This window comes from Esox lucius, chromosome 5 (genome assembly GCF_011004845.1).
Source record: "Esox lucius isolate fEsoLuc1 chromosome 5, fEsoLuc1.pri, whole genome shotgun sequence".
In the NCBI taxonomy this organism is placed as follows: domain Eukaryota; kingdom Metazoa; phylum Chordata; class Actinopteri; order Esociformes; family Esocidae; genus Esox; species Esox lucius.
The window spans coordinates 11185429-11424222 of record NC_047573.1 but is presented as its reverse complement, the minus strand read 5'-3'; the positions used below and the strand labels follow the sequence as shown (position 1 = coordinate 11424222).

The following is a 238794-nucleotide window of genomic DNA, read 5'->3' as shown; positions in this document are numbered from 1 at the left end:
AACCAAAATCATCAAACGATTGAGGGCTGGTGAAGAGTCCATCCTCTCTCAAGGAGTGTGGTTCCAGAGCCCAAGCCGTGCGTAGAGGTGATCCCGACTACCTCTAATCGGAACCTCTCAACCTCACGCACTAACTCAGGCTCCTTCCCCGCCAGCGAGGTGACATTCCACGTCCCTAGAGCTAGTTTCCGTGTCCAGAGATCGGGTTGTCTAGGCCCCTGCCTTCGACTGCCGCCCGATCCTCTTCGCACCGGCCCCTTATGGTCCCTCCTGTGGGTGGTGAGCCCACGGGAGGGCGGCCCCACGTCGCCCGTTCGGGCTGAGCCCGGCCGGGCCCCATGGGGGAAGGCCCGGCCACCAGGCGCTCGCATACCAGCCCCAACCCCGGGCCTGGCTCCAGGGTGGGGCCCCGGCTGCGCCATACCGGGCGACGTCAAGGTACTCATAATTTTTTTCATCATTAAGGGGGGTTTGAACCGGAAAAGGGTGGCTTGCCCACTTCAGGTTGGTGGAGAGTGCCTGCCTCAAGTGGAGGAGTTTAAGTATCTAGGAGTCTTGTTCACGAGTGAGGGAAGGATGGAACGGGAGATTGACAGACGGATCGGTGCAGCTTCTGCAGTAATGCAGTCGATGTATTGGTCTGTCGTGGTGAAGAAAGAGCTGAGCCGCAAGGCGAAGCTCTCGATTTACCAGTCAATCTACGTTCCTACTCTCACATATGGTCATGAGCTTTGGGTCATGACCGAAAGGACAAGATCCCGGATACAGGCGGCCGAAATGAGCTTTCTCCGCAGGGTGGCCGGGCGATCCCTTAGAGATAGGGTGAGAAGCTCGGTCACCCGGGAGGAGCTCAGAGTAGAGCCGCTGCTCCTCCACATCGAGAGGGGTCAGCTGAGGTGGCTTGGGCATCTTTTTCGGATGCCTCCGGAACGCCTTCCTGGGAAGGTGTTCCAGTCCCGTCCCACCGGGAGGAGACCCCGGGGAAGACCTAGGACACGCTGGAGGGACTATGTCTCCCGGCTGGCCTGGGAACGCCTCGGTGTCCCCCCGGAAGAGCTGGAGGAAGTGTCTGGGGAGAGGGAAGTCTGGGCATCCCTGCTTAGACTGCTGCCCCCGTGACCCGGCCCCGGATAAGCGGAAGAAGATGATGATGATGATGATGATTGAGGGCTGGATTCAAACTCACACCAAAAATCAAAAACAATTGAAAACACAGTTTCTTCCTACTTGCGTGAATTTCATCAAGGCAACTCATCATGTGACTCAGTAGTGTGTATGGCCCCCATGTGCCTGTATGCACTCCCGACAACATCTGGGCGTGCTCCTGATGAGACGGAGTGATAGGTTGGATCAGGGCACCAGTTAGTTTAATCCCGGTACGTAACAGTAGTCAGGGTACTGTTGGCTAGCACATGGAGGTCTGTGCGACCCTCCAGGGATATGCCTCCCCAGACCATCACTGACCCACTGCCAAACCGGTCATGCTGGATGATGTTGTAAGCAGCATAACGTTCACCACGGCATCTCCTCTCTTTCACATCTGTCATATGTGCTTAGTGTGAACCTGCTCTCATCTGTCAAAAGCACAGGGCACCAATGGTGGACCTGCCAATTCTGGTGTTCTCTGGCGAATGTCAATCGAGATGCACGGTGCTGGGCTGTGAGCACAGGTCCCTCTAGAGGACATCGGTCCCTCATGCCACAATCATGAAGTTTGTTTCTGACAGTTTGGTCAGAAACTTGCACACCAGTTGCCTGCTGGATGTTATTTTGAGGGGCTCTGGCAGTGCTCCTCCTGTTCGTCCTCACACAAAGGAGCAGATACAGGTCCTGTTGCTGGGTTGATGCCCTTCTACAGCCTTGCCCAGCTCTCCTCATGTTAACGGTCTCCTGGTATCACCTCCATACTCTTGAGACTGTACTGGGAGACAGCAAATATTCTTGCAATGGCACGTATGGATGTGACATCCTGGAAGAGCTGGACTATCTGTGCAACCTGAATGGGCTGCAGGTATCGCCTCATGCTACCAGAAATGACAAGGGCACTAGCAAAACACAAAACTAGAGAAAAATCAGTTAAGGAGAGAGCAATTGTCTGAGGCCATCCCCTTTATGGGGGTTGTCTTGCTGTTGCCTCTCCAGTAGACCTAGCTCACTTTAATTTGAACCAAAACAGGTGACATTGATTCACAATCGCATATGCTTCCAAAAAGTTATACTGTGATAAAAAATTTGAGCAGTGTAATTTTCACATTTTGGTACACCTTCAAATTTGTGCTATTTTATGTGATGGTAAAGTTAGAGGTTTATTACATTTTTCAACGTAAGGACATATACAAAACTCAAAAGAATACCCATGGTTGGCCTTTCACTCTATTTTTCTCTCTTTCTCACACATATGTGCATTTGTGCAAGCACACTCACTCACTGGGCCCTAACACACACACACAAACACACACATAGGTGCATGTGCGCACGCACAAACACCACACACACCACTCGGAGGACTGCTTTGGGCCCTTATAATGAGTTAGGATATTCCATAATTTATCAGACAACCTTATCTGGGCTGAATTGCCATGCCATCAATGTCTACATCACAGTTGGTGTTCAGAGGAGTAGAGACGGAGCCTAGGGGCGAGGCTAGCGTATCCCAGCCCCCTGAGGGTACTCCTCATCCCAAACCTCCAGCATTCATTAGGAGCCAGGCTGCATAGATACATCTGGATATATATATATACACAAGACTTTTTAATGCATCCACCACAACCATTATAATGGAATTTCACACAGAACCTAAGCTTCTGTGTACACGGCCTGCCTTAATGTATAGAAGACACCCTGTCAAATAAGGTATACGGTCAATAATTACCGCACACACCCACACTCTCTCCTGAATACACAGACACAGAAACACACACATCCATGCGGGTGGGTGGGCGGGCGCGCGCGCGCACGCGCACGCACACACAAGCCCTTCTGAATGTAAATACGGTGCTGTACATGCACAGCAGACATGGAAGTTCAACATTTCATCACGTGATGATTGAACCCCCATTGTAAAGGTCAGCCAATTGGCCGTTATAGCTATCATAGCTGGACACAGATCACACAGCTGAGTTCTCCCTCTCTCATTTCCTCTCATCTCTTTCGTCACCCCCCCCCCCACCCCCACACACACACACTCTCCCACCGACCCTGACCACCCCACCTCCCCCATCCCCCGCCACGCTCCACTGACTCATACTCCCATGCCTGCCACCTGCGCCACTCTGCCTACACATGCTCCCTCCGCTCTGCCCGCCTCTCGCCACCCGCCACAGAACCGGCTCTAGAAAGCCCATCTCTGGTCCATATGGAGCCAGGTCTAATGAGTCAATTAGCCCCGGAATTACCATGATTAATTACCAGTGCGGCTAACCAAACTGGAAGCTTATAGGCCGGCCTGAGGGTAATACTATTAATTTAATTACATGTATTTATCTGAAAGTAGTTAGTTTAATTAGTTAACCGCACATTCCTGCACAGGCTTCTTCCATGTTGCAAAGGTAGATATTACCCAGGAACCGACCACATACTCGAGACTGGCTTGTCACCGTGCATCACGCGTAGCTAGCAAAATAAAAGTTAAGCTGCAAATTCTAATTCAAAAAGGTGTGATCTGAAAAAGGCCATTTTAAGTGCTATCTTTCTGGAGCACATGTTATGTTGTCTTTGGTGTCATACAGATGTTTGAGCGCATGTGAGGTTTTACATCAAATCACTAAATGTTATCATACATATTTAAATGTGACTATTTTAAATACACTACAACATCTGATAAATATTTGTTTAACTTTACAAGCACAGAAATGGGGCTTACTTGTAATCATCTCGTAACGTGTCCACAAAAATATTTATATTTACACCTTCTAAAATACAACAAAAAAAACATAGAACTGTGATTTTTATTTAGCGCAGATTAAGAATTACTGGATGCATGGCTTGTCTTGAAAAAAGTTGTCCATAGCAGAGACAATCCATAATATTGTGTATAGCAAAATTCCTGTTACAATTTTTCCAGAAATACTGATTGGAATGTTCCTGAATCCTCCATGTAGGATTTTAACTGAAATATATGGAGACCTGTGCATTTAAGGAAAATTGCCTAGATGTTTCCATTATATTCAGGATACAAAAAACACAAAGCATGGGTGAGGTAATTATCAATTATTTAACTCACCACATCTGGCTTATAAACCTGGTAATTGCATTCCCCTGCTCAGATGTGGCATGCATTAATCAAACGCTCTGTGCTACGTCACCAACTGTGCAGATGGACACCAGACACATATGACGTGGTTAGCTGATAAATAACATGACATATTGAGGCGTGGTAAAATCTGTCACTAAGGAGGGGATCAGGGCTCCCCAACAGTTAACTTTTGTATCAAACAATTAAGGTCAGTCTCATCAAACACAGTCACTGGCAATGAACATGTTGATTTTTTTCTTTTACTACATAGACAAGGTACCTGTAAGCAAAATCAGAAAGTAGAGTTATGTGTTTTAAATGGTAATGGGGCTGAATCCGCACACTTAGTCATGCATTGAAATTGATTTGAGGAAATGAAACTGGCAGGGTTGTGGCACAGCGTGATGGGGAGGGAGTGGGGAAACGGGAGGAGGGTCAAGAGAAAATGGGTCTGGACGAAAGTGGAATCACAGTGGTACAATCTAATATCGGAGCTGTTGAATACTGAGCGGGACACCGTCATCACGGTGCCTGTATGTAGCGGTGTCATCAAATGCTTGCATGTCGAATATTCTGAGTGCAGGGCCTTTCAAATAGGACGCCTGCCCCAAGTGTAATGACAATAATGATAGAATCCCAGTATATATGGAGAGAGAGAGATGTGAATTGCTCCCTTCTGTGAGGACAGCTCATCTCCTTTCCCTGCGTGTTGTATCTTTCATTTAACATACACAGCATCCATCAAACCTGGGTGTTGGAATTGAAGTGAAAGAGAGTATGGGTCTGATGGGTGACAGAGTCTTACAGACTCGCACACAAAATGAAAACAGCAATTGGGGTACGCTCCTTAAATCACATACAAAACACAGTTTCTTTAGGATAAATAATTGAGCATGTTTATGCTTTACTCGATAGTGACAGCGGGAACTTGGAGGTGACAAATGGACAGGAAACAAATCCATGCTTCAGCTGTATATGTGTCCCAGAGGTAGTCTGCAAGCTTGGCAAATGTGAAATCCTTGAATTCAATCTCTGAGTGTATACAAGTATGATCCGACAGAGATAAGAAAGGCCATTAGGAGCCCAAAATAAAACTCCAACTTTTTTGTGGGTAGGACTTCCTGCCAACAGTGCCAAAGCTTTGGAAACATGGTGTACTAATGCTTGTGTGCATATGTCAAGCAGATATAGTGCCTCCTACTGGCCCAAAAGAGAAATTCCAAAACAATTGGTCCATACCCAGAGGGTCCATACCCAGAGGCTATTAGAATTTGAGGGTGGCAAGAGCAAGAGGGTAAAGCCCTTGTATACTTCCCATCTTGCATTTAATCGTGGTGATGTATAAGCGTTTACTGGAGAGAGTTTTGACAATTGGACATTCACACTGTTCCCCCCTCATTGTAATCCGCTCCACCGCTGCTAAATTGTGATGCACCACCACAGAAATCTTTTTTTTTTTTTTACCAAGCTGAGCGCAGTTTACCATCACACGCAGTTTACTAGCGCACAAACATCAGAGCAGAGCAAAAGCCTCCTGCACCCGACGTTCAGACTATCTAGCTAGCAAGTGAAGTCAGAGAAACGTAACACACATTTGTGTTGAATGGTCAGTAAGTGACTGACACACAGAAGGTAGCCATTGTCTGAGCGACAACCAAAGGTAAGAAGCTAGCTAGCTGTCAGAACTCGGATAGTTACAATCAGCTACAATAGATTAGCGTCATGCAGGCACCATTAGAGATTCGGCAACAACAATAAGAACTCCAGTTTTCGTATTTTGCTCTGCTTTGTTATTAGCTAGTTTTATTAGTAGTCCAGGGGGCAATTCCTTAACAGTTTTAGAGATTGGTTAAGTGAGGGGGAGTAATTAGTTTAATAGTAGAGAATAATGTTAAGAAAGTATTATTAAATAATGCTAAGAAAATGATGTTGACAAGTAAGAGAGACAGGTGTACAGGGATGCAGTTTTTCTAATACATTAAAAACACGTTTGAAGCATTTCACGCATCAAGCCTTTTGCGATGTTGATGTCGGCATGCACCCCCCCACCCCCCACCGGTGTAAAAAAATTGGGGGGTGGGGGAATGTTTAAGTAGTGCATTTACAATGTCATATTTCACTTTTAAGATTTAGAAAGTGTTTCTTAACTAGCCATGGTGAAGGATGAGATTAAAATTCACATAAAAAACAAAAACTAAAATAAACATGACATGCAGGAAAATTATTCACTGATGCTCTTTCACGCGCTGCTATCCCCCTATCTGTGGTGGGCCTTACTTCTCCCACCCTCTCTGTGATTTTAAGCAGTTTCCCAGGGACACAGCACCATCCGATGGCTAATTGATGAAATCATCCCAGAGATCCCCAAAATGGAGTCTGCCTGGCCTGGGTGCGCACCACTTCGCACAACATGTGCCAAAATAGAGTGCGGTCCAGTGACACGCTGGGGCTAAAATTAGACTGCGGTATCCAGGGGGTGCCGGTCATGCCTGCCGCCCGCCCACTAGGGAGTCCAGAGATGATGGAGAGGGTGATTAAAATACAAAGGAGCCCTGTTAATACGGGATGAGGATGAGCAAGAGAGGGAGAGAAAGGTGGAATCTGGCTCTAAATGGGACGGTATATCTCCAGTGCTGCCCTGTCCTCCATTACGCTGCTGGTGACAGATGGGGAAGCACTGGAACTTCTTCAAACAGCAGGTTGTGCCCACTGAAGAAGACATAGTTCTATTTTATAGTGTCTCCATAGATTTTCTGTTGCAGGTTCACCAAATGCCTATGCTAGGAGAGAGACTAAAAGTGCCATAGAGCAAATATTACATTTGATAAAGAGAGAATATTTTCGGCTCTATTTTCACAGATAAGCTGAACTGCAAATTGAGTGAAGCAAATCTGTAAAACATGAGATATAAACGATGGAGATGAACTTCAAATGAACCACTGTCTCCTAAGTTGATTGGAAAATGTCAGCAAGTTTGACACGATAACTGGGGAATTAGTCTGAAGTAGGCCAGAGAGACAGCGAGGCGCATGGACGGAAGAATGGACCAAAATTGGCATAAGGATGTGTTGCAGAGCATGTCTCCTGCTGTTTGACCGTCAGCGTTCCTCCCTGCTCAACAGGAGTGGTTGAGGCCTCCTCTTCAACCAGAGAGGGGGGATAATTGGACCTGACATATATGAGGCACCAGCTCTGAATCTTTTCCCATCTGTCTGTGCTTTATTAATAATTGACTGTCTGGCATCCAAATGAAAATATATTTTTTAAATAACTGCTTCCAAATTGGAATAAAATCGAATTCTCTTGGATTAGTACATATTTTCTATAGACAAAACTAAAATATGTTTAGTTCTGTGACAAGCTACACAACCTTTTGACTAGGCAACTATGTAGATTTTGGAAGGATTGTATGATTCACAGTCAAGTCTATAACTCTGGACCACTGTTATCTCCTACGGACCTTAACGACTGATTCTGTCAGATGTATGAAATTTTATGTCATCTAAAGATTATTCTAATAATTTAAATATGCAGAACATTTTAGATGGGAATCATCTCCTTGTTTTAACCAAGGGAACTGACTCTAAAAATTCACTAAACAATAAAAACATTGAAGATGGTAAGACCCCTGGCTCAAACACATTTGCCTGTCAGTTATAGTGGTTCAGGTATTTCACAGTTTTATTTTTAGCCATTTGAGAGACTGGCACAAAGTTCTTAAATAGCCTAGGTTCTTTACCATATAACAAAGGGCCTTTAATAATGATAATAATTATTTATTGAGTCTTGCAAAATTCTTTGTTGTACAAAATATTCTCTTAGGGGTTACCTTTATGTTCTAATATAAACACTATTTACTGACTCAAATGGAATATTGGATGTCATTATTTAATTAATTATTAATTAATTATTTAACATTTTGGATACAGATGTATAACACGTAATGTCCACAGAGTAAGACAGATGCATAACATCTAATGTTCTGAGTAAGAAGCTTTATTGAAACAATAAAAACAATACATTTGATTAATTACCATTTTTCTCGATATAGTAGGCTACATTTCAAACGCATAACTTTCCATTACACAATTACAGCTATAATAACACATAATGCTTTCAGTATTTTTATTCTATATCACAGCAGAGTTGCTCTTCGTATATTAATGTACGTGCATGTGTGACGTGAGGTAGTCGATCTGGTAGAGGTGCAGAGTGGCTTTGCATTGACCAGCTTTGAAATGTCAAGTCTAATGAATAACTGGGATGGAAGAGAACCAACATCATAATAATAACAATACATTAAATCACTTCATCCACAACCTGTTACATCAGATTTAAGGCTAGCTGGAATCAGGTTAGGGGTGTCGCAATATACCGGTATTGACGAAAACCATGATATTTAAAAAATATTTTTTTTAAAGTATTGATATCATGTTAATAATACACATATGATAATATCGTATTCACTACACGAAAGTTGTATTTTTCCAAAAAACCCTCTCAGTCCTGCTGTAACCACTGGAGGGTCAACTTGGCCTTGTGCTTAAGGTCACTGTTGTGCTGGAAAGTCTAAGAGCACCCAATGCACAGCATTCATGCAGAAGAATGCAAATTGTCTGCCAGTATTTTCTGATAACATGCTGCATTCATCTTGCCATACATTTCACAAGATTCCCTGTGCCTTTAGAGCTTACACACAACCAAAACATCAGTGAACCACCACCATGCTTCACGGTGGGGATGGTATTCTGTTCACTATAAGCCTTGTTGACCCCTCTCCAAACATAGCGCTTATGGTTGTGACCTGCACTGTATGTGCCATCCATTCACACTGAAGTGTTAATAACTGTAGTACACTACATCTGGTTGATCTCTGTCATAAAAATATAGTCTTCAATGGTGAGAAAGTGCACATTTATCTGGTTAAATATATTTTTCAGGAATTTCATGCTTTATTGGACAGGAAAGTGGTAACATTTAGAGGAGATCATTTATTTTAGCTGGAGGAGCATCAAGCCGGATTCAAACTCTAACTCCTCAGACGGCTGGACACCCTAAGCCCACTTAAAACATTCCTAGAATGAATTATACGAGTAAATGCAAATAGGGTTAGGGGAATTCTTTGGGATGTGTGGTGGGAGGGCATTCCGGAGTATTGGTTTGCTCTAAAATGAATCCTCCTGCGTGGATATGCCAGCGGTGTGATGCTGATGAAATGTGGGTGGAACACTGTGTTCTGCATACTTTTCAACCCAAGATGAGGATTTCACAGCTTTCCCCATTAATGTTCATGACTTTGCTGGAGGAATGCTCCCCACACTGAGCCCTTCGCATATGAGGTGATAATGAAGGCAGAAGTTGGTTACCAGGTAGGGACTGATTGTACCCTAAGGCAGAAGACCATATAGGATTCAAACAGCCAGAAGTTTGAAATTAATAACTTACATTCCACTCCTACAATAGGTCGTTTGACGCTGAATAGCGCATGAGAAACATGAAAATGAATAATGCAAGGATGAGTCTGTGGGAGGAATCATTTTCGGTGCAGTTACAACTCTCCAAGTTGAATTAGCAGGCATGGAAACCATTGTTTCAAGGGTCCATGTTAATTACTGGTTGTTGAATATGTATTAAGGTGTTCTGTCCATGACCCGCTTTTCCCGCTGACTCAATAGCTAGTCCGTTCTGGCCCGCCTGCGCCGGAGGCATCGCGTCCCCATCCAGGAAAGTGCAAGCTCCCAGTGGAGGTTCGGCACTTTTGGAGAGCACGTGCCAGGCTAGCAGAGAGGGAGAAGAGCCCCCTGGAGGTGAGTTCTGGAGATAAGAGGAATGACGTTCTGTCTGTGTGTATGTCTGTGTGTGTCTGTGTGTCTATGTGTGTGTGTGTTTGTGTGTGTGTGTGTCTGTGTGTGTGTGTCTGTGTGTGTGTGTGTGTGTGTGTGTGTGTGTGTGTGTGTGTGTGTCTGTGTGTGTGTGTCTGTGTGTCTATGTGTCTGTGTGTGTGTGTGTCTGTGTCTGTGTGTGTCTGTGTGTCTATGTGTCTGTGTGTGTGTGTGTCTGTGTGTGTGTTTCTGTGTGTGTGTGTCTGTGTGTGTGTGTCTGTGTGTCTATGTGTCTGTGTGTGTGTGTGTGTGTGTCTGTGTGTGTGTCTGTGCGTGTCTGTGTGTGTGTATGTGTGTCTGTGTGTGTTTGTGTGTGTATTTGTGTGTCTGTGTGTGTGTGTGTGTCTGTGTGTGTTTGTGTATGTGTGTCTGTGTGTGTGTGTGTGTGTTTGTGTGTCTGTGTGTCTGTGAGTGTCAGACTGACAGACACGGACAACACTTCAGCGTAGGACGGGCCTGAAGGGACTGAGGGAGAAGCCGCCGAGGAGGTGACCTTTCTCAGGTTCATTATCTAAGCTACAATATTTTTCCTATTTGGTGTGTTGATAAATCGCCCCCAGGCCTTGGAAAAACCGTCGGCCTCCATGTCCGTTCTCTGCACTCACTACGCTACATCCAGATAGAGTCTTCCTGCCTGACTGAATGGATACGTTACGTTCTGATGTCAGTAGTTTTCCTGCCTGACTGAATGGATACGTTACATTCTGATGTCAGTAGTTCTCCGCCTGACTGAATGGATACATTAGGTTCTGATGTCAGTAGTTCTCCTGCCTGACTGAATGGCTGGCCTACCGTCAGTAGTTTTCCTGCCTGACTGAATGGATACATTATGTTCTGATGTCAGTAGTTCTCCTGCCTGACTGAATGGATACATTACGTTCTGATGTCAGTAGTTCTCCTGCCAGACTGGATGGATACATTACGTTCTGATGTCAGTAGTTCTCCTGCCAGACTGGATGGATACATTACGTTCTGATGTCAGTAGTTCTCCTGCCAGACTGAATGGATACATTACGTTCTGATGTCAGTAGTTCTCCTGCCAGACTGGATGGATACATTACGTTCTGATGTCAGTAGTTCTCCTGCCTGACTGAATGGATACGTTACGTTCTGATGTCAGTAGTTTTCCTGCCTGACTGAATGGATACGTTAAGTTCTGATGTCAGTAGTTTTCCTGCCTGACTGAATGGATACATTACGTTCTGATGTCAGTAGTTCTCCGCCTGACTGAATGGATACATTAGGTTCTGATGTCAGTAGTTCTCCTGCCTGACTGAATGGCTGGCCTACCGTCAGTAGTTTTCCTGCCTGACTGAATGGATACATTACGTTCTGATGTCAGTAGTTCTCCTGCCTGACTGAATGGATACATTACGTTCTGATGTCAGTAGTTCTCCTGCCAGACTGGATGGATACATTACGTTCTGATGTCAGTAGTTCTCCTGCCAGACTGGATGGATACATTACATTCTGATGTCAGTAGTTCTCCTGCCAGACTGAATGGATACATTACGTTCTGATGTCAGTAGTTCTCCTGCCAGACTGGATGGATACATTACGTTCTGATGTCAGTAGTTCTCCTGCCTGACTGGGTGGCTACCCTTTTCTTGTTGTGTCTGAGATCACTTATGGGCCTCAGAGAGAAGAAATGAAGGTAAGAACAGAGAGGGGCGAGAAGGCGAAGGAGAGGGGCATAGCTACTATCTGGAGAACTAAGAGAGAGGAGCAGGGGAAACAGGAGAGAAAGTGAGAGGGAGGGAGCAAGGAGGTGGTTAAACAGAAGCAACAGTAAATTCAGAAAAACAACAGAAATGCCTGTTTCAGGCTGTTGGCATTTTACCCTACAATGGCCTAAATGAAACACACACACACAAATTAAAACACAACTCCTATTTCTAAACATCACACTACAAAAAAGGGAGAAAAAAAAAGTTGTGACACATCTGCAGTTGTACAGACCACATGCTATGAAGAAAGAGCAGAGAGGGTAGCAGTTAATGCAATCTCTCGGATTAGTCATCCTCTATGTGCTCTTTGACAGGGTTAGCCATCCTGGTGTGTTAACTTGGTTGGCCAGCACCGCAGGACGCAGACCCCCCCCACTGTGCAGAACAGCTGGTGGGCACTGAGGAGCAGCGTGGACCCCCCCCCCCCCGCACCACACACTCAGTTCTGTCCCTGTCAGGGTTGTTGGTGAGCAGACAGCATTCCAGTTTAGTATCCGTTTCATATAGCACTGCCTCGTGCATGTTTTATGCCTCCCCCGTGTGGAGCTCGGCTTCAGCGCTGGGAAAATGTGATCCCAGCAAGTCTAATCTCTCTCATCTAGACAGATCCAGCATCTTACCGGGAAGCCAAGGCCCTGTTACTCAGAGATACCTGCCTGGGTGCACTCCATAGATTGTGTGTCTGAGCATGTGTGTATATGTGTGTGTGTGTGTGGCCAGATGAGAGAAATGTGTGTGTCTGTATATGATTCTGTGATTAAAGATTCCCATTGGATAAGATGAGAGAGGGAGAGAGACAGACAGAGAGAGAGATGAAGCAGCCTCGTGGACAAAATGACTCTTCATTAATTTTTCAGCAACTCCAGAGACCTCGTTGTGAAGCACTTTCATTTATCCGCACAAGACAAATTCGCAAACCTTACTGGGGAACAGAGGCCAGCACATTACTTATACATTCCCAGGAATAGCGTTTACCAATTCTGGGAGATTCGGCTCAGCTCACTACTCAGACACCCTCGTTGGAGAAAGTAATGTGATTTTTAGACTCAAGTGTCAGGCTTCAACTGAAAACGTGAATACCAAAGTGTGAAGATAAGAATACCGTAGCGTGCAATATATTGTTATTCTAGCCGTTCTGTGTTTGCTCACCGTCGACTGAGCAACCTAATATGATTCCCAATACAGCTCAAACTTCTTCAGTGAGGAACCAAATGCACACAGTGATCACTGTCTGGACACAAACAGTATGTCTGTGCATCTGAACATGATGAATACCCACTCACAAGACTCCTCCACATGCATTGCCTTAAGGTAGCCATTGTTTGATAATGCCATCGACCCACTTTGTTACTAAAACATGGTCAGTGCCATAATAATCCACTGAAAGCGAGCAGAAATTTGATCCCAGAGGATAACATTGAAATTTGAAAAATGCTTTGCAAATTACTAATTCCTTGATGCATCCTTAAAGCAGATATGATATTGTGATCCTGTATGTCTCTCAGGATTTGAGAGAGTGAGCCAGAGAGGGAGAGGCAGAGAGTGACCAAGGCAGAGAGCAAGTTAAAGAAAAGACAGATAGGTGAAGAGATGTGAGGAAAGACTAGGAGAGAAGTAGAGTGAAAGCGAAAAGAATATGGATAAAAGGGAAAATATAGGAAGAGAAAATATAGATAGAAAATGAAGAGAGAGTTGGGTAGGATAGATCTGGAAGAGAAGAGATAGAGAGTGAGAGACAGAGATAGAAGCAGTAGAGCTCTTGTAGAAAGACAAAATATTGATTCCCAGTTTAATTGGCTCCCACAACCAGCGAGCGGTAGCCTCATGCCCACAGGCTGGTTAATAAACCCTCCAATCTGGCAACCACTGACTCTCAATATGCAGTGTTCCCCATTTATAATATATAATGTTATTTTCGTTTTAAACACAGGTCTCTTCTAGTAACTAACAACTGGGATTTGTTTTCAAGTAACATTGACTTTTTGGTGCATAGCAGTGTTAAAGCCTGATTTTCAAATATAAAAATGTGTCTTGATCTTCCTTACTTCTGTTTTCAAAGAAAATCTATTTTTGGGCCAATAAAAGCTATTTTGATAAATGCATTCAAGCAATATATCTAACATTTGTAAGGTCTTACTACATGCAATAACTCTTTCAACTGTTCATTTATATGGAACTATCTCCTCACACTAAGACACACATTTGGATCATAATGTTCTGAGAGTTCAGAGATGTTCTTCTACATTTAGAGTATTCTCCTCCTCACCTCTACTGGTAAAATAAAAATGCCCTTTGAAATGTGCAGAAATGACCTTTCTACAATCTAACACCTAGCAGCTCTTGAAACTGAAACAACAATACTAAGAAAAATCCCCAGTGTTCTGACTGAAATCTTGTATCAAAGCCTGTAGCCAGTTCATTGGCTGCAATTCATCCCAAATAGCACTTATTTAGTGCTCTCAAAAGTGTGCCCATAAGGAATAGGGTGTTATTTGAGACAATACCGTTCTTTATAAAAGACTTGGAAGTCAACCCAATAAAATCCCTATTTTGTTGGCAAACATTTAGTTGTTCATTGTTAGAGATGTGTCTCCCATTCACAGCACCAACAACCTGTTGGTCACAGATAGCAACAGGAAAGAATGCTGTGCATGTTTGTCATCTGCTTGGTCTAGGGCATTCCAGTCATCAAAACGTATTTCAGCTGTACCGAACACTGACAGAAAGAGAGACGGTGCCAAATGATGTGGAGGAAAATGTTAATTGTAATAAAGGCCTCCATAAATAAGACATTTGCTTGGAACCCCGCCCATTTGTAGCGATTCGGATTGGTCGTCATTCATTGTGATGACGATGGATAAAAACACATTTCATTTCCCAACGCGGATGAGTTGGCTGGCCAGCCAAACGGTTTCTTAGAAGTTGTTTCAAAGTCTACAGTCATTTTCTGCCCTCTTCACAGCATTTAGATTGTTTTGACTTTGCCATGGGAAAGTGGGCCCACCCTGTAGCAACTGATAGTGTACAATAAACTGACAATAATAGCTGCTAATGAGGTAATAACATTTTCAAGTATAATGTGATACATTCTGATTACATTTAAGTAAGCTTGACTCGCATTAGTGAGCATATACATGTTGGTACTATAAAGTAAATGCAATACATATTCTGAACACATGACATAGCAATCATGTTCTGCGAAATGTAATACGAATTACATTATATGTCCATTACAAAGTGTGTCAATCAAAAAATGTCACTACTGCAATAAGGTCAGCCCATAATGTAACAACAATCGTAAATCCTTCTCGCTCTGCATATTCAGTGTAACCCAAAATAATTCAAAAGCAGGTTCACTGCCTTACAGAGAAGAGGTTGAACCCCCTCCTCCCCCGTCCCCCTCCTCCCCCGTCCCCCTCCTCCCACGTCCCACTCCTCCCGTTAAGAGAAGTGGTCATTGGGTGTCTCTTGCTGCAGGCTGTTGTGACACAGTGCTTACCATTGCCCAAATCACCTTACTTGTCCCCATCAACACCAGGATTGAGAAGGTTCTGTCTACAGCTGGGTTAAATCCATATGTTTCATAAACACAACATAGCAGTCGTGGGTTTCTTGCACAGAAACAAATAAAGATTTGAATGTAATCCCGATGAGCCTTTGAATGTCAACCCAAGGAAGGTCTTATGATACACACTGAACCTTTTTAAGGAGGTTGTGAATGTGTAGGGTTTCAGCAAAACAACTATTTCCACAGACTGTGTTCAATCCAATGAAATGGTCTCATAGATAATGACAACCTGTGGAGTAAATTGTTTGTGGAATTTTCCTTAATGTTTATAGCACTTCAAATAGAAGAAAACAAAAAAAGGAGTAAAGGTAGGACAGGTGGAACTAGGAAATAAACCCCACAACTTCTGAGGTTCTTTAGAGACTAAGCACCAGCCATGCTGTAAAAATGATTGTTTTCTCTTTTCCCTTTTGTATTTATCTTTTAGATATCAACATTTTTCTTTTAACTTTGCATAGCAGCACTTCCCAGGCGGCTCAGGACAGTCAAAAACCTGGACGTGTCATTTAATACGTACCCTGCCAAGCCTTGCTGCTTCTTATCGCAGTGCTTGCTGAAACAGGGAATCAGCTGGACAAATGAACGCTACCCCAATATTCAACCTTAGTCAGACTGCAGGTGCCTGACCTGTCTGAACAAGTCTGGAACTAGAGCCGCTAAATGACAAGGAAACTCCCACAGGAACTTTCTTCGCTCAACCTAGCATGCACATCAAATTATGGACTCCCATTAATGGCTAGCGTGGACATGAACATTCAGACCCTCTTCCATGAATTATGTATTATAATGTACATCAGTATTCAGACCCTTTGCCGTGCACTCCAAATTGAGTTCAGATGCGTTATGTGTACTTTGATATGACTTGAGATGTCTCTGGAACCTGATTGGAGACCACCCATTGCAAATTCAGTTGAGTTGACATGATTGAGAAGGGCACAACCCAGTGGAAATAAGGTCCCAGACTTCACAGAGTGTATCAGAGCAAAAACAAAGCTATTAAGTTCAAGGAACTGTCTGTAGACTTCTGAGATACACAAGGTGGACAAAATAAAAGAAACATCTTACAATATATTAATACCAAGAACCTAATAAGGAGTAGGGCCACTCGTTGTCTTCAGAACAGCTACAGTCCTTCTTGGAATGCTGTTTCACAAATCTCAAACCATTCATCAAGAAGATAAGCCAACAGTTCTTTGTGGAATGAAGAAGGTGGAAATCTACTTTCTCTTACTCTGTGCTCCAGGACTTCCTATAAAGATCCAGTGATGTTCAAATCTGGTGATTGGGGCTGACATGAAAGTGGTTCATAAAACCACTCTAGAATTAATTCAGCAGCTTATATGTGGTTATTATCGTCTTGGAATATGAGGGAAAAGTGTTTGGACCATAGGGTGCACCTGGTCCTGTAAAATGGCCTCATATCCTTTGGCCGTTACACAACCATGCTAAGCAATCATCGGATCCAACAACTCCCAGAGATAGCGGCCCATACCATTACGGATCCCCCACCATGTTTAACAGTGAGCAGCAGATATTGTGGGCTAAAGGCATCCTTTGGCTTTCTTTAAAAGTAAACCCATCTGAATCTAGGAAATAGGGGGACTGGTGACTCATCACACCATATTACTTTCTTTCATTGTTCAAGGGTCTAGTCTTGTGTCCCTTCCACCAAGTAATTAGTATTTTACGAATGGCAACCGTGCCATGAATTCCAGCGTTCTGAAGCTCACAACTTACGTTTTTGTTGGTCAGCTTCAACCTTCGACTACTGTTTGCTGATGCGATTTTGGCGAACCATGTTTGGCATACACTGTCTTGATTTTTGAGACACATTGAATCATTTCTCAATTTTCATAACCAATTCTTCTGCAGTTCAGCTACTGACTACTTGGCATCTTTGAAACTCTGTTAGTTGCCTCATGCCTCAAGAAGGGCCTTGGTCCAGGAAGGAATCAAGAACCCAATGGCCAGTCTAACAGAGCTTCAAAGTATCTCTGCAGAGATGGGAGAACCTGCACGAAGGACAACCATCTCTGCAGCGCTCCATCAATCATGCCTTAATGGTAGATTCGCAAGACAGAAACAACTCCAGAGTAAAAGGTTTCCATTGTTTCTGTTTTCTTCATTTTCATTAAGTTTCACAAGTGGCTGAATCTTTTCCAGAGAGGACATTATCTAATCACGCAAAGCAGCGTCCCTCTGTCTCACTATTGTTGGCCATGTATTTCATGCCGTCCTGCTAAGAAGAATATGACCACCACACAAGAACATCCATGTTCATTATATGTTCTATGAAGTCAAAATGTTTTAGCATGTCTGTGAGTTCTAAGTGTTTCTAATTGTGCAACACACACACACACAAATAGTAGCTTACCTCACATAATGTTGTATAAAGGTAATATTGGTAAATTGACTGGACCAACTTGCCATGGTTGCTATCTTAAGTTGTCACTGCTTTATATTATATGAAAAGTTGATTTGTTAAAATGGTGCTAGAACAGTGGAGGCAGATGTTTTCTAAAATTGTATTTGTATTGGAAAAAACTCAAAAGGCCAAAACAAATGTTATTTTATAAATAAAAAAATTGAATAAATTAGCTTAATACAAATTAACAGGTTGATCACAAAGTGTAATTATTATGGAATATTTATTAAATACCTTCATCTGTCAGTTATACAGCACTGCATTTGCCTGGAAGGGTTTTATATAAAAAAAAAAAACACGTGGTTAAATGTACTGGATGAAGGGATGGAGTGTTATGAACAGATAAAATAGGAAAAGTGCACATTAGATTAACCTTCTGACTGCAGTGCAGTTACAAACCACATGACCTCTGTAACCAGTAAATAAACACTATTATAGCAGGCCGTAGAGTCCGCACAGACTTCCTGACATTACACAACCACTTGTTGAGAGGGTGACCTGTTACAAATATCGTATTACCTGAGGCCAAACAGAGCAGGCCGCTTTCAAATAATAGCCGACAACTGGCATGCATCGATGCTTCCACCTTAAGGGACGTGTTTCACCATGAATGGAAAATGAATCTCCTGATGATAGGGGGCCGGGTGGGCCAGCATAGGGACCAGGGATAGGAGTGTGGGTCCCAGAGATCAATCGGGAATTCAGCACTGCTAGACAATACAACAGCACTGCCTGGCAAGGTTCCCTTAACAACGCAGGCTGATTGTACAGGCTAGACCTTCGACCAGGGCGTCAGCGCTGGGTGGCTGTCCTTGTGCATAGGCACACCGTCACATTATTCTGACACCCACACACACACACCTTCCTGCGTTCCGTGTGAGTGCCTGAGTAGGCACGGAGAAGGCAATAGGGGAGGGAGCTCTTTCATTAGTGGACTGGCATGGCTGATTAGGTGCCCCCTGGCCCGCACGTCTGGTTGGAGTAATCGATCACTGGTAATTGACCCTAGGGAGGCAACCACAGAGGCAACCAATGACTGGCGAAGGAGGACCCTCTGGCGTGAAATGAAACAAACAAGTGACCGAGGGGGGCCCTTTGGGGGTTACTCTACCAGACAGTAGATTGTGGGGCTTGGTTTTTTGGTTGGTGGGTTGGTTGGTTGGTGGGTGGGTGGGTGGGTGGGTGGGTTGGTTGGTTGGTTTGTTGGTTGGATGAGGATGACCACTCACAACGTCAAAAGCTCATATCACTAAACTCCTCATCCTCTCTGTCTATAGGCTGAGTACTAGGGCCACTATTTCAACACATCAAAGTCTTTGGGCAGCTTTGATTCACAATGACCCCAGATGCTAAAAGGGCCTTTGAGGTTTGTTTTGAGACAAGGTACAAGCAATGGTCCATTTAAAGTACTATAGAAAGGGAACCATATACAATTGCAATGTGGTACAATGCACTGAATTCCTCAAATTCAACTGAAAAGTGAAATCAGTATTTGACATAATTAGGCACAGAAATTCCAAAAGCATCACAACCATATGTAGAATGGATGAAGTAGTAGTCCACTAAGTAGAGAAATCATGTTAATTAATAAATCCTTTACATTGGTGGGAATTGGCCTATGTTGACAGAGATATATTTAAATGTGATAGCCATCTCCCAAATTCTTAAGAAGATTAGTAAAAAGCCTGTATAAAATAAAAAACACATTTCAACATAGAAGACAAGAAAATGTGTTCTAGGTTTCTATAGACCTATCTAAACAGACTTATTGCTGTTACAAGCCCATCTATAAAGTACTATTAGAGTTTGCACACCCAGACCCTGAGATGTTTTTTTTATTATTAAATATACTCATTCTAATTATGTGTGAAAAAAAAGTATGTTACGATTTGTTGTCACGCCCTGGCATGGTGGGCTTACCGTGCCAGCTGGACTTAACACCCTCTCTCCCTCAGTTTGAACGCAGACACCTGTTTCTTGTTTTAAAAAAAAATATATATATATGTATTTAATAAAATATATAAACAGAAACCTACCAATTTGTAACTAATTAATGACACAGGATGGGTCAGTATTCATACGATAGGTTTCAAAGGCTACCATATTAATCTTGACAGTTTTGTGATTTTGTGAAATATGTATTTATTAATAAAAATGTGTTTTCTTTTAACAATTTTGACTCGAAAGTTAGATTTCGAATAATTTGAGTCGATTAAAAACAAAAATACTTCGGTTATTGAAATTTTTTGCAATTATTTTCCAACGCGGGAATTTATTCTAAAGGGCAGTGCATAGCGATGAGCTCTCTGTGGTTAGTGCCAAGGTAAGTGATCCCCCGGCCGCTGGGCTAAAATGTGTATTATGATGGCTAAAGCTCAGGCACAGTTATATATACCAAACCAGCACCCATGTCCATGTATTAATATTGATCAAACTGATTATATCTGGCACAACCAGACGTGAACATGCCGTACCTTAACAATATATGGCAATTCATTTCCGCCACGTTCCACCTGCCAGCATGGGGCGCGCGTTTGTATCCCATATGATCTTAATAGTAACATCCTCTCAGCAATTACGAACCATGTGTGCCTTTGAAGCTGAATAACACTCAGAAAAACATGTTTTATCTGTTTTTCCAGACGTTAATTAGAACGTGTTCTAATTAAATGCTATCATTGACGTAGGCACAAAAACATTTCTCATTTCGATCCTTCTCCATTAATATGTGTAAATGATTTACTCTAAACACAGGAATATTACTGTAATGTGCCTAATATAGTACAAAAATAGTAGGTTCAGATCTTACAATTAATAAGTAGCTACCATGACAGAAAGGGGAAAAAAAACCTATACCCCTGAAACTCAACTCTGGACCTAGAAGCCAGTTCCGCTACTTTTTTAAAATTGAAACCCTCTTATCAGGGGTTTATTTACACCTGGGACACTATTTTCCTAATCTGTGATGAATATACCAATAACCAGTTATTTATCTGAGTTGATCCGTTGTTAGGCCTTCTTATTCCCACAAATGAATTGTGTGTCTATCGGCCTAAGCTTTTTCATTATGCTACCTTTCTTCGTAGAATGTAATGACTTCTGACAAGTGTGCGGCCTTGGCTCGTGCGTCCGGTTTGCGCCCTTTGTTGGTGATGGCAAACATTGAAAAGAAAAAGTTTTGCCCGCTTCACCCTCCACCTCTAATCCTGTCAATTAAATTTCGTCTCATTTCTTCTTGTCTTGCTCTGACAGGCATGCATGCACCCCAATTTACCCTCGCTATGGGGGGGCTCTAATCTAACCATCCGGCTTGGTTTGATCGCAGGCCCGCGTCCTCAGTTCAATGAGATGCTTCATTAGGTTTAATATGTGGAGTGTGCCAACTACTGTCAGGACCTCCTAGGTCCATACCGAACTTCACGTGTTGTTCGAGATCTATAACTATCCAACTCCGAGATCACTTGACAACTCGCAAGCGTCTAGGGATAGTATTAATTTATTTAAAGAATTAAAAAGATACAGAGTGTAAAAAGATAGAGGCGAGCCATTCAACTTCGCAACTGGAGGGACGAAATATTGAGGCCTATTCACCTTCTTTTGTCTCAGGTTTGAATTAGTTGCTGATTGGTAAAAGAGAAGGTAAGCCAGTGGTCTCCTTGGCCATATTTCAGTAGCTCTGGTGAAAAGAAAGGGTGGGTTACATAATTTCAAAATACTCAGAAGAAAACTGCCCATTGCTTTAGTGGACATTGCTAAATCAGATTAAATGTGGATGTGCCATTGAATTAGGCATACCGTTAATAACTTTTTAGATACATTATTAAAGAATTACAGTGCCAACGTTTTTCCTTCTATTTAATTTGTAAGTGTCAGGCCGTTGACTTCAATGTTTACTACTAAAGATAATGCAAATATTGACTTTGGCCTATTTCTAATATTTCTCATGAGGCATATTATTAAAGTCCCTATAATTAACCCTTAAATGCATGTCCAACATCTTTTTTTTTTACATTAGGATAAGAAAAGCTTTACAAATCTTAATAAAATAATTAATAGGCAAAGAGATCGAAATGTCCCCTGATCATTCCTAGAGCCATGCCAAGCCTCATACACCCAGCGATCACTCACGTGGACCTAATCCACTTTTGATGAACTTGGTTAATAGACTTCCTGCTGACATTATCAAAGAGATCCAGCTCTATTCATTACGCGCACACGACCCTCGCCACGCCCATAGAATCCGCAGATCTGGCGTTTTTCAATAAATTCTCTCCTCACAACCGAAAGTTTTTGAAGGCAGAGGTCTAGAAGTTTATTTTACACGTCTTCCCTGCAGAATCTACATCATACTTTGAAAATGCCACGCCGCAAAAGTCTATTTACGCCATACATATCCAGAGACACAGACACTAGTGCTGAACAAACTGATTTAAAAGTGCCAGCGCATCGTTTAGACCTTTCGCATGGAGCGCTTGTGCATACCAGCTGGATAGAGGAGAGGACAGAAAGCAGAGGAGAGTCTGACCCGCCATGCGCTATTGTGGAGTTCAGATTGCCAGGGCTCAGATACATCGAGCAGGACCGGAGCACCATCGACAGGGCGCAAAGGCGGCGGCGTCTGGCGGCAAATGCCCGAGAGAGGAGGAGGATGCTGGGGCTGAATGTTGCCTTCGACCGCCTCAGGAGCGTCATTCCCAACCTAGAAAGCGACAAGAAGTTGTCCAAGTCCGAGACGCTTCAGATGGCACAGATATACATATCCACGCTCAGCGAATTGTTGCAGGACAGGCCCTGCAGCTCGGGATTCAGCAACGATGGATGTGAGAGCACGGAGGAAGGGCACATGGCCTCAATGTGCCCGCCAACAAACTCTAGAGCAGATGAATCAACGGCTGAGCTACCTGGGCCAGGTAAATACGACACGATACGTAGAGACAATGGAAACGTGATGCGCGCGCCTTGCGAAGACCAGAAGACTGAGCTGAGAGGCTTGATGAACTTGTGGGGGAGAGCTAATGGTACAAAATAAGACTTTTTTTAAAAAATTTAAACAAAGCATGTTGATTTGGGCTGAAACCTTATGTCGATAACCATGGCTCAAGTAAAACATATTTAAGAATATGGATGTCTAAAAGCATTGGGTTATTTTGCTCGTCTTACAGTAGTTCTCGCTGTGGAAAAGGGAAATAGATAATTCAGAAACATTACAACGCATTTCATTTCACAAACGTCCGACACAGAAGTACTGAAAGTAGCAACTTTTATTCGAGTTAAAATTATATACAGGTAACCAAACATTATTCTGAAAATTGGTACAAAGATCATGTTCCTGCATTTGGCTTTGTATACCTTTTGAATCTGACTTTCAAATAACACAACGGAGAAATGCTGTATAAAATAAAAATAGGATTGGATTCAGAAAAGTAGTCTACCATTTCTAATTTTCAATAAGCAATATTTACAGAAGTATTTACATTGTTCCGTTCATTTCCAGATGTGAATAAAGCTCTTGTAAACTTCAGAACATTATTTTGAAATTAAGATCAACAAAATAGTAGCAAGCCACAGCTATTGTGTGGTTGATGACTATAGAAACATCAGATGAAACACAGGAGGCTTAACAGCTTAAAATGTATTGATGAGGGTGTGTATGTTGGTGGATTACGTTTAAATATCTGCATTGTTTTAGGTGTGTCTTAGCACAGCAGAGAAACAACAAATGGCACAAGCTAGAAATATACACCTAACAAGAAATTAAGCATTTATGAAATGGGAAAATGTCATATGTCCACAATCCTATAGACCCCCCTCCACACCACCCACCAACATCTTAGTATCAGAAGAATTTGAAAATTAAACGAGAAATATCAGAAACTGCACAGGACCACTTCATCAGCTGACATTCATACAGCGTTCACAAGTGTCCCCAAATCAGGCCTGAATTTCACCAAACCAAGAACACTGGCTATGAAACCGGTTATTTTATGGCCAATGACATCACATTATGAAATTCAGAACGTGGACATAGCAACAGCCACACAACAGTTCAGTTAATGAACAAATTTCCCAAGTGCTTCATTTAAAAAGTATGAAATGCTACAAATAAAGTAGTCTTTCAGTCCAGTTTATTTCTTTTCTGTTGAAATTCACACCTCAGGGTGTTGGTATTGAGGCCTTTTATCCAATCCCCAGTAAGATTAATTATTGGAAGTTTATGTTCCTGTGTCCAGGATGAAGGAAGTTAAGAGGTAGTTTTGTAGCCAATGCGAACTAGCATTAATACGATAACTGGAAGTCTATGGTATCGCCTAGCATGCTAGAAGATACCATATACGTCCATTCATTTCTCCAAGGCTAATTAGCAATTGCACTAAATAGCAACTTCCTTCAAACTGCACAATAAAAGGGTATTCACAAGTTCATCTGACTCTGGGAAAGTAAATTACAATCCACATTGGCAAAATCTCAAATGATCACTTGAATAAAGCAATTGATGTATTGCAAAGGGAGGGATAACTTATTGTTAGACTGGTTTGTATTTATTCAGAGACAGAAAACCAACAGTGTGTGAGGTGTTCCATAGCTTTCAACAACTGGGGAAAAGTATGGGGGTCATTTAAACCAGTGGTTCTCAACTCCAGGCCTTGGGACCCAAAGTACTGCTGGTTTTCATTCTAGCCCTCTTATTGAAATATTGACTAATTTAGACTTGTAACACCAGGTGAATGCAATGAACCATCAGGCAGAATAGAAAACAAGCAGTAGTCTGGGTCCCCAGGCTTGGAGTTGAGAACCCCTGATTTACACCACCTGAATCTCCCCCGTACAAATGAATGTCACAAATACCAATTTCTTATTGACCATAACCAATTATTATAGAGGTAAGTATGGCCTCTAAATTGTGCAGTTCTCCCACGTGAGTAAAACGACATACATTTTTGAGCTATAAACTCTGAAAGTATTGACCTGGCCTAAGACCAAGGCGAGGGACTCACCAAACTTACAATTCCGTCTCATCCTCACATCTTTTGCGCTTTGAAACAAAAACAAAAATCAATTTCTTCATTTCTAAACCTTCGACACCCTCCGCTCAATTATAGAGGTAAGAAACACAAACAGAGCTGTGAAAGCAATAAAATGGCGTCCGTGCAGCGGAGCTATGAGGGGCTTTCAGCATTTCAAAGCGGGCCGAGAGCTCAAGTTTTTGCCTTGCATTCTTATTCCAGTTGTGTGGGTCACAGCCCAGTGCCGTCTATGTATTCACAGGGGAACGAGGGGAGTTCAGGCACTTTGATGACAATCAGAAGTTAACAGAGGAGGGAGGCAGCCAATCTTTTACAGCAGGCAGAAAACCAAACCCAATAAAATGGAGGATGTCATGTCAAAGTCTGCCCCTTCAACTTAAAGAGACATGTCAAGGGAGACGGATGGAGCAAAGAGGGGGAAATATTGATTTGTGATTTTTCAGCAAAATAAGAAAACTGGTCTGCACAAACAAAAAAAAATCCATATTGAATAAATATCAATCCAAGTAAATCATAAATTACATTTTTGTGAGGGTACAGAAAAACAGTTTGGAACAATATAGAACCCAGAAAGTGGAAAATATAAGATGGATCATTTTCTTCCATAAGCACTGAGTTCAGTGGTAATTCCAAGCAGGCGTCATATTGGGAGATGTGGAATGCTGAAACAGTGCTTCAGGTCTCATGTCTAGCGGGGACCGTCACAGTTTGTATGGTGAACGAGGTGATGACGATGAAGATGAGTGGTCGTTATTAGCTGGGTGTGGATTCTGGGCCAGGGTCCAGAAAACTGTCCTGGTCACTATGTGAGCCAGGCGGTCAGTGACCAGTGTGGTCCCTCACTACTGAGCCAGGCGTCTCTAACAGTGCTCCAGATAGTCAATGACCCGCGAGATGGACTTCTGCCCCGCGGTGCCCACATCACACTGAGGAGGGAAACAGAGAATGTTCATAGGTCAGTTACCACACACACAGACACACACAGACAGACAGACACACACAGACACACACAGACAGACACACACAGACAGACAGACACACACAGACAGACACACACAGACAGACACACACAGACAGACACACACAGACAGACACACACAGACAGACACACACAGACAGACACACACAGACACACACACACAGACACACACACACAGACACACAGACACACACACACAGACACACACTGGGATATTACTCATTAGCCTGCAAAAGCTCAAGGACACAAACAAGAGGCCACAATAAAGACATTAAACACACCATCGTAGTAGCCATTTATAATATCTAAGAACTTACCGTAAGATTCATGAAATTAAGGAACTTCTTGAGCATTTCTGTCATTATAGAGAAATCTCCTTTGGGCAGGTTCTCTCTCACAGTAGTCACATTCATCTGAAAAAGAAGGCCACGAATCAGCACCTCATACTATTATTTCCCCCTGCATGTTAAATCACAAAGAAAATCACCCACAAATGTAGAAGTCAGGTAATAATTCTAATGAAATAAACACATTCTTCTCATATCACATGTTAACAGGAACCGTGACAGTGACTTTTGGGTGCGGACTAACAGTCCAACACAACCAATTCTAGGAAAATGCTGGTGGTTGTACTGTGGTCAGAGGTGTCAAGAGTGGTTGGGTCGCGGCTTTATACGTACAGAAACCAGTGACTCTGCCAATGCCTCAAGCTGAAGCTAAACTCTGTTCTAGAGGCAGCGGTACACAGCATGTTCAAGAGGCAGCGGTACACAGCATGTTCAAGAGGCAGCGGTACACAGCATGTTCAAGAGGCAGCGGTACACAGCATGTTCAAGAGGCAGCGGTACACAGCATGTTCAAGAGGCAGCGGTACACAGCATGTTCAAGAGGCAGCCACTTAAACTACTAGACCAGACGGGACACAGCAATTTAGTTCAAAGACAAAAGTCTCAAGTGTAAGGTGTGACCTTCCAAGGTAAAACAAGCCAGCCCAGATTCCAGCTTCAGTCTGGCACGGCCCAGGTTTAGCAGAGGGAGATAATGACCAAGGCACATCAATCACAGCCTAACGGCCCATTTGGAGATGGGAGTCCATTTACTAGAGACGCACTAGGCTCTCAAGGCATCAGTGGATCGCTTATAACATCATCAAAAGAGGGGGAAAAGAGAAGAAAAAAAAAAACAGGGGCCATTAGAGCAAGAATAACATCAACGCTTTTATTTTCCTCTCGACAGTTGGCCATGAAACTTTTAAGACGGCAATTTTGAAGAAAAACATTTGACAGTCCCTGGGAGAGGATTTAAAATGACACACAGATGTCAGGTGTTTCCTACCAATGTTGGCACGAGGCATCACAGACAAGTCAATTTGTCTTGATGGTGATGGCAGAAGGGCGAGCCGGAACATTGAAAAAGACTTGAATATTTTGAGACAGTGTAAAGGGCCACCTCAGCACCAGATGAGTACACTCGCATACAATGGGATTCATTACTCTTACCTAGATCTTCGGCTTAATGCCCAAAATGTACCATGTAGCCCGAACCACGCATGTCTAGTTAACACAGATCTACGCGGCTCCATCGGTTGACCGCTGGACGGCTTCACGCGGACAAAGGAGCCACCAGGTTTGACTGGATTATCCAGAGCAGCAGTGGTGGTCACGTGAGGGTCAGAAGTGTTGTCTTACCGGACTTCCCTGGCAGAGGCAGCCCAGTAGCAGTGCAGTGTAGGAGGCCACGATGCTGTCCTCCATGTGTTTCCCAGCATGCTGAAGGGCTGAGGGGGAGGGGACAGGAAGTGTGACTCGCCGTTATTAAAGGAAATAAAACATTCAGGGACACCGTACCTAGGCTCTTCTGACAGTTGTCTACCTTTAGTAAGGTCCAACTCCTCGCCCTCCTCCTCCTTCTTGGCCTTCTCCTTCTCGCTGAGCGTGTTGGCGGGGGTGGTGTTGTTGTTCTCAGAGGCCACCCACTGGATCTCTCCGCCCGACTCCTGCCACTCGCCACTCTGGTCGAGCTTGGGCTTGGGCACGTCGTTGATGAAGTCATCCGTCTCCGCCTCCGCCGCTATGGCCGCCTGCTCCCTCTGGAGGAAGAGCTGCAGGGACACGCCGCGGGTCAGAAAGGCTCGGCCAGTTCATCACCGGGCCCACGATTCCAGCGTCCACGCATGGTGAGACTGCTGTATCATTAAAACCCTCTGACCCACCTGCACCAGTGCAGCGATGGCACTGAGAGACCCGTCCGTCTTCAGCTCCTCTTCGTCAGCCACCAGGACGGTGGTGAAGGGGGCGCCTCCGTCCATCTCCATCTCCACCAGGCAGTGGCGGTTCCGGGCGCTGTACTCCACCAGGTTGATGAGCAGACCCAGACCCTGTGGGAAGGAGTTATTGAACCATATTCCCCTGTACACATACCACTCAGCAGTGCCCCGGGCCTTTCAGACCACAGTAAATACAACCAAGGTGGACAGCCAAGCCCTGATCCTAGATCATCTACTCCAAGAATGTCCTTTCTAAACATCCAAGCATGGGTGAAAACCAGGATGCTCACAAGAACCCGGATGTCGAAGCGCCTCTCCTGAGGCAGGAACTGTGGGACCCGGAGAACGCAGTTCAGCGCCGTCATGATCATGTCCTCCTGCTCGCCGGTCTTGGTGCTTCCCCACTCTGCAGACACACGGATAGGACAGTGACCAAAGGACATCTTTAAGGACTCATCACAGAGCATCAAAGTACTTCATGAACGAGCAGTGATTGCTGCCCGGTGCCTAATATAGTGCCAAGTATGTGAACACATCATTTACCACAAGTAGAGTGGCATCGGCCCCTCGGCCTTGAGAGAGCCGTGTGAGAGAGCCTTTGCCCGTGGAGGAAACGTGTCCACGTGACTCACCGTTGTCGTGGGTGAGGTTGAGCAGCACACCGATCACAGCCCTCATGCAGTCCTCCACGGCCTTGCCCACGTTGCTGTGGCTGGCGTAGGGCAGAGCCGGGCCACCCGAGCACAGGGAGCTGCTCATGCCCGTCTCCTGGCTGTAGCGCTGGATCATCTCCTCACAGTGCCACAGGGCCCTGACAACGACAGCACAGACGGCTTAGCAACAGGTTACCGGTCAGGTCATCCGGGACCAAGCTAACATCAGTACAGAGACGGAGGGAGAGTTCAGTACACAGCACATTTCCACTAGTGGTCCCTCATATCTAATCAAGCTCAAGGATTCTCATGTTTCTGCATTGGTTTTCTGTTTTGACTGTCGTGCCGGGTGAGGAGTCTTAATACGTCATTAGAAGGATTGTTTGATTGACAAATACTGTACTAAAAGCCAATAGAAGCTAGTTCTGGAGGGACTTAGTGATTTAAACATGACCACAACAGAGTGCACCTAGCCAAAATGCCTTACAAAGGCCAAAGGGCAGATATTCTTCCTATTAAATTGTGTGAGTGTTCTTTATTATTCCGACAATGTTAAAAAAACTTGGGAAAAGCTGCTGAAAGATAAGAAAGTAATAACAAGCGTCTCCAGTGATTCTCTTGACGGGCATTTACCCAATAACATCTGACGGTCAGCATCCACCGCAAAATATTTTAAAAAGCTGCTCACAGCAGGGGAACCGAACAGAGGGTTAATTTAAGCATAACAAACAGCAGTGCATGTCTCACCAGTAGCAACACAGCTTCATGCTAAATATTGAAATAATGAGATTAGAGATAATGGCGGGTCATCCATTATTAAGGCAGAGAGCAGAGGCTCGGCTCATTCATTAGGGGGGGGGGGGCTGTTAATGAGGGCCTCGGAGATGCAGTGTGCTGCTGTGTGGCTCCATCACTCCGATTCCCTTCGCCCTAATTGAATTAGCGGGCCCTGGTCGAATGCGGACAGTGAGCCGCTGTGTGACATGTAAGAGCGGGTCTTTGTCGACCCAATCGGAGAGACCCGTTGGCTGGGGGGGTGGGGGGCGTGCGAGGGCAGTTCACCAAGGGTGAGCCCGGGGTTAGGAACCGGAGCAGGGCGTCCAGGCCCAAGGCCACAGTCAACACACCCCTGCCTGGTACGGCGCTAATTAGGTTAAAGACGGAAGAGTTTCAACAGATAAGCGGCTGTGGCGGGACGTGGGGGGGGGCACAGGGACAGGAGGGGACTGGAAGTTGCCGGGAGGGGGCTGACCCATATGAAAGCAGAAGGGGAAAGAGCAGGGAAACTGGAAGGAAGACGGGAGGGCAGACGGACACACAGACATAATGGAGTGGGTGTTACAGAGGGCCAGGCTAGCAGGACAGGAGGTGACGCCGACACCGTGTCACCACGTGGAGAAGGAAACACAAACACACAGCACGGAGACGCCAGTGCCGGGACCGTCCTCGCAGCACAACCTGGCATCTTCGCCTGTAGCCAAACAAGACCGGCGCGTGTCCGTTTGAACAAAGTCCGCGTGGTATTCCCTTCACAGCGCGCGGCTCCGCTGGTCCCCAACAGTGCACTCTGTAGTGAACAAGGGGCCATTCGGAACGCAGGCATAGGAGTCAGTGGCCGCTGAAGCAGGCAGGTGTTGAGAAAGGAGGTGAGGTTAAATCAACTGATGCGTTAGGCCAGAACTGCTAGTAATCCAGCTTAAGATGTTGTCTGGCAATACAGGCTGAAAATACATTACACAGTCTGGAGATATCACGTGCAACACAATGTGGGTATATTACTCAGGGATGTAACTACTTGCCAATACTCATCTGCCCTCACTTCAAATTTTTGAGACCCAAGTGCATCAATCCCTGGGCCCCCAAAATCGATCTGGATGTAGCCTACCTCTAATGGCACCATTACACTAAGTACGGCCATTAGAGCTGCCCAGACAACCCAAAAACAATAGAAATTATTGCAATTAATAAAACAACAGCGATTGGTACATTTACAGCAGCAGACAGAATGCGCCACTTCACAATCTCGAGTTGCAAAACGTTTGTTTTAAACCAGCAAAAGAGAACGCGGCAAGAACGGACCTACCTATAAAATTTATCTTTGGATGTGTTCAGACAGCTGAAGGAAGCAAGACACCCTATATCCTACTGTACGTTTCAGGTTTAATATGGGCTTTTTTTAACAATAAACCAGGGAAGACTAGTTCAGCCGGCCCGCAAAAGAAAACGTTTCCACTTCGAGATGACCCGAAGCCGGGTCGCCCACGTGAAAGGCTGTGTCGTTAACCACTAAGACAAAGAGCTGTACATTTGCCAGGTGTCAGTATAGCCTCATTTCTATCATAATCCTCTTTTGCAACTGGCCATTTTAATAGTTAATTGGTCATTCGTGAATGACATTGATACAGTTAAACTGACAAATGTTTCTTACTAAGTTTACCTCCACCACAAATCACAGCTATGTATTGCGTTTGCCACTGGCCATTTTAACAACGTATTAGCCAGTAATAAGCTTTACCGTATCTACTAACTTTCTGGAATAGTCATAAGAATTGAGCAATTGCTAGCAAGTCTGTCAAAGCTATTGCATTTCATGGCAAAATAATAAATAAATACATCTTTCACGGCAAAACATACTTTTTTTCTTAAATTCGTTAATGACATTTATACAATAACTATCAATAAAGGAGATAACTAACTTTTTCATCAAGTGAAAAGATGAGAGAATCGTGGAATCTATCAGAAATAATTAATAAATGTTGTTGCTCTCAATAGATTCGAACTTAGGTCTTTAACCACTACGCCAAAAACTCTTCTCCTGCCTTGCTTTGGGGAATCCTGTGAAACTGCAGCAACATTGTACTTGTGCATATGAATTATATCTGTAGAACAAACTACCAGGGGGATTTCTTACACACAGACAGAGTATGCAACATAACTGATCAATAAACCTCACTGACTTATTGATAAATTGCATCTTGGATTAAAGTAGCATAGGCTGCCTACATATTTTTTTTAGATAGGCCAAATTTAATGCCATTACAATATTCCCAGAAATACAGGGCCTATTAGTAGGCTATATTTCTTTAATTACTGTGGCCGGCAAACACTGCCAAATCACAAATTTGTCTTGTGATTAATGGTATATTTTCTACCGGCCAATTCTCATATCAGTAGAACATTATTTAAACACAGATATATCAAGGGGATCAAGAACCAATTAATTCAGGGGCTTGTGACTCCTAGCTATGAAGAGCTCAAACCATTCGCCACACAAATACAGTATCTCACAAGTGAGTACACCCCTCACATTTTTGCAAATATTTCATCTTTTCATGTGACAACACAGTAGTAGCGAGTGTACCGCTTGTATAACAGCGTAAATCTGCCCTCAAAATACCTGAACACAGCCATTAATGTCTAAACCGCAGGCAACAGAAGTGAGTACACCCCTAAGTGAAAATCTCCAAATTGGGCCCAATTAGCCATTTTCCATCCTCCGTGGCATGTGACTCGTTAGTGTTACAAGGTCTCAGGTGTGAATGTGGAGCAGGTGTGTTAAATTTGGTGTCATCGCTCTCACACTCCCTCATACTGGTCACTGGAAGTTCACCATGTCACCTCATGGCAAAGAACTCTGAGGATCTGAAAAAAATTATTGTTGCTCTACATACAGATGGCCTAGGCTATCAGAAGATTGCCAAGTCCATGAAACTGAGCTGCAGCACGGTGGCCAAGACCATACAACGGTTTAACAGGACAGGTTCCACTCAGAACAGGCCTCGCCATGGTCGACCAAATAAGTTGAGTGCACGTGCTCAGCGTCATATCCAGAGGTTGTCTTTGGGAAATAGACGTATGAGTGCTGCCAGCATTGCTGCAGGTGTTGAAGGGGTGGGGGGGGAGCCTGTCAGTGCTCTGACCATACGCTGCACACTACATCAAATTGGTCTGCTTGGCTGTCGTCCCAGAAGGAAGCCTCTTATAAAGATGATGCACAAGAGAGCAGGCTAAGGACATGGATTACTGGAACCATGTCCTGTGATCTGATGAGACCAAGATAAACGTATTTGGTTCAGATGGTGTCAAGCATGTGTGGCGGCAACCAGGTGATGAGTAAAAAGACAAGTGTGTCTTGCCTACAGTCAAGCATGGTGGTGGAAGCGTCATGGTCTGGGGCTGCCGGCACTGGGGAGATACAGTTCATTGAGGGAACCATGAATGCCAACAGGTACTGTGACATTCTGAAGCAGAGCATGATCCCCTCCCTACAGAGACTGGGCCACAGGGCAGTATTCCAACATGATAACGATCCCAAACACACCTCCAAGATGACCACTGCCTTGCTAAATAAGCTGAGGGTAAAGGTGATGGACTGGCCAAGCAAGTCTCCAGACCTAAACCCTATTGAGCATCTGTGGGGCATCTCAAACGGAAGGTGGAAGAGTGCAAGGTCTCTAACATCCACCAACTCTGTGATGTCGTCATGGAGGAGTGGAAGAGGACTCCAGTGGCAACCGGTGAAGCTCTGGTCAACTCCATGCCAAAGAGGGTTAAGGCAGTGCTGGAAAAATAATGAGGGACACACAAAATATTGACACTTTGGGCCCAATTTGGACATCGGTTTAGACATTAATGGCTGTGTGTTGAGTTATTGAGGGGACAGCAAATTTACACTGTTATACAAGCTGTACACTCACTACTTTACATTGTAGCAAAGTGTCATTTCTTCAGTGTTGTCACAAGAAAATATATAAAATATTAGCAAAAATGTGAGGGGTGTACTCACTTTTGTGAGATACTGTATGTTAAGTTTAAACTATAATAACTGGTCATATTGCCGCTTTGTTTAAACACTCGTAGATGTCTAGTATGACATATGGCTCAGCTCACCTGCCCCAACACCACAAACATATCATTCACACAGGAGACTTTACTCAGCAAATCATACTATTAATTTTATTGTCGTTGAGTCAATAGCAATTTGTGACTATGACATTCTAGATCTTGTGTACATTCATGCAGTACAAGTGAAAAAAGGCATTGCCAGTTATTAAGAAGTTTTAAATTAATTCATATTGTACTAATAAATCCATTTAGACAAGACAGAAACTAAGACGGCAGCAAAGAGTGTGGGAGAGGCAGAATACAGAATGAAAGTGTGTATGAAAGAAATGTGTGAATCATATTGCATCAAACAAGGGGTGAGAACAAATAGTCGAATTGTCCAAGTTATTTAAAAAAATCTGTACTACCGTGGCACCAGTAATGATGGGTTATTTCTTGTAGACTAAACAAATCTAGCTAACGACCAAGTATAGGAAATTATCACAGCTAGCGAAAGCATACCTGTGCATCCCGGCAACATCTGTACTGGCTGAAAGGGTTTTCTCGGCTGTGGGTCTGATAGTCAACGGACTACGTAAACCTACTTGTCACCCAGTGCACATGGACATGCACATTTTTCAAAACTAGTATAAATTATCATAATAATATTGACTAATGATTCTTTACATTTTTGTTAAGATCTTGCATCTATGGATGCGCTAGCCAGATATTGTTTGGTTTTTGCTCATTCATTTTATATAATTGATTCCTATTAGCTTCCTTCCACGGATATTTTAAATTTACTGGAACTTGAATGCATCGGTAGGTTTGTTTGATTTAATACAAACTGTAACTTAATATATAGACTAACATAGTTAAGTGTTGTTTCGTTCGGAAAGTATGGTTTAAAGGGACGGTATATAAAAAAAATAGCTGGCTAAATGGTCTAATACATTTAGTATTTTGTAGTTATGGCCAGAAAACATTGACACAAAGACATTAGCTAACATAAAGCAATTCATACATATCTGTGCGCTAATTCATGGCAGACAGCATGCGTTTTTGACAACGTTTATAGTTTATTTGCAATGAATGGAAAGGCTTGAAACAAAAATGTGTAATAAATCACTAATACTAACGATTAGATCAGTGCTTCCCAACCCTTTTCAGTTCCTGTACCACTGACAGGATTTTGCTCTGCTTGGAGTACCCCTCATGTTAATGTCACTAGTAAGCCTATAGTGTCGTGTGTGTTTTTACGTACCCCCTGTGGAGAGGCCAAGTACCACCAGGGGTCCTAGTACCCCTGGTTGGGAACCTCTGGACCAAGCGTGCCGCACAAGCCCTGAAAAGTGAAGCCAAAACGTCTCGATCGCCCCCTGGTGAGTGGTCCCAGTATAGGTCATAAACCCCGCCCTCCCCATGTTATTCAATGGGACGCGAGACCAACTAAACAATTAAATTACCCTTCAATTATCTTTTTTCCGAAGCTGGTTTCTGTCATTTACTGTAGTTTGTATCACGCTAATGTAAATTCAAGAGTTTGTTTTTAAAATAAGTTGTTTTTTAGTTAGTTATTTAATGCTCTAAAAACGGTGGTGTGATGTCGTGATTCACAGCTTTGATTGACAGCTATCAGAGCCAAGGAGCCACTGAAGCACCATCCTCCTTCGGAGGAATGAGGAGATTGGAGCTTTACATTTAATCTCAAAATTTCTATAATTGATATAATTTCACACGGACATAATGGGTTGTTCTGCAGTACATTGTGCTAACCGATCTGGCATTTCCAATCGATCTTTGAATTTTTTTCGGTAAGTTAAATTTATAAGCTATTTAATTAGTAAATAAATGTAATGGGCTAGCTAACGTTAGCTAAAAGACAACAAGCCTCGTTAATAGCTAGCAGGTGATCGTTAGCTAGAAGTTACCAATTATTTTTGTATTAGGCCTATTCTAAATTAAGGTTAAACATGATGTAAGTTAGGCTATAACATATCGTCTAGGTTTAACAAGCAAAGGTTGTACTGTACTTGGACTTGCGATTGATTACGGTATGCGCATTCTGCGAGGGAGAGTGAGGGCGGGGCACAGGGGAGGGGCCGTTGATTTCGCGGCTTTACAGCTTTACTTCCTGCTCGCTACTGCGCAGAACTACTGCGCAGAACTGGTCCCAAGATCGCTATCTGCGCAGACGCAAGTCCAAGATGTCAGCGCCGTATCAGGACACTGGCGGCTTCATTTTTCACCAATGGAAAAGAGCGAAAGGGCGTCGTCCATTTTATATACAGTCTATGCTCTGGACTAGACGACAGCCCTATGCATTAGGTTATTTGCTGCTGTAATGGCATTTCTGAATTTGAAGGTCTCCCGAGTAAAAGTATATTTAGCCTAATTGCTTAAACTAAAACATTGAGGTGGTTAACTACATTTTTAAATAAAACATTGAACTTGTTGCATAACACATTACAATTGATATTATCTTTTTCATTTACTACCTCTCTTTTTTGCACAAGCGGGTGTGGTCGACTATACCACGACCGAAGCTGAGGAGATGTCGATAGTGGAAATATCTGTCATGCACATCCCTAACATCGAACCCAGACACAACTAGTTCCTCGAATCAAATTGAATCATTTCATAGTGAAACATTGTTCTGTTATTGAATTGGTGACCGTGGATCTACATCCAAATGCAAGAAGCACATCCCCAGTATTACCATACTTTTGAGGACAGGCTGTGTGTGTGTGTGTGTGTGTGTGTGTATGTTTGAATGCGCATGGGTGTTTGCATGCATTCACATCCATTCACACAGGCCACTTACTTTGCTGAAGAGCAGATAAGCTGCGAGTCCTTGTAGGCAATTAAGTAGCCCTGGTTTTCTGGGTTGTGAACTGTTACCTGCACGGAAAAACAGACTAAGTTAATACTTCAGGAATAGAAGTAATTACCATCTAAACCAAGGGGACAATTGCACACGAGCCCTTTTGACGGAGTTGATCGATGAGCTCAAGTGTTAGTGCTGAGGGTTGGCACACTATAATCCAGCTTCAACACGGCGTCAATCTTAATGTACAATGTAACATAACGCCGGGTCAGGGTGAATCGGAGCTCAACTGCAGGCCTGGGGAGGTATGAGCAGCTGTTACGAAGATCAATGTTTCCCATCAATACTCACATTAAATAAGATGGAGGAAGTGCCCTGAGTGGAAGCTCCGGAGCGTGATTATGAATTGATAATGTAATTAAAATCTCCTGACAGTAGTGTGTTAGTACTCACGCTTTCCAGCACCCGCAGACAGCGCTCCGCTCCCCAAAGCGATGCCACCAGCTTCTCCTTGTCTTCTTCATGGCTCAGGTTCTCCACACACTCTTTCACTACAAGAAACAAGATGTCAGTTCAGCCCCACTACCCAATAGAACAGACAGGAATCCATCCTGTAAAAAAAAAATAGATACATTTAATGAAGGCGTGGTATGTGCCATTTTGCGACTGGAATTTTATTTAGTTTTTTTAGAGAGTTCATTTTGCAGTTCTTCTAGTTTGCAAAATGACATTTTATTTTGAGAAAAGTGCACTGTATCCCCAAAACGCAGTCACTGGAGCTATTATTAACCCCTCTTCGTGATAGCGACTAAGAGACCTTTGGCGAGTCTACGAACAGGTTATTATAAAAGTTTTGTTCCCCAATCTGTCATGTACTGTTGAAAGTGGAGCAATCAATAAGTTGCTCCTTCTCCGAATCCAACAATCGAGGATCAGGTTCCGGTTCTGAGCTCTAGGAGCCCCTGCTTGATATGCGGGTCAACATTGGAACACTATTTCCACGTAGAGCAGTCGTACAGTGGAGGAAGTGATGCAGCCACTCATTCACCTTCTGGTTGGCGCTCCGCCCAAGCAAGGCAATTCATTGTATTGATGTGTTGTGAGGCGTTACTGATTAACGCCTAATGTTTATTTCAATCTAATTTTGCAAGGCCTAACAGACCATGGTAGACACAGACAAGATCTTCCCCGATATAGTTCCTAACGATCGGAAAAGATCTTCTGACAAAATAACGTTTCTTCAAGGTCTCAGGGCCAGTTTCCTTTTCACTATGTATGCTACATCTAGGTTATTTAATTCCGGCCAGATCCTCAAGTTTTTCCTATCCACTGTGATTCAACTTATTTTTGCTCATTCTGTGGGCTTTTAATCTGTTTAAGTACTCGGTTGTTTCAACTACCATTAAAACAATTGTGAATTTAATGCAGCATTTAGAACCAGAGGAGCCAATATATGACGGTCTTAAAGGAATAGTTTGGAGTTTTGTAAATGAAGCAACTCCCTTAGTGATATTAACTTATACAATGTTTCTGTATCTATGTTTTGTATCAAGGAAGTAAGAGGTAGTTTTGTAAGCCAGGATACTCACTACCACAGACACTGTCATTGCATTAACAGCATTTACAAATTGCTCAAATGATGGGTGCAGTTTGTCCCTAAATGGGTGATAAGTGATTTACGCTACTCAGGAACAAAGATCTGTCAAATACAATATCCCCGCTACATTACATTTGTATAAAAGTGCTTCATACGAGTTTGTCCATTGAATGTTTCTTAAGTAGTTTTAGGAAGAGTAATCCCATGTAGAAAATGTCTGGTTGAATAGCATTGCCAATTAGGAAAATATTTTGTTTTTTTCACAATTCATTTCAACCAGGAAATTAAAAACCAAACACTGTTGTTCTGGATAATACCATGGAAATGGGGAAACTAAAGACTTGCAGGTATTACGCTCACTCAATCATGATCATTTCAGGGTTTTGCCATATAGGAATCTTACCTTTATCGACAATGTGGTCCAGGCCTCCCAGAAGTCGGAGCTCCTCTTTAAACCAGTCCCCTGCCCGCTTGGATGTCAGCGATAGCAAGGTCTCCATGGCTAAATGGCCCGTCTGAACAAACACACACACACACACGGTAAACCATCAAATAGTAAACATGTCACATCCACCAATGATGCACTGCCCCTTTATGGACAACTGTAATATTGCATGTGACTAACAGTTTTCAGTTCATACAACGTCGCACACCTTAGGTAAATCGGAGCAGTGTTCCAAAATGCTAAATCCAGTTCTGCCTATCTGAAATCATTTTTTACGAGTGGTAATTAATCGCGGAGGCGGCATCCCAGCCACTGACACAACTGCTCATATCAAAGGCAGATGCCTTTTCCAACATAATGACATTGACTGAATTCCACCTAAGTGGGAATTGTAGGCTATAGACTGTTATAGGTACTTGGTAATTGACGGCCGTTCAAAAAAAATAAAGTATTTTGATACTGAAACAACTGAGCCTAAACAAGCTATGATGGAACCCGATCATTTACAGGTCACACCCTATAGTTCAGAACAAACAAATGGTTTGATGACTAACAATGTTTAGGTAAGGGCTAAGCTAATAGCATTATAAAGAAATACCTGAGTGCCTACCTTTAGCTTTCTGCCCACATGCACAATGTAAATTGGCTTCAAATTCATAAATCATAGGCTTATTCCAGACCAAATTTCGGCGCATCAATACATTTCCTTATACTAAATATACCGGATAGAAAAAATGCTTAAAAATGTTTATGCTGCCTCAACACATTTTCTGGCAGCACCGATTTGACCACCTGTGACCATCCATTTAATATGCGTTGCCATTGGTCGACAACTGACTACTGGACTTATCACATCATTACTGTGACAAATGGATATCATAGGGAAAGATCAATAACTGAATGAACATAGGACTCTTTAAAAGTATTACAGTCCCTCCCTTCATCAAAGCACCCTGAACTACCATGGTCAGTGAATGTCTCCCTGCGCTCTAGAAACGTTGATGCAGCGATTTCACGAGACAAGCGATAGCACACACATATCAAGTGCATTGGCACATAAAAGCAGCCGAATTACAAAACAAAAAGACATCCTGCCTCAAACTCAATTCTAATAAGCTTGATATCGTACCAGCTCAATTCAACTGCAAGTTTGCCGGTTCGCAAATCTCTGACAGCACGTTATTCACCAAAGTAAGTCAATGTTGGCAGTGTGTGAGATAGCATGCATGACAAACGAATCTCAGTCGACTACAGCAGGGGAAAATCAGTGTTGCCTGGTAAATGGCAGATCACTACGGCAAGACATAATAGTAAAAATGTGCCCAGTGGTGTCTGACTTATGGCCTAGTACCTAAAGAACATACTAAAGTACTAAGCAATGGGAGACAGGTATTTACAACCCCTCAGAATTTTATCTTGGCGGACAAATGAACACGATCAATTCACTGTGTTGAGACGGACAATAACAAGGGTGGGAAAATAACTTCCTTTCAGGAATACTGGTTGGCACAATTACTCTCCAATCACAACCACAACGCCAGTTCTGAAACAACAGTCCATAAAAAAATAAAATTAAAAAAAGATGCTTTTCAACATTTTTTGAAATAATTCACATGCATTTTATGTATTTAAAACAAACTGTTGAGATAAATTGATAATGACATTGCATTTCCTCATAGAACATTCCATGGGCTTATGTTATGATTAATTGACCATGGAGGCCCCCCCCCCAATTTCCAATCTTATCCAATTTGAAGCTACCAGAAATAGAAAGTGGACGCTACCATGTGATTATTCTGAAGGGACAGCTTTGAAGAATGAAAACAATTTGGGACACCTTGAGGCGACTGGCCAGCTCCCTGGGAAATAGGGCTTCATCCCAAATGACAGCCTTTTCCCTTCCCTAGTGCACTACTGTAGACCAGAAACATATGGGCCCTGGTCAAATGTCATATACTATACAGGGACAATGTGGACGTATGGAAAACCAAACAGAACACCAGTGGAGAAGTTATTCATAGAGTGAATGTGAACGAAAAGGACAACCGCCAGGCATCAACGAAGCAGGGCGTGACTTAAAATGTCCACATTGGTTAACAGCTTGAAATTTAAAGACATCCTATACATTGGCTCTGCAGTGAAGTGTATGTGTGTCAGAGATAGACTACTCATGTCCACCTACAGGTGGATATGCATTGCATTCACAAAAGCTTGTTTCTTTCAGTAACTGTCAACCGAGACCTAATCAAGCAAGGCAGTGTTTTTCCAAGCAATGTTTTAATTGATCTGATCCAAAACACTGCTTATTGTGGCAATGACCACTAGAGGGGGAAAAGTGGGAAGATGAATTAGGTAAACCCAAGATGATGTCTACATAACACCTGCTCATCCACACAGGGAGACATTTAAACCTCTAGTAGTGCATCTGCCGCTGCCAGACTTTTACGCCAGGGAAATAGGACGACAGACAGGGCAGAGTTAGAGACGGAGAACACATGGAGAAAATGGACTGAAACAGGGACCAGCCTAAGGGACACTCACTCCCGCGGTCCGCTGCGAAACATTCAAGCCCTAACGAATATGACCCCAAGCTAGACTAAACCGCACCGTAATGTTTTCCAGGTCCAAGTGCTTGTTGTGCACCGTGTCGCACAGCTTGCGGATCTTCTCCTTGACCTTGCTCATCTCCCTGGCCGTGAGCTGGTTGTCCTTGGCCACCGCGTGGTCCCCCTCCAGCTCCAGCAGGCGAATCATCAGGTCCAGGCTGGCCCGGTCCAGGTCCATGTTGAGTCTGTCTCGGCTCAGGATGTACATCAGACTGGCCGTGCACAGGGACAGGTTCTGCGAGCGACGGGACGTGGTGGCGGAAAAAGGGGGGAGGGAAGGAGGAGAGGGAGGTGGGGGAGGTGGGAGAGGGAGGGAGGTGGAGGTAAGGAGGAGAGCGAGGGAGGTGGGGGAGGTGGGAGAGGGAAAAATGCAGAGAGATAAAGAGGGAATTTGATATCCTAACTTTCCACGCGGGCCGCAGAACCACGCAAGTGAAATGCTACCCGGCATGCTGGGGTATAATTGCTACTGACGTGGCGGACACTGAGTCATGCCAGCCACGGCCTGCGGAGAAGCAGGGACCTTGACCTACTGGGTGCTGTGGGGCGTCACTGAGCGTCTTGAAGACCTGGGCCACCTTCCCTCGGGCCCGCAGATGCATTCGGAAACTGGGCATGGCGCACCTGGTGGCCAGGCTGATGATACTGCGGGAGAAGTGGACTGGGTTTTACTGGAGCGCATAAACCGTGCCTTTAACCTCCCGGTCGTAACGGGGTCAGAAACATCCGGAAGGCAGCCGGTCCTACCTGAGGCAGCGTGTGTTGAGGGGCTGGCCGCTCTTCAGGCCGGTCGCCAGGTACTCAAAGTCGTCGGTGAACTCCTGGTTCTCGCCAAACTCCACCACGTCGTTGAAGTGCTTCACATGCTGGACTACTGTGTACAGCTGGAACGAAAGAGATGCTGGTAACGCTTGTCTCATGAAGCCTGTGTGGATAACCATTAACGGTACGATTTAGGTTTGAAACGGTGAAATGCACCACCGTTCGCTTTATCCTATATTGCAGCTTAACCAATCCCCCCAGATTAGCTGGCATTTCATTTCAACTTTCAAGACTCCACAGGTCACTCAATAGAACCTCGGGGATAAGCGGTCGGTGTAGAACATCATCGGTTCGTGATCACAGTCATTTCGTCAGCCCCGAGATCTAGTAACTAATACTAAAGGATCCATGTCTTCCAGCATTCATTACATAACCCACCCCTGTAAAGTTACATTACGGTTCTACTGCTAGCTGATGACACACAGATGTGAGGGCAGAGCAGGGATGAGGTAAACGCCAGCTCAAGCTGCATTGGTCGTTCCTACTATTCTTAGAGTGAGAGCAACACGCCCGCTTCCTGTTGCAGGGCCGCCCAAGAACACAAACGAGAAACAACAAATTAAACTGCAGGTGAAATCTAATAAGGTGGGAGGGACATCATTCTGTTGCTACCTCCCCTCAGACTGCCCACACCGCATTACCTAGAAGGGATAATGCTGCTCAGCATGCAAGACACCACTCGGCCAATGAGATAAATAAGGGGGTCAGGGATCCGGCAGTATGTTCTTCTAGGAGGTATGGAGGAGGGACAGCAATCGATGCACAGCCTTACAATTCCCTGGGGTCGCTTTAAACAGTCCGGTTCTTTTCTCTTTTTGGACTAAATTATTTCCGAGACAGAACTGTCGGAAGCAGAGGCCACGGAGATGTGTGGGGGGAGAGAAGGACGTAAACAATTGGAGGTTGCCAGGGGGCACGTGTCTCACAAGCATATAGTTTTATTTAAAAAAAAAAATAATGTTTACACTGTTTTTATTATATCCAATTCTTGACTTAGACTCTGCTTCCTCACAGACGCTCCCAGCCGACTCGTCCATGTGAAGACATGAATCCTTTCTGAAACACATCCAATGCCACTGTGGTCTGACATGTTTTTAAGTAGGAGCTTAAAATGCTCCCAAGCAGCCACAAGGAGTCGTAGAGTGGGACATAGCAAGGCAACCACATTCTATCATCAACCCCCGACGGGGGGGGCGGTCGTGTTGAAGCTCACCTCCTTGTGCTCTTTCCTACATTTCAGTGCGGTGACGATGTCCTGGTAGGGCTCGGTGGGGAACGACACCGACTTGATGACCTTGGGCGGTGGGCATGGGGGTGCCTTGAACAGGCCGTCGTCTTTGTGAGAGTTGGTCGAGTCCTTGCTGCTCCCACTCGACTGGCTGGCCTGGTTGAGGGAGGGACAGTGTCAACAGAGAGATGGGCAAAACCACATATAACCACCTGCTCTCGGCACACGGCCCTGCTGCTGGTGAGTCATGCAGTCGAAGGCGAGCCAACAGCCTTCTGCACCTTACATAAGGCAAGATACGTCTCAGTAACACACACAACCACACAAACTAGTCGGGCAGCGCAAGGGTTAGCGCGGCAGTGTGAGGGTTAGCGCGGCAGTGTGAGGGTTAGCGCGGCAGTGTGAGGGTTAGCGCGGCAGTGTGAGGGTTAGCGCGGCAGTGTGAGGGTTAGCGCGGCAGTGTGAGGGTTAGCGCGGCAGTGTGAGGGTTAGCGCGGCAGTGTGAGGGTTAGCGCGGCAGTGTGAGGGGAAAGAGAGGGGAGAGGAAGATATAGGGCCCTGCAATGCACGAATAACATGAGCTGTAAGAGCAGCATTCAGAACCGAAATGCACAGTTAACAGGCTGGTGCCAGATGTGCTTCAAAACATTTTGATTAATGAATCAGATACAGTGTTTCCCCAGTGGCCCCCAGTGGCCCCCCAGTGGACGCGAGGCAGGTGTTTGGGTGAGGAGTAGCCTGTTGTTGTCCTAGTCCAATCGCAACAACATCACTAGACTAAATATGAGCCTCCATGTGGCAAGTTATTGGGGGAAAGATGATAAATCAATGGAAGACGGAATTCAAAAAGACAGAACTAATAGTTAAAAGGACAAGGAAATGATACAGTGCCAAAAACTTTGCAAATAATCTGAATGAAATTGTAATAAAGAAAACTAAGTTTTGATTTCCCAATTAGCCTAGTGTAAGCTAGCTAGTTAAATCTCTTCATTTGAGAGGGTCAACAGTTATTACGCAACCAGAAAAGATGACAAATTACAAGCAATACATTTAACAGGCCAGTGGACTGGGTTGCGGTCTCGCTCTTTCCTGTTTCATCACTCACAACGTACAAAACCCTCACGCGCTGCTGCTGCTGCTGCTGCTGCTGCTGCTGCTTGGCTTTTCCTGCGTTGCAGCTACAGTATAGTTGCTGAACAAACATCACAGCACTGTTGCATTAGTCTGCGGTTATCGCTCCATTCAAAGCAGTAATGAATAACGGACGTCTCCGTTACCTACAAGGAGGCTTGATGAGATTAGGAGGTATGACTGCACAAGACAAGGTGGTGACGGGGGATTACTCACAGGGGCAGTGGTCGACCGGGGGACATGTGGAGGGGGCAGCTCCTCTGGTTCTCGGTTCCAGTGCCGGGCGTTGTACACCGCTTTAGTGGGGGACTGCAGGGTAACAGAAACAGAGCAGTGAAGCAGCTCCATTAGGTTACTTCACATTTCATCACACAGTTCAGCAAACCCCGCAAGTACAGTATCAGAACACATTAAAGGAAAATCAATGACTATAACTAGAAAAGAAAAATTACAGAAGTCAATTCATTGGGCTTTGCCAGTTTTGCAAAATGTACCCTTGCGAAATAATTCTAGGGGCAAGACAGCAGTGGTAATTGGGTTTTCATAGGCTATGCACTGCTTACAGTGACCTATTGCAGCGATTGAAAGGAATGGAGATACTAAAAGCCTTATAGTTCATAAAGTAGGAATGGTAAAAGTATTTTTATTACGTGGTCTCATTTGAGCTAGTCTGAAAGTCAGATTTTGGACGGTAACAGATCTCAAGTGTCATACCACACATAGCAATGCTTGAAGAGTAGACATTTTGATGCAGATCCCTACAGTAATAGTCTTTGAGGAAGTATTGAACATTTGGACAATAAATGTAACACTTGTTTTCACTAGTTTGCTGTATCCGCTTTGAAACTCAAGTGTTTTTCCATTCACAACTTGTTCTCCATCTCCAATATAGGGAACACATTTGTTTTCAGCATTTTTACATCCATAACTAACCAACATTTTAGCAAAGGCTCTTTTGTCCCTCATATGTTGAGCAATGTATGGAACATCAAATCACAATAAAAGTAATATTATTGCGAATTGCAATACAGAATCGTAAGATTTCTATCAGCCACTAAACACTGAATATACTGTATCATGATGTTCCTGGCAATTCAAAGCCCAGAGTGAGATGACAGTGGATGTGATTGGAGACACTGGTCTTTGTCGGTTCCCCTAACAAATAAGAAGAGAGACTGACTGAACGCCTATTAAACCATGAGAGGCAGCCAGGACAACTCAAACAGCAGGACTGACTGGCGACAACCGCCAGCACTGTGTACATACACACTGAAAGTCAAACAGACCTTGGCTCCTCTCCTTTCGGCTTAAAAGGAGAATTGGCTTAGTCTGTTGCTGGGATATTAATAATGAATACACATTTAAAAAAAAGAAGAATAAAAGACAAAAAAAAAGCTTTGGCTCAAAACAGAACACTGCGGGAAACAATGAACTGAGAGTATGTAAACTTTCATTCAGGCCCTGTACTGTTCTAAGCCCTGATCCTCCCATTATTAAGTGGAGGCAGACCCCCCCCCTCCCCCCCATCCCCACCCCCCCCATCCCTACCCGCCCACCTGCACATCTTACCCCAGCCTGGCCGCATAGCAGTGTCAATGGTGTGACCAAATCCCTTCTCCGTGTGCATGCGCACTTGCTGGTCAATAACACAACAGACACTGGCGTGATACAAGGTCAAACAGAGGGAAAGAGAATCGAGCACTTGAGCTCCTTCTTCCAAACACAGCTAAATAAAAATGTATATACGTCCTTTTCATGAGTCGCTGCACAGAAAGCCTTATTCTGGGGAGATGTCATTTACAGCTATAGACAGGGGACTCAAGAAAACTCAAGGCAGAAACTAAACAACCAATGTTATGGTCCAGCATAAATAGAGACAACAGTATGTTTGCATACATTCTAAAACATGCACACATACTACTTGTGAGCACGTGCACACACGCACACGCACCAAAGATGCGGGGGGGGGGGGGGGGGGGGAATTATAGATTAATATAATCCATTAATTTATATGACATGCATTACTTCCTGGGTTCATCTATCAAAGGAGCACTAATGGTGTGGTGGTCCCTTCAGAAATATGCAGTATGTACTGTTAGCAAGTGGATGACAGTTCACTAAATCAAAAGAAAATTTTATATATTTAGGGAATACCATTTTTTAAAGTTAGAGACAAAAATTATTCAGCTACAAAACGCTAAGTTGGGACGTTGAGTCTGAATATGATTGGGAAGGGGAGAAAACAGTGAATTAAGCCAAAAGAATATAGCTGGCTAGCTCCTCTATACTTCTCCATCCAAGACAGGTTCTGTTATGAGTTGATAAATAATGGCTGTTAGTTGTGTAGCAGAGTTGGGCGTGCCTACTTCTGCTTCTCTCATTGGCCCTCCTCGCTCTTTTCCCCACACAAACGGACAATGAATAAGACAAAATAAAGGCATACAAAACCACCAGCAAGGTATCGATTTAATGAGAAATATTCATTGTATTTAGGCCAGTATTCCAAACATGACCAAGCGCTCTTTGAGTGCTGGAGTCATTAAGGCAGACTTAGAGTTACCAAGATGATTAAGGTTGGGGAAACACAGGGCTTTTGAACACCTGTGCATCTCTACCAAGGGGAGAATTGGGCTTGACAATATAAACAACCTATGGTGCATTCTAATTTAATTACTTTTAACTGTCTGAAATGAGTCATTACCAAGTGCCATAAATGCCCACCATGATAAACCACTGTGAGGAGAATGGCTCTCCCAAGGCAGAAAATGCCTCAGTTCTGCAATCCAATGCCTTCAGCAGGCCGGACTAATTAATCCACCACACAGTCACCCGCCCAACCACCACAAATTCTGTTACCGCTGCCTGGACTGCCAAATTATTTACCGCCTACACGATCAGCTTTGTCAGGAATCTCACACGCACGCACAGACAAGATTTCTCAGGGTCAAATGTTACATGTGAAAAATACCAGACACCCCTCATGTGCCTAAACATTGGAGATTAGGCACAAAACCAAGAGATATCAGCCGTTTAGGCTTCCCCCTATAGCAGGAGAACCACAGACAACAGGAAAAAGCGGTTGCTACAGCACAACAAACAACTGACTGGGACTGAAGACACGACGAAGAAAACAACAAGAAAAACTAAAAAGCAATAAGAGTAAGAGTTCTAGGAGCGATGCGGGCCAAATCACTGCCCAGGGACAACCGCCACAGAAACAAAACCGTGAGAGAGAAAGACAGAGAAAATAAACATTGGTTGGAAGACTGACAGAGGAAGACGGGCAGACAAAGAAGGATGAGAGATGGGACAGAATGTGAGAGGAAAAGATGGTACTAGGTGTATCATATTCATGATTAATGTAGGAGGGACAGCCTGGTGGGTGTGCTGTGAACTGAGAGGAGGCAAGGGGCAACCTTGGCCTGTCCACAGGCAACAGATAACAATAATCCTGGCTGAAAGAGAGAGATAGAGAAACGGACAGTGAGAGAGCCCTTCTTTATAAACAACACACAACCAACCCACTGTTCAGTCACGTCCACACATCCAGAACGAACACACAAATAATGCATCAAACACAACTGGATAGGCAGAATGAAAAGTGGAACGCAAAAAAAGAAAAAAAGGACAGAGGGAATGGCTGTATTATTATGCAAAACCACAGTTGTTTTTGCAGTTTGTAAGCAAACTGTGAGAAAAGAATATTCATTGTTATGCATCAAATTCAATTGGTTTTCAGGAGGGTTCTTAGCGGCCGAGTCCCAAAAGGCACCCCGGTTCCCGTGTGGCTCCTTACTGGCCCTGATCAAAAACCGTGTACAGTAGGGAAGGAATAGGCTGCAAATAGACTACCCTAAGCTGGCATGATTATGCATTAACACTGCATGTGTCAGAGTTCCACTTCACTACCCCTGCAGTTAGCAATAGTAATTGAAAACTCTGCCCTTTGAGGACTCATAAATAACCTGTTCAGTAAGGGGGGCTATTGTTAATTTAAATAATTTTTAAGTGAATTTGGCTATTGTTATATTAAATACAATGCATTCGGAAAGTATTCAGACCCCTTCACTTCTCACACATTTTGTTACATTACACCCTTATTCTAAAATGAATTGAGTATACTTTTTTCCTCATCAGTCTAGACAGAATATCACATAAAAACTATTTTATTACAAATGTTTGCAGACAATTCTATGGCAGTTGCCTGTGTTGCACAGCAACATTTCATGAAGAAATCTGACATATCAGACACAGCAGGCCCCCAGATAATATCTAATTGAAAAACCTAAGCCAGGAAAAATACAACAGAGGAAAGTGAATTTGGGGAAATGTCCAGCAAAATTCATGGGGCCTCAATTAGAGTCGTTTATATATCCAGCTATATTGACAAGAAACATTGCAGTAATTTCTCCTGTACAACAAGACCTAGAAAAAAAGTTGCTGAGGACAGAAGAATGAGCCTAATTGAATGCAACAAAAGTGATTTATGAATGGTTGGAGACGCAGTAGGCAATAGGCAGTTACGTATAGTGTGTTTTCAGCTCTACAGACAAAACTCTCAACAATCTGACCATCATCTAAACACATACAGCATAACACAATATCCTAAATGAATTTGTACAAGGCTAGATTTTTAAGCTTAAGAGCAAATGTTCTCCAAAAACAGAGCCCCGTCATTCATGTGAATGGAGCCACAAGAACTTGCCCACTAAAAACACTTGCCACTCCCCCTTTTACTGTCCCGTTACTCGGGGTAACTGTGACGCGCAAGAATCCGGTAGGCTGCTACTGCCCTAGTACACAATGACAACGTTCGAAAAGTGCCGATGCCGAGATCATGACGAAACTCAACATGCCTGTAATAAACTACTTACAAATTTCAAAACAGAGTTCAACCAGAAAAACTACAGCTCCCTCTCAACCCAATACAGGCGAGGGCGTGCACAGGTTGAGGTGGACTTTTAATGCAGTGGACATCTTTTGCTAGCTAGCTTCTTTAGCTTACCACATGTCCATATGAAACTCTCAATTTAAGAAAACCATGCCATGGCAAATATTAACGTACATGCCGATTCAACCTACAGTATTATCCAAGTTTCACACGCCACATGTGTATTCATTCCAATCATAAAAAAATAGAACATCGTGTTTTTGTCTCTGAGAAAAGCTCATGTTAGCGCAGATTCTTTCACAACTCTCATAAAGCATAGTTTGAAACATAATACCTCATAGGAGATTCCCATAAGGCTGTTAGAGAGTGAACACTGGTCCAGTTCATTAGGCACCTAACGGTCTGAAACAGGTACTACCTGAACTCATCCAAAGCTGCTGAATCTTCTGCAGTGCGTCACTGTGATCTAACGAACACAAGGCCAAACTAGTCTCCCCGCACACCTCTTACCTTTTTGGGGGCACTGAAGATCTTCCTATTGGTCTGTCTGCACTCCTTGGATTTCTCCACTGGTTTGGCTTGAGGTCTCTTGGGCATCTCCAGGCCCACAGAGGCAGAGTTGTCTTCCGGGAAGTCCATCACATCTACAGGGAACATGTTGAAGACAGATGTTTCAGACTATGACAGGAACATCACAGTTCAGTAAGTCCATAAGATCTCATAATGAATTACGTGACCTCTGTAACCAAGTCACGTTCATCAGAAAGATTGGATATTATTAGAAAACCCATTATGATATATACTTGTATGGACATAAAACAGCAAAGACACGCGACTAGGTGAGTAAGACACTCCACGTTTCTCTTTTTAGAAATGTCTGGCTTTATTTGCGGTTTTCACTCCAAATCCTGACCAAAATATTACAACACTCATGGGGTTTTGTGTGTGTGTTCAAATAAAGAATTCAGAGTGTGTGTATAGAGAAAGATCAATGTTGGTGTTATTGACCTTGCCTGAGGGCACCTGATTCTGAGTGTCTCCTTACTAAGATGGTGTATGCCAAGGGGGGGGTGGGTGGTGGTACTGACCTGGCCTGAGGCCCTGTTCCTGACCTGTGGTTCTGCTGGTCAGACCGTCCGGCTCCTCGCTGCCAGACAGGGGGCTGGACACCATCACGTCCACGGCAGCCACAGACACGGCAGGTGCAGCAGTGGGGTGAGGAGCCGCTGCCCTCCTAGCCTTCCGTCTCGCTTCGGCGCGGGAGCCCTCATCTTCGTCGCTGTCGCTTCCGCTCATGTCGTCAAAGCCAAAGTACTTGATCTTGTAGTTGGAACTGCCGGACATCACAGGGTCAGAACCATCGTCCTCTTGGGAGGCAGAAAAGCCCACCTTGTTTTCTTCAAAGCCAAAGAAGTCCAGCTTGGTGTCTTTCTTAGTCTTGCGCTGTGTGGGTCTGAGACAACAGATATTAGAACAACATGCTGACATGAAATGGCTGGTGCAGGTGGATAAGTTACTGGCAAAACTAGAATAATATACAAGCACATGTCAGAGCATAGCATATACAGCAGACTGCAGACTCTTCTCACTGCTAGGACAGTAAACACAGAGCAAACATCATTACAACCTAACAATAGTGATTATCCCTGTCTATCAGCTTAGCTGCGGTCGCAAACATGAAGTCACCTTGGAGGCTTGGCCTGTGCTGGTTCTGTCTTCTTCTTCAGTCGGCCGGCCTCTCCCAGGTCTGTCAGGGGGGAGGCCACGGCGGCAGGAGGGGTGTATTCCTCCATGACCCGGTCCTGAATGGTGACGTTACACACCGACAAGCAGGACGGGTGCAACACGGTGTAGTCCCTCGTTCGCCCGCAGACCGCCGGCTTGGTACTGTTCTCTGTGTTGATGCTTCCCAGCAGGCCAGAACCGGACCCACCACTGAAGGCCGTGCTGGTACTGCTCACGCTGTCATATCCTGAGTCCCCAGGCTGCTTGCCTTTGTTAGGCCGGCGGTAGGTCCGGCAATTGGTGCTGGCCCTGAGGAGAGACTGGGAGTGGTCCTGGGACTCAGACGGCTCCACTGGGACCTCAAAGCCCCCCTGGCCCACCTCATAACTAGGAGTCGGCTCCGGGGAGGACTTGTCCTCCCTTTCTAGACCCAGGCCATAGTCCCCCACGCTACCAAACATTGACAAAGGGGGATTTCTGGGGGGCTCTGGGGAAGGAGACGTGGGACCCAGACCCATCACAGTATCCCAGTTGTCATAAGCCTCCTTGGCCTCGCTCTTTAGCGTGGTGGTCTGAGCGATCGGCTTCTTGTCGCTTTCCGAGGCATTGCGGTACCACGAGTAGCTGTGTTTCTGCCCAGTGGCGCACTCACCCCCGGTGGACCAACTCGGTTGACTGGGCCTGGCTGGAGGGGGAAAGGGTAGTGTATTAGCAACACGTTGGTGCCAGGCAGTGACCATGTCGGACAGTGATACAGCAGCTGAAGCTGCCTCGATTCACTGCAGCATCTGTGACACTGCCTCCAAACAGAAAATGGGGACATGAGTGAGAGCTGAATGCCTATTGCATGCACAGTATAAATAATTAACAAACAGTTGAGGGTGAAGGTTTGAATAAAGAGAAATAAGCATCAGCCGATAGAATAGACTGCGCTGTATTTTAGTAAATATATCCCATAAACAGGTAAGTGTGCTGTCCCCTTAAAGGCTCACTACAGTCACAGAACCATTCTGTGGTAGCACATTGAAGTCCAAACGTTGCCATTTAGGTCAAGTACTGTATGTATATCTTGTGTGGGAAACTCTGGTCTGAATTCCCCAACTAATAATTTGCCACTGTGCTTATTTCAGAATTTGTTAATAAACCAAACATTGGATTAAGTGTCCCTAAAAAAAAAAATCTAAATGAACCAGTACCGCAAAAAGGATCAAATCTACAAAAGCAACAGAAGAAAGGAAATACAGTTCACTAAGAGCTGAGGGCTGAGCTAAGCAGAGGGGAAAAGCCAGACTGAACAGATGGTGTTCGAGACGTGTTTTTCAAGGTGGTGATAGAGCGAGAGTTGCCGGTGGCTGAGGAGAGACCGTTCCAGAGTCTGAGGGCAGCTGAGTGCGCAGCCCGCCCCCCACCGATGCACAGTCCTGTTTTGGGGATGGCGAGTAGTCCAGAGGGGCGGAGACAGCAGGAGGATAAATGTATGGAGGTTGCAGAGGTATGAGGAAACCCCGACAGTGTAAATGAGGACTATTGGAGGTAATGCAGAATCTGACTGGGAGCCAGCGAGGAGGCGTTTTCCTGTATAGTCTTCGGGTTCCTGTTCACACTATGTTAGAGGGCCAACACGATTAGTCTAGATCTTTAAAAGGGAGTGATCCACCACAAACCACACATGCTTATGAAGGACACAGATAAACAACAACCCATAGCCTATATTTTTTTTATATAAATTACCAAGCAACGTGAAACCTGTTGTAGAAATCTAGTTGACTACAAAACCACAGTGAATGACGTGTTGCCTAGCTACTTGCCTCACAGTAAGCTAGAAGGCAACCAGCAATGACCATGTTCAACCATGCCAACATTACAGGGCTGCTACATCATGCACATTAAATCCACATCCATGAGACCAGCACATTCTGACACACTGCTATTGGAAATCCTACACAAGCGAGTGTGCAAAGTGGACTGTAAGTGGACAGTAAAAGTTGCAATTAAAAGATGCCAGTCCAACTTCCCAGAACAGAACATCGCTGAAGTAATGTCTGACATTTTTTATGAGTTTTAGAGAGTTGCAAAATACCAGCGTTTACCATAGCTCAACACCAGTATGAGCCCACAGAAGACAAAACAGCAAGCCTTTGCCATCAGAAAGATAAAAGATGGCCATATAGATTGCCTGCTAGGGCCTGTCCCATGTTAAAGGGAAAATCCACAGCTAGACACTATTTGGGGTGTTGGATCAGTGTCCCTAGATAATCATGGTGTTTCAGATATAATTATGCACCATCACAGCAGTATCTTTTGAACTTCTACACAGGGAGAGTTCAAACACTAACGTCTTTGGTCGATTCAGCCTTCCGTCTGATCTAATATTTTTATGTGAATTAAAATAATGTCGTAACAATTGTGGCCTGTGTGTTTCGCTGATTGCTCATCACACTAGTGGCCGTTGAATATGGCTGTCCTTTGTCAAAAGAGGCACGGGACGTGTCTCAACAATTCTCCTACTGACCATGACATTGCAAGATAGCAAGGTTGATTCATTTTTTTCCACACTTTGAAAAGACTACGGCCCGACAAGAGCCCAGCTCCCTTGTCAAGCGGCGTTCTCCCTCTCAAAGGTTGGATAAATATGCGTACACACAAGAAATAATAATCTAAGAGAGTCAGATTGTATGCACAGTCTGTCCTATTCAGGGTATTTTAAAATAACCCAGCTTAGCTTATGATTTTTATGGTGTGGGTGAATACTTTAAGTTTTGAGGTACACCCAGCGTAGGTATGTGATGTGGTTGATTCGCAGGTCAGGGGGTCACACCAAAGTAGTTATACACCAATAGCAAGGGATGTCCCAATACTGTGCCTCTCAAAAGTATTCACTCTCCTTGGACTTCTCCACATTTTGTGTTACACATGAAATCAGAATGGTTTTAAGAAGAATTCCTTGAGTGAATTCCCGGATCTATAACCAACTCAAATATGAGGAAATCAATCACATTTATTTATAAAGCCCTTTTTACAACAGCAGTTGTCACAAAGTGCGTTTACAGAAACACCCAGCCTTAAACCCCAAGGAGCAAACAACAGTAGTGTTGAATTTCAGTGGCTAGGAAAAAGAAGGCCGAAATTTAGGAAGAAACCTAGAGAGGACCCAGGCTCAGAGGAGAGACCAGTCCTCTTCTGGCTGTGCCGGGTGAGATATTAAGAGTCCAATTGGAAAAATTAATAAATGCATGTGGGCTAAATCCAGAGTCTATTTAAATTTAGACTAGGTCAGAAGTATGACCAGATGGACAAGGACAGGGACAGCAACGGGCCTCCCAAACCAGGTACTCCGCAGGTGTGGACCAGGACCTCATGACCTCCTAAAGTTTAAAACGGGAGAAGACTGGGAAAATTCAGAAAATGCATTCCTCATAACAACAACGATTTATAGTGGAGAAGGAGAACTTAGCGGGGAAGGAGAACTGACCCAATCCCCCAGCACAGTATTATAGCAGCGTAAGACCTTGGAACTGAGACGGGGGGGTCCGGCGACACTGTGGCCCTACCCGGGGGAGGCCCCGGACAGGGCCCAACAGGCAGGAAATCAATTCACCCACATTGCCAGGCAAAGGGACCCCCACCAACCGCAACCACCCTGAATGAGGGCAGAGTATTGCCAGCAGAGTACAGCCCAATTGCACAAGTGCACAACAGAGAGACAACAACAAGCCAGTGACTCTTCCCCCGAAAGGCATTGGAGGGAGGGCATCCCAGTGGCAAAGAAAGCCCACCTGGCAAGACAGCAAGGGTGGACAGTATCAAGCCTACTGGTCACCTTCACGCCCCCGGGCCAGGCTACACCTAATCATAAACCGTGCTGTAGAGATGAGTTTTTAGTAGACACTTGAAAGTTTGCACTGAGTAGTGGATCTATTGAGGCCCGGCCTCCGGCTGTTTGTTTAGAAATTCTAGGTACAATTAAAAGGCCTGCATTTTGCGATCGTAGGTTACGTGTAGGTATGTATGGCTGGATCATTTCAGCAAGGTAAGTAGGAGCTAGTCCATGTATTGATTTATAGGTTAACAGTAAAACCTTAAAATCAGCCCTAACAGGCAGCCAGTGTAAGGACGCTAGTAAAGGAGTAATGTGTTTAAAAAAAAAAGTGTTCTAGTTAGGATTCTAGCAGCCGTGTGCAGCACTAACAGAAGTTTATTTATTGATGTGTCAGGGTAACCGGAAAGAAGAGCATTGCAGTAATCTAGTCTAGAAGTAACAAAAGCAAGGATTAGTTTTTCTGCATCAGTTTTGGATAGAAAGTTTCAGATTTTTGCAATGTTTCGAAGATGAAAATAAGCAACTCTTGAGACATATTTTATATGTTAATCAAAGGAGAGGTCAGGGTCAAGGGTAACGCAAAGGTTTCTTACAGTTTTTTGGGATACGACCATCGAGGTAACAACGCTCTTTGTGTCTTGGGTCCTAAAACGATCATCTCTGTTTTTCTTGAGTTTAAGAGCAAGAAGTTCTCAGTCATCCACTTCCTAATATCTGAAACACATGATTCCAAAGTAGCTAATTTTGGGGCTTCTCCATTCTTCACTGAAATATATAACTGTGTCATCAGCATAACAGTGAAAATGTATATTGTGATTTCGGATTACATCGCCCAGAAGCAGCATATATAGTGAGAACAATAATGGGCCCAGAACTGAGCCTTGAGGAACACCAAAGCATACCTTTGACTTGCTATTTTTTGTGAGTTTGGGACACATCCAGAGGAAAGGGAGCTAGCTGACAGTTTGCGGGTTTAGAACTCATTACAAATTTAGTGAATGTGACGAGCGATACGGTATAAAAAAATTCAAGTGTCCCCATTGACACCTGGCCAGGAAGGTTCAGGACAACTGAGATTTTGAGGACCATAACTATTTAAGGAGGAGACCGTTATTTGTTTTCTAATGGTGATGATCTTTTCAAAGTAGTTCATGTATTCATTACAGCTAAAGTGAAAACCCACTACACTCGCTGAGCTTTGCTTTTTTGTTAACTTTGCAACTGTATCGAAGAGAAATTTCTGAATGTTTTTGTTCACCTCAATCAGGTTGAAGAAATAAGCTGATCGTGCAGACGTGAGTGATTTTCGGTATTGTAGTGTACTGTTTATCCAGGCTAGTCTGAATACTTCCAACGTGATGGCGCGCCACTTTGGATCCAATTTTCTGGAGGCTTGCTTAAGTGCTCGAGTATTGTCTGTGTACCAGGGAGCAAGTTTCTTGTTGCGTATTTCTTTTGTTTTTAGGGGTGCAACCGTATCTAATGTATTTCGCAGTGTTGAGTTTAGATCCTCGATTTGATCATTTACAGATTTATTTACGCTGCCGTTAATGAGCGAACTTGTAAGAATATCAAGGAATGTATTTGTAGGCCGAGAATTTATAGTACGGCTTTTGAAACTCATTGTTTGCGGAGCAAGTGGATTTCTTGTTTTAACAGTAAATGTAATAAGACAGTGATCCGATAATCCAGGATTTTGGGGGGAAATTATTAGATCTACAATGAATTTTTTTTGTGAAAGGACTAAATCTAAGGTGTGATTGTGGCAATGTTTTGGACCTGAGACATGTTGGATAAAACCCATTGAGTCAATTATGGCTTCAAAGGCTTTTTGAAGAGGATCATTGGACTTCTCCATAAAATCGCAAAAAATTTGAATACTATCTGCCATGACTACAAGGTTAGACAAGAATTCTGGAAACTCATTGAGAAACACTGTGTATGGCCCGGGGGGCCTATAAATAGTAGCTATGTAAAATGATTTATGGGCCTGGTTAACTTTCATGAGTAAAACTTCAAAATAATGAAAATTAGTGATGTCATAAATATTAGCAAAACCCCCTCCTTTTTGGGATGCAAGAGGGATATGATCACTAGTATAGCCAGGAGGAGAGGCCTTATTTAAGGCAACAAATTCATCAGGCTTTAGCCACATTTCACATAAACTAATAACATAACTAGTTTATGATCAGAGATTTATTCATTTACTGCAACTGCCTTTGGAGCAAGGGATCTAACATTTAGGAGTCCCATTCTGAGATGTGAGTGGATACAGTCATTTTTATTTTTATTTGTGACCGAGGTGGAGGAAGGCTTTATCTTAATAAGGTTGTTTTTGTTAGCACTACCTTGTTTAACTTTTCTCAGCCTGGAATGAGTAACAGTGGCAATAAGTAAAGCTGTATTAACTACTCTGTCTATGCTATCGACTGACAATGCTAGTAGGCTGGTTAAAAGCCTGCGGCCTGACCTGCACCCTATCTCATGGTGAGGTTATAGGAGTGAGACTCCAGTCAATGTTCCTAGATAAAAGAGCACCACTCCAGCTGGGATGGAGTCAGTCGCTCCTCGGCAGATCAGGCCTGGCCCTATTTCAGGGAGAGTCCCAAAAAGAGAGCCAGTTATCTACAAACTCTACCTCCTGCGGCAGAACTCCGTTTTCAGCCAGCGAATGAGTTGCGCAAGTCTGATGTAGAGCTTGTCACTACCCCTAGCTTGGAGGGGGCCAGAGACAATTACTCGATTCTAGCTAGTTTACACGCTGATGCTATGTTCTGCTTCGTAACCTCTGACTGTTTCATCCTAACGTTGTTGGTGCCAACGTGAATAACAATCTCTCTGTACTCTCTATTCTTGCCAGTTTTAGACTTTGCTAGCACCAGCGAACCAGGAAAGAGTTGAAAATGGCCACTTAGCTAAGTTCCCACTCCAACTCGAAGGGTGTGAATACTTTTGTGAGGCACTGTGAATCAGAAAATAACTTGCAGGTGATAAAGAACAGAAGGACAAGGCAAAAATACTCAATACTAGAGCACAGTTCATAGCTAGTAGATATCACCAATCAACAGTGCATTGTGGGTAGTTCCAAAGATATAAAATCAGTAACCAGGCATGACTACAGATAGGTTCCTATGTTTTGGAACAGACTGTGTTGTTACTTCGGTGAATAAAACAAAATACGTACATAAACATCCCCTCACTTTGCATCCATGACTTAAAAATAACTATGGTTTTGTCAATAATTCAGTGTTGAGGTTTTAGCTGAGAATGCCAAGACATTTGATGAACAACCTATGTTCGGCATATCCTTCCCACGTGGAAATTATTTTAACAGGAATGTTTTATTATTTTGAAATCTTTTTAACTTCAGAAATCGTCTGACTGAGGAAATTACTGATTAGATTTCCAACCAAGCTGTAAAAGGGCTAGTTTATTATGCAGCCAGTACTTGGAAGAAAATTTGAGGGATTTTGAGACTACCTTCTCTCTCCACATGTCTGAGTGGAACAATGATCAAAACATTGTCGCCATAACCGAGTGCCTCAGAGTTAGCGTTTTTTTTGGTTCCAACTAAGCTTTTAAACAATTAGTCACATTAAAAGGGCAGCTTGGAATGCTTAGCTTGATAAAGGGGCATAATAAGCATTAGCCATCAGTCGATTGCAAGTGCCAGCTCTGTAAAGTTTCCTTTAATCTCTGGTCTGGTCATATTGATTTCAGTGCCAGACAAACAATTACAGTTTCTATGGGTGGACAAGAGAACACTGGGCCTAAGAGGAAATCCTCGGTTTGTCGGAATATGGCTGTGCTATAGTTAAATGTGCCAATTAATACGTTCACTTCTGTTTTTACAGGGAAGACTGACAAGGGAATATATACAAAACAAATAAATGCTAACTTTCATGCTACCGGATTCACACATGGTTATTGTTCCATACAGTACCTGCTGCTATAGGCATGCTGCTACAGTGCCTATAGAAGAGTTTCAAACAAGCCCCATTCTCTAAGTGTTTAAAAGCTTGGGCACAACACATTGTCGAGTGCTACTGATTTGAATGACCCTGTGTGACAGAGGGCATACAGCAATATGAAGGTGTCAAATGATGTGAAACAATGCTTTTTTGGGGGGGACAAGGACACAACACAGCCGGCAGCAGTACATTGAAACAGTCCCGTAACTAAATAAGTTGTTGCCTCTGGCAGTAAATTACATTAACCCGCTTAGCAATGCTGAATAGAATCATAACCACCTGCCACATCAGTTGGGTCGGCCTCCAAAAACAAAGCTGCACCTGTCAAGTGGACCGGCTTCGTATTAGAGAAGAGCATCAGCATAATGCAAACTGTAAATTCTGATGGGTTAGCACGTCCCAGGCGAGTGATTTGGATGTTATCCACGAGAGCCACCTGCCAGGCTGACAGTTTGTCCACCGCTATTCCAATCCAGAAGGTGAACACACTCCTGGGAGGCTTTGGAAGCCAGTTCAAAAGTCTAACACAGATTATGTTGGATGTTACTCTGTTCCAAGATATGACAAAATAAGATTTGTTCCATGTCAAACCTTGACAATATTTGCAGCAGTGAAATGAAATGACCACTCATCAGAAGCATGAGGTCAGACAGGCTGGGTGACATAATATGGCCTAAAATGAATAGACCTAATTGCGTATAAATCCTAACTGCTAATTATAATAACTCATGTCTTAACTGGTCAACAAAACTATAGGGGAAGGTCATATTTCATATTCAGTCCTATAATTAGACTACTTTAGAAATACATTAGCTTGAAATCAATCATAGGTCAAATTTGCTTCCTGAAATTTGCAATTTTCAAAATGCAGACCATCAAATAAATGGGCATTTAGCATTTTCATAATTTTGTTGAAAGACCAACAAAAGGTTTGTTTGGTTTTTGTGTCAAACAAGCTTGTAACTACATGTCTTTCATTAAACAAAATTCATGAAGAGCAGTCTGCAGAGAGTAGCTACATTTCTGAGGTGACATATACTTTTTGCAGCAACGCAAAAAGTATATTACCTAACAATACAATATGATAGTGATGCATGACTATATTACCTAACAATGCCTTCAATAGTGATGCATGACCATCAGATTTATTTGCATAACAATTGAAAGTGTTAGCAGCTGAATTTCCTAATGTTTTGCTTAAACTTAGATCAGATTTTTTTTTACATTATCCTTATCATAAGAGAAAAACTAAACTGAAGCAAAGAACAAATCAGTCAGAATACTGTCTCAGAGTGCTCCACAGTTCTTAGAGGGATTTGATTGGTCTAAAGTTAAGCTCACAGTTCCTCAGAATGCCACAGAAAGGTTACAATTAAAAGCATTTTAAATATTTACAGAAATGTCTTCCATGTGCAAACACAATTCTGAGTTGACACATCCCTGTAAGTTACCAGGAAATCAATTTGTTTCAACAATTTAAAAAAAAATTTGGCTGACACTGCACAAAGTTTCATGTGAACAAATGAAAACCACCAAATCAGGCAGAGGAAAATTCAATGGCAGCACAAATGCCAATAGATCACTGACACCACGTCCTTCGACTGGCACGATTTTACATTCAACAATGGACTTGAAATTGCTACATGAGGCTTCTCCTACCTATTGTGGTGGTGGTGTTGAAGAACCTGGCTGTGTCCTCAGTTAGCCTGGGTTGGGTTCTGTCACTGCCCAGACTAGAGGTAGCCCTACTGGGTGGAAGGCTGGTTAGCATGCTGCTCCTGCTGCTGGATTCCAGAGAGAGGACTGGCCTCCTTGTCTGGGGCAGCTCTGTGGATGCTGGCTTGGCTGGGGAGGCTTTGGGCTGTGGGACACGAGAGGTGACTGTCTTGGATTCCTCATCGCTGTCAAAGCCAAAGGGATCCTCAGAGCTGTCGTCAGAGAGTTTGGGCCTCTTAGGCTGCTCTGCCACCTCAGTTTTCTGGCCCAGGCGCTTGGAGCTCACCTTGGCCTTGTACGTCGTCTCGCCCCATTTGGTGCTGAGTGTGGCTCTCTTGTTGGACAGGACCTCGTCAAACTTTGATGATGAGCCGTCACCGCCCTTACGGCTGTAGGTTTTGCCAAATCTGGATGTCATTGTGGCGTCTGTTTCATATTCTCTGCGACAGATCAAAACAAATATGAACTGCATTAGTTGTGATCATCTTAGACAAGTTATTATTGAAGCAATTAAAACTATTTGGTTGAAGTTTACAGAGAGATGTGGATTTGTCATGCATGCATGTATCCAGATGATAGGAATTTCAGTTTAATACAAATGTTACTTCAAAGTAATGTAATCGCTACGTTAGGGTAGAGTGAGCTACATTGTCAGGTTCAGTAAATAAATACTCTGTTCTAAATGTGGCTAAAGCAACGTGAAAAGTTATACAGCAAGCCATCTATCTAGAACTTTTTTATCACCATTAGTACAGTACAGTACTTAGAACATTAGGCACCGTTTGCTAAATCAAACAGTTGACGTTATTAATGGAATAACATTATAGTAAATGTGGCGTCTACGCTCAGGCGGAATGAACTAGAAATGTTATTTAGCAAATATAATTAAACGAATGTCATTAACAACAAAATAGATCCATATGGCAAGCTCATTAGGATAACCCATTAACGTTAGGGCTAACTAATAGCTACAGTACCGTCGTGTGACAGTCAGGGGGGACTAACTAGCCATGTAATGTTGAATAAAGCATATTAGATGATAATAAACTAGCATTAACACTAATATCATCAACTTTATTTGGATAGCGAACATTACAGCTTGCTAGTTAAAGACGTTAGAGCGACAACAGCTACACTGTACAGTAGTTAGCTAGCTAGTTAGCTATATTTGGCTAACAGTAATAGACGATAACGTCACGATTGACGAAATCCAATTATTACATTGGCTTGGAATTCTTTGAATAGCATTCTAACTATATTTGACAAAATGTAACGAAATACACAACCAATGTGCCGTTTCACTTACTTGGTGCGCGAAAAGGCCGAACCACACGACAACAACAACACTCCAAGGCGGCCGCTTCCCGCACCACCACCAGATCGGGCCTCCCTGTTCGAACAATATAAACAATGCAAAACTGGCTTTAATAATAACAGTTACAGGACAGTCAAAGACTGCGGAAAGTCCCGTGTGTCCTTGGTCACGAAGTTGTTTTGATAATGTTAGTTTTACGTATGATATGTCCCCCTTTTCAAGTTATATCTAGCTCGATTGTCTCCTCTGTGTTACTCCGATGGCTTCCATTCGGGTTCCCCCTCCCTCGTCTTTTCTCTCCCAACCGTACTGATGGAATTTGATTATCTGTCCCGGGTTTCTACAGTCAGAGGAGTTTGCATCAGGTGAAAAGTAAAAACATTGGTCGGGCCAGAAAAGCCGAACATAGTCAACAATCAGGAAGGCAGCGCGTCAAGTAATGAGTAGGTGTCTGTTTCACAAAGGTATTTATTTTTATATATGTGCTTTATCTGCCTAAACAGAAACGAGTATGACACATAATATGGAACATATTTCCTGAACGATGCACCATGTTGACTAGTTGATAACATGACTATAAGCAAAATGTATGGTTCGATTGAAGTCCATCTTTCTGCGTTGCTGAGAAGCGCAACTATTATTTAGGAAGTACACCCTCACCGCTTTTGCTGCTTAGTGTTACGGGTCATAGCCCGTTGCGCAACATATCATCTTAATTTAACTCCCTCAATGTCACCTCGCTGCTAGTGCAGTATTATCCAATCAGGAAGCGTAATCTTTAAATGTAACTATAATCTAGTTTCCCAAAGTAGTATTCCTCGTTGTGATTGGTTCAAAAGCCAGGAAGAATCATAGAGATCGGTAGAGAAATCCATTTTGCGGCTGAGCGCTTTAGCGTGGGTGTCGCAGAAGTTCAACCAGGTCAACGGAAGGCATTAGACATTGAATTATTGTACTCCTTAAGAATACAATTGACTACTTCAAAATAGAGGTCTTATCAATGGCGCATGCCATATACAATGCTAGAGAAAGTATTATTTTTTTCCTATTAAGATGTCTGACCTCAAGTTTGGGAACCATGGTACTCATCTTTTAGACTGCTACCAAGACTACTTCTTGAAGTCCAAATATTATGAGAATGTAGACTTTTGTTTTGCTCCTGCTTGAGGTCAAGCTCCATTTAACCTCTGCTTCTTTCTTCTAGTTACGTTAACTTACAAGATGGCTCCTGGTATCATATACTTTAACTTGTCTCTGGACTTAAAATGAATTAAATTATAGCCTATACCAATTCATTCTTGAAGAATATCTGTAAAAAGCTCAGCAGTCAAATCCTATCAACTACAAGCTTGTTTGTAAGCAAAATAGATTAAAACAAACATGGTATATTTTAAACGTATTATAACAAAAAAAACTGGGTGGGGGGGTGTCAGTGGAGGCACCGCAGGTGTTACGGACAGTTTTAAATGATAATTTTTTTTTTTTTTAATTTTGCCCAGCATCTCGCAAACACACTGCCAGCAGCGTGTAGCCTACTTTTACTGCCACTTTCCTTTGCTGGTCTCATCTGCTGCTGAGACAGACTCCGAATTGGGGAATGTGTACTTCGTCTTCTTTGACCTGTGCTGTGTCAGGGAGGAGGTGGTTTGAGGAAGTGATGGATTTGCTGATAAAAAAAATGCTAATTCATAGGGGGTCAAATCAGATCAAGAATATTAAGCCTTCTGAGTGTTGATATAGGTGGGAAGCAATCATTATTAATAAGGTTATGGATCCACCCACTGGATGCAAAATTGAAGTAATGGCATGTGGCATTTATGTAGGCCCAGACAGACTACATTCGGTGACCCTATGAAAATGTATAATGTTATTAAAAAAAGTTTTGGTTCATTTCTGTGATTGACTTAGAGAAGCTATCTGTCATGTCCTGAGCAAGTTTTTTGGACCCACTCTCAACTTGCAGTTTAAAGTAAACATTTATTTCAATTACATATTTCAATTGCATCCACTGAAGGTATTTCATTATAGGGCTTAATTATCCTTATCATAATTATGGTCAGATTGTCAATGGAACCATGCGCGCATTCGTCTTTGCGTAACAATCACATGTCACTATTAGAACATCGAACATCTGTCCAAGAAGAGAGGTTGACCCTCAGCAGTCCTGGAGGTGGATGCTCCAGGTCAAACTCAATTGAATATTATTTCCGAAATCCTTTATCCCAGAGGATGTAAGGTCTAGCTTTCAGCCCATGTAGGTTCGGAAGAGATGTAGGCATAACTCTATACACACTTCTGATCATGCTATTTATAGATGAAGTCTGCCTTTAGGCATTCGGAGGCAGTGTGTCCATGGAGGAACGGGTAAGGGACCAATTGCAGCTGGGGTCATCCTATCTAGTGCTGATTGTTCATTTGTGCGTTTTCATGAACTACTAAGAAGTCCTGTAGGTATTGCTGTATGACTGGTGTGTAATGGGACAAGATGTGAAGGTGTTACCTAATGTTTGTTTCGTGACTACATGGTTGTCAGTCTAATCGATTTTGCCTGGGTGTGTGTTTGCAGCTGTCTGCCATATCACGTGTCTATCGGCAGAGACAAACAGGCCACACCAACCGCTGGCAGCTGCTTCACCCCCTCGGCACTGACCTGTTAGGGCAGGCACAAGCTGAGAGAGCCATGAGAGTGGGCATCACCCCATGACCACAAGGACAGGTGTGCCTGTGTGTGCTGTGACCTGTGTTCTACTTGTGTGACAGAAATATTGCCGTTTCTCCTCCCAAGATGAATGTCTCTTCAAGACTACTGTTTGGAGTTAGTTCAGGCTGGCAGAGGGCCTTGGTACTTCAAGGAAGTACTCCTATGTTACCACAGAGATCTAAGCCAGCAGAAATCTGTACGTGGCATGCTGTGTCCGCAGCGCCAAAGTCAGTGTATCGCAGCCAAGAGTCATGCCTACCAGGAGGGGTGCTAGACCCAATCGGTACCAACCATGCCAACCTGATGTTGAGAAACTGGCAATGTTTTGGGAATATTGGCACCTGGAGAGATCTGACAACAGCCGGTTTCCAACAAGCTTGGCAGTTCCAACCCAGAGACAATTAGGCCTTTGACATCTTTAAGATGACACTGTGCATCTGTGAGAGAGGAGAGCCACAGGAAGAAAAGAAAAACATTGCAGAGACATTACATAAAGGTTACATTGGGATGCAAATGCCAAATGAAACTGAAATAACAGGTGTTTGAGCATCACATGGGGGCCATTACACAACTATTTCAACGCAGAGCCGCCGCTGCACCACGACGCCTTACATAAAAGCCTTGCCGTTGTCACTGTCACCCTAGTCACACGTGTCTACCGCTGAGTCCAACCCCCTTGGTATGTCCCCCCTGCTCAGCCCCCCCCCCCCCCGCCCGCCCAAACCGCCCACCCCCCGCCCCCCCCCTCTCTGTCCGTGTTCCGGCTGACTCTCCACAGCCCTGCACGCATGACGAGCCACCCCTGAACATGGCCTGCCCTCCCGCCGGGCACCAGTCTGCTCGGTGGCCCCAGACGCCGGCACGCTGCCAGGCCCTGCCAGACCCAGAGGGGCACACGCTGACAACCGTGGAGAAAGAGAGACAGAGGGAAGACAGTTGATCAGACGTTTGGGACACGTCTCCCACCAAGGGCCCACTGCCAGCCGCATGCAGCCAGTATGGAGGCAGGCCGCTGGCCACGTTGGAACGTGATTATCTTTAATTCGGTTCGCTTTTGTTGTCGAGCACAATGGTGAGTATGAATGGGGCCGAGCCACCTGTGGGGTTAGTGAGAGGGTCCCGCTGAGAGCATTCGGAGCTGGATTGGGAGGACTGATGCGGGTTGGGGACTGAACGGCTGCGGTCTGGAGGACTTACCTCGTGTTTGTTTGCTTTCATTTTTTTCCGAGTCGCAGATGAGAATGTGGTCGTTTTACATGAGGTTTTTGTTTTGCGGTTTGAGTAGAAAAATGTGCATTTGGTCGCTTATGATGAGGTGTCTGTGTCTTGTGGTTTGATTGTGATGACGTGTCTGTGTCATGTGGTGTGATTATGATGACGTGTCTGTGTCATGTGGTTTGATTTGTGATGACGTGTCTGTGTCATGTGGTTTGATTTGTGATGACGTGTCTGTGTCATGTGGTTTGATTTGTGATGACGTGTCTGTGTCATGTGGTGTGATTATGATGACGTGTCTGTGTCATGTGGTTGGATTTGTGATGACGTGTCTGTGTCATGTGGTTGGATTTGTGATGACGTGTCTGTGTCATGTGGTGTGATTATGATGACGTGTCTGTGTGTATTGTATGTCATGTGGTGTGATTATGATGACGTGTCTGTGTCTATTATATGTCATGTAGTTTGATTATGATGACATGTCTGTGTCATGTAGTGTGGTTATGATGACTGTGTTATGTACGTGCCAGGTCAGCCCAGCAAAGCAACTCCAGAGGACTTGTTCTACCTCTTGTCTCGCAATGTTGTCCATAACCAACCAGAAATGTCTGCATCACTCTTTTTCTGTTTCTTTTACTCTGTCTCGTTTATCTCTTCTCCTTTGAAGTAGTTTTAATTAGTTTTCCTACCTAAAGCTCCTTTTATTGAGGTGAAATACATACCATTTTAAAAGTAAAGTGACTAAGTGCTGCCTCATTGAAAGACTGATGACTGACCCTGACTGACAAAGCTTAGACTTAAGCCATCTTTAAAATGCAGGGTGCTATGCTGCTGACTTGCCAGCGAAGCAAACAAAGTAATGCACTACACATTATTTTGCCATTGTGGTGGAGGCTCCTTATCTACATTTTGTTGTCGAAGTGGTTTTAGGGAGCAAGTATGGGGCACTTCACTCTTGTCTATAAATATTAACAAAGACATTGCCTTCTAACGAGGACATTGACTAGGGTGTCCTCACATTATCTGGTCACTAATGATCCAATGTTATTGTTAAGTTGAAGAAAGTTAACCCTGGTGTTTTGGCTAAATGTCCAATCTGGCCCTTAACACCATGATCACATAATTACTTCTAGTATAATTGGCTTATTCGTTCCCTAAGCCCTCTTACTCTTACTTACTGTTTCTTTTCATACTGAGGGTAAGAAATGCAGCCAATAATGTATGTAATATCCTCTGAATTTAACAGAAATGTCAAATGGAAAAATGTCATTTGCCCGAAAAAGGGAAATGTCCTCTAAAAGGTCACGACAAAGCAACAGAAACGTCAAAGGCAACACCTTTCCAGGCTCAGCGTGTTGTCTTTCTGTTCGCTGTCACTGTGTTGTCAGATGTGGTGTTGGAGTGCCTGCGGAGTCAAGAGGAGTTTCACTGTCCTCATCTCACCAAGCCAGGCCCCCTGAGTGACCTCTATGTAGCTGCCAGGCAGCAGAGGGCAAGGAGCCTTCAGGACAGAGTCAGTGGGCCACAAACAACTTCCCCTGGGGATGCAGTTTAACTGAGTACAATTTCTCTATCGCTCTACTGGCTTTGCTATACTTTTGAGCGTTATCTGTGCCAAATTGTTTTAGATCGGAGGATTACAGCCCTATTGTTTACTGCATCCTCTCAGTTGTTCAATCTGGAGGAAGACAAACTTGGCCCTGTACACGATTGCCGAAGGTGATCCCAAATGTTTCTCCTCTGATAACATTTTGAAGAAATCTTTGAGGAATGAACTCCTTTTAAATAATGTTTTATAGAGAAGATCCAGATTTAATTGTTCTGAGGACAGACTAATGATTTTCATTACTCTGCAATCATTACTCTGCAATGATGTGATTTAGTTATTGGGCTTATTCTCTAGCAAGCATGCTGGTCTCATTCATTATTTTGTCATGAATGTGGAGGCTCCTTACCTACGTTTTGTCACTAAAACAAAACCAAAGCAAAGGGGAAATAGTGGCACTGTGTTTCACATTCTGCAGATTTCAGCTTTAAGTGAGTGCCTGTACATGTGTCTGTGTGAGCTTCATCTGAAGACTTCTGCCATAGTTGTAACAGGTCTCTTCTTGCACACAGCAGGCAGTGTTAAGAGTGACAGAACAGAGGGCCACAGTCAACCGGGCAACAGCCACTCCAGCAGTGACAAACCACATGGGATGAAAACCTCAGGGCACCTGGTCCTTCTGCTCTTTTTGAAAGATTCCACTGTGACCAAATAGGGTTGGCACAAAAAATCATACACCTGTAAGACCTGAAACAAGGTTCCCCTCGGGGACAATAAAGTAAATCTTGCATCCGAACTCCCACTGACAAACAGTATATCCGGTTTGTTCACAGTTCACACACCCGTATTGCTCACACGGGCAGAAGGCTTATGCATGAAATAAACGGTGAGACTCGTAACCCTGCGTTTTTCGTCAGGTCTCTCCTTTGCACTCAGGACCCATTGTAACTCAGAGGCATGTCCTGAACAGTGGGGAGAGGGGGTGCTGTCTGCCGCCGCCCTGCTGGGCCAACCACACCTCTTCCTGAGGTGAGACGGACTACCTAACGACACTGCTGGTCCTGGAAACCCACTGGGCTGCGCTGTTGTAGCACTAACACGTCTAGTTCAAGTGAACAAATGCTCAAGTTGTTGACGTTGACATGTTATCGCTCGGTTAGAGCAACTACTGTGTGCGCGCCTCACCATCGTCTGTGTTTGATCTTTAAAAGTACACTAATTTCCAGGAATACTGCTGGGAAGAACACATACTGTAAACAATATGCTGTGGTGTTACTTAAACCGAAACACAGAGCGAGGTAATCGATCAGGTTTTCCCTCCTTGTGTAAATGTATGTCACACTGGTTGACAAATCTTCTAACTCAAGGGGACATGAGGCCTCCAGACAACACCCATCTCTTGTGGATCTCAGTTGGCCCATGAGAATGGGTGGGAATCCCTGTCAACTTTGGAGGTGACAGGCAGTATGTCTGTGATCGGCAGGTGATTAATGGAGATGATAAACAGGACCAGCTTCTCCCCTGTGTGTGACTTTCATCGGGTTTCATGCAAGGTGAGCTGGGGAAGATGTGTATAGTCTTAACGAAAGAAAATGACCAAAGATATACAGCAGGGGGAGCCAGTTCTCTTCAAAGTCATGGCCATATGCTGTGTGATGTGTCTCTCCGTCCCTGTTTGTCTATGCCATTCTCCATGTGTAACATTTTCTTTGCGTGCATATTTACATACAGTAACATTAAAAACACTTGACTGGTACTGTATCTTTTTTTTTTTTAACCGTGTTTGCCTATTTGTGGCTCAGCATAAGGAGACCAGTCTTCAGAGAGCATCTGAGCGATGGCTGGAGCTTCACCTGGTGACAGAGATGACATGTTCCATCCATCTGACAGACGTACCCTTTGGACTCCTCCACAAGACCCTAGGCTCGCCCAGGTTGCTGCCAGGTTCTACATCCACTCCAGAGTAAAATGTCAAACTTAAAGAACAGACAATTCTAGTCATAACTGTTTTTTTTATGGCCTTCTTCAGGGTCTCTGCAGTCTGCAAGTATGAACTCCTGAAGACCATGCTGTATTGGGTATTCCTACAGCTCAGTCCTGCAGCTCAGGTCCTTCCCTCCCATTGGTCCATTATGACCTTCTCCAAGTACAGATTTGATGGGGCTGAAGGTGTTAGCTACCTGACACAAGTTTGCTTTAACATCCTTTCAAGTGGAGAACATTTAAAGCCTCTGTGAATAGCAGTGGGGTTTTTTTTATACACGCTTAACACACAGAAATAATCATAAATAAATGATTGCATAAAATTATTTCTTATCCTCCTTTTAATTTGATTTGGTTAGTAATATTTTTTAGGCAAGTTTATGCTTTGTTAACAGAGACAGTGGGTAATGATGGGGGGGGGGGTGTTGCTGAAAGAGCCGAGGGACACATTCTAACCCATATGCACTGCAGGTAGTAGCAAAACCACTGGGCCACCCTAGTCAACTTCCCAGATTTTATTTTCCCCACTGTGGTCATCTATTTTCCCCATCCATTTCATCTTTACCTGGAGAAAAGCTACATTTATATGCCTCTACAGCCATCCATTGTTCACTGGTGCAGTGTCCATAGATAACAGCACATCCCTCCATTCTACTGTGGTGTCTCGTGAGGGTCTTTAACCTACCCATCTGTATCATAACTGCTGATAAAGTCAACCACAATGTGTATTTCCCAAGAGCACTACAATGTTTTCTATTGCCTGAACATTGTCTCCCACGTCCCACAACAAATTTGGCTGCCGTTCCAATCACACACAGATTCTGTGATTTGACAGCCATTGCTGGACTCGAAGAAATGAGCCACTGATGGACAGTAGTGAAAAATATTATTCAATGATGTTGTTTTATTCAGTGATGTTGTTTCAATGATGAGTCTGCGCAGTCCAAAAATTCAATGTCTTAAATGCTGAGCATTCCTTTTGTAGCTTGTATTCTGTATTCTTAAATTGAAATGCATGTATGGATAGTATGCATGTATAGATAATGTGCATGTGTCAATTGTTGATTAATATAACAGATCATAGACCCAGCACCGTGGTATTGGTACATTTGAGCTCTGTTCCTTCTGACTTTAATTTTAATAACCATTGCTGTCAAAATGTTTTTCTTTCAATAGAACTGGTACCTTTTATGATTTGTGTAAGTAATGGTTTTTGAATGGTGGCTGAGAGTTTGGAGGGCTGAATACACACATTGCAAAAGTATTCAAACTCCTCATCAATTATCTATTTTTACTGAATTCCAAATGTTACATTGAAATACAATTCTGTTTGATATTTTATTTGAAAACACTGACTCTCAAAATCAGTTATTGTTGAGGTGAAATTAGTTTTAAGTTGGGAAGTATCTGCAAGGAAAAAAAATCTAAGGAAATATGTTGCTTACCTAAGTATTTAATGCCCAAAACATTAGTATTTAAAGTCCGTTTTTGCTACAGTTCTTGCTTAAAGTCTTTTGGTAAGTATGTACCCAATTTGTACACAGTGTTGGAATGATTTTGGCCCATGCTTCTAGGCAGATTTGATCCAGGTTGTTCAGGTTGGTCCTGATGAAAAGTGATTTTCCTCAAGTTTAAGTTTTTTTTTAGCAGACAGTAGGGGGTTATTTTGTTCCATCTATTCCAATAATTTAAACAAAATCCACAGTTCCTGCTGATGAGAAACATCCCCACATTATGATGCTACCATCACCATTGCATGGAAGTGTTAGGTTCACACCACATATAGAACTTTGTGAATTTGGCCGAAAAGCTCTATCTTGGTCTCATCTGACCAGAAGAAATTTCCCCACATCAAAGCAGGGTCACTCTAATGCATACACAGAAGAAATAATGGTACATTCTGAAAAAGGTTTATTTTTTGCTACCCTAATATTCAACCCAGTTTTGTACAGAGCTCTCGATACAGCTGATCTAATCCGAGCCACTGAACTGTGTAGCTACTTCAAAGTGATTGTTGGACTCTGCGGCTTCTCACTTTAAGGGACAGCATTTTCTTGGCAGTCTGTGGGGGTGTGATGCAAGCTTCCATTTCTGGATTTTTGATTCAGCTTGATACAATGGCTTTCTCAATATCTGATATGAAGATTATCCCAGTTTTGCCTGCATCATTTATTATTTTGACTCCGGTGCATCTTCTGTGATCATGATGAATAATGTCTGCATGGACCTATTTCATTCTCTGAGCAATTCAGTTTGCCAATATTTTTGTGTTGCAAATCTGAATGCTTTTGCTTTTTTCAGCAATATTTCCTAAATAACTTCCTCAAGCTATTTTTGTTTTGCAACATATTTAGTGCTTCTGTGGATGATTTTTCATTACTATTGAATCGTAATGGAAATGTTTAACATCTTGTGTAAGTCGTTGCTTTGATAACTATAAACAGTTTTAGCTTTCTGGAATTTATGTCCTAAATGCACAATTTAAGTGTCCTATAAGTGGATCTTTGGAACCTGTGTGTAAAAACTTACTAGGAGTTCCATATTAAGTTGTTAATATCCACTTCCTTATTGAAGGTTTTTCATAGTTATATGCATTGACATCAGATGGCATTTTTGAGAATTAGCATTTGCTTTTGGCAGAGAAGAATATCAGAACATTATCATTCTTCAGGTATATCTATAACAAGCTCCAAATTGTTAACCCTCCAAATATCTGTCCATTCTAGTGTCTCAAAAATATTAGTGATCTCCTTAAGCATCTGTGGATTAAAAGTTCACTCTATGATTTCTTTTAGAATCTACTGATGCATGCAAAACAGTGTTATAGTGACCTACTAAGGAATTGTCCGTACCTTGGTGATTACAAATACCACAGTAGAGGTTTTCATGTATGTGTGATAGTAGGTAGTAGTTTACTAGAAAATAGTTTGTTTTAACATATTGTAATTACAATACTTGTATCTCTCACTTCATCACTCCAGTTTGCCTGGAGCTGGTGTATTCCTAGAGCAGCCTGCAGAACAGAGGTTCTCCTGCGCTTACATGGCATCACTCAGCGTGAGTGACCACATCCAGGACATTAACCCTTTGCACCTAGATGTAGTAAATAGGTTTAATGTATGTCCACAAGGCCTTTCATAGTACAATGTGTTTTTCATTACTATGTCTTTGTTTATGGAGAAGGGCTCTAAATTAAAGGCAGGCCTATTGGCTGTGTACTCAATGACTGCATCTCTCTGGCGCCCATGTCCATTCCCATCATGGGGCTGGAAACACATCAGGTACTGCATTGCTGCCGGGGGCCAGCAGGCTTTAGGAGAGCAGCCAGTTTTAATCAGTTTCGTATTAAAGAACCACGTAACATGTCTCTGACCTCCCAGTATGGTTCTGATAAGCAAACCTGTGAAAACACACTCGGGGCAAGGAGGGCACGCTCCAAGGCAAATACGTTCTCGTACTCTGTTTTGGATTCCTGGAATCATGGCGTGATTCATTTTGAAATGGCAAAGGCATTTTTTTTATTGTTTTAAGGAGATTGTTAGTCAATATTAAATGCGTGTCAGACCAGTTATGATTACTGTAGATGTGGTGTGTTATGATTGTGCTCAAGGTTTCCATGGTAACTGTTAACTGCCTTCACTTGCGGTTGTTTCTACATTACAGAAAAGGATCCATAAAACACACCTGGTTGCTCAGAGGCTCATGTGTGTGTGCGTGCCTGTCGAGCGTCAATGTGAGTTTTATTACACTGACTAAGTGTTTGCTCGATGGTGAACCCTGACCCTCCAGGAGCCCATCTAGAGGAGGTGCAGAGGGGTCATATCTTTCCTCAAGTGTGGCTGGTCCTCACCTTCTCACAGCACTGCCACGCAGTGAGTTCATGGAGACTGGCACACCGGACTCTCTCAGAAGGCCACCGAGCAAACATTGTCTTCCTGTCTTCTCCTGGACGTAGCCTTCTCCTGGATGTGTCCGTCATTCACTCCGGTGCCAGCTGCACAGCGGTGGAGACGAACAAGTAACAGATTTCTCCCGACAAGCAGTACGCTCTGGCGCGGTCATTGAGGGGGGTGTGCCTAACTTTCTGAACTTGGTTACTTACTGTAGTTGGTGAAACGGTAAAGGGATAAAATGAATCGGTTGTGTAAATGTTGATGCATTCTTTGGTGTGGTCCTACAGGAGCCCCAGTGCTGCCTGCAACGCATTGAGCTTTATAGCTTGTACTTTCTGCTCAAAGCAGCCAACATGGGAGAGCCCGACTTACATTTCTTCTCTCTGCAGGTCAGCGTACACCAACAGTGTGTCTGAAATGGCACCTTGTTTGTTATGGACCCTGGTTAAAGGTAGTGCAATATTACATTGATTGTGTATCTGTTATACAAACCAAAGGCAAGTAAATGCCTTTCAAACTAACTTCACTAGGTGTCACTGTCAGAATCATTCATTAGGTTTTGCTCTCAAGGGTATAAGGCAAGGTTAAAATCAACAACGATCAGATAAATGACACCAAGTGAACATGGCGTAGACCTAGAAGTGACGGCCTGTTCATGACACCTGCAGGGACTGAGGCACCGTGACCCTGCCATGTCTTTGCAGGCGTGTGAGAGAGATCCCTTCAGTATGATGGCAGAGCTTGCCGCGTCCTATCTGATCAACATGCAGGCTTATGTGCACAGCCAGTGGCAGGAGTTCAGCAGTTCGGCCTTTACAAGCACAGTAGCAAGAGCTAGGTATGGAGGGTGTGGGAGGAGGCTGCATGAATCAGGAGGGAGTCATTTGTGACTGGGGACAGGTCATTTCAGGACAAGCCCTTTTAAGATATGAGCAAAGCATGTGTTGTGGTTTCTACTGTGAGTTGAATGAAAGTAAATAGCATTTGTTTTGCAAAATGTTAGCCTCAATTAATGAACCTCACTGACTCATTTGCATGATAACACTGCATTGTATTCCTATTGTATTAGAAGGGTTTCAGTGATCTGCTATACCTCCTGTTTCCTCCGTGCGCAGGTGTTTAAGGTGAGAGGCATCAGCATGCCCATCTTCATGAACTTTGCCCTGGCATTCCCTGCAGTCTGATCCTCTGCCAAAAAAGTACCCAGGTTGCATGTCATCATACTTGCTTTGATTAAAAGTATCCAGATATCTTCAGGAGGACTTCTCCCAGTAGCTTTGTAGCTCTGGCCCTAACTGCTAGGCAAACTGCTAGGCCTGTTTTGACACAAGCAAAGCACAACGCTCTGCCTGTAGACCAAGCCAGATAAACCAACAGCCAAAGACATCAACCTTTCCGTGGGGGTCAGGAAAAATTGTACAATTTTGTATTAGCTTTAAACTAGCTCATCTCATTCATCTAATTTAGGGAGTGATAATTAATGGACAAGTTACAGGAATTGTGGCCAGTTCCCAAGGATATATATACATGTGTATATATATATACATTTTTTAAAACCTGGTCAACGATGCTTTCTCTAAGAAAGGTGATTGACTTTGTTTAGGTAAAAAGGTTTCAAAATTATAGTAATTAGACAAGGAGCTGATTTGTAAACGTGTAATATTTGGCAGTATCTGGTGTCCCAAATGGCACTCTATTAGAATAATGATTAAATGTACCTAGTCGTCAATTGAAAACAATGTGCAATGGAAATTTGAAAATAGAGTGCACTAGTTTCAATCCAAGCCTAATGGGCCTTGAAGATGAGTATTGCACTATGAAGGAGTTAGGGTGATGATTGGTAAGCAGTCGGTTGTGTTGTACACCCTCTCCTGGTAGTGGTTGGCTTTGTGGTGAGCAGACAGCTGGAGGCTTTATAAATGTAGTTGATCTGGGACAGATTGGGGATCTGGTATTTTGGCCCAATTCCAGGTGGGCCATTTGATTTTGAGTCCAGTCGGCCTTTCAAAACTTTTTGTTGTTTCACAAAATAATCAATATCTGTCTAATTCTGGGGGCAGAAAGGAAAACATTTGGAGAAAAAAAGTTGTCCAGTTTGAGGGCCTTAAGGAAAGAAATAGGCCTTTAAAAATGTTTCATTTTGGACTAATTTCAGGTTTTTGTCAATGCTTGAATTTTATAGCCCAACTTCAACCGGAAACAATGATATAGGTCACTCAGTGTTTGCTGGGATTGACTGTCAGTAGGTAACATTCTGACCAGTGGAGGTGGTCAGGCAGAGCGCAGCCAGGGTAACAGGTTAATTAATATTCTCTTGAATGAGTGGTTTACATGGTCCATATTTATATTCACCTGGCAGGGGGAATTCCTGTTTTGGGATGTTTGTAATATACACAGTCAGCAGGTTATTAGCAGGACCTGCCGGGATCCCAGTGCTGGTTGCAAACAGCCCTCTGCCCTCGGTTTGCACCTTCACATGTGCCTTTGTCGTTGTGGCAAGTGTCCTAAGGCTGAGGGAGTATAAAATCACCCAGGGTTCATGTGCATTTATACTATCCAGTGTGACATTTCCAGTGACTCTGCAACTGTACAGCCTGTGGGATCACAACAAGCATAATGGGGTTTTGGAGTTTGTCTACTTTTGAGACAAAAATTGCAGCTTAAATATAGTAGCAACCAGCATGGGATGGGACATGAAACTTGATATCCTTTCTTTCAGTGGTCAACAATGATCTCATGGCCCTGATCATAAGAGCAGGGGTGTTAACGGCGGTGTCCAGGTGAAATTCCAAACTTGCCAGTTCAAAATGCAACCTGTGCCAGATCAGATAAAATAGTTTTAATTCCAAATTCTTGGTTGATTTATTTAGGAAAATGAATGCAGGAACTGTAGATTGTACTTTTTGTAAGTCACATAATGTTTTTGCTTCCATAACATCAGGCCCTTTGGTGCTCCCACTCATAAAATATGTTGCATGGTCAGCTATTGTTTTCAAGAGAGTTCCAATTGGAGGAAAAAAGGGTGCGTGGTTTATCTGTATTGGATGTATTTTGTACATGGGCAGAATCAGTGGCAGAAAACAGTCACCTCATCGAGGACATTCTTAGCACAGAGAAGTTGTTTCTGACAGTCTGGATCATTGCAGATTCAAAAGTGGTTACTCTGCTGCTCTCTTCCATAAGGCTATTTCTTGATGCCACTTTGTGGCTCTGGTAACCAACTCTCAACTCATGTGAAACACCCATCATTTCAGGCTGCTGTGTCATATTTAACCAACCACATTGATGGTGAGCTAATTGCCACAGTGTCATCATTTCATAGTTCAATGTCAAGACCTGATTTAAGCAATGAATCAAAAAACAACATGCATCTGTATACAGGTTTCTTCTGTTGAGTCTATTATTATATTTTGGGGGTTACAGAGACTAGAAATGCATTGTAGTGGAAATACAGTGAACCCACAGGTGACAGCTCCCACAGTGAGTACGAATGAGAGAATTCTAGGTCACACTGTCTGCCTGTTTTAGCATGAGCGCATCTTGTTTACATCTTGTAGTTCTTAAACTCCCATCATCACAAAGACATTACAGTCTAAACACAAAAGTAGTCTCCAACCAAGAGCAACTTGCTGTATATTAAAGATTAGTTGAGAGCTGGGATTCCCCCTGTGACATGTAAACAAGTTGCTGTTTCCTTGTTTTCTATTCAGTTCCAGCTCTGATTAATGATAACAGAGAGGTAGATTTGGCAAATGTGACAAAAAAAGTACAATATTATAGGTACCAATCAATGAATAAATCTCATTTGAAGTTTGAAAAAGGTAAACTAGACAGAGAAATCAGGTTTTTGGCGAGCTGCCAAGAAATATCTATACTACTTCTACCATAATCCTTTGCTGCAAAAAGAAAAAAGAAACCGTAAGCTCTCCGATCCACGCCCCCGCCCGCCACACAGCAGCGTTGGGATAGGTAGGAAATATCCGTGGAGAGATGGGCTGAAACTCGTTTCAGTATATCCGAAAATATTTCTCAAGCTGTCTAAAGCATCCCGAACGAAGCGAAATATGTAAGTATTAAGAACATACTCTATATCGATGGCGGGGTACCATGTAGCTTCGTTTGAGCATGAGGCGCTCTGTGCTCTGAACGCGTTATGAATGTAAATATTCAAAGCCACTTTTTTTTTTGCCTTGTACAGTAAGGTTAGCTGACCGACTTCAGTCGATGTGAATCAGATTCATAAAGTATGTCCGTAGCCTACATCCTTTTAATCTTAAGTTACCCTACTTTATAATGTTATTGTCGAGCTCTTGATGTTTATTAAATATTATTGTCTTCATTATAGTATAATGGGTTTGGAAATGATTTAGAGATGATAGTTTCGTTACAATGTAAAAATCAAATCATCAATTAATTCGCTGTAGTCTTTATCTGTAAGGCTAGGCCAGGGGAAGGCAACTCCGGTTTTAAAGGGGCGAACACTTCTGGTTTCACTCCTTTTCCTCAGGGACTCGTTTAAAACTGGGGCACCAGGTGAGAGCAATTAACAGGTAGATACAGACTTTTTTAAGGCTGCCCTCCGGCACCAAAGTTGCATACCGGTGGAACTACTTTACCTACGGTAGGCTAGTTGATCTAACGTGGGCCTACCAGCCATAGCTCTGACTGTTCTCATACTGTATGTGCGTGTCAAATACTCCCCTTAGGCCTAATAGAAACTGCAGGCATGTGCTATGCAGACTTATGTAAAAGTAATGCAAATTGAATGTTTTTCTTTTTTTTATATATAATTTGGTTTGCTTTCCAGGGGATTTGCCTTTATTGTTATGGCAGTGTTAACGACCTAGTCATACAATTGGTTTATATTCACTGTAAGTTATTTCCCTTTCCTGACACTTCACTGAATACAATCTGCTTAGTTACCTGTAATAAAACTCACCGCTACTGCTGGCAGGTTTGCATTTGTGGTAGATTCTTTCAGGCATGTGCTATGCAGACTTATGTAAAAGTAATGCAAATTCAGTGTTTTTTCTTTTTTTACCAGATCCATAGTATATGCTAAGTACAAACGTGGCAGTTGACTAGGTATGGGTTTAGTGGGACACTTGTCCAGTCTTATATGAACGTTGTTTGTTATAGCAGAAGTACAGCATTTGGAGCTGCAAAATAGCCTGGTGTTTAGAGCTTTTGTCAGGGTTAGATAGAATCCCTGACAAAAGTGTGAGCAAGGCAGTTAATCCTAATTGCTCCCAGGTCATTGCTGAAAATAAGTATGTCCTGATTTTATATATAGTTATTAGTGCTGTCAAACGATTTAAAGTAATGAATCAAGATTAATCGCATGTTCTGTTGTTTATTCCAATTAGAAAATGTGCTACAATTTGGCCATAAATAAACGCTTCTGTTTAAAAACGAGTACTTTGATGTTTCTTAAAGGATTCTGTAAACAGCTGGGGCATCATAAAGGTGATCCATTGATTGTCGTAAGGGTGATCTATTTATTGTCGTAAGAGTGATCCAGTGGCAATATTATTTGTAAAAGATCTGGTGACATTTGACCTTTTCGTGTTTTGTTTTGACAGTATTATATTTTTTTGTGTAATGCTGAATTTCCAGCATATCCCCTTGGTTTAAATGTTGATACAGAAATCTCGGAAATGAATAGTAAGACCTGTTTATTATAATAAAGGTGATGCAGATTGGAATAGAACAAATCAGAAAATTGGCTGCTTTTTGATTCACTAGCTGCAGGTATATTGCAGGTTCATAAAAAAATCAATTACATCTGCCAAAAATAAAACGTATCGCTAATGAGTGCAGTTTAGACTAGTATTAAAAAATACATGTATTCCAAGTAGCAGGTAATGTTTTATATTGCTAAATTTCCCCAAAATAATTTTACCAAAGCTAAAATGTAATTGATGAGATTTTATCTGTGCCTTTAAGGGCAGGAGGTTACTGTGGTGCTGGAGCCAACAGTACGTAGAGAATTTAATCTGCAGCTGTGGGATAGTTTTGAATCTGACATCTTCTCTAGCTGTTGCAAATTTAACCTCAAAGCAACAGTGAAAGATCAGTAAGCATGTGAATAAAACATGAAAATAACAGACACACTCTGGTTAAAAATTAGGGTTAGTATTTTTTACTTTTTTGGGGGGGGGGGTTCATGCTTTTCAATTATTATAACAGCCTTCTGATTAAATGTATTCAGTTTGGAAAGTGAAGCATAAGTACCAAAGCAAAAATAATAGCCATTCAGGATTTTTCTGGTGGTCGATAACCCAACTAGTATTGACTACAGCTAGGCCTGGATCTGTACAGATCGTAGAGCTGCATTTTGAAATGACATTATAATCAAACAATCACAATTTGACTTGGAATGTATGCTAACCGACATTGTTGCATCCCAAGTTTTTGTTGAACTTGATTAAAGATGTTTAACATGGAAAGTAATAGTTATACTGGCATGAAATTAACACCTGCCAATGTGTGTTCATTTTGGCATTGGCAGGAATAATGTTTATTTAAACAGCCATGCTGTATACAATGCAAGGCCATTTTTTGGGACATAAAATATTATAAAGTCAAATATGAGTACATGCAGGTTGTGATTTATAACACAAATTATATCAACATCAAAATATTCTGATGTTTAGTTTTATAAATGTAATATTAAAAACATGCCCAGCAATGACAGCAACATATACTGGGCCCTGACTGTACTTTAGCCTACCACAGAGGAATGTTGAAAGATTAATTCCCAGCATGAGAATTTTTACCTGAAAATCCTGTGAAGCGAGACCCAAACAATATCTACCAATGGATTTTATCTTTGAATATGCCGCAGTCCCAGCACTCACTCGGTCTTGGCTAGCCCTATGGTATAGCTGAAGATTCCACCTTTTCCCTACCCCAGAGCTTTGTTCGACAATACTATTTGGTTCTTTGGTTTTTAATCCTTTCCAAAGACGCAGTCATTATGATGGCTTGGCAGAAAGTAATTCCCAACCCATCAGGTCCATTTCAGTAACATCTTGTCCATCCAATCCAAGGAGAAAAGAAACCTAGTGTTTTCCATGTGTGAATTAGAAGTGCTGTGAAGTCAAATGTCAAACACCTTTGTATGGACTAAAAGAAAACAAAAATAAATGTTTGTGCACCGCTATGAAACACTGACAAAAAAAAAGTAAGTACTATTTAAAAATGTTAACTAGCGAGCAAGCAGCAGTTGGCCACGGGTATGTAGGCTAACGGAAATTAGTCTTCTGAGCCTGTATATTCTAGACTTTCAGGTCAAAAGTGTTGCATTTGCTTCTGATAATTCTAGGTTGCCATTTAAAACTCAGACCTGTAGTGCGCTGTGCCTGATGGAAATAATGATGCATACTTCAGCCAGGGTGAGATACTCCCACATATCTACTTTAACACTTGCCCTTCAAGCACAAAAACAGCTGCTTGAATAAAAGCCAGCTCAGGTGGACAATGCTATGTTTTGGGGTTTTCAGTTATTTAAACACAACTAAGTACATTTACATGCCCACAAATTGTTTTATAGTAAACTGATGAATTACATTAGCCCTTGTTGACACCTTACTCTTTATTTTAATTGGTTTAATGTCATCTTGAACATAACTGAGTCAAATAAAACAACTGGTTTTCTGAGCAGTCTTTGGATTTTTCAAAACGGTTGGTTTGCTCCTTTGGGTTACAGGCTGGGTGTTTTGTGAAAGCACTTTGTGACAACTGCTGATGTAAAAAGGGCTTTATAAATATATTTGATTGGATTTATTGGGATATTTAAATTGCTTAATTAATGTACCAGCTGTGTGTTTGATCACTGCATATGCCAGCACCAGCCACAGATGCCTCTGATGCAAGAAGGAAGTTATTTTTATAAAAACTTAAATTATATATCATAAAAATAGTTTCAACATACAACTTGTTGGATGTTCATAAAACAGGCTTTGCAAATTGTTTCAGTGGTAGGAATTATTTTGATTGGCGGTTTTCTTGTGATCAACTCTTACTTGGTTGCCTGATTTCCAATGTCCATGTAAACAAGATTATTTGGGAAATCATTCCTCTTGGAAACATTGTATGAATCTGAGCAAATGTTACCGTATTGTGTGTGTGTGTGTGTGTGTGTGTGTGTGTGTTGGGCAAATAACTAAGCCGCGTACAGGTATGTAGTATGAGGAAATGGACTTCAGCAGAAGTACATTCATCCCTCCTTCACTGTTGTATTGATTGGCCCTGGACTTACTGTCGTCTTTCATAAACCACTCCTTTTTAATCCTCAGTTGTTGGTGACAAGACCGTGTCAACACGCACCATTATGTAGGAGGGGGTGTGTTGATAAGTGTTGGTTACAGGGTGGTTGTGGTTAGGGCCCTGTGCACTCGACAGTGGAAAGTCAAAGGTCAGTGTGTGAGTGGGTGGTTGGCTATGAAAAGGTATAATGTCATCTCAGCCACAGGTCTCTTGAGGTCTCTTCTCTATCTTTTTTGTCGCTGCTTTCTGGTCCAAAAATGGTATCTGATCCCTGGGGGGTGAGGGTGTGTGGTCAGGCAATCATGAAGTTTGGGAGTCTAGCAATGAGTCACAACTGTAACCAGGAAGCGGGGGGATGGGGAAATACTCAGATGAGAAAGGGAACTGCAAGGGGAAGAGAGACATGGGATGAAATTAGAGGGAGTGAGGAGACTGTGGGTGAAACCAGAGGGAGGAGAGAGACTCTGGATGAAACCAGCAGCGAGCTGGGAGCAATTAGGGTTGAATGTCTTGCAGAATAAACACCTTGCACTTGTGTAACATGCTGGAACCTTTGGTTTGGTATTCACATTCTTGTAATGGATGGATGTCTAATATCTGAACAAGCTGCGCGTATATTCAATTTATACCTTTAGTTTACCATGAAATGCCAAGTTTTTGATTACATGGGGGACATACAGTGCACAATTTCCCTGGGTCAATTTTTGCCTCAACAGCTCCAGGTCCAACAAACAGTTGCCCAATATCCCGGAATGCTTCTTTATGGCTAAAACTCATATCATTATCACTAATTCAGCCAACCATTATCCAAACTTAATTTAATAAATTGACGGTGGTACACCCATTCAACAATAGGTAGATCAAACTATTTCTTCCATTGTGGTATAGGAACGCAACTTTCCTATGTAATAGGAGTTTATTCAAATGTACCAGAAGAAAATCACGTGTAGGCTAATTTACTTACAAACTGCTTGAATCTACACCATTACAGAAAGCATATGGCTTTGTCCATTGTATTTTTTTAGACACAGCACATGGCTAAGTAAATTCCAACATTACCAAATCACAATAAAAATGGATCAAAGAGCAATTTGCAGGGTGGTAAGGCTTGTTTAGGTGCAAAAATGTTTTGCCTAGTATGACACTCACCTTTCAATAGAAACATGCCATTAGAAAAATCCCAATAATATCTTGCACAGCGTGGGATCCCTGTCATAGCCCCTGGTACTTCTGATCCAGTGCAACATTGACACAGCTGTTTAACTTATTATGGTCATCAGTTGAGACAGTTTCAACTGTGTTAGAACTGGATTGGAGAAAATGCTTAAGTGTCTAACTTTTCTGGAATACAGTTAGGTCCGGAAATAATTGGACACTGACAAGTTCTGTTATTTTGGATTTCTGCCAAAATATGGGCTTAAAGTGCAGGATTTTTTATTTCTTTTTAAATGGGTGTGTCAGTCCTAACTTTAGGACTCCTAAATTTTTGGTCTAAGAGTATTTCACAAACCGTTTTAGTGACAAAACCAGCTCCTAAATCTGGGAAATGTTTGGAGTAGTCAAAAGGACTACTAAGTCAATAAGAACAAGTCACAAACAATCCTAAAAAGAAACCTTTAATGATCCCGAACTTTTAAAAAGCTGTTAACTTAATCGCAAAGGTATTTTGATTATAGTAGAGCTAGTCATTGATGCAGTCACTTAGCTAACAAACAGAAACAACCCAATAACATTGGCGCAGATGAACTACATTATCTCAGTCATTTGTCAGTAGAATATTATATCAAACAAAAACTCACCAGATCCATATCATCCGACAAATCATTTGGTTTCCTCATTTGCCAACTACAAAGAAACAAAGCTGACTTCATGGCCATAGCTGGACCGCCCAGTGTAGTTGGTGCTATTGAAGGGACACATAATTGCACAAATTAATGCACTGTCAAATAATGAATGCGCATTTCTTTGAGCTGCCAGACATGTAAGAGGCTGATGGTTAGCTGAACATATTTTGACTATTCAATATAACATTATTGGTTTCATGTTTAATCAGTGACACTTGGCCTACATTTTTATTTTAATATCTTTATTTAAATATGGCAGCGACACATTGTTCTATAGTATTGCTATAATTAATTCACTGACAGAGACCATCCCCTATCAGCCAATCACTGTGGGCATAGTTAAGTAAGCTTGTTCGTGGAACACGACATCATCCATAGAAACAGGGTCAACCCCGCTCTTTCTCTTAGCTTAAGACTTCTCTCCGTTATTTAGTAAAAGTTGATCTCAGCAGCTTTGTGAATACACTCACCCTAAAGGATTATTAGGAACACCTGTTCAATTTCTCATTAATGCAATTATCTAATCAACCAATCACATGGCAGTTGCTTCAATGCATTTAGGGGAGTGGTCCTGGTCAAGACAATCTCCTGAACTCCAAACTGAATGTCAGAATGGGAAAGAAAGGTGATTTAAGCAATTTTGAGCGTGGCATGGTTGTTGGTGCCAGACGGGCCGGTCTGAGTATTTTACAATCTGCTCAGTTACTGGGATTTTCACCCACAACCATTTCTAGGGTTTACAAAGAATGGTGTGAAAAGGGAAAAACATCCAGTATGCGGCAGTCCTGTGGGTGAAAATGCCTTGTTGATGCTAGAGGTCAGAGGAGAATGGGCCGACTGATTCAAGCTGATAGAAGAGCAACTTTGACTGAAATAACCACTTGTTACAACCGAGGTATGCAGCAAAGCATTTGTGGAGCCACCATACGCACAACCTTGAGGTGGATGGGCTACAACAGCAGAAGACCTCACCGGGTACCACTCATCTCCACTACAAATAGGAAAAAGAGGCTACAATTTGCACAAGCTCACCAAAATTGGACAGTTGAAGACTGGAAGAATGTTGCCTGGTCTGATGAGTCTCGATTTCTGTTGAGACATTAAAATGGTAGAGTCAGAATTTGGCGTAAACAGAATGAGAACATGGATCCATCATGCCTTGTTACCACTGTGCAGGCTGGTGGTGGTGGTGTAATGGTGTGGGGGATGTTTTCTTGGCACACTTTAGGCCCCTTAGTGCCAATTGGGTATCGTTTAAATTCCACGACCTACCTGAGCATTGTTTCTGACCATGTCCATCCCTTTATGACCACGATGTACCCATCCTCTGATGGCTACTTCCAGCAGGATAATGCACCATGTCACAAAGCTCAAATCATTTCAAATTGGTTTCGTGAACATGACAATGAGTTCACTGTACTGAAATGGCCCCCACAGTCACCAGATCTCAACCCAATAGAGCACCTTTGGGATGTGGTGGAACGGGAGCTTTGTGCCCTGGATGTGCATCCCACAAATCTCCATCAACTGCAAGACGCTATCCTATCAATATGGGTCAACATTTCTAAAGAATGCTTTCCCTAAGAAGCTCCCTAAGAAGGTCGAATTTTAGGAAGAAATTTTAGGAAAAAACCTAGAGAGGACCCATGCTCAGAGGGGTGACCAGTCCTCTTCTGGCTGTGCCGGGTGAGATATTAAGAGTCCAATTAGAATAATAAATACATTTCTCTGGGCTAAATCCAGAGTCTATTTGATTTTAGACTAGGTCAGAAGTATGACCAGGTGGACAAGGACAGGGACAGCAACGGGCCCCCCAAACCAGGTAATCCGCAGGTGTGGACCAGGACCTCATCTCCTCCTATAATTTAAAACTGGAGGAGACTGAGAAAAGTTACCTTTAGTGCTGTTTAGGAGTCCACCTGGTTGTGAGATAAAATGTTTTGTGAATACATCCCCTGGAGTTGATTCCAGGTGTGGCCTTTGGAAGCTGTTGCTGTGAACCCACAACATGCGGTCATGTTGTGGGTTCAAAAAGATTCTATCAGAGAGAGAGCAGTAACATTAGGAGTGGCCAAATCAACAATTTGGTACATTCTGAGAAAAGAATGCACTGGTGAGCTCTAACACCAAAGGCCAGGACATCCACAGAAGACAACAGAGGTGGATGATCGTCGGATCCTTGCCATGGTGAAGAAAAACCCCTTCACAACATCCAGCCAAGTGACGAACACTCCAGGAGGTAGGCATAATCATCATCTAAGTGATGATCTACCATAAAGAGAAGACTTCACGAGAGCAAATACAGAGGGTTCACCACAAGATGCAAACCATTCATAAGCCTCATGAATTGAAAGGCCAGATTTTGCCAAAAAACATCTAAAATTGCTAGCCCAGTTCTGGAACAGCCTTCTTTGGACAGATGAAACTAAGATCAACCTGTTCCAGAATGATGGGACAAAAACAGTATGGGGAAGTCTTGGTATGGCTCAAGATCCGAAGCACACCACATCATCTGTAAATACGATGGAGGCAGCGTGAATGCATGGGCATACATTGCTTCCAGTGGCACTGGGTTACTAGTGTTTATTGAAGATGTGACAGAAGACATAAGCAGCCGGATGAATTCTGAAGTGTATAGGGATATATTGTCTGCACTGATTCAGCCAATTTCAGTGAAGTTGATTGGATGGTGCTTCTCTACAGATGGACAATGAATCAGAAATATGCTGCGAAAACAACTCTGGAGTTTTTTAAAGTAAAGAAGTGGAATATTCTGCAATGGCCGAGTCAATCGCCTCAACCCAATCGAGCATTCATTTCGCTTGCTGAAGACAACATAAGGCAGAAAGACCCACGAACAAACAACAACTGAAGACAGCTGCAGAAAAGGCTTTGCATCACTGAGGAGGAAACCCAGCATTTGGTGATGTCCATGCGTTCCAGACTTCAAGCAGAAGGATTCTCGACAAAGTATTATTTAATTTTTTTCATGTTAATTTGTCCAATTACATTTGAGCCCCTGAAATTAGGGGACAGTGAATGTAAATTGTTGCAATTTCTAAACGTTTAATGCAATATTTTTGTTCAACCCCTTGAAGTAAAGCTGAAAGTCTGCACTTCAATTGCATCTTGGTTATTTAATTTCAAATCTAAAATTATGAAAAGGACATGCTCTAATGTAATGCACCACCAAGAACACATCTAAATTTAGTATTCTAAATTAACAAGAAAGTCAATAGTTTTTTATGGTTGTTCATTAAACTTAGCTGGCCTTGTCATTGATAATTTGTTTTTGTATAACCCTCCAGGGTTCCAGCTAACACAGGTAGCATACAGGGTTCATTTTCAGTTGATGATTCTTTCAAAGCTCATATGCTAAAAACAGTACTCTGCCTCTCTGTTTTCTTTTGTGAGCAAAATACCCTTTTCTGCATTTCAGTAACATTGTAATTAGATTGAATAACTGAAAGTAGTTCAACTTGCTTCAGTAGGCCTCAACAAAAGTTCGATATTAAAAGGGCACCCACTCTCCTAGCTCAGTGCACTACCATACTAGACCAAGGGCACGTTCCAAGTGGCATGCTATATTTTCTAGAGCACTGTGTTTGACCAGAGCCCCTGGTGAAAAGTGCAGCACTATCTAGGGAATAGGTTCTGTTCCACAATGCAGCCTGAGTGTATGGAAGGCAGTGAATGGTCCATTAACACGAGATCTGTAATGGATCTGTGCTGTTCGCATGTCTCATAGCCAGAGTGCCAGTCCAAGATCTGGATAACGGTCGGGGGTGTGATTAGTGTGGATGGACTGCAGTTCTGAGGTCGTATAAAATATCATTCTTATCCTACAATATGGATTTTGGCACCCCAAAGTATAGCTTACATTTACATTCATTGTTTCCCACAGAAAATTATTTGGTGCATAAATTAAATGTTTAAATTGTTAAGAAATGTACACAAGTTAAAGGGGCACTGTGTTAATCCTGCCTCTAATGTTCACAAGACCGAATTAAACAGTAACACCACTTGTCTTGTCTTTCTCTTCTCTTACCGAACGAGAGTGAAATCATATTAGGATGGTTTAGGGTGGAGGGATAATACTGCCAGGGTTTAAAGCCTATATGAGGAGGTTTCATATAGGCTTTACTATATGCAAACTGACAGAGAACCCTTAAATGAGGAATATCAAGAGCACGGAACATTTTTGCCTATATTTATGCTAGAAATCATAAGTATGGCCCCGTTAACATACTTTCTGTAATAAACTGAAAGAAATAGCTCATGTCCCTTGTGTCTGCACTTTTAAATAATATCAAACTGTCATTTATCTTTTCCGGGTATGAAGAGGTTCTTCTTTTTTCTATATTAACTTCACTCGTAAGTGAAGTAAACCACTGCTGTGTACGTGCGTGTGTGCGTGCGTTTTTACACGCCCTGCAGTGATGTGCCCAACTTTCTCCCTGAATCTACAGCATTTGTGTTGTGTTGGTTATTTCACATGACTACTTAGCAGCCCCTCCCTCTGCGCTCCTGGCTTAACGTCACTGCTCCCTGATGCTTCAGATTGATAGGAGGGTAATGCTTTGGGGTATTTAGCTTGAGGTCCACAGTGGATGTCTGATGGCTTTGGGGCATTAGGGCTGTAGGACCACGGTGGATAGGACAGGGACTATGCTGGGACACTTTGTAACGTGGTTTGACTCTGTTTCACCCACTGGTGTTCTTCTCATTTCCATCTCTGTCTCCTTTCTAAATCTTCCCAGCAGCAGTGGAATGAGCAGGCCGATGCGAGGAGATGCCTTACGTGGATCGACAGAACCGGATCTGTGGGTTCTTGGACATCGAGGAGAATGAGAACAGTGGCAAGTTCCTCCGACGCTATTTCATCCTGGACACCAAAGAGGGCAGCCTGGTGTGGTACATGGACAACCCTCAGGTAGGGGAGCACAAACACACACGTATGTGCCGAACAGACAGAAAGCCTCATTGGTTAAGTCCTTCACTACATAGCTCGGTTAATTTTACTGTGGATATTTTCATGAGGAATATATTTACCCTTCAACAGACATCGTTCTATAATGTCTGTGGGCTTAATCAGCGCATGCGTTAAGGCTGATGTCATTACTTCACTGGATAGCAGCTGAAACAAATCCCTGTGCTGTACATGCTGTCTGCACTGTAATTGGACAACAGTGGTAGGATGGATTGAGTGGCTTCTCGTGTTTTGGACTGTCCTAATTAGGTCTTGGACAGGATAGATTGGTCCGGTCTGGCCAGACCGCTCTTAGGCCATACAGAGGAAATGTGTGTTGTCATCTGCTGGGCAGATGATGATGATGCGTCTGATGAGGTTTCAACAGCCCAATGACTCCTCTGTTTGTGGTATGTCCATCAGTCGCTCATCTAAACTATGTGTAGTGCTAATGACCAACTCATGGCCTTAGCAATGTCTTCTGGCATGCTGCTTTATGGTTTTTCTGAATATAGTTGGGCTGCCAGTTATATAAGATGACCTGCTGACCTGTGGAAGGTTGGGAGCTCCGTTCCCCCAGTGGAAGGTTGGGAGCTCCGTTCCCCCAGTGGAAGGTTGGGAGCTCCGTTCCCCCAGTGGAAGGTTGGGAGCTCCGTTCCCCCAGTGGAAGGTTGGGAGCTCCGTTCCCCCAGTGGAAGGTTGGGAGCTCCGTTCCCCCAGTGGAAGGTTGGGAGCTCCGTTCCCCCAGTGGAAGGTTGGGAGCTCCGTTCCCCCAGTGGAAGGTTGGGAGCTCCGTTCCCCCAGTGGAAGGTTGGGAGCTCCGTTCCCCCAGTGGAAGGTTGGGAGCTCCGTTCCCCCAGTGGAAGGTTGGGAGCTCCGTTCCCCCAGTGGAAGGTTGGGAGCTCCGTTCCCCCAGTGGAAGGTTGGGAGCTCCGTTCCCCCAGTGGAAGGTTGGGAGCTCCGTTCCCCCAGTGGAAGGTTGGGAGCTCCGTTCCCCCAGTGGAAGGTTGGGAGCTCCGTTCCCCCAGTGGAAGGTTGGGAGCTCCGTTCCCCCAGTGGAAGGTTGGGAGCTCCGTTCCCCCAGTGGAAGGTTGGGAGCTCCGTTCCCCCAGTGGAAGGTTGGGAGCTCCGTTCCCCCAGTGGAAGGTTGGGAGCTCCGTTCCCCCAGTGGAAGGTTGGGAGCTCCGTTCCCCCAGTGGAAGGTTGGGAGCCCCCCCCCCTCCTCCCACTGGTCGGGGGGAGGGGGATATCCTCACCTCAGAGCTTGTTGCGAGTAGTACTGCTATCCATGATTTCTTATGATTTTAGTGGAAACAGGATGTGGGCATTTAAGGTTTGTGTGTGTGTGTGTGTCCTTGCCACACCAAGAGACACCCTCATTAAACCACACATCCAAGGCATCTCGTTTGGCCGCATGTCATGGCAGCTGCATTTCTTAATGAGTGGCGGGTATAGTGTCTTTTTAACATTGCCCATGCCAGTTTGACACTGAAAACATATATTTTTAGAACAGCTTTACATAGATCACTGCCGTGGCAATACCACATGTGTGATTACTTGTCCATTTATAAATAGACACTATCAATTATTGGTCAGAGCTTACTGGAGTCTTCACCCGTGGTTTGTGATATATTTTTTCCCAAGATGCTAACCTAGCAATTTGATTTAGAGTTTTAGGACCTTAGTGTGGAAAGTATTCAGACCCCTTTACTAAATATAGTTTGTTGTTTTCTTCTTAATTTATACCATTTTGACGTCTACCTACACACAATATCTGATAATGACAAAGTGAAAATAAAGTTTTTGAAATGTGTGCTGAAATAATACAATTATTTATTATTTGAAAGAATAAAAATTTACATAAGTATTCAGACCCTTTGCCATGACGCTTCATATTAGCCTCACATGTGTTGTGTTCATTGATTTTGCTTGAGATATCTCTATAACTTTATTGGAGATTGGAAAATAATTCCTGAAGCATTGAAAATTCCCAGGAGCACAGTGTATTATTTTGATGTACTGCTAAGTGGTACAATACTAACTGGTATTTTAGTTTTTAAGAACTATCTTACAATAGGTAAATATGGTGCCAATAAAAAAGTAAAAAATGTAATTGTTGTTCATCAGCTTGATACATTTTTTTATTGTAATCAATATATATACATTTTCTTAAACATTGTTTAGGATTGGCTTAACTTGTGGCCCAGCCAAAGCCCGGACTTGACCCCATTGAACGTCAGTGTGGAGACCCGAGTGACCATGAAAAAATGTTTCTATGTTTGGCTGTGCAAGTCACATCCAAATGTTGTGTGTATGAGCATATTCCTTAGGTCTAGACTCTTTACTTTGAGAAAATTAAATGTTGCTAGTTTAGCCCAGTCACTTCATTACTTATTTTTGGGGTCATTTTACTCTTATGAAATGCTGCATTCAACTACTTGATGCAATAAATTAATGATTTATATCGGGTACATGGTAAAGGATGTCTCTACCACAAATACACACTGCTATTTATAACATTTGACTTCTGTTAAAGTAATTGAGAAGTCATGAATATCCACCTGTCAAACTATATAGGAGCTCTGTGCCAACAGTCTTTGAAAAGTGAGTCTGGTAAAGAGATTTTATCTCTTAAAGGGGCAATGTTATATTCTGAGACAGGGATGAACATCGAAAGAGACAATATTCATAGGGCACACGGTATAATGCAATGTTAAACTCCCTAGCATTACCCAATGTTGATGATAACCAGTTAAAGTATTTTGTATGTGTCTGAAAAAAAAGGGAAATAATTTTTTGTAGATATTTTCATTGTATTTTTGCTTCTTACTGACTGAATGACTGACTGACTACCCATTGTTAAATAGCGTACTGGTAAAAGCCTGGGTCCTCACTAGGTTTCTTCTTAAAATTCGGCCTTCTTAAGGAGTTTTTCCTAGCCCCTGAAATTCAACACTACTGTTGTTTGCTCCTTGGGGTTTAAGGCCGGGTGTCTCTAAAAAGCACTTTGTGACAACTGCTGTTGTAAAAAGGGCTTTCTAAATAAATTTGATTGATTACGTACGCATCCGTGCCTCGTTTATGGGGTAATATAAATCACCATCCCTTTCATCACATGATGAAAAAATCAGTTTTTGTCACCTATATTGATAGTTATTGTATCAATGACATTAATGTAGTCGCGCAATGAAATTATATAGCTTTGGCAGTGTAAAGTTAATCTTCAGTCTCGCTAGAAACTGCTCAGTTCTTATGACTATTCCAAGTAGTAAGTTAGTAGGTACTAGTAAGCCTATTACTGGCTCATAAGCTGTTAAAACAGCCAGTGGAAAAAACCATACAGTTCATAGATGCTGTTTGTGGTAGAAGTAAACTTAATAAGGAACGTTAGTCAGTTTAGCACAATGCTTAATGGTGTCTAGCTAAATATTCAAACTTGGCATGATATTAATGCATGAGAAACGTATCTAATGTTGAAATGCAATTTTATGACGAGGTAGAATGTCCCAATCTGCCCCAATACTGGCATACTAGCTTACTAAAACCGAACGTCACCATCATCCGCAAAGTATGCACTTGTAATTTGTAATATGCAATTTGAGATTCAGCCTTTGCTTTCCATTTACATCGTAGTTCACATAGCGTAATGGTTTTGCTATTCAACTGTCATTGTTTTCCAAAGAAAACAGCCATGTAGTGATTCTATAGATACGAACCCACCATGTTTCAACAAATTGATTTAACAATGGAGAAGAATACAGAAACTCTGCACACGTACAGCTTAGTGGTATAGTTGTTAAAGACACAGCCTGTCACATAGGTGAATCCAGCCTAACTCCATTCATCCTTTCTAATCGCGGGCTGGCCAGCCTAGGCTTGCCTGGTTCCTTTTTCTTCTGTGTTAGATGTTCAGGAATGGCCTGGAGTGTCTCCTAATCCAAAATAAGAACCACCCTTATTCTTTAAATTCGACTTTCCCAGGCAAGATATATGCATATCATTTGGCTTCCACATGTTTTTCATTCCCCAAAAAAGCTGTCATGGGCTCTGAATCTTTAATTCACCTTTGTTTCCATCTCCTCCAATACCTGCTAACGGTTTCATGCTTCATCGCTGTCAAATTTCTATTTTCTTCAAACTCTTGTAGCTGTCCCTTTCAGTTTGCTCTTCAGTCTGTCTTATTACACTCTTATGTATTTTAAATTGTCTTCAGGTTCATAATCTCGCAATTTCTGTGTTTTTATTTAGAACCTGCCCAAAGGAGCTGAAAATCTTGGCTCCATCAGACTCACCTATATCTCCAAGGTAAAGCTGTTCAGTAAAGCTGTCCAGTACCATTGTTGAATTATATCCTGTCTTACAGAGACAGACACAGCAAACTGCACGCAGGCTTACTGTCTTTCTCTATCTCTTGCTGTTGTCTAGGTGAGTGATGCGACCAAGCTGCGACCAAAGGCGGAGTTCTGCTTTGGTAAGTCCAAAAAATTTGGTACAATGATCTGTGTAACAGACTAAATGTGTTTTTTATGTGTTGGTCTTTTTGTTTTAGTAAAACAAATTACTTAAAAGCATGTTTAATGCTTCGTGACAAATATAACAATGTACCACACTATTGATAATCAGTTCTTGGCATCATGGCTTCTTCAAATCATGCTGTCAAATTCGGTGCTTCATGAATTTGGTCTGTACCTCAACACACTTGTTGGTCTTGGAGCACTTGTGTATTTAGTCATTCACTATTCTTGTTGTGACCGTATGTTTTTGCTATAGTTTCTTTATTGTTTCACCTACCTTTTGATTCCTTTTGGAAGGATCCAAACATTTGAGTACCACCATTTGTAACCCCACCAACTGACATAGTTGAAATCAAACAAGGCTTACTATCCCTGTTTCTTGGACGAAGCAGACGTGCAGTGAAAACCGAGCCCTAACACTTGGCTGGTTGTAGGTATTGGACTGTTTGGGGGGGCTGTGCTGGAGGAAAGGTGGCTTGTAGCGAGGAGACCCCTGACCTTAAGCTATTGTTCATCAGAGTAGACCGGATAGAAACTGTAGGAGGCTTTGTTAACCCCTCCTCAGGGGATTCAAACAAGAAACCAGGGCCTCTTAAAGTGTGCTTTACACACACAAACAATGCTTGGTGTTTGCTGTGTCATTTTCCCAAGGCCCCGTCTGCTAATTGGACTAGGAGTGTAATTCATTCCCTCTGATCCCTTGTCTGGTCTTGACAGTCGACACTATGACCACTTCACCGAACCCCCCCACGGCAGACCCTCCACCACCACCTCGCCTGGCTGGGGTTTGGATGGGACAGGATCCTGCATGACGTGCTGTTGTTCAACAGGCCCTTTGTCCCTCAGCGCCCCAGTCAGGAGCAGAGCTCCCCCACGCTCAATAGAAGGAAGCAGTAGGATGACCCGCCATTGACCGCTAAATGCTGGTTAAACCCCACCGTGCCACTGCATCAGGCCAGTGTGGGGGTTGGGAACGCGGGTGGGGAGGGTCTCCCGCTTTCCTGCATTGCAGGATGCTGGCGTTCCAATCGGAACCCTTCTTACCAAACCTCTGGGATATTTTTAACCTATTTGCATTTTCCATATCCTCTTTGGGATTCTTCCCCTAACAGTCCCGTCTATCCATTCCGGCCTCTACCCAGCTTGGTGTTGTGACTGTAGTCTCTGTAGGGACTAGCTGTGCCCGGTCCAAGTATGATGTCAAGCTGAACTTGGTCTTGACTCTGTCAAACATGTGGCCGTGCACACGAGTGTTGGTGTGCATTGTGTGGATTGGTGTGCTCGGGTGAGACAGTCTGAGGCTGATTGAGAAACGGGGTGTGAAAGGATTATTTAATACTGTGGGATGTTGTCCATTAGTGATGGAAGGCCTTATCTTCCCAGACAGAAGTTGCGGTCTAAATGGCGACCTATTCCTTATGTAGAGAACAGGCTTCTTGTTAGGAAGAAATGTGGATTCTTGACTTGGGATTGGGCCAGGCACTGTTACTCGCATGATATCCTGTCTGACTAGTTAGCAGAAATACAGACAGGCCCATTAGCACGGTTTAATTATGCATAACTGCCAGAATTGCCCCAGTTCCATTTATGAAAACTGACTGCTAACCTCTTACTTCTTTCTCTGTCTCGGTGCCTCTCCTCTTTTTTCCTTTCTTTCTCCTACTCTACTTTTACTCTGCTCTTCTCCCCCTCCCTCCCTCCCTCCCTCCCTCCCTCCCTCCCTCCCCATTCTTTCCCCCCTAGTCATCAATGCTGGTATGAGGAAGTTCTATCTTCAGGCCAATGATCAGCAGGATCTGGTAGAGTGGGTCAACGTACTGAACAACGCCACCAAGATCACGGTGAGTCTCCTGCCATCACCTGTCACAAGTAGCACTCTTTGCAACCCTCATATAGCCCACATCCTGTAGCACGTGACTGTTCCTATCTCAGCCCCATCAGAAAGGATGTGCGTTTCAGAATTATCATATTACAGCAAGCTTCAGTGGAAATTAATATAGTGACATTTTGAGTGTAACCAGGTAAGTGATTAAGACAGCACCAAACGTGCCTGTTTCTTCTACCATCTGACAAACCCTCACCCAAATTTACAGTCATGTGGAAAAGTGTCCGCCCCAGGAACATTGTATTTTCTTTTTACATATTTGGACATATGGACATGTACTCTTCACTTCAACACTATTGACAGATAAAGTTAATCAAATTTAACTGAAAGATAATATTTTGAAGTTTATTTATTCTACAAAATTCTATAGAAATGCAATTTCATAGAGCAGGAATACTAAGTACTCCCCCAGCTTCAATAGCTGCCATGTTCAAGGTCTTTCTTGCATGAACGGCCCGCTTCAGTCGAAATTGCGATCTGAGCTTTGACACGGCCATTCCATACCCCTCCATTGCTTTTTGACAGATGGCCTCACATTTTCCTCATGAACGAGTCATTACAATGTGAAATTCATGGTTAACTCAATGATGGCAAGTTGGCCGGGCCCTAAGGCAGCAAAGCTTCCCCAAACCATACTGCCTCCTCGTCCATGCTTTACTGTTGGTATGAGGTTGTCCTGTCCAATGGCAGTGTTTAGTTTTTGCTAAACATGGGGCCTGACATTGCAGCCAAACCACTTCACCTTTGACTCATCTGTCCAGAGCACATGATCCAGTAGTTTTGGTCTTCACCAAGGTATTGTCTGGCAAATGTCAGTTGTCTTGATTTGTTTTTTGAGAGAAGATGCTTCTTCTTTCCAACCTCTCCTGAAGGCCAATTTCACCCAGTTTCTTTCAGACAGTTGAGTCATGCACTGAGAGGCCTGGCAAAAGGCCTGTAGCTCCATACATTTTACCCAGCGCTTGTTGGAGGCTTCTATGAGCATCATTCGGTCAACTCTTGGACTGAATAATTATTTAGGGCTTTGAATCGGTCTGTTGATCTTGCTATGGTGTTACCACACACCCATATGTTTAAGACCCGGTTAATAACCTTTATGGAAAGTTGAACACTAATTATAATTTGCACCCGTTTTGGTACATCTGGTTCTAATTGTAGCCAAAATATGTCATGGTAGAGATAGGGGTGTGCTCTTTAGTATGCATTTCAGTTTAATTCGATTGCATCAATACTTATTTGCTCTAATATCTGTGTCCAAATATGGGGAAAAATACTTTCCAGGGGGCAGGCAGGCAGACAGGCAGGACAAAGGGGAAGGCGAGTGCTGTGAGTCATGAACTGTCTCTATAGATTTGAGGGTTTCTGTAAATAATGCACAGCTTTTGAAAAGGCTGTACAGGGACAGGACAGTGTGCCCACAGATCCTTTAATGGATTTCAATGGAAAGGATGTTCTGCTCCGATACCTCTTGAAGTACCTCCATGTTTGGAGAAGGGACTCATTCTGTTGAGTGTAGCAACTTGATAATAAGCCTCTATAACAACTTTACACTACTCATTCTGTATGAGTCTATTTACTCTCTGTAGACTCTTTTTTTTCTTTTTCTCAGTCCTGCTGCTGAAACAATAGTGTCACTGTCGCTCGGTGAGCTCCCTTATCCAGACACTGTCAGGACACATGGGGCCTTACACACTTCTTACATTGTGCCCCACACTGCTATAAATAGACATCTGGCTGTCACTGTTTATGTGTGTGCAGTGGTCTGTGCAAGGGCATCAGGAGAGGGGGGAGGAGTGGGGCTGTACCCATATGCCACTGGGCCTGCGGGCTACACACACACACACACACACACACACACACACACACACACACACCCACACACAGCAATCGATGACCCCAGTTGCCACTTAGTGTTCTCAGGAGCCCCCAGGCCAGAGCTGATGGAAAGTACACAAAGCAGCAGGCAGGGAGTACATCCTGACACTATGAACACTTCAGAGGAACACTGCTAACAAGGTGTTGGGAGCATGTTGTCCACTCTGCAGGACATGGCCCCTAGAGCACTTTGGGAATTTATGTTTATCTGGCCCGTTCCAGGTGCCAAAGTCGGGGGATGCCCAGCCCACAGCCGAGATGCCCCATGAGGTGCCGGGTGCCATGAAGCAGGTGTCCTACAAGACGGAGATAATAGGGGGAGTGCCCATCACCACTGCCACTCAGGTAAAGAGGGGTCACTTGCCAAGCCTTGCACAAAACCCGGCCTAAGCTTGCCAAATCCTACAGACATCACTGGAGATGTTAGTTTTTACCTGGGATATGTTTGGAACTGCCAAAGATATAGCTGACACATTTGAAGGCCTCATCTGCTCAGCTGTGTCTTGAAACTGAGCGGTCAGACGGGGTTTGGGAGTGCTGCACTACAAGCTGCACTCCGTAACTGAGTTTCTGTTCCCTTGTTACCTTGATTTCTGCCATGTTAATCGACCATATAAATAGATGGTCTGACTGAAAATGTTAATGGATCAGTATATCTTCTAGCTGTACAAACAGTGACACTCATTGTGTGTAATGTTTCGCAGACTGAGCAACTCCCTGTTGTTTGTCTTCTGGAACGTTTGAGCTGCGAGCATATCCTGTCTTGTGCTTCTATCGCGGCTGAAAGTGAAAAGGTGACATTCTGATGCGCACACTAGGGCCTATAATGTCACTTCCTGTGTGAGTGATGTTGGTGTTTGCACTGGGCCTCAACTTCTGCTTGACTGTTTTCCAATGCACCGTAAATACTCTTTTGTTAGGGGCTTGGCAGTGAGACTGGTGAAAGCCTATTGTGTTTCTTGTGGTCAGTTATTATTGTTCCTCATCTTCCGCGAGGCCAAATTTAATATGCGCATTTCTGTCAGTTGATAAAGCCTGGGACATCGGGACCTTGTGCCGTGGTAGGGTGCCAAGGGCCGCAACCTTTAACGCAATGGCGTGCTAATTGGCCCCATGCGGGCTCTATAACAAGGAATTTAATGTGGAAACTTTGGGCATGGTCTGGCACAAATGCGCATCAATCAGACACAGATTTTCATGTTTATAATTTGGTACACAGTTTCCAATCCGTCGAGACTTGTGCACGCACGTTCACCTTGACCTCACAGATCTTTTTTTTTTACCGAGTGATCAAATGCAGCAGTCAAATTTGTGTCAACATCGTATCGCGTGTTTCTTTTCAGTGTTAAGTTCTGATGGTTGGCGGACATAGCTAAGAGTCAAGAAGTAGGTCATTGTGCATCTGTTTTTGCGCGCCTCATTGCTGAAGTGCCTGTACTCCTTCGTGACTGTGTTCATACAATCGTATGCGTCTGTCCCCTTTGGTCCAGGAGCAGGGCGATGGGGGCCAGAACGGAGTGGAGCGGGGCGGCCTGAGGAAGGCCCACAACCAGCTGCCCTACTTTCTGGGGCGAGGGGCACAGGATCAGGCACTAATCAAGGCTGGATACTGTGTCAAGCAGGGAGCTGTGGTGAGTAAAGACAGTAAAGGACAACCGGCTCAGGGGAGGTTCTGCGATTGCAGCAACCAACAATTTGTGCGTGGTAATATCCAAAAAGGAACACAATGGAAAATGTTTTTGAACTGACAGTGTAGGTTAGTGTTTGTTACCGGACCAGTCCGATATACCCCTCTCTTTCTGTCCCTTGGCTTCAGTCGTGTGCCAAATGAATACACTATAGCAGGGTTTTTCCAGGCTGAAAACTGGTCAAAGGTGGTACCCCAGCCCCCGCTACCCAGTGCTCTACCAGGCCACCCTCTGTGATATACATTATATAATACCTGGCCACTTAAAAAATAAAACTATTATAGTGTTAAATCTGCCCTGTTGTCCATGTCCACTTGAGCAGCTAATGCAAACTTATCTCCTCCCTAATAGAATAGAAACCCCAAAAACAAGCAATAAATCTATTCTTGACATATATTAAAATGTTTTTTATTGTATTTTTATTTTTTACTCAAGTAGGATTTTACCCTCTTTTTTTGTTCTCTGCCTGTCCAGGACTAGTAGACTTTTTATTAGGATTTAAATGCATCCAGCCTATAGTTTCTGCTGGCTATTTTCCTAAGCCCCAAACACATCATCTCCACAATGCTTCTAGAATACAGAGCATATCATTCCCTCTTCATTATGTCTGAGCCCCCCCAAAAACATTTTCCCATTGAGTATCAAAACTATGTTTGTTAGAAGATCTAGGAATCACATAGAAAATATGAAACCGCTCATCAAGCTTTATAATTAATCTCAGTGAATATTATTGTTGTAAATTTTCATTATTATTATTACTTGTTAGTTTGACTTGCATTAAGAACTCATCAGAGCTGTAGGCCTGTATATTACAATCCTTGCCTTGACGCCACATCATTTATCCCCCTCTCTCGACATCCTTCAGCTGTAGGCTACTTGGCTATGCTGCTTGTGCTCATCCTGCGTCTTCACGTTCATATATTTATATTGTTAATGACTGAAATATGTTTATTGTATAGTTTTACACTGTACATTGCATACAAAATGTTGTTGGGGACAGTAGCCAAACTTAATTGTCTTTTCACCAGTCATCTTCGTCTGTCTCGCAAACTTTATTGAAAACTACTAGATGTCATCTGAAGCGTTAACAAATGTTGTGTGTATGGGATGTAGTTAGGTGTTACATTTTATTTATATATTTTTGACATGCTTTGGTATAAAAGAACTGGGATCCACTTGCTTTTTCCAATGTTACTTATCTCTGCCACATCAGGACCGGTAAGGTGTCGGGGAAACCTTCCCATCTGGCAACACTGCCAATATGAACATTTTCTGCAATATATCGCTAGTAGGCTATTTAAGGTATGAGCACAAAATAATGTTTTATCACGCCGAGACAGGCGGTGCAAGTTTTGGGAAGACTGCCGCCTTCGAGTTTCATATGCAGGAAAATCCCTGTGTAGACTCGTGGAGGTTTTCCCTCTGCTCATGGCAGTCTGGTCAGGATTGTCCTGGACCATTATGCAGCAGGCTTCTGCCTGGATTTTCAGACAGCAAGGGCACTTTGGGAGGTTGACTGGATCCTCATAGTTGTCCTGGCCTTGACCTTGCTTCTCTTAGTCTTTTATAAATGGAACATATTAACCACAATAATCCTACCGTCCTAAATCCTGTCCCACACAATGTCCGAACAGCCGTCCGTTGGCAGCCCTCTTAGCCGGGCAGCTGATGCGGAGGTGACTGAAATGCCGATAGCCAGTTGGATGACTTTCTAATGTTTGCCTTTCTCTTCTGCAGATGAAGAACTGGAAGAGGAGATACTTCTTGCTGGAGGAGAATGCCGTCAGCTACTTTAAGTCAGACCTGGTAAGCGACGATGTCTCTTCTCTCCTTGAGACTGTGAGAGAGGTGACACGCACGCCACACAAAATGTCCCTGAGTGGCCCTAACGAGAACACATGCGCTTGTATATACACTCCCTGAGAGGCTTTCATTTATAAAAAATAAAAAAATCTGGCATTATACAGATAAAGGCACCTTCATTTTACAAATGTGTCCTGATTGTAAAGAAAATGTAATGCATGCATTTCCTCCGTGCATACACTGACCTTGTCAAATGGCTTAAATTCCAATGTTCACTGGTAAAAAGCGGATCAGGTGATTGTTCAACCGCAGCTGCTTATGTCACCGCAACCACCCAACTATAGGTTTGACAGGTGGATATACTGGACAGAACTATCCTCACAGACAGTGTCTGGGGAGAGAAAGCGACTCGAATTCAATCATGGCAGCAGGCTCCACCGAAACCCTGCCCATTTGTTAGTAGACAGCAGGACTTTGTGGTCTTGAGCAAATGGCACTCATACACAGTAATTTGACTACTTTATTTCCAGTCATTTATAATGCAAATAAAATGGGCAACTACCTGTCCCTTGGTTATAACCCACATCTCACGAACATGCACCAAACAACCTCTGTGGCCACTTTTTTAGGTACAAATATCTAGTATTGGACAGGACCCCATGTTGCCTCCAGAACTGCCTAAATTCTTTGTCATGGATTCAAGAAGGTGTTAGAAAGACAGGTGGCATCACAAAGTCCAGTGTTTAGCCAGGCATTAATGCTGCAAACCCCTTGTTCCACCTCATCAAATTTCGCTGTGTTTCCTCAGGGCCTGTTCAGCTTGCCATCATTGAGTTAGACAGAACTGAAAGCGGGGGTTATGGAATGGCAAAGCCCAGATCTTAATCCTAATCCCTGCTGAGGGAGACTTGAAGCAGGCTATACACACAAAAAAACCTCAGTCATTACACAATTGAAGCAGCTCTGTACAGAACAGTAAGCAGAAATTCCTTTCTGACGATGTCAGGGACTGATAGACAGTTACAAGACATGCCTACAAAGCTACTGAGGTTGGGGGGGTGTTTTTATAGGTCGATTTGTATTCAAGTAATTATTGCAAAGTGTATTTTTTTCAGACTTACATGTTACATTAAGTTCCCTTTACCGGTCAGTTGTTTTGAAATAAACATAAATAAATGTTTCCAAATGGGTCATGAAAAGACAACGTGACAGGCACCAGGGTGCTTACTTCCTCACAGCGATGTAGATCGTTGAAACATGTTTGTCCCACACACATACTGCACCGCCTCTCTAATGATCGGTGGGGTCGAGGACAAGTTCAGACCAGCCTCTCTCCCTCCCTTTGTTCAAAGGCAAGAAATGCCTTGTACTGCCTTTCTGAGGAGCTTTTCAGGCTGGCTCACAGTCTCTAACTGGGCCAGTGTTTTCTCCTCTGTCCAGAACACCTCGTCTCTCAAGTCTCCACTACTAATGCCATTAGTGCCTCCGTCCTTTGGACGTGCTGATATCTCTTCCTGAGAGAACGCTTGGGTCGTGCTATTGACTATAATGTCAACAGGCAAGCACACAACCCAACCCACTCGATGTTGTGACATCTAGACAAGCGCACGCTTTGTGTGTGTGTGTGTGTGTGTGTGTTTGTGTGTGTGTGTACGTAGAGTATACAGGGAAGCAGTGCTATTGCCTTCAAGGGATTGTGGTCTCAGCACGTCCCGTAAAGAATTCCCGATATTCCGCGTGTGTTCGTGCCTCTAAGGGCTTGCCTTGCTTATGAAACACTGCTCTCCTACAGTCCTGCGTAGCGGTTTAACAGGATGAGGGGAGGAATTGCATGCAATTAAATACTTGCAGTGTATCTGCTTCACTAGGCAACTATCGGCTATGAACACTGTTTTTATAGTTTATATAAATACCAGACTCGGGCCCCTCTCTGCTGGCACTGTTCCTCTTTTGTAGGCTTCACTCTGCAGCTTTCATGTGTGTCTGTTATTGTGTGTGATTGTGGGGGTGTTATTGTGTAGGTCCCGGGGGGAGGGGGATTTTAGTCTTAGGAGTTTAGTCTTAGGAGTAAGGTTTTAAGTAGAAGTTACAATTAGGGTTAGGGGTTGCGTGTTTTCTGCACATCAATCACCTGCGAAGTAAGGGTTGGGTGGCCCTCAGTGACTGTGATTAGCTGAAAATGGTCTCCATGAGCACACGGTAAGATTAGTTCTGATTAGATGAATAGGAAATCAACTGCTCTTGTTCCGGCAACAAAATCCCAACTATGTTGGATGACGGCTTCTAACATTGTATCTGTAACTTGAATGCACTGGAAAAACAGGTGGTTAGGGAAGGGAACGCCTCACTCTTTTCTGAATGCAGTGTTGACCATGAAGTTAGGAATTCCGTTGAGAAGGAAAAATCAAGAATATCAAGGGGAATAGAAGAGCTTAAACATGAAGTCCTAAAGCCTCTTTAGTTCTATAGACTATTGTCTTTTCCAAAAGGGTTTTGTACAGATTTATCATTAAACCTATACTGAAGTCATGAAAGGAATCCCAAGTCCTCTTACATTACAAAGATGTCTGCTGTATTGGCAAATTACACTGAGGTATTTTATAAAACAGGTTGACTCTGTTTTAGAATGACAGGGGTTCTAGTTGGGCTTTGTACAAACAGTTTGTATACATCACATTTGCACTGTGATTATAGCCAGTCTGCCAGTATTTATTTTGTCTACGTATGTATTTAGTTGTTTTCAAAAGGGCTTTGATTGGGTTAATATAGATATATTTTTTGTCTAAATGCAAGGATGAATGGGACATTCTGTAATGCAGTTAAAGCTCCAAATAGAGCTGTGGTCATCTGTTTACAGGCCCCAGGACACAAAGCCTGGATGGTTTCTCCTGGAGTCCCACAGTGCCACATTCATTGCCTACATTTCTTTGCCGTTTTTGCCAATGACTTTGCCAAGCAAATTGAGCATGCCAACCAAGTGGTTCAGTTAGATGACAGGTGTCTGGGGAGACTCCTTGCAGAGTTACTTTGATTGGCCGTTTGGTTTCAACCATTTTGATTAACCACCAGCCTCTGTTATACAAAACGTATATTTGGGACTAACCAAGATAAAGGCAAGATAACCCGCTCAGGAAAAAAGGGAACCGTACCAGATTTTGTGGAACTTTTGCACTGAAGTCTGGTCAGCATCCTGAGGGGCCGATGCTCCAACGTGCTTTCTTCGCAGCCGTCCCGGCGTGTGTGGACCACGTTCGATTTTCACTGCCTGATGAAACGCCCTAGATCAGAGCTAGCCCTGCGACTGTGGAGGGTGAACACGGCGTTCAGACCTCTGATCGACCTTTCCATTCAAGGCACATCAGGAACTAGTTGTGGTGGTGGTGGTGTCATGTTACATGGGCCTCAGGCTTCACATATAGTTATGTTTGTTTGTCATGTTGCTGCAGTGAAATGGATTATGTCTTAGGACGGTGTAACATCTGTTCTGTGGTTGTCCTCTTCACTTTGTTCCTCTCTGTCTCGCAGGAGAGGGAGCCGCTTCGTGTGATTCCCCTGAAAGAGGTTCACAAAGTCCAGGAGTGCAAACAGAGGTCAGTGTCTTTTACACTTCAGTCACTGGGCTTGACAGACTATTGGCTGTTGTCACTGGCAGGCCTAGTATTAAAGTGAACGGCTGGGAGGGGCCTAGGGCTGGTCTTGGTGCACTGCTCTTGATCAGGGCCAATAGGAAAAGTGGAATATAGTCATGGTTTGGTTCAGAATAGCTGTTCTGCATCACGATATTATTTTGGAATCTTTCAACGTGTTTTAACAAGGCAATATTATCGTTTTGCACCAGTTGGTGGTACCTCCGCCAAATCTCTTGTATTTTTACTGCATAGTTTCTCTGTGTTGACATTTATTTTCTCCTTATTTTTTTTTTTTAAATGGGCAGCCATTTAGTTTTGAGCACTTTCTACATGACTGATCAAAGCTCTCACGGATCGCTCTTGTCCTGCTGCAGTAGACATGCATTGAACAATGTGTTTGGAACATCGAATCGCATTAAATTCACGATCATATTTCAGCTGAAGAATGCATAGAATCATTGAGCGACCAAGTATCCTGTTGGCAACCAAGTGTAGTGAGGGGTTTTGAGGTGCTTGTCAATTACCGGCCCTTTAATCCCACAATGAATGTCTGTCACTGGGGTGTTTGAATATAACGGAGTTGTTTTTCCATGCAGTGACTTAAGTCAGAGGGACAATCTCTTTGAAGTTGTCACTAGCTCAAGAACCTTCTACATTCAGGTGAGATACATTCTGTTTCCAGAAGGTAAGTTGATGTAACTCCGGCCTGACTGACTGGGAGAGGGGTAACCTGTCTCACTGGTAACCTGTCTCTTTTCTTGGACACCACCCCCTCCGTTGTTTCTGCCTGCTTCCTTTCCATCTCCTCCAACACACCTCCTCCCATCATCCCCGTCTTCAGTCGGACAGTCCGGAGGAGATGCACAGCTGGATCAAGGCCATCTCAGGAGCCATTGTGGCCCAGCGGGGCCCTGGGCGTTCAGCTGCTTCGGTGAGTATTTAGTCTGGGGTTGAGGCTGAGCATCAGGCTTTAGTTTTAGCCCACTACTGCATGACACCAAGTGGTTGATGATTTGTTGGATCTGGGGTGGGGTTTGTACGGGGCAAGGATAAAAACCCTCCACATGCTGTAGGTACCCAGGACCAGCTTTGGAGACCTCTGATAGGGGAGATGCTGTCCTCTCTCTGGTTTGTAGATGATCTGAGGATTTTGTCTTGAAGACTGTTAGGGTCCAGTTGGCATGTAACTCATTCCCCAACAGAACAGAGTTGATATCAGAGCATTTACGTACAGAAGGTGTAGCCTTGACTGTGCTCCTAACCTGGCAGTACCCAACCACGTCATGGTGCTAAATACCCCACCACAAACCGCAACCAACAGGCACCTTGGAACACACACACACACACACACTCTCACACAAATAAGCACACAGACCTGAAACCTTCACCTCCTGCTCTCTCTCCTCTCTCTTGGCCAGTGTCCTCTGCTCTCTCTTTGTCTCCTTCCTGCCCTCTCTTGTCCAGTGTCCTCTGCTCTCTCTTTGTCTCCTTCCTGCCCTCTCTTGTCCAGTGTCCTCTGCTCTCTCTTTGTCTCTGTCTCCTTCCTGCCCACTCTTGTCCAGTGTCCTCTGCTCTCTCTGTTTCCTTCCTGCCCTCTCTTGTCCAGTGTGTCCTGCCCACTCTTGTCCAGTGTCCTCTGCTCTCTCTGTTTCCTTCCTGCCCTCTCTTGTCCAGTTTGTCCTGCCCACTCTTGTCCAGTGTCCTCTGCTCTCTCTGTTTCCTTCCTGCCCTCTCTTGTCCAGTGTGTCCTGCCCACTCTTGTCCAGTGTCCTCTGCTCTCTCTGTTTCCTTCCTGCCCTCTCTTGTCCAGTGTGTCCTGCCCTCTCTTGTCCAGTGTCCTCTGCTCTGTCTTTGTCTCTGTCTCCTTCCTGCCCTCTCTTGTCCAGTGTCCTCTGCTCTCTATTTGTCTCTGTCTCCTTCCTGCCCTCTCTTGTCCAGTGTCCTCTGCTCTCTCTGTCTCCTTCCTGCCCTCTCTTGTCCAGTGTCCTCTGCTCTCTCTTTGTCTCTGTCTCCTAATGAAGCTGTGCACTACTGTGTTGTTGCAGATGCGTCAGGCACGTCGGCTGTCCAACCCTTGTATACAGAGGTATACATTCCGCTATGGTGAATGCAGCACGTATGTGAGCCCTGTGTCAGTGGAGCTGCTTCCTCTCTGTTTGTTTTGTCAACGTAGTCCTGGGTAGCCTCTGAAACGGCACCTGACCACGTCCTTACAGTCGGCTCTGGTCAAGACCTCTTTTCCATATGTAGTGCGCTACTTTTGACCAGGACCAATAGAGGGGCTCTGGTCAAAAGAAGTACCCTATTTATGGAATAGGGTGCCATTTTGGAGGCAGACCCTAGTGTAGTTAAGTGGAATGGAGCTTTGATGACTGCACATTTCCCTCTGAAACACTTGAGCAAGCTGATCACTGGCTCCTAACTGGTCTGGTCTGACATCATCTAATTTGCCATTTACTGATCAGACTAACTGGCCTGGTCCACATCACCTTCCTTCTCCTCTCCATCCAAGAGCTTGGCATCCACTGGTCTGGTCTTGACTAGGCTTCTTGGAAAAACTCCCTCTTGGTTTTTCAGGACCTCCTGCCTCCTTTTCAACCCGCCTCATCGGATTTGTAATGCATTTATAACACGTTTTGTGACCTTCAGGTCAGTTTCTGGCATTTTCTGCGCAATTCTGGTTGTAAACACGTTTCTGTTCTTTTATGAAGACATCTGATAAAAATGGGCCACCTGGCTTCTATTTGCAAGCATATATTCCACCTATAACCCTGTAGAACCCTCTTGAGGCACTGGGCTCCTATGTAGCGTGGGAAGCTGTTTGACAGTAACATGTAGCTACGTCTAGGTCTGCTGCATGTGCCTAGAAACATCCATCCACTCATTCATTCGCTCATTCGTTGACTTCAACATCTCACACTTTCACATTTTTAATGTTTATGTTTTAACCTGTTTAGTCTGGTGAAAGTATGTGGAATATTTTGAACCCTTTCATTTCATGTCCTCTTCTGACCCAGTTATAAGGTGACTGTCAAGATGTCCTCGCGCCCCTTCAACATAGTGTGCTTTTCTCTGTTCTTTTATCAATCTTTTATCCGTTCTCACGCTGCTTGTCACTTTGTCCAGCATTTTATTTTATTTTTTTTAAATCACACCCTTGCTGGAACTAGACATTCCTAAACAGTTGTTTGTGTTTTTTTTGTTTGTTTTAACTCGCTGTAACCCGCTGTCCTTTTTCACCAACGTTTCGGCGTCTGTTTTTGTCGTTGTCTTGTTTCTCTGTTGTGTTTTTCAGAGAGTAAAATGTGACAGTGAGAGACTAACATTCCCCAAATGAGCTCTGCTCTCCGGTCACGGTGTATAGCCCCCACCAGCACAGGCCCCGCCCCCCACGTCCTCCATCTCCATCAGCTGCCTCAGTCTGCCTTGGCTATCCTCCCGCTGTGTCCCCCTACTACCCTTTACACTCACCACTACATAGGTCCTCTACCCCCCCAACCCCCCCCGTGTCACCCCCCTGCAACTGCCCCCCTCCTGGCTCCGCACCCTCGCTGCGGTACTGTGACTGACCTGAGACTCCACTGCGTCCAGTGCTTCTTAATCTGAACGACTGTCTCGCCCCCCCCCCCCACTCCCCTCCCCAACACCATGCAGGAGCACAGCGACCACTCCGTCACCAGCTCCCACTTCTACTGCAGCAGCAGCCAGGGGGGACCCCCCGTCCCTCGCTCGCCCGTCCAGGCAGAGCCCTACCGCCCCCAGCAGCAGAGGGGCCCGGGCCCACAGCCTGACCTGGGAAAGCAGGGACTTCATGGGTCTGCTGCCTTGGCGGGGCCACCAGGGGATGCCGCCGCCCCGCTCCCGCCTGTCCCTCCAGGAGACCCCACCGCGCCTGTCCAAGTGACGAGCGCCTCGCTGCGTTGCCACGCCAGCGCCCACGAGGAGGACCCGTCGCCGTGGAGACGCCGCAGCGAGGTTGAGGGTGGCCAGCTGGAACTGTCGTCTGTTGGCTTCGAGGACTCTGACCTGCACGTCAGCCGGGTGTGAGCCGCTAGCGCTTAACCGCGCCTCCCAGGACGCCCCTCAACCCCCCCTGTGCCCCCCCCCCTCCCCCTTCACCACACACAGGTGGACTGACACACAGAGCACTGGATCGTAATCACCATTGGGATGTGGGCAGCCAATCAAATAGGACCAAAATGGAGGGGAACCAGTCAGAGCCAACCTCGTCCAGATGAGGACCGGAAGTGGGGCGGTGTCCCTCCCCATGTGCCCTGTTCCTCTCTTACCCCAGCCAATGGCATGATGTTTCAGGGCAAGGAGACCTTATCAGTTGATGTTTTATTTTAGTCCCTTGGTGTGTTGCGCTCTTTCTCTGTATTGTTTGGTATGACCCCTGAACATCATCCTGTCTCTATTCCTGGGACTGGTTTCTAACTCGACTGAGAAACTCACTAATCACTTTCCTTATCCTCCCTGATGTCACATTGTGTTATGCTGTCATGGTTGATGGACTCGAGGGGCAATATGTTATTTTTTTATTGATAGTTATGAATTAAAACTAACTGTGGACAGTGAAGCAACCTCACTCATAAAAATGTAAATGTGGATGTACGTTATGGATTTCTAATGTATTTGCTTTTAAGCAGACTATTTTTTCCCTTATCCAAAGCATGTAGCACCTAATGAAACATGCCACCAAATCCTTATATCTTTAGCCTTTAATCAGATTAAAACTGTTTATTCAGTTGTGTTTTAGAGAGATACTGGGTCTTATGTATAGTTATAGTTATCCTTAGATTGGCATCATTCAGATTCTATGCTTGGTTTATATTATACTAGTATAAATACTTTTATGTTTATGTGCAAGAGAGTTATGTTTTTCTTGTTTATTCACTCACTGGCTCACACACACACACACACACACACAGAGACGCATACATGCTGTTGCAAGTGTTTTGCTAAATGGAGTCTTGCACTGTCTAATATTCTGTGCCTGCCAATGTTAGCATGCGTTTGTCTATGGACTTCTCCCTCTGGAGGTCAGATGTGTACATGGACAACACATCTATTCACATCTATATATAGGGCCTTTCTACTGGCAATTTGTGAACACTGTGGGCAGATCTGTTTCATTTGTTCTTCAAAACTAATATACTGCTTTCCAATGCAGTTATTGTGTGTTTGTGTGTGTGTGTGTGTGTGTGTGTGTGTGTGTGTGTGTGTGTGTGTGTGTGTGTGCGAGCGTGCGTGCGTGCGTGCGTGCACATTGGCATACTGTGTCTGCATTGCCAATATGGTGGACGGCTGGAGGACGGAGGGAGGGTTTGACTTTTAACTCTGATTTCACCTCTCCCTGTAACCTGTTGTTACTGTGTTGCACAACTTCTACTGTATAGCTGCTAAAGTGCCTGCATTCTTTCTATAGAGTTGAAAAAAAGAGAAGCTATTTTGACCCTTTTAATTGTGTACCTGATGTTCTGAATCATGTGCATTATTTATTAAGTGGAGTTTGAAAATAAATCTGTGAATTCAAGCTTGTGTGTTGACTACTTGCACTTAACATACAACTTGTTCTGCATTCACTCTTTCTGACCTCGCATATTCCAGAAAGTCCTGTAGATTCTATTTAGAGTTGTAACCCCTTGTTTAAGTTCTGGATGTTTCCGGCCCTGCATCATTGAAGGTGGTTGTTAAGGACTGTAGAACAGGATTCCACTGCCATCTGTTGGCCTTGCTGGTTGTCTTCTATTGCAACATTAGACAGTTATGAGATTAACTGAGAATGTGAGGTATTTATATAATTATTAAAACTGTAATGTCTAGAAAATCTCTCTTTGGTCTTCTCAACAACGCACTCTGGTTTCAATGGAAATCATTGTCATCTGTATAATCAAGGCTGCATGAAGTCTCTCTGGCTCTAGTCTCTTAACTCTTAATGTGTAATTGCCTTTCTATTCTAATTGTAATTTCCTTCTATTCTGAACTGTTTGCCATAGGGCTTTTTACATTATACCTGATGTATATCATGTCTTTGTTGTGGTTTTTCATGAAATCGTTTGTATTCAAACTGCAACTTCACTTTTTGCAGCTTCAACTACTTCAGAATATTAAAACTCATACATTTCCTTTAATTCTACACATTTTGCTATAGGACCGAGAGAAGTTTTACACCCATTTTTCTCCAATTCTACTTATTCTGCTATGGGATAGTGAAATTGTTAATTTTTAAGCTAATTTCTGCATTCCTTGCAGATGTTTCTGCTGGAATGTCAGCCTACCACCACAACTAGATGGAACTGCTCTTCCTCTCTGGGGAGCCCTGTCCGCTCAAAGACCTCTCCATCACAGTTGACAGTTCCATAGTGTTTCCCTACCGGAGTGCAAAGAACCTTGGCATGAAACTAATATTACACCCTGTAGGTTTTTCTTTTTTGGAATCCCTCTTCATTTCTGAGTTCAGGTTTCAATGCCTCGCTCTGACTGAAAGGGACATTTGTAATGCATCATTAGAAAACACTTAGGGGGCTCTGATTGGACGTGCTTGCTGAGAAGAGAAAAAAAAAAAGGTCCCTCCCTCTAAGGAATACAAACATGAAAGGACTTGCCGGGCGTCGTCATGTTATACGGATGATTGCGCGGTTATTATTCTTTAAGCTTGGCTTTGCTTTCCTCAAACTATTTGAGGACAATTAATTGACAATAAACCAACACTTTGGATTCCGGTTTTCAAGATTTACACAGCATTTGGAAGCATTAAGCTTTTATATATCCCAATCACAAGGAGAATGCAAGCACAACATGTCTTTTTACAAAGTTATCAGAGCTAAATTCCAACTGCATTAAATGATAAAGGTAAACCAATTTAACACCTCAGGCCAAGACCAAAATACATACTGTATCTGAGGCCCCGAGAGGAAAGATTATCGATGCCCATCACACTGAGGGGTTACAAAGCCATTTCCAAGCAATTCGAAGTACGTTATTCCACTGTTAACGGATCATCTACAAATATTCCAGACCACTGGCTATCTACATTGGACTAGCCAATATGCTCATAGAAGTCTCAAAGAACCCCAGGGAAACATCAAGGGATCTGCAGTCCTCTTGCCACATTCAATGTCGAAAAGCAGGAGTTAACTGTCAAAAAGAGACTGGACAAACTTAGCCTCCACGGGATGTTAAGTTTAAGTAGATTTTATCCTGCTGCTGTATGTATTCTACCACTAGCAGCACATTTACCCCGACACAGTTCTTGGTATGTGTACGTGTACTTGTTGAATATAGGTGGTTCTGACGTGCTTACTTTGTCGGAATGAACAACAATCAAATAGGACCACTAGTTGGATTTTGCTTTTGCCGATGCACATCGAAGGCCTAGTGAATTTCCTGAACAAGCTGTTTTCTCCGGCAGTGGGCTACTAATAACATAGAATTACATTGCTAATATCTGCTGATAATACATATTGATCAAATTATTTTAGTTTTTATGGTAGTAGCTAACCAGTGCCAGTTTAAGTTTTTCTGTGAGCATTTTAAAGTTTTACTGTGTTCATTCAAACACAGGGAGGCAGCAGTGGTTAATTTCTGTGAGGATTTAAAAGTTTTTCTGTGAGCATTTTTAAGTTTTAGTGTGTCAATTCAAACACAGGCAGGCAGCATTGGTTTGTTTCTGTAAGCATTTAAAAAAAATACTATGTGAGCATTTTAATGTTTTACTGTGTTAACTCAAACACAGGGAGGCAGCAGTGGTTCATTTCTGAGAGTTTCAATTCTCATTCATTTTATTTCATTTTTTGCTGATACAACTGAAATTGCATTTATCTCCACCAGTTTAGCTATCTTGAAGGGTGTCACAGTGCACAGAGACTCAGTGCTACCACAATGTGTCTCTGAGCGGTGGATATGAGGGGTCTACTGAATGACTTAAATGTGAACAGGTCTATTTACTCCTGGGAATTAAGATAAGGATCTGCTGGTTTTAAGCAGGTAGCTAATGCCAATTCTGTCTCCTGTTTGGAGTCAGAGGTCATGTAGAACAGGGTCAGAACTCAGCTAATCCTGTTGGCTGTGCAGGCTTTGTGGACAGTTCTAGTCTGGATGTGCTGGAACAAAGACAATGGTCATAGGCAGGAACAATGACAATGGTCTCTTGTGGGTGAAGGTCAGTGGGGGTTGAGTGTAGCCAACCTGAGCTGTTCATGGTTAAACTCCCCTTGGCGGCAAAAACAAAAAAGTAAGGCATTTGACAAGAGAAGGGCCTACTGTAGATGTTTTGCTATTTTAAAGTGTTTTACATCATGCCGAATTGCAGAGACAGCACTTTGAAATTTGAGCTATCATGATAAGCTAGCTGAATAAGCTTCATTAGCAAGCTAACTTTGTAATGATGAGGTGAACTACCTTAAAATGGACTATATGATCAGAGAAAAGGATTTGTTGAAACGATAAAAACGTTAGTGGTGACTGCATATCAGGTAACAACACTGTCCTAGAGTTTCCTACTTCACATTTTCCCTTGGAGGGTCAGTCAAGTGATATTCCCCAATGTGATCCAGGATATTTAGAGTCCAATAGCATGTGAATGCGACATTATTCTGACTTGTAGATAGGCCAGTGTTGTTACACTAGGACCAAGTTCTTGGTCAGGACAAAGGAACTAGGGACCTAGGCAGCTGTGTTTCACACCACAGTATAGTGGCGCTGTGAAGACAGTGGGTCTGTGGCCACTGATTCCAGGCCCAGGGCTGTTTGTATGCAGCAGGTCCGTTTTAATCCCCGGTCTGTTCTTCTGACCGTTGGCTGTCAGGACTAGTTGTACACATCAGGTCTGTCCTGATCTAGCCAAAGCTAGGGGATATGGTGGAGAGCAATGATGTCAACAATAATGACAGGGCCCTACCAGAGGCCTCTGTGAATCAAGGACAACAAAAACAGCTGGAAGAGCTCTGTAACCACGACAACAGTGTTAACAGAAGCTACATGGTCTGCCCGAGGGCCTGTCAATGACTGCGCTTCATCTCGAGGTCATAATTTTCTTAGGGTGCCAGGTCCATCGACTGCCATGTAAAGTGTCTGTCTCATTGTTTGCCCTCTTAAATGCACTGGACTTCTGTCTGCCAGGTTTTTGTGACGTAATGGTTCTGAATGACTTAACTTTTCATCCAGCTCATTATTGGAATCAGGTGTGCAAAATCAGGGTTGGAGAGAACCTACAGCATGGTAGCTCTACAGGACCAGGATTGAGCAGCCTTGATATATAGTATGGTTCAAGGTTGAACTATATCACAGAGCTTTTAAAGAACCCTCTGCAAAGACTTTTACCTAGCATCATAAAGGGTGCTCCTGTTCAGGACAAATCGAAGAACCCTACATGGTTCTAAATGGAACCTGTTTCTCTAGAGTGTATGATGGGGAGCTGTAACCATCAGAAAAGCTGCACCTTGTCAGCACTTGCTAAAAGCTTCTAATCTTCTTAATTAATGTAATGGGCCAACAACACATCAGCACCTAATCAGATAAACGGCAGAGCAAAGCTCAGATAGATCTCTTCCCCACCAGTACGGTTCAGGATGGAAGACAATGTGTTCTGACAGAAAGATGGGTTGTCCTCAAGCAACCTCAAAACGTTGGTGTTTCTTACTGTGACGTCTTGGCTGTCCAATAATAACATTACAGAGGATTGCAATTCGGCCATTGACCCAGACTTTGAACATGATCTAAGACACGTCAAACATTTTTATACCTCAATGAGCGATATTACATAAGTTAAAATCATGTTTCTGCTGATAGTTGTGATGATAACACTTAGCTACAGATGGAACAGAGCTTTGGCATTCAGGAGGTCAATCGTTTTATGCATAATTTGGAGTGTCTTTCTGTTAATGAAGGGTGAGGGGGTGTGACTCATATGTGCTGGGAAAGTCGGGTTCAGTTGATTTTGGGGAAAGGATGGAGAGGGCAGAGGGGAGGGTGCTTCCCGTAAACCCTCCGAGCTCTGTGTCTCGTCCAGCATCACTCTCGTTATGGATTCTGATGAGATGCCGAGGTTCCCATGATCCCTAATCATGCCTGAGGGAAAAACTGTTCTGAGACCAGCAACACTGTGAGTCCTCTAAAGCCAAGCCCTATAGGACGGTCCCATTCAGTCAGCTCTGACAGGTGTTTGATCATACATCTATTCCCTGTCACAACCGTTCAGACCGGATTTGCAGTGAATGCTTCCTACAAGTGATCAACGCAACTCCCAAACATTCCCAATGTTTTCATTCCCAGTGGTCCTCCAACACAGCCATCTGTGATATGCTGCTACATTCACTGTAGCTGTCAACTCTTAGACAAACAGAGAGAGAGAGAGAGAGAGCGCTCTTGGTGTTTCTGTTGCCTTGTATTCAGTCCTTAGGTCATACTAAAGGCTTCCCTCAGGTCTACTCAAACTCTATGGGTCTCTATGGCAATGAGGGTGGTAACAGATACAAACACAGAATTGGTCTCGAAGCACCCACGGAAATGATGCATTGTGGGCAAGAAACTCTTCAAAGACCTTTGTGTGCATCTGTCATTTAAAATTCAATATGATTTTAGGTTAATCAATCAATCCATTCTAAACAGCACATGGAAGTGGTTATATTTGCTTTTGGGTTCCAGTAGGATGCCATTGAATGAATGAGCATTCCAAAATACTGACGTAGACTATGGTGCTCTTAAAACCTCTGCCTTAATCCTGACCCTCTCCCCCCTGAGAGGATAGATAAGAGGGGCGTATCCCTTGGCCCGTACCCAGACCATCAACCCTAAAGTGATGGTCTGCACCCCTGAACCAGTATGAGAACTGAACTAACTGTGCAGTAATAGAATGTATAGGACCGAATCATTCATGGTGGAATTTGAAAAGTAGGCATGTGCTACTAATATTCAAACAAGCAATCTTGGGCTCAGCCCAATGAAAGCCAAGTGGAGCTCAATATATGAACTAGTTGTAAACAAAGTCGGTAATGAAGGTAACATTTGTTTGTGATTTTACAAATGATCCAGCTGTTGTTCCAAAATGGGTTTTATTTAATGCATCAGGGACGTGCACAGGTAGGGCTCAACCTGAGCAGTGCGTGGGTACTTTCTGACCCTCCCCTACGCCTGTTTTGGTGGTTCCTCCGCCTGTGTTCCGACGACGAACGTCAGTCGCTCACTCAAACCCACTACGCCGCCACGCTGTACCAACAGGACCTCTCCGAAAAGAGCAACAGTGAATTTACATTATTTTCTTCACTGACCAGAATGAAGTATTATTCTAAGAACATTATGATCCGTTTGAAATGCTCTTATACCGCTTCAGTAAAGGGCTGGGTGGAGGAGTGGGCCGTACCCGCATCGGACGTCAGTACTGCACACCAATCGAATGTCTTGTTTATGTTGCTACAACGTGTCGGCTGCCTTTATAAACTCTGGTACATAACAGACGGTTACAGCGCCTTCTGTGTTGTGGTAGACAGTGGTAGAACAACAAAGCATTTATGAAACATTTATTCATACTGATACGATATATATAGCCTATATTATTTTACAAAGGTCTTAAAGATTGTAGCTTAAACAACGTGCTTTTGGGGGATCATTTAAATGGCTTATTTCACAATGTTTTGGTCAGTCGTTTGCGCAACTGTTCTCCTTGTTCCATTTGTTTGCGAAGCAAGGGCCAAGCGATATGTCATCGGCTGTCCAGAAAAATGTGACAAGTCTCTATGTTCCCCGATCCCTGCGGATTGCATGGCCGGGGACATCCTTGACCAATGCGACTGCTGTCCTGTCTGTGCGTCGGGAGAGGGAGAAGCCTGCGGCGGCACGGGTAGACTAGGGGACCCGGAGTGTGGAGAGGGCATGGAATGCTCGATAGTGGACGGGATTGGGGTGTCCGCCACAGTTAGGCGACGGGGGAAAACCGGTGTGTGCGTCTGCAAAGGTTCGGACCCGGTGTGTGGTAGTGACGGGGTTTCCTACCGTAACATCTGCGAGCTGAAGAGAGTGAGTAACCGCGATTTGAAGCTGCAACAGCCACCAATCATCTTAATACAGAGAGGAACCTGTGGCCAAGGTATGTGCTACTATATGATTGTTTGAAACTCAATGTTCGCATAAAAAAACATAATGAGTAAAATGTGTAGACCAAACTGAAAGAAATATCTGTCATTCAGTGATTTGGTCTGATTTGAAATGCTGTAATGTTTTGGTTTTTTTAAGTTGAAATTGTACTGCTTCCAAAATAGCCTAAAGTTTTCCAAGTTTAAAGGATCTCACGGTCTGACTGAGTATGTCAATGCTCAAATTAGGCTCAGGGAAATTAATTATGAAATATACTACTACTAAAATCATATAACCCAATTTTTTATATATAAAGCAATGATTTTACCAAAACATTGTTATTTGCAGATTAATTGACATTCCAATGTTTTAATTTCATGGCTGCAGGTTTCCTTCCTTTTCCACTTATTTTGACTCCACATGCAGATGGTTTGATCTGAGTTGGCACAAAGCTCCAAGCCCGTCAGTACTTCAGTTTAATACACCTTGAGTCTGGGTCTTTCCAACCCAAAGTCACATTTTATTATTTCAACACTAAGTCAAAACTTGATGAAATCAGACCAGGCTTTCTGGGGCGCTTGATGTATGCAGTGCTAAATAAACACAGCTTTCTCAGTCTGGGATGTAGTTGTGATGCTTGGCCTCATGTTGCATGTGATGAAAGTATATAAAAAAACACTGACACACACACAGCTGTGATCACACTATTCACTCCTGAAGAATTTTGTAGTCAGCCAGTGCTATACAGTAGATCCTCTCTTATTCATATCTTGAACCATATCAGATTAGTGGACAGACTACTGAACACAGGAAGGTGAAAACTCAACTCATGCTCTAAATAGAAAAGGTTCACAGAGGGTCCTTTAGGGATTCTTCACATTGAAACTGTAGGGGAACTCCTTTTAACTTCTTTGAAGTATCTTTTAAGGTAGAATTTATGACTGGGTAGGTTGGTCTTGTGGTTCTTTGAGTGACAAATATAAATAGTTCTTTACCCACTAACATTTCTCCTTGAAGAAATTATAGTAGCTCCCTGACGGTTTCAAATAAAAGGAGACTCCAAATTATGTTTCTTTTCAGAGTGTAGTTTGCTTAATTTTGCCCCTTTTTAAACATTTTGGAGTGTCCAACTCCTGCTCCTTTGTCTCTCCTCCACCCTCCCTGAACAAAATGTTGATTTTGGGACACTGTTTTCCAACTTTCAGGTCAGAGGATTTGTATGATGTGCTTTTTACCTCACTATGCCCAAAATAACGTTCACTCAATAATTGAGGACAGGATCCCTCAAAGCATAGAGATTTTCAGGAGTTTTAGCCTTGCCAAAGACTTGAAAGGTCTCCCAGTCACAAACCCATTGCATGAGTTGCTTCCACCTATGATGTCACTGCATCTGGTCCTCATGGAGTCAGTGGATTGTATAACTTCTTTGAAATGTCTACAGCCTGCAGTCATAAATTGGGTAAAGAGGTTAATGTAACTCGACCCAAAAAATGGAATTGTCATTGAAACTTATGGGGGCAGATACCATGGGGAAAATATCATAAATGTCCTCATTATAGTATATTTCTATCATTATATTTTATATTATATTGACTTATATAAATATGATGTTTGTATGGATGTCAACCCCAAAATAAAGTGCCCTCAAGAACTGCTAAAAGCCTCGGCAAGCATTAACAGAAAAGGCTATATGTTATTTTATTGTGGGTTTTCAATTGATCTTACAAAAAAAATATGAGATAAAGTTACCTCTAATTGAGCCATATATTTCCTCCCTAAAACATGCAAATCATATTATTATTGGCACCATTGCATTCAGTATTTCCTGCACCCTCCCCTTGCCAATATAATCAAGTCTTCTCCTATAGTGTTTGATGAGTTGGAAGAACCATAGCAAGGGAAACGAGACCATTCATCCATGCAAAACCTCTCCAGATTTTTCATGTTCTTTTGTCTTCGCTTGTGGGCTCTAAAGCTCACCATACAGGTTTTCAGTGGGGTTTGGATGGGAGTCAGGTTCAAAGTGACTGAATGATTTTAGATCCCTTAAAATTATAAATGTTTGTGTTGATTAATAGACATGCACAGAATCATATTTTGAAACCATTTATGCAATTAAAACATAAAAACATATCCTCTTGCAAATGAAAATAGTACACCCCCTCCTTTACATCACAAAAGAATACTGAAATGAGGTGCTCCAAAACACTACAGTAACTTAGAAGGGTCCATAAAGACTAGAAACCTGGTCTGGTGTGGTCTTAACTGTATGGGTGTCTGGTGACACATTATGATAAGATCAAAAGATCTATCTGATTACTTATGTATGAACTTACATAATTCGCTCTGGATAAGAGCGCCTGCTAAATTACTCAGATTGAAATGTTCTAGAGTTTGGCAAAGATATATTGTAAAAAGACCCACCTGAGGCCCTTAGAAGAAACATTATTGTTGCTCATGGGTCTCTAAGAAAGAAGCCTCTGCTTTAACAAAAAATACCAAGACACCACTGACATTTGCCAGACATCCAAAACTACTGGAAGATGTGCTCAGGACAGATGAGTCAAAGATGGAGTTGTTTGGCTGCAATGGCAGACACCATATTTGACAGATAGTAAACACTACTGTTGAACAGAAGAACCTCATACCAACAATAATCTAAGGAGGCGGTAGCATTATGGTTTGCGGCTGCTTTGCTACTTTACGGCCTAGCCAACATGCTATCATTGAGCAAAACATGAATCCCATATTATACCTGAGAATTCCTGAGATAAATATATAGCCATCGATCCAAAAGCTGAAGCTGAACCACAACATTTGCAACAGGATAAAGTTCCAAGACATACAAACAAAGCTACACAAGAATCTCTCAAGAAAAAAAACAAGGGTTATGGAATGGCTGAGTCAAAGTTCAGAACTCAAGAAAATCAGTGTTTTTACCACTGCTGTGGTGAGGTTATAGCTGATGGTTTTGACCAACCCATTGCAGATAATTATTTTATTGAATGACAAAGTCTATTATCCTTATGCTGACAACACATTTCATGGTTTGAGAAGGTTTAATTCAGCCTGCCTACACATTGAAGAGCAAAAGACATAACATAGCTACTATAATAGGTAAATTCTATGTGCTGAAAACCCTTGGTTGAATTTACGTTCTGATGCTTATTCCTTATTTTAGGCTTCAGACCAATCTATACTTTTTTTTAACTTGTCTTACATTTTACATAAATTAAAATGTTGCTCAGAATCAGCCTGTTTTCCTAACCATTTAAAAGTGAAAGGATTTGTCTTCTTCTACGAAGGTTGAAAGAGCTCCCAGCATGGTAAACATTAGTTTAGTGGTAAGTTATGGAAACCCACAGACACACACACACAAAGTCTGGTCCAACATAATATTGGATGGTTAAGCTTGTGTAAGTCAGTGTGTTGGTGTTTGTTTGTCTGTCTTTGTGTGTTTGTGTGTGTGTTGGAAAGGGGGTCTAGACTAAATGGGATTCTGCCATCTAATGCCACCCAGTTCATTCAGAAGGAGAGGGGAAGTTTCTGCATCATGGAAAAACTAATAAACCGCTGATGTCCACAGCTCCATGGGAATGCCATTGGATGCTTGACTGAAATGCCCATGGGCATACAGGGAAACGCTGGTCAAAATTTGTGGGTGATTAATCGATTGATTGACAGGCGCTGTTTCTACACATTCAAGTCAGCAAATTGGTCACAGTTATGGAGATAGAATATTTCATACACAGTTATCTAGTGTTGATTTCTCAGTGAAAACATTTTTACCATTGATATCACATTATATCTATGAGTGATTAATTAATAAAACCCTTATTGGAGTTATATAACCACTTTGTTGGTGTTATTAATCAGTGTTGAGTGTGAGGCTGACTGTTTCAGTTTTACTCCGCGGAAAAGAGAATGTAAAGTTTAATGTACTCACGAAAACCATGCCCATCATTTTCATATTCTCAACATGCTCTACTGCAGGTAGATTGTTTCTAATGTATGTTTTTGCATTTACATTGACTGATTAATATGATGCCACTTGCTAAACTAATCTAATCAGTTAGATATTTGCCTGAAATAGGTGCTCTGATTTAACTAGGTTACATTGTCTCCTCATAATTTTCCTAACCAATACAATAATTCAAGTTGCGGATAAATAAAAAAGTTATAATGTTGGAAATCCTAGCCATGGCTGGAGTCCACATGACTTTGTAAGCCAGCACAATGTGACTTGCAGTTATGGTTCCAAAATTCAGTTAACTCGGCCATCTTTCTCAGGTTTTCCTGCAATCAGGGTCCAAACATTCCTGGTAATGGAATGAAAAAAGTGGAAAGCCTGGATTCGTTCAACCAGGATACCAGGGAATTTGGGGGAAGTTAATGCTATTTTGCAACCCTACTTAAAAACCTGATGGTTATGCATGCTAAATTGTTTTATTGTATGTTAAGTAACATATTCAGTGTTTATTGCCCATCCAGTGTTAATTTTAGCAAGCACAGTGTTAATTCAACACTTTACAGTGTGGATCCATATACATATACACCAGCCCAGTGTTAAAACTTACACTGTCAATCTTGACTTAACACAGGAGAATTTGCTGTTTAGGAGAATTTTGTCGCCTAGTAAATTCCCAAGTATTTCAATAGGCTCAATCATGCAAAGCAAATGAATAACTTGCAGTAGACAAATGAAAAACAACTGGTCAGGGTAGATGTATTCCACACAGCTAACCATATCTGCAATAAGGTCAAAACAATTGACTCTTGCCGCCTCCCCTGACTCTGTTGTTATCTAACTCCGAGATTTTTAAATAAAAGTTCTGTGGTGGGCAACCAAGCCGGTCATCTGTTTCATATATGGACACAACAGGAAACCGTCAGTGGGCAAGAACAGGCCATACCCAATATTCAGTAGGTCTGCTAAGAACAAAAACTCATGTTTGTAATGGTAGAGCTATTATTGTCTGCTTCTGAGTTTGCTTGATCTAATTAAAATATGGTGTGTATGTGTGTAGTATGTTTGTGTGTTGTATGTGTTGTGAGATTCCTCTTGGATTAGCATCCAAATAATGTATTCATTCAACTCAATTCAACCAAATGATGTACGTCATTAGTTGGAGGCTTGTTAATTCTGTTGTCATTGAATATTTTTCCAAACTGCCTGTGTCTAATCAGGTGGTAGTCTTTTGATGAACCAAAGAAAGGGTGTGGCTCTTAGTGATTAACAAAAATTGAGATAGCACTCAAATATTCCAAGTATCGATAGATGTTTTATACACACTGAGGTATTTTCATATGATTGGATTAAAGGTTGTTTTCCTTAGTGTGCCAATATGCATGTTTTTTCCTCCAGGTTTGGTAGATCGGACGCTCTTCTATCTCCGTCTCTGTTACTGTTGTCAGCTACAGATGGAATAATTATTTCATAAAAGATGACTAGTCACAGTGGTGGAGCCTCAGGGGACACATAGCCTGCTGTGCTCAAACCACTGCATTCCACAATCCACAGCTGCTCTGGGTTGTTTGAGGTCTCTCAAACTCCCTAGACTGGGATAATATTAGTGACGTGAAAATACAGTATGGAGCTGTCAGATCCTGTTAGATGGACTCGATGTTGCCAGAGACTAATATGCCGATCAATGACAATTTGTCATCAAACAAGCGGATCTTTAAGTAAAATATGGTGAAATCACAACCCTAGATGTTTTCCATCTATAGATCAGAGTGTGAATGTCCCTGTTGTTGTGGTTGAGGTGATTGAAAGGGCTCAGTCCCAGCGAAGTTCAGACCATCTGCAGTGCATTGTATTTTTTTAGCAGTTGGATAAAAGGGGGAAAATGAACAACACATTATAGGTTTTAGTCCGGGTTGTATGAGACCAAACCACATTAAATAGGTGTTATAAAATAACTCTTTCATCAGATGGTGAGCTCAGGTGGAAATGTGCTATTTATTAGAGGCAGGACATGGAGTATAGGCCTAAAGATATTCTTTGACTGGACTGACAGACACAAAGGAAAGAGATGACTAACCAAAGGAAAAGGCCTAATTGCAGATGTTTTGCACAAACTGCAGCTGTTCCGTAACTAGAGGTTGCGCAAGGTAAAATAAAGTGTTATGGTCATAAAAGTTCAGTTTCAAGTCACTTCCTGAATTGTATAATCTCAATTAGGAGGTCAGAACATCTTCAGCTGCTCTGATCTAGACACAAAAAAAACAGAGCATCCGATTTCCCGGTATTAGATCAGAATTCTGTTAGTCCAAGGGGGCCAAAGAATTCTCTCCTCCCCAGAAATATTTCCAAGTCTGAGCTGAGCTCCCATTTCAGGGCTTATGGCAGGATATAACCCTGACCTAGTTTTCTTGTATGTATTCTATGGTACGTTAACAGTGTTTCTGGGTTGTTTTCCAGGCCAGGAGAACCCAGACAGTCTGCGGCACAGATACAACTTCATCGCTGATGTAGTGGAGAAGATTGCTCCAGCTGTGGTTCACATCGAACTGTACCGCAAGTAAAAAAAAAACTCTCCTCTCTGCATAGCATCTACACACAAGCATGCACTCGCTAACACAAACAGAGACACGCTTTTCACCCTGTGGTGGACAGATCGTTAGAGAAGTAAAGTCGTATGCATGCGTAGATTTCCCGTCAGGTCTCCGGCATTTCACCGCTGTGTGCATAGTTATCAGCCTGACTCAGGATGATGTGTAAATTGTTTAGAAAGTATCCTGCATGATCCTTCCCTGCCGCCGGCACATAAACACACCGGTTACTCGTTTGGGTGATCTTTAAGGACTGGTGTGGGGTGTACGGCATATTTCTTTTCAGTACCACATTATCTATTGCTCAAGAACGTGTGGCGTTTTAGGAGTTCTCACTATCACAGTTGCTCACAGAGTCTTGGGCGGAACACTTTTAGGTGAAAACCAATGAAGGACTTTTCCCTCACTCACCTTGTCTCACCCTGTTTCTCCTTGTCATCATCCATCTCCCCATCTAACCCTCTGACTCCTGTTTCTCCTTGTCATCCTCCGTCTCCCCATCTAACCCTCTGACTCCTGTTTCTCCTTGTCATCCTCCATCTCCCCATCTAACCCTCTGACTCCTGTTTCTCCTTGTCATCCTCCATCTCCCCATCTAACCCTCTGACTCCTGTTTCTCCTTGTCATCCTCCATCTCCCCGTCTAACCCTCTGACTCCTGTTTCTCCTTGTCATCCTCCATCTCCCCATCTAACCCTCTGACTCCTGTTTCTCCTTGTCATCCTCCGTCTCCCCATCTAACCCTCTGACTCCTGTTTCTCCTTGTCATCCTCCATCTCCCCGTCTAACCCTCTGACTCCTGTTTCTCCTTGTCATCCTCCATCTCCCCATCTAACCCTCTGACTCCTGTTTCTCCTTGTCATCCTCCGTCTTCCTGTCTAACCCTCTGACTCCTGTTTCTCCTTGTCATCCTCCGTCTTCCTGTCTAACCCTCTGACTCCTGTTTCTCCTTGTCGTCCTCTGTCTATCTAACCCTCTGACCCGTTTCTCCCCCCCAGGATGATGTTCTCTAAGCGGGAGGTGGCAGTGGCCAGTGGTTCTGGCTTTGTGGTGTCAGAGGACGGCCTTATCGTAACCAACGCCCATGTGGTGGCCAATAAGCACAGAGTGAAGGTGGAGCTGAAGAGTGGCGCCACCTTTGACGCCAAGATCAAAGACGTGGACGAGAAGGCCGACATCGCCCTGATCAAGATCGACGCCCCTGTAAGGCCTGCTGCTTTTCTCAAAGCCCCTCTTTTGCTGCCAATTTGGAAAGCGTCAGAGCCTCCTTTTACCTCTACCTCCATTCACTTTTGATTTCTCCTTCCTCCTCCCCCTCCCTCTCGGTGATGGTGGAGAACAGGAATGTGATGGAGAGATTGTAACAGAGGCTGTGAATGGAGAAGTAGCATAGCAATCTTTTTCAGATTGTTTTCAATTTGCCAACATATGACTGCATTCACTGATTTATGCCAGGCATGTTTTTCATAACATTCTTGGAGCAGGACAGATCTCATTTTAGAAGGGCGTAATTGAGAAAATAGGACGCCTCAGCAGTGTGATGAATTGTGAAAACCGATAACAGTGGGAAAATATTTTATGGTATGATTTACATTTCACTGACTTTGGTCCAGCTTGTTCTCATAACCAGGGTTGAAAATGTGTTTTATTTGGCTGTTTCTCCCAAACTATTACCAGAAGAGTATACATTGTGGCTAGATGTTTTGTGTGTGTGAATCAGTCCCAGGCTTAGTCATGAAGTAGTGAATCAGTCCCAAGCTTAGTCCGAGTGAATCAGTCCCAGTCTTATTCCCAATGAATCACTCTTAGGCTTAGTCCAAGTGAATCACTCCCAGGCTAAGTCATGAATCAGTAAACCATGCCCAGGCTACTCTCCTGTGGGGGTGGGTTTGGCAGGGAGAGGTGAATATTGTCCTGCCTTAACTCAGATCATGGTGGAGTACAGCATGCTGTGTGTGGGTGTGTGTGTGTATGTACTTGTTTTCTTACTTTTCAATTATGTCAATTCATGCAAGTGACCTCAAATTACATAAAAACAGAAAACACTATAAAATATCAAATGTTTTTGCAAGTCCTGACATTTCAAAATGCTTTTTTAAAGGATTTGGAATTCTCTCAGACCTCTGACTGACTCCTGAATGATCCTCAATACTCTCTCACCTTTTGCGACATGTGGTTTGAAAGTTCAAGTGCCAACAACATCATAAATCCACTTCTGAGTGTGATGATTTGATTGAATGATTTCTGTGACATTTCGTTGTCCTACACTGACTTGGAGACCATTTAATAGCGTCGTGAGCAGCCAACTGATCTTAGTTAAAAAGAAACCTCTTAACGTTTTAGTGCGTGTTCTGCATGTCCCAAATATCACCTGACTGTAACAGACTCATCACACTGACAACCCCATCAGATGCCCCATCAGAAACACAGAGAAACCTCCGGAGTGAAAGTACTGACTGACCCCTTCAAGGCATAGTCAAACTGTCTGTCCCTGGCCTGGGGGAAAATGTGAACATGTGTCATGGCGTTGTTGGCATGGCGTCGTTACCATGGCGCCACTGTTACGGCGGTTGCAGATCTGCACATGTGCCCCGTCGGCCAGAGTGGTAGCCACAGGTGCTGCAGGAGCTACACCGATGCACTCCTGTATCGGCACTCACTGCTTCTGTTTCCATGACGTCAGAAGATCAGTCTTAGCAGGCCGTGGCGGCGTCCATAGACCGCAGGGAGAAATGGTCTCCTGCTGGCACCGAGGACTTGACTATTTGAGCCTCCCCGCTTGGTGATTGACTGGTTGAGCGCATCTGGGTCGTTGTGTTCAGTCTTCTACAGTATTTAGTCTCCAGTGTTGCCGGTGATGTTCTGCTGGGCACATGCAAATGGAGAGCTGGACCTCTCTGTCGCACTGACACAAATAACTAGCCGTTAACTGGTCGCTGATACAGTAAGGACTAGGCGTTGTAATGACTGTATTATAATGATATGAATGGCCTGAGATGTATCCCGTATGCTTTCATGTCCCCTTTAACTTCGAAGGAAGCCTATCACTGTTAGAAAATGACAGATCCTCTGTGACGCAAAACATGGTCTTCCATTGCAGACTGACACTGATGAAAAATGTTTTCTAGAAATGCATACATATTTTCCCAGATGCAATCTGCAAGCTGTATATTTTTGGCCCCTGGGTCTTGGTTAAGGAATTTTACTCATTTTAATACGTCATAACAGCCAGACTGATGTTGGATAAGCAAGCGGGAGAATGGAACTAGAGCTGATATCGGGAACTTGTAGCTAGAATAAAAAGTTACATCATGGATGGAATAGCTGTTGTGCTCTTCTCTATCAAGAACAGATGGATACTGTAGAACATTGTTACAGTTACTAGTCCTTGAAGATGGGACAAACATTGAACAACCTGTAATATTCCCTAACTAAATTCCGATGGATTCCTCACTTCCCAACGCTGTGAACAGTTTTGTCAAACTACAGCGTTGTCATAATTGCTCATAAGCCATACAAAAAGAGAAACCTTTGTTCTTCTGGCTGTGGCTTTCTGTTGTCATGTTGGCTGGATTTTGCTGTGGTTTGGGTTGTAATCTGCTGGGCTTTGTCATTGAAAGGCAGTCTACACAAAACCACACTGGCCATGTAGTATGGGTACTACATCTGCCTTGTATTCTAACACAGAGTCTTATGCAGGAGTCCTGGAGTCTAATATTGTTGTTTTAAAATGGTAAAAAACGTTAATTCTTTGTGTCAGTGCGTTGTGTTTGTTCAGCAGAAGTCCATTGGTCTACAGTTGGTAGTAATCCAATTTGGATTCAGGTTTGTGGGCAGAAAGGACCATTCATTCTATTCCTTTTATAGAATTGAATAAAGCTTGAATAAAGGCAAATGTCTGCATTCATTAGAGTGTTTACAAGTTCATTAATAAAGCATCTACCTTGAAAAGTCATTGAAGGGGACCCCATCTGAACACTTCATTCCCCAGCTCTGTGCAGAACCAAACCTGTCCTGGGACCATGTTTCCTGTGCCCAGGAGGATAAGGTGCTGTGCATCCCCGGTCCAGAGGGAATTAACAGTGTATTGTACTGTCTGGCTGGAGATCTGTCTATGTTAGGACACCTGTATGACTATCACCACTTCTACCAAAGAACCATTCCCCTCATCTCTTATGGCCTTCACCTGAAACTTTGTTTTTTGTAATGGTTGTTGTCTGCATTGATGTTGGATAAGAGTCTGGTTCAGAGCTTGTTATTACTTGTTAGCAACAGCATAAAAACGTCTCTGCGTTAACCCTCAACATGTATTGCTTTTAATGCCAATAGGCTAAATTCTAACTTGAGTTTGTAATGCTTTATGTAACAGGAACTTTCACATAAATCATTCATTGGCATCAATGAGACATCTCGAGAACGCCAAGTTTGGAGTCCGTCTTAAGAATCTATTATTTGAGAAACGTAAAATATCCTCAACAGAGAAGTAATTTCCTAAAACACCCCCAAACGTATGGCAAACTAAACATCGGGATAAAGTAAACAAGCATTAGGTAAACTAAACAGTTGTTAAACCCCTGATATATAGCTCTCTGTTCATCCAGCATATTTTCTTTCAAAGTTCCATGAATAATCCAAAGAGTGAAGGATTTAACCCATCCCAACCCATAGGTAAGATCCTAATATTTGTGGTTTTACCCACTTTCTCGATTTGTGACAAAACATGACCATAAAGACAGAAAGATTTTCTAAATGGAGACGCTGGCATCAACAAAGTCATAACTCAGTTTGAGCGTCTATTGCCTGCATCCTTTCAGAGGTTCTGTCTCGTCCATTTCATGCAGATTCCTAGCTACCATCTCTCTCGATGACATGTACTAAGTAAGACTTACCAAAACTAGGTCAAAGCCTGGTCTCTGTTACGAGCAAATCAGTAACATGCGTGTAATTCAATTGGAGGAAAGTAAACTGGACTGGAGTCTATCAGACAAGAGATTGCCACGCTAGTGGTACAGAAAGGCAATGAAAGACATTTACATTTTAGTCTCACACATTTAGGCTTAAGTTTCTCACTGACTCAGAATTAGTCTGGACTCAGTCCATCGTGCAGCATTACATTTTATTACCGGTGCAAGGTTTTGCACACATCATTGTATTTTATGGATTATTGTTGGTTGGGATCCCTTGTCTTTCAGAAGGGCCAGATATTGGTTCCTGTTTGTTTGTTCTGTGCTAAAGGCAGTGGATGGATCTGGTAGGTTGAGAACAGAGGCAGAAAGTACAGAGAGGCTTTGTGACTGAGATAGTGGCATCGGTTGAATGACTTGAAGCTTTACTGGCTTTGGTTTGGGAATACTGATGTGAAAAATAACAGGAAAGTGCTTTGGAAAGGATGCCAGTGGTGTGAAGTGTTGGTTTATAGGGTCGACCAACTCTGGCCATGTTGAAGTTAGAGAGGAGGTAGCAAGATGGTCTGAGGAACTAAGGAGGGAATGGGGTCAAGGGGCAGGTTGTCAGGCAACCGGACATTACTCATTGCATATAAGCTGGAGAAAGCAGGAAAAGAGGTTAGTGTGTTCCTAAGTTGTATATGTGAGGTACCAGCGGGCTGAATGATTGAATTATGTGTGGATAACATCCAACTCCTTGTCTGCAGAGAGGGAATATGGCAAAGAAAGTTGAGGAAAGTAGAAGGTGGCAAAGAGTTTATTCAGTTAGAAGGAGAAGTTTGACATTTGAACTGATAGAAAGTGGTTTTAGCAGTGGATAAATAGCAAAAGATAGTGACTAAGACTTTTTTTCCCCAAAAAATGTTTTCACTCAGCACTGTTGTATGAGCCTGCAGTGAGTCACTAAGCCACGGACTGGAATGGGAGGGGCTAGGCTGCCAGGAGGAAAGGGGACAGTGAGTCATAGGATGTTGAGAGGGAGGAGAGTCGGCTTATATAGGTAGAGTCAAGAGACCATAGGGGAAAGTATTTAAGAGATGGGAAAAGTGGCACCAATAAGTTATTGGCTATTTGTATATATTTAAATTTAGTTTCCTTTCCACTGTCCAGTGACGGCACCAAATCCCATGCCACAGAGTCCCTGCAACACTGTTGGATTTTCAGATTCTTCAGCTTTGTCATGTCCCCTTAATGCCAGCTCAGAACCTCCACAGTCCACTTACTGCCAACGCCCCAACCTGACCAAATGACCCAGTTGGAATCTTCTGAGTGACAAACAATGACAACAGTCTCTCCAGCTTTTATACGACAGTGGAACGGGAACCTCAGTGTTTCTTTATATATTATATTATTATAATATATTATATTATTATAATATATAATATTATTGTAGCACAACATTTTGGCAGGGAACAGAACTCTGGTTGCTCTCATGAAAGGCCACTGCGCCATTAGGTTAACTCACACTAGGTGAGTTTAACATGGATAAAATAATGTGACAGTATAATGTTTTTTGAAAGATTACGACATGGAATATGGTACTCTGACAATCCTCTATGTTCGTGTCAGTTTTTAGACAGAGTTTTTGTCACTTTTTTCATAAATGATGGGCTAAAATACTGGAAGCGGTCATCACAAATTGTTGGCAAATGTATACTAATAACAATAATTTATTAATACTTTATACTTTTTATCTCAAATGGAATTTTGGCCCACAATTTTAAAAGATGAAGAGGGAGCAGTTGGAGTACTAGTGTTTTCTGGGATAATCCAAGTCTCTGTCAGCGCCAAAAGATCAGAGATTGAAGGGCCTTGAATAACTCAGCGGAACATCTCACCAAAACTCTTGTACTTTTTTTGTGATACTTTTTGTTTTGGTTGATAATACTGCATTTTAACAAGAATGCAGACTTTCCTCTGCTACTGAAAAGAAAATTGGGGAGGCTTTAGTACTGGCACCAAGTTATTATTACCTTACAAATGAAAAAGCATATGGTCTCCAGTACAGAACTTGATTACAAATATATATACAGCTCCGGGAAAAAATTAAGAGACCACTTAACCTTTTTCTTTCTTTTCCAAAAAATTTGAAAAGGAAGATTTTGAGTGAGGAACAGAAGGGTTAAAATTAAGAGACCACTGCAAATTGAAAGCTTCTGTTCTTCTCTTAATTGTTTCCCTGAATCTAGAACAGTTTACTACAAGTTATGACAAATCAGCAGTCCAGAGATTATCGGCTGACTGGCTGGCAGGCTGACTGGCTGGCCGGCTGGCCCAAAGTAATTTCTGTAAAGCCTCATCCCAGAGTCTGTTGGGAGCATGATTTACCGAATTTGACCCTGATCTCGGAACAGGCAGTCACAAGCTTCCCTTACTGCCTGGACCGAACATTAACATTTTAGTCCAAATCTGTGTTTAATTAGTCTTTAATAGAATGGTTTGAATTTAAGTGCATGAGTCTGTGTCTGTTTGTTTCTATCTCATTCTTTCCTTGTATTGCATCTGTCATCTGTTTAATGTTAGTAAAGTAAAATCACATCAACAGAGAGGGGGAAATGGTGAATCACTTCAGATGCTCATCCTTGCTATCATCATTGCCAGAAAGATACTGTCAGCCAAAGAAAACACAGTCAAGTCCAATGGCTGTTTCTCAAAGTTAGCCTGCGTGATCCTGTGGACTTAAAACAATTGTCAAGAAAAAAACAAGTTGACTATGGAGTTCTAAGTCTTTTGGTAATAACACTGTGGAGTAATAGGGTTAGAGTTCAGCCTTATTTTCATTTTCATGACCTCAGCCTTATTTTCATACAATGCTTTTCTCTCAGCATGCTTGATTGCAATAGTGTTTCGCTGCTCAACGTGAAGAGCAGTTTTTGGCCCTGGGACAGGAAGGGCTTTTACACTAGGAAGTGGAATTGGTGTTTTTCTGGGACCAAACAGCTATATGAGGAGACATGGGGGCTGTGGGAACACTGTACACTCTGTGGCCTGAGTAGATAAAAGAGTTGTTGCCGGCCTGTATGGAAGTAGAGCCAGAATGTTTGACTATTAGAATCTGATTGTGTGCAACTCCTTGTAATGAGAACAGAGCAGGAACAGAAGGGCTTTTCCATGTGTGATTGGTCTTGAACGCAGACTTGTCTCACGTGTACACCAGCTTGTTAATATCTTTACAATGTTGTTCGTCCCATATGAAAACTCAAGCTGCTTCTGAAATGCATCATTTCAAATGTCTGCAAACAATTTAAAACTGGATGTATGTGTCCTATAGTGCTGTAGATTCACTGCACATAATGGGTATAGCACATTTATTTTTCTGGCAATCACAGTTTGTTAAATCGACAACAGCCAGCCTATTTGACTAGTTTCTCGACTCCTGTAAACAGCTCCAATGTCTAACACCCTGCAGCCAATCTGTAGTCTTGCAGCCCTAGCTGCCATTGTCCGCCTTACCCCCTGACGTCTTGTACTCTGCCAGCTGGCACACACACGTCCCCGTCCCACATTGACTCAGAATCAGACGGCTCTGCAGCAAATGTCTGACAGAGGGCTCGTTTTGACTTCAGACCTCAATTGACTGGAGTGAAATGGAGACATCACACGCCAGAATGCACAGGTATATGACAGGGGTTCTGGTTATGTCAATTTACACACAAGGACAGACAGAGCAAAGCTATAGTTTCACTGCTCAGCAGGAGACACCAGTGTAGCTTGTGTATTTTTCCTGACACTCTGTGAGCTGCACATTGAGTCAGGCCAGAGTCACGGGCTGTGTCCTAAATGGCACCCTGGACACGATAAGATCTGCTATTTACTGTGCATGTTTAAATAGAGCCCTATACAGCCTGGAATAGGGAGTAGTTGGAGAAACAACAACAAACCAAGCATGTAAGACCTCTGTTGAACTAGCAAATTGTATTTTACAGCAGTGTGTTTTCAAAGCTAATTACCCAGAGTACAGGAAGGGTGTTACACTGCATGTCTGCAAGTTACTGCTAGTGTGTGTGAGGGTGTGACTGCATGGCCTTGGGTGACTTATGTATGAGTTGCCTGTCGGGACTGAGCTGAGAGGGTTCAGTGTGTGTGTGTGTGTGTGTGTGTGTGTGTGTGTCGGTTTACAGCAAGGGATCAGCTGTCTGGAAAAGATGAAGGGGGAAGATAGAGGTGTCTAGAGGGGGTGGGAGAGGGTGGCAGAGCAGGCTTGAAGAGGGCAGACAAGTCATTATTGGGAAGAGTATGTCTTCATGGAACTTAGAACATGGCCAGTCTGTCAGTCTCTTACTACCCAGAGAAAACTGGGTCACCTAAGCCCACAATCCATACCTCATCACGCTGTGCTCATGAGCCGTTCACCTCCAGAGGTAAAAATACTTCTAACTTCGATTCAGGTGCCAGTAACTTGCTTTGTGATTAGAGCATCAAACCCGTCACGAAAGGGTGTTTAACTGAATGCCCATGCTGGTAAGGTAGAAACAACTGTTGTTTTGTCTTTGAAATCCTTTCCAAGGAAAATGTTTAGTAAATGGAATCTAGGTAGAATCTAGATCAAGTGATTCCACATGCAATTCAGATTCCAGCCCAGTTTATGATAGCACACTGTTATGGGCTGTGGAATGACTGCCTGTGTACAATGTAGTGTCTACTAACAGTACTGGCAAAACTATCGAAACAAAGATACAGTGAACAGTAGTACTTTAGTACTAAGGGGTAGGTAGAGTACTAAAAATCTGTAGGCCTACTCAGGTAAAGGTACTGTTCGATCCTAATTTACTCAAGTAACCCTCTCTAGAAACTACTGAAGAGAAAATAAAGTATATAATAAGGGCTACAGCACAACAGTTCTTTCTTTACTGATTCTTAACACAGCAGCTAATTTAGTTTATCATACCCACTGGTTTAGTTTAGCCTACGAAAATACAAGTCAACGAACCAAGGTAACCGGCTAAATTGTGGATTACATTTATCTTAGTGGGCAAATTAGTCAAATGCAGTCTTTTGCAACAGTGGAGACACAGAAACAGTTAACCAATTTGTTGACAATAGTAGCCTACTAGAAAGCAACCCTATCTATTTTACTCTTTTATAATCACTGCAAAGTTCTCTCTCTATTCAGCTGAGTTTGTCTGCCCCACTGGAAGGGGCGTTTCTTTAAAATTACATAGCTTACATAACTGTACATAACTTACATCAGATGCTGCATTTAAAGTGCTGTGTCAAACATGTTAGCAGCTCTGTTAAATGCTCTGTTAATGGCTGCGCTCATTGTGCTGGCACGGTAGGAATCACCAAACAGATTTGCGTAAGCATACTGTACATTTACACATTACTGTGCTATCTACAATGAATGCATTTGGTCAAATAAAATGCGGTAAATAGTTACTTCCATTAAATTAAGTACGAGTACAAGTACAGCCCACAGAAATTAACAAGAAAAGTACTTATAATTAGTACTCAAATAATTTCTATTTAAAAAGATGATATTGAAAGTGGCATCTTACTACCCACCACTTGTACTACTGTAGTAGTATTTCACCAAGTGTATAAGAAAATAAATAATTTTTCCTGAACTCTGTAGCCCAGTGTGTAAATAGGCTGGTGTATCGGTCTAAGCTTGAACTCAGGTGCACATGCACCACTGTAGCTTGGGTTTGATTCCAGCCAACTTCTATTTCTGCACACTCTCTGTCTCCCACTTGCCCTTGACAATAAAAAGAATAACCCCCCCCCCCCCCTCAGAAAATTTAAAAAATAAAAATAAATAAATGAAAGAACATCATTTTCCTAGAATGTAACCCTGTGTGACAGTGACCGATACCGAAGGCCTGCGGAGTGGCAGACAGACACACTGACAGACAAGACACCGTGTGCCAAAAGCCCTTCCTCCCTCTGCTATTTCATCCACCTGAAGCTCTTCCTGGAAGGGGATTTAACCCACTTCCAAGCATCTGGTTGAGCGCTTAGGGCTGACGGCCAAGGAGTGGCCTCCTGTGTCAGGGCTAGATGTCAGGTCTGGATGCCTGGAGCACCGAGGCTGGGGTGAATGGTTCCTGTCCTTACATTCTGTGACTGTATCCCCATGACCCATCACATCCCGGCCCCCTTATCCTGGCCTGTCATATTAATGTCACGGTCTGGTATAACCTGCCTACAGTTGTCTCAACATTACAACCATTCGGGCCAGGTTCCACGGGGGGTGGGGGGGGTTTGTTTCCCCATATACATAACTGATCGTATATGAATGTGACCAGGTCTGATCGTCAGTCAACACATTACGATCAACACGTTTCGGTCGGCTTTACAAGTTTATAAATTGTTTGTGTAATGTTGGGGGTAATGTTGCACAGTGATTAGACATGCTCCCTCATTTATACAAAATGCACCCTCAGTCATATCAACGTGACACCAGCACTGCAACCATTGTATTCCCCCTTTCACTGGGAATCGATTCAGTCACTGGGCAGAGATTCAGTACCTGGGCATTGATTCAATTACAAGGCATTGATTCAGTCACTGGGAATCGATTCAGTCACTGGGCAAAGAATCAGTACCTGGGCCTTGATTCAGTCACTGGGAATCGATTCAGTCACTGGGCATTGATGAGGTGGCATAGGTTGCCTTGATGTGTTTTCATAAAGCATGGAGTGTATGCACACATCAAGACACATACCCTATATAAATGTCACTTTTCGACTGGTATCCGGGCTACTTTTGCTGTACATAAACAGGAAGCAACAAAGGCAATTCAGGAAGGTCTCACCATGCTGGGGGTGGGGGTCTTGTTACAGCACTTAGAATCTCCTGCGGCTGCATGTGAACAGCTCCTGTTCACAATGCACAGCACATCATGTTTATGTCAGTGGTATTCATCCATGTAATGATCCCAGGAACTGATTAACTGATCTGAGTCCTGTGTCCCCGTGTTCAGACGAAGATGCCTGTGCTGCTGCTCGGTCGTTCAGCAGACCTGAGGCCTGGTGAGTTTGTGGTGGCCATTGGCAGTCCCTTTTCCCTGCAGAACACGGTCACCACGGGCATCGTCTCCACCACCCAGCGAGGGGGCAAGGAGCTGGGCTTGAGGAACTCTGATATGGAGTACATCCAGACCGACGCGATCATCAATGTGAGTAATACACAACCATCACACACACACACACACACACACACACACACACAGACAAATACACAGCTCTGCATCAGAACAGCACATATATTTAGGAAACGCAACTCTCCCTAATTGTCCTATTGCATATGTGTACACATATTAAGGAACCTTGCATCTATCCTTGTGATCATCCCAGTAACCTGAATGCCGTTGCTTTTCAGTATGGAAACTCTGGCGGACCCCTGGTCAATCTGGTAAGACACAAATATTACTGCACACCTCTCAGAATGTGTTTAATTGCCCATTCATAACACATCTGATGATAAACACATCTCTTAAGAGCAATGGACAAAACTGTATGTAAAGCTTGGCACGCGGTTTGTTACAGCTGCAGTTTATGATACCAGTGTTTTTATTAACATGAGCTTTTTATATACAAATGCCTGTGTAGCCAGAAGGGTGTGTTTAAGAGGGTGCGCGCGCGCGCGCGTGCGTGCGTGTACTGATTCTGTCTCTCAGGACGGAGAGGTGATTGGGATCAACACACTGAAGGTGACAGCAGGAATCTCCTTCGCCATCCCCTCAGACAAGATCCGTCAGTTTCTGGCAGAGTCCCACGTCAGAGAATCGAAAGGTACAGATTGCCTGTAGGCTGAACTATCACACGGTCTGCGTTTTGTCTTTTCAGTTGTAGAAGCCAACAAGCTAAATAATACAAATCAGGTTTGGTAACCCAAAAAAATTATCATCTTTGTCAGTCTATACTATTATTGTCACAGACATAAAGATGTGGAGTGCTAATGCTAATATCCACCCACTTCTCTTAAGGTAAATTATCACCAAAGAAGAAATTAATCGGTGCGCGGATGATGACTCTCACTTCTGCGTAGGTTTTTGGCCGGCCAGGACCATTTTTGTGATTCAATTCTTCCAAATGCCTGTGGCACATTAAACGCTTATCTCTTGATTTTCATTGGCTCCTCTTTCGCAGGCTCGCGGACGGGCTGAAGGAGAGAACATCGGACTTTCCCGATGTCACCTCAGGGGTGTATGTCCTCGAGGTCATCCCAAAAACACCGGCTGAGATGTAAGACAGATCTCCAAGTGGGCACTGACTGGTCCCGCCCCTTGGATTGCGACAGCAGCATTGTCAGACTCTTTTGGTAGTCCACTCAAAAAGACTAGGAGTACATGCCCCCCCCCCGCTCTTAAAATTAACTGGCCTCGTCATTGCAGTGAATTAGCAGCTTTTCACGACCACATAAACAGCTTGAGGCTTGATATGGCAGTCTAGCTAGATTACTCATTCCTAGAAAATGTGCTGCCTGTATATTTTCTTTTTTTTTTTCCCCACAAAATAATTTGTGCTGAGGCAGCAGCTCCCCACTCAAGGAAATAATTAGCTCTCTTTTTGTCTGGTGGGTTCATGTAGTAACAAGACAATATAATGCTTGTACAGTTTCCACAGACTTGATATGGTGACCTTACATTTTTGTTTCCCCACACAGAGTATCAGAAAATAATGTAAATGGACGTAGAATTAATATTTATATGTACTGTACATTAAGGACTAATGGTTGATCTTCGTTGATACATGCACCAAATATACGCTCCTGTCTCCTCTCCACAGAGGTGGTTTGAAGGAGAGTGACGTCATTATCACCATCAACAGCCAGCGAATCAACTCGGCCAGTGACGTCAGCGCCGCCATCAAGCGTGACGACACACTGCGGATGGTGGTCAGGCGGGGAAACGAGGACATCATGCTCACCATTGTCCCAGATGAAATTGACCCTTGACCCCTCAGTAACCACGAGCTGGTACTCAGTGTTTAAAACCACAGACTTTAAACCGGTGTGTGTCTGGAGCCACACCCCACATTAGAATATGTTACTACTAGTGCCCCACCCACCCCCCCACCCCCCCCCCACCCCCACCTCAAACTACTGGGCCCTGTGAGACCCACACTACCCTCTGGGAACTCAAACGCGTCCTGAGCAATACAGCCATATCTAGCACCTCTGTTACTCTTTTGTACTCTATTTCTTTCCTTCTCACATATCAAAAAGACACTTTTGCTCTGAGTCAACTGTTCATTGCCACCCTGTTTGTATTTATACACAATTAACATCCCAGAGAACCCTCCTCAGTCCTATAGAGGAATGGTCTCATTCACATTCTGTTTTGTTGTTGATATGTTATTTTTTTAATTGTATTTCTCTTTAAATGTCCTAATGACAAATTTACATAGGGAATAAAAGGATTTTTGAAAAGTGGTTTTACTGAGCTGACTGCTATAACTCTGAGTTGAACTATTCACATCTGATGAAGTCATTTAATACCCGGGGAACAAATCTAACTTGGCAGCTGTACACACAGAAAGGGAATATGAACACCGCCAGTGCCTGGTTTTGGTTTGGCTCATATCTTATGTATAAGTTGTGATGAATCCTGAATGGCCAGAACCCCCCGTTTGCAGCTAATAGGGAGAATTCGAGTAAGACCTCCAACTTCATCTTTTCTGATGACCCAATTTTACATGACCCTGTTTTACAAGACTGGGTCATCAGAAAGGAGTCCCACCCAGTTAAGGATGAAGTAGAAAGTTACGCCTTAATGACTACATTAAAATGGCCGAAACCTGCATTTGCGATGTCGAAGATAAGCAAAAACAGTTTATCGTACGGATGCATCGCTATAACGGCCAGCAATCTGTATCTGCCAACTGCTTAAAATTTAAAAAATATGACCGATGTATAAGTGTCCAATCTACAAAGTGTCATGCTTCGAGGGTGTAAGCATAGCTACCTAAACCGCTGGAGGTATGTACCACGTCCCCACCAAACTGCCCACCCAAGTCCAAACATAACAGCATTAAGTTAGCTAGCCCCTCTCCACATGCACACCATGTTTGGGACGCAATCTAAACAAAGGACCAGTGATGGAAACTTACCTATGTAGCATTACTTTGATAAATGTCTTTGCTGCAGCATCGTTTGGTGACATGCATTTCTGTCCGTTATCTTTAATTTGGTGTTTAGTAGATAAGGTGGGGTGTCGATGGCCAATACACTATGCTTGGAACACTGGTCATCCTACCAGTTTCCAGGATCAGTGTTGCCAGGTTAAGCACATTTCTAACTGACGACTGCTCAAAACCAGGCAAAAATGCCTGAAAAACTAGCCCAACTTTACAATTAACCCCCTCCCCCCACCACCACCCCCACCCCCGGAACAAAACGCGGTATATACGCAGGTGACTGTGATAACAGCGTAGAAACACACATTATGGCATATAAAGACAGAACTGGTGCGACCGCGGTGAAGCTCAGAAGTAGCCCAAAAACACGCCACCCGTGACCAATTAATTTTCACCAGCGACATTGTTTGAAAGTAGCCCAATTTATCATGAAAACTGCGGATATGGCAACCCTGTCCAGAATCCAAACAACCTAGACAAAATTCTATAATGGCAATATTGCGTAAGGTTGTGGTATGGCCAATATACCATAGGAGCTGTTCTTAGTCATGACGCATCGCTAGTATCTGTGGGTTCATTTTATGAGGAGGGGTGGAGGGGGGGGGGGGTCCCAGGGCATAATGTGAAGATATTTTTTTATGCTGGTGGTACATTTTTGTTTGATGATTCAAACTGACTGTAAATAGAAATACATTTTAGACATTTTGTATCATACTCCACATGTGTACTGCACTGTTCATGAGTAGACGTTGATATATAATCTTAAACACAGAAACAAAATAATACTGGACACCTACTCACTGCCAAAGCCCAACATTCTATTTGGATGACTCCATAAAACATAGGCCACGTTCACTGAAAAATCTAACACACATGCCAGCTCTGATAACCATCCAAGTTGATTTCATGAGAGTTCAAATATCCACCAGCACATAGATCGGTCTCCCTGCTAAGATAAACCCTTTACATTGCACCTGATCACATCTTTTCTTAATACCATATAGGGCCGCAACCCTTTATGGACTACATGGCCTGAACAGAAACAACCACCGCGTCCTAATCATTATGACAGACAATTTTGTTCAATAGGGTTATAGTGACAAGTTTAATGACACAGTTGGGAATGAACGGTTGTTTATAAAGCAGTCACCAAAAGCCACAGCTGTCCAAAAAGTGAATGTGCCAAACCCAGATTGCCCCTGATGTCATGTCAAGTCCCTTTAAAGATGACCCACCTCAGGTCGCTATCTGGACAAGCGGGACTTGGCCCACTGACACTTGCAGTAAAGGGGATATCTGAAGACACGGTCATCTCTCCGTTTTCTCCATGGTCACCTCAACAACACCAGTCACCAACACTGGCTAGCCAGGGTGTGAGATTAAGTATCACATTAATAGACGCAGCACAGTGTGATGTGATTTATTTGGAAGGTTCCATGACATAACGTTGTGTTACATGTTCTTTGGGCTCGGCTGAGCGCCGATAGAAAACATGACCTCAGTCTTCCCAACAGACTGCAACCGCCTTGCCCCCGTTTCTTCGCACATGGTGTACTCCGCTTTTGACCAGGGTCTGTGGAGATATGGCCTGAAGTAATACACGATACAGGGAACAAGGTGACATTTTGGATTGCGTCTTTATCCGCCACAGAGACCTCACGATGACATGTGCAGTTAATGTACTGTAAGTGATTGGTCAAGATTTATGGAAATCAGTCAAGCCAAGTCATCTGCTGTTAATACAGTTCCCACGTGTCAGCGGTGAACCAGGCTGCGTACTGCCAGGGGATGGGTCCCCTGAGAGTCTGCAGTTACAGTGGAGATGGATGCTAAGGATATGATGAATGTGAATTATTTTTAGTTATTATTAGTGGTTGTTTTTGGATGACTAGTGCACAGGCTAACGAGCTGTGCTAACTAACATGCAATCGTGCAGACAGAAAAACAGATTTAAAGGTGCTTCATTTGAGAGCGGTGGTATTTGGGTTTACCAACGGCCCTTGTGGTCAAACCTTTGACTAGTCAAATCAGTTACAGAGTATTGTCCATCGTGGACTAGTTTCAAGCCTTGAGATTGCCACTCGCTGACTTGCATCTTTAAGTTCCACAGGGTTAAAGACACCGCCCCCATATTCGCCTGGGCTAGGGGGTTGCATCGCCTGAAGGGATATCCTACACTCATTGCAATCTAACGTCTCTGTTAGGGTTGGGAGCCTCAGGTCCCCATTCAAGTGAGCATGTCCTTACCTGCTCGGATGTGAATTAATTTCTGATTGGTGGGGCAGTGAGGACAAACGGCTTGGTGTGGATGTCTAGGCTGCAGACACGCTGCCCTCTTCAACTCTCCCGAGCCTGTTGGGAGTTGCTGCAACAAGACAGGGTTGCAGGATAAACGAAACGTATTGCCCTGTGCCAGCATTCATGAAATGTCTCAGGGAAATAGAGCTGATCTTGGATGGTACCAGCAGTAGGCTACAGTAGTGGGATGTACCTTGTTTTTACTATATCACAGATGTCAGAAAGCACCTTAAACCTAAGCCATGTTTCATCCCAGGCCAGGCAGAGTTGTGGCAGTAGAAGTCAGGCATTGTTGATACAGTTGGAACCGCTTCCCTTCCTTTTCCTTTCGCCAGCTAGCGTCCCGGGACCTGCTGTTTGCTCACAGGCAGCTGTGCTCTTGGCTTGCCTACCTGGGTCATATCAACCAACTAGCCGGCATTGACCTTTGGCTCTGTGGTTTGGTTGGTTTGAAACTGCCTGAAGTGTGTTTATGCCTACCGGCTCTGGAGGAAAACACTGTCTCACTCTATGAGCTGGCCCATTGCCTGAGTGCAGAAGGTTCAACAGTGTATGAAGTCACAAACCAGACAGACATCCATATCCTCCGGGAAAGTCGGGCAGTGGCAGAGACACCACAGGGTGACAGCAGTACAGGGGCTAAGAGTAGTAGTGCTGATCTAGGATCAGGTATACCTGATCCAAATAATCATATACACTCTAATCTGAATGGGGCAACTGATCCCAAGTAAGCCCTAAGATTTGTGATTATAAGATGTGTTTATAACCAAAGCAGATATTTTCCTTAGTAAGCCATTCATTCCAATTTTTCCTTCCAGTTCAAAGCCTGAACTTAATTTAAACATGTCTGTGTTGACTTAGCTGGTGCTAGAATTCACACCAAACCTCTATCACATAATTCTGGTAAATTTGTGTTTTACATAATCCTTAACCAGCTGAGCTTTTCCTGGAACAATCAGTCCAGGGGTGGTGCCCAGTTTAAGGATGGAGTCCTCCTAGAGACCAAACCAACGGCTCCATCTAGTGCTCCACCTTCACCAAGATAACTATTCCGTTTTTTTTTAATTACAGAGAAATGTGTCATGCACACCACGGAGAACAGGTGTGAACCAGAGATCATATTCTTTGTTAATTTATATTCAGGCTCAAACAGAACACACAAGGCCTTTTTTAGTTTTTTTACAGTATAAATATATTCATTTTCACTCTTGATCACACAGTACATTCCGTTATACAGTTATTCAGAACCCTCTATTAATATACAGAAAAAGGTTTACATTTACAATAGGCAGGTATTAATTTACAAAAATGTTTCAAGTGATAAAACTACACATCAGGTTAGCAGCTTGAATCTGATGAGTTGGATCATAGTGTTGAGCCAGTGCAGGGGGTTTGGGATAAAGCACACGGCTAAGCGCCATCTGGGGTTTGTGCTGTAGTCAGTGGGAGGCGCTGTAGTCATTGGCTGTTAGAGTAGGTGAAGTATCGGCTGATTCAGCGGGCTGATGAGGGGTTTGTGCACTACAGTAGCTCTGAAATCAATGCAGGGCCTGAGACTGGACACTGTGGTTCTGGTCAAGCGTGGGCACAGTGGTCTTGAGGTGGTTGAGGGGAAGGGCCAGGGGCAGGGCCTGCAGTAGGGCCGTCTCCAGGCGCTGCTGTAGGGAGTCCAGCCTCTGGTCCATATGCTCCATCAGTCTCCTTTCCATCTGCTCCAGGCGCCTCTCCATCATCTGCTCCAGCTCCCTGCAGCATGCATGCTCCTTCCTGTGAGACACACAAGACGAAGCCATGACTTAACAGGTTTTAAAGTCCTAGGGCCACTTTTGCAGACACAGATTAGGCCTAGTCTAGGACAGTTTTATGGAACTAGATTTTTTAATCCTAGATTAGGTTTAATCGGTGTCTGTAGAACCCGCCCACGGTCCCTCCTCTTTGGATCAGTTCCTCCTCCCATGATAACCAGCTAACATGAGAACACCTGACCTTATCCTTTCTATCTTCACAGGTGTCACAGGCATCAGTGTAACCAGGCCCAGAGCTCACCTCGACGTCAAGACCTGTACAGTCACACGCACACGCCACATCAGGTCCACCAGAAACCCCAGACAGACAGGCTTCCCAGATACCCCCGCCACAACATCCACACTGCGCTCTACCCTCACCAACCGCACCCACCGTGTAAACCTTCCTCAAACTGATTTGACATTCCGGTTAACCACGCGGTGACGCCGCCGCCAGCCTACTCACCGCGGGCCGTCTGACGTTTTCGCTGCGTCCTCGATGCGGAGCCGAGTCACCTGCCCGCAAACACTCTGCAGCATGGGGAGCATGTCTGGGCCAATGCAGGGCCTCCGTCCTCCGGGCACGCCGCTAAGGGAAGGCGTCGCCAGGTCCGCCGGGCTGCCGGGCGCTACGGGACACTCGGGACCTGGGTCCGGCGAAACAGAGCGGGACATCTCGTCTGGCGGAGGAGTGTGGTTGACCGAGGGCTGAGGCCGGTTGTCGGGTGTAGTGGCAGGGGGCCTGTTCATTCCTTTAGCCAGAGCAGACAGAGCCCCGCCACTCATCAGGAGAGGCAGCAACCCACTCAGTGCGTCAGCCTTGCTCTGGAAAAAATCACCAAGAGGGCATGAACGACGTTTGAGAAATGGACCAACAATGCGGCTACAGTGTCTTGTGCTCCGCTGTCCGTCAGTATGAGGGCGGTTTCGGTGGGAAGAAGAATGAACAATGCAGGAACAATAGAGCCACTGTCTTGTGCGTGCTCACACAAACTTTGCATAATTTTCCACTGAGGCCTCAGTTGAGTTGCGCCTACCTTCTGCTGCATCTGCACCATGTCCATGAGGCCCTGGGCCCCCGGTGAGAGGGTGGTGCCCATCTCCTCCATCATGGACCGCACGCGGAGCATGTCGATGCTGGGCCCCAGGCTTGGGCAGCCGTCTGCGGGCTTCGGCATCTGCAGTCCCGTCACGATCCGAGCCACAGCCACGCTGCTTCGTCCACCCAGAGAGAGCAACTGTGAAAACACAGAGGTCGGCCCCCTTACCGCACTGCCATAACCATCCCCCAACTAAAGGGGGTGACTCATTACCCTTCATGGTTATGTGCTAGTAGGGAATACACAGGAAATGCTAGACCACAAGTATTTTCTGTGGCCACATGAACTGGGCTGAAGCAGGTAGAGGACTTCTGTTGATTTCAAAGCTGCTGTTGACATACAGCACACACCTTCACTGAACATGATTGGGTTGGGCACTCCAATATTAGCTGTTTCCTGTAGAATGGTCCTCTTTCTGCACTGCTGAGCAAATCAAGAAAAAATAAGAAGGCATATCATACACAATGAACATACTGCAACTGTACAGTACACACTGTACTCTTTAGACAAACATTTGAACACCGAAAAAGGTGCTAGGCTGTCAAACGCAGACACGATCCAGATAAAAGGAGTGGCCCACAGCTGCCCTGGTCCAAACTATTGTACTACATAGGGAACACCAGGTGCCCTAAAGAATCCAAAAGTTACCTGTCCGGCGGTGTGTCGGGCTGGCTCTCCCCACGGCATGTGCCACAATAGTCCCCAGCCAGGGAATAGACCTCTATGGTACGGGCCTCACTGGTGACCAGCAGGCTGGTGATGAGGGCAGGGCAGTGAGGGGCACAGGCCAGGGTTAGGACACACGGAGAGCCCTCCTCTACCTGCTCCAGAAGCACTGGAAGACACCTGGAGAGGAAGATTCCTAGTGAGCACAGGTGAGATGTGTTGATTCCCTACACGAAATGAGACGTGTTGATCGGGAGCAGGTCCTCCACAGGGTCGGGTGACTCTGCCTTGTCGAAAACACACACAGCAGTCTACTATCGGCAGGTCTCCGTGTATTATTCATTAATTACCTGCACACATTTTCTGAATTGCACTTGGTGTATTGGTGCCGCTAGAGGTAGACAACACTTAGAGACAGAACTGAATGAAAATGGATGGTAAGTATAAGAGAATGAGAGATGAGCAACAGGTACATAAATACATTTAGATGTCATGTTCACATTTACAGTATCAGTGCAGTGCACCTAGAATTGATCCTTCGAGACAAACCTTTTACATTTTCGTCATTTAGCGGACCTCCTTATCCAGAGCAATTTACAGTAGTGAGAGCATATATTTCCGACAGGGTCCCCCATGGCAATCGAACACACAACCTCTAGTGCTGCAAGCTCTATGCCCTACCAACTGAGCCACAACAGGACCAATGTTTTGAGGTGGCTTGATGTGAGCATTAGTGGCCAGTTGCTGAGGGCCACGAAAAAAACAAGTTGACTGAGTAGGAGGTCTCGCGATCAGCAATTGTATTTTCTTATCCTAGCCCTGGAGTCATATAGGACCTTGTTGGAAGGCAGATAACAGGAGACCCTTTTTGAAGACCACTGTATATAATGCGTTGAAATTGACCCACCAATGAGCAGAAGCATACCAAAACCAGACAATGATATGCGTGGACTCTGCCTTGGATGTAAAGCCAGATCAGGAGCAGTCTGGTGTAGCTCATTTACTTGAGTGTGGTTGGGAGCGGTAAGAAAATGGGATGTACACTATACATACTGGAGAAGATCATTGACGTGGAGACTTACCGGTCTGGTGTGTCTCTGTCAAACTGACTGAGGTCAGTATCGTCAGTTAACTGTACAGAAAGAAGGATGTCAGACAGTTGAATCTCCTGTGATATGCAAGCCCATGACGTGTGCCCGCTGACAGGTCGTCCTTTGCTCGTGTTCACATCAATGCTGGCCATAATTTTGAAGAAGACTTGTCCAAGCTAATTGTCTATCTGACCCTGTGCTAGTCTAACTAAGCAATTCAATTCCCAACAAAATTCTAATGCGTTAGCAAACCAACGTTATCATGTTGGCTACTATACAATACAGTCTATTTGTAAAAAAAAAAAATTATAATGAAAACGAGGTATGAATGTATGTAGCACTCACTGAAATGTTACAACCGTCAATTAAAATACTAGCTAGCTACCGAATGCATAATTCATACCTTACAGCAAGCAATCAATCAATATAACAAGCATGCTAACCACGTATGCGTCGCTATCAGCGTTATATCAAGTACGCATCTCAAGAGCACAAATAACCACAAAAATTCACTTCCGGGTCTTCCTTTTCACTCCTTCAAAATAAAGGTAATGACCATAGAACTGATTAAAGACCTAAGTAGAACAAAATGTGTTCCAGCATGGACATCACCATTGAAGACATTATTTTAATGTAGACAATTCTGAATTCACAGTCCAATGCTAATCTTTTCATATTTTGATTAGGACTCGAAGAGGACAATAGGAGGGATCAGCCGAATAATAATAAAATACTGAAATTGACTACTTCTTCGACTTGCTGAGGGAAGTATATGACCTTCCCACAAAATAACTTTTCCAGATACATACAGAATAGATACTATTTTAGAAAACATCTTCCTACATTTTGAAATGCTATACCTTTTTTTAGTTTGATGGGTTATAGCTGCAAACACTCAGAATATGCCACATCAACCAAATATCTTCTTAATCAAGTAAATAAATTGACTTAAAACAATTCAACATTTTACACAGATTACACTATTCCAAAATCAAATTATATCTTTCCGGATACATGTATGCACTGTGCTATAACCAGTGCAGTTATTGGTCCTGAATCTTTGAGATCTTCCTGGATGTCTTTGAGACTCCTCTTGAGCTAGACTGCCTGTTAATTGTTATGGAAATTCAGATATTTTCAGCTTGCTGTTTTATTAAAAAATGTATTGCAGTCATTTTGAGTTACAGTTAGAAAGCACTGCTGGTTACGCTCAATGCTTAACTTCAGCCGCCAAGTGGCGACATTCATCATCGTCATGCAAAATGTAAAAGAAGGGAAAGGGAAACTGGCACGTAACCTAGCGGCTCACCGCAGACGAGTTCAAATACTGAGGATTTGGAGAAAACAGCCGTGGCAATTGACGTAGGGATTTTAACCCCCTTGCAAACGCAGTACTGAGCCGAATAAGGTACCCAAATGTTATATATTTTAAAAAATGTCTGCATGATTCGGGATCTATGGGATATTCCTTTCTGTAGTATTGTGGGGGAAATGTCTAGAAATATCCTGTCATAAACTGTACTGTACAGGCTCTCATGCCTTAATGGCTAAGCTGGTAAGCCGTATTCGGTGATATTTGCTGACTCCCTTTATAATAACACCATGACTGCTACATTGTAAAACCGTTGGTCAGTCACGTACATCTTTATTGCAAATTGAACACAACTACATTTGTGGAAACGTCGTATGACCTAATATCTGGCTTAGCTTTGATTTGGCCTGCATGATAGTAGCTAGCTACAAAATACGTGAAGCTTGAAGGTATGAAAAAGTTTTGTCGCAGCTGTGTACAACTTAATTTCCGGCTTTATATCAAGGATTTGTTTCCATGCTACATTGTGACAATAATTAATGCTGCTGGAAACTATTGATGTATACAATGTGTTCATTTCAAAGGTAAAGAATAGTATAACTGGATCACTCAGAAAAATAGCTGCAAACACTATAGAAAAACCGATACTACATATGCAAAAATAAATCAATTAAATGTAACTTATTCTGTACCAAACGTAGATTTGGCTATTATGATACAAAATCGTATTTTGGTGGGGTGCTCCCAAAGATCCCTGCGATGGGGGAGGGGCATGGACGTGGCAGTCTTGTCTCCCTAAATTACACTCCCTGGCCTGAACCTCTCCCACACTTTTGGATTCGGACTTTCCCAGTCACGTTTTGGAGTAAGTCAGGACTAGTTTTCTCAAACCAATTAGACGTCCTCTGCACGTTATGACTGACAGCTTGTATTATATAACAACATTAAATGGTATTTTAGTGATCAGCGTCGGAAACATCACATCTTTATGTCCTAACTAGTTCTTAACTAAAAAAGCAGTTTGTGGGACTGTTTCCTATAATTTTCCTGAGATTTTGTTGAAAATCTTACTTTTAATTTCCCTAAACACTTTTGATTGATGGATTGTCTGTGCTCTACCGATGTTATTTTTTTTTGCACTTGTTCAAGTCTATTTTTACTTTTACAAACGTAATGCCTATTTCCAGTACCTACTGCTGCACTCCAGATGGTTGTGTGTATTTGTGCTCCCTAGCAGTTAAATGTAATTGCCCGTCGTATATATTCGGGCAGTCCCAAAAGCGGTTAGGTGGTGGGAATCAAACTTTTCCCTCCCACCTCAACCCCCCTTGGCTCCTTGCTCTCCTTGAGATGCACTGGAGGGACCAGCCGACTTGTGTACTGACGTCAACCACAAATACCCTCTGGACAAACAGTACTACTACTCACCTCTTTGTGAGACTGTCGCTGTGTGACTCCTCAGTTGAGTATCACTACTACTCACCTCTTTGTCTGACTGTAGCAGTGTGACTCCTCAGCTGAGTATCCAAAGTCATTGCTTTTCATAGGGAAACGACTGATGAACATTGATTATTATTGATTTTTTCCACAAAAAATAGTGAAAGTATTAGAAATTCCTCATTGAAATGTTTTTTGTTAGGAGGGAAGTAAGAAGAATAAAAAACCTAGAATAAAGAAGAAGGACATGTGTAGAGTGCCCTCTGTAAGTATTGGGACAGTGATGCAGTTAAAAAAAAAAATGTCTCTTGACTCATTTAGTCTGAAATGAATATCAAACAATTGCTACAAGGTTAAAGTATTGAAAGAATAATAATAATAATAAAAAGGAGCAATGAAAGGACTAGAGTTGGTTTAACCATGGGGCATGAACTGTCATTGGTATAAATTTACTGGGTGCGTGTTGTCTCAATTAGTTCTGCAGGCAAATACGACAAAGCTGTCTCCAAATTGCAACAACATTTATCGAAGCCAAATCTTCTGCTCAAATAATTAGGATGCTGAGACATACGCAAGTACTTTAATCATGACTGTTAATTTAATAAAAACATTTGTCTTTCAGAGGCGTTTTCCTGCTGTGAGATCATCTTCAGTGTATAGTATTTCCAGGTGCCCTACTGCTAATGGATATTGTGGAATGTAAAACTAACTGCTTTTCTATGTTTGTCCACAGACCCCTGTGCTACTGTGCAGAGATGGAGCTGAGAAGTGTCTGGTGTGTGGTGATGACCTGTCTCTTTCATACATCTTGTGCTGACAAAGATTTTTTCACTTCCATTGGTAGGTTAAAAATCCCCTCTTTCATTGAATGTCTATTCACCGTTCCCTTGGTAGTTAACCTCTTTCAGCTTGTTCGTTACTGTGACTTGTACTTCGTTGCCCCCTGGCAGTGGAAATGTGTTTATAGCAGACATATTACAAATGTGTTGATCCACTTTACTTTTAAATCCAAATGTGTATCCAACCCCAGGTCAGATGACAGATCTGCTGTACACTGAGAAGGACTTGGTGACCTCTCTGAAGGATTACATCAGGGCAGAGGAGGGCAAGCTGGAGCAGGTCAAAAAGTAAGGAGAAGGCCCCGTTGCCAAGAATGTGTCTCTGTTTTCTTATCTGTGTGTCTTTGTCACTCACTTTCACTTGGTCCATTACATACAGGCAGTTCATAAAGATAGCTACTTGCTTTTTCTTGCTTTGCTCTGCCCCACAATGATAAGCGTATTTCGCCATATATCTTGTTCTGGTGGCAGATGTGCCCTAAAGGTAATGGCGATGTTGGAATTTCAAGGTATAGCAATTGGCTGTGTCAATGAACTCTGTTACACACACACACATACACACACAGTCTCAAAAACATTAGTTACCTACGGTTGTGCTCAAAAGAAAAAGAAAAAAACAGACCCCTGTTCAAAAGTCTGCATACCCTTAGTTCTTAATACTGTGTATTGCCCCTTTAGCATCAATGACAGCATGCAGTCTTTTGCAATAGTTGTCTATGAATTCTTGCAGGTGGTATTCTTGCAGGTTGGTATAGCTGCCCATTCGTCTTGGCAAAATGCCTCCAGGTCATGCAAAGTCTTTGGTCGTCTTGCATGAACCGCACGTTTGATATCTCCCCAGAGTGGCTCGATGATATTAAGGTCAGGAGACTGTGATGGCCACTCCAGAACCTTCACCTTATTCTGCTGTAACCACTGGAGGGTCAACTTGGCCTTTTGCTTAGGGTCATTGTCATGCTGGAAAGTCGAAGAGCGTCCCATGCACAGCTTTCATGCAGAAAAATGCAAAATGTCTGCCAGTATTTTCTGATAACATGCTGCACTCATCTTGCCATCAATTTTCCCTGTGCCTTTAGAGCTGTGAGGTGTGTCAAGGTGTTGTCAGGCATATTGTGACCAGGCTTTTTTGTGGCATTGGCGCAGTAAAGGTTTCTGTCTGTCAACTCGACCATGCAGCTGATTTTTGTTCAAGTATCGTCGTATTGTGCTCCTTGAAACAACCACACTGTCTTTTTCCAGAGCAACCTGTATTTCTCCTGAGGTTACCTTTGGGTTTTTCTTTGTGTCCTGAACAAATCTTCTGCCAGTTTTGGCTGAAATCCTTCTTGCTCTACCTGACCTTGGCTTGGTATCAAGAGATCCCTGAATGAATAAGTGATTGAACAGTACTGACTGGCATTTGCAAGGCTTTGGATATCTTTTTATGTCCTTTTCCATCTTTATAAAGTTCCATTACCTTGTTACGCAGGTCTTTTGACAGTCCTTTTCTGCTCCCCATGGCTCAGTATCTAGCCTGCTCCGTGCATCCAAGTGAGAGCTAACAAACTCATTGACTCCTCCATACAGACCTTTTCCAGATTCTTCAGGTTTCGGGGCTGTCGCTGGGCAATACGGACTTTCAGCTCCCTCCAAAGATTTTCTATTGGGTTCAGGTCTGGAGACTGGCTAAGCCACTCCAGGACCTTGAGATGCTTCTTACGGAGCCACTCCTTAGTTGCCCTGGTTGTGTGTTTTCGGGTCGTTGTCATGCTGGAAGACCCAGCCACGACCCATCTTCAGTGCTCTTACTGAGGTAAGGAGGTTGTTGGCCAGGATCTCGCGATACATGGCCCCATCCATCCTCCCCTCAATACGGTGCAGTCGTCCTGTCCCCTTCGCAGAAAAGCATCCCCAAAGAATGATGTTTCCACCTCCATGCTTCACGGTTGGGATGGTGTTCTTGGGGTTGTACTGTTAGAAATCGGCGGTTACGTATAGTGGTAAAATAATGTAGAACCCGTATCAAATCGAGGGAGAAGTTCGCTCAAGTTTATTGGAGAATTGCAGCACAGATGTCATTCGGTGAACGTTCCATTATCTTCTCACTGTAATGTCGGTTACAAGCTGATACAGTATATACATTGAAGGGTGTGTCTACCTAGCAAAGACCATGTTTTTAGAAGTCAACACCCATGCCAAATGGCCATCGTAAACATTCCTTTGGTCATTAGAGCACAACGTACAGAGAGAGAATCAAAACAGAGAGGTTTCTGTTGTTCTCATTATCTAGGCACATTCACTTCCAATGAAACATACATTCATTTTGTAATTGTTAATGCTCAGATTCCACAGTACTCATCCTTCTTCTTCCTCCAAACAGTTTAGACCAAAAAGTTCTATTTTTGTCTCATCAGACCACATGACCTTCTCCCATTCCTCCTCTGGATCATCCAGGTGGTCATTGGCAAAGCAGGGGGACCTTCCGTGCGCTGCAGGATTTTAATCCATGACGGCGTAGTGTGTTACTAATGGTTTTCTTTGAGACTGTGGTCCCAGCTCTCTTCAGGTCATTGACCAGGTCCTGCCGTGTAGTTCTGGGCTGATCCTTCACCTTCCTCATGATCATTGATGCCCCATGAGGTGAGATCTTGCATGGAGCCCCAGAGAGGGAGATTGACCGTCATCTTGAACTTCTTCCATTTTCTAATAATTGCGCCAATAGTTGTGGCCTTCTCAACAAGCTGCTTGCCTATTGTCCTGTAGCCCATCCCCGCCTTGTGCAGGTCTACAATTGTATCCCTGATGTCCTTACACAGCTCTCTGGTCTTGGCCATTGTGGAGAGGTTGGAGTATGTTTGAGTGTGTGGACAGGTGTCTTTTATACAGGTAACCAGTTCAAACAGGTGCAGTTAATACAGGTAATGAGTGGAGAACAGGAGGGCTTCTTAAAGAAAAACTAACAGGTCTGTGAGAGCCGGAATTCTTACTGGTTGGTAGGTGATACAATTCTTATGTCATGCAATAAAATGCAAATTAATTATTAAAAAATCATACAATGTGATTTTCTGGATGACAGACCTCTACATGCTTTGTAAGTAGAAAAACCTGCAAAATCGGCAGTGTATCAAATACTTGTTCTCCCCACTGTAGATAGCAGGAACATTAGGAGTGCCCAAATCAACAGTTTGGTAAATTCTGAGAGAAAAAGTATGCACTGGTGAGCTCTGCAACACAAAAAGGCCTGGACGTCCACGGAAGACAAAAGTGGTGGAAGATCGTAGGATCCTTTCCATGTTAAAGAAAAACCCCTTCACAACATCCAGCCAATACTCTCGAGGAGGTAGGCATATCATTATCCAAGTCTACCATAAAGAGAACTTCACAAGAGCAAATACAGCGGGTTCACCACAAGGTGCAAACCATTCATAAGCCTCGAGAACAAAAAGGCCAGATTAGACTTTGCCAAAAAACATATAAAAAAGCCAGCCCAGTTCTCGAACAGCCTTCTTTGGACAGATGAGACTATGCTCAACCTGTACCAGAATGATGAGAGGAGAAAAGTAAGGAGAATGCTTGGAACGGTCTTATGATCCGAAGCATATCACATCATCTATAAAACACAGTGGAGGCAGTGTGATGATATGGACATGCATGGCTTCCAATGGCACTGGGTCACTAGTGTTTATTGATGATCTGACAGAAGACAGAAGCAGCCGTATGAATTCTGAAGTGTATAGGGATATATTGTCTGCTCCGATTCAGCCAAATTCTGCGAAAACAGTGTCCTCATAGGTGGACACAGGGTCTCAGGAGGTTAGGGCAAAAAGTGGAATATTCTGCAATGGCCGAGTTGATCTCAACCTGATCCAGCATGCATTTCACCTGCTAAAGACAAAACTTAAGGCAGAAAGACTCAGGAACAAACAACAACTGAAGACTGCTGTAGTAATGGCCTGGCAAAGCATCACAGAGGACGGATCCCAGCGTTTGGTGATGTCCATGCATTCCAGACTTCAAGCAATCATTGCCTGCAAAGGATTCTCGAAAGTGTTAGAAATGAAAATTTTATTTAAAATTGTGTTAATTCGTCCAATTACATTTGAGCCCCTGAAATAAGGGGACTGTATGAAAATGGTTACAATTCCTAAACGTGTCATATGATATTTTTGTTCAACCCCTAGAAATAAAGCTGAAAGTCTGCACTTCAATTGCATCTTGGTTGTTTCATTTCAAATCCATTGAGCCAGGATTATGAAAATTGTCTTTAAAATGGTAGGCCTACCTTTGATTGGTTGACTCCGTGATGAGGGCTTATTATCTTGTATTCATGAGTATGCTCAGGAATTCAAACCGCCAGCATTAACCACTGCCCGAATAGGCCTCCTGACTGCCTGTTAACATGAAAGGCTAACCTTTGCACACAGAAGTCGTTTAACAACAAGGGCATTCAAAAGAACAATTGACATCCTAGAGTACATCACAACAATAGCTTCAGGGAGTTTCATGATGTTTCCTCTCAGACCATTGTGTCATGATGAAGAGACTGTCCATAAACCAACAGGGTGTGTCCACTCCAGGACATTACTGTTCTCTTACTGCCTCAGTTGTACCTGTCCCTATTGTGTGTTTAGAGGGAGTCCACACACGGTATATGAAGTCACATGGAAATGCGTCGCAAATGCTATCTTTTTGTGTATACGGGTCATATACTGAATGCACCCCCCCCCCCCCCCCGCATGGTGTGTCCAGGTGGGCGGAGAGTCTGGATTTGCTGTCGGCAACAGCCAGTCAGGACCCAGAGGGCTTCCTGGGTCATCCGGTCAATGCGTTCAAGCTGATGAAGAGACTCAACACTGAATGGGGAGAGCTGGAGAGCCTGGTCCTCAAGGACGTTTCTGATGGTCAGCGTGACTCCTGCGCCTAGCCCTGTATAAATGCTTTATAACCACGTAAACATTAATTCACCTCTCCACAATTAAGTGCTAGATGACATTATAGTCCGTTATGTTGCATTTCTGGACATAGCTGAAGTAATGAAACATTTTTCTGTTCATACTCAGAAACGTCTCCAAGACCCTTTTAGAATCTGTAACACCAGTTTTCATTAAGATGACAGAATCTATGTTCCTAAGGCTCTCTCTACTCCTTCCTGTCATTCAGGGTTCATTTCTAACCTGACCATCCAACGACAGTACTTCCCCAGTGACGATGATCAGGTAGGGGCAGCCAAGGCCCTGATGAGGCTCCAGGACACCTACCGACTAGACACAAACTCCATCTCCACGGGAGAGCTGCCGGGTAAGAGGGCCTAGGACGGGGAGATGGAGGACAGGGTAATGGGCCTAGGACGGGGAGATGGAGGACAGGGTAATGGGCCTAGGACGGGGAGATGGAGGACCGGGTAAGAGGGCCTAGGACGGGGAGATGGAGGACAGGGTAATGGGCCTAGGACAGGGAGATGGAGGATCGGGTAATGGGCCTAGGACGGGGAGATGGAGGCCAGGGTAATGGGCCTAGGACGGGGAGATGGAGGACAGGGTAATGGGCCTAGGACGGGGAGATGGAGGACAGGGTAATGGGCCTAGGGTGGGGAGATGGAGGACAGGGTAATGGGCCTAGGACGGGGAGATGGAGGACAGGGTAATGGGTCTAGGGTGGGGAGATGGAGGACAGGGTAATGGGCCTAGGACGGGGAGATGGAGGACAGGGTAATGGGCCTAGGACGGGGAGATGGAGGACAGGGTAATGGGCCTAGGACGGGGAGATGGAGGACAGGGTAATGGGCCTAGGGTGGGGAGATGGAGGACAGGGTAATGGGCCTAGGACGGGGAGATGGAGGACAGGGTAATGGGTCTAGGGTGGGGAGATGGAGGACAGGGTAATGGGCCTAGGACGGGGAGATGGAGGACAGGGTAATGGGCCTAGGACGGGGAGATGGAGGACAGGGTAATGGGCCTAGGACGGGGAGATGGAGGACAGGGTAATGGGCCTAGGACGGGGAGATGGAGGCCAGGGTAATGGGCCTAGGACGGGGAGATGGAGGACCGGGTAATGGGCCTAGGACGGGGAGATGGAGGACAGGGTAATGGGCCTAGGACGGGGAGATGGAGGACAGGGTAATGGGCCTAGGACGGGGAGATGGAGGACAGGGTAATGGGCCTAGGACGGGGAGATGGAGGACAGGGTAATGGGCCTAGGACGGGGAGATGGAGGCCAGGGTAATGGGCCTAGGACGGGGAGATGGAGGACAGGGTAATGGGCCTAGGACGGGGAGATGGAGGCCAGAGAGGTTTGGCAGGTCTAGGAACTACAGGTGGCCTAGTAGTTTGAGCATCTGACCAGTAACCAAAAGCTTGCAGGATCAAACCCCAAATAAATAGATTTGGTTCTAAGGACAGGGCTAAAAAGTCCTTCAAGCCAGCAAGGCACAGGGTGCTGCTAGTCAAGACAATGCGCGTGTATGTTTGTGTGTCAGTATCGACAGCTTAACATTTCCGTGTCTTTACACAGGAACCAGCAGGGAGGTCATTTTAAACCGAATGACAGTGGAGGACTGCTTTGAGCTGGGCAAGATCGCCTACTCTGATGCCGACTACTACCACACAGAGCTGTGGATGGAACAGGCCCTGAAACAGCTGGATGAGGGGGAGCAGTCCACGGTGGACTCGGTCACCATCCTAGACTACCTGAGCTACTCCATTTACCAGCAGGGGGAACTAGAGAGGGCCCTGGACTATACCAAGAGACTGCTGAAACTGGGTGTGTGGAGACCTCTGTAGAACTAACTTGGTTATGTTCTATATACATTATGTGAGGTCAAGGGGCTGGTTGAAGGCTTCCAAAATGCCGAATTCGTATTGAGTTAAAGTGAAAATCACATTGCCTCCGTTTTCCTCCACCAATGCAACCTAGCCAGGTTACTGAACACTTGGAAGAACAGGAGAGAGGCATAACTTTTTTAAATCTTTTTTTTTATTTTTTTACTCTTGACAGTGATGCACAACATTACAAAAATGTTCCCCTCCAGTTTTGACAGAGCATGTTGTTCTTCCCCAGACTCATCTCACCAGCGAGCCAATGGCAACCTGAAGTACTTTGAATACCAGCTGGCCAAGCAGCAGAAGGCCGAGGCAGAGGAGGCCCCGAACGATAAGGCAAAAAGGGAGAGAGAGAAGAGGGAGGCGTCTGACAAGAAGGGCATACCTGCAGACTATCTGCCTGAGAGGAGGAAATACGAGCAGCTGTGTCGCGGCGAGGGCATCAAGATGGTGAGAGGCCCGTACTGTAATGATAGAGGTGGCCGTTGGCACTTGAAATCAGACCGCAGGCTCAGTGAGGGCTGAAAAAACACGTTTGGTACCCATCCAGTCATTCATTTTACTATGTAAGCTGTCCTCTTTCCAGCCTGGGCTGGTAATGACACGCAGTCACAGCTTTTAATGTCTGTGTTTTGATGGTGAAATGGTTTAATCTATACGTTGTATGGATATTGCAGCCAGAAAGGTATTTCCTGAAGCACATTTGAGAGGGACTGCAGGGATAATCTCACTCCTGCACACTGCTGCTCTTCTGCTGTCTCTCTGGCCATAGAAGGATCTGTTGTCTCAAGTCATTATGTTTGGCAATGAGGCAGAAGATTGGATGGGCTGTGTGTGTGTGTGTGTGTGTGTGAGGGGGGTGTGGGAGTGTGTGTGGCAATGAGGCGGAAGATTGGATGGGGGTGTGTGTGTGTGTGTGTGTGCGTGTGTGTGTGTGTGAGGGGGGGGTGTGGGAGTGTGTGTGGCAATGAGGCGGAAGATTGGATGGGCTGTGTGTGTGCGTGTGTGTGTGTGTGTGAGGGGGGTGTGGGAGTGTGTGTGTATGGGGGGGTGTGGGGTGGGGAATGTGCGTGTTGGGGGCGAGTGTGTGGGGGGTGTGTGTGTGTGTGTGTGTGTGTGTGTGTGTGTGTGTGTGTGTGTGTGTGTGTGTGTGTGTGTGTCCGTGCATGCACTCTGTGAAACGTGTCTTGACAGGCTCATGCTGTGGTCTAGACGGGTGAGAATGTCCCACGTGGCTCAGGGGTCAGATACCATGGCAACGTATCTCCAGGTGCGTGACCTGAGGTGACCCTCTGTGATCGAGGATGGTCTCTGTCTGTCCCTGTGTTAGACGCCGCGGCGCCAGAGTCGTTTGTTCTGCCGTTACTCTGACAACAACGGCCACCCCCTGTACCTGCTCGGTCCCGTCAAGCAGGAGGATGAGTGGGACCGCCCACGCATTGTCCGTTACCACGAGTTCCTCTCTGACAGCGAGATCCAGAAGGTCAAAGAGCTGGCCAAACCCAGGGTGAGTTGAACATTAACAAGGTCTAGGATGTGGTTAGTGTTGCACAAGTCCCATGTTTTCCATGATTCCTATCGGGGCACATTTTGGGAACGTCCCTGGATTTTTGCATGTTCCGTTGGAGCCATAAGACCATTAGGGAAGCCCACCCGGCATGAGGACCTGATATTGTACAATGTTACACAGTGGTTGAATAAGCATCCTCTCATTGCCCCGGCACATACATACATATGTGACAGCTCTGAAATGAAAAGGGAGTTTGGACTAGGCAACCAAATCACCAGGAACGAGTCTCATATCATCGCAGCTCCTGTGTGTAGCATTATTGTCAGCAATAGAAATCCACAACTCAAACTAAGGAAGGTGCAGCTCCCTCAGAGGGTACGGGGCCCCGCGCGGACACACAGAGCAGACGTGATGCAGCCTAGTAGCATGGCCGGGTTCAGCAGCCAGGCAGTGTGTAACCTGGACTGTCCCTGTAACCGTGTCCTCTCGGCCTTGTTGGCTGTTGGCTCCACAGCTGCGCCGGGCCACCATCTCCAACCCCGTTACTGGTGTGCTGGAGACGGCGCACTATCGCATCAGCAAGAGGTAAGACCAGCAGGCAGGGACGGGCACCACACTGTACCCCAAACCCCCTCCGTACCCCCCCCCGGCCTTTACCTCTGTTTGGCCGGGACCCTTGGCAAGAGCACAGCAGCTTATGCTAAACTCTTAGACTTAAGTGCAGAATGATTTTAACCGAATGTATAACCAGTGAAATTTGACAGTTGACGCCTCGGGAAGTTGTGCGTACGTCCGCGGCACAGCACATTTTGGTGAGTTGATTTGGACAGTAGTCTAATTGAGCCGTGCCCTTGCCAAGATGTCCTGTCACTGCTTTGACCTGAATAAGAAGGACTAAGAAGAACCTTGTTGTTCCTCCATTAACAATAGCCGGGTGCCACAGTCTGAAAGCTCCTCTTCATTTTGTAGTGTCTTAATGAAGTTTGGCTGTGGCCACTTATTAGCTGAGTGCTTAGCAGGACGGTGGTTTTGAATGGTTTGCATGCTGCCCCTGTAACATGGCTGGGCTAGCAACAGCCTGGCTAACACACAGTAGCTTTCAGTCAGTGACTGTCTCTGTCTCTTTCTCTCTGTCTCTTTTTTTCTCTCTCTCGATATATTTCTTTCTGTCCATCTATTGTCCTTTTCCTTCTTGTGACTGTGTTGTGAACCGTCCGGGATACTAGCTAAGGCGCGCCACTGTGCATGACCCCCAAACAGGGAAACTCACCACGGCCCATTACAGAGTCTCCAAGAGGTAAGGGGTCAAAGGTGAAGGGGAGTGGCCTGCATGGGGCCCTGCTGTTCTTCCCTCACCCCCTTTGCTAACGTGTAACTAGCTCTCCAACGCCTGCTGACCAACCCATAAGATATTTGACATTATCAGCATGCAAACTCAATCCATGCAGTCCCACTTGATTTTCCTGCTCTTTTTCTTAGATTTTTATTTTTCTGGGCAGGGTCTGGTCCATCTTAGTGCAGCTATTTTAGTGTGTGGCTAAAAGCAGAAGTTGAGTTCTCAAAGAAAGTAAATGGCTTGGTTTGTGGAGTTTAAAGTTTGACTTACTCCAACATGTCTGGAAGGCAAACATTTATCTAATTGGATGACTCAATGGAGAGGATGGGGCTTACATCCCAAATGAAGTCGCTAAACTGAAATGTTTACATTTAAAATGCTTAGAGTAAGGGTTTAGGTTAGGTAGGGTCAAGGTTTAGGGTAGTGACAAGCACTAATCCTGGTCAAATTCATCTCATTACATTCAGCCTCCATTAAGTGAACCAATCACATAAATGTCTCCCTTCAGGAAATATCAGCCTCCAAGACATGTTAGTAAAATTCCCATGTCCTGTCTTATGGCTTCCTTCCTGTCTGAGTGGCAGTAGACTGCCCCCTGGTGGAGAGTAAGTTCAGTTGATGAGCTGAGAGGGAAACCTGGTTTTCTTGCTTAATTCTTCAAGTCTGTTAGCCCAGATTACATCTTCATTATGCCTTTTTGCTGACACAGACATGCTTTAAAGTATACAGTAGAGCGAATTAATTGATTCAGCCATTTCAAAGCAATGGCTACGCAAATTAGACGGACATACCAAAACACACAGTACTTTTAAATGTGTTAACAGAGACTGGAATCTGTCTGGCTCAGCATGTTCTGACCCCTCAGTGGGGTCGGTTTCAGGTCTAGCTGGTACCTTATGGAAGGGTGAGGTATTGGTCTGTTCATTAAACTGTAATTCACCATGGATGCTTGACTGTACTCCTCAAAGTCATTCTGTTCTTCCCAATCTATATTTCCACAGTATATAAATAGCAAGCTAAGCCCCAAAGAAGAAAGTAAAATTAATAAATTGGTGAGAAAGAGCTCTTCAGTTTTACAATTTTCTAAAGGTATACTTCAGGTGGGTGTGGGTGGGGGGGGGGGGTTCTTACACTATTGGCTTCTTCCTCGCGTCAATGTTGTAGCCGGCCATTTTTCAACCCTCCGACTTCAATACTAACGCACGCCGCCTGTGACGCCGACCTAACCATTATAAACCCGTGGAAACGCTAAACTGTAGCGCCGTCATCCAGCCGCCTGGCTACGACGGACGCTAAGCAGTGTTGCGCAACTCAGAAACCTGCCGTCTGTCACCACAGTGCATGGCTGGCGGCCTACGAGGACCCGGTGGTGGACAAGATAAACCAGCGCATTGAGGATATCACAGGCCTGAACGTCAAGACGGCAGAGGAGCTACAGGTAACAGCAGTGTCTGTCAGGTCTAATGGGCCGTGTCTACATGTTCAGGAACACCACCCAGTTTGCTGCTCTGTGGAAATACTACCCAGGTTGCTGCTAGTTTCCAGTGTTGTGTGTGTTGTTGCCATGATTTATTATTCTTTTCTGTCTAGATATCTTTTTTGCTTATATACTCTTGCCGGGAATCACCCGCTAATCAACAACTGCGGCCGTATAGAAGGAACACTAATGAGTACAGCCACTGAGCACATCCAGCCAGGAACCAGCTGTTGACTGTTCTCAAATGTTCAGCCAGAGCCTGGCATAGGCCAGTGTTGTAACTGTGAAGCAAAGGTCATTTTCCAGTTCCAGACCAGGGTAATGACATCTCTTCTGTCCGTGTGTTTATATCCTCTTTTCCTTTCCTTAGGTGGCAAATTACGGCGTGGGCGGGCAATACGAGCCCCACTTTGACTTTGGACGGGTAAACAAGGCTTCTCTATCTATTCTGGTCGGAGACATATGACCTGCATGCCTGTGCTTCCGCGGATGACTGTTGATAGTTGGCACAAGGCTGTTGTTTGTGGATTAAAATGTAGACTGGGCTTTGACTTGAATGCTCTGTCGGCGTTGTTCAGCGTCATCCTTCGGCGTCATCCTTCAGCGTCATCCTTAATGTTCCCTGTCTTTGCAGAAAGACGAGCCGGATGCGTTTAAAGAGCTGGGCACTGGGAACCGCATTGCTACCTGGCTCATTTATGTCAGTACCTCTACGTTGGTTTAAGTAATTAATTCAACTCTGTTTTCTACATGTGGATTCAATTGATACTGTGGCCTTCCATTCACCCACATGTATTTTTATGTATTTATATTATATTTGTTTGTTTTATAGATCTTGGTAAAAAAAATAATTTAAAAGCACAGGCTTTCAAAGGATGTAGACGAAGCTCTCTTGGAATGTGCGTCATGACAGCTTGACGTCTTCTCTGTTGTAGATGAGTGACGTGTCATCAGGGGGCGCCACTGTCTTCACGGACGTGGGTGCCGCTGTTTGGCCCAAAAAGGTGAGATCCTTGGGGTGCCATACAGATTGCGCCCCCCCCCCCCCCCCCAACATGTGTAAGTATTCCTCCAAAGATTAATGACAAATTGATGAGTACATTGTGTGTGTGTGTGTGTGTTTGTGCGTGACCTTGTATTCCCAGGGAACTGCCGTGTTCTGGTATAACCTGTTTGCCAGTGGGGAGGGTGACTACAGCACACGACATGCAGCCTGCCCCGTCCTGGTGGGAAACAAGTGGGGTGAGTCTCTCTCTCATTCCGACCGGCCTGAGGGCAGATATAAGGCTGTTAATGGTCAGCTGTTCAGCCCCCCCCCCCCATCACACCGTCTCTCTGTCCCCTTCCATCCTTCCAGTATCTAACAAGTGGATTCATGAGCGAGGTCAAGAGTTCAGAAGACGCTGCACCCTAAAAGAGTCCGACTGATTGGAAGGAATAGCACAGTTTGGTTGCTCATCATCATGGTCTTACTCATCCGATCCTTCCTCCAGAAACCTCCTGACTCGTCTCCGTGGAGACCCGGAGTGTGCCCTCTGACCTCTCCATCTCCTTTCCTCTCCTCCCTGTCTCCAAACTCAGTGTTCACCCAGCATTCACTGAGGCTGTGGCTGCTCATGTGTTTTGTCACATTTTATTTTTATGGCGTGTGTGTGTGTGTGTGTGTGTGTGTGTGTGTGTGTGTGTGTGTGTGTGTGTGTGTGTGTGTGTGTGTGTGTGTGGTTTACCAGCGCATTCGAAGTGCTTCGGTCCCAGTCTGTGCCTTCTATCATGGGTTTTGCACACTCCAAACTGCACATTTGTCTTAAAACCTTAGGAATTTCATATTCACCCGTAACATGGGCTTTTATGTTGATACTATTGACCGGACCCCAAATCAGCTCAGTGCTCCTGCACATGACATCTCGTTGTGTTCTTAACCGTCATCACTCCTTGGCTCTTCATCAAATCTCAAGTCTTGTCCTTCCCCACTGCTCGTCAGCCTATACCGGACCGAGAGCAGAAATGCACCGTCACTGTCTGTTCCTAACCACCCACCCCACCCTGTCCTCGGGTCACCTTGAGACGACCCACCTTGAGACGACTCGGCCAGACACACTGGACCTACAGGGCACAGGCCCAGCCTTCTGATGGGCTGGTAGTTGGACTGAGCAGGACTAGTGCGCTCATCAAAAGGACAGTGGTTGCTTTTATTGCAGTGTGACAGTGAGGGTTCATCAATAGGATGCTACAGTGGTACATGTACCGGGCTCTGATTTAGGACCACTCCAGATGCATCTTGAAATTTGATGTGATCCAATTTTAGATTGAATCCAAGTTACCATGGATCCACGCATCAGCAGCTTGAAAACATGGAAATCTTCTACTCGCAAGGTAAATTCATCTTGTAGGCTCAAATAGAAGTGACATTCTAATTAGAATTGCGCTACAACGTGGATACTTTCTGCTATCGAGACAGAATCATGCAGAGTATTGACAGAGCTCTGCCCCTCCCCACTCTACAATTTCATGTCTGCCATGGGACTGTTTTAGCCCTTAGGTCATTCACTCCAGGAGAAACGATTGCAGTTGCTGCACAGATAAACACTGAAATGGTACACTATGTTTTTTTCTCTGTGTCTCTATCTTGTACTCAGTTTACTACCTTGGTGAAATACAGCCAACTCAATGTAGGGGAGCCCCGAAGTCCTGACAGACTGACTATATGTTACTGAAGTGAAGCTTGTACTTGATTAGATGATAATTAAAGGGTTTGACAATCATATTTATTCCCTATATGGCCGTATAAAAGATGGGACTAATAGTAAATAAATGTAGTCAATGTTTCTTCCATGGATCGCTCCAAACCTGTCTTGTTTGATTAACGGTTAGCCTCTGCTGGTCCTATAACATCTGTTGAAGAATCTGGCAATGTGTATATCCTCCCAAGATGCAGTCTTCCTTTTGTCTAATGTAATGACGGAATATGTGTTGTAGGTGTGAAACAAATGTTTTCTACAGAAATAAATTACTGTGTATTACAGTTTGTCCAGACTCATGACTGATTGGCACAACTGCCAATTGTGTATTCCTATATTACCACATTCATCAGTGTTATTACAACACACTGACCAAAAAAAACACCTTCCTTAAAAAATTATTTTAATCTCTTCATGATTTGATACAAAAGGCAATTAAATAGTTAAAACTCAAATTCAGAAAAAGCCTTGATGATTCTGAAGTGCAGAAGGATGGTGATTTTGGCCTGAGTCCTCAATTCTAAAGCTCCAGGCGTGCTCGGCAACTCAAGGTACGGGCATCTTGTAGTCTGAAGAGTGGTTTCCCTCCCGGAGCTTTCCGAAGCAGCCCTGTATCAGATCTACCGCGGCGCTGACCGTGGAGCTGATCTCATCCTCTGTCCTGCCCCTCTTAGGGTTCACCTCCACCAAGTCCACCGCAGACAGCAGTCCTGCGCGGAGGGGAAGAAAGAGGTCAACACCTGACTGACCACACTACAGTGGAGCGGCCTCAATAGCAAGCCTCTGTGTGTGGTCCCCCGACCTGTCTGACAGATGGTTTCTGTGATGTAAATTCCCTCTCTGTAGGTCAGTCCTCCCACAACAGGTGTCCCCGTGGCCGGGGTTATAGACGGGTCTAAGGCATCAATGTCATAGCTCAGGTGGATGGGCTTCTTCACCCTGTTAGATTAGACAGATCATATTGTCTAGCACAGGTCAATGCTTAATATGTCCATGGATGCATCAAAGTGATATCTAGCCTACGTGAATAGCGAGCAGGGGAAACCCAATGGGTTTGTTGAGGCTACACACTTTGAGAAGATGTAGTCGCCCGTCTGCTCCATAACTTTGGCGATTCCAAGGCGGTCCACCTCCGACATGGAAAACGCTTTAATGCCCAGTGATTTCAGGATATAACTGGAAGGGAACATATGTTTTTGTGCTCTTCTGTGAATAATGTCTGTAGTGCATGCTCACAATATGATGACGCGTGATTCTGAGTGAACCGTAAGATGAGGACTCACTGTTCTTCTGGATCCACATCTCTCAAGCCAATGTAGACGATGTCTTTGGCGGATACACATGGTTTTATCCAAGAGAAGTTGGGCAGAACTGGAATCTGATCCAATGAAAGAGAACATTGAACTGTAGCTCACAGCCGTGTAAAAACACTGTCGCCATCTTAAATCTAAACTATGGTTAAAAAATTCTTCATAAATTCTTTACATTTAGTAACAAATACATAACTAGAGAAGGCATGATGATCCATAATGTGCACAAGGATAAAACATTGTGGAACATTCTCAAAAAAAAGAAGTAATTTTAAATATCTCGGTTTATCTTATTTTCCAATGTGAGCAAACCTACAATTTCAAATCAGCAAAAATACTCTCTGGCTTTTTGGCTACTGCATAATAACCCACAACTAATACCATGACACTGCCCTCACAGTTAGGCTTTTACTTTGAGAATAACAAGTATACGACCACAGGATCAATATTATTTATTAAGACACTGCATGAACAATAAATCTCATAATTCGAATCACCTTGGACTGCAGCTCGTGGATGAGGTAGGACATGGGCTGTCCGTGGATGTTGCCTGTAGGGGAGGTCAGAGGTGTGTTGATATCCGCGTGGGCGTCCACCCACACCACACTGAGTTCCGCCTTAGAGGCCGCGTGCCCCAGGATTGAGCCGATCGCCAAGCTGTTACAGCACACAAACCAAGCTCGTGTGAGTGAATTCCACGGGACACTGACAGGGAGGATGAGCGGACGACTGGGTGTTGAGCTGCTGTTTGCGTACAGTGTGGGTGGACGGGATACACACACCTGTGGTCCCCCCCCAGCATCACACAGGTGTGTCCGTCAGACTTCACGGCGTGGACGGCTGCAGACAGACGCTTGTTGGCGCTGCCCACGGCTCTGGGTCTCTTTACTCTGCCTACTGGTTCATCGTTGGCCACCTCCTCAAATGTCAGGTTGCCGTAATCTTTGACAGCACAGCCTGGGGAGAATGACATTGGGCGTGGCAACAGCCAGAGATAAAATTGGAAAATGAATGCACCCACAGTAAGTATTTAGGTATAGGAGCCTGTGATTCCTGCTAGCAAATAGAAGGATTCTTGACAACAAAAGTGTCAAACAAAAACTTGTAAAATAATTAGTAGGGGTAGACAAAAGTTGGAGCACTACAGGTTAGGGTTTCAATGTCAAGCTGACCTTTTCTGAATTCTCACCATAACAAAGGATTAAAGCTGTGAAAAAGCACCATTGTAAACTCCTGTCAAAACAAATCAAGGAACATTGCACTTCCAGAAAGGTGTTGATTGTGTACCATCTCTACATAAACCGGTCTTGGCTCTGATCTTATTGACATTTGTCAATATTCAAAATGTTAAATCTCCTCTGTTTTATCAAAAATGTATCACGCCCTTTGTACATTAATAAACCAATATGCAAAAGAAAAATATAATAATGTTGTGCAAAAAAGTTAATTACTTATTTTCTTATTCAGGTTACTATGTTAGTGATTGAAATACATTTCTGTCTGCTATTATGTTTGTAAAGCACGCAAGCAGGCTAAGGATTGACACAGCTCTTGTCACCAGATTTCCCCAGTTAGTTAGCGAGCATGCTTTACTGGCATTCATGCTGTCTGTATTGTACCATTGTCATGAACCAAACGAACACAAATGGAGGGGGGGGGGGGTACTCTAGCTCATATTAGCTAGTGTGACTCCTATTCCATTTGTATTCTCAAACATTTTACCACCTCAGAAAACATTTCACTGAATATGTCCACTAAAGGGATATTTTGAGAACCATGTGAGTAGACCTATCAGATCCCTTGTCCTGAGTGCCATGAATAAAACACACCCGGTGTTTATTGGATGTCTCTGGTCTTACAGGATCACACGCGTGGGGAAATGCAAACACAGGGACGAACACAGAGATCCTTCTCACATGTTAATCCACTTAGATCACATCGATCCTCCTGTCACTCTGACGGTCGTAGTAAGGTTGCCACATGTTTCCATGATTAAACATTCAAGAGGACTGGTCTGTCTTGTCCTTTCCAAAGGAAACTTCTGTCCGGGTCATTTTCGCTCATTCATATATCTAGTTCATGTTAATTTCCCCCCAAAACGATTATTTCTATAGTCTAGCGTCACTTAAATATTTCCTGTTTTCAGAACGGATGCTGAATTGAACATTGTCATGGAACAATATTCATATGTACACTCCTGCCAGTGCAAGTCAAAAGTTGGAAGTCTGAGATCAAAGAGATATAATCTCAGAGATATCACAAAGCCTAATGATCTGACTAAATCATTGGAATACAGAAATATTGCAATTCAAGGATTGACCGAATATATAGCTATCTAGCCTTTATTACAGGATGACTCAAATCGTCACCTTGAGCTTTGAGCTTCTCCACCAATCCCGCAGCCCGAATGAGGTCTGGTCCTTTCTCCACACCATCCCGTGGCTGCAGCAGAGAAAGATTTACGAGACTATTGTAGGCCAATTATAGCAATACATTTGAAAATAACGGAACTTGTTTTATTTAAAGGTGGTTTATTTTGTTCCCCAACATATCTATAGTTATAACCATAAGCCTATAATAAACATATTGTCGCTACTCACCTGTCCTTTTGAAAAAGGCGCTCCAATAATTCCAACTGAATGATGACTTCGCTTATAAATTCCGAAGGCGATTTGTAATCCTCTTGAGCTCTTCATGATGACCATTATTGTGTCGGGACACTGTATACAAGCAACCGGAGTCGCGAAGGAGCTCTGCTGATCAAATTGTAGTCACAGGCACAGCAGTGACGACACACCAGCGTTACTGTAAACCCAATAGGGAGCCTAATGCTTTTGTAACGCTCCACGCAGGTAAACGTTTCGGCACCGCCCCACCATCAGCACGCTTAAGCGGCTTTATTTCAGTCATAATTTAAACGGCAGAGCCACCGTGTACTTCACATGTTTGACGTTGTGAGATCAGCCTTAAAGTGATATCCATGTAAGGGGCAGCAGTTGAATGAATAAGCATGTTTAGCTTTGTCTACTGGAGTTTCTCTTCCCTCCTTTGGCTCTCAGTAATCGGCCATCTGCCCCTTAAAGTCACATCACAGGACTATGCTAGCCCCGCCAAGTCAACTTTTTACTGGGAATTATATTGCCAACCACTCACAAAACTGTCCATTTCACAATAGCTAGATGCATATACTGTCTAGATAAAACAGAGAATCTGTGCACATCAACTGTACAATATTGTAAAATAACATATGATATACTCTTAGAGCTTATATTCCTCCATCTTAAATACAACAATGTATCGTTCCCAAGATTATATTCGGATTGTGTACTTCCTACATTTACCACAAGCAGTGGCTTTACATTGATACTGTAATAGGGATGACGAGGTTTAACAGTGCATACTACGAACATCCTAACATTGATATTACTATTTCGGCAGCCATTTGTACAGGATTGAGGTGTTTACAAATTTATTATTTCACATATACATTACAAAAAGTGATACAACACTATAGACATGACACTTAAACAGTTGTCATAACACCCCTACATCTTAGTGGGTTGGGTGAATCACTGTTCTGCCTGGTTTCTCTTACTGCTACAGATCTACAGGCACCTGGGAACCTGAGAGAGTAGGAGGTACATGTAAACCTACTGTGTCTCCCATCTTTGCCATCTGACTGATTGAAAATGTTCTGCGAAACAGTTAGACTAAGCTGGGGGATGGGATGGGGCAAATTGACCAGTCTAGGCCCTTGTACGGTGGTGATGAGCTGGTAAGGTGACCAGGTTAGAAGTAACTCTGAAGAGGCTCTCCCAAGATGGTCTCCATCTCGTGGATGACTTTCTGGACTTGATGCTCCACCTCCTCACATTCGTCTGTAATGCAGAAAACACAGGAAGAAATTAGCCGGGAGGTGACAAGACAAACAAAGATAACTAACATTAAACACAGAAAATATATATACACACACACATACAGCAGCAGGGCAATGTTTGGACAGTGAATGGGTAAGTGTTTTCTGGTTTTCAAAAGAAAAGCTCCCTGACCATTGAAATAATATCAAATTGATCAGAAATACAGTGTAGACATTGTTAAATGACTATTGTAACTGGAAATGGCAGATTTTTTTTTGGAATCTACACGGGTGAGGTCCATTATCAGCAGCCATCACTCCTGTGTTCAAATGGTAGGTTGCTCGCTCAGTTCATCATATTAAAAGGCTAAATGACCATAAGAAAACCCTTTTGAAATTATGTTAGCACTGCTGAAAACTGTTGTGCTGATTGAAGAAGTAAGAAAACTGTCCTTCTTTAGACTAGTTGAATATCTGGAGCATCAGCAATTGTGGGTCGAAAATGGCAAGAAACAAATAATTTTCTTCTGAAACTTGTCAGTCTATTCTTGTTCTGAGAAGTGAAAGATATTCCATGCAGAAAATTGCCAAGACACTGAAGATCACGTTCAACCCTGTGCACTACTCCCTTCACAGAACAGTGCAAACTGGCACCACACATTTTAGTGTGATGACTAATGAAGTGTTCACTACTGGCTTCATTAGTGTTGCCCCGTATGGCAGGAAGCAGAAATAGCTTAATCTAGGCTTACTGACTAGGATGATTTTTTTTTGCTCATTCATTCTTCTTTATAGTAGAACTTCAACTGTTAAATATTTGAAGGATTTTGTGCATATAAAGCCTGCTTCTCCCCGCTCTGAATCCTCCCCGCTCTGCATCCTCCCTGCTCTGAATCCTTAATCCTCCGTGCTCTGAATCATGCTCGCTCTGAATCCTGAATCCTCCCCGCTCTGAATCCTGCATCCTCCCTGCTCTGAATCCTCCCCGCTCTGAATCCTCCCCGCTCTGAATCCTCCCCGCTCTGAATCCTCCCTGCTCTGAATCCTTAATCCTCTGTGCTCTGAATCATGCTCGCTCTGAATCCTGAATCCTCCCCGCTCTGAATCCTGCATCCTCCCAGCTCTGAATCCTCCCTGCTCTGAATCTGGAATCCTCCCTGGTCTGAATCCGGAATCCTCCTCTTAAATGTTTCAAAACCTTCTGTTGTGGATTTTCAAGTGTTTGTTTTTCCTTTAGCAAGATCCATTTTTGGATCAGCTTCAGCTTTTTGAGAGATTGCCTTGTGTCATTCCCATGTATACTCTTGAACATTTTTATTATGTATTACTGACTCAAAGCTGTCAGGTTGGCCCTGAGGGCAGCAAAGCCAAGCCATTATACCCCGCCCATCCTGCTTCATAACTGCCATGGGTTTCTTCTGCCCAAAGCAGTGTTTTATTCTTGTCAGAATTGAACTGGAATTGCAGCAAAAATATTTGGTGGGAAGTTTTAGGTAATCTACAGTCTTCCTGTTGCACAGTATAGTGATTAACTTAATATTTCTTGGAAGTGGTTCTGTAACCTTTGCCATGACTAATTTACCAGAACAATGATTTTTTATTTTAGCATTACATTTTCTACACACCTGTAATACAAATCAAAGTTTCATCAATATTTTAGGCTGGCCCCTCAAACTTTCTCCCTAATAATGTTTTGAATTTAATCAAACCTGTTTTCATACAGCTGACATTTGTCCACACAGGGAAATTGCTAAACATTTAGCAATTTACAGCAGTGAAATTTCTCACTGCAATGTTTAAATAGTGTTATAACGTCCAAATATGTCAAAAGAGAAAACTTTCCAGGCGCTGTGCTGAACTTCTTCACAGAACCATATAAGTAGCTACTATTATCCAATCCTCTGATTACCTAAAGCCTTCAGCTACACCAGAGGCACATTAGGACTTGAGAGATTTGCAACCTGCCCCCCCAAAAAATTATGAATGCTTTAATTTTAGCTACGATACAGGCCAAACACCCATATTTTATTACTCCAGACCACGGCTGTTCATTTAAAAAAGGGATTCCTGATACACTGTGGAATGTAAGTGATATTCAGGACAGACAATGTCTTAATACACTAACATTACAGAAACAGCACTGTACTGGAAATGGAAAACAGGTTAATATAATGACATATAATGACATAGTAAACGCACCCTCCATGAGTTCAGCCAGGAAGGGGATGGTCTCTGGCAGCAGGACCATGTAGTTCTCCCTGAGCTTAGCAGCCAGCTCTAGCAGCACCAGCAGGGCGGAGAAACGCACCTGAGAGGGGAGAAACATGTTTATATTGAGGTCTCCAACAGCCCTGGTCCTGGAGAGCTGCGGGGAGGAGTCAAGATTTTGTGACGCCTGTGGCCACAGGAGCTGTTAACAATGAGCTCAATCTGGTTTCGGCTGGTACTAGGCCAGGAATCCAGCCCAGTCTTAGCAGTCGGCCAACATGAGCTGTTTGTACACACTGGCCGTGCCTCAGGTATCTCACCTTGGCCGAGGTGTGCCGCGTCTTCAGCAAGACCTGGTAGTTGAGGGTCTTCCACTGAGTGTCGTCTGCCACGGCAACACAGAACTGGCCAACGCACGGCACCAGGTGCTGGGTGACTCTGGTCTGGTAGAGCTCCTCTCCACCCAGGGTGTTCTCCAACTACAAGTAAAGACAGGTACCCGCTAAAGTTTAGGCCGGGGGCCACAGAGAATAACATTTGAGGGCACCAGGAATGTGTACATAGTCGTAGTAATGTGAGAGGGAGGCGGGGCTAACCTGATCCACCAGAGGGTTCAGGAGGGCGTCGGCTCTCTCCTTGCTGACAAAGTGCTGCGTGTCGTACAGGCAGATCTTATGGAGGCAGTCCAGAATGTACTCCAGCAGCAGGCAGCTCTTCTCAACGTTGTCTTCCGTCGTAAACAAGGCTGCGTCTGAAGGAGGGAAGGAACGGACGAAGAGGGGATTTAGGCAAAGGATATTCTGCTCTGCGTTCACTATTCACACTGAAAACCAGCCGGATGACAGAGTTTTTCCAGGCACTTTGAGAGGCTGTCGATTCACAGACAGTCAGTAGCCTCTACGGAGGAAGAGCAGTGGCCCACCTGTCTTGGTGACGTTGGTCTGGTGGAGCAGGTCAGAGAAGGGCTTGACCAGGTGGCCGGCGAACAGGACGAAAAGACCCTTGAGCCGGTCTGCGATGCGGTCCGACAGGCGGTAGAAGGTCAGCAGGCGGTCCTTGGCCTCGCTTTCGGTCTTACACCAATCAAAGAGCTGCATGGGCACAAACGCAGTGGTTACTGTTGGGACTGACAATGTGATATGTAAATAATATAATAAAAAATAAAAAAAAACATCATAACTGAGGAAGAACCGCATCGATCACGAGTGAAGATACAGACCTTAAAGAACAGGGGCCGGAAGGTCACTTCAGATAGTTTCATAACCATGGCCAGGAGACAGTCAATCACATAGCCCTCAATCTCCTTGGTCTTCTCCAGATCACCCTGCAAACATGACCGTCTGTTAACTATGGCAAACAAAAGCAGTAGGCAATTCTGGAAGCTTCTTTCAAACAGCTAACAGTTCATGAGGGAGATACATACTTGGCAGTGTTTGGCCCTGAAGTCCAGCGCAATCAGGAAGAAGGACGTAAGCTCCGATTGGTGGGAGGTCAGTTGATCCTTCTCCATGTGACCAATGTGTTCCTTCAAGACATCCATCAGGGGACCAAGACGGCTCTGTGAAAATAACAGGAGCGAAACATCTACTCACGCAAATGTATTACCACACATTAATAAAAAAAACACCGGCTGCATTTGGCAGTGGACCACCGACCTGGCTGGAGTCCACCACCTTGCTGTAGCACTTGGTGATGGTGGGCAGCAGCACCCGGGGGGGAACCTTGGTGGCCAGGCTGGTTCGGAGGGAGGCGAGTCTCACGGCCAGCTGGGGGGTGGTGGTGGCCTTCACTGCCACCCGCGTCAGCCGAGCCACCTGGGGGTGGGGGGGCACATCCTCTCAGTATGACAAGTATCACTGGGTTCACTGTGCTTATGACGTTAAACACACGGCAATGTGTGTAGTTGACGGGGAAGCTACCTGTAGGAGTGTGTGTAGTTGACGGGGAAGCTACCTGGTAGGAGTGTGTGTAGTTGACGGGGAAGCTACCTGTAGGAGTGTGTGTAGTTGACGGGGAAGCTACCTGTAGGAGTGTGTGTAGTTGACGGGGAAGCTACCTGGTAGGAGTGTGTGTAGTTGACGGGGAAGCTACCTGTAGGAGTGTGTGTAGTTGACGGGGAAGCTACCTGTAGGAGTGTGTGTAGTTGACGGGAAAGCTACCTGTAGGAGTGTGTGTAGTTGACGGGGAAGCTACCTGTAGGAGTGTGTGTAGTTGACGGGGAAGCTACCTGGTAGGAGTGTGTGTAGTTGACGGGAAAGCTACCTGTAGGAGTGTGTGTAGTTGACGGGGAAGCTACCTGGTAGGAGTGTGTGTAGTTGACGGGGAAGCTACCTGGTAGGAGTGTGTGTAGTTGACGGGGAAGCTACCTGTAGGAGTGTGTCCTGCAGGTAGGGGCTGATGAAGTGGGGCAGAGTTTCGGTGACGCGCTGCAGGGCTGTGACCGCACTCAGCATGTAGAGCTCACTGGTGATCACCTCTTTCCTCTCTGTTAGAGTCTGTAGCACAGCTGGCATCAGCCTGAACACAAGGGAAGGACTTCAGTTTGACCAGGCCTTAAGACACACTATGTGCTAACATTATATTCCCATATCACCCAAGTGTTTATGGGAAAATAGAAAAACAAGTTTGGAGTTTTCTAACATCCTGGCCTGTGTCTTGTGTAAACAGAGCCAGGCAGGTTTGTGTACCTGGGCAATTGAGGGATAACTAGGGCCTTCAGGGCGCTGGCCACCTCAGCAATACACAGCAGGGCACTCCCCATTACATTCTTCTCCTCCTCCGGGGACACCACCATCTCCACAGCCTGTTTCAGAACCGGAACAAACACCTCCTGATGACCCGAGCCGAAACTGCGACACAGCAGCTTGAGGCAGAAGAGGGCCGTCTGCCTGTTGATGGCCTGCTCGCCTTCCTCCTCCTCGACTCTGCCGTGGGCCCGGGCCGCGATAGCCAGTAGGTCGCCAGTCAGGTCCAGAAGCACGGTCACCTAGAAGGAGAGGACAAAGATCAGGGCAAACGCCAAAAATGCCTCAAACAGACAGACAGACAAAGAGAGAGAGACGCACTCAACGACAGAGAAAGAGACAGCGGCAGAACGAAACGAGACATTAGGCAGAGACTGAGTGAAAGCGATATTCCTGTCCGTTTTCCTGACCTGATCCTCATCCCACTTGGTTTTCTGCTGCAGCTTATTGATGAGCAGCTCCATGGCCTTGCGCCTCACAGAGGCCAGCTGATTACCCATCAGGCCTCGCATCACAGTGATGAACGTATCCGTGGGCAACAGGGCGTTCACCTGGTGGTAGGGATTTAAGGATCAGTCAACACAAACCTGACAGGCATCAAGGTTTCTCTGTACTGTTGTCCCAAAGCTGTGACAGGGGCATTTCCCATGTCGATCTCAGAGGCCTACGTACTTTGTCCAGGACATCATAGGCCTTACTAAGCAGAGCCCTCCAGAACTTGGCAGTTGGTTTGTCGGCATTCTCCTCAACACAGCGAGCTACATTGTGGATGTAGCGAAGGATCTCCTCCAGAAGACTAAATAGAACAATCAGAACAAAACGGTCACACCATTTGAAAATGAACGTGTGCTTTTCATTTGGTATTCAAACAAACCACTGACTCTTTGCGCCACACATACAAGGCCTGGTTAATCAGTCTACCGTACCTCTGCTGTAGTTTCTGCAGAGAAAGATCCACGACATCCCCACGCTGTGCAATCTGGACACATTAACATTGCGTTAAACAACAACCCCACTGACAATACATAACTGATACACATTCAACTTGAACAAGGCCCACAAGCATAGTTGCAAAACCTTTTACTAGATGTGTTTACGTGGTTGTCCCAACAATGTTAGTTGCTCTGGCGTTACGACAGGCCAAAAAGGTCCGGGAAACAGGCTACTGTCATATTACCATTCCCACAAAGCTGCCGGAGGCCAGGAGTTGGGCCATGAAGGAGACTGAGAGGAACTTGAAGTGGCGCAGAGCCTTGCTGCTGTGAGCTTCGATGTTGAAGATCAGCTCCTCAACCTTCTCCTCCTTCTCCTTCCTGGCTCCCCTGCCACGTGTTGGCCTCTTCACAGGCCCTTTACAAAACCACAATGAAATATGGTGCTTAAAATAATACAACAGGGCCCTTAACAGCACCTTTCTTAGCTGTCAGCTTTGGTGTACTGGCAGAACTGGCAGAAAAGGACTAGCAGGTTTGTGTCTCACCGTCCTGTTTGTCCTGTGGTAGTTCCATGAGATACCCAAGGATCTTAATGAGAGAGACCAGCTGGTCCTCCACCTGAAACTCACAGCACACTGAGATCCAGAACTCCACATCCCTCTCTAAAGCAGCATCCTGAGGAGAGACGGAAACACTGCAGCTTAAAGTGACACTTTTTTTTGCAAATAGGCCCCATGAGTCAAAAAGATGTGTGGATACCATTATGTCTCTGTGCCCTGTATAAAGAATGTTTCAAGACACAAAGCTAATTAGAATTGGCACAATGTTTGGAATTATTTTGGGAACAGCTAGCCAGTGCTAACACTAATTACCAACAACACAAACGTAAGACGGCAAAATCAGAATCTTGAAAACATTTAATTGAAATGTAATTTACTGGCCGTCTTTGTGGTTTGTCCTTTGGCTAGTAGAGAGTGGACACCAAATGTCTATACCATTGTAGTAGTTTCCTGAACTTACATAACACTGTTCTATTATTGCTCTTTTCCAACACGGACACATTACACGTTGATGCACAATGTGGAAACCATAGCCGAAATGAAACAGACAAAGCTCCATTCAAGGAAACTTTTCAGCTGGAAGTATCTTTGACTTGGGTTTTGCTAGGCCAGTGTACTAAAGGGTAATGTTAATAGGCTAACACGTCCCACAAGACCTTTAGTTTCAGATTACCTCTTACAGAAGGAGGACAACATCAGAGTACAGTGAATTACCTAAGTATAAAGTGTAATTGAAACTGATTTAGTTGTGCTTCACTGTGATTGACAAAATGTTCTACAATGTCAAATAGAAAATAAAATTCTACATATTTTTTTAAATAAACAACAAAAATATAGTCGTTGCGTAAGTGTTCACATGATCCGGGGTCAAATTTGGCTTTACAAGCACATAAGTTCCACGGACTGAGTACAGAAAAACACATCTATGATTACCCTTTCCTCAGTTCCTCCATACATACAACAGTTCTAAGGTCATTGAACTATAATGAGGGAGGTTTTTGAAAGTCTTATAAAGCAGGGCAATGATATATAGATGGTAACAATAACAAATCAGACATTTAAAATATCTTAAAGCCTGGTCAAGTAAATAATTAAGCCTGCGGATTATGTACTAAACCACCCTGAGACAAATATACAGTTTCTTTCTCAAATGAGCTGCAGGATGGACTGATCAGGCATGTGAACAACTGAAAACGATTAAATCCGGATCAACTACATTGTATTGACTGTACAAAAATGGCAAGAAAAAGTGAAATGATAGATATTAGGTCTTTTTATCATTCACTGAATAGGTTAGAAAGGGATAAACCTTCACACAATCTAGAATAGATTTAAATCCAGATTATTTAACACTGACATGTAATGGGACTTTTCATGAAAAGGGTGCAACATGTTAGAATCCAAAAGGTTCAACTAAAACTGTCATATAACTTCAACTGAGACTAGAGAAGCAGATAAAGGGCCTCATTGCCCTGAAAGATCCGTTAAAAATGTAATAGAAAATCTATTACAGAAACACTTTTCAAGAGGTCATAGTCCTACTCTAAAACTATATACGTACAACTTTGAAGTAATATTTAATTTATTAGTTTTTTCAACTTCATTCCAACTGGGCTTCTCTTAGCCTACCTTGTCAGTGGCGGTGGTCTGGTTGGCGTGCTGCTTGAACAGGAGCAGCAGTAGGACCCAGAGGAAGCGGGCCGGACCCAGGGTGGCCATCAGCTGAGACAGGATGGGCAGGCGGCGGTGCTCGGGCACGTGGGGCAGCGCGTCCGTGAACACGAGGATGATGCGTGTCACCACAGCCTCCATGTGCGTGGCTGACTCGTCACTGTCATCCCTCTCACTAGCCTAGAGGCAAGCGAATGAAAACTAATCTTTTCTTTTACGGAGAAAGTGGAGAGTGGAAGAGAAACTCTGCCACCGCAACAAACCAGCGTGCCGGTCTCATGTCAACACTCAAAAATGTCCTAGAGCTGAAATAACCAAGAGCCAATGACACATGAGCCCAGCTTTGGATCTCTAGTTTTATGTAGCATCCTTCCTTGTCCCAGAGGCTAACATTAGCAACTAGGGGGTTTATGAGAATGCATGTTACATTTCACAAACATTTACTACACAGCAGAGTTCACACAGAGCAGACCTGAACAAATGACATTTCTCACATCAATGATGTTGTCCATCAGTCACGTCTAGCGGTCTGACTCACCTTGATGAGGGCAGGAATCACTGTCTGGACTGTCTTGTTAATGACCTGGAAGCTGTAGCTGTCATCCAGACGCATGATGTTGGCACCCATGAAGGTGAAGATGGGCATGATGTTGTGCAAGACTTTCTCCTGGCAAAGGATCATGGGTCAGGACAAAGGTCAAAGGAAATTCGACTGGGTTTCTGAAGGTTGAGATATCTGTGATGGATGAGGAAACGTTTGTGCGCGGTACTCACAGGGAAGATGCCGGCCAGGCTTCCCAGGAGGAGCAGGGCCTGGTGGTGAGTCTGCGGCAGGTCGGACACCCTCACACACTGGACCACAAGCTCCACGTTAAACTTGTCCTCATCCAGCACGTCTGCGTACAGAGGACACAAACGCACACGTCTCACCCACAGAAAACACAACGCTTTTTGAAAAGCCACGGCGGTTGGGTCCTAGTCTGAAAGGGGCTGACTGTCTCCTCACCCTTACTGACAGGTCCTCCGTCGGGGGAGACCTTCTGACAGACATTCAGCAGACAGCTGAGAATGAGCTGCTTGGTATACTCCAGGTTGCTCTGCTCCACGGAGGACGTTTCCAGAGACCTGAGAGGCCGGATAAGAACAAAGCTTGGTCTCTGTGTCTTAACGTCTATTGCAGAATACAATAGTGGAGTCAGGTGTTTGTGAAGCATACTAAACACTATGCTAGAGTAGATTATATGAAGATTCAACTTTATTGTCATTGAACAAGTACAGTTCCACGAAACGCAGTTTGCGTCTAAACAGAAGTGCAAATAGATACTATGATAGAGTAGATGATGTCACACTGGCCTAACCACAACCTCTGATCAAATAGATGAGTGTTGCCGGTTGTACCTGGAGAGGAGACTGAAGAGAGCTGGCACCAGCATCTGAGGCCTCTTCAGTTTCTTCTTGTGCTGAAGCAGCTCCAGAATTAGGGTTGCCCTCTGCCAGGACACAGTGCCCTCTGCTGGCCCGTCCTGAGCAGCGTCATGGGCTTTCCTAAATGAGGCAACAACAGAAAAAAGGTTATTTGTACAGTAGCTTGGGATGTTAAAACATTAATTTTACATTGTTGAATTTCCACAGACTTCAGTATCTTTTCATTTAAAAAGCAGTACTATTAGTTACAGGTATCAATGTTTGTTTTATATATGCTGCCAAAACAATCTTTATGTACAGAAACCTAAATGACCGCGTTTGTCCAGCATGTCGACTCGTAGGACACCCTGTACACAGCCATGGTATTGTTCCTCACCTCTGCTTGCTCCTGCGGGTCTGCTGCACTGAGACGGTGACTTTGGGCTTCTCCGCTAGGGCGATCTCGTTAGCCACTAGTTCTGCATCCACAGCAATCTAAAGCAAAAGGATAGAATTTTCATTCCTGGTGTTGGTAGTGGTAGAGGATAGCATTAGCATCCCTGGTGTGGGCAGTGGTAGAGGATAGCATTAGCATCCCTGGTGTTGGTAGTGGTAGAGGATAGCATTAGCATCCCTGGTGTTGGTAGTGGTTGAGGATAGCATTAGCAACCCTGGTGTTGGTAGTGGTTGAGGATAGCATTAGCATCCCTGGTGTGGGCAGTGTTAGAGGATAGCATTAGCAACCCTGGCGTTGGCAGTGATAGAGAATAGCATTAGCAACCCTGGCGTTGGCAGTGATAGAGAATAGCATTAGCAACCCTGGCGTTGGCAGTGATAGAGAATAGCATTAGCAACCCTGGCGTTGGCAGTGAATGATGACGCAGTGCTGAAGGTTCCTCCTCACCCGTTTGAAGACACTGCTGATGGTCTGGGCACAGCTGGGACTCCTGCTCTCCACCAGCAGATCAAACATCACTCCCAGCAGCCTCTGCTGTGTCTTCTCATCATCCAGGGCTGAGTAGAATGCTTTGGTGATCTGAGAATGAACAACATGCTCACGTTCAGTGGGAGCAAATAGGAGATTGCCTCTTGGAAAATGAAGGCTGTCGTCATTGCAGGAGCTCATTTTGCACACCAACTGACCACGACCAAGGCAACGGGGCTACGGTTTGACTTGAAGACACGGTCACGAGTAGCACACAGCCTATTGAATAATACCATAGCTTGCATGGACTTCAATCAGCCGTGCTGCCAGTGCAGCGTACCTGTTCCAGGGCGATGATCTGAAGGCAGGGGGTGTCAGGGTGGGGCTTCGACACTGTGCCTAGAGCCCTGATGAAGAGCTCCAGGCAGGCCTGGTTCTTAACCAGGAGGGGGGCTGCCTGCTCGTTGTACTTCCCCAGGAGCAGCTGCATGAGCAGGTCTTCGTCCTTCAAGATGGTGGGCTTCTCTGGTCCCCTCTGCTCCAGAAGTCGTTCTATGACAGGCATGAGGACAGCCAGCACCAACTGAGAAGAGAAAAATATTAACAGAAATGCCATTAACCTTAAAGTTCAGATTGGAGCCATCATATGAAGCAATGTCATACAATGAGGCATCCAGGTTATTCATTCTGGCAAGGCCCTTTACATTTCTGTGGTCATTCTCTGTCCACTCACCTCTCCATTGACCTCATCCAGGGCCCTCAGTATGGTCTTGGCGGTGTAGGCAGGGCAGTTGGCCGCCTGGACGCCCAGTAGCAGCTCCTCAAAGCCTGCTAGCAGATTCCGGTCCTTGGCCTTGCCTTTCCCTGTTCCTGTCACAGCCTCTTCATAGAGCTTTCCCAGGGCCTACAGAAACACACATTTGCAAAGAGAATAAATAAAAACACTGAAAATAAACAGAACATGAGGCTCTTTAGTGCGCTTGATACCCAGGACCAAATGTAACAAAATAACACAAAACTAAGAAAATAAAAAAGTGTTTGCTAAAAGGCAGGTATACACTGAAATGAGTGGGGTTGGTGTCTACTCACCTGGCTGAGGTAAGTGGGGTCGGAAATGAGCTCCTCTGTGGTCCTCAGCAGCCTTTGGATGATCGGGTGGAAGGGAGAGCTGTCCACCTGGACCAGGGTCTGTAGGGTGGATGTGGCTGCCCTCCTCACCTCACGGACCGGGGAGCTCAGACAGGCCAGCAGGGAGAGCACCACTATGAAGGGAAGACGCACAGTTATAACAGTGTTACTAACACACCATTAATACAGTTATAACTGCATTACAAACATACCATTAACACACATTTAACACACTGTTAATGGTCTGTGAGTTATTTCTCAGCCACAAGCAATAAGTCTAAAGCATCAAAATAACAGGCACAGTCCCAGACAACTGATTTACATGTTTGTTTTTATGCCAAGCTCAACATAAAAGAACCACTGGCTGAATCCAGATTAAAGCAATAAAACTACCTGGTGATTGGCCAGCTGCCAGCAGTTTGAGAGACGCCCCTGGCTGGGCGCCGAGGAGGGCTCCGCCCACGTACAGGGCCTGAGTCTGAAGGACGGCATTGACCTTACAATCCAGCTGGTCTCCTAGGTTACTGCCATAGCCCCACAACAGACACAGGAAGTTGAAGAGCTCCCGGGGATCACTTAAATGGACCTGGGCCAAATGGGAGCGGACAAACGGAATCTTTCAGAAAATGTGAAGCAGGTGAACAGGAGGTTGGTTCTGCCTAGGTCCACCAACACTGTAAATTATATTAGTAAACGATAGATATACTCCAGCCCCCCCAAGAGGACAGCACTATCGCCACGAGTGGTACTCTGCTCCAATCAGCGGACGAGAAGCAACCATCAGTGCGCGGAGATCCGCTGTATGGTGTCATGTTTCAGCACCTGGAAGAGCAGCTTCATCAGGCTTCTGAAGCAGACTGCCGTGGGCCCCTGGCTGGCCCCGGTGATGATGACATCAAACAGGCGGCACAGCAGACGCAGGTAGCAGCAGGCGTTGGTGTCCAGCTTCTCTGGGTTCCACCATGTCTCACCTGACAGGAAACAACAGTCCATCAGCCCCTTGTCTTCAAACCCAGCGTGTGACAGTGACTTAAAGGACAGGCTGAACGCAGGTCTTTAATGCATCAAAATCAATACACAGGAAAATGTAGTATTCACCTTTGAAGGAAGCATCATGGCACTGGAGATTGGATATGAGTGATCTAAACAGCGACAGCAGCAGTAGCCCATACTCCGTCTCCAGGCTCTGCCCTGACCTGAGCCTCAGCAGATACTCCCCCAGCCCTTCCGAGAAGGAGGGACAAATATCCACCTGGCGCCCGCAACAACAAGAGAGGGAGGGAAACCGTGTCAGATGGACTATGGATTGGAGGGTAAACTCATACAAAGACAAAACAGAAATATCCAAAAATAAACAACAAAAGAAAGACAAAGACTGAAAAACATCTCTGGTGTCAGGGAACTTTAAGTGAAAAGGAACTGCCCCAAATCCCAAAGATGTCCCACCTCTGGTATGTGTTTCTGGGTGAGCTCCAGTACTGCTGGCTCCAGCAGGGTGTAAACCCGGTGGGCTGTGTGAAGGTGCTGGGTCTCACTCATGTCCCCCAGGCCCTCCAGGAGAGACTGGCACAGCACCAGGAACACCGCCCTCTCTCTCAGGCTGCCCTGCTGGCCCTCCACCAACCCAGCCATCTTCTCCAGCTAGAAGGCACGCAAATAAAACAACATTTCTGGGTTAATTAGTAACCCTACACCTTCAACCAAACAAATTCAAAGGTCCTAGAAACAAACTAGTTAGTCAACAGCTCCAAAGTAATATTAAAAAAGGAAATTTCTATTTACTATTTACTTGATTAAGAAACACCAGCTAATGTTTGTTTATCAACTCACTGCATTGCGTTTGGAGAAGGGATCCATGTTGGACAGGTTTTTGGTCAGCGTGGAGATGAGATGCTGGTTGGCCAACCCAATGAAGTCTGGCTGAGCAATCTTCTCCATCACATCCTTGAGCACTTTAGGGCAGAGGTGACAGATATAGTCATACAGTACAGCACACAGGCCTCCTTGTTATCTAGCATCCGCAGTGAAATATTTGAAAGACAACATGTTTTTACCATGGGCCCAGCCATGAGTGAGGTGGTACTGGGATAGGATGGTGGTCTGGGCAACACATGTGGCCAGCTGGAGGTCTGGGGAGTTGGGCTGGGCTGAGGTGACCACAAGGAAGGGCAAGAGGCCCCAGACCACTTGTGCTTTCAGGTCAGAGTTACCCTCAATGAATCTAGGTTCATCCAGAACCCTTACTGCCTCCTTCAACACAGGACACCTATGGGAAAACACAAGGAACGCCCCATTAACTACACAAAATGCATATAGATTGAACAAGTCACTATTCTAAATCGGAGATCTTTGTGCCTAATCAGTAAGTTGAGACAGACTTCACTAACCAGTCTTCAGCATTTGAGAGGTCAATTCTTTGTAGCAGTGCGAGCAGACGGGGCACTGTATCCTCTGGATTCAGGCGGTTAACACAGAGCTGTGAAGGGAAGTGTACCCTGAAGTTCAAACGCTATCAACAATGACAGGACCTGAAAATCCAACATTCTGCCTACTCACCTCCAGCACCTTCAAGGCTGCAGCCACGACCTCAGGCACGTCGTCCTTTATGCGCTCCGACACAGCCTCCTCCAGGAAGGCCATGTCCAAACCCTCCCGTCCTGAGGTAACGAGGGCCATCAGGTGTTCCACAGCTGCACGCCTCACGGAGGGGAGCGGGTGCTTCAGGCTGAGCACGAGGGAGGTGTCAGAGTCCCCAAGGATCTGTAGCCAATAACACGGCAGACTTAAGACGGCAACAAGCACAGAGTGGCTTCTGGGAAGGTAAGCTCATCCGCAGTCTGTGTCAATGGGCGGCGTCTGACCCGGAAACGTACCTGGTACTTGCCACTGCTCATGGACAGGGAGATGAAATGGTGGAAGAGCTTCTTTTCGTCGGCGCTGGAGACGTCGCGCACATGGCGTTCCAGGACGCCGTCCAGAGCACCTGGGTACCTGCAACAACAGAGAGGTCAGTGACCAGTGTGCTCAGTAGAACACGGCATGCCAAGACGTAGCGCTGACCAGGCTGCTACTGTTGGAAAGGGAAGCGCGTTCAACAGCGATGTAGGCCACACTCACTTTGACTCGAAAATTCGGACGGATGTCTGCAGGCGCTGGTTAAGGGCATTGACACTGTCGGCAGAGAGCTGACTCTGGGAAAGGTATTCCTCAAGAAGCAATTTTGCCACGGTTTTATCCAGACCACGGGACAGTGGAAGGCTTTGAAGGACCGTCTCGAACAGGAGACCGTACCTGGTGCTCTCAGAGGGCACGTCGGTCTCCATTTCATCTATGACAAAGTGATGACGGAGGCACTGTTAGCATATATATTGAGGGATTTATTGACCAAATAAATATGTAACCAGACGGAAATAGAACCAGAGCCTGATGCTACTCACCGGTGCTGCTGATCATGACCGTGTGAATCAACAGAGGCAGTAGGTAGCGTAGTAAGGGACTGATGTCGTGAAGTGCCGCCATGCCCTGGAGGACGGGGACCAAGGACGTCACTGCACACAGGTGTCCAAACGCTCTAGAGAACGAAAGAACAACATTCAAAAAACACAGAAACCCTGGAAAAAAAATTCCTTGGATTGACTTTGACAACAGTGACGACAAAACTGACAAAAAAGTATAGTTGAATTCCTTCCATTCGTCTTCCTAACTCACTTTGGGCCCACTGAGCCCTCTTTCTGGTTCTGCAGGAGGACGATAAGGCAGCCAAGGCCCTCTTTAGGCAGCAACGGCTCCTTGCACAGTGACTTGCTGATCTGCAGGGCCAGGGTGTCTACAAGCTGAGCCTCCAACACCACCTTCACAGCCAGCTGGCACACTATCATGTAGGTGGCAGCCTTATAGTCTGTCAAGGAGGACTTCAAGCCCTGGAGACGCAACAGAAACACTCAGCACCAGTTGACCAGACAGGAAACCACCTCTGACCATCCATTCAGTTAAGGTATTGGTATCTCAAAGGACAATTATTTCCGCATCTCACCTTCTGAACGTAAGGCAGTAGTTTTGATATGACTGTATCAGATACTTTCTCCACAGCATCCAAAGCCGGTACAATGGTGGACGCATAGAAAGAGAAAATCACTCGAAGCTGGGCACAGTTGCCTGAATGTCCTGAATATGCCTGCAGAGAAAGAGAAGAGCAAGAAGGATAGATCAAGACACCACCGGATTAATACACACAACCCTGATGTATACAGCAGTGTGTCGGCTGTACCTTGATTGACTTAGTGACCAGAGTGCAAATGAAATCCATGAATCCCAAGTCTTTGTAACAGTGAGTGATGAGGGTTCCTCTGGCCAAGGGAACTCCTGGTTTCTGTGAGTAAATCGTATTAGAATGGTTAACAAGCAAGTCATGGAATGAAAAAGAATAAAAGACATAAATCACAACAAATTACCTGAAGCCCCTCAAGCCAATTCCATCTGTAGGTGGGGTCATTTAACTTGAGGAGCTGAATGACTCTGACAAACACTTTAGTCTCGTGATAGGGCAACGCACAGGCAAGCAGGCTGTCCACATTATATAGTTGGATGTGGAACCTATCATGTTGAAACACAATAAGTGCTGTTAACACAACTGTCCACACACTTCAATATACATTAATGCTACCAACTCAGGAGCTGAACGCAGCATTGACTAATTTCACTCCCAAGGTAAACACAATATTTATCTGAAAGGTCACAGTGCACGTAGAATAATGGGGGATACCTGTGTATAAGCCACTCAATGCACTTCTGGGCAGGCTTGAGCAGGAAATATGGGGACAGGCGTGCGAGAAACAGGGAGATGCCTGCATCCAGTTTCTCGTTTACCTCCTTGACCTGGACACTGCGCTCCAGGCCCATTGAGGACTGGCTGAAAAGTGTCTCCTGGAACTCACTGAAAGCAGGTTCAATACCCAGGAGTTCCTCGAGCCCTGTGCATCCTAACATGCAGGAAAGAGTGTGTTGGGAATTAGGTATCTAAATATAATACTGGTATATTGTCAAACCTATATATCGCCTAAAACGATATGTAACTATCGATTCACTAAGCAGTAACAGGCAACTCAAGATGGTGCTGCAATAGAAATAAACGGGGGAATAATGTTAACACTCACCAAGTGCAAAAAAGGTGCTTCTATCCATACTGGCGGCATCTTTAGGATCAAACAGTAAGGAGGCGACCTCCCGACGAGTGAGAAGATCTGGATCATTTTGCGGCAAGGCCAGCCGTTTCAGCTGGTGGGCTAACGATGTCATATTTTCAGTTTCTCAAGATCTGTTAGAAGAGAAAATAATGAGTCAAACAGCATTACAGTACTCATGACGGATGTTAACGTGTACTTTATGTTGCTGGTATTAACTACTTGGTTAATTGAATATTCGTATGTGTGTGTGCCCAAACAGTTAGCCACATGTACTTCATCTAGTTTAGCTAGATAAAAAAAATGTAAGGTACATTAGCTGGAGATGTGTACTGTAAGCCGCTTTTGTATACTATATTGCTATACTTCACCAATGGTTAGCCGGCTGCTACAGTATAGTCTAGCATGTCAGCAAATATATTTCTAGCTTTGACACCATGAAGTATTTGTTACATTGCATGGGTTATTCTTCAGTAGATATATAAACGCAGCATGGAAATAATGATATAAAATATTACCATAAAGTTAGATGATACTTTACCTAGACTTTTTAGTTCTATTTTCACACACGTGCGTGTTTCCACCAGGTTTTCTCTGACCTCGCTGACAGTACTATTTCCGGTTTACGAAATGTTCTCCCCTGCAAAATAAAAGTGGCAAACCATCTCTATGGGCCAATGAACACATTGGGCCAAAGAAAACATTCTGTAATCAGTAATGTAATGAAAATATTCATTTTATGAAAATAAACAACAGTCATTTTAACATGTTTTAATAACACAGAAGCTTTATTTATGAAGTGTGAATAAACACAAAAAAGCGAAAGTCGTTGAGTTCCGGATGTTATTCTCCAGTCCACATGGTGGCGGTAAAGCATCAGTTAAGTTGGTTTACCACAGGTATAAAACTGCAGAAGAACAGAGTTAAAAAAGAAAAAGAGAACTGTCGGTAGATGTCCTTCTTGGCTGTCATGGTTATCTTGTGTCATGCGTAAATACAAGGTTATTCGTGTTTTCGTGGATTCATAGATTAGATATATTTGGCAGATTTTCGCAAGGTTGCCAAACTGGACTTTCAGTCTGCAACAATAATATATACATTGGTTAGCTAGCTGATTTTAGTGGCTAGCGTTAACTGGTCACCTGTCTAGTGTCATCAACTACTAGCTTGTCCATCCCACTGTGTGGTAACATTTAGCAGTATTTTTATATCGCCTACCAATACCGACATTAAGGTAAGTGGACACATTAATACTATATAATATTACTTTGACAAGTTGCTACATTTATCCCGTCAAGGCGGATTATTCGAGTATGACCGTTCATTTTTCGCGGGATCCCACCCACTGCAAGTTACTATTGGGCGTGAGATTCCCAGCCTCCTTTGAACCCTGCACGGATTGGTTCAGGATTGAAAAGGTTACTCAAGTGACGTTTGACATTCTGTCTCTCTGTACGATTTGTATGTATTGGTCGAGATTTTTGTGTACTAAACGAAAGACCGGTCGGGGTGTGAACTCGATTAGTACATTTGGAGAAGAACTTGCAACACTATCTACAGGTAGTAAAACCAACGGCCAGTTATTTCTGACTCTTTGTTACAGGAAGCCATTTTGGAATACTGGTTTTGTGTTAATCACTAGGGATTGTTTTTGACTGTCCAAGGAGGTCTTGTGCCCAGTGATGATGCGATTTATTTTATTTGATGGTTTGAGTTGAGCGGTACTAAACTTGCCGTTCAATACCATAACTTGCTTTTCTGTGCGGCGTGTGAACCGCTCATTTTTACGGCAGCTTTCCTGATCTTGTTCTTTGGATTTAGTTGCTAGTTGTGTTAAAGGCAAGTTGGTGATTTATTTTGATTATTGACATGATGAGAGTAGCTCAAACGTCTCTGATAACACGGCTACTCTACTACTGCATGTGAACCTCATAGATAGAAGTTTATAATGATGAATGTTCAGGTTATTTTCTTCATCCATACAGGTATAATCATTCTAGCGTTTTTGTATGTAGAGAGGAGAGATGTTCATGTTTTAGTGCACAGCTGATGATTCCTTATTTAGTCCTTAATATGTATGTGACTAATAATATATCTCCATACAACTGCCAGCAGTGTACGTCAACTGGTTCCACTCAGCACTGGCATGGTAGTGTCTGGATGTGACTTGGATGCGCTCTAAGGCTTTCATAGCCCTGCCATGATGCAGCAAAATACCTAGTGTCTGGGTGTCTGCAGGGGCAAACTAATTAGAAATTGGGGTTAGCATTAATCTCTTTTAAACAAATGAGGCTATGGTGATGCTGGGTTAACTGAGAGCAGTTACTTGCTGTGACAAGTCTTCTTACTTTACAGCATATGCTCTTTCTGTCTAGGTTTTAAACGAAAATAAATAAACATTTATACCGGCCTTTTTCAGGCGATAACAAATGCATTTAATGAAATTATATTTTATACGAGTTTGAAGTTGAATAGTGACTTTATGTCAGTAGCCATTACACTAGCTTGCACATTCTTTTGTTGCTTGTTTTGATGATTTTTGGGCTGAAAGAGATTCATAACCAACCAGTAGTCTGGCCTTAGTTTCTGCTGCCATCAATCTCAAAGACTGTGATTTATCTATTCAACGGATATGTGTTTTTGTCCTTACTCTGAGATTTGTTCACTAAGACTTGGCTGGTAGAACATTTTGTCTTGGGTTTGGATTTTAAATATTGTTTACTACAATATTAACAGACTTCTGGGTTATATCACTGCTATTTATATAACACATTTTTTCCATAGACACTAGTGATGAGTCTGGGAGGGCTGAGCTAGGGCAGTTCCTCCTGACCTGGGGGGTTAAAAAAAACAGATCTGTGCTCAAGTCAAAAAAGACCCACAGGTCATCTGAATTTCAGAAGCCAAAAGTGATGTGCGTACATACAACTGGTTTAAGTGTCATGCTTTGGCTCTTTGTCTCATCCTAAGAAATAGGAGACTGTCCAGACATGGACCATTCAAAAGTGCATTTGCAAGCCCCACCTTCTGAACTCTGGCTATACCTACTCCCACAGGTTAGTGTGCATGCTGAGTTGCCCATATCTAAGACCTAAACAGGTCTTGACTTTAACAAATTTAAGTTTAGAGGCAGTGGTTATAAATTCAGCCTTGCTGAATTAAGCTAGCCTTGTTTTAAGATGACTTATTTGAGTAAGTAATTTTGTTAGGACTGGTATGAATAACTTGGTAATTATCAAGCTGATTTTTGAAAACTGCAGGTGTAGTCCAAGGGGTTTTTCCAGAGTATTTTCCTTTCGATTTTATAACGTGTGTCATGATACATTTTTTTTCCATTCAAATGAATTTAATTCAGCTCATTCTTCTATTCTAATCCTTTTTTATTTATCATTTTATAACAAAACAGCTAATTTTCTTTGGTGTGTTACCCTCACTGAAAAAGGGAAGTTCTAAGTGGTTATTGTTGGTTAAAAGGCCTCTGGTTTATTGTGGGATTCGATTTTCTGCCACGCCCTAGGATGACATTGTAATGACTAATACTGTCTGTGGCTACCTGATGCAGCGTGTTCCATGTGCTTTTTGGGACTGGAGTAAATAAATAATCAGTGAATGGAAAAGGCCTTTGCCCCAGCTGAACTGCACAACTCTTGAGAAAAGTGTCCAGACAAATAGGCGCTAAGTAGCTTATACGTTTATAAGTAGCGCAAGAAGCCCTTTGCTTCCTTGAGGAAGCACAGTACTAAGTTTCGGTTGTGAAACAGATAATAAATAACCCCTGCTGCTTCTGCCTGTAAGCTGGCTGAATTTTACTCATAGCACAAGACAGTTTAGGTAAGGAAATATTCAGCCAATCAGAATAAAGATATCTATCCCTGATGCATTTCCTGGGCTGTAAGAGTTCTGCTAGACCAGCAATTTTGTAATTGAGCTATTCTGTCTACACAGGCTCCAGCCATTGATTCTCCATATCATTGGATGTTGTGTCCCACTGCTGTGAAGCAAAACAGGGCCAGTCTGGGGGTGTGACCCCAGACACTGATGCTGGAAATGGCCTTTTTAGTGTGGAGTTTGAACCATTCAGTGTTAACTTGACAACTATAAAAACTACTTTTTAGTTGGCATATTAACAGAGTGAATGTTAAATGCTAACTTTCCAGCTCCCTCACATCAGTGCAACAACTGTAGAATGAGGCAACAAAAGTAAATGCATAATAAAGTCTGTGTCGACAAATATAGTAGTGGACCGCAATCACTCCTACAAGAGCTCCGCTTGCAATTCCTAGGTTATGGGTTGGATTTTCTACTGAGGACAAAGAATAAGAATTTATGCACTCTCACTCAAGATCCTCAGGACAAGTCTGCTGAATGACTTGAATGTATGTAGTGCAAAATGTAAAACGTCTGACTCTTCTGGTGCCCTGTTGATTTGGATACAGGAGTGTTCCTTTTGCTTCCTTAAGTCAACGGTCCTGTCTTGGTTTTGTTGACATTAAGGGAGAGGTTTGTTGTCCTGGTACCATTAATGCAAGTTTACTTACCTGCTCCATGTTGGCTTATTCATCGTTGTTCGTTTTCAGGCATTCCACTGTGGTTTTGTCAGCAAACATGATGGAGTTGATGTTGTGCAGAGACAGTCGTGGGTGAACGGGGAATAAAGCAGAGGGCAGAGGACCCACTCCTGGGGGGTCTCCATGTTAAGTCAGTGAGCAAGAGGTGTTGTGGATACTCAGCCTGTGGTGTGCATGTCAAAGTCCAGTATCCAGTTACACTCTGAGTTTGGTGGGAACAATAGTGTTGACTGTGGGACCAGTCAATAATCAGTTTCCACATGGGTGTCGTTGTCCAGGTGCGCTGCACTTCTGTGTACGCCAATAACAAATAAAATGGCACCCTCCTGCCAACCAGTTGACAGGCACTGAGTGGTGATGCCATCTGGGCATCTTCTCTAAGTGTTCACTCAATTCGGAGTCAGTAGGGGGTGCCCTTTCCTCTGGTGTGGAGCTTAAATCCTAATAAAGCGGGGCAGATGGGGGAATCTGTGAGCGACTGAGAGACTACTGTCTTGTCCATGTGAGAGGAAGAGTGACCTCTGAACCCGTTGGCCTGGTCTACCACCAGCAGCTGGCCTGGCTTGGCTGGTCCGTCCCTGGGAATTAGACTGCCCAGGACTTCTGCTGAGGACACACAGCTGGCCTACAGAGGGGCCTGGAGCGCCCCAGGCAGCAGGCCAAGCAGGGAAAAGCACATAATTGGCTCTGCCCAGGCCCAGTGTAATCCTGGAGAGGCTTAATTTGGCATGCGACGAAAAAGACGCAGGGAATCGGGCATGTTGAGGTTCTTGCATGGAAAAGGCCATTAACAGATGCACTCTTTTGTTTATTGAATAAAAGAGAGGTTGCGCTGTTCAGTGACACAGATTTCCATTGTTTTAAATAGCAAGTCTTTCTTTCTGTCATACTGTCTGCAGTCATTGTTTCAGGGAGGGAGGGAGGAGAAGCAGAGGGAGGGTGTTTGGTCAGTTTAGTGACTCGTCCGTTCAGCCGGTTACAGGAAGTGTGAACACAGCGTAGCGTAAGCTACATGCAGCAAGCGACATTTAAATTGCCTGATCTCTCCTGGCCTGTGCTTCATTTGTGAGTTGGTGAGTGTGTGGAGTGGATGTCCGTGTGTTTCGTCCACGGGGGCTTTTCCCTGGGATGAGCGACTTCTACGAGGGGTGGACTTTGGAGAGCTGGGGGTGGACAGATATGTGTGTATTATCCTCCATTTATACATGTTCTTTGTGTGCGTGTGGCTATGTTTAGACAGCGGGCACTGTCAGCTGTTGACCCAACTTGTGTGTATGGCTGTGGCCGTGATATTGGGTTTGGTTCCAGTCTGTAATGACACAAGACTGTGCTGTAATAGTCTGTCGTGCATTGTAATGGAAAGTTGCTGGTTACACTTTGGTAGTTAGCATTCCTTAGTTGGACTTCAGTTAGTCTAATCGCTTCTAGTATCAGTCACAAGAACACATTTCTAAACCGTTCCAAAGTCCAACAACTTGAATGCGGGGATTGTTCCTGGAGGCTGGGCCGCTGCAGTTTGGCTTTTAGTTGGGCATAACGTTTTGTGGAAATCTGGGCCAACTCTAAACAAGCCATAACATGGATAAAGCTTTGTGGTGTGGTGTGGTGTGGTGTGTTGTGGTGTGTCTTGAAGTTGGCAGTAGTTGCCTGCTGTTGTATCACCAGGTTCACAAGGGCCTGTCACATTGCCTGTTGTCCATTGGTGTTCTTTATAAAGGGAAGGACTTTCGTACTAATGTCCTGCAAAACCGGCCCTGCATGGTGACTGGGGTATACACCAGCAGAGCACCACACTACTATTATGGCACAGTGTTTGCTAACGTTGCATACTAGCTATAGAGGATGTGAAAACAGTGGGTCTATTTTCATAGGATGTGCAAGTTCATGATTGTAGTACATGAAGTTGGTGCCTTTCAAGACCCAACGGAAAGTCGATGAAGCATTGCTATTGTCAATAAAGCGATTTTACTATTGCTTGGAGAATGTGGAGAGTTTCTCTTGGTTATATTTACTTGGATGTATGAATTCCGGTCTTTTATTGTGCTGCCCAGCTCCAGCTACTCAACAACAGCCTTGGACTTTGAGAAGGAGCACAGGATACCTGCGGTGTTCCAGTCTCCCAGGATGTCCCGGCGAAGCCTGCGCCTGCACACCACCACCGGCCTCTATGGTGACGACAGTATGGACCCGTCGGTCAACCACCTGTACCACAGCGCCTCCTTCAGCGCCGGAGGAGTCAGCCAGAGAGAGTCCAAGTGAGTGTTGCTGCTTCCCTATGGATGTGGGCCTGAGTGTATATCGGGTCTGTCTGACTGTTCTCCTTTCTCTCAGGTTGCTGAAGAGCAGGAGGTCTCAGCAGCACAGCGTCTCCTGCTCCCAGTCCCTGCTCCTCAGCACGCCCCGTAAGAGCCAGCACGGCTCCCAGCAGCACAACAGCAGCCTTCACAGCGTGGCCGCGAGCGACGCCTCCCTGCTGTCATCCATGCTGGACGAGTCGTGCATCCAGGAGCGCACGCTGGTCGATAGCTTCTGGGGTTTGGACGAAGACGCCGAACTCAAAGGTGCATGTTTTAAACAGCCTTACGGGCCATGGTTGATTCACAGCATCAGCTTGTCTGGAATGACGCTGTTTACAAAGGGTGATTGGATTCGTTTGTGTGTGTGTGTCAGAGCGGACCATGACAGTAGAGCAGAGTCTATGTGGGGTCAACGGAGACATTAACTCGGCCCAGACCCAGACCTCCATGTTGAATGGCAGTACCTGTAAGGACTGCACTATCCAGTCAGACAGAAAGAAGGCTCTCCCCACCCACTCCTCCTCCAAGTACTCCTCATCTGCAGCCCCCTGCGCCAGCAGCAGCCATGCCCTGCCCTGCGCCTCCTCCCCTCCCTCCACGGTCTACGCCAGGGAGAAGATCCGCAGGCACAACACCGGTGAGATGAGAGCCAGAGCACGGAGATGGTGTGTTGGTGCTGAGTACTGTGCATTCTGAATGAGTGGATTTGATTCAGGTCCGCCGCGGTCCGTCTCTGACGCCTGTGTGCTGCTGATCCGGTGGGCGGCTGCCCGCGCCGCGTTCGTCTTCCTGCTTTTACAGAACGCGCTGCTGAGGAAACCCGGTGAGGTCAAAGGTAACCGGCCTGGGCGTCGGCTCGGGACCGTCACAGCGTCCGCTAGCCTTGCCTGCTCCCCGTCACTGGTCGCAGCTTTCGCCACTCGTGCTTCAGGGACTGGGACGTGGTTGGGCCTTCTTTGCATGACATCAGTTAACTGGAGATGAATGTCAACAGGCACTTCCTTGGTCATAACCTGTTCATGCATTGTCTCACAGGGGCTAGCGCTGAGATTTATGGTGTATGCAAATCACTTGGTGGCCAGAAACCTGGCTGGTTTGTCCACTACTATCTAGGTGGTTCTATATAACCTTGATAAAAGTCACTTAATATGCTTAGTGGATCTCTAATGTTCTCTCTAGGTGCTCTGTGGTCGGTAATGGAAACATGCTTCCGCTACAGCAGGAGAGCAGCTGCCAAGACCATAATTGTCCTGACGTTGTTCATAAAGGCCACTGTGAAGAAGGCCAAAGGGGACAGAGCCGTAATCAACAGCGGTACTGCTCCATGTGCCTTTCCTTTTAACTGAGACTATTCGTGGGGGTTGGCTCACACACTTAAGTCGGGTGTTGTTCAGAGGGTCTGTGAATCATTTGCATGGTTCTCAGAACACTTTAACGGATTATATCTGGAGCCACATTTGCGGTGTACCGAACTGAACTTTCCCTGTTGCTTTTTCTGTTTCTCGTTCCCCTTGCTGTACGGCTGGTTGTCTGCATTGTACTGGAGGTTGAGGTGGGCATAGGAAAGAAGGGGGCTGCTCTACATCATGAGCTTCTAACCAACACTGTTAATCACCTTCTGCAGGATGTCTCTGAACAGTAGCGAAGCGGAGAGCGTCTACCACAGCTTTCCCTGCACACAGCTCACTCTAACATCACATTGTTGGTCTGACACTATAAACCCATGTGACTCTCCCACCGCATTTATATTCCAAACAAATGGACAGCTTTTGCTTTGGCTATTGCCCTGGTGACATGCAAATGCTTTGTCTTTTTAGCTCTCTTGACTGTCACTTTTCATTTCTTTTCTCAGCTCAAGTAAGGGATAGGAAATGGGGATGTTTTTGTAGTTGCAGTGATAGTGTTTTATCCAGTTCCTTTGTCGGTTGCAGGTCACTCCAGCTACTGCGGAAGCATTAATGTGAAAGAGTTTGGGACTGACGGGAAACCGATGAATCGCAGCGGCTCTTTGTGTAAGTAACTTCCGATTGTAGAAAGTCACAATTCTGCTTTATACAGAATTGTAATACTTAAGAGTTGATTAGCCTCTCACATCCATTTCAATTTTTATGTAAATCGTTGAGTAGTCTTTGCTTGCTACAGGAAACTACAGTAATGACAATGTTATTTGATGATATGGATAGAGGAAATGCATTCTTACTGTGCTGTACTGTCTGATTCGGTGTATTTCAGTGAGATGGTTTAGAATCGTGCCTCTGAACAATGACATGACTTTTCTCCTCCTAGTCTTCCCTTACTGAATAAGACCAGTATAGTACTAGGTAATCCCAGGTGGTTCAGGGTGGAAGGATAATACTACTGAGTGTCTAAAGCAAGTGTAAGGAGATCACAAGTCAATACCAACTGATAGACGACTAGACTAAAACTTCAAATCTTGTATGAAAATATTATTTGAAACATTAACTTAAAACAAAATGAAAAGTGTCACAATTCAGATTTCTAATAGCCCTAGCTCATGGATTGTGTTGAATGAATAATTATATAATATTTGACAGGTTAGGACATTGTTTCCTGTTGCTTTTGGGCCAGGAGAACTAACCCATGTTCCCCCTCATTCCACTAGCAAGTAAAGATCCTGGAAGTCAATGGATTTTACTGAAAATGATTTGGTTTGGGGAAAGTGTATGTTACACTATTCAATATCTGCCTGTTTATGCTAAGACACAATTGTCTATTCATGTAGTCTGAGGGTGTATGAATGGGGAAATGTCTGACACCATCACCAGTGACGTTTGAAGAATATGCAAGATCAATTAGGCTTCATGTTTTTGCAAATATTTATTAATTTGAGATTAGAAAAACAGACTGCTGTTTTTCCCTTTTAATTAAGCATTCATCATCCACATTGCTTAGCAATTTAAGCTGTTCAGCTTTGACCTTTTTTATAACGTACAGGTTCAGTAGCCAGTGTTAGCCTGAGATGTGATTTGTACGGAAAAAGGATAATGTTCGAAAGTCTCCTGAATTATCCAGATAACCTAACCTGTTCTTTTTCGAATGCACATCAAATAACGCTGGTTCCAGAGTCAGTCTTATTTTCCAGTCAGGGCAAGCCAAGGTCAAGTTAACCTGATCGGTAGCAGATTTGCTCTGAAGCACTCATTGCTATGGTTTCTTCATATCAGGCTATAAATCAGTCCAAAACTTGAAATCTACTTTGATTTTGCTGAAATTCTGGATCGATTCATTCAGCAATTGTTTTAGTGTGGGCAAAAAGGAGATGACCGACCAGTTCTCTCATACCATTTTCACTCACTTTTGTGGCTACGCTCATTCTTTAGGGTACCTGTATTCGATCGTAGAGGGACGTTTAGGTCTTTGGAGGGATGTGCCCAATGATTGTTCTCTCTGTGCTGTCATGTTTTCTGTGATGCCATTGCTGTCCCCTGTACTACTGGGGTTTACAGGTGATGACTGCAAAGGGAAGCAGCACCTGGAGACACATGTTATCCACTCATCATCGTCATCATCGTGGGTCTCCCGGTCACACCATATATTGGGCGTGTTGTGGCCTGTCACCGCTTACACAGGTCACCTATTAAGCCAAGACAGTGGCCTATTCTGATTACCAGCATGAACCCAGTACCCAGTACTATGTTATTCTCCACTGTACAGTGTAAGTAGATTAAGGTGCTTAGTTCCGCTGTTGTCCCCCAGGCTTCAGGGCGTTGTGGCTGGGGCGGAAGACTGGCTCCGCTGTCAGTGCTGTGGCGCAGAGGATGGTGTCTGTACTCTGGCTGGCTGCCATGTTCCCAGGTCAAATTTGCAATCGTTAAATAACCGGTCTCCCTTACAGTGTCTGAGCAGCCTCTCTACACACCCTGCTCTGCCTATGTCCTGCCTCCTAGACTAGTCTCCTGCTGGATGTCTTACTTCTAACCTGAAACCCCTTGGTGAATGGTGGCTTGGATTGTGGCTAACCTTACTAACCTCTGTAAGCCCCCTCGTTTCAGTTGACTCTTTAACAGCCTCTGCAGGTGCTTACGGAATACTGGAGTTTATTCCTACCTGTTGAGTTTTTTTAATGCGTTTCCTCATTCTGATGCGCTGGCCTCACTGGTTTCCTGGGGTGGCTGCAGACCTGTTTCCTCTTCTGTCTGCTGCCTTGTCTCCTTTGGCGCATTTAGATTAGTTGGCGCCAAAGAATAGGACACGTCTAACTCGAAAACCTGTCGCACTGTATTCGTATCCCATCTCGTGAATGTTCTTCTGCCGCTGATCTGCAGTGCTGTGTGGCAGTGAAGAACTGTCATTGGTCCACCCCTGATATTATTTCCTTTGTTTGTTTACAGGGAAGGCAGTGACGCGGGCCTTCGGTTGGCTGGGGACGGGATGGTATCAACTGGTCACTCTCATGTCTCTGCTCAACATCTTGGTCTTGACACGGTCAGTCTCGTTGGCCCGAGTAACACTCGACTTCATCACGAGAATGTGAACATACTCACCAGGACTTCTGTTTTCCTAGGTGCCTCCCGAAGCTCCTCAAACTCCTGCTGGTTCTGCTACCATTTCTCCTCCTTCTGGGTAAATGCCACAGTTTTCTCTGTCCATCCCAACACCCTGATGCTGGGTGTCCATATTCCGTAGAGGTCAAGTCATTTACTTCCGTAGAGGTCCAGTCTACTGCTCACATGTGGTCTTCAATAGCGGGGTGTCTCCTCTGGTCTTCCAGGTCTGTGGCACTGGGGTCTATCCAGCATGCTGTCTCTGTTACCTGCTGTTAATGTTACTGAGTGGAGGACGGCCTTCAGTTTCCTCTCTGGCCAAGACCAGTCCCCTCTGGAAAAACCCCAAGACGGACAGCCTGCTATGCCCCCGCCCCCACCCCAGGTTTCCCAGGTGGGACTGCTGTTCTTGATGGTTGTCTTCCGTAGTTGCTTAGGATCAGAGCATTTGTTGAGTAGCAGGGTTGTCACTCACTCTTCAGTGCTCCTGGTTGAACTGTAGACTCAGACAGTGTTGTTAACCTCTGTCCTCCTGCCCGGTATGCGACTAGCCTGGCAGTGTGCTGGTGTCTGTGGACGCTGAGCGCCTGGCCCAGTTGGAACACCGGCTGGCCCAGCTATGGGACAAGGTGGAGGGAGGGGAACGGAGTCGGGAGCAGCAGCACGGGAAGGTGCTGGGTCTCTACCAGGCGCTGCAAGAGCAGCTGGACACCCGGACGGATAGAGACCGCATGGGGCTGTGGGTGTCCAGCGTGCTGGACGAGAGACTCACTCTGCTGAAGAGCGAGATGGAGAATGACGCGGCCCGGCAGAGAGAACCGGTGAGGCTGCCCGAGTGGGATTGCCAGAGATCCAATTTACTGTGGTGAAAATGACTTGGTTTGCCTTTGGCGCTGTATGATACGCCCCTCTGTGTGCTCGCTGATCTGTAGTCTCTTCCCTGGGCCGCGCAGAGTCAGACCAGCCAGGAGCAGGTTGAGGTGTGGCAGAAGGACCAGGCGTCTCGTCTGGCTCAACTAGAGGCTCTGCTCCAGACGCTGGCAGCCCAGACCGAGGTAGCGTCATGTCAGTCTCACCTCAGGCCGTTGTGTGGAGTCCCTAACGGGTATCTCCTCCTAACCCTGTGGTATATTTATGTCTACAGGAGGTACAGAGGAGACAGGAGGAGACTGCCGCTGCTGTACCTGTTTCTGGACCGGTTCCGGTACCAGTGCAAAACGGGTGAGTTCAACACAACCTTCAGCCTTTTGCAGTCGTAACACCTGATCATTCTGATTATTGTGGTCGGTGACAATTCGTGCCCTTCCAGTGTGGGTGTAAACAGCGAGTCCCATGATGCCTTGCTGGCAGAGGTGAAGCGGCTGGAGGCGGCGCTGGGGGGCATTAGGAATGATCTGCAGGGGGTGATGGGCTGCCAGGGAGCCTGTCACCGCCTGGACACACTTCACGAAACGGTGAGTTGCTTCGACATTCATTGCTCCCGTAGGTGCCTCTCATTCCGTTACGTAACTGCCCGTGTCTTCAGGGCTGCGACAACTAATCAATGTGGATGATTAGTCAGCAACGACTAATGCGTTATCCGTTACCTGGGTTTGTGGGATGCAGCAGAAAATAGACTGCGGCTACAGCAGGGGAATATCACGTTCAACTCTTCTGTTAATTCATGTTGAACCCGGGGGGGGGGGGAGAAATACTTTGGGAAATGTGCGAAGGGTGCACAACAGGCCGTCCGGTATTTTAGCTGACCTGTGACCTTCCCGACGGTGTGTCCGGCAGGTGTCCGCCCAGGTGAAGCGTGAGCTACGGTCGTTGTTCTACGGCAGCGAGCGTGCCGCCGATTCCCAACCCGGGGAGGAGGAGCTCCCGGAGACCCTGCTGCCGTGGCTGTCCGAGCGTTACGTGAGCGGGGCCGACCTGCAGACCTCTCTAGCCTCCCTGGAGCTTAGCATCCTGCAGAATGTGAGCCGGCAGCTGGAGGAGAACCGGGCCGGGCAGGAGACCCTGAGCCGTGACACCGTCACTCAGACGGTCATGAACACCGTTGGAGCCACGGGGATGTCTGAGGAGGTACTGTTGGGGTTTAGTAAAAACATTTAAAAGAATGTATGGGTGTACTGTTTAACATGCTGTGGTTTAGTAGTGGTTATGGCCGTTTAGGAGCTCGAATGGACTTGGCATCCGAGCTCCTGAAACCGATTGCTAAAGGAATCGGTTTCATGTCAGTGTTCCTTGTTCCAACCATATCTTCTCATCCAACCACTGTCCCCCCCCCCCCGTCCTCCTCCAGCATGTGCAGCTGATAGTGAAGAATGCCCTGAACCTGTACTCCCAGGATCGGACCGGCCTGGCTGACTACGCTCTGGAGTCTGGAGGTAAAGTCACAGTTACGGGGGCTGTCGGGTGTTTTCCCTACTGCCTATTGTTACAATGCTACTGATCTGGTCTTTTCTGGCGTGGCCGACTTTAGCAAACCGGCCCCCAGGCTATAATCCAGCGTGGTGGACGGTGTGGAGGTTTGTGAAACTGATCTGAGATCTGGGTCTCCTTTCAGGTGGCAGCGTCCTCAGTACCCGCTGTTCTGAGACGTACGAGACCAAGACCGCCCTGATGAGCTTGTTTGGCCTACCGCTGTGGTACTTCTCCCAGTCGCCACGCGTGGTCATCCAGGTATGACTCTGGTCGCCCCACCGGGACAGCAGTGCTCCATCCGTAGGCTGGTCTGATCCGTCTCTCTCCATCTCTGTCTTGTCCTGCAGCCTGACGTCCATCCGGGGAACTGTTGGGCGTTTCAGGGTTCCCAGGGTTACCTGGTGGTCCGCCTCTCCATGAGGATCGTGCCCTCTGCCTTTTCGTTGGAGCACGCCCCCAAAGCGCTGTCTCCATTAGGCTCCATCAGCAGCGCCCCGCGCCACTTCAATGTCTACGTAAGCCGTGCAAACCGCCACCTAAACAGCCGTCACCCGTTGAACCGCCACCGGTCCGCTGCGACCGTCTAAGCGCGCCATTCCATATGACGCCCTGTGGCCGCTCGAATCCGACTCCCATTTCCTGTCCGTGTGCCTTGGTGGATCACTAATGACGGACTGCCGCTTACTGCTGTGGTTGTCTGCTGTTTCCAGGGCCTAGATGATGAGTACCAGGATGAGGGTAAGCTACTGGGCAGCTACACCTACCAGGAGGATGGGGACTCCCTGCAGACCTACCCTGTCACTGTAAGTACACCTCAACACTACCTCCGAGGGGACGGGGAGGGGCGGCTGCGTTGGCCACGTGTTAAGTTGGGAGTCCATAGACCATATCTGTAGTTAAGAGGTTCTCGCTACTCTTTCTTGACCAAATCAGTCAACATTGAGTGTCTTTTGCCACCTGTCCACAGGAGGAAAATGATCGAGCCTATCAGATCATTGAGGTCCGGGTGTTGTCCAATTGGGGGAACCCAGAGTACACCTGTCTGTACCGTTTCAGAGTACACGGTCAGCCCAGTCCTGACTAATGACACAAGACTGTCTACATTTGAATGTGCTGCAGGTGAATGGTGGCATGTTATACAGAGAAGGAACACAACCACATACATGCTTGCTCTGCAAAACTTGATTTGTGCACTAATTCAGCTTGACCGCTAGTGACAACTGGTCCAAATCGGAAGCACTGTCATTGAAGGACAATGGGCTGACCACTTGGACTCCTACAGAAGACAGAAAATATGGAGGACTGGTATTGGGTTTTATTGGTTAAACAATGTTTCCAGTACCATTGCTCAGTCTGACACAAGCTTTGTGTGTTGAGCTCTTTAGCTTATGGTGAAACCTGGTTTTACTGTGTTCTCTTGAACAATGGAAGAATGTAAAGTTGTACATTTTGTCAACAGTTTGTCATTTTAAATATAGTAATATCAGTATTGCTTTGAAATACATGCTGCAATTTATATATTTCTTTTATAACTGGAATTTACCACTTAAGTTATGTGCTGGTCTTTTAAGCCATAGAAGTCAGGCCCTTTAGATGTATCGCCAAGTGCCCAGTTGTAAATCTCATTATTTATTTGTTTGTTCCTAATGACTGTTTAATATATTTTTGTAAAGGCTTTTGAGACTTTGGGACAATCCAGGTGTTATTTTTTTATTATATAATTTTATGTTTGTCTTTTGTACATAATTGAGACATTTGCAAATAAAGATCTTAATTTTGAGTGTAATTTCAATGTATGTGTATTTCAATTACTTCAAATGGAAAAAAAAAATCTTGAGTTTCATAGGGATTTTAGGGTTATAGCTTGCGTCATAGAAACTCAGCAGGAACTTGCATTGGCATTACTTGGGTTGGGGATGTGCTGGACTTCCAGGCACTGTCAGTATGCCACAAACAGGATCGAAACATGGGTCGCAATGATGTAACTGCAGTGTAGTTTATTATACTGCGTCACACTGGAGTCCCAGAATGCTTTTTTATTTTAGGTGTCTTCAATTATTAACCAAATAATATAAAACATAGTTGAAAGACTGGGTTTAACGGGATCTGAGATTTGCTTTTATCTGGTTTGAGTAGTTGGCACAAACTTGAGTACAGACGAAATGTACTCAAGTTTCAGGTTTTTATTAGACAAGCACGGGCAAAACTACAACACAATTATTGCCGATTTCTGCTTGAATGCTTTAGGAAATGGATAACAGAACGCGGCAACAATAACAATGACAGTATTTACAAACCGTATGGTCTGTGCTTATGTGCGCACAGTTTAGCAGTGTCATTGTACGTTGTTAGACCAGGTACCTTAACGCACCTTTGCCTTCCCTTGATAGCACAGAATGGATGCAGTCGCCATTACCATAATGTGTGCAATAGTTCAAAAGATTTTCACCAGTACTGGTAACAATGCACCACGGACAGAACACATCTTTGAACAGAGGAAAAAATCAGTACAAATAATGGGGTGGTAGCATCTCTCAACTTGTAGGGGTCGCTGTACTTTTTTAGGGAGGGGTTACTAAAGTAACCATCTCTGACATGGAGTACCAGTTTGTCAGATATAATCCCTCATGCAAAAATACATTAAATTGTTGCAGAATACGGGCTGTAATATTCCATTTCCAAAGCTTTATTGGCATGACAACATTTTCAAATGTTGCTAAAGCTATACAACAATACAGACAAAAATAACGCAATATTTATACTAATTATAATACTGCATTCGACGATGTTATTTTGGAAGCAGCAATAACTTTTTTATTTAGTTACTGAATGAAAGGTTTTGTGTGCATACTGGCACTGCCCCTGCCCTGTCTGAACTAACCTGAATCATTTTCCAGTAATCTAGGGCAGCCCAACCCTGTTCCTGGAGATCTACTGTCCTGTAGGTTTTCTTTCCAACTAATTTAGCACACCTGGTTCTAATAACTAGCTGGACGAGAAGCTTGACCTGGTTAATCACAAATGGGGTTGGAGAGAACCACCAGGACAGTAGATCTCCAGGAAGAGGGTTGGGCAGCCCTGAGTAGTCTATCCACCATCTTTGTAAACAACATAACGCCATAGTAACCATAACTAACCATACGGTAAGAGAAATGGGTCAAAAATATGTTTGTGCATCCGCATTCTGACCTGTGTGTCATAAACAACATTAACGTGAGCAACTTTAGGATACTAGGAGATTGGCCTTCAAAATAAAAGTCCCCAATTAGAAACTGATATAAACGTATAGAACAGTGGAATCATGTCATCTTTGGACTTTACAATAATAATTATTGATGATAAACATAAAAAATGAAATCCCATTGTAAATGTATCCAACTGCATAAGGACATAACTGCAAGACACACCCTGTTATTCTGAAATGTGAATTTACAGGGGCAGACTGAGATAGACAAAAAAATATTATTAAAAATAGTGTGTGTCACTAAGTCTGATGTCTCATTTCTATACTGTCTGGCTTTATTTTCCACAATGTAAATTCATATATTTGGTTATTATTGTCCCTAATTCAAATACGCTACATAATAAATCCACAATGATTTGTTTAACATTCCAAAATTTCAGCGTTCATGTGTCATGAATACACAGTTCTTTTCGGTTTCAAGTGATTTTTATTTTGAAGGTAGACAGCTCATTCCGGTAATTTTGTTCACGACACGCAGGTTGCTTTCTGCACCGCCTAACTGCTGGGAACAGACAATGATGTCGGAGCAGGAGGCTCTGAAGTGCTCCAGCGCAAGGAACCGTGGTGGAACGCAGCGGGTGGAAGGGAAACTGCGAGCCAGTGTGGAAAAGGGAGATTATTATGAGGCTCACCAGATGTACAGAACCTTATTTTTTAGGTAAGACATTTTTTGTTAGGCCGGTGAAGTTATCAGTTATTGGCTTCGGGGCCTTCCCTTTCCAGAGCTTTCTGCTTATCAACCTTGCTGCATCCACTATGGTATATGATTGGCAGATTCACGGAAATGCCCCACCCACTTGAGTCAGTCCTTCTTTTTGTTTGGACAGTTTTATACGTCAATTACTCAGTTCAGTCTCAAAATGGGACACATAATGGTACTAATGTGGCTAAGCTAAATGTGCTAACTAGCGCAAACGTTCTGTAAAGTCCTTCTCGTTTGTCTAACTTGCTAGTTACCCACAAATACACATGGTTTGTTTAGTAAAAAGATACAGTTCACTAACCCACTGACAACCCAATGATATAATCCTTAGACCAGTAACGTTAATGGTAATGTTAGCTGGCTATACAGCTGGTTTGTTTCTTGCTAACTATATTGTATAGCCTGTTTAGTTAACGGTAACTTAACTTTTACATAATGCAGTGTTACAATTCAAATATTCGTTTTATTGCCACAACAATCTCACATCTATGGTGCCATCCCGTGTCTTGTTTTGTTTCTGTGATGTTAGAATGTCAGGATACCGGTGCTGAGGAATCAAACTACATTATTTAGAACCGTATGGGCATGGACATTCACGGTTAACAAAGTGACGGTGGAGCGTTATTTACGGATTCGTATTGCGAAATGGACTGAACACTAGTTTTCAACTTGCCTTACCTCCTTGCAAAAGGATCACCACAGTCACGTCACCACTCCCAATGACACTTTCCTGGTTTGAAGGCATGTAGTCAGTGGTGTAAAATTTTTCACTTCTTTGATACAGGTATATGTCACAGGCAAAGCATGCAGATGCCAGGGAGTTGATGTACAATGGCGCCCAGCTCTTCTTCAGCTACAACCAGGTATAACATCCTTGGCGCTGGGCATTTATTATATTTATGTACTTTTTGTAGCATATCCTTTATGAGTAACTTTATAACATCCACGTTTTACTAAACGTGTACAAGATTTATTTAGCTACTTTTGTCATCCCCAGTTAAACAGTGCTGCGGACCTGTCAATGCTGGTACTAGAGTCTTTGGAGAAATCTGAGGCTAAGGTAGAGGATGAAGACTTAGGTGAGCTTGGGAAATAGTTTGTTGTAATGAACTATCAACGCGGTTGCAGACATTGTACCGTAGTGCCTTTATTAACCTCATATTTATTGTATTGCAGAGCGCTTGGCTACATTGTTCAGTTTGATGGACCCTAACTCCCCAGAGAGAGTAGCTTTTGTGTCCCGCGCACTCAAGTGGTCCACAGGGGGCTCTGGAAAGCTGGGCTCCCCCAAACTGCACCAGCTCCTGGCAGTCACCTTGTGGAAAGGTGTTCAGTGGGAAACTGTGAACATTAAACTGCATGTAGCTGTACATGTCATGTTTCCCTGAACACACTTTGTAATATGATGTATTTCCGTTTAGAACAAAACTACAGTGAGTCTCGATACCATTTCCTGCACTCGTCCGATGGTGAGGGCTGTGCCCAGATGCTGGTGGAGTACTCGGCACAGCGGGGCTTCCGCAGTGAGGTGGACATGTTTGTGGCGCAGGCCGTCCTACAGTAAGTCTCTACAGCGCTGCCCCCATGTCTGTTTTCAGGCTGTTAGCAAAAGTTGCTCTGTTTAAAAAAAAGAAAAAAATTATGAAGCACTTGTTTGTCTCTCACTGACTCGTCCTTCTCAGGTTCCTCTGTCTAAAGAACAAAAACAGTGCGTCTGTGGTGTTCAGCACATACACGCAGAAACACCCCTCAATAGAGAAGGGCCCGCCCTTCGTGCAGCCCTTGCTCAACTTCATCTGGTTCCTCTTGCTTGCAGTGGATGGGTGAGGCCTTGTTTATCGGATGTCCCTTTGGTGAATAAAAACCCACATAGTTGTTTGCTCGGTTATTGTCGCCGTGCCTCACCTTGTGCGTTTTCCCCCACAGAGGGAAATTAACGGTGTTCACCGTGTTGTGTGAGCAGTATCAGCCTTCCCTGAAGAGGGACCCTATGTATAATGAGGTGAGCCTGTCCCATTGATTTGGTCACCTACCATTCCAGCTCAACGCCGTGTCTAATTGTCATGTTCTTTTTGCTGTGTCAGTATCTCGACAGAATAGGACAGCTTTTCTTTGGGGTGCCGCCCAAACAGTCCTCATCCTATGGTGGATTGTTAGGTAAGACTCATCCTTAACAGCAGGCGCCGACTACATTTTGGAAATTGGTGTTTTTGTGCATCACTCGAGTGTGTTCTTTATCTGCTAGGTAATCTGTTGAACAGCCTGATGGGCTCGGGCGAGGAGGAGGAGGGAGAAGAAGCACAGGAGGATGGCAGCCCCATTGAGCTGGACTGAGAGCACAGGGGTGAGCAAGGCTAACCCCCCCCCCCCCCCCCCCCAACACCCCTTCACCTATCTGGGGGTAGCAGAGGCGTGCTGGCCCCCCACCTCCCCCTAACATCCAACCAGAACCGTAACAAAGAGCAGGCCAAACATCCCTCTCAGCACTGCCTGGACTGCGCCAAAATGCAAACTTTTTCCGTTTTGAGTTCTATTATTTTTTTTGTTTTTATTTTAAATGTTTTTGTTTCTTAGTTTTGGACATTTTTCTGTGTAGGTTTGGATTTTTTAAATGACGAGAGCAGCTGCAATCTTTCCTTCTTGGACTTATTTTCTCTCATCCCCATGGACAGAAAATATTCAGTTAATTTGTCATAATTTGACTCCTTAAAGTCATCCTGGGATACAGCAACAACAAAATCCCCTTGTTTTTGTAGGGAGTTTTCTTTTTTCTTCTCCCCATGCATCCACCACAGGTGGAGGTAGAAATATGTATTAAATAGTTTCTGTAAACAGCTTGTAATCCATGTAAAATGTTCAATAATAACTGAGTGATGGAAGTGTGGTGAGCTGCATAGCGAGAAATACCTGACTGGCATCGTCCACCTGGCTGCAAGTAAAAGCCAGACTTGACCACTACACATCTGTTACCGTATGGGATATTACATGTTTGTTTGTTGAACTTCGGAGGGTTAGATGGGTATGCTCAGATCATATACCTAGCTGTGTGTGTGTGTGTGTGTGCGTGTGCGTGCTGATGAATGTATTTGTCATGCTCATGTGAATGCTCATCCGTTCTGTTAAATCTTCTAATATATCGGACACTTCACCCCACAGATAAATTTTGAGGTGGTGTCTGCTCCATTTTGTCGGTCCACCTGTTTTACTGAGACCAGGCATACAAAGCGAACAAAAAATTAAACGACTTAAAAGAAACTCTCTGCCTACAGTACAATTATATTGTCTATCCAAAAGCTTAGTTATCTTATTAGGTTGTGCTTTCATTCAAGTCTGTCTGGAGTGCTGTTAAGCCAGTTCATAAAACATTTTGTTACACTACTGTACATGTTTTGGAATTTTCTTAGATTCATATTTCAAAAAAAGAGTGGTGTGAAGAGAACTGTCTTCATCTGTTTTAGATTTATAAGTGCTATTTGGGTGAATCTTCCAAGCTACTCACAGTCACATCCTTGAGGTGTTCTGATTAAGTTAAATCTTTGATATAATCGCCATGATGTCCAAGAAAATAAGAACACTGGTTAAACTTTTTTGATGCACTCAAGTAGCCAGCATAGCATAAAGGCCTGAATGTATTATTCCTCCTACAGTTTGAGTTGTATGTACAGTTGTCTTCTTTAATTAGTCAGTAAACAGACTGTCCATGATGTGTTAATGCACAGAATGTTTAGGGAATGACGGTTGTGCAGGCTGTATGACCAAAAGCTTTTAGACAGACCAGGGCTCTGGCGAGCAAGCCAGCATGTTGAACATAAGTTTCTTTTTGATAATTTCATTTGAATGCAAATGGGGGTTGTTTGCCTTGTAAATTATTCACTAATTGAGTAAATAAACACAACTGATAATTAGTTTCCCGGTCCTCACTGTCTTTTTAAAGAGTGCTGGGCTTGAACGGGTAATTTCCCTTCCTTTCAAAGGACAATTTTTTTTTTTTTTTACAAATTCACACCATGTTTTTATTTTTATTTCCTTTCACCAGTACCAATTAAAAGTTTGGACACCTATGCATTCAAGGGTATGTAGTTATTTTTACCGCTAACGTTGTAGAATGATAGTGAAGACATCAAAACTACACATGGAATCATGTATTACACAAAAGTGTTAAATCAAAATATGTTAGGATTTTACATTCTTGGAAGTAGCCACCTTTTGCCTTCATGACTGCTTTGCACACTTGGAATTATTTTCCAACAATCTAGGAGTATGCTGAGCACTTGTTGGCTGTGGGATGAGGTCAGTTGAGGCCAGGTCACCTGACACACTACTCCACCACTCTCCTTGGTCAAATAGGCCTTACACAGTGTGTTGTCATTTTCTATTGAAAAACAAATGGTAGTCCCACTAAGCGTAAACCAGATGAGATGACGTATTGCTGCATAACGCTGTAGTAGACGTGCTGATTGAGTGTGCTTTGAATGTGCCCCCCACACCATTACACCACCTCCATGCTTCACAATGGGAACCACACATGCAGAGATCATCCGTTCACCCACTCACGCGTCTCACACACGACGATTGGAGTTCAGACTCATCAGACCAAAGGACAGATCTCCACTGGTCTTATGTTTGTTTCTCATGTTTCTTGGACCAAGATAGTCCCTTCTTATTGGCGTCCTTCACTGGTGGTTTCTTTGCAGTGATTTGATCACAAAGGCCTGATTCACAGTCTCTGAACAGTTGATGTTGAGATTGGGCCATTACCTGAACTCGTGGAAGCACTAGAGGTGCAGTTATTTGTTGATTTCTGATGCTCTTAACTAATGAACCCGTCTGCAGCAGAGGTAACTCTGGGACTTTCCTGTGGTGGTCCTCATAAGAGACCGTTTTTCAAAGTTCTTGAAATGTTCCAGACTGACTGACCTTCATGTCTTAAAGTAATGAAGGACTGTCATTCCTCTTTTCTTATGGACTACTCGAGTTCAGACAATGATGGTCTTCTGTAAACCAACCCTCCCTTGGCACAACACAACTGACTGGCTCAAACGCATTAAAAAGGAAAGAAATTCCACAAATTAACTTTTAACAAGGCATACCTGTTAATTGAAATTCATTCCAGATGACTACCCCATGAAGCTGGTTCAGAGAATGCATAGTGTGCAAAGCTGTAATCAAGGCAAATGGTGGCTACTTTGAATAATCTGCAATATGAAGTGTATTTTGATCTGTTTAACACCTTGGTTGCTGTTATTTCATAGTTTTGATGCCTTCTGTATTATTCTACATTGTGAAAATACTCAAGTAATACCCTTAAATACATTTTGAATGGTACAGTATGTTTACACAAATGGTGCTTCATTCTGTGCAAACACTTTTAGTAGTAACAAATTACAAAAGTTGAAATGCGGGGATGACTAAAGGCATTGTATGAAACAGTAATCTATATATGTTGGTATAACTTTAAATAATGCTGTAACAAGGAACTCTTACCGAGGATCAGTCTACGAAGAGACATCATCTTGTTGGTAGCAGCAACAGGAAAGCAGTTTAGCTCAAGTCCTTGAGGGGCCGATCTGTTTATTTTTTTTATATCAATTAACATAACTGGTTTACTAAGTCCAAATGAAACACTGAAAGCTAAAAGAAATTAGCATGTGAACAGCTTTTCAAGAACCTGGTTGACAGATGCTGCAGTTTTAAGGCCAGACATGGGTGTATGAGGCAGGGGATGTAGTGAATGTCCTCAGGTCCTGGATTGCAGAATGAGGCGTTGAACCATGTCTGAGATGTGAAGCATATTTGGCTGCTGGGCTAGGTGCTTGATAAACTCTAGTGTCCGTACCTGTCAAATAAAAAAAATGAAAAGGCAACTAAGAAACAGACTGGTTTCTGGAAATATTGTGTATACAGAGATGAGGAATGTCCATGTTTCACTGTACTTATAACTGCCTGTTTTTTACTCACAGAGGTTTGTGTGTCGCAGTAGCCGTGCTTGTGGCTAAGATTCCACAGGTTGACAGCCAATTGGTTGAGTTTGTTGTTGCGTAGGTCACCATGAGCCAATAGGCAGCCAAACAGAGAAAAGGCAAGACTGCTCTGTCTACGGACACTCTACAGAGAAGGAGGGACCACAGAACAGAGTGAAATAAACACTCCTTTATTTTTACACATAATACAATAGATATAACATGTATCCTGAGATATTTCCTGACACACAGACAGTCCTACCTCATCTCTACCCAGGATTTTGAGATGGTCCAGCACTTGTCCAATCAGGGTTTCACATAACTTATTGATCTCTGCCACAAACTTGGGATCTCCTCCATAAAGTGTTTCATTGGAGTCCACTGGAAAAGACATGAGCTGTGTGTGTTAGCTGGCCTCGACTTGAATGATTCATACATTTCACTCTAGCATACTTCCGAAGCCCATGGGAACGAGCAGATCGCCCGGGAAGTAAGAGCTGCGTGGGAGGTACCTTTAGGGATGCAGTAGAGATAGGTCTCCTGACTCATGGCTGCCAGTAGCGGAAGGGCACTAACGTAGACCTGAACCTTGGCGTCGCTGTTGTCTTCCCATGTGTAGTCCTGGACCATGTTGAGCAGCCCGCGCACCAGATACAACACTCCGGCCTCTGGGTGGTCCTGGACACAAACAGTTTTTCACATACCCACTTATGTACTTCTACCATTACTGGAGAAAACGGGGATGTCTTCTTACAGGCACTACGAGCAGTGTTGACAGGAAGTTGTTGATGAAGTCGAGTAGGAAGCCTTCAGAGGAACGCATTTTTCCCTCGATACTGACACTGCGTGGTACCTCTGGCAACAGACTGACCGCCGCCTTCAGGAATGCATCCGCTAGGAGAGTCCAAAAGAAAGATAATGAGAATTCAATTTAAAACCGGTGGAAACTGGAACGGCATGTTAACCCTCAAATAGCTGCACTGTTCTATTTCCGAAAGTCATTGTCTCCACAGTACAAACGTTGTATGTTTAATAGCCGGAAAGAAAGATCCACCTGAAGACATCACCAAAACGCTAAAAAAATTTTTTTTTATTAACTAGGAAGCAAGAAAGTACCCTCCCTTTGGCTACAAACTTCAGGCTGGAAAATATGTTTTTCCTTCACCTCCAACTTATGCTGCGATGTCTTAAGGAAGCATTTTTGTCTTCATCGCAGATTAAAAGCTAACCTTAACCACACCAGACTTTCCTCTGGGTCTGTCTATAGGGATTTCAGCCTCACCCTGGGAAAGACACTGGTTGGCGAGGGCCACTTGCCCAGACAGGAGATAGAGGTTGAGACGGCTGAAGATGCTGGTCAGGGAAGGAATGGTGATGAAACTGTAGGCTGCACACGCCTGTAAACAAGAGAGCAACTCAATGGAAGGATTCAGTCACGTGTCAGTGGCGATACTGAGGCAACTGATGTTAGTGATAAAGTGCTGTAGGGTGACCAACCCTGACAAAGGCAGCAGTTTTACGGGAGTGGCTTCCCCTCATCACACGTCGTGTCTCCATGGCCAGCTGGTTGACCGTCTGACATAAGAAGACAAGGTTTGAGTGCATGTTGCATTCACAGTATGTAACTATGAAAACGTAGATTCAACGGCTATAAGCGACATTTATTCATAATAATTGCAAAACCACACCCAGGATGTGGTGGAACCAAATGAAGGTTTGGTCTGTGTTGAACACACACACACAGAGATAAGAAGAGGAAGGTGGCAGGCCCCTTTGCGGCTGCGCTGTACTCACATGGATGAGTTGCACCAATACTGGCTCCAGGTTACAGAAGGTGGCCCGGGCCTCCACGCAGAAACTCAGCTGCTGCTCAAAGTCTCGACCAAACGACACCTGGAGTGATGGAGGGGCATATGCTGCTGAGGCAGTCTCTGTCGCCCAGGGGGGGAGAGGCGGAGAGCATGAAGAGCCGGAGTAGGGGTGGTTTTAAACACTTACCATGCGTATGAATCCATTGATCAGTAAGGCCAGAGATCTCTTGTCATCATCCAGAGTCAGAGCGCTAAGGGAAACAAAGAGTATGGTAATAACACATGTTTTCCATCCTTGTGGACAAGAAAGAAATATCCCCTATTTTCCCCATGTCCTAAACCAAATTCTAACCTGGATAACCTATCCTATAGGCCTAAACTTAAGTCAACCCTAACCCCTAATACCTAAATGTAAAACTAGCCCAAATGGTATGATTTACCCTAAACCTAACCCCTGAGCTGGAATGAGATTTCTCCTGGGGATTTGCTAAATAAAACATATCTGGGGGCAAATTGTCAGGATTTACTCTCTTTATGGGGCATTCTGGTCCCCAAATGTATAGTAAGACTAGGATATCAGACACGCACAGTTAGATACTCACTTAACAGAATCGTGCATGGTCTTGCAGACATGCAGTAGTGCATTGAGAATGACAGGGTCTCTAGTGGGCTCATGCTGGTGTCTGTGGGGACAGAATCATTAGAGACTGACACATGACTAAACAAACCCACAGCAGCCGACAGTTCAACAACCACAGTGTCGGCTAAACCAGACGTACTTGATGAAGACCTCCATGATGGAGCGACACACTTCCACCCTGACGCTGTCCTTCTGGAACATATCCATGAAGGGCAGGAAACGTTCCTGTAAAGGAATCACCGAATGGTTAGCTCTGGCCTCTGACCAAAACAAGTGACCGTTTGAGAATGGTGAAGTTAATAGTTTTTACGGATCCCCAAGTCTTACCATGGAGAAGAGGACAGAGAAGTCATGAAAGTAGGTGAGGATCTTTCTTATGACAGACTGAAGCTGAGGATAAGCTTCTTCAAAGGCCCGGTCTGGGGTCATGTGCTTTATGATGTCAGAGAGCACAGTGTTCACCTCACGTTTCTGAGAGAGGAAACATGGGTTACAACATGAATGCTTGAGACTCTAATGCTCAGAACGACATTATTGGCAGCTCTGTAATTCTCCAGGAAGCTCACTGTGAAGTGACGACAGGTGAACTCCACCCAGATCTCAGCACAGTTGATGTAATCCTGGAAAAAAACAATAAAACCTTTAAAACCAGAAAAATTGGACCACGGTAGCTACCAAGCCTGTCGTAACACATGTAACAGAAATGACTTGCTACACACCTGTGAACTGCGCACTTTGGTGATAACCTTCCAGGCCTCGTTGAGGATGGGAAGCCTTTCTGCCTCTGGAGGGTCAGCACAGGCCAGACTGCGGCCGAGAGAGCCGAACAACAGGTGCTGAAGTTGGGAGACAATAGAGTGTTTGTGAGGGACGCCATTGCTATGTCTGGAAGACGCAGTGAACGTGGTTGTGTCTAACCTTGGGGAACCCTGCCTCATCACAGTCCTTGATCATGCCGATGAAGTCAGTGGCTCTGGTGGCAATGAACTCCGCCCTGAACGCCCACATCACAGAGTTCAGCAGCAGGGCACTGTGGGAAATCAGAAACACGCTCCATCCTGAGCTCTACCACATCACAGTGGCCAACTAATTCAGCCCTCTAAACACATCCATCTGGTGTTGAGGAATACTCACTTATTCCCAAGATTTTTGCACCTCTCCATCATCTCTGTTAGCAGGGACTGCAATGAAATTACGGCCCGTCAAATACATGTGTTAATGGAGATTGCCTTGGCGCAGCTGCTGCAGCACGGTGAAACAGTATCAGTCGTGTTGCGCGGTGGTGTACCTCGGGGGCTCTGTATGAGACACACTGCAAGATCCAGTGGATGGCAGGTGAGTAGAGGGTCAAGTAGACCGGGATCTCCACCCTCTGCAGGACCAGCTGGTTCTGGACACTGTCGCCATGGATCTGGCGGAATGTCTCCAGCAGGTCAAAAAAGTTCTGGTTCAGGCTGTCCTTCAGGTGAGGTGCCACCTCCATACCAATCTGCTCCCAGACACAGGTAGGTGATTTGTTCGGAAAAAAGGGAAGATAAAGAAGGAAATAGGGAGATTGGACAAAGACAGACAAATAGAGTATGTATCTAACGCTGGTTGTTTTTGAAGGAGAGTGGATACTCTCATTTTTAGTGGGCTCTTTTTGGCAAGGCTTTTGTTGACAGCAGGTATCAGATGGAGACGGTGCGGCCGGGGAGGGTGGAGGAGATTATCAGGCATTGAACCCTGGTCTCCGGCCGGGAGGTGCACGCGCGCATGGAGTCGGGGGCGTTACCACTGGCCCCTCCCACATGAGTTCTCACCCTCAATGTACTGTAAATGCATGCGCCTCGTCCCCTCCCTCAGGGAATGACAGTTCTATAAACAACCAGAGGTTCAGCTCAAAGGTGCCCCCCCCCCCCAAAGGTCTCACCCGACAGAGGTAGGCCCGAGCATACACGGCCACCAAGGGGTCCCCAATCCCACGGATCATAGCAGTGAGTCGAGGCAGAGTCTTCTGGATCCCACTGAGAAGAGACCGGGAGAAATAACAGTGAACGGATGCCTGGAGGGATGGGAGAGGGGGAAGAGCAGGTGCAACACTCACCACTTGGTCAAGAAACAGTTACACTTCAGGAGTGCTATCTCCACATATCTGGGTGCGGGGTCAGGGATTCCACTCAAACCACAACGTGAGCATGTGATCAAAGACGAGGACAGACACAGCACATGATAACTTCTATGCATGGTAACAGGACATCTGTGTTGATCATGAAGGATACAGTCGCGGTATGAGCTCCCTGATGGAGGCGATTTTAAAGAACCAGTTGAGGCAGGTCTCCTTGGCCGTGTCATTCACCTCATCAGCTGTGAAGGAGACTGGCAAAGGATCAGAATAATTAAAAATACATAAAAATTGAAGGACCGTGGAGAGCATTGGGTTTGACAGACAGACAGACAGACCAACACAGCCAGTACCTGGTAGTGGATGAGGGTCAGAACACATGGACCAGATCCTCTCATAAACCAGTCGTCCTATGAGACAAATGTCGGTCACTTAATGTAATGTGACAATGTGAAGACATGTGACGCTGTGACATTGTGTATGAAGTAATAAGCCAGTCCTCACCAAAGGTATCCAGAATGTCTGTGATGAGGACAAACTTGCTGGGGTAGAACTGAATCACATCTGTGTCTGACAGCAGCTTGGAGCACTAAAACACACAGATAGAATGACACAAAGGACCCGTCAGAATGACGCTGTGAATATATTACACTGCATTCGGTTGAAAGTAGCGCATTTCTGACCTGGATGACGATCTTCAGGGCCTTGACCTTCTGGTCCGAGGCCCAGGCCTCTTTCAGGGACTGGTTGAGCTCTTCAATACGGTTTACATAGTCCTGCTGGGATAGGTTGAGCAGCTCCCTCTGAGAGCCCTAACAGCACAGATACATTACAAAGGTGTTAACATTAACAATAGTAATTAGAAAAAAATGTAATTAGAATATTTTTCTTTTCCCCAATAGTTTCTTTAAGGACAATCTGTGCTTAAGGTCCTTCCAACACTGTCCAGACTCCCAGGATGCTTGGGAAAAGTGAGATGCGTCCTACATTTACACGCTCTGCATCCTATTACACCGCTCATTTGATCGTGCAGGCTTTCCAGGACCTACACGCTTGGAAGATGAACATATTCACCAGCAAAATAGAGCATTGAAGAAGGGCAACCCTCTCCAACAACCTCAGACAGAGCTGAACCAATTGGCAACAGCCCATATAAGGGTGTTGTCAAGATACTCTGACCAGGATTTGAACCCCTGGCCCCAAAAACACAGACGTACTGAACACTGACATTCTTGACAGCGCTATTCAACAGTGAATTTTTCCGGCAAAATATCCATTGTAATAAAACCTCTTTACCTCTTCTAGATCATCCAGCTCCTCTAGGCGTGTTCGCACCTTCTCCGATACAGCTGAGGAGCCGGGACAGGGAGCCTTGCCTGTGAATGACAGAAACGTCACAACCATGCACATGTTTTGGGTTTATATCCGGTATCAATCAAGCCAACGTTCAGAATAGGAAGACTGGTGTATCAAAGGCTGTAACTGTTATAGCAACTTTACCTTTATCTGAGCCCATGAAGAGATTCTGTCGAAAACAAGAGAATTCTGTCTTAGTCCCTACGCACCAAGCATGAGAAAAGGGGAACGGTTTCTCTCTGAGAGATCACAAAGCACACTCATTACTCACGATCGAGAGCTTTTCCGTGGTAGTGAACCTGGCCAGGATTTCTCCCCGTTTAGATGACCACGGCTCAAAGTCCACTGCCACCTCATCTTCCTTCTCCTTCCTCTTGCCATTAGCCAAGTCCTGGACAGAGAGCAGAAACTCCTATTTCATTTGGGGGAGCAAGATGAATTGTGCTATTGCGTTGTTGCTAAAACATTATTTCAAGGGGGCAGGCATCCACAATCCAGTCACACCTCACACATTGGGCCGACCCTTTAAAAACAGTCTCACTACGAACCCCCCATTTCATTTATCCATCACTATGTCATTCTATGTGCACCGCAGTAAATGACTCACCCCAGAGGAGATGCTGTGTGGGAGGGTTAAGTGTGGCTCGCTGGCAGAGGCTGCAGCAAACATGGACAAGGGGTCTGTTCCATCCATCATGCAACTAAGGGGGTCCATTGCCACAGAGCTGGAGGAGGAGGAAGAGGAGGAGGTGCTGCCTTTACGTGCTCCCCTCCGTGACTTGGAGTCTGTGACCTGTGTGTTACATGGATGGATTGGTGGGGGGGACGACAAGATGTTTACTATGGAGTTACAAACTGAAGTGACTAGAGATATACTGAAGTGATTAGAACAAAAGCCTACAAAGTATGTATACATTTCATTGCCACATATGCCCACTAGCACCGATAGAGAAATACCACATATGATATGCATTAATAAGATGCCATTCCCTACTCACAGTGATGGACTTAAGGGGATGGTAGTCGCCAAACTCAACTGAGGCGACCTCCAGGCCACAGCTTTGCTTTTCTGCCACATACCGGCGAACACGAGAGTGCCTGTCGTAGAAAAACAGATGTCATAGATTTATTGAAGCAAAGGTGTCTGGAATAGACTTGACTGAATAAAAACAGGGTGCCATAAGATATTTGCAAATGATCAGGATTCAAGGGAAGTAACAGAAGTGCATTATATTTCCGATTTTACTGTGATCCTGAATGTTTTAGTGTCAGCTTGCAAGCCAGCAATGTTCAAATTGTACATCTCGTGACTAATTAGCTATGGCATTACACAACATAATTCAAGCCACTTACACTTGTAATTGTATTTGTTGTTATGCGTCTAAGAATTTGGTCAATGTCATACTCATTAGAATGAAAGTAAATAAAATATATTTTGATCAGAAAAGATGCATCTTACCATTGCACAGCAGCCATTTTTCTCCAATCATATGACGCCTCAACTTCCTAGTTGGAGTACACACTTTGAGACTGCGTGTTTTTCTCCTCTAATAACATATTTTTTTCTTAATTTAATAGATATTACTCAAACTCAAAAACCCCAAAAGGATGGATTGCATAAAGGAAACTGTATCGATCAACAGATCAATACGGAACGGTTTCATTTCTATTTCGAAGAGTGCTTAAAAACATCATTTCCCAAGAGGCTATGCGTGCGCAGGAGGCACGGCCTCTAATAGAAGACAAGGAAATAAGCTAGCGAGGAAGGTCTGCATCCAGGCAAGATTGATAATGTTTTGCTTCTTTTGCTAAATCTCTTGTTGGTGCATTTTACAGCTATGACCGGAATGTCAATGCTTTTTACTAAGCTGGTCCTATAATTTCAAAAGATTAGTAAGGTGAGTGAAATAATTTGATTATTGATATCAGTCACAATGCTGGGTCAGTCATTAGCTTGCTATCCTTGCTAGCCCTATTTGGTCTTCATACACCTTCTAAATGCAGTCTCAAGTAGCGGACTGCCTGGAGAAAATTTCAAATTCGGTGTGGGATTTATAGCTAGCTCGCGTACCTCTCACCATTTGTTACTGTGCTGCCAAGCCAACCTCATCAGCATCACCAGTAAACGCGATGTTTAGAAACCCTTTGAAATACATACGAGAAATTCCAATAGCTAGTATTTTGGCTTATGTTGTTTTTACAGTCAGACGTCTTCTTAGGGAATGTGATGTAGAATGAGGCCTTAAGTTAAACAGAGTGTAATAAACATCTCAGTCATTCCCGGTTCCAGTGTTACCCATACCATAGCCAGGCAAATGTCCACTAGGAGAGAAGTCACGGTGGCTGTGTCAGAGTGAGAAGGGTGTCAAACGAGCAACTATGAACAGAAAACGGACTGAAGTGTGAATATGGAGATGTCTGTTTTAGCTTGCCAATTGCCAGGCCTGCGCAGCGTACACAGGAGTTAAGCTAGTCTCAGGCCAGTTGTCTCAGGCCGAAGCTTATTACACGGGCAGAGAAGACAATCTCCTTGCTAGGAAGATTTGTTGGTTGCCATAGGGACCATATTTTCTGCTTAGTTTAACCCATCAGATGGAGATCCTAATTGTTCAGATTTGTAACCAATAGGCCTAGTTGGGGTGTTCATCTGTGTTCTTCAGGGGAGATTCATACTGGTTTGTTCAAATATGTGCTCTGAACTCTCTGGATAACGGGTGTAGTTGGTAGGTATGAAGGCCAGTCTACAACCACCTGTTGAATTGGCTGGAAATGTCTGAACTAATGTCCAGTTCCACAAAGCTTTACTTTGACTGATGGCGTGCTGCTATATGCCGGTCAATAATCCAATTAATCTTGGGTGACTAGGTCACCCGTTGGCATCATTACATTTATGTCATTGAAGTTGTGCAACTTGTAAAAAGGGATGAGGTATTCCCTCCGCGCAGTAACAATAGAGGGGGCAGCTGTAGGTCAAACGGTTGACCACAGTGAAAGTCTGAGTGCTAATAATCTATGATCAGGCCATGGGCAAACTTGTCCCCAAGCTGTTCCACAGCAATTCCATGGTAAACAGAAGTACATTTCTTTGTCTGAGTTCTGAATACATTACACTGCATTATAGAGTGCCATATAATGCAAATACTGCATCCAAAATACCTCAGTGGATTGCCGTTAGGGCACTGCACATTACTGCAGTTTCAAACAGCGGGGGTTGGAATTGCCCCCATGCACGTTAAAAGGTGTAATTGTTGCTCTTCTTCACGTCTGATATTTGCGCATCAGAACTTTTTCAGAACTCATTTGATTTGGGGAAAGACCCGTTAGGGAAATAAATATCAAAATAGTGTGCCTGCGTAACTACAAACTAATATGTTTGATCACTTAGGCAAAATGATGCCTTGATCAGGTGTATACTTATTCCCCTCTTGGGAAATTCATCCTGGGCTTCTGGTGTCTTATAAAGTTACTGGTCTTGCATACCCAAGTCTTTTTATAGACGGCTTGGCTAAAGAACTGTATTTCCAATGCATTATTGACGGCATGAGTTTTGTGAGAGTGGACATACTTATGAGGCTACCTGATAGCCCTGTCCAATGTTCCAGAAATGCGTCTTTTGGCTCCAATTGAAATGGCACTCAACTGGTTTTAATTACTTTAATGCCTTGTTGTGGCTCTTTGAAGAGGTGGATCGTGCACTGACCAGACATCTCTCTTAATGAGCTTGCATTGACAAAGTCTCGGAGGGCAGGTTGTTTTTGTCAGTCTTGGACAATGGTGCATTCATAGGTGGGGCGGGGGGGGAGTGGGAGGGGGTTTATACGGGAGATAAGATGATCGTCTATTTTCTAAGGAGTGTAATTCCACCCTCTTTGTATTGTGGTCATTCATATTTTATTCAGACAGATTAGATTATTCTGACAGATTAGAATGAAAGGGGGAGCTTGTTGAGGAGAGAGCGCACTGTAGAGTCGCTGGATCTTGGTATCGAACCCAGGTCTCTGAATTTGCCGTAGGACTGCGTCAAGAGTGTTTACCACCCGACAGCAAGTTTTTTTTCCCACCAGGAGATAGTGATGACAACGACCCCTGTGATTTGGGTGTCCATACAGTCCAAGCTCTTCTTTCTGCTCGTGGTGTGTTTTCACCTGCTCCTGTTTTGTGTCTCTGTCCGTGTGTGTGTGGAAGGGGGGGGGATGCGCAGCTGGAGGTGGCAGATCTCCAGGATTATGCGCCTGTGCCTGTGGTGGTGCCGGCCGTGTCCCAAGCGGGGGGGTCGCCCCGGCCAGCCCCAGAAGAGGCTGAACGAGCTGTGGAGCTACTGGAAGCTGCTCCTCAAGTCCCTGTACTTCAACAGCCTCACCAATTCCGACACCTACCTGGACTGTGTCTTCGAGCCTGTCTACTGGATAGTGGACAATGTGACGCGCTGGTTCGGGGTGGTAAGTCAAAGAATCACTTTTGTGTCGACAGAGGTGCTGTCAAACAGCCTGGTTTTAATTGTGTGTGGCTGCAGATCCAACCTTTTCTTTGGGTCTACTGTCCATCTTTAGACCAAGATCTTGGGGTTTCCTGAAGCTTCTGTGCATGTGTAGATCACCTGAATGTTTTATTCTTTTCCCATTCTCTGCTGCCTTTCGGAGACCAAAATACAATCATATCATAGAGACCAAAATACAATCAATCATATGACCACACTATTGTATACAGGGCCTAACTGAACCAAATACAATAGCATAGGGTAAGGTTGCTTGAGGACAGAAACGCCACTGCATTCAGTCTTTTTGGAGGAGGGTGTGTATGTAGAAGTGGTTTTCTTTATGTTTTCAAATGTCTGTACTTGGATTTATGTCCTGTTTGTGGCTGTTTGATTCTAATGTAAGAAATGAATCAAATCATTGAAGCACAGGCAACCAGAGTGGAGGAAATTGGTCTTAGTCACTGTCTCACATTATAGCTGCTTCGTTACCCAGGAGTTGGAATCATGGTTGTGCTATACTGACATTGCCAAGGATTTTTGTAATGCTCATTTTTGTAATATTTAAAACCGAAACAGCCATCCAGGATTATTCTGCATAGATCCTAATCAGTTTTAATTAATTGGGATATGCTTTACAATCTCCTTGAGCTAGGTGTTGTTTCAGAGTAGCCTACAGTGTTAATTGGAATGATGTACCATTGATTGTTTCCTAAACAACACTGTAGGCTACTCTGAAACAACGCCTAACTAATTTCAGGGTAGATGCTGTTAAACTGTAGCATAGCCTACTTGTGTGTTTCGCTGAACGTGATCCGCACAGTGCCACTAGCTCAAGAAAGCTCTGGAAAATTCCAATCCTCCGCCACTGAGCCACGAAGTGTAAACTAGCTAACAAAATCTTCCACGATGGGCTATATTAATCTCTTTACGCTTCCACCTCTTTTCAGTTTTCTCACATTTCATGCCCTCTCATGGGGCGTTCCCCTGTCCTCCGTCCCCAGGTGTTTGTGGGCCTGGTGATAGTCTTGACCAGCTCCGTGCTGGTCATCGTCTACCTGTTCCTGCTGCCGGTCATCCTCAACACCTACCCCCTGCCGTGGATCTTCTGGCACCTGACCTACGGCCACTGGCTGCTGGTGATGGTCGTCTTCCACTACTACAAGGCCACCACCACCTCCCCGGGACACCCTCCCCAGGTCAGATTGTTAATGGGGGGGTTGTGGGGCCTGGACGACATGGTCCTTGGGATGTTGAAGGCTTGAGTGTTGTTGTTGTTGTTGTTGTTGTTTTCAGGTCAAAAGCGACACACCGTCAGTGTCCATGTGTAAGAAATGCATCGTCCCCAAGCCAGCCAGGACTCACCACTGCAGCATATGCAACACGTAGGTTGATAAGGCCTGAGTTATCGGGGCCCGTGTTTATCTATCCAGACTCAAGCTGTTGAAATTGAATTTAAAAAAAAAAAAAAAAAGTATAAAAATAATGAATGGAATGTGAGTCCCCATTCATGTCAGGGATTCATCCTGTCTCATCATTCTTTTTATAGGCGGATGAATATGTCATCAAGAAATATGAAACCTGTACTGAATGCCTCTAATCCTCAATGCAGGTCTGACCGTCTTTGCTCTTTTATTCCAGGTGTATTCTGAAGATGGATCACCATTGTCGTATCCTGTCTATAGAAACCCACAAATGAGATCCTTACACAACTCATCTCTCAGATTCCTAATTTATTGGCGGTTTTAAACCCCCAGGCAGGGAAGTCATCTCACGTTCCCGCGCGTCGTCTTTATAAAATGTGCCGCGCTAACGTTGACCTTAACTTGCGACGCAGCTTGGCTCAACAACTGTGTGGGCCACTTCAACCACCGCTACTTCTTCTCCTTCTGCGTCTACATGACCATGGGTTGCATGTATTGCAGTGTCACCTCCAAAGACATGTTCATAGAGGCTTACAACGCAATCGAGGTGAGTGGAGTTTAGCCTTCCTAGGGGGCTTGACATTCTGACCTTAAGATGTTTGAGCAACGCCGTCTATTAATTATTTTGTGTTATCAAGAGGGCCAAACAGTGGGTGAGGCTGCTTGGTTTGTTACTGTTTGATTAGAGTATGGCATGTCTTAGAAGCATTTTTTGTTCTCTGACGTGTTTGGTATGGCGCAGGCTTTTCATATAGGTGAGCGAAATGCCATACATTCTAAGCGGGAAGTGTTGAGCTGCTGCTTGTTTAGCTAGACAGACAAAAGATGGCAACCGAGCAAAGACTGCAAACAGAGAGCTGCGTTTTGAAAAGTAGCAGCAGTTGACAGCAATCACAACACATTAACAGCAATTCCATACAGTTGTTTATGTTAAAAGCTGATGGTGTGCTGCAAACTTGTGCCGTTCATATCATCTCATGCCAATGTTCCATACAGGTGCTGGTCATAAAATTAGAATATCATCAAAAAGTAGATTTATTTGTGAAAAGGTTCAATATTTAAGACACTTAGTGCCACACTCTAATCAGCTAATTTAACCCAAAGCACCTGCAAAGGCCTTTTAAATGGTCTCTAAGTCTAGTTCTGTAGGCTACACAATCATGGGGAAGACTGCTGACTTGACAGCTGTCCAAAAGACGACCATTGACACCTAAACACAAGGAGGGCAAGACACAAAAGATCATTGCTAAAGAGGCTGGCTGTTCACAGAGCTGTGTCCAAGCACATTAATAGAGAGGTGAAGGGAATGAAAAGATGTGGTAGAAAAAAGTGTATAAGCAATAGGGATAACCGCACCCTGGAGAGGTGTATCAAGCCACTCTTGAACAAGACACAGCGTGGACTGGACTGCAGCTGAGTTATGTTCTCTGATGAGAGTATATTTTACTGTGAAGAGGAAGATGCGATACGCCAGACCCAACAATGCAGAAGAGCTGAAGGCCACTATCAGAGCAACCTGGGCTCTCATAACACCTGAGCAGTGCCACAGACTGATCGACTCCATGCCATGCCGCATTGCTGCAGTAATTCAGGCAAAAGGAGCCCCAACGTGCTTTACATGTTCATACTTTTCATGTTCATACTTTTCAGTTGGCCAACATTTCTAAAAATCATTGTTTTTGTAATGGTCTTAAGTAATATTCAAATTTTCGGAGATACTGAATTTGGGATTTTCATTAGTTGTCAGTTATAATCATCACAATTAAAATAAACATTTGAAATATATCAGTCTGTGTGTAATGAATGAATATAATATACAAGTTTCACTATTTGAATGGAATTACTGAAATAAATCAACTTTTTGATGATATTCAAATTTAATTACCAGCACCTGTACATGGATGAGAATAAAATATCCTACATGGCTCTGAGCCAACTCGTGTTTTATTTCTTATTCTTAAAACACTGTACGATGCTTGACGAAGGTGCTCTTTTTCAGCTTCAGAAAAGATGGAAGGTAAAGTAATGTAACTACTCCCTGGCCCCATCACCAGTCTGCCCTATGGTTTCCTTTAGTATTAGGAGTTGTGTTTGAACTGGTCAAGGGCACCGTCCTCTCTCCTGTGTAGAAATGGCTGAAGCTGTGTGTCTGTCCTGAAAAGCACTTCATTCCCTATATTGTGCTGTTCCTTTGGGAATTGCTTGGAATGGGACGCATCAATTGTGTGTATTGTCATTGTTCCACTGCAGTGTGGATGGGGAGCCACAGGGGGCACCATTGATGGTCTCCTTGACCTACCTGGACAGGAAAAAGGTTATTGGAACCACTTTGCTCAGATCAACTGTGGTGTGTCGACCATTAAAACTGCTAATTAATTTGTGGAAGGGAAAAAATATATATGTTTGCCTAGTAGTACAGACTATAAGGTTTTGTGGAAAGAAATGTCTTCCTAATATGGGGTTTTCAACATTTTGCTGCCCAGCCCAGACTGCAGCTCTCTTCTTAATCCATGAAAAGTCCCCTGTGATTGCTAGTTAGTTTGTGGTTCTAAGGCTGGTATTAGCTGGTATTTTACTGGTTTGCAGCTAGATGTAGTTGAATGACTCTGGATGTGCTAATGTAAACCCGGCTACTGTTGCCATTAGGCTTTTTGTGGCCTGTCAATTCCAGTGGAATCACATGTACTATTCAAACTGCTTTATTTCTTGCACAGTGTTAGGGTTTCAGCAGTGTAGCTATGTATTATAGTTTATAGTGCTTGCATTTGTGTTCTTTAGTTTCCACTTTGGAAAATTAAAGTGTTGTAGTCTGAAGGAGCTAATTATGGGTAATCCGCCCTGATGGTGGAAGAGTGGGTACACTGCTGAAACCCAGAAACGCTGCTTGCAGTTTTAATTTGGATTTGCTTCCCTTGTAGAGTTACTATCAGACACCACCACCGCTATTTTCCTTCAGAGAAAGGACGTTACACAAGAGTGTCATTTTTCTTTGGGTGTTAACAAGGTGAGATCCATTTATAACTGCTAAAAACATTGATTTTGTCGATGGCATAACCAGCTCTGGCTGTTCTTTGTGTTCTAAATTGGAGCTTATCTTGAATAGTTTAAAGATAATGATAGCCGTTGTCCTCTCTACAGTTCGGTGGCAATCGCTCTGGGAGGTCTGACACTTTGGCATGCTATCCTCATCACCCGAGGTGAGACGAGCGTGGAGAGACACATCAACAAGAAAGAGATCAGACGCTTAAAGGAGATGGGCAGGGTAAGGCTAAATGGACTCTATGGATCTTCACCCAAATACCAACGAGATAGACCAATTGAGAATTGGCACATTAAGCCTCTTTCTCGTTTGTAAGGTGTTCCGAAATCCATACCACTATGGGAAAATAAACAACTGGAAGGTGTTACTCGGGGTGGAGGAGACAAGGTAAGCCATCCAAATCGCTACCAACCAATCAGGCTTTCAGTCCAACCTATAGGATCCTTCTTACAATTGACATTGTAATTGTATATATTTTAGTATAGTTTATTCCATTTACTTCAATTAGATTTTTATATTATTATAGGTAGGCGCTAACATTTCACTTTTAGTCCACACCTGTTAACAAGGTGTGACAAAATGCGATTTGATTTGTCTTCCTGTTCACAGTCACTGGTTGACCAGAGTCTTCCTGCCATCGAGCCACACCCCATGTGAAGATGGACTGGTGTGGGAATGTCCCCAGGCTCTCACCAGTAGAGACCTCATGGCCATCTAACTTGCTGCAGCCAGCTTCTCGTCGCCACGTTATGGCCCCAACTCCTGGATATTGGCTGGAACATTGAGGCTTGTGGCCTGTGAGGCTAGGACCTGCTGGGTGTTTTGGGACCTTCATTTGCTCTACAGCCACTGTCATATGAAGAGAACTGATGGTCCTGACTTTTCAACTGTAATATCATGTGAACTGATTCAAGCTTTTTTAGTACTGGTAGGTATGTTGTCCAAAGTTGAACTAGAAAGTGTGCTTTTCATTGTACTAATGTCACAGAAGAAGCAGTTTTGAAATTTTTCTGTGCCAAAGAAACCTTTTTAGGTGGGCATTGCCAGGCTTTGGATGAATAGTCTGAAGACTTAGAATTATTATTATTATGATCTCTAGACTAAAGACATTATTCAGTCTCTAATCTAGATCGTGTGTCTGGACACAGAGCAATTACCAGGGTGATATTAGATTATTGTCAAGGCTGCTACAGTATGTGTTGTGAAGTGAAATCTCAGCATTTTGATTCAGACACATGCTAATGAATTTGTTTTATTACTGGAATGTCATTTCTGCCCACATCACATGAACATTTCCCTACTAAACAACTAAGTCCAATGATGACCTAACCTTAATCATCATTAACGCTGGAGGCCCCAGACTTCCTCCCAGCCGGTCTGGTAAGTGGCCACCATAGAATGAGAATGCCTAAAATGGATATTAAGTGGCCAGCCTGTAACAGGAGTGAGGTCTTGGTTACCTTGTCGCCATCGTGAAAAACACTGACTGATATTGATCTGTTGGAGCGGTGCTCCACTATTGTGCATATCTTCAATTTCTTTTGATAATGAATTTTTATTGGCTTGTATTGTATAATATTATTTGATAAATTGTTTTGGGAAACTTTGTCCATTTTAATGGCTGAGCTCATTAAAGAAGTAGAGCACACATTTACAAAACAACATTTTATTGACAGCTTAAATTATAGACATTTAAATACTGTCCACACTATATCCTTGGCACATATTCCTGTGAGGTTGAGCATGAATACAAGGTTGACTTCAACACGGCTTCTCCGTGAGCCTAGTCCAACATTAACATTGTCCTCAGTGTGGTTAGTTAGTTAAGGAAAATGTACTTAAATCTGTGGCTCTTGTACACAAATGGGAGGCAAATTACAGACTTGCAACTCATGAGATCAAGGCATAATACATTAGTAATAGGTCCTTATGTCACACATTCACAGCAAACCCCTCCCCGTTGAAATGGTTACCTTCTCTTGGTGTAGCTCTCAGTCCTTCCATGGAGGGAAGGGTTGCCTCTTACCAAAAAGCAGTGGCGGTCAGTCTGACTTAACGTTTATTATGTTAGAAGCCATATAAAAAGACGGAGTAAAATGTCAGGTACAATGTGATGGGCTGGAGGTGGTGAGTATATGTCCCAGACTCCAAAGAAAGTGCTAGGGCCCCCTGGCCTGGACCCGAGGCCTCCTTCAGGGGCTTCTGAACCAGTCAGGGATAAGGGGCCATAATCACCTGCCTCCTGGACTCCCCAGTAGGAACCTTCATGAGAAGTGAGACATTGTATGCAAAACTACAGCAGAAACATTCCCCAAAGACAAATTCAGGCCTGCATTTACTCAATGTTAGGCTGAACAACTTGACACGACTTGAACTATTCCTCCCAGCTGGAGAATGTTTTAGAAATGTGTGTTTGGGGTGGGGGTTACCATTCATTCCGGGCCAGCACTGCCTCACTCCTCACCATCCGCTTGCGATCGTCCAGGGGTGTAGCCAGGGCACGCAGCACCCGGGCACGAAAGGGCATGATCTGCCAAGGGAAGGGTGGATTAGTAAATGGCCAAAAGGGGATGTGAATTGGCTGGTATAGCCAATGGTAAGCACTTGTCAAAGGGCCAACTGTTTGGCCAATCAGAAGAGAGGTGTGAAGCTCTGGCTTACCTCATGTTCCGGAAAGCGTGCGAGGGCATGGATACAGCGCAGAGAGGCTATGCGCACTTTCTGTGAGGATGACGAGACACACTTTAGACACAGTTCACAAACGTGATTGTTCAAGAAACTTGACACAGAAAGAACAGGGAACAATAAAGATAATAAAAAAATTAAAAAAAGACTATTGGCTATAATTGCATTTGAGATTAAAGAGGTGTACAATAAAGCTGAATTTTTATTTGCGTGCAGACTCACACAGCTACGGAATCTATGCCAGCCAGTGAATCCTCTTGCTGCGGCACATTAAGAACTATGAGCTTCAAGGTCTAGAACGAGAGGCCTAATTACTGTCACAGAGAAAACGTCTGACTGATGTGGACAGGCTTCTTTTGGAGCTGGAGGAGCTGAGCTGTACTTGTGACCATCCTACCATATGATACGTACCATGGATGGGCTGGTGATGAGGGAGAGCATGCGACCCACCAGAGCCTCAAGCTGGGTGATGAGGGCTGAGGGGGGGTCCAGAAGGACAGGCTGCAGGCAAGACAGGGTGGACTGCTGCACCCCCTGGTCCGGACATGACAGGGCCTCCAGCAGGAGGGGCAGGAGCTGACCAAAAACACAGAACATCACCACTCGGTATCTACAGAAGAGCAGTGACCCAGTGGATATCATGCCACTTATACAATGTCCCAGTGCTGTCCTGCCCACTTACCGCTGGGAGCTCTGTGATCTGGACCTGTCTGGGAAGGTTGGTCAATATGTGAGACAGTGCCTTCAGGTAGCAAGACTTTCTCTCTGAGGGAGACAGAGAAGAGGAAGAGAATAATGATTTATAAAAACCAAAAGGCTCTCCATCCCAAATTATGGGCTTAATTAGTTGTGGGTTGAGAACGCCTCTCTCTAGTACCTTGGGGTGCGGTGTTAAAGCCCTGGACCAGCTTGGACGAGTTCTCTGTGAAGAAGCGCTGGCGGTACATGATGCGCACATCGGCGTGGCAACCGCGATTAAGGATGTCAGTTGAGTCGCTCATAAGTAGAGAAAATCCATCGGCTGCTAACGAACCCAGTTCTGGGTCACTGAGCAGGGAAAAGAGCTGGGACACAGGAATGCTGCTTTATATGTGTGGTAACTGGACTACAGCCATCCCTTAACATTCAAAATGTGTCTCGGCCTTATGCATCCTTTTGTCTTGTCCAGAGCTCGCTTGAAAGACATTTAATAAATAAGTACTACATAACAAAACTAAGGTGAACAAGACTTGATTACATTTCACCATGACAGAATAGACTGCGTGCGCATTACCTTGTCTGTCAGGGTTGTTGACAGAGGGTGGTAGCGGATAAGCAGAGCCTTGGCCACCTGAAGACAACAAAGCCATGAACAACATCACTGAAAAAATGGCTCAAACAGGGCCTTAATGGGCATGTAACGAGGGGGGGTCTTACCCAGAGTAGCAGAGTGAAGGCCTGCGTTCTGACTGAGGACGATGCAGAGGCCAGCTCAGAGGAGATCCTCTTCAACATTCGGTCAATCAGAGATTCCAGGGCTTCTACACACACACACACACACATATATATGACCAACCGCCATTTGACCATTTTACATTTAGCTGGCGCTCTAATCCAACGCATCATACATTACACTAGTGATTCCATACAAGTACATATGGTACCTCATCATCCCCTCCCAAAGACAGGGCAATGTCCCCTTCACTGCCTTGGGGCACTTGGGATTTGATCTTTAGACCACCTGGGAAGTGTCCCCAAACCAGTTGTCCAACATCCCTTTCACGCTGGACATCTCTGGTCCCACCAGACTGTCCATAGCCTCTGAGGAGAGCCGGGCGGTGGGACGCCACCGGGCGGTAAGCTGCTGGCCCACTCAGTTCCAGACTGCACCAGAGGACTCACCTACATGCCACTTGTTGACCAGCCCAGCATAGCACTTGGCAGCTGAGGTGTAGGAGAGAGGATGGTCACAAGTACAGCTCAGCTCCTCCAGCTCCAACAGAAGCCTGTCCACCTGGGGAATCTCCACCTGTCCGGGGCACACTGCCAGTCAGTCGTGTCTATGACAACAGGCCAGGTCATCTTACCAACAATACCACAGAAAACCGCTGTTATTAACATTTAACTGACCAAACCCCTAAAAAGATCCAAATAGCCTTACCCCACGTGGCAGAGAGCACACACAGCCCATAAGCAGACACACCATCTGGGACTGCTTCCACGAGTCACTTGCCTGCTTCTGGAGGTCACAGGTCAATGTTACGTTACACTTTCAGCATGCCAGTCACAAACACAATGCTTGGTTTATTTGCTCATTTATACCCAGTATGGATCCTGTCTCTGGGGTGTCCTCAGTCAGTAAAACAGTGAAAGTGTAGAAAACAGAGGAGGAGTTGGCCAGGTGAATTTAGCAGTGAAAGCTGACCTTGAGGAGTTGAATTTGGGAGGGAAAGGCGTTCTCTGGCAGGAAGGACACGTCTCCGTCCAGGAAGAGAGACACGGAGCGCAGGGCTGTTCGGCCAGCCAGTCTGGTGACATTCAGCACCAAGCCAACATGTTACAGATTACACGACAATACCCGTCATCAATTGTGCCATTATAAACGGTGTGAGAGTGTGTGTGTGTATTTGTTTCCATGTCAACTCACTGGGACTGTAGTCGGGAGCAAGTGGTGCTGATGACAGGTACCATGGCTGATAAGACAGTCTCCTCCACAAATGGACTCCTATGTTCTGATGAACATTCCCCTACAAAAAAGAATAATGACATAACTTTGCTTAGACCTATCTAACATGATAATGGGGAGTTTTTCCTATTGCATCTACTTTGACTACATTTGCATTGCTATTACATTATCAAGACTAACTAAGTCACTTTGACTACATTTGCATTGCTATTACATTATCAAAACTAACTAAGTCACTTTGACTACATTTGCATTGCTATTACATTATCAAAACTAACTAAGTCACTTTGACTACATTTGCATTGCTATTACATTATCAAAACTAACTAAGTCACTTTGACTACATTTGCATTGCTATTACATTATCAAAACTAACTAAGTCATTCTTAGAACAGGTCTTCCTCAAAAATAGGATTCCTTATCTCAAGGGACCTACTGATTAAAACTTAAAATGAATGGTGCTATGCAAATCTTAAAATACATTTTTAAATGTGTACCACTGGCAAGTTATGAATGAGTCAAAGTATTCTCACCCATAGATAAAGAACACTTATTAATATATTCTCACCATTTAAAGCGGCCTGCAAGGCCAGTCCAAGCAGGCGCGGAATGATGATGTCATGGAATACTTGGCCATTCTCTTCAGTGTCCTCAGCCTGCCCTGCTATTCGCTGCAGACTGAGGCATACAGCGATTACCTCTTCCAGTGAGAATGACCCTGTGCCTGTTGGCAAAGATTACATCATTCTTCACCTTCATCAGACGACCAAGCAATGTAAAAAAGCCTCTACACTCTTCCCGCTAAGCAGAGATCTGTAAAAGGCTCTACACTCCTCCCGCTAAGCAGAGATCTGTAAAAGGCTCTACACTCCTACCGCTAAGCAGAGATCTGTAAAAGGCTCTACACTCCTACCGCTAAGCAGTCAGTGGCAGAGACCTACCAGTGTGTGCAGAGGTGAGGACCTGTATCAGGACAGGTGTGGTCTCCTGCACCACACTGGGGTGAGATGACACCGCAGCGAGTGCCGTCACACAGCGCTGATGCAGGGCCTGCTGGGAATGTTCCTGGGATGCGGCGGCACCATCAGCTTGTGCCAAGGACTCTGAGACAAGGAGAGGAGCGGGTTCAACGGTCACCATCCTCTGGTTTCGGTTATGTAATTAATGGAACGCAGTGGCAGTTGATTACATTACTTTGTTTTGACCGTTGACCCCCCAACCCACCTGAGAAGATGCTCCCCTTCAGCTGAGGAACCATGTTAGAGATGAAGGCTGCGGGATGCAGGCGAGCCAGAGTCCCTGCTGACTCAACCACAGCCGTGCTGGACAGACGGGGAGATAAAGACCAAAACCTTACGTTAATGGGTGGCCTAGGTACCATAACCTATTGATTCGCCTTCCCGGGACAACGGAAAACCCACACTGACCTGACTGTAACGTCTTCCTCCTCCAGGACAATTCTGGTGAGGTGATCGACGGCTAGCTTCACATCAGACTCTACCAGCAGGCCTGGGGAGACCCAGGGGAGAAGTCATCCTTTACGTCTCAGCACAGTAAGAAGAGATGTAGCACCAAGCACGTGGACAAGAAAAGGTATCATCTGTCCTACAGTAACAGTGTCGGATAACTGGAACACCATGTGGACAAAAACTGACCAATCAAATGAATCCTGTGAAGCAGCGAGAGTACCTGAAAAAGGTCTAAAAATATGCTGAAGTATAGAAATGGGTTTGTCTGTCAACAAAAGCAGTGGTGTGTGACAGAGACAACCCGTCAAAATGATCTGATGTACATTTTAATAAAGGTCTAGAAACCCAGAGAGCATCTCTCTACCCGGCATTCACAAAACATGTACATGTCATGTCTAGTAGCCAGGTCTGTTTGTGTTTTAGTCAACCTCTTCACAGCCATGCTAAATACTCCTGAATAAGGAAAAAGGTAAAACCACATTTATATTTGCATACTATAACTGACTAGAAAAAGTACATCAATAACAATGAAATAAATATACACCACGCTGCTTGTTAATAATGAATCTCGCATGGATAAAACACATTCACCACGGCAACAACACACTTCAAGCCGTCAAATGCTTGCTTCCTCGTTGTTTTTGCCCCTAGCACTCACACAAGCCTGATGATAGGTTGATTATGTCAGTCAAGTGTGTAGGTGGTAGGGCAACATTTGAAACAGGTGTGAGTGCTAGGGGATAAACAACAATGTGCAACCCTTTGGGTCCCCAGGAAAAGGATTGGGAAACACTGCTCTAACATGCTTTAAGGAGGAGTTGTGGAATGGAAAAAAACAAGGTAAGAACTATAAATGTCATTTCCCAGATCCTTCCAACACTGTCAGTAAACAAAGTAACTCTTAAAGTTCTTAAGAAAAAAAATAAAGTGTTGAATTAACACAAAGAGTTCTTTCAACAGTCACAGTGTACATTTCCTAACACCAATAGGGTAGATAATGGGTACTCAAATACTTTTTGAGGAAGCCCGGTCAAGTAAACCTTCCAGCTGGCTAAATTCCTGGAGAATACTGTCAAATTCCAGGAGAATACACAGCCTCGCAACCCTTGAATTTTTTTTTTTTTTTTTTATATACTTCAAATCAGTGGTTAACTGCAAGTTGAATTCCTTTTCTTTGGTGTTCATGATATAACTGGAAGTTGAATCATGACAAATTCCTCCTTGTGTATGATCGTTTATGCACTTAATCCCCCCAGTTCCAGCCCTCAGGCTTGCCTATTATGATTGGCTGGTGGAGATTCTGAACAATGGATAATGTGATGACAATGCTTCAGTATTTTACAACTGATACTCTATCACGAGTTGCATTCAATTTTGATCCTCATAACAAAACATTCCTATCAATCTGAGATCAACAATTCCTGCTGTTGAAAAATCACAATATATCCACCGCTTGACTGTGATTTACAAAATCCTTTCATGAACTTATAATAAAGACAGCTCTGATAAATGTCAAGAAAGAAAAACATGTCACACTTCTTTGGGCTAAACCTGGGAAGACCCAAAGTAGGTGAAATGGTTCAAACACAGGATATGATATACATTTTGTTAATTCAAAACCTATGTATATAAATAAAAGGCAAATGACTATAGCAGGAACTGCAGTTACAATGTCAAACAATACTCATAAATCAGAATACTCATAAATCAGAAGCGCAAACTAAGATAAGGAGACAAACTGCAAAGTGGCAAGGACAGTATTGGCCGCTGGGGGGAATGTGTTGGTTGGTGAAGATGTTGAGGGGGAACGTGTTGAGGGGTGAGGAGCCTCACCTGTCTGTTGGCCCAGGGCAGTGAGCACATGCATGGACGTGATCTGGAGGCCTGCATTGCTTTCAGACAGAGCAGAGAACACTATACTGCAGAGAGACTGACTGAAGTCCAACAGCACACTGTCATCTGGGGAGCAGAGAGGAGGTCATGTCAGTGTGTGTGAGAAAGGGGAGAGAGAAAGAGGGACAGGAGTGCAAGTGGATGGGTTACAGAAGGGAAAAGGTTAATAAGAAAAATCCCACTGCTACATCTTAAGGGAGGGTGCAGAATGGGAGAGATGAAAGAAATATTCCAGGGGGGAAATGGCTTGACATTCCTAAAGCATGATTTGTGATAAAAAGTGTTATTATGCTTGGGCAAGTCCTAACAGCATTCAGCCTCAAATGGCCCTTAAAATGAGAGCCTGAAATGAAGCGCTGTAAATCCCACGCGGAGCAGCAGAGGTAGAAGATGGTGGACGAAAGGACAGCGGACATACAAGAACGTGGCATAAAGAGCAGGATAATAATAATGGCTACACTTACCCTCCTGTGATGACCTAACTGACTGGACAAAGCCCTGTAACACCTCCAGCAGGGTGCGCCGTTGAGCACACTACACAGGGGAGATCACAGACCAATGCGAAAGGTTTCAATTTTGATGTTGTGTGTCTAAAGGAACTAAGGCATGTATAATATGTTGTCCTGGGACAATACTGGGTTAACAAAAGGCCTTAAAATGAAACAACACTGATTTGTAACATGCAGAAAGTCAGAAAAACACAGGAATATCACTAAAATATTGACCAAGAGTCTGGATGTGGGACGGGAGCCTTCATCCTAGCTGGAACTCACCTGTGTACGGCTGTTGTATTGTTCTATGAGCGACGGCATGACAGCGGCTGTGACTTTGTGGCTTGCCCTGTAGGAGGCGCTAGAGCAGGCCTGCAGCAGCTTGGCACTGGGCCACACCAGCTTCAAGTCCGGCTCACAGAGGTGATGCTTGCAGTCTGTTGAAAAAACAAAACCGATTCATCAGAAACCAGAAAAAAACAGCATCTTACAAAGATTGCCCAGAGAATGGTCCAGTTACTTTGGGTATTGACATTCTACTGACCTTGTGAGAACTGAAAATCCCCACAAGAATATTAAAGAATAGGGGAAATGTTACAGTTAGCGTAGTCAGGGTTAGGGGTTAGTGTTACGTTTAGGGTTAAGTTAAGGGAAGATATGAATTTCAATGGGAATAACTGTATGTCCCGACGAGTGCAGAGATTCTGTAAGTGTGAACGCGTGTGCCTGTTGAGTCGAGTGCAGACAAGTAGTAATGATCCAGTAATTTATATGAGATTGCTTGTTACATCTGTAGCCAAGCTGCCTCAGTGGAGGTGTCATCAATCCTCCTTTCTTCACCTCCACCCTGCCCATCTCAATCCTCCCCACACCTCCCCTTCACCCATGCAGTCTGTCACAAAGATTTAAAACCTCTACTACTGTGGTAAGCCCTCAAACAAATGGGACTGCCAAGTCAGTCTCAGGTTTCTGAACACAGACCCCGTAAACACACACACAGACAATAAAAAAAACTCACACCTTCCCCTTTAGAGATCTGTCTAGAACCACAGGAGGTGTTACCTTTTAGGACCAGGTCCAGGAAGACATTGAGGGAGTCTTCAGAGTCTGAGCTGAGGACCGACCGGGACAGACAGGCAGTCAGAGCAGTGAGGGCTGCCAGGCCAGCTGATTCCACCTTCTCACTGGCTGTCTGAAACACCTGGACAGGGACCCACACAGTACGATCCATTATCAGAGTCCCTACTCCGCTCAGCACACATCTACACGCGCTACCAATACGAAGCTGGCAGCCAAGTTGCGCTGACACACACCTCTCTGCGGAGCGATGCCCAAAGGCCTGGCAGGAATTCAGCTAGCTCTTTATGTTCATACACCGAAGCACAGGCGCTCTGCAATGGGATCAAACATCAAGACATGAAAGGTATTTTCTTTCTGATTTTAAACACGAGGAGGATCTGTAACCAAGAGCCTTACCAGGGTCTGCAGAGAGTCCAGCTTGGCACTCTGAATATCTGAGTCCAGCTTCTCAATGATCAAAGGCAGCAGGAACTGAAAAGGCGAACAGTCAACAAATCACCACCGGCCACAGTCAGACACCCACATTAAAGGGTGACTGTTTGATCTGAACGCGAGGCGCCGATTGGACAGCTCCATTGGTGAAATTTCAAGTGGGTCGCAGGGTCAACTTTCAGTAGTTCTTAACTCGGTCACACACTCACACTCACACACACACACACACACACACACACACACACACACACACACACACAGAAGCGTACCATATAGGCAGATTAGTCATGTTCTTTAATCCTCTAAAGGGCTATACATTTAGCATAGTCGCTTACAGAAAAGGGACGTGATGACACGTTGTGTACTGCTCTTCAGTAGGCCCTATATGCAGTGTCTAGTATGTGACAGTGTGCGCCCCACCTCTGCAAAGCATGGTGTTCCAGTCAGCACGGCTCTTAGTGCCAGGATCAGCTCCTCTTGGGTGATGCCATGGGGGTCATTGGGCGGCTGGGTGGGGGGGGTGCAGATGCAGTCACGGCGTTAGACGGATGTCATCCGTTTTAAAACACTGGAGAACTCAAATTAAATCTTTTAATCTAATCTAATGAAGGAACAACTCATTGAAATGCCTTATATTTGTCGCTCATGTCACTCATCAAACTAAAGAAAATCAAGGAACCAATTGTTTATTCTTAACGCCAGTTCTCAACAGCAAGTGGTTGTTTTAGCCCCCTATCAAGAAAAGTATTTAAGAGGATTACATTTTCTATATTGTTCAACCAGGTACATCTGTCTCTGACAGAGGTTCATCTGGCTAGTCAAACACTTACAGGGCTGAAGTCTATGGGGAAATAGCAGGATGTCACTTCAAACAGCTCCTCTGTGAATTTACCTGAGATGAAACATAGACACAAACAAACAAAAACATACAGTTTGGGAATGTCAGGATGCCCCAAAACATGAATCAGCTTGAATGTTATGTCTAGTATTTCTCATGAATCTAGTATCTCTCTGTCACACACCTGAATAAACCAATTGAAACCTATGCCATCAGATCATATCAATTTTGTCTGACAATGTGCAGACACAGTGTGTCCCTGTGGAGTTTTGGTCTCCTCTGTAAACCACAGGTTTAGTTCATCAGCGACAATGTCATGGTTGTATTTATTTTTCCTGCTTGTAAACACTATGGCACATTGGCAGTGTAGTTTCCTTGTTCCTTACTGAATAAAGCTAGCCATTATATCACTGATAAGGAAGCAACTCCATGAAATGTCACGAGTTACACGTTCACTCTGGGCAACACTGAAATTCGGAACTGCAAGTAAAACTTTGGAATAATACAGTGCGTGTCTGCGTTCTCACCCAGGTCATAGCCTCCACGGATGATTTTCCTAGCGATCTGAAAAGCAAGGAGAAGGTTGCGAGGGTCCCGCTCACCATCCACTGACTGGACAAACCCAAACACAAAGTCTGCACCCAGGCCCTTCAGCTCTGTGGGTTGGGAAGAGGGGTCAAAATCAATGGAAATGCCCACAAAGAAGCAAATAAATAGATCATGCAGATTACTTTAATGCTGTATAATCCCAATGTCAATCACTGTCGATCAGGATCTCTACAATCTGTTAGGCTGGCCATTTATGCTACAGTGCCACTGAACCTTGTATTTTACCTGACTCTTTGGATTCCATAAGCTGAATGAGGATGTTGTAAACACACGAGCGCTCTGCCAGCATCAGGGACTGCAGTGACACAGGCAAATTAATAGAGTCAGGGTTGTTGCAACGGCAGCATAAGAAACATATGGTTAACCACTTAACTTCAGTATGTTCATTATACAGGAGTCGACGCGTGACTCTGCAAGTCATATGTCCTCACCTGCACATGGACGTCCTGGAACAGTGATTTCAGAATGGACACCGCAGACCCTGGCGGCAACACGGAGCATTTTGTCTGCGAGGATATGTCAAGGTGTTGGTCACTACCATTTCTCAAATATGAATGTCAAATGTCGCATGCTAGAAATTGAGAGCCTGAAACTTGAGACTTGCCAGTGCTTTCAGCCCCTGTAAGACGTGCGGTGTGATGACGTAGTGGTCCTTCAGTCTGTTCTCATAAAATGCTAGGAGGACTACCACTGAGGACAAAACACAGAAAGATGATAATCAATTCCCTATGATCAAGACATATAAGAGCACAAAGAAAATGCCAGATTGGGTCGAAGCGTGGATTACCCTCTCCCTCTGTAAGGTCTCCATGGCAAGTCTGTAGTACACTGGAGAGGAGCTGGACACCACGGGCTCTGGTCTGTGGTTGGGAGCTGGTCAGATGCAAGCTGCCGAAATATGGTTAATAGAGGCTGGGATTGGATTACACTGAAGGTGATGACATTGACTGTAACTTAGAAAATTATTACAAATGGGACAATAAGGATGAAAGTAACTTGAACATTACCCCAATGCTTCAACCAACTGCAATATTGTAAACTGTCCCTTCTTGAGTCCTAATAAAATGAAAAATGATGTATTTAGCAAGAGGAAAGATAAATGGTTTATGAATAGGATCAACTTTTAGGGATGGGGAGTTGGTTCAGAGTCAAATGGCAATGTTCTAAACAAGCTAGTTAGCTAGCTAGAAAGTGAGCAAAATAGTTAGCAGAGTGCAAGTTATGGCGAACATCTTCAATAAATTATTTTGACTTCAGAAACGTTTGTTTCCTGTTTGTATACCTTGATAACTAAAGATAAGGTAAAATAAGGCTTTTGTGGTAGGTGCTGAATGAACACAGGAAGTAACGTTCAGAGTTGAGATAGCTAGTGCTTGGTGGCTAGCATGCTACCAGCACCAGATGTCATGGTGGGCAATTATAGGTTATTCGCTATTTCTGTATCGTTGAATAACGTTCATTTAAAAAACATTCATCCTAATGAAAGGTGTGTGGAATACGTTTGGCAGCTACCTGTTGCGGTGTCTGCGGCTTTGCTGTCCTGTTGTCCTGAAACGAATTCTTCTACCAAACCCACTAGGATAGCACTATCCGCAGCCATCATGAACAGCTTTAGTTCAAATGGAAGTGAGCATGCGTGGAAAGTTCTTGCGGTAAAGCAGAATGAAATTATTAAAAAAACTGTCATACCAAATTGTACCAAAGGAGCCAAAACTCGTTTTTGCAATGGTATTATGTTTGTAATAAATAATACCAAATAGTTCTGTGGAAGTGCAACACATCGTTGGATAGGGAAAATACTTTATTCTAAATGAATTATTCATATATTATTAACAAACAGTATCATCCATACATATATTTTTGGCCCGGGGGTTGGGGGGGGGGCAGTCAGGACTTCTGCTGGAACATGTTTATGGAAACCAATTCAGGCCATCCTGAAATATTTATTTTACATTTTGAAATTCAGATTTCAGATGCCCTAAAAATATTTGTAGGTATGATTCGATCCGTTTTTTTCTTGTCTCTAGGAAGTATACTTTTTAAATTCCTATATGGTCAAATTGCAGCAACCTTGTGCTTAATATGAAATACATTTTAAATCTAGACCAACAGAAGTCTGAGTCCATTTTACACAAAGAAACTATAGTTAATTATATGTTATAATTAAAGACATCATCCTGAGTTTTTTTTCACTTTCCCTGTTGAAAAACAATATCCTAAGTATAAATACAGTAAAGTACATACAATCTTTTGAGCAAAGAATTATTTTTTCAGCCCCTACTGTGATGGCAGTGAAATTAGTTTTTCCCTTATGGTTATGCTATTTATGACCATATACAGTGAGGAGAACAAGTATTTGATACACTGCCGATTTTGCAGGTTTTCTTACTTACAAAGCATGTAGAGGTCTGTAATTTTTATCATATGTACACTTCACTTCAACTGAGAGAGACGAAATATCTCCCCACTGTATTGCTACTAAAACAATCTCTCTCTATTGTCTAAGAGTGATGATTAGTTTTCTTTTTTGAGTGAACAACTTTTGGGGGAGTATGTGAGCAAGCAATTTCGCTTTGACACAATAAAAACTGCATCTGAAATCACAACAAATGGGCATACTGCTTGTGGTAGCAAAAAACAATGTGACATGACCTGACTCACTGATGCCTTGTTTCCACTGGTGCCAAACATTGGATATTTACACTGAAGTCCAGAAATCTTTGTTTCCATTGACATGGGCCAGCACTAGTCGGCCACTAGGCCATGGCCCGGCTTTCACTTGGTGCCAAGCCCCGGACTTTAGGACTTGGAGCGGGATTTGCGGGTTAACCTGTTACATGCTTCGAAAACACTGCATGTTGTGCTATTCAAATAGCGATGTGTAGGCTTCTCGTAATAGTTTTCATCTGATCAAACAGATCCCAGATAAAATAAAGCAACAGCATAGAGAAGCAAAGACTCACAATGGAAAGAGTTGGAACAACTGGTGGTGGTATGATGCCAATGACTTAATATAAAAACGGAGCACTGAGACCAAAACGTAGCCTGCAGAACCTGTAACAACACAAAAATACCTCTGAATTCTGCCAAATCCTTGTATTAAAGGTAGATAGTTTTGACAATTCTAAATAATTAATACACTGGCTTACAGTTGCAGTGTCACAAGTGTAGGTGGAGGAGCCAGTCGCAGGAGTTTGAGGAAGCTTTTAGTTTTATTACTCAGGTTCAAACACTCTATTATAAACAGTATGACATTATTGTTTATTTTAGTTTACTACCAGAAAAATATGGCCTTTTATTTTTCGTAACCAGAAAACCAAATTGAGCCCCTTCTTAAGTCCTCGGTACCAAATGTATAGTCAAAACAGGAAAATCTAGAGCCAACATTAGCATCAATCATCGTTGTAACCCTGGTACCAGGGTAAATCACCAGTGGAAATGCGGCAAGGATGTTGGTGTCTGCCTGACTATTTCCCATTGCTTGAGGTACAATAGAGGAGTAAAATAGAACATTAGGGAAAATACCCAGTTGACTTGAGAGAGTTGATCAGGACAATGTCCTCCACAGCATACTATGGAAAGACATTGTACTTCTCATCCCACTGCACGCTCAGGAAGGACATTTCTGCCAAAGCCAATATTCTGTAATAATCAAGGTTACCAGCAGGTATACTGTTTACTTTGCAGCCACATGAAAATTTGAATATCTGCACACAATGCTAAAAATAATCCCCCAATGATTTTCTTTGATTTATTTTAGTTTGGTTGATATAGTGTTGCCTGTCCTGAAGAAAATGGGAAAAAAATATGGAGAAAACGAACAATATTATATAACAATAAATTATTTTGAGCACTGGAGGAATGCATAGGTTAAACTTGTCCTGAAAAGCAAGATGAGATAGTCACATTTCGCCTTGACTGCTGAGCTGTAGATCTAAGTAGCAAGCTAGCTACTGTAGGCTATAAAAATGGGAATTCCAAAACACACGTTGCATAAAGTTAGCAAGATTGCTAAACTAGCTAACTGTTATCTAATTACTTGCTAAGTCTATCTAGAGTTAAAGCACATTCGTTTTCTGATATTCCCCATGTAGATAGGAGAGCTGATTTCTCAAATATCTCTATTAGGTCCCTCAAAATGTCAAGGCAGTACTATTAAATGTGACATGCAAATGAGAAACTGTAAAGTTACATATTATTTTAAATTGTATTTTTAGATGTTAATCATGTAAGATGATTGTCTTGTGCAATTGGGCTGTACGCTGCTAGCAATACTCGGCCCTCATTCAGGGGGGTTGCGGTTGGTGGGTGTCCCTTTGGTTGATGCCTGGCAATGTGGGTGGATTGATTTCCTGCCTTTTGGGCCCTGTCCGGGGCCTCCCCCGGGTAGGGCCACAGTGTCACCGGACCCCCCCGTCTTCCAAGGTGTTACGCTGCTATATTATTGTGCTGGGGGATATGAGGAATGCACTACTAACTTTTTTCAGTCTCCTCCAGTTTAAAATTTTAGGAGGAGATGAGGTCCTGGTCCACACCTGCGGAGTACCTGGTTTGGGGGGCCCGTTGCTGTCCCTGTCCTTGTCCACCTGGTCATACTTTTGACCTAGTCTAAAATCAAATAGACTCTGGATTTAGCCCAGAGAC

The 238794-nt window shown here is 44.1% G+C and overlaps 13 protein-coding genes, 1 long non-coding RNA gene and 1 other non-coding gene across 28 annotated transcripts; 7 read left to right on the top strand and 8 right to left on the bottom strand.

Annotated features, from left to right (window-relative positions):
- The first annotated feature begins 22057 nt into the window (after positions 1 to 22057).
- Positions 22058 to 23549, top strand: atoh1c (atonal bHLH transcription factor 1c). Its single transcript, XM_010864945.3, has one exon. It carries the CDS (start codon positions 22194 to 22196, stop codon positions 22863 to 22865), a length of 672 nt encoding a protein of 223 aa, XP_010863247.1. The 5' UTR covers positions 22058 to 22193; the 3' UTR covers positions 22866 to 23549.
- waplb (WAPL cohesin release factor b) lies at positions 23080 to 62199 on the bottom strand. 2 transcript variants are annotated; one of them, XM_010864932.4, is made up of 20 exons: positions 61669 to 62199; positions 60306 to 60802; positions 50817 to 51540; positions 50243 to 50583; positions 49641 to 49774; positions 44456 to 44548; positions 43094 to 43264; positions 41806 to 41942; positions 41592 to 41703; positions 41060 to 41293; positions 38411 to 38522; positions 36864 to 36961; positions 36408 to 36484; positions 28739 to 28917; positions 28397 to 28512; positions 28053 to 28217; positions 27713 to 27941; positions 27529 to 27617; positions 26158 to 26253; positions 23080 to 25787 (listed from the first exon to the last, which is right to left on the bottom strand). In XM_010864932.4, exons 2-20 carry the CDS (start codon positions 60778 to 60780, stop codon positions 25722 to 25724), a joined length of 3648 nt encoding a protein of 1215 aa, XP_010863234.2. In that variant the 5' UTR covers positions 60781 to 60802; positions 61669 to 62199; the 3' UTR covers positions 23080 to 25721. The 2 variants fall into 2 exon arrangements, with proteins under 2 accessions (XP_010863234.2, XP_010863224.2); XM_010864922.4 differs by having other exon boundaries at positions 50219 to 50583; positions 61669 to 62194.
- A 14728-nt stretch (positions 62200 to 76927) lies between these two features.
- plekha1b (pleckstrin homology domain containing, family A (phosphoinositide binding specific) member 1b) lies at positions 76928 to 109029 on the top strand. Of its 8 annotated transcripts, none has more exons than XM_013133939.4 (14): positions 76928 to 77081; positions 87894 to 88063; positions 92348 to 92404; positions 92525 to 92570; positions 94357 to 94454; positions 96596 to 96718; positions 97078 to 97167; positions 97864 to 98004; positions 99799 to 99867; positions 103390 to 103454; positions 104090 to 104153; positions 104335 to 104424; positions 105539 to 105609; positions 107148 to 107491. In XM_013133939.4, the coding sequence occupies exons 2-14, from the start codon at positions 87923 to 87925 to the stop codon at positions 107395 to 107397; spliced, it is 1305 nt and encodes a 434-aa protein (XP_012989393.3). In that variant the 5' UTR covers positions 76928 to 77081; positions 87894 to 87922; the 3' UTR covers positions 107398 to 107491. The 8 variants fall into 8 exon arrangements, with proteins under 8 accessions (XP_012989393.3, XP_019902441.3, XP_034148195.1 ...); XM_020046882.3 differs by having other exon boundaries at positions 76929 to 77081; positions 105539 to 105579; XM_034292304.1 differs by having other exon boundaries at positions 76929 to 77081; positions 105539 to 105596; positions 107148 to 107372.
- A 5921-nt stretch (positions 109030 to 114950) lies between these two features.
- htra1b (HtrA serine peptidase 1b) lies at positions 114951 to 136096 on the top strand. Its single transcript, XM_010864995.5, has 9 exons — positions 114951 to 115578; positions 121990 to 122089; positions 123118 to 123322; positions 133991 to 134185; positions 134389 to 134421; positions 134687 to 134801; positions 134996 to 135053; positions 135159 to 135254; positions 135798 to 136096. The coding sequence occupies exons 1-9, from the start codon at positions 115107 to 115109 to the stop codon at positions 135964 to 135966; spliced, it is 1443 nt and encodes a 480-aa protein (XP_010863297.2). The 5' UTR covers positions 114951 to 115106; the 3' UTR covers positions 135967 to 136096.
- A 2481-nt stretch (positions 136097 to 138577) lies between these two features.
- LOC109615806 lies at positions 138578 to 139680 on the bottom strand. The gene is made up of 3 exons (XR_002196802.1): positions 139639 to 139680; positions 139395 to 139512; positions 138578 to 138720 (listed from the first exon to the last, which is right to left on the bottom strand). It is a non-coding gene; the product is annotated as an uncharacterized LOC109615806 (long non-coding RNA).
- An 870-nt stretch (positions 139681 to 140550) lies between these two features.
- On the bottom strand, positions 140551 to 144523 carry c5h10orf88 (chromosome 5 C10orf88 homolog). Of its 2 annotated transcripts, none has more exons than XM_020046522.3 (6): positions 144078 to 144523; positions 142978 to 143175; positions 142680 to 142752; positions 142267 to 142467; positions 141696 to 142054; positions 140551 to 141212 (listed from the first exon to the last, which is right to left on the bottom strand). In XM_020046522.3, exons 1-6 carry the CDS (start codon positions 144236 to 144238, stop codon positions 140984 to 140986), a joined length of 1221 nt encoding a protein of 406 aa, XP_019902081.1. In that variant the 5' UTR covers positions 144239 to 144523; the 3' UTR covers positions 140551 to 140983. The 2 variants fall into 2 exon arrangements, with proteins under 2 accessions (XP_019902081.1, XP_010863310.1); XM_010865008.5 differs by having other exon boundaries at positions 142680 to 142749.
- Positions 144524 to 145332: 809 nt separating this feature from the next.
- On the top strand, positions 145333 to 160467 carry p4ha1a (prolyl 4-hydroxylase, alpha polypeptide I a). Of its 4 annotated transcripts, none has more exons than XM_020046521.2 (15): positions 145333 to 145494; positions 147569 to 147675; positions 147866 to 147962; positions 152403 to 152554; positions 152814 to 152951; positions 154164 to 154412; positions 154710 to 154921; positions 155802 to 155978; positions 157208 to 157278; positions 158656 to 158755; positions 159165 to 159218; positions 159429 to 159494; positions 159730 to 159798; positions 159940 to 160036; positions 160152 to 160467. In XM_020046521.2, exons 2-15 carry the CDS (start codon positions 147591 to 147593, stop codon positions 160220 to 160222), a joined length of 1638 nt encoding a protein of 545 aa, XP_019902080.1. In that variant the 5' UTR covers positions 145333 to 145494; positions 147569 to 147590; the 3' UTR covers positions 160223 to 160467. The 4 variants fall into 4 exon arrangements, with proteins under 4 accessions (XP_019902080.1, XP_010863322.1, XP_010863330.1 ...); XM_010865020.4 differs by lacking the exon at positions 157208 to 157278 and adding an exon at positions 156496 to 156566 and having other exon boundaries at positions 145338 to 145494; XM_010865028.3 differs by lacking the exons at positions 145333 to 145494; positions 157208 to 157278 and adding exons at positions 146207 to 146263; positions 156496 to 156566.
- Positions 160468 to 161918: 1451 nt separating this feature from the next.
- On the bottom strand, positions 161919 to 165667 carry arg1 (arginase 1). The gene is made up of 8 exons (XM_010865048.4): positions 165443 to 165667; positions 165212 to 165284; positions 163625 to 163799; positions 163340 to 163499; positions 162816 to 162910; positions 162604 to 162708; positions 162335 to 162471; positions 161919 to 162242 (listed from the first exon to the last, which is right to left on the bottom strand). Exons 1-8 carry the CDS (start codon positions 165545 to 165547, stop codon positions 162079 to 162081), a joined length of 1014 nt encoding a protein of 337 aa, XP_010863350.2. The 5' UTR covers positions 165548 to 165667; the 3' UTR covers positions 161919 to 162078.
- Positions 165668 to 166294: 627 nt separating this feature from the next.
- Positions 166295 to 184081, bottom strand: heatr1 (HEAT repeat containing 1). The gene is made up of 43 exons (XM_010865063.3): positions 183995 to 184081; positions 183427 to 183587; positions 183036 to 183252; positions 182725 to 182866; positions 182541 to 182642; positions 182307 to 182447; positions 181982 to 182193; positions 181711 to 181844; positions 181391 to 181601; positions 181147 to 181264; positions 180830 to 181033; positions 180661 to 180749; positions 180328 to 180539; positions 180104 to 180225; positions 179720 to 179914; positions 179372 to 179525; positions 179096 to 179244; positions 178667 to 178859; positions 178235 to 178407; positions 177879 to 178049; positions 177486 to 177728; positions 177125 to 177256; positions 176618 to 176715; positions 176215 to 176361; positions 175823 to 175941; positions 175591 to 175712; positions 175355 to 175483; positions 174775 to 174996; positions 173131 to 173260; positions 172828 to 173000; positions 172577 to 172629; positions 172323 to 172446; positions 172061 to 172201; positions 171594 to 171892; positions 171273 to 171423; positions 170562 to 170720; positions 170330 to 170464; positions 170126 to 170230; positions 169829 to 169997; positions 169503 to 169657; positions 169227 to 169385; positions 168898 to 169006; positions 166295 to 166720 (listed from the first exon to the last, which is right to left on the bottom strand). The coding sequence occupies exons 2-43, from the start codon at positions 183566 to 183568 to the stop codon at positions 166632 to 166634; spliced, it is 6444 nt and encodes a 2147-aa protein (XP_010863365.2). The 5' UTR covers positions 183569 to 183587; positions 183995 to 184081; the 3' UTR covers positions 166295 to 166631.
- Positions 175109 to 175238, bottom strand: LOC114839397. Its single transcript, XR_003781867.1, has one exon. It is a non-coding gene; the product is annotated as a small nucleolar RNA SNORA14 (small nucleolar RNA).
- Positions 184082 to 186443: 2362 nt separating the features above from the next.
- Positions 186444 to 199018, top strand: zgc:152977 (SUN domain-containing protein 1). The gene is given in 23 exon segments (XM_020046899.2): positions 186444 to 186481; positions 186483 to 186509; positions 190073 to 190276; positions 190353 to 190582; positions 190692 to 190955; positions 191034 to 191153; positions 191498 to 191632; positions 192250 to 192330; positions 193786 to 193908; positions 194036 to 194134; positions 194671 to 194764; positions 194844 to 194902; positions 195051 to 195217; positions 195375 to 195644; positions 195756 to 195878; positions 195968 to 196044; positions 196133 to 196277; positions 196600 to 196890; positions 197111 to 197195; positions 197375 to 197490; positions 197580 to 197747; positions 197943 to 198035; positions 198200 to 199018. Coding segments are annotated over 23 exon segments (3126 nt in total). The 3' UTR covers positions 198317 to 199018.
- Positions 199019 to 200944: 1926 nt separating this feature from the next.
- On the top strand, positions 200945 to 205084 carry get4 (guided entry of tail-anchored proteins factor 4). The gene is made up of 9 exons (XM_010865112.3): positions 200945 to 201134; positions 201964 to 202042; positions 202177 to 202258; positions 202356 to 202505; positions 202601 to 202739; positions 202862 to 203002; positions 203106 to 203181; positions 203264 to 203336; positions 203425 to 205084. The coding sequence occupies exons 1-9, from the start codon at positions 200992 to 200994 to the stop codon at positions 203511 to 203513; spliced, it is 972 nt and encodes a 323-aa protein (XP_010863414.1). The 5' UTR covers positions 200945 to 200991; the 3' UTR covers positions 203514 to 205084.
- A 1649-nt stretch (positions 205085 to 206733) lies between these two features.
- On the bottom strand, positions 206734 to 214606 carry vps35l (VPS35 endosomal protein sorting factor like). The gene is made up of 29 exons (XM_010865103.3): positions 214510 to 214606; positions 214049 to 214148; positions 213658 to 213843; positions 213322 to 213441; positions 213195 to 213219; positions 212991 to 213070; positions 212378 to 212506; positions 212199 to 212283; positions 212048 to 212104; positions 211852 to 211948; positions 211677 to 211724; positions 211503 to 211596; positions 210879 to 211079; positions 210725 to 210771; positions 210509 to 210620; positions 210310 to 210426; positions 210157 to 210210; positions 209918 to 210061; positions 209730 to 209815; positions 209553 to 209633; positions 209138 to 209201; positions 208934 to 209032; positions 208637 to 208714; positions 208422 to 208536; positions 207894 to 208033; positions 207652 to 207817; positions 207402 to 207520; positions 207138 to 207284; positions 206734 to 207015 (listed from the first exon to the last, which is right to left on the bottom strand). The coding sequence occupies exons 1-29, from the start codon at positions 214524 to 214526 to the stop codon at positions 206917 to 206919; spliced, it is 2907 nt and encodes a 968-aa protein (XP_010863405.1). The 5' UTR covers positions 214527 to 214606; the 3' UTR covers positions 206734 to 206916.
- A 55-nt stretch (positions 214607 to 214661) lies between these two features.
- Positions 214662 to 223596, top strand: zdhhc16b (zinc finger DHHC-type palmitoyltransferase 16b). 2 transcript variants are annotated; one of them, XM_010865092.3, is made up of 10 exons: positions 214662 to 214829; positions 217236 to 217489; positions 218529 to 218723; positions 218821 to 218909; positions 219166 to 219194; positions 219362 to 219495; positions 221867 to 221952; positions 222087 to 222210; positions 222305 to 222375; positions 222598 to 223596. In XM_010865092.3, the coding sequence occupies exons 2-10, from the start codon at positions 217244 to 217246 to the stop codon at positions 222704 to 222706; spliced, it is 1083 nt and encodes a 360-aa protein (XP_010863394.2). In that variant the 5' UTR covers positions 214662 to 214829; positions 217236 to 217243; the 3' UTR covers positions 222707 to 223596. The 2 variants fall into 2 exon arrangements, with proteins under 2 accessions (XP_010863394.2, XP_010863388.2); XM_010865086.3 differs by having other exon boundaries at positions 214662 to 214948.
- Positions 223597 to 223648: 52 nt separating this feature from the next.
- mms19 (MMS19 homolog, cytosolic iron-sulfur assembly component) lies at positions 223649 to 235794 on the bottom strand. The gene is made up of 31 exons (XM_029120132.2): positions 235663 to 235794; positions 235158 to 235206; positions 234938 to 235038; positions 234755 to 234840; positions 234582 to 234656; positions 234376 to 234445; positions 234069 to 234197; positions 233534 to 233595; positions 233124 to 233210; positions 232668 to 232742; positions 232505 to 232582; positions 232254 to 232392; positions 231474 to 231628; positions 231165 to 231234; positions 230641 to 230766; positions 228766 to 228847; positions 228563 to 228660; positions 228280 to 228441; positions 227907 to 228062; positions 227300 to 227399; positions 227078 to 227180; positions 226814 to 226891; positions 226555 to 226681; positions 226090 to 226193; positions 225947 to 226003; positions 225551 to 225737; positions 225356 to 225438; positions 225085 to 225249; positions 224650 to 224709; positions 224418 to 224518; positions 223649 to 224250 (listed from the first exon to the last, which is right to left on the bottom strand). The coding sequence occupies exons 1-31, from the start codon at positions 235751 to 235753 to the stop codon at positions 224220 to 224222; spliced, it is 3087 nt and encodes a 1028-aa protein (XP_028975965.2). The 5' UTR covers positions 235754 to 235794; the 3' UTR covers positions 223649 to 224219.
- Between the last annotated feature and the right edge of the window lie 3000 nt (positions 235795 to 238794).

Coding starts and splice junctions, on each gene's coding strand:
- plekha1b (XM_029120023.2), top strand. CDS start 87,923: ATGCCTTACGTGGATCGACAGAACCGGATCTGTGGGTTCTTGGACATC. Junction 96,719..97,077: donor CCATCACCACTGCCACTCAG/GTAAAGAGGGGT, acceptor AATGTTTCGCAG/ACTGAGCAACTCCCTGTTGT. Junction 104,154..104,334: donor CAAGAACCTTCTACATTCAG/GTGAGATACATT, acceptor CCCCGTCTTCAG/TCGGACAGTCCGGAGGAGAT.
- htra1b (XM_010864995.5), top strand. CDS start 115,107: ATGGCTTATTTCACAATGTTTTGGTCAGTCGTTTGCGCAACTGTTCTC. Junction 134,422..134,686: donor GCGGACCCCTGGTCAATCTG/GTAAGACACAAA, acceptor TCTGTCTCTCAG/GACGGAGAGGTGATTGGGAT. Junction 134,802..134,995: donor CCACGTCAGAGAATCGAAAG/GTACAGATTGCC, acceptor ACTTCTCTTAAG/GTAAATTATCACCAAAGAAG.
- get4 (XM_010865112.3), top strand. CDS start 200,992: ATGATGTCGGAGCAGGAGGCTCTGAAGTGCTCCAGCGCAAGGAACCGT. Junction 202,259..202,355: donor GGTAGAGGATGAAGACTTAG/GTGAGCTTGGGA, acceptor ATTGTATTGCAG/AGCGCTTGGCTACATTGTTC. Junction 203,337..203,424: donor ATCCTATGGTGGATTGTTAG/GTAAGACTCATC, acceptor TTTATCTGCTAG/GTAATCTGTTGAACAGCCTG.
- waplb (XM_010864922.4), bottom strand. CDS start 60,780: ATGACATCCAGATTTGGCAAAACCTACAGCCGTAAGGGCGGTGACGGC. Junction 49,775..50,218: donor GGAACAGGGCCTCAGGCCAG/GTCAGTACCACC, acceptor TGTTCCCTGTAG/ATGTGATGGACTTCCCGGAA. Junction 28,218..28,396: donor GCTTCGACATCCGGGTTCTT/GTGAGCATCCTG, acceptor TCCTTCCCACAG/GGTCTGGGTCTGCTCATCAA.
- zdhhc16b (XM_010865092.3), top strand. CDS start 217,244: ATGCGCAGCTGGAGGTGGCAGATCTCCAGGATTATGCGCCTGTGCCTG. Junction 218,724..218,820: donor CCCCGGGACACCCTCCCCAG/GTCAGATTGTTA, acceptor TGTTGTTTTCAG/GTCAAAAGCGACACACCGTC. Junction 219,195..219,361: donor GAAGATGGATCACCATTGTC/GTATCCTGTCTA, acceptor CTTGCGACGCAG/CTTGGCTCAACAACTGTGTG.
- vps35l (XM_010865103.3), bottom strand. Junction 211,725..211,851: donor AGGGAGCTCATACCGCGACT/GTATCCTTCATG, acceptor CCCCGCACCCAG/ATATGTGGAGATAGCACTCC. Junction 210,772..210,878: donor TCTCATACAGAGCCCCCGAG/GTACACCACCGC, acceptor ATTTCATTGCAG/TCCCTGCTAACAGAGATGAT.
- atoh1c (XM_010864945.3), top strand. CDS start 22,194: ATGCCACGCCGCAAAAGTCTATTTACGCCATACATATCCAGAGACACA.
- mms19 (XM_029120132.2), bottom strand. CDS start 235,753: ATGATGGCTGCGGATAGTGCTATCCTAGTGGGTTTGGTAGAAGAATTC. Junction 234,198..234,375: donor TATGGAATCCAAAGAGTCAG/GTAAAATACAAG, acceptor CCCAACCCACAG/AGCTGAAGGGCCTGGGTGCA. Junction 233,211..233,533: donor TCCCCATAGACTTCAGCCCT/GTAAGTGTTTGA, acceptor CCCCCCACCCAG/CCGCCCAATGACCCCCATGG.
- arg1 (XM_010865048.4), bottom strand. CDS start 165,547: ATGGTCATCATGAAGAGCTCAAGAGGATTACAAATCGCCTTCGGAATT. Junction 165,285..165,442: donor CGCCTTTTTCAAAAGGACAG/GTGAGTAGCGAC, acceptor TCTCTGCTGCAG/CCACGGGATGGTGTGGAGAA. Junction 162,472..162,603: donor GGCGACTACATCTTCTCAAA/GTGTGTAGCCTC, acceptor CTAATCTAACAG/GGTGAAGAAGCCCATCCACC.
- c5h10orf88 (XM_020046522.3), bottom strand. CDS start 144,238: ATGGCCAGCATTGATGTGAACACGAGCAAAGGACGACCTGTCAGCGGG. Junction 142,055..142,266: donor TGGTGCAGATGCAGCAGAAG/GTAGGCGCAACT, acceptor GATTTTTTCCAG/AGCAAGGCTGACGCACTGAG. Junction 141,213..141,695: donor AAAACGTCAGACGGCCCGCG/GTGAGTAGGCTG, acceptor TGTGTCTCACAG/GAAGGAGCATGCATGCTGCA.
- p4ha1a (XM_020046521.2), top strand. CDS start 147,591: ATGGAGCTGAGAAGTGTCTGGTGTGTGGTGATGACCTGTCTCTTTCAT. Junction 157,279..158,655: donor CATTACAGAGTCTCCAAGAG/GTAAGGGGTCAA, acceptor CTGTCACCACAG/TGCATGGCTGGCGGCCTACG. Junction 159,219..159,428: donor CCCACTTTGACTTTGGACGG/GTAAACAAGGCT, acceptor CTGTCTTTGCAG/AAAGACGAGCCGGATGCGTT.
- heatr1 (XM_010865063.3), bottom strand. CDS start 183,568: ATGACATCGTTAGCCCACCAGCTGAAACGGCTGGCCTTGCCGCAAAAT. Junction 172,630..172,827: donor CCGGCAGCTTTGTGGGAATG/GTAATATGACAG, acceptor TAATGTGTCCAG/ATTGCACAGCGTGGGGATGT. Junction 169,658..169,828: donor GACCAACGTCACCAAGACAG/GTGGGCCACTGC, acceptor TCCCTCCTTCAG/ACGCAGCCTTGTTTACGACG.